This window comes from Lytechinus pictus, chromosome 7 (genome assembly GCF_037042905.1).
Source record: "Lytechinus pictus isolate F3 Inbred chromosome 7, Lp3.0, whole genome shotgun sequence".
NCBI classification, from domain to species: Eukaryota; Metazoa; Echinodermata; class Echinoidea; order Temnopleuroida; family Toxopneustidae; genus Lytechinus; species Lytechinus pictus.
Genome location: NC_087251.1, coordinates 27,102,141 through 27,371,557, shown reverse-complemented (window position 1 = coordinate 27,371,557; position 269,417 = coordinate 27,102,141). Strand labels below are relative to the sequence as shown.

General features: G+C 35.6%; 7 protein-coding genes across 12 annotated transcripts; 4 read left to right on the top strand and 3 right to left on the bottom strand.

Moving 5' to 3' along the window:
* The first annotated feature begins 72,591 nt into the window (after positions 1–72,591).
* On the top strand, positions 72,592–105,519 carry LOC129264639 (zinc finger protein 106-like). 2 transcript variants are annotated; one of them, XM_064102378.1, is made up of 21 exons: positions 72,592–72,955; positions 75,644–75,799; positions 76,229–76,378; positions 79,072–81,400; positions 81,816–81,922; positions 82,612–82,763; positions 83,493–83,944; positions 84,795–84,932; positions 85,828–85,953; positions 86,898–87,071; positions 88,878–88,929; positions 89,985–91,213; positions 91,927–92,064; positions 94,728–94,844; positions 96,461–96,652; positions 97,135–97,197; positions 98,340–98,456; positions 99,030–99,098; positions 99,926–99,997; positions 100,932–101,072; positions 101,650–105,519. In XM_064102378.1, exons 2-21 carry the CDS (start codon positions 75,663–75,665, stop codon positions 101,704–101,706), a joined length of 6,012 nt encoding a protein of 2,003 aa, XP_063958448.1. In that variant the 5' UTR covers positions 72,592–72,955; positions 75,644–75,662; the 3' UTR covers positions 101,707–105,519. The 2 variants fall into 2 exon arrangements, with proteins under 2 accessions (XP_063958448.1, XP_063958449.1); XM_064102379.1 differs by having other exon boundaries at positions 72,638–72,955; positions 83,493–83,935.
* A 2,731-nt stretch (positions 105,520–108,250) lies between these two features.
* On the top strand, positions 108,251–112,700 carry LOC129264641 (alpha-(1,3)-fucosyltransferase 7-like). Its single transcript, XM_054902550.2, has 2 exons — positions 108,251–108,484; positions 109,754–112,700. The coding sequence occupies exons 1-2, from the start codon at positions 108,422–108,424 to the stop codon at positions 111,122–111,124; spliced, it is 1,434 nt and encodes a 477-aa protein (XP_054758525.2). The 5' UTR covers positions 108,251–108,421; the 3' UTR covers positions 111,125–112,700.
* A 109-nt stretch (positions 112,701–112,809) lies between these two features.
* LOC129265870 (uncharacterized) lies at positions 112,810–126,123 on the bottom strand. The gene is made up of 6 exons (XM_064102377.1): positions 125,843–126,123; positions 117,621–117,898; positions 117,120–117,304; positions 116,600–116,908; positions 115,860–115,977; positions 112,810–114,077 (listed from the first exon to the last, which is right to left on the bottom strand). Exons 2-6 carry the CDS (start codon positions 117,858–117,860, stop codon positions 113,868–113,870), a joined length of 1,062 nt encoding a protein of 353 aa, XP_063958447.1. The 5' UTR covers positions 117,861–117,898; positions 125,843–126,123; the 3' UTR covers positions 112,810–113,867.
* Positions 126,124–127,005: 882 nt separating this feature from the next.
* On the bottom strand, positions 127,006–143,959 carry LOC129265871 (uncharacterized). 2 transcript variants are annotated; one of them, XM_054903791.2, is made up of 6 exons: positions 143,545–143,959; positions 134,496–134,684; positions 132,836–132,991; positions 131,917–132,410; positions 131,406–131,523; positions 127,006–130,765 (listed from the first exon to the last, which is right to left on the bottom strand). In XM_054903791.2, the coding sequence occupies exons 1-6, from the start codon at positions 143,560–143,562 to the stop codon at positions 130,547–130,549; spliced, it is 1,194 nt and encodes a 397-aa protein (XP_054759766.2). In that variant the 5' UTR covers positions 143,563–143,959; the 3' UTR covers positions 127,006–130,546. The 2 variants fall into 2 exon arrangements, with proteins under 2 accessions (XP_054759766.2, XP_063958446.1); XM_064102376.1 differs by having other exon boundaries at positions 143,871–143,959.
* Positions 143,960–145,398: 1,439 nt separating this feature from the next.
* LOC129265328 (regulator of G-protein signaling 22-like) lies at positions 145,399–200,887 on the top strand. Of its 4 annotated transcripts, none has more exons than XM_064102375.1 (26): positions 145,399–145,562; positions 150,690–150,778; positions 151,257–151,444; positions 152,000–152,280; positions 162,426–162,668; positions 163,082–163,205; positions 163,835–164,105; positions 164,716–164,871; positions 165,262–165,407; positions 166,007–166,192; positions 166,741–167,055; positions 167,370–167,527; positions 167,939–168,098; positions 168,852–168,956; positions 171,515–171,559; positions 172,613–172,657; positions 174,862–175,215; positions 176,084–176,260; positions 180,874–181,006; positions 181,814–181,942; positions 186,445–186,639; positions 189,452–189,553; positions 190,145–190,340; positions 190,949–191,109; positions 194,383–194,417; positions 196,807–200,887. In XM_064102375.1, exons 1-25 carry the CDS (start codon positions 145,556–145,558, stop codon positions 194,410–194,412), a joined length of 3,996 nt encoding a protein of 1,331 aa, XP_063958445.1. In that variant the 5' UTR covers positions 145,399–145,555; the 3' UTR covers positions 194,413–194,417; positions 196,807–200,887. The 4 variants fall into 4 exon arrangements, with proteins under 4 accessions (XP_063958445.1, XP_063958441.1, XP_063958443.1 ...); XM_064102371.1 differs by lacking the exon at positions 194,383–194,417 and adding an exon at positions 176,962–176,988 and having other exon boundaries at positions 145,411–145,562; XM_064102373.1 differs by lacking the exons at positions 171,515–171,559; positions 194,383–194,417 and having other exon boundaries at positions 145,411–145,562.
* A 7,291-nt stretch (positions 200,888–208,178) lies between these two features.
* On the bottom strand, positions 208,179–218,389 carry LOC129264642 (zinc transporter ZIP9-like). The gene is made up of 7 exons (XM_054902551.2): positions 218,154–218,389; positions 214,668–214,770; positions 213,956–214,192; positions 212,400–212,474; positions 211,894–211,979; positions 210,601–210,735; positions 208,179–210,194 (listed from the first exon to the last, which is right to left on the bottom strand). Exons 1-7 carry the CDS (start codon positions 218,259–218,261, stop codon positions 209,946–209,948), a joined length of 993 nt encoding a protein of 330 aa, XP_054758526.2. The 5' UTR covers positions 218,262–218,389; the 3' UTR covers positions 208,179–209,945.
* Positions 218,390–226,573: 8,184 nt separating this feature from the next.
* Positions 226,574–233,230, top strand: LOC129265329 (kelch-like protein 28). The gene is made up of 5 exons (XM_064102370.1): positions 226,574–227,656; positions 227,995–228,140; positions 229,552–229,995; positions 230,361–230,569; positions 231,929–233,230. The coding sequence occupies exons 1-5, from the start codon at positions 226,823–226,825 to the stop codon at positions 232,090–232,092; spliced, it is 1,797 nt and encodes a 598-aa protein (XP_063958440.1). The 5' UTR covers positions 226,574–226,822; the 3' UTR covers positions 232,093–233,230.
* Positions 233,231–269,417: the final 36,187 nt, after the last annotated feature.

Genomic DNA, 269,417 nt, shown 5'->3' with positions numbered 1-269,417 from the left:
CAATCAAATGTTTGTCTGGTCACTATGCACAGTAGATCTAGATTTATTTCAAATCCTCACTAGTCAGAGTGTAAGTAGGTCAAGAAAAGTCTGAATCCAATAATTATTCTAATAATTTTTTTTAAATCTATAACTGTGTTTAACATCATCTTAAATTATGTCATATCTTTAAAAATAAAACAGAATTATGAATTAATTATGACACTGTTGCCATTTTCAATTCTATTAATTAGCCCTGATAAACAATAAGGGGTGTCACTAATTAATATTCATATACAATTAAATGAATTTAGTTACTCATTAAGTTAACATTTTAAAAAAGGTTATATTCTTCACACACTTTACCTAATGGAAATTCAAACTGCTTCAACTGTATACTCACATGAAGCTTTTCAAAAGAGAATAGGTTCTAGGGCTTCAGTTATCAACAGGATGTATGATATGAGATATATGCTTTTAAGTACCATATTTTGTCATCAGTGTCTCTGCCTAATATTCTTCCAGTTAAGAAGATTTTTCTCCACCTCCCCACATCTGTCTATTTTTCTGTCTCTTCTTTCCCCTGATTTGTCTATCTTTGTTGCAATGTAACTTCTGTGCTATTTCCAACTATTTCTCTTTATTTTGGCTTAATATTTCATTATGTATCAATCTGCCTCTCTAACTTCTATATCAATATGTCCACACTATTGCACTATATCTCTCTCTTGATCTCTTTCTCTTTGTAAAATATCTCCAGTGTATCTCGTATCCCAACACCATACATTATATTCATATTTTGCGACCTTTCTTATCAGTTGAGAAACAAAACAACGAACCCCCCCCCCCCCCAAGAAAAAATTCAAGACTTTCATACAGAAATAGCAAATACTCCTCTTCTCTTTTCTTTAAAATAAATCATATTAATATCAACCAGAAACACTTTGGTAATTTTTCAAACTGCAAAGATGAAGTTTACTTTTCTAAATTATAAATGTGAAGAGTTCAACTCCATTAAAAGGGTAGAAAAAACCAACATATTATTACCAACAAATTTAGTTAAACAACGCCTGTTTTTCAGCAGATTAGAAAACAACCACTTTAAAAAGAATGATAAATATTTGCTTGGTAATTCATCTGAGTCAACTCTATGTATCATTAATCAGAAAAAAAAGTTAAAATCACATCTGTGAATCTATGACAAAACATAATCAAGTCTAGAAGAGTGTTTTGACGTAAAAGGGCCCACAACAAATAAGATTGTTAAGGTCTGTCACAGCTGACTTGAGTACTCATCCTAATCATATGGAGAGCGTTATCAAATTAAGCCAAAGGGAAGGTATTTCTCAACAGCTATAAAAGAGACACAAACACACCATTCAGCATCACAAAAGTGAGTGAACTTGCAGTATTTTTAGGTGTATATCAACAGGAGATCGACGTCATGCAAAATGCTGCAAACACTTGACACGTCAGAGATGTTAAATGCTTTATAGATACTTGAAGAAAACTCATCGCTGAGAAAAATTGATGAGTCCAAAGCTCAGGATAGCCCGGAAACAAACAACTCTGGGTCCTAGGGTAGAAAACACCTTCCATTTTTTTAATTTTTTTTTACATTTATCAAAGGCCTTATTTATTATTTTAGGAATTTTCGGTATTTAATCTTGTGTGATAGAAAACTGACATTTGGATCTCATGTCATACAGAATAAAGTCTTACTATTCTTTCTTTTTTTTCTATTTACTCTCAGAGCAGTATGATGATGACACATGTGTAATTACAATCAAACTTATTCCAACCAATGAAAATTATATATAGTAGAGGGGTATTACCAAATAAATGTGCTATTCAAACTTTTTCTACAAAATAGAATCTAAAAAAAAATGAAGAATGTACTTGAAATTCTCCAAGCAAAAACGTTGGACAGAGTTTTTTGTAAAAAAAATAAATGAATGTACAAGGTGAGAACGGATAGAGTAAACGATACATGTTGCAATCATGCTTAAAGGTTAACTTCAAGCAGCCACATGGATTAGGAGGCAACATGCTATGCTTGAAAGCTCCAAAAGGTAAAAAAAGCCTCTGTGAAAGATAAGAAATTGAGAAAAGGTTTGTGTATCATTCATGCAAGCATTGGATACATGTCGTTGAGGTGGAGAAGATTGCAAAATTAATATGAGGCACTTTGATTGGCAGGAAAGTTAAAATACCGTAAGTAACGGTGTATTAACCGCACCTTTTTCTCGGCGGGACAGAATCAAAAGTCGGGGGTGCGGTTTATACACGGTGACAGGTCTGAGCCAAGCCAATCTCAGCCCGATACCACTACCAGTTTTCAACTCGCGTCGGGTGGCCGAGCGTAGCCGCTTGGGGCAATCCCGTTTAGAGGGGTATGAGCCGCGGGTATAAAAGGGAAGCAACTATGACTACCGGTATCTGCCGTAAATGTCCCTCAAAGTTATATCACGGTAACAAACGCACCTACCTTCATGAAACTGACTTTTTTTAATGGTGTGACTCTGTCTTTGTTGTCATTTTTTAGTCATCGCGGCAAAGTTCAGACGCCAATCGATCGCACAGCGCGGTGCAGCTAGCCGAATAAGACATGCATGTGTAATGTTTATCGCAACGTCAACGTAAGCTGGCGCTTTACCTTTCCGTGGAAGTTATTTTGTTTGACAAATTATTGGTATTATATGACAATTAATTTCTTTCATTTGCCTTTCCTTCATTTCTCTCTATCATCCATCATCTCAAAATCAATCTTCAATCCCCATCTTCACTCCTTCCGACTTTTTATTTTTAATTATTATTCACTTTATTCCCGCCCAGAGCTCCCATTGAAAATACAGTATACCGGTACTAGCATTTTTTTTCCTATTTTGCTGTCTGTAAGATACCGCCACACACGTACTGAGAACTACCGGTAGTGGTTCAAAGCAGACAAGAAAAACATCTGAACAAAATCGCAAATTTCTCGTATCTTGAACCTTCCCGTATTCCCTTGTCTAAAACTCATGTCAAGACATTGAATGCTAGACAGAATTCTGAAAGCAAAAGTGGGGCTGTGATGCAGGAAATATGATATGGACGATCTTCTCGTATGGGTGAGCCCCCATGTTGATGCTGGTATCGGTACTTGCAATGAACACCGGTACCATATGTGTGTGTGTGAGGTGACTCGGAGTGTGGAAGTGGCCAATAATATCGGCAACTTGCAGATAAGTGACGAAGCGCTGATTTCCCATAATTTTTTACCAGTAATTCATCGATATTTTTTGGTTCTTGACTCTTTCTTAAATACGCTATATTAGAGATAGAAAGTAAGTTTGATTAAATTTTTTTTTAAATGATTTTTTTTTTTTTTTCCATCCGAAAATGGGGGGTGCGGTTAATACACGGGTGCGGTTAATACACTGTTACTTACGGTAGACACTGGGCTCCATTTTTCTGAGCCAACAATAGTCTTAGTTCAAGGAAAATCCCATGGAAATGCTTGTTGCAGGGTAGTTTGCTGAGCAATCCCTTCAATCGAGCAATGTGGTCTGAATATTCAGCCTAAAGTCTGTGCCAATGACTTGTGTACAGGTGGTCCCTCTTTTGAAATTGAATGAGAAAGTTTTCTTTGTGTCAGTCTTGTGTAAAGACCCACTTCTTGATAAAAGTTTCAATCTGGGTCGGTGCCTGAAACTACTTATTGTGTGCATTCAATCAATTTTCTTGAGCTATAATCACAATCACAAAAACCAAAACTCAGACACACAATAGTTACAGAATGTGAGCATTTAAGGTGGGTTTTTTTCCATCAAGGATGATTCTTAAAAGCCCACTCACACCTGACCAAATGTAGGCAGACGAAGGGTGACGAATGGGAAAATGAACGAAATACACGCGAATTCAACGAATTCAAATAAAATTTCCGTCAAATTATGCGATCAGTAACTATTTTCAAATTTTATCAACGAACGGTAAGCGAAGGATAAATATGACATGCAAAGGATATCGATTTGTCAGTTCATCTCTTTGAGAAAATTGCTGCCGAAGGCGAGCGAAGGGTTGATATAACACAATAAGACGAAGGAACAGTGAGCAATGGTTTGATATGGCGTGCGATTAGAAACGAAGACGAGGGAATAGATCAGGCAATCTTGTTCGTTGTGTCATCGTGTTGCTTCGAGATCGGTCCACTTTGGCAAAAGTGCAGAGGGACTATGCGCGACAAAAACACACGAACAATAAACGAACGATTACCGGAGACTAAATAAGAGAAGCGAATTCAAACAGATGACCAACGATTTTTAAATTCGTCGGGAAATTTTAAACATGTTCAAAATTTCCGCGCGAATTTGAATAATCGCAGCTGTTACTTCAGAAGATGAACGAACCCAAACACGAAGGGTAAATATGATTTACCATTAGTTACCATTGAAAACAATTTTTTTTTTAATGCCTTTTGCCAGCCATCGCAAGGCATATTTCAGGCAATCTGGCTAGGTGTGAGGGGGCCTTTAGTAGATAATTTTTCAAATAAATTAAAAAAGAGAATGATAATGATAATTACAATTGGGATTCCTAAAGCACCATCTATCTAGAAATGATTAATTCCAAAGCCTATATTATTATTACACCTGCCCATTAGCTCAAAATGCAATGATACAAAAATATCAAACATGAAATGCATTAACAGAAAACTAGAATAATATAATTACACCATGAGAGAGTACTGGAAACACTGAATTTTTCATCCTGATCATCACACCTCAAAAAAAAGAAGTTGGACATTTAATGCTTGAAAAAGACTTAATTGCTTATTCATTCAGAAAACAATCTAGAAGGATATAATTACACCATGAGAGAATAATGGAAACAATGAATATTTCTTCCAAATCATACCTAAAACAGAAGTAGAAATAAACATTTAGCATTACAAAACTTTAATCGCTTATTCAGTTAAGTGTTTGTGAGTGTTTTTTTTAATAAGGTCTTATAGATAATTAAAAAACTACTATAATGTAGTGGCACCTTTTTCTAAGCTATTAAAGCAAATCCACCCTCAACCTCCCCCCAAGAGATATGTTCTAGTTCTTTTTTTTTAGACCACTCATATTATGCAGGAAACGGAACTAGCTTGATTTCCATCTATGTAGCCCCTGATAGGAAGCTGAATATAAGAGGCAGCAGAACATGACAGTAAATCAAAAGGTAATGACTAGAGAGAGCTTCGTCCTCTTGAAGTAAACTACCCTTTCTTTGATCGCCACTCGAGAGGGTGTGACGCAGAGGAGCAGACATAGAAAAAACGGTTACCTTCCTACATCCAGGCTACGAAGAAACTTCAAGCCCACAAAGAGGGGGAAGAAGGAAAAAAAGTCTTGAGATTTAGGAACTGATGAGGGAAGATCTTAGCCATGCAGCCATGGCAACAGAGATTTGGAGTGCCGAGCGACTGTCGTCATTCGGTTCCTTGAGGTAACATCTTTATCCTCCTGTCTCCTCATTAAGGAGACCGTACAACAATACATCTTTGAGGGTGTACCCAACTGCCTGCTAAATGACACAAGCATCTTTAAGCCATACTTCAGGAAGACAAGCTTTAGACTTGATAGTGACTGGAGATTTACGAACCACTTGCCCTAAGAATTGGCTCATGGTTCAAGGTGTAAGAAGGAGAGATCTATGACTTGTGGGCAATTACCATATCCTCTGTGACAACTGTATTTTAAAGTTGAATGTCTTCCCTATTATTAGGAAATATAGTTTATTATTCTTTATTTTATTTAATGTCTATGCCCTTTTCACCTCAAAGGGCCCATTTAACAAAATTTGTAGATTTCCTGATTCTATTCTATCCCCGCACCTTTTATTTTCAACAGAACATATTATACAAACTTTAACAGCTCCTGAGCACACACACACAAGACATACATACTAAAGTTTCAGTTTGTAATACCTACAATTTTTAAGAATCAATTTGATTACTTATGTCCTAAATTTTCCTTTTCTCATTCAGCATCTTATCCTCCCTTGCGATACTTCTCAAAAACATTTTATATACAAAATAAGGTAATTGTTTTATAATCCCCAGATTAAAGTAGATTGGTTTGAGCTGAAGCCAAATATGATCAGTACCTTGCCTACAGAGTATTCGATTTTATTAAATTGCCATGTTTTTTCCAATTTTTCCTCACTTTTTTCTTTACTTCTTAATTTCAAAGCATGAAATTCTCAAATGAAAATGAAAAAAACTTCCACCTATTTTTTTTAGTCAGACATAACTTAAGAGGGAAATTTTACAACTTATGAATGCTTACAGGAGTAAAGTACCCATTAGTTATACATGTCAAATACCCCATCCTCTATTATAATCTTATCTTCATACTCCTACCTGTAGGATCTTGGTCTCATATAATCTCACTTTAATCGATGCAAAGGTAAAATTTGACCTCTTGCAATTATACCTAGTCTTGTACAATTAAATGTTCAAGGCACAAGTATACAACAAAATACACAACCTGGGCACCGTAACACAAAGGTTAGCGATTAATCGCTAAATAAAATGACCAATCAAGATCATTGTTGCATGCGCATTTGTTAAGTATTCTGACTATGAACCAATCAGAATTGTCCTTTGAAATTAGCGATCAATCGCTAACCTTTGTGTTATGGAACCCTGATGATTTACAGAAGCTGTATTGATCCTTATGACTGGGGTAAATTCTGGATGATCAGGTCAAGGATTTTGTTTTTTCCAATACTGTATGCAAGGTCTGAATAAATTTATGTTAAGCTATTACCTACAATAGTCTTTATATGGGAAATGAGTGTAAGTATAAAGATAAACAAAACGACAGGAGTTATGGCCGGGTGGTCTGTGAACTAATCCACATGCAAGAAAATTTGTTGCATAAAAAGTTCTTTAGATTCGTATACTTATTGATGACGTACATTTCCTGGGTGCGATTCATTCTTATTCATTTACAAGGCAATGAACTAGCTCATCATTTAGATGGTTGTCACAGAGGGAGATACAGATTTAATCTTTAAGAGTCATCTTTACTGTCACTCCAAGAAAGAGTAAAGTAAAGAATCTCACCCCAAATTCACTCCTCCAATAGTCAATGTTTTCAATCATTTCCATTTATTTAAAGAAGTAATATCAGTCACATAGCTTACATGTCACAAGTAATGTGTAGAAAAACAAGTGGAACGCCTCTGGCAGTCTCGCCTGCATTACGCAATTTAATATAGCAGCAGTGCTAACTTTGAAAACTACTATAAAATAATCATTCACAAAAACATCATTCATATAATGACATAATACCACGTTCATTGACCATAAATGACAATTGAACAGAGACTTAAGACTGTCAACTACACCCATGTCAACATTTCATTCAATCTATCCATAAACTTTCAAAGTTATGATGGCGCTTCAACAATTACCCTAACATGGCCTAAGTTTATTGACCTTAACTGACCTTTGACTTGGTTTTGTGACCTGAAACTCACAGGGGATGTTCAGTGATGCTTGATTACTCTTATATCCCAAGTTTTATGAACTAGATCCATAAACTTTCAGAGTTAGAATGGTAATTCAACAAATACCCCCAACACGGCCAAAGTTCATTGACCTTTAATGACCTTTGACCAAAGTCATGTGACCTGAAACTCATACAGGATGTTCAGTGATACTTGATTACTCTTATGTCCAAGTTTTATGAACTAGATCCATAAACTTTCAGAGTTAGGATGGTAATTTAACATATACCCCCAACATGGCCAAAGTTCATTGACCTTAAATGACCATTGACCATGGTCATGTGACCTGAAACTCGCACAGGATATTCAGTGGTACTTGATTAACCTAATGTCCAAGTTTCATGAACTAAATCCATAAATTTTCAAAGTTATGATGGTAATTCAACAAATACCCCCAACTTGGCCAAAGTTCATTGACCCTAAATGACCTTTGACCTTGGTCATGTGACCTGAAACTCAGGCAGGATGTTAACTAATACTTGATTAACCTTATGTCCAAGTTTCATGGACTAGATCCATAAATTTTCAAAGTTATGATAGTAATTCAACAAATACCCCCAACTTGACCAAAGTTCATTGACCCTAAATGACCTTTGACCTTGGTCACGTGACCTGAAACTCGAGCAGGATGTTCACTAATACTTGATTAACCTTATGCTTAAGTTTCATAAACTAGGTCCATACACTTTCTAAGTTATGATGTCATTTCAAAAACTTAACCTTCGGTTAAGATTTTGAAAATAATTTTCCCAACATGGTCTAAGTTCATTGACCCTAAATGACCTTTGACCTTGGTCATGTGACCTGAAACTCAGGCAGGATGTTCAGTAATACTTGATTAACCTTATGTCCAAGTTTCATGAACTAGGTCCATATACTTTCTACTTAACCTTAGGTTAAGATTTGATGTTGACATATAGTCTCGCTCTGCTATGCAGGCGAGACAAAAATTGTATTACATTCACAGCAAAATCACAGATGCTGTACGTGCTGTACGGAGGAGCATGCATGGCAAGCACTCACCAACAGATGGAGTACTGCTATAATCATCACATAACAAGATAGACTCAGAGAAAAAAATCTTTCTTCATCTGCAAGATGGATGGACACTCTAAGCTGCAGGGTTTTAAGATAATTCCAGATTGACTGTGATAGTGACAAGTTGAACTCTGGATTTGAATTTGAATTTCAAAGACTCAAATTCAAATCATTTTAGATTTGAAAAAGAATTTTCAGGATCTAAATCTAAATCCAGAGTATATTCATATCTAACACAGACAGTTCAAAAGGAGATCGGCCATTCATGTATTTATGGATTCATGATTTGGATTTTAAGTCTTAAATATTTTGAAAATAGATCATTTTTTATTTACAAGTAAAAATCTTTAGGATTTAAATCTAAATCCAGCGTGTATTCATATGGAATGCAGATAGCTCAAGAGTATCAAAACATTAATGCATTTATGGATTCATGAGTTAGATTTACACTTTTAAAATTGAATTCAAGTAACTTTAAATTTACAAATAAATCTTCAGGATTTAAATATAAGTCCAAAGTATATTCATATCTAACACAGATAGCTCAAAAGAGGATCCGAACATTCATGTATTAATGGATTCATGAGCTAGCCAGGCTGATGCTAATACCCTACATGCTCCACTTGATCACTAACTATGCATCAAATTATATCAGAAGACAACAATTAAATGACCAAACTTTGGAAAACCTGTCAGCAGGGGGGTGTTTCACAAAGATTTAAGCATGACTTTAGTCGCACTTAAATGCCTACGCGTACATGATATGGAACGCGCGATCTTATTGATAGACACTCAGTAGTGCGCTTCCTCATGACACGATCTGACCAATGCGGTCAAGCCTTTCATACCGTACGCAACTTGGTATTTAAGTGCGACTCTAAGTCATACTTAAATCTTTGTGAAACGCCCACCTGGAGTAGGAAGGAATTATCATGACCTGCTACATTACAATGATACATTTTTTTCTTTATTGATGTAATTTCAAAGTAACAATATCAACAGGGTGTACCATGAGAGTACTGGAAAGGAATGACTTATTATGGGTGCCGGGATTGCAACAGGGACAAAATTAAATGTCGGCCAATACTAGATCAAATCATTCTATTATAACTTACTAGTACGTGTACGCAGTTTCTCAAGTTTATTTACACTAGTACCAATCCAACATACTTCAAAATTTTGTATTTTTTTTACTAATACCACATTTCGTACTGTCGATCACATTGCGAATGTAACCAAAAGTAAAAATGCATGACACTTTAGCAGCAATTCACAACAATTTATTTACAAAAAAAAATAAAATGTTGAAAATGTTTCATGGAAGTGAAACTAGACATGTATGCTAGACCTTTGTTTTGCCATGAAACATGTTTGTGAACTCCATATGTCGCTTTACCAACCTGACTACAAGATTCTGTCATTTCCATAGGTCTCACAAGGGGATCACTCAATTCCAGGAGTCAATGGGTTAATTAGATTTCATCCCAATCCTCTGATCAAAGACGATGACACAATCATGCTCACAGGCCATGAAGATAAGCTTCACCACATGATTCAAAACACAAGGGAAATGCTTTGTACAGTAGAGTCAATCAGTTTCATCAAGACGAAAGTAAATGAAAGCCAAAGTAGTTGCAGTGAGAAAAGGTCGTTTTTTAAATATATTAAAAGACAAAACTTGAGCGGGAATCACCCTAATGTTTAAATTAAGTGTCAAAAGGTACTGTACTCAAAAACTAATTTTACTTATGATGAATAATCACAAGGGTAGATGAGACATTGAATAAAAAAGCTTGCAGAGATGATCTGGCTTGTTATATTTCAGATGTTATAAAGTTATTTGTTACTTTCGAAAACAAATTATGAAACCGTCTGTATGGGTTCTACTATCAAATATATCAGGGAAACATTCATCAACCTTACACTATTTCCTGTCAGAGAAAAGAATGGAAATTGAGGGCATACCACAAATGACCAAGTTTGTTCAAATTCTGAGAAAAGCGATCTTGAACACAAGTGGTTCTCCATCAGCCAAAAATGGCTTATCAGCCTAATCTTGAAATTTTATCCATTTCTTTTATTCTGGTCAAAGAATGTAACTAGAAATTTGACGTGTCCAAAGGACTAAGATGCCCCCGCTTAACGCGATCAGAAACTCATTCAATATCATTGAACCAACTCACATATATGAGCTGAGCTTTGACCTTTGACCTGCAGACTACGAATTTGGCCATAGCCTGTACTTTGGTGTCATCTACCTACACACCAAATTTTTTTTTTAATCCATTAAATATTTTTCGAGTTATTGCACGGAAACCAAGTGGGGGGACGAACGGACGGACGGACAGGGGCAACGCTTAATGCCCCCTCTGGACTTTGTCTACGGGGGCATAAAAACAAGTGTAAACTATCATCAGTGAATACTGACAGGATTGTAATCTGGACATGATTCTGATCAGGATAATTTGGCAAATTCGCTGGATCTGAACTATTGGAAAATTTTGGCTGTTGGCTGCTGGAGACAAGCCGACATGGATGCCATCTGCAGATGGAACCATTCATTGACCCATGAATTTCTTCTCTACGGTATTATTGACATCTTTATAACCATCTGTGTCTATCAAAACATAAAGCTTCTCAGTGTGGTCGATGTGGCTCAGAGCACAGCATCATATCAAACAGGTCAGTTCCTAAGCTCTGATCATCCCCTAGGGTATACAGGCTTTTATACCCTGCTAATTGCTATTCAAGAATTACTGCTAATTAGCTCTGTGGACAAACTACTTCTTAATAACTTGATTGCTGTTAAATCGATGCAATGTGAGGCCTGCATAGAGTAAGAGCTGAATTTTATCCCAATTAGAGTTAACTCCAACTAAGTATGCGTATGGAGGTTGCATCAATTCGTATTGTGTTTAATATTAATTATACAACATTCCTTCAATGTATATATACATGCACTCTGATTATAAATAATGTGAACATTTTGAAGAAAAAAAAATATACCCAAGGTTATGGTTGTGATGTAAGCAGATCTATCAGCAACCTCGAAGGAATCCAATAAAATTATATGTTGTGTTTCATAGAGCAGATAAAAAATATAAGATAAACAAAAACAAATAAAACTAACAAAAACAATCTTAAAGTGGTTTATGATCAAGAAAGTATGAAAAGCATATTATGGTAACAAAGTGTAAAATTCCCCAAGATAAATAAAATAGATATATCAGTGGATAAATTATCATGTATGTTTTTCATTAGCATTTATTGATACAATTGGTTTCTTCCTCTTTCTTTAATCCATAAGATTTTTAAGAAAGATGAGAAGGTCGTTGGTTTGATCCCCAGCTGATTCATATCAATGACTTACAAAAACAAGACCTTCTGCCTTCTTGCTATTAAGCATTCAGCATTAAGATTGGAGAAGGGTAATAATAACACATTACATGTATGTTATACATGTACATGTACAGGGTCTGTTGGTAAAGGAGTTTCAGTATCATTGCTGTTAAAAAAAGAGTAGACAGACTTAGATAAAACTCTAACAAACAAATACTTACAATCAGTCATATAGCAGCATCACATTAAAAAATGCAAGTTTATGTCACTATGGCGCTAAAGAATGTGTAATTAGAATCACCATTGTCTGAATTTAGAGCATGTAATTTTCCATGTACATAATATTAGTAACCTTCAGACATGAATGCCTCATATAACACACTTAAGAACTGGTAGGACAGCAGATAAAGATCAATAATGCCATTGACATCCACTCACAATATTGATGTATAATATCTCCTAGTTAAAATGAATACATTGTCATCCATAAAGGCGCTGTGAAAGCTTGCTTGAATAATTAGAAAAATATGCATGGTGTTCAGTGTGCCATCTATTACGACAGAATGCTATGCATATTTTGATCATTACTGATTACACATTGCTTACCAGAATCATAACACTTGGGCGATCATTAGCAAAAATTTAGCAAAGCATTACTTATATTCTAAAATGTCAGCCAAAATGGATGTGGTAGCAGGCTTTATTTTCAAGGACAGTATGCCTCATTTCATAAAAGGATCATTGATCAACTTCACCATACCACAATACATCGTTTCTCTTGTCAGCCATGGTAACATGTGTCATTTTGGTATTCATCACTTTTTTAAATTCTTAATCATCCTCCCAACCAAGTAGATCAAGTTTAAGTGCTCTCATTCTGGAGCAATGGCTAACATTATTCAATGTTGGTTGATTGACGGTACTCAGCTGTATTACAGTCTAGCACTTATACTGTCTCCACAATGGTGAAGACATTCTACTAGACCGCCAAGCAACCATTTCGAGAGAAATAAAATAGCAGTTATTTTTTGGTCTACTGTGGTCTACAGTGGCTGTATTAGGGCAATCTTTGTGTCGACATCAGTCATCTCTGTCTATCAGACATCATTAACCAATGAGTGTGAGAGCATTTTTTATGAAGTAGGTTTTTCAGAGAGGCCTCTCTGACGACAGACAAAGGGGGTATCGCTAGAAACATATTTGGGCGATTCCAAGCTAGAAAAATCAGCCATTTTCACAACATTTTTCAACCTGCTGTCCAAACAAAATATGTTGTCCATAGGTGAATTAGAGCTTAAAATGTTGCGTGTCGTACGGGACATTTCTGCGTCCCGTACAACACACAAAATTTTCACCTATAATAAACCCATAATCAATTTTTTGTGTTGGTTATTAGTTCTTCAGATGACTACCCACTATAGCTTTATCATTGACAAAAATAATATTTTATTGCCCAAGCATTCGGCTAGGAAACTAGAAATTGGTGTCAAAATCAGGGACTCGATTTTAAGGCGCGCGAGAGCGATCGCGCGCTACATGCGCGCCTTAATCCATTTTTGGTAGCGCGCCTCGCGATAGCTGACCTGCGCGAAAATGCCTAAAGTCACCCTCGAAATCACCCAAAATCATGCTTTTGGGGGCGACATAAAATCTGAATGTCGCCCCCGAAATTATTGCCGAGTGATAACAACTCAACGGCCCACTAGTGCCATATGCTCGAGCTCCGCTTACCATTTAAAAATCATCCAAAATCCACACTCAAAATCACGAATAAGCCTTAAAAGTAGCGAGTAGCGTAGTTTCAAATTCCGAAGTTGCGTTATTTTTTCTGTACCACGTATTTCCATACACATGGTACCAGGTATGGAAAAAAAAATCAACGCAACGGTCGGGAAAAAGTTGCATGTATAGGGGTTCATTATGACTACCCCCGTGTGTCATTTCGAATGCACATGTTTCCCCTACAGATATCACAATTCTGTGATAAAATAATTCGAATTACACAGGAAATAAATCCCAGAGTCTGGTAACCTAGCATTGGTGAGTTGTCATTCGGCTTTGCTTTTCAAAACGGCTTATTAACTTCCAAAATAAGTTATCTAATTTATCAATTATAACTAAAAAATCATTTGTTTTCTTTTTCTAGGGGATGAGGTATTATATCAGACAGTAAATCATCAAACAAAGCTCCATCTTTTTTACAAGGACGGCGGCAGGCTCACGCATTGGCGCTTTTACTAGCTAGCCAGTTGGAGCTCTGTCTCTCTGCCAGAGCTCTGGGGGACAATTCGCTCAGTAAAGGCCTCAATGATGGTGATTTTCTGTTTCAGACAGAGTTTACATTTCAGGAATATTATTCAAAACTGCCAATAAAGTTTGATGATTTCTTCATTGTCATGTATATTTAAGTTCTTAATGAATACATTCTCACCAAATTTAGACTCCCCCATAGAGAAATTAAATTTTCATGGAGATCTGCGTTTTCAAAGAACTTCAGGAAAAGTTAGGGTAAGTGGGCCTTTATTACATGTACATGGCTGACTAGGGTATTGTACTGGAATAAATGGAGTAGAAATTAGATATTGAATTCATTTATATCCAAGTCCAACTCACAGTCACACACAAACGCACACACCCACCCATCCACACACACCCACATCCAAGATTCTAAACATGATAAATAACTTTAAAAATCATACAATATTAAACAAAAAGTAATAATTCCTTAATAAGTGAACAGGTATTCCTCAAAATACAAAAAAGTAGCATTTAAAAAGAGCCCCCGAAATTTGACAAAAAAATTAAAATGGAGCCCCCGAAAAAAAAAAAAATTGTCAGTGACTTAACTTTTAGCCAAAGTCAAAACCTAACTAAAACAGGTTTTACAACACACAATCTAATTACAATACATTGTAAAACAATTATAAATACTTCCTTTGGTTGTTGATTGTAATTTTATAGTACATACATTTCCTCCATCCATTTTGTTAATTGGGCAAAAAGCTCCCCTTGTATGTTGAAGAAGAGCTTTTTGAAGTGCTCCTCTACCGCTCTCCTTAAAAGTTCTAGGAGAGCTTTTTATTGCTCCCCTTATAATTATAAAACCGAGTCCCTGCAAAATGTCCTGTACGACACTTATGGAATCACCCATTTGCAACCTACTTCAAGTTTCATCTGCAAATTGCAAATTTTTAGATCAACTTTATAAAGCAAGTCAAATTTTGTTGAGAAAAAAAACATTAACTTCTGAATGAGAGTAACTGCTACCTAATAGCACGTACACCAAAATATTTTTTCCTGAGGTGGGGGCAGTTGGGGGAACTGGAGGGTGTCGGGGGTTGGGGGTAGGAAGCAGTTTCATAAAAGAAAAGTTTCATAAAACTATGCTAACTATGCCATTATGGTGTCTACCATTGAGAGATAATAGTAAAGTACATGTAACCATAAATATCTGATCAAAATATAGTGGCATATGAAATGAGCTCAAAAAGATATGCCATTTCTTGAAAACACCTTGCACCCATTCTTATTTTTGCATTACTTTTATAAGCAAATATCTCGAGGTCTAGAAAACTGACCATAAATACACAAAAGGTATTGATCATAATACTTTTTTTTTCTTCATAATAGTTTTTTGTGTCTCTGTGAGGTACATGTATCACTACTGCAATGAGTATTACTCAAACACAAAGCACATTGTAAAGTGATCAGTACAAAACCTTGTTTTGTGCAGTACAAATTCAAAGCTGGAGAAACAGAAACATACAGTTCATAAATGATGCACATGCTTAAGAGCGTTGACGCATACAAACAAGTAGAACCTGGGAATGAAACAAAGGGATGGAGAAAGAAGGTGCAAAAATAGAAAGCCTTTCTCCATTCTAAGTAGTTCTGCTTCTGAGTGCATCAACAACATTCAGTGCCCACCATAAAGCTTCAGTATGTTTCTCCTGGCTCTTGTTCAAAGTTCCTACTGTACCACACGCATATACTGAATGTTACTGCTTCGAGGTGTGTAATCTTGCTAATGCACTGCTTCATGGTCACGTTCACGCAAACATTATGATAGTTTGAATAAATAGGTAACAACCAAACTATCAATGTAATTGCCCTTATTTTTTACAAAACATTTCTTTTGTATTAAATTTCATATCTCATATACCTTGTTATTTAATAGAAAAGAAATGGGTGAATGGATGGTTTCTTTGGTTCCTTCATTTGCATTCACCTACATGCTTGTTACGCTTTTTTTGCTTTTTAGGGAATGTATTTCAGTCGTTTGTCATATTTCCAAATTAATTGAAAAACTGTTCAAAAACAACTTCTTGTTTATTTACAAAAGTTTGATCTTATCAATATTGATCAGTTTGCTTTCATTCCTAACCACTCAACTGTCACCTCCTTACATAAAGTTATTGACGATTGGTATGGGGCATTCAATGAACGTTAAGTTGTCGGGGCATGCTTCCTTGACATTTCTAAATTCTTCGATTCAATCGATCACAAGCTATTACTATTAAAATTAGAAAAATACGGCATTACTCGTACTTCATTGAAATGGTTTGAATGTTATTTAAGTAACAGAAAGCAAATGGTCTGTTGCCATGGTGAAATGTCATCATATAAAAATGTAGATATCGGAATTCCGCAAGGGAGTGGGCTTGGCCTGGCTCTTTTTCTCTTAATAATTAATAATATTTCTACTTGTCTAAACAGTGGTGAATGTAATATTTTTGCTGATGACGTGGTAATTTATGATTATGGTTCCGATGTCAATGAAGCTACTTTAAAAATGCAAAAGAATATCGACAATGTTAAAAAATGGTATGATAAAAACCACTTAAGTATAAACGTCAGTAAGACAAAGGTAATGCTGTTGAGAAATAGGTCTTATTCATGCGATAAGATTAATATTTTTATTGATAATAATTTGGTGGAACATGTGAAATCCATTAGATACCTCGGTGTTGAAATTGATGAAAATTTAAATTGGAGTTCGCACGTTAATCAAATATCCAAAACATTAGCCTACAAGATATTTTCACTCGGTAAACTGAGACAATTTTTGAATAAATCCCTCCTTAACACTCTTTATGTGACAAATGTTTTGCCAACTTTAGATTATGCCATTTCTGTTTGGGGAAATTATATTGGTAAAAGGGAACGAGATCACTTAACACGATTACAAAAAAAGAGTACAGTATTTTTTTGATCATATTTTAGTAGCTAAGTTTAAATATTTATATGTATTTTGCATCATGATATTATTGTAACTTTAAGTTTTTTATCCCTGTTAAATCAGGACATTGATGTAAAACAGCAATTTAGCTGATCTTTTTATCCTGAATAAATATTTTCTAATAAATAAATAAATAAAATATTTAATAATTTTATGAAAAAAGCATATCTCTGAAATGTCATAAATTTCTTATTTACATCTGCTCTTAATGAACTCTTTAGTTTAAGTTTAACTCTTGTTTTATAGTTTTCTATTATTTCTTCAAATCAACCTGTTTGGGGGATGGACTCTGCCTAGCCAATAAGAAATTGAAAATTCACACCTTTCCAGTCAAAGGTAGTTCATCATTGTGAAACCTGCAGTTAAGAGAACCGATGGAAATTGGACTATCGTTCTATACTTCAAAACACATAAAAAGTCCGGCAAGACTATAGGTACCTCATAACCAACTAATATGGACCTTGTTACCAACTTATATTCTTACCAAGCTATTAATGCACAGTTTATCTGCAGGGTTTATGATGACATATTTCCTTTAAGTTGATATTTTGTAGTCATTCCATATACGTTCGATAGTCTGTACAGGTAGTGAACTATCGAAAAGCTCTCATCGATCATTATCATTCATTAGACCCACTCAGAATCCTATGATCCCACAAGGACACTGATTCCTATAGGAGGAGTGTTCAGACCCACCTGCTCAACTAAATAAGATGTTATTATCTTATCAGGTATTCCAATTCAATCAGAAAACAACAGGTACATGTTCTACTAAATACCAATGTGAAAGCAAGGAATTTATACATGTATATTCCAAAACGAAATTAATGAGTACTTTTCAAAATCACAAGAAATATTAGAAAGACTTCTCAAAGGTCATGGAAATATTTCATGTGAAAGAGAACTATGAGATTTTTAGAAGTGAGGAAAGGAGAATGCACATTTTTGCTATAGGAATATGAAAGCATTGTCGATTATGATGCAAGAACTTTATCTGGTTTTATGCAAGTTGGAATGTGTGAAACAATGGATATTTTGAGGAGTGAACAATTTCTTGAACTTAACAGGTATTTTTCCAGAGCTGGTAGGTGTGAAATGAAATAGCTACACATCCGCACATTATATTCATGACATGCTATTAGAGGAACCATGATTCAATGAGTTCGGCAACAATCAATGCAAAATGTTTTATACCATTATGCAATCATCAATGTTTTTATCACATCTGCACGCTTAATGCGAGAACAATGGCAAATAAATGTAACAAACAGAGAGGGTTTAATTTTTCAACTATAAACTCATCAAAATGCAAAACCATGGTATAGCCTGAGCAATTTTTTTTGTTGGCAAAATACTTGGGAATGCTCCTAATGGCTATAATTTTCAGAAGTACAGAAACAAATACTATGGTAACTCATATCTTTTGAGAAGTTGGATGACACAAAATACTCCTGATAAATCTTTTTGTTGGACCTCTGAAGTTGGCAAAAATATTATAATGCTGTTCCATTATTGGGTAAACGAAACTGAACACCATGAATAATAGAATACAATGCAAGATTTACCTTCAATAATAGTCAGCTGAACTAGATACAAATGGCAAGCAGCCATGCATATGCATCAAGTTTATGTCATCATAAGTCATGTATTAAAATCATCCCCTTTCCCTTTATCTCTCTTTCCATTTACTCCTCACCCTCTGCCTTATCTCTATTGGTTTTTTTAAATATAATTCTTGATTTTCATTTTCTTTTTTTCTTTCCCTTTTGTTTTGCTTTCAGCTTAAGCTTCCATCAATTCCCCTGATCCATTTTCTCATTTCGTTGACATTTGCCATGACTTCCTTGTGATAAAAAAAGACCAAAAAATGAAACACATGTTCAAGATAATTATTATTATGCCAGTAGAAAGCTGAACCTTAGAAAAGCAATATTCCACTTTGAAATCAAACAGATCAAGTCAAAGGGCAAAGTAATCCTAAATCCCTTTAGTACTAATTTCATTTGGCATCTCTTGTCCAAATTGATGTTTTGCAAAAGAGATGATGTAACACCAAATGTATTGTCAATTTTGTCTAAGTAATATGATACAAAAATCTTCCTTTTCTCCTCCTCCTTCACATCCTGTATATCCCTCGTTGTCTTCTTTTTTTATGATCTTTATTTTAAATATGATTTTAGCTTACTGACCCCCAGTACCTCCCTTTTCATTGATTTAAAGATAGAGATTATACATTTTGTTTAAAAGATCTCATCCCGATCAAGAATATATTGTATAATAAAATGAAATGGAAATAAATAAAGTAAAATGTACATAATTATATTTATGGTGTGTAATTTTGAGTAAAAAGTATTAAAAAATACTTTTGAATCCAACATTTTCATAAATATGTATATAATCATCCTGCAAAATTATAACCAAATGATTGAAATTCATTAACTAAAATTATATATAAATAAATTACGTTAATTTGTTTCATGATAATGCAATGTATTTCTGTTGGTCTGTTGATGAAAAAATGTCTTATCACTATTATGTTCAAAGAAATCATACCAAAATTTGCTGTCAACTCTATCTTTATATCAAAAGATAAACATATCAGAATTTACATGATGTTTAACGGACTACCATGTATAGAGATGGCTGGAGTATTCCCTTTAAAATACTGATTTTAAGGTTAGAACATTAATCTTGTTATCAAATGCTGCCAAATAGCTGTAAGGAAACCAAGACGTAAATATATCTAAACAAAGTCAATGTTATTTATGCACCCCCTTCAGACCTTGAAAGAAGTTGTCAAAGATTGAATTCACTGAGGAAATTTCCATTATCAAATCTTGGTATATTTCGAGAAGCAGTAAACATTACTCTATGTAAATTGAATTTTACACCTGGACAATTTAGCAAACATATGACAACCTACATAGTAAAAGCACTGTTTAAAATTTCATACAATGTTGCCTCCTATATGAAACATTACAGTACATTGTAGTTCTTTAAACGGTTTAAACAAGTGTTTAAAATCTTAAACAAGTGGAATGCCTCTGGCCGTCTCACCTGCATCACGCGATTCAATATAGCAGCAGTGCTGATTTTGAAAACTACTATAACTCGCACAAGATGTTCAGTGATACTTGGTTACTCTTATTTCCACGTTTTATGAACTAGACCAATACACTTATAGAGATATGATGGCAATTCAACAAATACCCCCAACGTGGCCAAAGTTCTTTGACCTTACATGACCTTTGACCTTGATCATGTGACCTGAAACTCGCACAGGATGTTCAGTGATACTTGATTACTATTATGTCCAAGTTTTATGAACTAGACCAACACACTTTCAAATTTATGGCTGTAATTCAACAAATACCCCAATTTGGCCAAAGTTCATTGACCCTAAATGACCTTTGACCTTGATCATGTGACCTGAAACTTGCACAGGATGTTCAGTAATACTTGATTATTATTATGTCCAAGTTTCATGAATCAGATCCATAAACTTTCAAAGTTATGATGGTAATTCAACAGATACCCCCAATTCGGCCAAAGTTCATTGACCCTAAATGACCTTTGACCTTGGTCAACTGATGTGAAACTCATGCAGGATGTTCAGTGATACTTGATTAACCTTATGTATAAGTTTCATGAACTAGGTCCATATATTTTCTAAGTTATGATGACATTTCAAAAACTTAACCTTAGGTTAAGATTTTGATGTTGATTCCCCCAACATGGTCTAAGTTCATTGACCCTAAATGACCTTTGACCTTGGTCATGTGACATGAAACTCAGGCAGGATGTTCAGTAATACTTGATTAACCTTATGGCCAAGTTTCATGAACTAGGTCCATATACTTTCTACATGTAAGTTATGCTGTCATTTCAAAAACTTAACCTCAGGTTAAGATTTGGTGTTGACGCCGCCGCCGCCGTCGCCGTCGGAAAAGCGGCGCCTATAGTCTCACTCTGCTATGCAGGTGAGACAAAAACAAAGTTAAAAATTCAATATTTAATTCTCAATAAATCATGCATAGCTGTTTAAACTGTTTTTTAAACAATCACTGTAAGGTTCATACAGTACACACTACACAGTGCTTTTTCTGTGCATGTCTTGCAAGCCAATATTATTTGATTTTATCTTTTGATATCAAGAATTCAATTCTTGATGAATTTCTATAAATTTCTTGATATATCAAGAATTTTGATTTCTTGTTATCAATAAATTAATTTCCTTATACAAAAATGATTTCTTGATATTAAGAGTAAGGATTTATGATGAAATGGTTTATCATAACAGTCACCAGAATACACTGGTTAAATTGTCAATGCATGTGTGACAGTGCCTTACTGTGCATGAATTAATATAATAATAATAATAATACATATGATTATAGCGTCTTTTCCATTTTGATTAAATGCTCAAGGCGCTTAGAAGAGAGCAAGATAGAACTAAGAAAAGTAAAAGAAAGGGTAAATTAAAAATGAGGAAAAATTACTGTCTAAAAAGTACTGTATACTACTCGTAAAAGCTTAGATGCTCATAGAGATTCTAAATGCTGTATACCACTTCAGGGTTTGCTCGTATTTCATGGCTATTTATAATTCCATGTGATTCTACCAAATCATGAGATTGCAGACATGGGGACGGGGGGGGGGGGGGGGGGGTAGTGCACCTTTCATGATTCATTACTGTAATAACATTAATTAATTAAAGGTCTCTGTGAGGCTACGTGACGTGACGTGTACAGTGAAGAGTTCACACTCCTAGGATGCTAGTTCACACTTACAGATAGCATGCGTCTTCAGAACGTCCAGATAATACCGGAGTGTCATACATGTAGCTCCATGGCACCTAGGGCCAAACGTTCAGACACCTCCATGCAAAAATAACCCTGACCCCACCAAAATGATAATCAGGAAAGGCATGGCTGGATGGTTGGCAGGCTAAGACTTGTTATTAAATACAGAATCAATGCAGTATGGAGTCGGAATATCTCTTTCTCTTTTGGGTGCAATGATAAGCAAGATCTCATCATCAATTCTTCATGCTCTGATGGGTGCTGGGGAATGATGATCACTACGACCTGTCAAGTTTATACCCCAAGGTTAGAAGCACAACTGGTAGCAACTGGGTTATCATGGTAGCCTAATAAGATTAAATAGAATTCATGTTGTGTGCAAACATGAAATGGGGTTCTCCAAACTGCACACTGCGAAGATCATGAAAAGACATTAAAATGACATTTAAATTTTTGGTTCCTTATACATTCATTCTTAAAGTTTCTATTTCATTTATTCTTTATCTATCCTCTAACTTTTTATAGGGGGAGGTAAAAAGGGTTAACTTGATGTATTGACTTGATGTTTTACTTTTGTACATAAATGTGCTCTCCAAGCTAGAAAAAACAAATGGGGGCATCAAAACAGACAATGAAAAAGAAGGAATAAAAAGTTAAGAGAAAGGGACAGCAGAATGGAAGAAAGAAGGAAAGGGGGAGCCCCATTTTGAACCCCTAACCAAATTTATTTCTCCTCATCCCTGCTGCGGTATTTGATCCAAGAGTGAATTCATGCAGAGCTTCGTACGCACCGTCAACATACGTTACACCATATGTTGCCTATTTGACTTCAATTCATGTTCTTCAATACCAACTAATCCCATTTATCAAATTGCAGACAGAGGACCACATTTGAGATGACTAATGGATGTAAAAATTGAATACATTCATATCCAGTCCTTTTACAGGCTAGAAGAATTTATCAAATGAGGAACATTTTGATTCCATTGATCTGTTCATGCATGCAGATAAGCTTGTGTGTTTCCACCCCTTAATGTAAACTACAATTTGTAAAAAAGTAGTTCACATATTTACCCACATCAAAAATAATGTTAAAAGAATAAAAACAAAATTATGGGCTCATTTGTATTCCTATAGAAGGGTTTTATGAAAAGGAAGTTACAACTCTCCTTTAAAATCTGAATTCGAGCATAAACTTGAACCAGAGTTTCGTTTCATTCAACATGCCAATAAAGCTAATTGAGCATTAAGCCATCTTAATTTAACATGATTTCACCGCTGTATTGCAGAATTACGTTGTTTAATGGGAATGCTTCAACACCCCGCATATATCGATATTCTAATGAGCTTCTCAGAAATCTACTGTATATTATTGTCTGCCTAAATTACAAATAAGTGGCTACTAGCATTTGCAATTTCATTGAGGGTCATTTCTAGCTATATTAAATAAAAAGCTCTATATGGTGTAGCAATACTGGATGAAAAAAGAGTTTCATATATTTTGACTTGATCAACATAAGGCTAGACATAATATTATAATTTCCATCAAAATTATTTCTAAATTAATTTCAAACATTAAATTTCAAATGCAATTTTAATACATAATTCTCATTGAGCTGTTTATGTTCTGCTTTGATGTATAGTTAATACCATGTTAATAAGTTTAAAAAGGCACATTTCAACTTATACAACAATGGATTTTTTTTTTACAAAAAAAAGGAACAAATATCTATCGGAAATGAATAAATTACTACTTGCGTAATATTCAATTATTGCATTAATGAACGAAATTGAATGAAAACCTATTAATGGAAACTTAAACTCTCAGTTGGATTCAAAAGAGATTAAATATATATGAATAAAAATAAATGTAAATGGAGGAGGAGGGAGAGGAGAAGCAGGAAAAGGATAAGGAGGAGGAGAAGAAGAAGAAGAAGAAAAAGGACGAAGAGACGGAGGAGAAGAAGGAGGAGAAGATGATGATGATGAAGAATTGAGATGGAAAAAAAAGAGAGATGATGAGAAAGAACAAGAAGAAGCCGAATGAAGAAAACAAATCAAGGTGATGTGTTATAAGCAAATGCAATCACATTTCGGCAAACCCATACAGATTCTACGAGGTTTAACACAAGTCTAGAGACTCAAAGGACAAGGCAAACTCCACTTTCTATTGGTGAAACAATGCGCCCCTATCCCTTTCCTCATCCATATTTGATAGACCTCATTAAACTTTAGTGTACTGGAATGCCAACCCAGGTGTCACTTGCCAATATCAAATGCAAAGCGACCATATACACCACCATTGGGACTATGGCAATATTTTTAACAATTTTCTCCATAATGAATACGTGCAGGGAATATGTTTATTTCTAATGCATCCAAGTACTAGAGGCGCAGTCCCACAGGCAATTTTCATGTCGACAACTGTAACATACCACATGACATTATCGCACAGAAAAGACATCTATATCAAGATTTTTAAGGGGCGCAAGCCAGCACTACCTCATCATTCCCCTCTTTAAATACAGGAAGAATTTCATGATAAATCAAAACAGAAATTCCTGCTTTTAATGTCAAATTTTCCATTAGAGCTCAAATAAGAAATGACTAGCTTACTGTGGTATTTATTGATAACTTTTGAAAGATCTCTTGACAATAAAATGTACTGAAAAGCACATTTGCAAAGCTGATTTACGTTTCTATGTACCCTCTCTCAACAAACAATGACGTGTAAATTCTATATAATCTGCTGAAATATGGGACCTCTTACAATATGATAGAGTATGTCTGATTTTTACCCTCATGAATGCTGCAAATGCATACCTCACATTCTTTTTTATCACTTGAAATGATTATATCTCAGATGCTTTGTTTTATTAAACAGTTGAGTTAAATGCTTTTTGTTGAAGGAATACCATAGTTTAACAGCATAAATGGGCTTGAAAGCAAGTTAGCCAAATAAATTAATGACTGCAGTAGGTAAAGGGGTAGATCCGTGCCTTCATAAATGAGGGATGCAGCAAATTATAGGTAGATTTTCTTAAGGTTTCCTGCCAATCAAAAAAAAGTATGGTTTCCAGCACAAATACATGTAAATAAGAACCATTTTCCCCTATAAATTTTCAGCATTTTGCTCTGTGAATTTTACTCGATTTTTTGAGATATAAATATCTCCAGCCCGGACCATCCCTTTAAGGCTAAAATAGATTAAAATAAAAATGAGTGAATTGTAAACATTCTAATTAGTTCAACCCAGGTCACTTGGTTAATGGGAGAGGAAGTTTTCTATACACCAATTCCCACATATTTTTTTGTTTACTCTGTATCAAACTTGTGTGTATCTGGTATTCTCTTTAGCCTCTTGCAGCACTAATTTGATCTCCAAGGACCTGAATGATAATCATTGCCTTCACACCTGTGTGCTTCAATACACATACACGCAAATACATCAGCTTCGATTCGTTGTGGTTAAGTCATAAACAAGCTCTAACAATCAATGGGAAAAGCACCTATAGGAGAGAGAGGTAATTTGACAAAACAATGGGAGAACTGGTTCAATTACAATAACTGGGACCACAAATTGGAAGTGCATGGTGTGAACTATCATCCGATATGGTCCACAGGCAATATCAAAATGGCTGGACTAAAAAATTACATTTGTTCACTTTTTGCTGGAGAAGTGTTTATGGGTCATTACTATATTCATTATTCTTGCATTGTTGGAGATGTAGTATACCCTATATATGCCTTCATAATACTTTGTCAACATTTCAAGGTCACGTATCTGATCACTTACCATTTCCTCTGACATTTCACTGTTTCCTTCCCAGTTTTTTTTCATCTCCACTTCTAGTTCTCCCCTTTCCTCCTTGCATAAAAATCCAATCATCACCAAAATGTGAATAGTGAATTACATTTCAGACATTTGGATGTATCATATCTGACTTTGTGTTTTTCACTCGAATTCCACATTTTTTTTCTCCATTCTATTTACGGCAGCAGCATAATGAACCAATATTTGAGAGGGTGAAGATAGAGTATAATGTTACATTCATGATTTCTGAAAATGTGCAAGTGAGCAAAAAGAAGATAATTTTTTTTTCAAGAGGTGTGTTCACATCTACTGTAGAAAACGTAATGAATAAAAATGCTCAGTGTTCAGCATGCTGACATTATTCAGCTTGAAATTCATCGCTGAATAACACTTTACTCACAAGGTGTGTTCACATTTGCTAGAGACCAAATGACTAAATGAAATGCCCACTGCTAGGCAAACTGCCATTGTTTCCCATTTTTCGCAAGTTCAATTTTCTCAAAGGGTGTGCTCACACCAAATGTAGATAACATAATGAATAAAAATGCTCAGTGTTCAGCATGCTGATATTATTTGCCTTATTACTCATAAACAGGATAAAGCTTTTTTTTAAAAAAAAGGTCTGTTCAAGTCTACTGAAGACAACAAAATAAAAACAAATATTGAATGTCAAACATGCCTAACATGGTCCATTTATGGAAGTAATAGGAGACTTTCTAAAAATTTGTTTTATTAAACCTTATCAGAAAACATGTAAGAGGAGATTCCCATAAGAAAGGACGAGAACATGGACAAGTAACAGTTAATAAAGGATAAAAGAGTTTGTATTAGAGCTTACTGAATTTTACAATATAAATATACCTAATATAGCACCTTAACACCTTTGCTCATCACTGATTCCTTATTATACATCTGACACATTATTAAGACTGAATGCCAAATAAGTTTTGGCATGTATGGCTGACATAAAACTTGTCACTGAAGAGCAGTCCATTTGCAAGCTGTGTTAGTGAATGCAATACTAAAGGCTTTTCTCTTCTGGTTGACTGACTGTGAGACATCAAGCTTATTAAAAAAACACTGCAAAAAGGAAACAGTAATAATACAAATTGCTATATTCAGTCATGTGGTACATTATTGGTACTAACAAGGTATAAGTGAAAAGCTGATGCTTCTCCAAATCAGGAAAATTCAAATAGAATAATTTTGATCATCAAGCCTTCAGATCTGATTTTTTTTTCTATCTTTAAAATTTGATATGCCCCCCCCCCCAGCCCCATCCCCATCCCATAGATGGATCCTAACTTTACCTCTAAAGACTGTTGTTCGATGGGGCTGAGTTGTTGCTGTTCTTGTGCTTGCTCTTCTCCTTCCCCTTCTCCTGTCTTTTCTCCGCCCTTTGGTACCCGTCCATTTTTCGTCTGATTCTCAGGCATATTTGGCTCACAAATTCCACACTCTATAATATATATATATAAATTTCTATCAAAAAATACAGAGCCACACTCTCCAGTTGTGCGGCTGTATAAGGCACTTGGAAAGATTCTAAAAAATGAATCAGTCTGCACTGTGTAACTGCTCTGTTGTTACAAATATTCTTCTTATCATATATGGGCAACATCCGACTCCATGCTTCATGGGTAAATTGTGTCAAGAATGCATAAGAGGAGCAATAATTAAAAAGTGCATGTTATCCAAGGTATATTCCATCGATTACTAAGCTCTAAGTTTCTGCTAAAGCAGCCATACAATGAAATCATATCACACAAAACAGCCATTGGCAGATTTGTCTAATCCAAGTGCTTGTGTAGTTGTACATGTCAGATCTCAAGTAAAAAGCACAATGAGTCTTAATGATTTTCAGCACGAGTATAATAATAGACTCACATTAGAATGGAAGGCATGGGGCCAGGGTTGGGACCCCCTTCAAATAGTGTTCCACTTGTAAAGGGCAGAGACTCATGCATATTCGGCGACCATCCACATATCGGAACTAAAAGACACGAGGCAACCCCTTTGAGTTGCCGTTGTTTCGAACATGTCGCCCCATCTGCCAACTAAAATTGACTCTTCAAAAACACATACCCCGAGGATCGTTCCTTCTGAACTATGCGAACTCTGTCATTCCATCTTCATTTCAGTTATTAATGTAAGACGGTCTGCCCGGAGCAAGTCATGTGCGTAACTTCTGTTGGAAAACACTAGAGACCGGCAATCATATAAACACTATTCTATTTCCACTGCCTGCATCAAAGGAGGGATAACTTTTAGATTCTCCTAATCTAATTTCAAGGCGATGATGGCATCAGAATTGTATATCCTGTTTGTGATGAAATCGTAGGTATCAATGCACTTTGCTCTCCCCTCTTAAGAGCACATTATCTCTAATAGACTTCCTGTTGGAAATTTTTTGGGGGTGTGACACTCCGAAAACGGTCAAGGAAAAAGGCTTCAAAAAGGCTTCAATCGCTCCTGATCCTAACTCGGTGATCACTCGGCACCAACTTAACAATCTCTTGACCTATGGCATTCAATCAATGTTACTTCAGGTATCACAGAGTCCTTTCCATGAAAACAAAATTCAATTGCAGACCAAGACAAGGGACAGAAAACACAAATTCACACAGTAGACAAATTAAAAACACTGTGAAAGAGCATCACTTTATCCAATCGAAGAACGCAACAAGGGAAGAGCTGGTGGATACCGGGGTGCAGGTGAAATTACAACATGTGTTAATAACGGCAAGCTATGTGCCATTCAACACCTAAAGGAAGAGAGCTCTGGCAACTCAATTCATGATGGATGATAGGTGTCATACCGCAGACCCTTGTATACTCATCAGCTATCATCACCATCTCCACGACCGCAACTTTTTTCCCCTGCTGCAACTGGCGTCTCTTTATGCTCGACGCCAGAATCATCACTCCATCATTACCTCATGTGTATTGTTTGTTATTACCGATATCCTCCGTTTCCCCACTGCTCATTTCCCTCTCGCTAAAAACAAAAAGGAAAATAGAAATAAGAGTCCTCTACACTACGAGTGGCTCAGCTAGAAATATGACTCGATATTGGAGCACAGTTGGTCCAGCCACTCATGCAGTTACAGTTGCCCAGCGATGAAAAGCATCCAATCCCTGATTCCCTACCGCACGCCAACCGTTACATCCACGCTAATAAACTGCTGCCACCATCATTGATTAATGCACCATTGACATTTCTCATCTCCTTCAAAATTTACTCCCCTCCCAATGATTGGAAATTAATTTTCCCACTCTCCCATCCTCTCTCCCCCTCTGCTTCCACCACCCCTTCCCCCCCCCCTCTCTCTCTCTCTCTCCCAATCAACACTGTCGTTTGAATGGAGATTTAGAGATTCCTGGTGAACATTGTGTCTAAAGACTTAAAACAAGGTTGCCATGTTTACTCAACCATCGATTATCATGATTAATGCTGCGTCTACCAATATCTACACACTATATTTTGCATAACCTATAATAAACTCAACAACCGTCGAACGATTAGTCACTGAACCAACGCAAGATGCGGAGTCCATTATCCTAGACGTTTGAATCAAGACAAATTTACCTAGACAATTATCTAATGGCTGTGAGAGGGAGGCCAGCCCAGCTAGCCAGCAATTACAGGACAAGATAATCTGTGTGCTTTCTTGTCATCAGGTATTTACCGTGGGATGCTCATTAGACTGCTTTCTCATTAGCGAACAAGGTGAACGTGACATTGATTAACAAACCATGAATATTCATAAGCCACATGGATGTATACCTGAACCTAAATATAGCCTCTAACATCAATCGGAGCCATTAACATATTTTGAGTTAAAGTGACAGAGACACTCTCTTTAATCTAATGAAACTGAATTGTTTACCCCAAAAATCATGTAAAACTTGAGTAATTGAAGTGGTTTGAACTTCTTTTAATGAACTGTCAGTTCAAATTAGTATTTCATTAATCAACTGTTTGCTGTTTGAATTCAAATTCAGCTATATGTACACTATTTTCTTTGTTATTACAAATTGCAAACCTTGAGAAAAGAGAAAGTTCACCTTGATTGTAAGCTTAAATCTTACCATAAATTAAAGACAGATATTGAAGTATATTCACATCTGAAGTAAAGATCTCATTATTCACTTACTGATTTCTTTTTTTTTTTATATCACACAATTTATTGTAAAATGTCAGTCTGGATTTTGTCAGGTTAACAATATAAATAATACTTTAAAAATACCTTTCTCAACCATCACTTCATCACCATAACCATTCTACTATATGAATCTTTGTTACTATCATATAGCATAGAATCTTTGTCTGGATTTTTTAACCAACATCACACAAGGGTCTGATATAATACAGCACCATGCAGACACCTGCAGTGAAGTACCATATAATTTTAATTTCTCCTCCATTTTTTTGAAAGTACATGAACAATGGCACTTTTGTGTTTGTACATGATTGCAAAATTCCAATAACGCAGGTAATCCGATCCCATGCACAACATTGGTTGACACAGAGGTGTAAAGAAATGCAAACAGCAAAAGACCACCAATCCATCTTAATCAATAATTATCCAGTGTTCATATCGGCAGGCAGCTGTATGTGGTGAAGAGAGTCAAGAGATTTCTTTGTCCAGGAAATGTGAAAGGTAAACAGAAACCTTCTGAGATTCTCACCCAATACCCCCCTGCCCCCCCTACAACAAATAAAAAGCATTTGAAACGTTAAAAAGAGTAGATTTTACTTGCTGATATTGCTCCAGCTCCCCCCCCCCCCGAAACACAAAACTGAACAAAAAATTGCTTTTGGTAAATGCATGTACATGTACCTCGGTTGAAATGTTACACGAGAAGGATAATTTTACCCTCTGAGATTTTCCCCAGTCCACCAAATAAAAAAAATTGCTTGTAGTAAATAATAAGTTGGAATGTTGCATTAGAAGGATCGTTTTTACTTTCTGAGGTTTTCCTCAGCCCCTACACTCAGAAAAAAAGTACTTATAGTAAATATCAGTTAAATGTTAGGATAGAATTTTCCTTCTCAAAATGCTTGCCCAACAGACCTGTTCCATTTTATGACGTAATGTACAGTACATTGTCCCGAATTAACTTCAGAGTTCAGAATATTCTTACTCTCTATACTTTTCTAGATTTCTTCCAAATCTCTTTGATGGAATTGAGCACCTTAACAAATCTACTTGAAACCAGGGAAGAATTAAGACATGCCTGGTAAGACACAAGTTATGAAGTCTTGCTCATTTCATAGATCTTTTTCTTAATCTCTCTTTCACCCTGGAATATATGAATAACTTTTGAGGAATATAATAATGGCAAGAGATTAAGCAAGAACCATCTGCAGGCTTCAAAACTACAATCAAGAGATATTTTTGATCTTTGTTGCCAGCCACCTACTTACGTCATTGGGAGTTTCTTATGTGGACTTTCCCCTACTTTTATGCGCATCAGAAATATTGATGAATTTCTTTGATGTTGTGTATTATGGCATCAGATGGCATGGAGTGCTCATCTCTTTGGCGAAGAGCTTGTAATGTCTCCAGGAATAGAAAAGCAAATTATGCTGTTTATTGTAGCTAAATAAATGAGGCCTGGATTTACAGCTCAAGATAGTGAATAAATACTCAAGAGCATAATCTAATTTTCCATCATCAATCTTTCATCCTGACTACAGATCAGTCTTGTCACTGATGTCCTTTAGATATCATTTCTCAGATAATCACACTTTGCACAGGCTCTCTTTTAGCAGTTTCTTTCTTCATCTCTTATATTTTCCACATATTCTCCATATATCCATCTGCACAGTATAAGATACTTTCCTGTGGTTATATTTTTTCCAATCAGGGCTTTAAAATTAATGCTTACATGTACTTTTACTTTGAATATTGATTTTAATACTGTACATGCAATGCCAATGATCTGAATTGTTCAATGACAAACAAAAGTAATCAAAGAAAGTCAAGCACACTATGCTTAAGTGAATCTATCTTGGCACATCAGTCTTGACCCTCCACGCACAAACTGGGCAACAAGGATCAATTATGACACAAGTAAATCATGATACCAACATTCTGGATAAATTGACCTAGCTCTTTTTTCCTTTTGTCACCTCACGGACACCTATCTACATGTACCTACGGATGGGACGTGCAGCTTTTCCTAGATTCCCACCAATGACTTGTGCATAAAGCTCACAAACAGATCATCAAGACCTTGTCCAGCCATACAACCATAAATGTGATGTAAAGGTCTTTTTCTTTCAAGGCTATCATCTACAAGTGCAAAAAAACTTTCAGATAGTTTGCCAGAACTTGGCACATTGCACAGCCTTCTTATTTGCAGCCATCTGGTCTTTTTTTTTTGCTCATTAAGGTTAAGGCATTGGGGGAGGTGTGACATGGCTTGAGGAATAGCATAATCACATTTCATGGAATTTTTACACAAAAATTTAGTAATATGACAAGCTTATCTTAGTGCCTTAATTCACTTTCACTGGTATACATGTAAGATTTGAATTCCAATTCCAATATTGCAACAAAGCTAAAATGAAAAGGAAGAAAAAAGTTTTACATAAGAAACAAGTAGTGTTAGTGATTGTTCTGCAGACACTTGTTTCAATAGAATACCACCATGAATAACACATTACTGAAATCTGATTCTGTGCATCTATTGCCTGTCTTGTATCTCCTACTATTCATTTTTATATATCTCTCTCCTTCCCCCTTTCTTTCATCTCCACCACCCCCATCTCCAATCCCCTCTTTCTTCCACCCTCTCTATCATTCTCCTCGTATCACCTAACTTGATAAAAACATTTCCATTTCCATCCACAAAAGGGAGAGCACATCAAAGGTTCACCAGGGTTCACTAATTTCGGATGAGAATATTTTTTAATGAATTTAGTTCAAAGTTGACTGCCCAATATATTATTCCACCAAAAGTGGAGAACAAGGGCATCGCTCAGAGCCCATGAATCTTTCCCTTTTTTTCCCTGTGTATTGTAATTAGATACCAGTATCCTCCCACTTGCCACTCCAGAGTCAAATGCTAGACAGGCAATCATTCATCTTTCCAATAATTCATGACTTGTCATTATATACCTGTGCATGCATGGACTCAATTAAAGTGAAAAGGGAGCATTGCTGATTTGCAACAAGAGAGGGCAGGCTTTGCTTTCTATCACTCTAGCTTGATTGAGTGTGGAATATTGAACAGTTGCATGAAAGGAGCTCAGTGTCATATTTATTTTGCTCTTTTTGTTCTAGCCATGAACAATACACCAAAAATGAATGAATGCAAATTTGTAACAGTTTTACATTCCTACAAGAACTGACATTATTCCAAAATTTGAAACAATATTTACATGAATACTTACACATCTAACCAAGATATAACAGATATCATCCCATTATACGGTGTCAATATCAGGTTTGGCACCAACTGACTAACCAATTTGACCCAGGCATAGTAAAAAATGCAATACATAAAAAGAAGCATGTCTATGTGAAAAGTTGTCTTGTTTTATTGCCTTGGTTGTAATTATTTGTGTTAAATTGGTCGATCATTTTATACCTTACTTCAATTCATTATCTGATTGTATCATAATTCTAATTTCATTTTGTTTTCAATTTCCTAATCTTTTATTTTATTTCTTTCTTAATTCATGAACTTACTTGAAGGATGGGAGGAGTCACTGGAGATGTTGTTCTCTTATTTAACCAAAGCTTAGAGTGAAATGGTAAAAGTGAACTAGACTCTCCCTTTCAAAGCCGCCTCACACCCGACAGAATGTAGGCGGACGAAGGGTGACGAATGGGAAAAATGCACGTGAATTTAACAAATTCAAATAAAATTTCCGTCAAATCATGCGATCAGTAACTATTGTCAAATTTTATTAACGAATGGTAAGCGAAGGATGAATATGACATGTAAGGATATCAATTTTTCGGTTCACCTCTTTGAGTAAATTGCAGCGGAAGGCGAGCGAAGGGTTGATAAAACCCCAAAAGACCAACGAACAGTGAGCAATGGTTTGATAATTTGCGATTAGAAACGAAGACAAGGGAATAGATTGTGCATTCTTATACGTTTGTGTCATCGTGTTGCTTTATTAAGGGTTCTTTCGAGATCCGTCCACTTTGGCAAAAGCGCGATGAGAGACTATGCGCGACAATAACACATGAACAATAAACGAACGATAACCACAGACTAAAAAGGAGATGCGAATTCAAACAGATGACAAAATTTTTTTTAATTCTTCTAGAAATTTCAAACATAATCAAAATTTCCGCGCGAATTTGAATAATCGCAGCTGTTAGTTCAGGTGTACGAAGCCAAACACGATGAGTAATATGATTTATTATCAGTTACCATTGAAAACGATTTTTTTTTTTAAATGCCTTTCGCCAGCCATCGCAAGGCATATTTCAGACAATTCGGCTAGGTGTGAGGGGGCCTGGGTTTAACATACAGCCAAAAGAGGGAAAACATTAATGAAGGGTTTGACATAAATCCATCAGTAATACCACAGTAATGAATTTAAACATTTTCATTTTGCAATGTCACCTGCCAAAGGCTGTTTCAAACATGTGTGTTTATGTAATATAAATTCCATAAATCCCATTTTTCTATGGTTCCTTACAACTGAAAATATCATAGAAGCATGTATGAAAATATGAATTTGCAAGTAAAATCATTTCAAATGTTATTGAGACAACATGATTTTATGGAACTTTTATTCACATGACAAGTGAGGGATCTGCTAAACATGTGACATTACAAAATTGAATCTTTAAAGGTCAAGTCCACCCCAGCAAAAATGTTGATTTTAATAAATAGAGAAAAATCAAACTAGCATAACACTGAAAATTTCATCAAAATCGGATGTAGAATAAGAAAGTTATGGCATTTTAAAGTTTCGCTTGTTTTTCACACAACAGTGATATGCACAACTCAGTGACATGCAAATGAGTCAGTCGATGATGTCCATCACTCACTATTTCTTTTGTTTTTTATTGTTTGAATTATACAATGTTTCATTTTTTACAGATTTGACAATAAGGACCAACTTGACTGAACCATATAATATTAAACAATGCTAATTCCACATGTTCAGGGAGGAATTAATCATTGTTTCACTAGACAATGAGAAAATTAGAATATTTCATATAATAAAATACAAAAGAAATAGTGAGTGGATGACGTCATCAGTCTCCTCATTTGCATACCAACCAAGATGTGCATATAACTTTTTTGTGAAATTAAGCGAAACATAAAAATGTCATAACTTTCTTATTTTACATCCGATTTTGATGAAATCTTCAGTGTTATGCTTGTTGGATTTTTCTCTTATTATTCAAATCAATTTTTTGTTGGGGTGGACTTGTCCTTTAACAACCCAAGGCTTTATTCTTCATTTTCTGCTTTCAATGAAGACAATACGGAGAGCAGAGTGAGGTTTCCCCTTAAAAGAGAGAGAGACAAAATGGATAAAAGAGTGAAAAAGAAAAATGCGAAATACAGCGTATTCCCAGTGCACATCGTCAACTATCATTCCAATGAAATTCTGAAATGCCATAGAACATACAATACCCAATGCTGTCATCAAAAAGGTCATCGCCGCCTCCAGGACTACATGATCCTAAAAATAGTCTATAGTTCAACATTTTCATAAAATATGATACATACAATGGTTGAAAGAATGCATAAAATAAAGGTCTATAAATCAATGAATCAGCAATGTCTTATGGAATCCTAAATACCTATTCTACTTTCTTTGGAAATTGATCTTATTTACATAAACAATTTCCATGGGCAGTATTGACTAAAAGCAAGTACCACAGTTATCATTTCAATATTTGTAAATATTCATGTTATGCTATTTTGTTACTATTTGAATATTTCAATATGTGTGAAAAAGACACTAAGAATATCATTTGAAATATTTTGAATATTCAGATATTATGCTATTTTGCCAATAATATCACCTTTCCTGGTGCAGTACATAAAGACGACAAAAGATTTGCTACATGTACAAAGAAGAATATAAAAAAGGGAAATCGCAATGCAGACTCTACATCTACATATGACAGTGATTAAAAGTTCATGTGTTGCCACCCCTAAAAGTGGAAGGGGAGATTCATTTGAGATCTATTCAAAGAACCCCCCCCCCCCTCTCTCTCTCTTTCCTACCCAGTAATTTCATTACTAGAATTGATTCTCATCATAACAGGGTGTATCTGACCTTGAAATTTTTTTTATCAGTCTCCTGGCTTTCAAATTAAAATGATCACATCACTGAAGAGTTTGCAAAAGGACATTATTTCCCTGAATACACATTTCAGCTGGGTCAATAATTACATGTACATGCAAATGAATTTATTTTCTTTTTTAGGCTTAACCAATGGTATTTCTTATATACTGTGTAGAAACAAACTTCAGAGAGAAATTTAAGAGAAGGAATTTATTTGTCTTCAATCATTCTCAATATCTTGCACCCTTTTAACACTGGTCAAAATAAAATACATACTAGTGCTGCCACCAAACGGATATCCGAACGGTTTCCGCCCGCGTGGACGGATAACGGTTTTCATTTTTCGGGTTCGGGTATCCGTGGACACTGATTCACCACTGTCCTGTCACAAAAACTCATTAAATTTAGTAAGACTCACCAACAAAATTTATAAGTTTTAGTCGCCAATATAATCACCAATATCAATTAATCTTCTTCGGTAACATATTCCCGCCGTAAACCATCGTTTTTATATCGGTTTTGAAACATGACCTTATATCAGTTTTGGAGCATGACCGTCCGTGAATGGAGTAAAGTTCCATTCTGACAACGATGGCGATTTTACTATGGTGTCGCTTAAGATCGTTTTTCTTTCCCGTCTTATGTTTTGATGATTTCAAATGCGTAACTCATCGTACTTTCAATGCGAGTGAAGAATGAAGATAATTTGAAACCATTTAAGCGTCAAATAAATGTTGATCGGGTTACTCAGGTGTGTCATGTTGTTTCTTGTAATTTATTCATCAAATGCAAATATCTGACAGATAAACAAATGTTACATAACTATATGTCACCTTCTAGAAATGAATGTGTCTTAAATCAACGATGAAAGTTTTGAAATGATGGATTACAGGGATCGTTTCACTTTGTGAGCAGCTGATTTAAAAAATTCTCAAACTGAGTTGAAACATGTGTATGAGTGCCTTTATTTGTCCTCAAAAACCCTGAAAAAGACCACAATATAGGATGAAAAGCTGTAATGTAGATACAAGCAGCAATTTATTAGCCTGATCTTGAGAACCCGCCTGCGAGACAGGTTAAGCTTTATGACCAGTTTTCTCCAATTCAAAAAGTCTGTTGGCTGTGATGACTGTGTGTATCTCCTATGCACACAATATTAGCTGCACTGTACATTCAGTATAATGTATGTACATGTAGGTCATGCTGTGTTCATCTAGAGTTTATGCGTTGTGGTGCACAGATTTGCTGTGTACACATAGTATTAAAAAAAAGAGAGAAAAAAAAGTGTAAACAAATTTACCAACAGCTTGAAGGGAGTCCCCTAGTCCCTCAGAGAAGACCTTACGAAGTAGGCCCTCTCCTTCAGAATAAGATGGCTTCAAACTAATATGAAATATTGTATGTACGGTATGTATTGCAACTGGACAGAATGTACATATTGTGCTAGCGAAAATCACTTTCCCTTTTTAATGTTCTACCCTGGAAATCAGGTATGTCTTGAATGCTTCCAAAGCATGTTGAAATTTATCAGTGGCAGAGCACCGGTCCTTTAAAACAAAGATTTAACTATTATTAATTACTACATCCTCCTTTCAATTACTGCAATTACTAGATGAAATGAATGAATAATTAATGACCCAAGCTGCATTCAATTTAAAGCTGGTAATGTTCAGTGCATCTGTGCAAGTCTCTGATATTGACACAAATTCAGTTTACACGCACTGAAACTTTGTGAAAGTTATTTTTCATCAACAAAACACAATAAATATAGCTTACAAAGAGCTTTCAAATATCAAGAGATTTACCAAAAGGCACATAAACATAAAGATGTATTTAATTTGAACAATATGATTACAACAGCTTGGGAAAAAAATCAAACTATCGGAATTCCTAAATTCCAAAACAAAAATAGCTCAATTGATAGAAAAAAGAAGAACGCATGTGCCCTCAAGAATTGGAGAGCCTTCAAAAATAGTGAGAATTCCTTTCTCCGATGTACATGTAATATGCATTGAGAGTCAAAATCTTGAATGGGAATACTCAATTAGAAACAGGGAAGGGGGGGTATGGAAGTCGAGAAAATGCACTTAATGGTTGGCTCTTACTCATATCATAAAGATACAAGTACAGACAATATTCTGTATTGGATGTTTATGTTAAACAAAGCAAGTGGCTTTGAAAAGTGCTTCAATATTTTCTGCTTGGCTTTCATGTAACAGTGTTCTCAGCATCTAATACGATGACATCTGTTTACAACCTTGATCGAGAGTGTCAAATTTAGCTGAATGTTTTACAGTGGGTTTGAATTAAAGGCCTTATATTAAAGTACTGTAGTTCACAGTCTGAGGACTTAGCCCCTGATCCACAGCATCTGTAGGATTATCAAAATTGCTTGGTGTTTAACAAGTATAGCCATTGACACCTGGATGGGAAGAAGCAAATGGAGATAAATGTCTTGCCAAAATACACAAGCCCTGTGGCAGAATTCGAACCCTGGACGTTCTGGTTCACAGTAGGTCCGAGTCCATCATGCCGAAAACACTGGAATCTGTCTGATTGGATTCACATGATTTTTTTCTCCCCATTCCTGTTTAAAGTGCTCATAACAATTCATGCTTTAAAAAAATCTATCAGCGAGCAAATGTTAAGTTTTCTTTAGCTTTCTCACAAAACTGAGATTCAAATTTAAACCTTACTTAATATATCAGTAAAATTAGAGGATACGCTTGTCATATTTCTTGATTTAATCCAAATTCATTGATATCTCTGATGTCTCCCATTAACAGTGGTCACCAATTAATGTATGGCATCACAACAGGAACTTCTCTTTGTTGGTACAGTGTACATGTTCGAAATATTATAACACGATCGATAAATCAAATAAATATTCAAGCACACACACAACTGGAGGTATGTAACTTCCTGCTTGAAAATTATCATGCAGATGTCATCAATCAATAGTCAATGCAGAGCAAAATGTCACAAAATGGTCATGTAGTGTTATATATAGAAAGTCATCAAACTTAACATGGCTGATATTTTGATATTTTACTTTTGTTGTATATTCAGTGCTAAATTATGTAAATAATCATATTCATTAATCCTATTTATATCTATTAATAAAATGAATAGAATTAATGAAAATTTAATAATCTCTCATAGATTCCATCAATAACAATATGGACTGCATAGTGCAGTACAATAAAAATATTTTCGCTGAAGAAGTTGGTATGAGTAAACATATCATTTACAATCAATTTTGATTAAAATTTGCATTATTGTGTAGGCTACATGTACCAATAGCTATAGAAAGTTGCAGGAAATATCTATGAAAAAATCATATAATGTGTGCAAAGAAAAACCACTTTCATTCTTACATGTACATACTTTTAATAGATAGTTAGCAAAACCCGAATAACACCCTCAGTGCAGGAGATTAAAACCAGTTACGGTATTAAAAAAGCAGACAATAACCGTTATCAAAATACCATTAGCATAGCACATGGTATGAAAATTTCAATTAGTTGACAGATGCAGGGCATTTATTTGCAAATTCACCCCTAATTGTGAACGCAGCAGCGATCATATGCTAATTTCACAAGGCCAGATAAATCAATAGAGCGTCAACCACAGCACATTTCTTGCAAAAGCTAGCTTAGATAGTGATGAGGCTAAAAGGTTGCCATGAATGTGCTTGGCAAACAAAGTCCTGCAATATCAAACTGGGTAATTTAACATTGTTTAGTGAATGGTATAATGTACATGAAGTGCATGTAACCTACAGGTATATGAATTATGCATTGTAAATTCTTCACAATATGTCTCTCATCATATTATTTCTAGATATATGAATATAGATGTTTTATATGTATTTTATCTCATTATCATTATCTTGGGATAAAGCAGGGTAAGTCATAGGCAACTAGGGATAATGTCATTCATGGATAATAATGAATAAATGTATAACTTGACAAATATTAATGCAATGGACATCTCTGTACAGGTATGTGAATGACCTTATTGTATTATATTATTGTAGTCATCAAACTCTTTGATATATCATCCCAAAGGGATTACTGTACATGTATTAAGCATAATGCCAAAACTGGTTCAAGACATGGCTAAAGATGAACTGGCCAAATACATCTACATGTAAGTCGTAAAGATTGTCTCTTTACACGGCACAAACAAATTGGTTGATGCCAAAAATGACAAATACTTTTTGTGGAGGTTTGAGTGGCCATTGGAACCATGATTAATGAAATTTGTCAACAACTTCATAAAAAATACAATGTTTTTCAATCATCAATAGGGCCTATTACTTTTCAGGTAAATAGTGCTGATTACTATATCATTTTTACTGATTAATCACTAACATTCTTAACTCCTGTTTGGTTTATCAAGTTATCAAGTGTCCCAAGTTTGGGCTTCAATGAACATTCACCTCCTTGGGAACGGACACTGCGCATACACTCGGTATGCAGACAAGCCAGCATCCAATGCAGGCAAGGCAGAATCCGATGACTGGGTAAAAGACCTTGCAGAATAGGTTTTGGCATTAACTTGAAGTTTAACTCCACCGTGTGAAGAGAACTAATGACTAGCCCAAGGTGTAAGAATCCCAATCCATCAATTCTATCCATCCAATATTTGACAATCATCAGTAGAACCTATAAAAGCATCTCAAGCATGTCACTTTCACCCATTTCCATCCTTCATTTCCCTTCCGATCAAAGAAAGTGATTCCCTCAAACGAGTCATCATCCCTCAGAAATAAGGGTACTCAAAACAGATATGTAAATGTGTGAGAGATTATATATAGGCCTACATTCATATATTTGAATAGAATCTTTAAAAGTAGGCCCTCTGAACCCTGACCAACATGTATTTAGGGTACATGCAAATGATGCAATGTCCCTATGCTGATGGCATGGTCAGTCCATTCATGAAATTTTGAATAAATATGCAATGAAATAAAATTCCCTTCATGCTAACTTGGAAAATGCAGGAACAGCAGGATGTATACCTCAGGCCCTTCTTAACAAGAGTTGTGATAGACCAAATTTGATTACAATTTCCCGTGGTGATACTGTATACGGTAAACTGGGGTTAGAATAAATCTCAAGCTAAGATTTTAATTAATCACAAGTCTCAATAAAATAGGTTAATTGATAATTTGATCAAAGATCAAAGATTTAAAAAAATTCAGATCAAGCTGCCCCCAACCTCTTTGGTATCCAAAAACATTCCTTCAGTTGGTTACAACTTATTTTGACAGCAACATTTAATCCTCTAATGACCTTTCAGACTCTACTCTGGAAACATTTTCTAAAAAGGAGCCAATGCTTTTTCTTCACATTAGGGAAGGGAATTGCCTGGAGCAAGGATAGCAGAAATTTATGCAACATTGGATGCATTCAAGCAATTTTCTCAAGCTACATGTAGGCAAAATAACAAACAAATATAGAAAACTTAAACTTTAAAAGTAAAAAAAATACAATGTAAACACACACCATTGTTATGATTGATATTGAACTAATGTCATATGAATTCAAATTAATTTTTTATTAGGTGCATTGAAATGATCATATATAATGCTTTAAACAAATGTTAACTTTAATTCAACATAAATATCATAATCATAGTTACTGTGGGAGAGTTTTCAAGCAGGTTTTCATTAAATGATGTTTTTCTTTCATTCCAAGTGTACATGTACATAGGCTTTCATATCCAGAAATGGGAAAATGGTTGAGATTTGTTGTATTACAATGTAAGTGATGTATACCAACTACCAAGTACGGTAACATTTTATGTTTGCAACCTACATTTTTTTAATTGAACACAGCCATACTCATACCCAGTCCAAGTTTAATAGCTTTTATACATAAAAAGGATGTACAAATATTTCCATAATGATAACAACTGTACTTGATTCTGGAAATAGACACGCAGATCTATCTCTCTGATGCATATTTCCTTAGGCTATAATAATACAGCTGGTATACATGCATACAAATTTATGATTCAGAAAGTGCTACATGTATATTAATTTACAGACATGCTTAAGGCAATGAGAGTAAAATGTAAATTGCCATTAAAAAACAGAGTGGATTGATATACATACGTGTACAGTGCATCCAAGAAAAAGACAAAACCAAAATTATCTTTATATTACAAGCAATGTGACTAAAAGGAAATTGTTAAAATGAGAAAGGAATATTGTAAATATTAAAAGTACATGTATGTGTATCTCTGAAAAAGGAAAATTTAGCATAATCTTGATTTTATGATCAAGGTGTGGCAATGGCTTTTTTTTCATTTTCTGCCTCTTCATGTGACATCCAAATCAGCAAAATTAAGCAGGGTACAAAAAACTACCTAATTAACTTAATGCTTGCATTTCCATAATTTCATTAAACTAATGCATAACCACTGCATGCACACCATAGTATAGAACAGTCTAATAACGATTTAGCACTATGCATGGCTTATCTTCAACAAAATGGGTGACTGAGTATAAAATTAACAGACAGCCATAGAAGATATCTTTCTTTATATTCAAGCATTGTCTTAAAATTCTAAGAAACAGAACTTTGCAACGCCTGGGACATTTTCTCAGATTAATGTACATGTATGATAATATGAAATAGCAGAGCTCTATATAATTTTGAGACAGGTGATATTCTTTTTTAAATTAAGATACTGTACCATTTGCCAAATAACATTTTGGTATTTAAGTTATTCAACTGGTTTGTACCTGAAGATGCATAAAAAGAGTATCAGATGATTTATACCAAATTAAAGAAGATACTCCAAGCTTTGCAATAATTTGTGGTAAAGTAATAAAAAACATTGAGGATTCTCAGTTTCATTTTTTCTGGGATACATTTTATATCGCAAGAAGGAAAGCAAGAATCTGTATAGAAAACATGATACTAGATTGAAATAATATCTGCCCTGGTATAGCTTTGACTCCAAGTGTACTCAATTGAGGTTTAAGTAATTGATCACTCTCATGTATCATTTTGTTTCCTTCTCATGTGATGCCTTGATCACATGTGTTCACATGGACACAACAGCTTACAAGTCACATGATGATGATGATGATCATCATCATCATCATCGCTATCATCATTTTCATCATCATGATGATTGTTGTCTACATCCCCATCATCATCACTCTAAGAACCAAAGTAAAGATCAGAACAAATTTCACAATATACTTAAAGAAGGAATGAGTTAAATACGGATCCACGCATTGCATTCCAAATCAGCCTTATACATGTACAAAGCTAACATAATTTGTCTCTTCATCTCTTTGTCCAATTAAAAAATGAACACGAGATGCAATTTTAGTGCAGCGTGAGGTGGTATTCTTGTCACGGCAGAAAAATCCAACTAATTACGCAAAGATGTAGCCGGTCTCACTCGCTACCATCCCAATACATAAAATGGATGCATTCCTCCCTCCAACACGGCCTCCTTGCATAATTTTCATCCTCATATTTAATTCAATTGGACTATAAGCCGGGCAAGCAGAGCCTAGAGCGGTTAGGACATTAGTGCTAAGTGCCAGCCACACTGTTCATTTGGATGTGCCTTCTGATGCACCATTCCCTGCTGTGTACTTAAAATTACTGCCATATGAGATTAGTCAACTGGGGTATGATTACAAGGTTGGGTTTCTGTTATTCTGAAGGAGAGTTGTTTATATACTGCAAGATGCTTTATAGCTGAATATATCACATAAAATTAGAAATATATCCATATACATGTACAAATTGTAATTGGGTAATCAAAGATACTGAACAATATCCTTTAACAGGTACCTCAAGAGAATTTTCATATCCAAATACACTGTAGTGTAATAAATTATCATTTGCCCTTTCCATGCTTTAATGGTAAATGGTAAAATAAAAATAATATTTTCGGAAGGGGGATAGGTTGGAAAGCTCATAGACTCAAATTTCATATGACACCAACAAGTCTGAATATGATTCTTGTTTGGGTTAGTTTTGCCTACTTTTGTCTAAAGAGTATACATGTACATGTAGATAGAAATTTGGTTACACAGGTATTGGCTTTCCTATTTTGTGAGTGTAAAGTTGTTTGAAGCTTATACATGTAGTCTATAGAATTCTACCAGAGTAAGTGCTGCTTCAAGACAATAAAGATAAATGCAATTGAGGAGAAATGAAAATTAATGATCACTTTTAATGAGTTCAGATCTGCAGAGTGGAATTTATCGTTAATGGGGTTGACATTTTCTGCATTTTATGAGACTCGGCTAAATGTTCACAGGAGTCAGAGTGCAGACATAATGTACATGTACAGCTAAAAGCTACTGAGATCATGCCACTTGGTTGGATGGAAGCATACATGTACTTCTCTCATATTTCCTATAATTGTTAATTCATTATTGATAACAAAGCTTGTTACAGTAACTTGTACATAATTTGCTTGATACATCCCACTGATTACAACATTTTATGAAACAGGGACCCAGGAGACTGATGGATTGGTTTGGGATGTGCAGAAGGCATTTAATCATAGATAAGAGTATGGGTCTCACAAGAGCCTCAAGGCAAGGTACTTGCCATGATAACAAACACTCCAACGCAAGAGAAGGGGTTGCAGTCTCTAAAAGGTGAAAACAATTTGCAGCTCTTTTCATTCCGATGGGAAGATACCTGAGAATTTCTGAACAAAATGTATTCTCTTTATAAACAAAAGTAAATTTTTGCGGTCGGAATGTGAAAGAAATCATGATAAAGGGTTTTCACCATTTCAACAGTAAGTTACCCTTCCATTACTGTCACATTTCTAATACATGTAAATCTTATTTTCAATATTATTTTTGTAACTTGGGGGAATCAAGTCTACATTTCAAATGAAAAAGGATCAAAGTGCAGGATCGAGTAAAGAAACCACTCTGCAGGGGGGGGGGGGGGGCAGGAGTTGAAACAGCTGGTTCTCAATATACCGGTAATGCTTAAATTTTGATGTTTTAGTACAGCATGTTATTATGCCTTTAATACAAAATCAACTCTATGATTACTTTAGCATTGTTATGTAATACATGAATCAAGCACAATGGGTACTACATGTAATTTCTTTTTCCCTGGGGAATATCAAAAACATTTGGTCATTACTAGGGCATAGGACAGTTAACCGTTTACAGTTTAAGGCTTTGACCATGTTCATTGAGTCTTGTTTGCATACTCTTCTAGGATAGAAGGAATATCTGATTTTACAACAAATGATTTCAGGAATGCATCCACAACAGGCATAGCATAAAAATTTGTGGCAAAATTTTGAGCATAACATTAGCAACCTTAATCTATTCTCCATCAACTTACTAAGCAACATCACAATGAATCAAATCCTCCAATTACTATGAAAGTGATCTAAAATGTACTCAATTGGCTTGATACCAATCTGTAGCACCATCAACGTAATGTGACTAAATGCACACCACTTAAAAGTGACCATGATAGGCTCTAACTAATGACTAAATGTTCAATGACATCTTAGCAGCATCACTCTTGTCTTGGTAGATAGTGGTAGATTGTCTAGATAGTGAGTGAGGGGAAGAGGTGTTGGATATATAGGAAAATGAGCAGAAATAATGGAGAGAGCATAAAGGGAAGACAGGAAAAGAGGGAGAGAAATGGGAGAAAAGGGAGACAGGGAGAAAAGGTCGGCAGTGGTGGTGGAATGTGAATGAGAGTGGTGCTATAGAGAATAAAGACGCCAAGATGTGTGTATACATGTACAAGAGGAATGTAGATGGAATAAGAAATGATATGAGCGATAGATAGGTTGATAACTTTATCCACATGCAAATGGAGATAAAAGGGCTAGAAAATATTTCAGAGGGAAAGAGGGGTAATACATGCGTTACAGGACAAGGAAAGGAGACAAAATGTAAAGGAATGTGACATAAGAATGAGCTACAGAGGGGAAGAGAGAGGAAGAATGAACAAGAGAGAGTTGGAAAGAGGAGTTAGAGATGGATGATGGAATTGAGTGAGAAGGGATGAGGGTGGATCGGATGGTAATCCGATCCATTATAGGTGAAGTATAATGGCATTATCAGTCTCATTAACATCACTTTACTCTGTTGGGTGGATGGCTTCTCAGAGTTCATCAACAGGGTTTCAATGTGGCCACCTGCCTATCTCATCTTTTATGTATGATCATGAATACAAACAACATGCGCATACATGCACACATATTGAATGAATCAAAGAAATTTTACTACACAATGTACGCATATATTTTATAAATATTACATTTTCATGCATAATATAATTTATAGATGTCTAAATGAGACTGTAAATGTAGATCTATACACTTCTTTTAATTCCTTTTTTGTACTAGTTTAACCTATTTTCTCTATTTTGACCAATTCACACACTTTCTGTAAAGACTTCTCATTTAGACGCAATTAGGTCAAGAACCCGTCAACACGATTCCCTCGCAAAAGTAGTGTTCCACAAAGAGCTTTGATGCATGAGAGAATGCACACCAAACCCTACCTGTGTGCCTGATGAAGCATTAAATTTTCTAGAAGGTAATTTTACCTGCATACCAGACTACAGAAGGGCCTTTGTACTGAATCTACATACATAAAGCAAGGGTAAAGTGACCCATGATTAAATGAATATACAACAGCCAATGATATCTCATTTTGCCCAAATTGAATGGTTACAGGATTTTACAATATGTTCATATCTTATGCAGATAGCTCCTTCAACCTGTGGAGCCGTTCATCCTGTAACATCATTTGTCAGTGATTTTCACTATAAATTGTGAAGAGTTACTGAAATTCCTTTCCCTGATTGGCTGAATGCTAATTTGTTTGTATAAAAAACAGAAACAAGGTGCATGATGAAAAGCTCTCCTGACCTTTATCACAAAATATCTTAATTTCAACTAAAACCGTTATTGTTACACCTTGTCAGGTTCAATCTAAAATTATGTCAAATCTCTCCTCTTCGCTTCAGCTGACTAGACATGTAAGACAGTATTACATCATACTGCATAGTCTTTGGTGGCCCATCAGGTACACAAAATTTTCAAAAATTAAGCAAAAAATAGTGTTGACCCTTTTTGAAGACCGATTTGTGATGACGGGGTGATGTATATTATGTATTGTAAAGGATTGATTGGTTGTAACTTTGATTCCATTATAAATATACATGGAGTCAGTCTTCATGTACTATTAACAGCACAATACTCTATCTGAGCTTGACAGCATTTGTAAGCAGCAATGTTAATGCATTATAAATTATTCAATGTCATTACACTACGACTAAACGAGACACCCATACTGAGTGATACTCAATTAGCAGGTTATTATAAATACACTTTTCCCTCTTTCATAGAAATCATGTACAGTGAACATAGTATTGTGCACACATGTGTGGTAAGAGATTATTTTAATGGAATATCAAATTATCCATTAAAAAAAAGGTTTTATTTTCGTTTTATATGTCCAAATGGAAAGCAGGATATGTATCCTGTTAATTGTACATTGCAAAGTGTTTTTTGCACGTTGGGTGAGCTGTCTCTGTGAGACTGTGAATGCAAAGTGATGTTTACCTTTAGTTACAGCATAAAGTATAAATAAATTGTCTTTTTTTTCCAACTCCTTATCCGAAGTGTTGTTTTCTTTTTTATCAAGCTTCCATTTTTACATCTTGTAATCAAGCGATGTGTAAAGCAATTCAACTGTCATAATGGATTTACATAACTTGCACAATGAAATGATATTATATCAATGCCAAGACAGAAGCTGCTCGTGGAGGAAATCCACACACAATAGTCAATTGAAGTGTGAGGATTCCCAATGCGATGCATAAAAACTGAAATTATAAGTACTCTGTGTATGTTACTTTACGTCACTTCACTACATCAACAATGCCGAGTCACATCAACCAAACCGCCTCCAAACTTGTTTTAGTATCAGCATACGCAAAATTGTTTTGTCTGTTTGGGAATGGTTTTGCCGGTGTGACTTAAGAATCATACATGAACATCTTTTTTTTTTGTTCTATTCACCATCCTTCTCTTACCCTCCCCCTATCTCATCATCAGCTTTCCTTACCCCCCCCCCCCCTCTGCTCTTCTCACCACCTCCCACACAAGTCTCCACACCCCTTCTTCTCTTTTCCTCCTTTACCCCTCTACTTATCTTCTTTAAATCCTCTCTGCTCGTCTGCTTCCCCACTACGATATACCAGGCTGCCCACTACTGCCTGCCCCCCCCCCCCTCACCATCAGCAATTCACCTCCACTCAAATTATCTAACCCACCCCCTCCTGCTCCCCTCCGTATCTTTACTTCCATTATATTGCTAATATTATCATTTTGATAACTATTTTAAGAATTATTCTGAATGACAAGTTTTGTCAATTTGCACTCACCTCATCGGTCATCATGTTAGACTGCATCTGGATCTCCTCCAGCTCAGAGCGCATGTTCATGTCGTTTTGATCCTCCATCTTTGCTTGCTGTTCTCGGTCTCTTTGGGAAGTGAAAACTTTCAAGTACTCAGCTACTTCAGCCCCCTTCTGGTGGTATTTACAGAGTGCTGGTGGATGATTATTGCCTCAAAGTTAAGAATTATTGCTCTTCCTTTCAGAAAGATGGTTTGACGACTAAACTCGGGGGAACACAAGTACAGTTTGATACTACCAGAATCCTTTTTTTTTCAAGTCCTCTGTAGCCCTGTAAAACAAACAAAAAAGGCATTAAAATCAAATACAACCTGTACATTCATCCAATTACATACCACTGTACATGTACATAATGTACAATTTAGACTTGCAAGTGAATTTTAGCGTTACATTTGATAGCAAATTGCAACAGGTCCCCGGGCGGTGCCCACACAGCGTTCAGTATGACTGGTGCTTTTTATAAAACTCCCACACACATGATATTCAACATGTAATCTCATTGATGAATGCGCAGCAGAACAAGTCCACTGCATATAATCTGGCCAAGACAGAGGTGGGTTATTGATACTGCATGCAACAGAAAAATTAAGTGGCCATACTTAATTTTTTGTGAAACATGTTAAATGTTGACATCTAAAGTTAATACAAATATGTCAACATGTTACATGTTGACATATTTGTATTAACTTTATAATGTTTCTACGCTCAAAATGCTTGCAGAATGTGGGACAACCTTTATTGAATAAACATGATTGAGTTTTGATTTATTAAAGAGAAATCTCAATGCATTGCTTAGAATTGATATTAATATTTGATTAGTTCCAACTTTTGTAACAGCTAATTAATATACCGGTAGTTAAGGGAGAAAAAAATAACTTCATCTCAATACTGAAGTAAACTGCATTCATGCAGATCAACAAAATGCAAAACATGTACATCCCAAACTCTGAACCATATCAGTGAGTCCCAATATAATATTCCGCAGGCGAGGAAGTGCCCAAGACAAGCAAGGTGTCATCCCCGCTATAACTTTGACAGGAGACGATGCCATAGAATATTAAACCCGGAATCCTCCAGGATGTCTCTATGCATTGTGCATGAAGATTACCAGGAATTCCCCAAGATGACCAACCTGTATTAAGGAAGTGGTGCATTTCACAGCGATGTAAAATGGAAACCCCTATCAGCAATTCGTGAAGTTCTACACTTACAATTGTACAGAGATTAAGATCATTCCCGACTTTCATGAATAAAGGAAAAGCCTGCAGTAAATGCTGATTTTGTAGTTACTGTAGTGACCCACTTCAGCAAGAGAAACCAATAAAAAATTCATGATAACTGATAAATTAGATGGAACACACGCAGTGCTTAACCTACAACTCATACAAGTTACAGGTAAATATACATGTAGCTGAGTGTGTCAATTAATGTACACGGAGCAGGGTCTAAATTATTTCAAGGCAAGAGAAGGCCATGGCTGGACGTAGATGCCCTAAAGGCCCTAATGTAGACTGGCCCCAAAACCCATCTCATTGGCCTTGGGAGACTTTTTTCAAACATGTGCTATAATATGGAAAAGTGCCATATTTTGGCTTTTGGCCTTAAAATATTTTAGGTCTGCAGATAGTAGGCCTACACTTGAATCAGTATATCATCACAGTCCCTCCACAATTCTTTTACTTTCTATTACACTATAACAAGCACAAAACAATAGATTTGGTTCACTGAACCTACATGTAAGTACTATTCTCTCATTTTAGAGTTATTGTGACTGGTTCATGTACATGTAGTATACTATCTCAAGCTCCCCCTCACTCCCCATCTCTCCCCCTATCCCTTACCCATCCCCTTTTTAATAGCTTTTTCAGTTTCCCAGTTCCCCCCTACAATTCCCTATCCATCAATCATCTACCACCCTCCCTGTCCCACTCCCCTTCCCCTTTTCACTCCTTGATCCAGAGAAAAAAACTACCCAAGGGCTGGGGGCGATCTAGTCCCCGAAATGCTAAAAAGACCCCTGAAGGTGGAAACTAAGAAAATGAGCCCTGGAAATCCCCATTTATTGTGCAAACATTACAGCTTATCCAATGTTGCAAGTTTAGGCAGTAAGTTGTGAAAAGTAGCCCCTGAAAATAAAAAGAATATTTTTTGCCTGCCTTGAACAACTCTCTATCCTTCCCCTCGGATGCCAACTACTCATGCTTCAGGAAGACAGCTCATGGATTTCAGACATTCGCACTATTTACTCAACACACCATCGACATGTAACACTGATATGCAGCACCAAAAACTCTCTACGTGTAATACAATAATGCTTCTATCCACACAAGTGGCATCTCATCCTCGCCTTTCAAATGGACATATTTACAGGTAGTCAGCTATGCTCATTTACTCATCGCATATATGACACATATGTAATACTGTCACAAATGGAGGAATTGATATCAATAAGTACCCTCAAACAGACTGACAGACAGACAGGAAAATAAATACATGTACATACTTGTAGTTGAAAATGTAAATGTAGTATATTAAAGGACTGTCGTCCTTTGCAGTGTGCATCATACTACAAAAGTCCTGAAATACTACACAGAATTGCAAACTGGAGAACTACAATGCATGTTCAAGGTCTTCAGAACAAATACTATGATTCAATTGACAATTAATCTAGTTAAACCAACAACTTTCCTCTCTCATCAACCCCCCCCCCCCCCCCCCCCCATGTGAAAAATGGAGTTAATAACACTAGCAAATGGCATGGAAGAACATACAATGAATCATAGGCAGAAGACACTTGTGTCGAGCTGACCCAAAATCTCCACTTCATGTGTAACCAGTGCGCGCATTGCTCTATAATAAGAGGAGTCCCTGCTACATGCACAACAACAAAAATACAAACGGTAATGAATGACCCTAATTTTAGATGGCCTCAACAAATTCACAATCTGAACAAGATGTGCACACATGAAAACACCCACTGAAAAACACAACTTACCAGGTCCAATACAAATCAATAACTGCTTATATACATACTCTACTACCATCTGGACTGTAATGTTTTTGTCTACAATTGATTATATACATGTAAATATTAAAACTGTATTGTTATGTAACAAAGGGCACTGATCTCTCATACACATACATGTACATACTGGACAAGGCAGAATAGTATACAAATTTCCCAAGTGCACATCAATGGGACAACATGTTATTATTTGTATTCGTTTTCATATCTCATCGGAAATTTCATTTACCGGTACATGTAGTTATAGTGCTGATTATTCTGAAGTGGTTCTTTGGAAAAAAAAATCATTAGAATGTTGAATGTGCATATAATCAGTATTCTCACTGAGTGATAATATTATAATGCTAAATTTTGCAAATCTCATCAGCCAGCAATAATAATAATAATAATATGTCCATTTATATAGCGAAGTTACTATGTCCATATACTCAACTGCGCTTTGATACTTGGTATCATATTATTACCCCGGCTGTAGCTAAGCCGCCATATTAATAGGCGCTAAAGCTTTCAAGGAAAAATCCTACCAGGTACCCATTCACCTCACCTGGGTCAAGTGCAGCACAATGTGGATAAATTTCTTGCTGAAGGAAACTACGCCATGGCTGGGATTTGAACCCACGACCCTCTGTTTCAAAGTCCGGAGACTAATCCACTGGGCCACAACGCACCAACGATAGCATATTAGTTATTTGTATATGTGCAAATATTGACCAGAAGCAGGGCTGAATGGGTCAATTTACAATATCAATACAAAGTAAACAAAAAACATAACCAGTACAACAAATATAATATACATACACATTTATCAGACATACTGTATCCAACACTTGACAATTCTTTATTATGCATTTTGGACTGATTTGAATTTATGGAATTACAGTAAAATTTGATGGAAATCGTTTGACAATGGTCTCTGAAATATTTGGAAGCTACATGTGGGTCCATGCATTCCTGATGTACAACAGTGTGCAGATCTTATTATGCACACCGATGCCCATGTCTGGGTTGATATCGGCTGCCAAATTAACCCTTGCCAAAAAGCAATATTGCAGTGCACAGTGCCACCAGATTCCGGTGTACTGTACATATGCATACACATGAACCGTACTCATCATTGGCAGCGGCGAGTATGGAGCGGGTGGAAAAGGTTGGATATATGATGTCATGCCTGACAGAGAAGTGTATACATTCAGGGTAGGATTGGATTGAATGAGCATTCCAGCTTTATCGTATCATGAAGCTGCATGTACTGACAGGCATATTACATTCAAGCTTTAATTTTAGGCTCATAACTGTTATTATATTATCTTTTTTTATGCGGGGGGTTAAATTCAGAATAAAAAATATCTATAGAATTATTCAACATTAATCCATAGGAATACACAAATTGTGTATTCCTATGGGTTAATGTTAAAGAATTCTATCAATATTTTTTATAATATGAGCTTCTTTTGCAGATTTTTTTTTTTACATAACATTTCCAATGCACTATGTTCTGCTGTCCCTGAATACATAAATGTAACTTAAGACAATCGTCACACACTCTCATTGGAAATGTAATGAAAGCCCCCCCCCCCCAAGAAAAAAAGAAATCATTAAAAAATCAAAATTAGGACTTTTTGTTAAATTCTGAATATCATAATTCATTTTTACTACCATATCTTTTTAAATATGTATATGAATGGAAAAATTATCATCATTGGTTTTTATGTAAGGAACCAAAGGAGGTTTTTCTTCATATATGTAGCCCCTCTGCCACAACTTTATATGCATAATTGGGGGCAAGTCACCCTTAGTAGCTACATGTACAGCCTGGCGTATAAACAATAAATTTTCAATTCAATTCTCTGCAATGAATGGTTTATTCAGCAATAAAATTCAATACATATACTGAAATTATTCATACTACATAGTGTAGTTGGCAAATAACAACATGAAAATGATAGGATAAATTATAAACATATGCCCATTTATAAAGTGCAGATACATCAACTCAACTGCATTTTGATCCTTTGTGTCACATCATTACCCCAGCCATTTGGCACTAAAGCGTCGAGAAATAAATCCTGCCGGGTACCCATTCACCTCACCTGGGTCAAGTGCAGCACAGTGTGGGTAAATTTCTTGTTCAAGGAAAACAAGGAAAACATGCCATGGCTGGGATTGGAACCCACTTCCCTCTGATTGAAAGACAAGAGTCGTAGTCACTACACCATGACACCCAAACGAGTATCATTTCGAAGGTGAGCTATCTCAGCAAAGCAGCTGAAAGATCACCAAAGAGCATCTTTATTCAGATTGCTGAGGAAGTGATAGTTTGGCTCATGCACTGAAACCAAAAGGTGATAATTTGCATCCTCTTCCACATTGAAAATGATTCAATTTATACAGGCACTTTAAAGATGAAGCTGGAGAAGGGAAGTGCATTTAAGTAGGAAAGGGACATTAATACACTTCCTGAAAATATGATTTTCAAAAGGAAATATACATCTGGTGCAAAGTTCACTTGAAATATAAGAAAGAGATCTCATCAGATAATACTAATAGTGAACTAGAACTGCAATCGTTTCCGAACGATGTGCATGCATTGACGCGTCTGATTGAAAGGTCAAGTCCACCTCAGAAAAATCTTGATTTGAATCAATAGGGAAAAATCAGACAAGCAGAATGCTGAAAATTTCATCAAAATCGGATGTAAAAAAAGAAAGTTATGACATTTCAAAGTTTCGCTTATTTTTAACAAAAGAGTTATATGAACGAGCCAGTTACATCCAAATGAGAGAGATGATGATGTCACTCACTCAAAATGGTGCATGAACTGTCATCCATGAATGATTTTAGAAAATGAAATAAGAGGTACACAATAATGCATCATGGACAACATGTCTACCAAATCGGAATGAATTTGGATGAGGAGCGGAGGCAGGGGAGGACTAACAAAAATTGCATGTTAATCAAAGTGGATTTTGGTACATTGTGCCCTCCATAGGAAGTTACATTCTCAAGTCAAAAGTATATCGTCCATTGGGCCATTCTTAGACCATATGGCCGCTCAAAAAAAAGAGAGAGAAGGGAGAGAAAGACACAGAGAGATTTATATGAATAAGCATACACATTTCCCTGACAGTTCATTAACGTAACTCAGTGTAAAGTACATAGCAGAACGATGTGCATGCATAATACGTTATGCCATTGACATTGTGTACAATTCTGTTGTTGATTATGTGTGCATTGTGAGCAGTATACCATGTGTTCAGATTGGCTTATCTTGAAATTTTCTGTTGTAACCTATGTCGTATTTGGTATCAGTAGAAAGAGCATTCCAATGCGGTGACATTGATACCCCTTTTATTTGTGCGCAAGCAATAAACCGGAAGTAAATGCCATATAAAGAAAGACATTAAAAATGAAAGTTTTTCACAATAATTTTAAGCTGACGTGAGCTCTATGTCAGTTTCTGTCACAAAAGGTTGACGAACGGTTAAAGTATATATCAATACTCATATCTGCCAAGTTAGAAAGGATAAACTTCAATAATAAGGAAATAAGAGCAAGTTCAAGTTGTGCTGGCATTATAGTGCATTTTTGCGTATTTTGCTGATTTTCGGGAGCATTTTTCAGATATTTGGTCAGTGGTAAGGTATATTTTTTTCTAAATGGCATGAAAGGGCATATCTTGAACACCCTAAATCTAAAAAAGGGTACGGGTTTGGCCATGCATGACGCAATGAGGAGCATTCAAAGATAAGCGTTTTTGAAACTTTAGAGGGCGCTTTTTCAGTAACGGAAATTTAGTGATGCGTGAAAACTACTTCCTATGTATGATATAGTACCAGTATCAATTCCTGAAAATATGAGCTCGAAATGAATAAAAACAAGAAAGTTATGGCCATTTTACGATTTTTTGACTTTACATTTCAATAAATATGACGTTTTTGAAGGAAGGCTATTTCGGATTTGAATTTAGGGCATGAAGATGGCATTTTAAAGGTCAGGTTATACGTCGCAAATGATGGGGCAACTCTTTGACTATCTATAGCAATTTGTTAGAAGTCTGTAGAATGCAGGATGCGGGAGTTAGGACGAGATTAGTAATGGTATGCAAATGGACTTGAAATTTACAAAATGGCACCTAGATGGTCATGCATGAGTGATTTTGAAAAAAGGAAGACGAGGGGCACAACTAGGGATGCTGGACAACATGTCTACCAAGTTTGGATGAATTTGGATGAGGGACGGAGCAAGGGCAGAGCTAACAAACACCATGTGTTAAACAAATGGGATTTTGTGGAAGAAGAAGAAGAAGAAGAAGAAGAAGACTAGAACTGCAATCGTTTCAGAACGATGTGCATGCATTGACGCGTCTGATTGAAAGGTCAACTCCACCTCAGAAAATGTTGATTTGAATCAATAGGGAAAATTCAGACAAGCACAAAGCTGAAAATTTCATCAAAATCGGATGTAAAAAAAGAAAGTTATGACATTTCAAAGTTTCGCTTATTTTTAACAAAAGAGTTATATGAACGAGCCAGTTACATCCAAATGAGAGAGATGATGATGTCACTCACTCAAAATGGTGCATGCACTGTCATGCATGAATGATTTTAGAAAATGAAATAAGAGGTACACAATAATGCATCATGGACAACATGTCTACCAAATCGGAATGAATTTGGATGAGGAGCGGAGGCAGGGGAAGACTAAAAAAAATTACATGTTAATCAAAGTGGATTTTGGTACATTTTGCCCTCCATAGGAAGTTACATTCTCAAGTCAAAAGGATTTCGTCCATTGGGCCATTTTTAGACCATATGGCCGCTCAAAAAAAAGAGAGAGAAGGGAGAGAAAGACACAGAGAGTAATATGAATACGCATACACATTTCCCTGACAGTTCATTAACGTAACTCAGTGTAAAGTACATAGCAGAACGATGTGCATGCATAATACGTTATGCCATAGACATTGTGTACAATTCTGTTGTTGATAATGTGTGCACTGTGAGTAGTAAACCATGTGTTCAGATTGGCTTATCTTGAAATTTTCTGTTGTAACCTATGTCGTATTTGGTATCACTGGATAGGGCATTCCAATGCGGTGACATTGATACCACTTTTATTTTTGCGCAAGCAATAGACCGGAAGTAAATGCCATATAAAGAAAGACATTAAAAATGACAGTTTTGCACAATAATTTTAAGCTGACGTGAGCTCTATGTCAGTTTCTGTCACAAAAGGTTGACGAACGGTTGAAGTATATATCAATACTCATATCTGCCAAGTTAGAAAGGATAAGCTTCAATAATAAGGAAATAAGAGCAAGTTGAAGTTGTGCTGGCATTATAGTGCATTTTTGCGTATTTTGCTGATTTTCGGGGGCATTTTTCAGATATTTCGTCAGCTGTAAGGTATATATTTTTCTAAATGGCATGAATGGGCATATCTTGAACACCCTAAATCTAAAAAAGGGTACGGGTTTGGCCATGCAGAACGCAATGAGGAGCATTCAAAGATAAGCGTTTTTGAAACTTTAGAGGGCGCTATTTCAATGCCGGAAGGTCGATGATGCGTGAAAACTAAGTCGTATGTATGATATGTTGCCAGTATCAATTCCTGAAAATATCAACTCGAATTGAATAAAAACAAGAAAGTTATGGCCATTTTACGATTATTTGACTTTACGTTTCAATAAATATGAAGTTTTTGAAGGAAGGCTATTTCGGATTTGAATTTAGGGCATGAAGATGGCATTTCGAAGGTCAGGTTATACGTCGCAAATGATGGAGCAACTCTTTGACTATCTATAGCAATTTGTTAGAAGTCTGTAACATGCAGGATGCGGGAGTTAGGACGATATTAGTAATGGTATGCAAATGGACTTGAAATTTACAAAATGGCGCCTGGATGGTCATGCATGAGTGATTTTGGAAAATGGAAGACGAGGTGCACAACTAGGGATGATTGACGACATGTCTACAAAGTTTGGATGAATTTGGATGAGGGACGGAGCCAGGGTAGAGCTAACAAAAACCATGTGTTAAACAAATGGGATTTGGTGGAAGAAGAAGAAGAAGAAGACGACGGAATAGGAATACGGAACAAGAACAATGCATTGTCGCCATTGGGCGTCAATGCAAAGAAGAAGAAGACGACGGAATAGGAATACGGAACAAGAACAATGCATTGTCGCCGTTGGGCGTCAATGCAATGACCACTTCCCTTATAAATTACTAGTAATACTGATTGACTATTAAAGTGACTGACTGACTGATTGATTGATTGTGAGGCAATTGTGAGGTGTTGCGTTGTAGGGGTTCTGATTCCCATCTTTCAATCAGAGAGTCATTGGTTCAAATCCCAGCCATGACACAAGGAGTGTTTCTTGATCAAAAAACATTTTAAACCTATCCCTGAACAAAACCTATATTAAAGAATACAGTGGTCAATGGATTTACAAGAATTTGACAATGACAAGTATGACTTTAATAATTCTTCTCAACAGACCCCACTCCCTTACAGTATGCTATACTTTATCACAAAGTATTGTCTTTTGTGCAATTTCCGCTGGTTTTAGGAACACACAATAAAAGATTCATAACACGGACAAGGACACCATATCTGTCACTGAATAGCAGCCAGACTTCATCTCAATTGATTCATCATATAAAATTAATAGGAAAAGAGTGGCTCTTTGCAGTTTCATGCACATACAGTCAACACACATATTGCGCTACATTTGTCAGCATGCATGATGATAAATTGGCATAGAATGTGGGGCAATCAATTGAAAGAGAAGTTCACCCTGGCATCTTGATTTGGATAAAAGCAGAAAATAAAATACATAAATGAAGGTTTGGCCAAAAAATTGTAACAAGGCATATGCAGATTTTACAGTCTTCATTTTGTGAAGTCATTTACAAAGTATAAATTCCATTAATTTCCATTTTTGATGGTCTTTATGAGGATCTTTTTTTCAATTATGTGTCTGATTAAACAATGAATGCAAAAGAAAAAAATTTAAAAGATTTTCCAAGAATTTATGGCAATTTTTTTAAATACAAAACATGTATGGAGAGATGCTGCCATATGAAATCATAAGATAAAAATGCCTAATTCTGTTTTAATATTCTTTATAGATTTTCATCATACTTTCTCTCATCCTTTTTATTTTATCAAAACCAGGCTGAATAAGGAGGAACTTAACTTTGAAAAATCATGCCTTTGATGCTACTTGGAGCCTCATTTAGGTGTGAACAAAACTAATTTTGCAAAATTCACAAGAGCCCAGGAAAAATAAGAGGAAGGAAGACAAATGAGGATTGAGCCAAGGGTTCTCATATTATGGCTGGAAAATATTGACACTGAATAATGAGTTTTGAAAGTAGGGAATATCCCTTGCAAAGGAAAAAAAACATTTTATGACACTGCAATAAGAAAAGACATTACTGTTAACACCCTATAATTCCATTCCATAATCCAATTTCATGAGTATGGAATTCACAAGGAGATGTACATTTATTCTGAGAAAATGATTTGAATATTGTTTTTTTTTAATAGCAAATAGATTTTGATAGAATCGGGGTTGATCTGCAATTCGCCTTCTGGTGACATGTGTGACTCTATTAAAAAGGGATCTACTTTTGAAAACATCACTGATGGATAAAAGCATAGAATAAACGATGGTCTTTAATAACAAACTATACCAGTTTTTAAGGCTTGAAAGTACTGTTCAAGGAGAAAAGTATAAAATATTTTCATGGGCTATTTCTTTTATCCATATTTAATTTAATTATTTACATTTGAAATTTATTTCATATTTTTAATCTTTAACATACTTAATGCATCAAGCTTCATCAATACTTAACATGAGTATACATGGTACTGTATCTTGATTTATCACAATCTAAAACAAACTTAAAATTCATAGAGGCCCGAATTCTGAAGTCGGGTTTAAAGGAGAATGAAACCCTTGAAACTAGCTGAATCCATATCAAAGAGAAAAATCAAAGAAACATATTGTTGAAAGTTTGAGGAAGATTGAATGAATAATAAGAAAGTTATGAGCATTTGAATATTGAGATCACTAGTGCCATGTAGATCCTCCCATCGGCAATGCGACCAAGATCTGTGATATCACACACGTACAACTCCCTCATTACTTTAGTACTTATTTCACTTATATTCTCACTTTTATAGAGTCTATCACAAGGTTAGGTGTTTTCTTTATGAGATGACAAGTACAGAGGTTTCACAACATTATATCATTGATGAATTGTTTGTCATATGATTAGAATGAGCAAAAAGAGATGTTTTGGGGTATATTTTCAGTGTCCGAATGGGAGAGTTGTACGTGTGTGACATCACAGATCTTGGTCGCATTGCCAATGGGAGGATCTCCATAGCATTAGTGATCTCGACATTCAAATGCTCATAACTCTTTTATTGCTAGTCCTATTTTACTCAAAGTTTTGTTGATCTTATTCTTTGATTTTTCTGCTTTCACAAAAGCTAACTTGCTCCAAGAGTTTCATTCTCCTTTAACTTAGACCATGGTCTAACTCTGTGCTAAAATTAAGGGAAGCCAAACGTTTCAAAATATTCATTACAGTGAATGCTTCTCATGTTTACTGTGCTCTTTACAGATTCTTTAATGGTGAAGACAACTGTTATACTTATCCTTCCCAGGCAGTAAATGTTTTGAGAGTCAAATGAGCTGATACATTGAACCTCTACTATTAGAGATTTATGTAACAACTGGCATTCCATAGTTAAACCACAACTTAAATTCAGAGTTTAAATTAAACCTGACTTCAGAATACTGGCCATACAAAACATAATTCATTTCACTTTTCAACATGCACAAAATTGTAAATTGCATATCTCCTTCCCTTTTTAAAAGATTTTTTTTCCTTCTTATTTATTTATTTCTCACCAAGTTTGATAGAAATTTATATCCCCCCACCACTTCATGAAAATTTTTATCCAGCCCTTGAATGTACACGTATTTACCACTTTCACAATAACCAACAATCAATCAATAAACTTTGTATTACGAAGATGAGATTAATGATGACACATGCATCTATAGTAGATGTGGACATATTGTTCTTTTTTTCCTGAATCCTTCAATATAAAGAGGTTTTTAACGTTTTTGTACCTTTGTCATTTAGCATTTGTTCACTCACTTTAACATCTAAAAACACAGCATGTTTGTAATACAGTTGTCTGAAGTTGTGGATTTTTTTTAGTCAATGAGCATAACCTGGGGGAGTGTCCAGAAAAAGCCTATAATTGCCAGGAGTGGAGATCCTTCACTTCTGCCCTACATGCCAGCAGGCTTAACTAAGTGAAGTGTAGATTTGTACACGTGTTTAGATCAAATTATCTACAACAATGTTCTAATTCAAAGTAATCACTGAATTATCAAAAAGATGAATGAAATTGGTGCATTACCAGCTGCAAATCAAAATATCTCACACTTACATGCAAGTGTGCCAACTGCCAAGTGCTACAACAATGAGCAAGGTATTTTTGGATATTGCTTTGCGAGGAGACTATTGATACTCTGTTTCCCCCATTGCATTGCACATTCTTTACAACCACTGGACTTCCAGTACCTACATGGAATGTGTTTGTATTCATCAACTATTTGAGTGAATAAAGGGCAGGCATTGCTTCATTGTTGATCAAATTAAATTTTGTATTTTATGTCTTTGTGCAAATAATGATACCAATATACAATGAGCCGACATTTAAAAGAATCATTCACATCAAAGCATAAGGTTTCTGAGAATTTTATGGGTGATCTGGGCTATCATGAGTGGAAATTGCCAATCGCCAAGATGGATTAAGTTGATGATATGGGGTTGCAATGATATCGGGATAAGACTCTAATTATCAGATTTTAACAAGTGGAACGCCTCTGGCAGTCTCGCCTGCATTACGCGATTTGATATAGCAGCAATGCTGACTTTCAAAGCAGCTATTGATTATTCACAAAAGAAAACACTAATATTATAATAAAATATTATGTCCATGGACCCAAAATGACCTTTTACCATGATCATGTGACCTAAGACGTGAGCAAAACAATCATTCATACTTGATTACTTTAAGTCTATAATTCATGACATTGGATTCTAAATCTAAATCCGAAGCGAAGGGGGTTATCCCAGCAGCGATTCTTGACCGCAATTAGGCCGTAACGGCATAAGCTCCGGATCGGAGCTAGACCAAAAGCTTTGGTCTCTGTTATATTGGTTGTTCCGCTGAACTACGTTGGCTCCACTCACCAATTACAGAGACCGAAATTCTAACTCGATCTGTACAGGGACTCAATGACCATATGTAGGGACAGTGATTTTCCGTTTCCAAAAATTGACTTTTCCGTTTCAGAAAATCTCAAATTCCGTTTCAGCATGTCAGAAAACGGAAATTCCGTTTCCCCATATACTTTTGTGCACACGGAAAAGTGACAATTCCGTTTACACATTGAATAGCAAAATCACAACACGTACACTCGCACTGGTCAAAATTTGTATCTGCTACTGTACCAACAACACAATAGAATCCGTTCTAATTGGATCTATGCGGGTGCATAAAATATTTTTACAAACCCATTTAGCATGCATACATCCTCACCTTTCACATTATTAGCATTATTTCACGGTGAAATGATATTTCATCGATAATTTTGGGTTTTTTTGGACATTGTTATCATCAGTCAACGGCTTTTGCCAATCCGCCATCTTGGATTTTAAGACCACGATATCGTGCTGTTACATCTTCAAACGTAGAGGGCAGCAACACACGACCGTGGAGTTGAACGATGTGTGCATGTGAAGCTCAACCCGGCCGGCCGGATACGGGTGCGGGGTACAATCAAGTGTGCTGATGTCGAGTGCAGTCACGATTTGTGAATTGTCATGATAGTAGCTAAGTGAGATCGTGTTTTCTGGGGTTTTGTGGCCATTTAATATTCTCATTTTGTTGTGATTTTGGAGTAATTTCTGTTGCTATTCTGTGTATTTTGAGGGAAAATACGTTTTCCGTGATTTTCCGTTTGAAATGCCACTTTCCGTTTCAAAAGGCCCTTTCCGTGAATTCCGTCCGTTTTCCGCGATCGCGGAAAATCACTGTCCCCTTTAATACATAAACATATGATATGTTTATGTATTAAAGGGGAATCCAGCCTTGGCCATAAAATGTTGTGTTGGGAAGGAAAAAGATAATTTAAACAGAATGGTGAAAGTTTGAAAGAAATCAGACAAGCAATAAGAAAGTTATAGCTGCTTTAAAATTAGATCACTAATTATATGTAGATTTCAAATTGGCAACTGGGTAAGTAAATTATGACAAGGGGCAAGGACAACTTTCCCATAGGCCATGTACTTTATTATCAGGGATTTGTGGTTTTCTCTTAAGTACCCATTCCCCATTCCTCTAAATATAACCCAGGTAGTATATTGTTTTATGTCCTCATGAAAGAAAAATATAATTTTAAATACAACTTTTTGGAAAAATGACAATTTAGCCATAATATGTATTGGAGTACATGGAAGATTAGTCCTTGCCTTACATCACTATGACATCCCATATATGGCCAATTTGAAGTCTCCATGAATATAGTGATTACCAATATTTACAACTTTTAAAAATTCATAACTTTCTTGTTGTTAGTCCAATATTGTTCAAACTTTCACCTATCAACTTGTCTGATTTTTTTTTTCTTATAAAAACAATTTTTTATTTGGGTTGGATTCCCCTTTAAGTTTGGATAAATCAGGGAGTGGGAGTTGCGCGACAGCCGAAGTAAGTCACTGTTTTTTCCCCTTTTAGATTAATTTTTTCCTGTTTTAGTGCATTTCAGGCCAAAATGGAATAATAATCTGTATTTTGGTCCAGTTTTTTAATATATTTTTATGAAATAAAGACAAAAATCGATGAGCCCTGTCGGGGTGATTTTGCAATGTTAACCCCCTAATGGCGGCTCCACGATCGCGAGCCGTCTGTGTAAAAAAATGTTTAAAAACTCCTCGAAACAGACGGCTGCCAGCTGTCTAGATCGGAGCCTACATTACAGTACAGTGGCAGATCAGGGCCCCGTCTTCTATGGAAATCCAGCATCAGTGTCAGAATTTTTTCTACAGGAAATTTGCACAATGTCCTTTGTAAACAAAGAGAAGCACAGTGAATTTTCAAGAAAACAATGAATGCGTGAATAGGTTCTATACATCATAGCTGTAAAATATTTTGGAAAGAGTTCCATATGCACCCCCCACCAAAAATAAAAGATTGTTGAGACTTCCGGTTCTTTCACCTCAGATTTTTCTATCATTGTTTAACTGTTGCTTACCTTAGTTGGGACTTGAACTCACCTCATTTTATCTGCAGTCAAGACCTCTTCCCGCTATGCTAGCGAGAAGCACTGATAACTGAAGGGGTATTTTAACGATTATCAGCCAATAGGTCGACTAGTCTAGACTCACAGACCCTTTACTGACTAAATAAACCGAAGTCTATGGATAATTACACGCACTAGATCCTGCTCGAAATTTGACGGAATAAAGCCATATTTTGGTATCAGACCTGCCAACCTCTGGGAATGAAAAATTGTATTCTGTGATAACAAAAACTGTATTTTCCCAAAAAAAACTGTATTAAAAAAAAAAAATGCGCGGAACGCGCAAGGGGGGGGAGTTGTCCTCCCCTTCTACAGTAGGGACTTTTTTTGTTTTGTCATTTCCTCCACAAATGCAAAAAAAATAATAATGATAATATCATACGATAAAAATACCAAGTTCATTTACCTCAAAATATCATTTGACCTTAATCAGATGCAGAGATGCCAACCTCCATAAAGCAAAAACAGTATTTTGAGAGGAAAAAAACAGTATTTTGATTTAAAAAAAAGTATTTTGTAAAATATGATGAAGCAAAACGACCGAACCGTGGCACAAAATAAAAAAAAGGGAATCACTGAAAATAATTATAAAAGAAGAAACAAAGAAAAAATGAATTAAAGAAAATTAAGGAAAAAAGAAAGAAAGTTAGAATAAAAGAAGGATGAAAGAAATAATAAAGGAAAGAAGAAAGGTTTCCTTCATTCTTTGAAATAAATAAAACAGAAAAAAAGAAAGAAATAGAAAGGAAGGGATGATGAATGAATGTTTGAACGAAAAAAAGGAAAAAAAAACATGGAGGATGAATGAAGGAAAGAATTTTTTTTTGTCATTCCTTGAGAAAAAGAAAGAAGAAAACAAAGGAAAAAGAATGAAATAAAGGATGAAAGAGAGGAAGGAAAGAATAAAAAAGAAAGAAAATAATAAGAGAGAAAGAAAAAGAAAAGGGAGAGGAAGGGAAAAGGATGCAAAGACAATTTTAAGAAATGAAAGAATGAAAGAAAAAATGAAAAAAAAAAGGAAAGTAAGAGAAAGAAAGAAAGAAAAACAATGAGGGACATGTAAAGAAGGAAAGAATGAAGAAAATAAATGAACACAGAAAAAAGGAAGGAAAGCTAGGAAATAATAAGAAATAAATATAGATGGAATGGAAAAGGGAATTTAGAAAAGATAGGATGGAGAAAGAAGGAATGGAAAAAGAAAAAGAAAGAGAAAAAATCAGGAAGGAAGATAAGAAAGAATAAGGGAAAGGAAAAGAAAAGGAAGGAAAGGATGAAGCGAAAGAGAGAGTGAAAGCAAGAAAAGAATGAAAGAAAAGAAGAAAGAGGGAATGACAGAAAGAATGAAAAGAGAAGAGAGGAAGGGAACAAAAAAATAAGGAAAGAAAGAAGGAAATAAAAGGAAAGTAAGAAAAGGAAGAAAGGGAAGAACAAAAAATGAACAGAGAGAGAGAAAGGATCAGGAAAGAAAGCTAGGAAAGATTTGAAATAAGATAGAACAAAAAAAGCAAGCAGGAAGGATAGAAGAAAGGATGAAGAAAAAAAGATAGAAAAGAAAGAAAATGAACGAAAGAAAGCAATAAAGAAAGAAATGAAGAAAGAATTAAAGAGGAAAAAAATTCAAGCTTCAAGCAAACAAAACAAATGTAATCAACTAACAAAAATCTTACTGATATTTGTCTTTTTTATAATATATTTAAAAATTGTTAGAAAACTAAAATGTTTTAGAAACGAATAAAATTTCAAAGTGAAACATTGTCAAACTTTAATAAAATGAACATCGCGGCATCACACCATCTCTCTTACCATTGTCTTGTCTTCTTGTTATCGGTGCGAACACGATAAGACTCAATTTCACTCAAAACAAAAGCTGAAGCAACTAGACCGATCTAGTAATGAAAACTCGATAACTTGCTCCTACGACTACATCACCAAATCATTAATCTGAGGATCCATATATATGTAATTATAAAAATGTCCTGCCGATTTTGTGATTATTTTGTTGGAAAAACTGTTAATCATGTGAGATTGTTCACTTTGATTCAGAGTTTGCAAATCTCCTCCGATCATGCAAGCATGCCACACACCACACAGGCAGGCAGGCCAAGCCACGTGCGGCAGCTGGTACATGTACACTGTATGCTAACTTTGCGTGTGTGTCTAGATCCCAGAAAATCACGGAAAATGGCTTGCAGTTTGAATTGATCTGAGTTAGTTTTTAACTTTGTTTTTTTCTCTCTCTCTTCTGTATTTTTGCTTGTGAAATATGGGAGAACTTTCAAACTTTAATCTTACACTGAGAAAGGACATGACCAGTTTTGAAAAAGGGCACGTCGGCCAGGTAGAAAAAAAGGGCACGGCCTTTTTGGCCGTGAATTGATCACTTTTTGTAAAGGCATCACGGCCAGTTATAGGAGCATCGACGGCCTGGCCGTCGATTAATTTTATGGTATACCTTAATTTATGCCCTGCACAAAGCACCACCACATTGGGGATTTTTCATGCGTAATTCATTACCGCACTACCTATCGTAATGCACACTCACCTTAAACACCCAGCTAGCTAAACACAATGCATATTGTACACGACCAAAATTTTAAGAAAACGTATTTTACAAAGAAAAAAAGGAACGCCGTATTTTGGGTGAAAAAAACGTAACAAATACGGCAAAAACGTAACGGTTGGCATCTCTGCAGATGGCCTGAAATTCATGCAAAATTATCAGTGATAATTAATTACTCTAATGTCCAAGTTTCATTTTCATGAACCAATACAGAATTCCAACTTTTTTTACTTTCAAACTTATGACATTTCAAAAACTTTTGAAGATTTGTGAAAATTGTTCAGATATTCTGAAGAGTCAATCAAGTACTGCCTTCATATAAATTGTGATCCACATCATCAGAGCACTCCATCCTTCTATCGTTTTCACACTGTTCAATCTCATTTGGGTAAAAAAAAAACCACATTGAACAAAATATCAGCGTACGCGTAGCTTACGCTAGACTCCATGCACAACACGGCCGCGGAGCCAGTGCAGTGCAGCGTGATCACCAGGGCAAGCCGCGGCCGGCCTGGCACTTGCAGCCAAAGCGCTTAATGCGCTGTGCCGGGAGTTTGCATTTTGACAAACTTACTTATCACCGCTGCTCATTCTCCATCTTTTGGATAGACCAGAGTGAGAATCGCCTCTGTTACTCTCCTGTTTCTTAGGTATGAATCCATTATCCGAGATGGAAATATCAGGAGTTCAAGGAATCAAACACCGCAGCCATTAAATGCACCGCACACATGATGAGCCGCAAACAACGAAGCCAGCACACCGCTTGCTTAGCGCTAGCGCAGCGGTAGGCCACGGCGGCCACCGACACAAGCATCCACGCGTCGCCCGTTCAAGTCTTAAAATGAATGGATATTGTGCGTGCCTCGATCACCATTATCCGCCATCTTGCTACCCCACAATGCATAGCCGTATACATAATGTTGGAACAACAATTACAGCAGCCACTTGTTTTTATATGACACAAAGGTGGCAAGCCGTTTTTTTTTGGCGTCAGGGTCTGAGTGGGAGTTCAGCGTGTTTAGCGTGCCGTGATCTATGCAAGTGCCACTGAGCTTCAAAATCGCTTTTTAGTATGGAACGCCAAAATCGCAAATATTTTTTTAAGCATAAAAAAGATACATTTTTTAAAACTTGAAAATCGTATTAAAGTAAAAAATTGTTTGCCCGTATTTTAATTTAAAAATCGTACTAAATACGGGAAAATCGTACTGGTTGGCAGGTCTGTGGTATGTATTTCCACTCCCCCATCATATATGTTCTATATTATTCTAAACCTTCTCCATCCATGTTTTTATTTTCAATTTTAGTGGGGGTTCATATGGAACTCTTGCCAATATTTTGAACAAACATGCATAACACTAATAGATGTTGACGTTGCTGGTCATCCATAGTTGCGATTGATCGGATCAATCGCAACTCTTGGTAAGACGGGCCACTGGGGCCTGTTTCATGACGAGATGAGCGATACGTAGGAACGTCCTAGGACCATTCTTCCGAGATAGGAAGATTGGCGACAAATAAGCGCTTTCCGTTTCACGAAGGCAAGTTTGCCTTCCAAGTCCGCGACATCGTTTGATATCGATAGTATCGGAAAAATATTTAGTCTTCATCATCACCTGAACCTTTTATTTTGGAATGACGACTTTTCATAAAATCATACATTTCAATAAATGGAGATCAAATAATTGTTTATGTATTACTGATTGTAGAATTGATGTATGGAGATTACTTTATGAGGTAAAAAAGGAAAAAAAGTCAAAGATTCACAAACATAACTGGATAAATTCGTAATTTTCATTATTTCCCTTATCTAGAACACGGTGCCCTTTTAGAGACACCTTTTATTGATATTTCAAGGAAAGAGACCCTTGTCCGACATAAAAATTGATGTAATTATAAGTAATTTTGACATTGTATTAGTTCAATATTCTGATTTTTTATAGAATACTTATTTATAATAAAAATTTTGCAAAAATATGCTTTAAGTTTAAATGTTATTTGTTGAGGTAAAAGTAGGGTTTGAATGGAGTAAACAAAATCAACGTGTCTGATTGTATGAGACTAAAAAGAAAAATATGAGAGGCTGCGTGTGAAAAATCGAATTTATTTTATTTGTCAGATATAACGCAAGAAAGACAAATGTGAGTGTTTAAAGTATAAACATATACCTTTGCATGAAAATTATCAGAAGACAAGCAAAATATGAAAATTGCTGCAAATCATATCAAGTGGGTAAAGAAGTGCTTTGCAATAATAAAAAAAAAAATTCTTTACACAAAGTTTCACTTCTTGTCCGTGCTTCTATTAGTCTCAAATTTGGTGATTTAAACCAACATGGAGTTCCTCACACGCATGAATAATTCGCTGCCGATTTCAAAACATCGCATGCGCATGCGCGAGGGTCCGAGCTCAGACCCATGGAAAAGCATGAAAAAGTAAAACTTTGTGTAAAGTAAAAATAGTAGTTTTAATTGTTTTTAAAGATCATGATGTTGCATGAAATTTATTATTTCCCCCCATAAAATCCCACTTTTGTCACTCGGAGTATCAGAGCGAGTTTTTGGTCTCGATGTTCGGGTAGGTGGAGCGTAGTGTAGCAGTAGTGAAGTGGAGTGGAGCCTGCACGAACATCGCTTGAGGTAAGATTACCCTGGAGAAGTGAAAATTACATCCGTTTTGCCGTGAAATTGATGACAACCCCATATAAAAATAACTTGGCGCCATCCCAGATAAAATGCATCAGAGTGCAATCGAATGACCCCCAAAAATGTTTAAAGGTGATGGCTTGCCGTAAACGCATTTTCTCTCAATGCCGACGGTGGTGGGCGGTGTACAAAAGAAGATCATATCTACGTAGGAAATGTCTGGAGATGTCTTTCCAAGGACCATTCTTCGTATCTCTCAAATCGGTTTTGTGAAACAGTTGAGCGATATCTCGTTCTTATGTAGAACGGTTCTACCAAAGACCCTTTCATGCAACAGGCCCTAGTCTTGAGGACTCCATGATGATGTTTTTTTTAATATTTTGACATATACTTCTTCATCATGGAGTCTTGACACTCTTCCCATAGACGCATAAGAGACTGACCAAAACAAAGATGGATTTCCCTAGGAAATCCATATTTTAAGATAAAAATCACGTAAATGGTGGTGATTTTTATATATTTTTACACCTTCCTACGCCTAATGCGTATGAAGGTTTCAAAAATTGGTTAATAAAAATGTTAAAAATTGAAGGTTTCTTACCAGACCGATCTCGTGTAGATCCCTCGATCCGTTTGTCAACAAAGCAAATATAGGGACAGTGATTTTCCGCGATCGCGGAAAACGGACGGAATTCACGGAAAGGGCCTTTTGAAACGGAAAGTGGCATTTCAAACGGAAAATCACGGAAAACGTATTTTCCCTCAAAATACACAGAATAGCAACAGAAATTACTCCAAAATCACAGCAAAATGAGAATATTAAATGGCCAAAAAACCCCAGAAAACACGATCTCACTTCGCTACTATCATGACAATTCACACATCGTGACTGCACTCGACATCAGCACACTCGTTTGTACCCCGCACCGTACCCGGACCCGGCCGGCCGGGTTGGGCTTCACATGCACACATATCGTTCAACTACATGTACACGGTCGTGTGTTGCTGCCCTCTACGTTTGAAGATGTAACAGCACGATATCGTGGTCTTACAATCCAAGATGGCGGATTGGGGAAAAGCCGTTGACTGATGATAACGATGTCCAAAAACCCCCAAAATTATCGATGAAATATCATTTCACCGTGAAATAATGCTAATAATATGAAAGGTGAGGATGTATGCATGCAAAATGGGTGTGTAAAAATATTTTATGCACCCGCATAGATCCGATTAGAACGGATTTTATTGTGTTGTTGGTACAGTAGCAGATACAAATTTTGACCAGTGGAGTGTGCGTGTTGTGATTTTGCTATTCAATGTGTAAACGGAATTGTCACTTTTCCGTGTGTACAAAGTCTATGGGGAAACGGAATTTCCGTTTTCTGACATGCTGAAACGGAAAAGGCAATTTTTTGAAACGGAAAATCACTGTCCCTACAAATACAATAGGTCTGACCCTTAAACCGCTTCGTTATGACGTAGCTACGATTATCGATGTTACAAAATGCCGTCTTGAAGAATTTATAAATAAAAATTATTATTTAACAAATACTAAACTTTAATACGTGATATTATTATAATAATTATTTATAATCACGTATTAATACGCGATTATGAATAATTATTATTATAATAATTATTTATAATCACATATTAAATTTTAGTATTTGTTAAATAATAATTTTTATCTATAAATTGTTCTTCAAGACGGCATTTTATTTTGTAACATCGCTAATCGTAGCTACGTCATAACGAAGCAGTTCAAGGGTCTGGTAAGAAATCGGTCTGGTAAGAAACCTTAAATTTTTAACATTTTTATTAACCAATTTTTGAAACCTTCATACGCATTAGGCGTAGGAAGGTGTAAAAATAAATAAATTCACCACCATTTATGTGATTTTTATCTTAAAAGATGGATATCCAAGGGAAATCCATCTTTGTTTTGGTCAGTCTCTTATGCATCTATGGGAAGAGTGTCAAGACTCCATGATGAAGAAGTGTATGTCAAAATATTTTTAAAAAACATCATCATGGAGTCCTCAAGACTAACCTAAACAGGCCCCTGGGCTTAAGTTAGCCCTAGCCCACTCACACGTATTGCGAGGTTAGTATGTTATACAAATACTAACCTCGCACAACCAACGTGTTAACGCGATGGATTTTAGAGTTGTCGTTAACATCGCTTCATAACGTGAATGATGTTAGCCGAAACCCATTCCGCTACTCACCAGGGCTTTTTCTGGTGAAAAGCGTTCCATTTTCAATTTTTAACATATTTTTTTATTTAAAAAGGACAAAAAAACGAGCAAAATCGCTTACCTCACTCAGTCTGGAAAGTGGCTTCGCATGTTTCTTCCACGGAAATAAAAGGAAGGTCGTTGTTGGCGCTAATACAGTTCACAACCTTAATTCAGCTTGTCGGTGTTTTTAAAACTAGATTCTTGATTCATTGTATGCGCAATTCCAATGATTGTTTGATAAAATAGTGACACCAATAAATGCAATAACTTAAAAAACATACTTTTTTATTATTTTTGCTGACGATAATACTTTTTGGAAAATATTCAAAGCGATGACAAATTAAACAAAAAATATAGAAAATTCTATGTACCTTGAACGAAGCCCCGCAAGTGCTACCGTTCGTTTGTCAATTAACGTTCCACCAAATCTTTACAGTATTCAGTAAAAAGATTGGACACTTTGCCGACTTCGCGTAACGCTTTGCATCGATTAACGTGTAAGATAGTTTTTGTGTCTAGTTTTTCCCTTGTACTTGTAGTGTCTTTGATATGAAGATAAATCGCGCGCCCTTGGCGCCCTCTTTCACTCATTAACTTAGTCATTAGACGAAAAATTTGAGAACTCGCAAGGTTGGGCCGTATTTTGTCAACGAGAAGAAAAATCAACGCTTAATTATGACGCTATTTGAGGGATATTCATCATATTAAATAGAAGGAATTGACTTCACATCGTTTGGTAAGTTTCGTAGGACTAGGAGGACTTCATTCTGTAAATCCTCTTATTAAATTTGCGGGAAATGTTTAGTATTGTAACTGAATTATTGTTGAATGCGCCGTGCCTTCAATTTTCCTGTACACGGCGGCAGAGATGCACCCAGGCCATGGCCTGGGCAGTGGGTGGCCCCAGCCCCGAGTCTTGTCCGTCCTTGCGAGTCGAGTGTTGTGATTCCACTGCACGAACCAATTCAGCTAAAAATTATGACCGTCGATAGAAAAACAGGATTTTCATTTCCAATAAACTATAAGAATAACCCTAATCATAACTCACAAACAAAACTTTGAAATGCTTACCTCCAAACATATACTGTGAGAAAGAGTAGAGGAAAGGTGTATTTACAGCGAATATCCTCGGTCTTCTTCGGTGAACGCCTATTCGGTCCGCAGGGTTAACCCGGAAGGGATTCCAATGTGTTAACCCTCATGATTGGTTCAAGACTCCCTCATGCTGTTTTCAACAACCAATCGTGTTGCTTGTAATATGTTAACCAGTCTTTGGTATTGAGTGAGGCCGATGAATCAGTGGGCTGGGCTGGGGAAAGTTCGGGCGATCGAGCATCTATGATTTAGCTCGAGCTGCGCTGGGCAGTGCATGTGCAGTGGTGGCCGATATGCAGACCTGGTGATATGCAGGTGCACATGATTTCGAGGGGCCGACCGGAGGAGCTGAGCAAGATCGACGAAAGTATACTACAAAGATACTGAACAACATGTCGCTTTCCAAAATGTTTGTGGAGAAAATGCTGAGGACGAGAATGGCTAACTTTGTTAGAAAATAGTTATCGCATACTCGTGGGCATCCTAATTGAGTGAGTGGCTGAGCTGAGCTGACTGAGAGTGAGCTGAGATGAGAAGTGAGACATGTGACTGTGAGACCGAGTGAGAGTCAAGACTAAAACATTTTAAACAAAAAAGTCATGATTTAAATTTAATTAACTTCCTCTCAGACACTTCAAGAGTCAACTCAAGATTAGTCTCAGACTTGAGTCAGAGTTGACTTAACCTCTTCATTTTATTCTTCAAAGTTCAAGTTAATGTATGGCACTGGCAGTGAGTCCAAACTTAGACCAAAAGCTTCAGTCTCTGTATTTTGGTTGTTCCGCTGAACTACGTTGGCTCCACTCACCATACATAGACTGAAGGGGATGGGGCCCCGTACCTACAGCCAACGTATAGTGAACTAGCGTTTTATAGATCGCGATTTAAAACTGTTTTTTAAGCAAAATTGAAAGTTTCATGGTTTCCATTATCAGGTAAATATAAATAAATTAAGTAATTGCATACCTTGGGCCGGAGTTATTGAAAAAAATCCTCTGGATGATTGAGAAATCTGTCATCTAAGACATTTTCACCTGACCTGACGGTTTTTCTTGCAAGTTGCCATCTTGAATGACGTCATTATCGTATTAACTTAATGTCTCGAATCGATATATCGCGATTATAACTAGTACTAGTACTAGTATAACTAGTATCGTTTATCTTCGGTTTCGTTCGCATATGGAGCAGATCGTATAATATCGAAAGCAATATCGATATCACATTCGTGATTGTTGACGTTCGTTTGTAAATATTTTATAGTTTGGCTGCCATTTTGACCATTTTTATCGTGTTCAACCCAATTAAACATCGGTAAAGTATATTTTTCATGCCTTTTTCATCTATATCGTTTAAAGTATTTAAATGTTAAAATATAAAGTTTTAAAAGTTTGTTGTTTATACATCCTTAGATTGTAAATTCGATGTGTAAAATTACATCAAACTTTGGACTGTGAATTGACAAAAGGGAGGGAATGAGAACACATGCGAGCCCACACGTACACCCTACCGTCGGTAAATGGGGATTACAGTAAAATGTCAGAAATTGTTGAATAAATCCCCAGAAACGACGGTTATTCCTGTCTAGTCCAAACTTTGCTTGCGTGCGTCCATACTTCGCAGCCGCAGACGGTCATTATCTCAAAAACTAACCAATATTCTTAAAATCTGACATCATCAACATGAAGAGCGACCTAAAATTACCCTTTTTTGGTGTAAGTTTCTTTAGGATGAGTTTAGTATTTATGAAAATATTGACAAAAAGATTGGCAAATTTGTCATCGTTAGCTTGAATTTTTGTTAAAATCTCAAAAACTTTGGTCCGCAAAGTTAGGTCACACTTTTTCAGAACGGTTTTCCAGCTTTGGTCGATCAAAATAGAATTTGAGATCGCATTACTGGCGAAACCCCTTGACCTACTTCACATTTTCGTCAATGATTTTATAGTTTAAGATCTTGCCATCAAGGTGGTAACTATTTCTTGAATTAGTTTTGTATAAATTGTGAATATTTTGTGAGCAAATTAAAGTCTGAAGAATATTTTTGAAAAGGCCGCAAAGTTTGGACACCACATCATAATGGTTAAGCAGGCCAGGCCTACCTTGACTGAGTCGGTGTGAGTGAGCATCATCAGAGTTGGAGAATAAGACAGCATGCCATGATTAGGTCAAGACTCTAACGTTGGGCCTAACGTGAGATCCTAGTCTAATTGATAATGACATCATTCTTAATCTTGATGATAGACTTCATTTCAGTCATCAATTTCAAGTGAGATGCAAGTTCTACCGCCCTGTAATCAGGGATATGCTCCGCTGAGACTTCGTCTGGCTCCGCGGCATACATGGTCAATAGACTGATGACAGCCATTATTGCCTTGGGCAATGCGTTGTAATGCGTTGGTCGAACCTCCACCATTATAAGCCCAATGGCAGACATCTGTCTGTTCAGAAGGGGGACACCAAAAAAATCAGAAAATGTTTTTATAAAACTCCAAAACAGTGGATATGTCTAGCCTTAGAGTTAGACTGATATCCGCTGTTTCAGAGGAGTTTTTAAAACATTTTATGATCTTTTTGTTCTCCTACACAGGCCTCATCTGGCGCAGTTGAGAACACCAATAGTTGATGCAATTTAATGTACACAATTCTATACTTTTTTGTTACTTAAGATTTTTATTTATATTTTACTTCTGACAATTGTAAGCGCTGTGATACTTTTTGTGTATAGCGCATACCGTTATTATTATTATTAAGGATGTGGATTGGGCTCTTAATGGCGGAGGTTCGACTGACACCTAACAACAGCATCTATGAAGAATAGGATGCACTAGCGCACCCTCCAGATCCAACTATAAAATTCTCATTAACTAGGGATAGTCCCCTCCCCTACCCCTTGTCCCTACCATAGTTATTCTTTGCGAATTGGGCCTCATGGCTTGAACCTGGGCATTTGTTACTTTTATATCAAAGTGCACTATGGGATAGAATTCTAGTCTGCAACTCAGGAGCTGCAAACATTACCATTGGAAAATCATGTAAATGGGGCTGTGCATGTTTTGATTGTCACCCTCCTCAGACACTAGAATTCTGAACTGCAAAGGTACAGTATCCCGATAATCCTGTACCAATTTTCACAATTCCAAATTGTTGTTTTACACATACATTTGGTTCTTCCCTCTCTAGAAATACATTAGGATCAAATATGGATGAGAAGACAGAAAAAGAGAAGCAGAAGTTTGTATGCAAATTATGTAGCTTGGACTACCCTTCTTCTATACAATTTGAAGAGCATCTCTGGTCTATGCTTCACCACAAGGCTATTAACAATAAATGCAATAGGTAGGATTGTTTGATCAATAATGAATTATATTTTGATCTATTCATTATAATATAAATGATGATAGCATGATATTCTTCATTATAGTGTATTGTGTAAATGCTTCATTCCACAATAGACAAAACAGTATTCATACTGTTCGTGTATGTTCATTTTATATTCATTTGGGAAGCATTCAATCGTCTTTTTTCTTCGATGTACATGTACAGTACCTGAACTTTTTTCTGGTGACAATTGAAGAGCCATTTGAGGGATTAATTTGAAGTTGTAATGTAAGAGGTCATTATTTGAACCCTTCTGAATTTTATATGTGTGTGAAATATTCTTAATCTTACAATGGCATTGTTATAATAATATTTTGTTATGTGTACAGTTTGTAATCCATCTAGTTTAAAATGCCAATCTTGTCCTTTTTTTTCTTTGTTCTATAGCACAAAACATCACTGCAACCTGTGTATGTTTGAAACGTACAAACTTAATGAATATGCAAAGCACCTTATTGGTGAAAAACATAAGAAGTCACTTGTTGAGAGGAGAAAAAGATTGGAAGATGCTCAGATGGTCAAACCTTCTACAACAAGGTCAGTAGGCTGCTTCTCAAACACTCAAGTCTCACTTTAAGGGGTACTTCAAGCTGAAAATAACAACTGAATAATAAAGAAAAATTTAAAAAGCTGAAATTTTCATCAAACTGATTTAAGAAAATATGTTGAATTGTATAGTTACAATATATATTTAGAAAACAGTTGAATGCATGCCATCATGAATATATGCAATAAGTGAGCTGGTGAGGTCTTGTCCTCTCACTTCTTCTCATGTTATTACATGAAATCTGTATTATATCGTGTTTCCACACATACGTGTATGTGTAGAACTTGTCTCCTGTGTTACAAAATAATTTTCAACACTGATGATCGTACAGTACATATTAAATCAGAAGTCAATCCTCTTTTTACATTGTTGGAGGATGAAAATAAATCAATATGGTTTCAATACCTGTGATTTAATACAACGGAATAAGTAGGGCGATAACATTAGCTCGCTCTTGTAACTCATGAAGATATGCATATAACCATTTCTCTGAAATAATGGAAAAATTACTGTAGACTTTCTCATACCTCATGATTTTGATGAAACTTTCAGTGTTTTGTTTTTCTGATTTAACTCTATCTGTTCAATTAATTTTTTCAGCCTGTTGTACTTCTTCTAACCTGTTACTGTATTCTGTTATTTCCGTAGACTTTTTACAGGGATCACTCAGTTCCAATATGCAATGGGTTTGCAGGATGACTTCCCCATGGTCAACTTGCGTTGATCATCATGCTGGATGTGATTCCATCATGAAATCTCCTGGAATATATCTCACTATTAAAGGACATCTTAACCCAACACTATTTCTTCAAAGATCAGCTGCGTTGAGAGTTGTACTTTTGGGGAGTTTTACTACCAGCGCCTTGAACTTTTAATATATACCATATTTTCCGGTATTTTAAATGGCACATTCTTCCCCACTTTATAATCTTGAAAAGTCAGCTGCATCACACAGTTCAATATTGCGAATATATTGAATATATTCAATTGAGCGAAGTTGGCTCAATCGGTTAAGTGTCTGCCCGTCAAACCAAAGATCGTGGGTTTGAGTCCACACTGGGCGGATGACTGAAGCCAGTGCCTTGTGTTTAAACGACTCTCCCCTGTTTCATAGATGCAGGCTATGTTACAGTGGAAAAAAACTCCGTCCCTCAGATAGGATGTTAAATGGAGACTCCGTGTAGAGGAGAGTCACCACCTTTGCATGTTAAGAACCCACTGCACTATTTGAATAAGAGTTGGGGGAAACCCCGGTGTGGTGGTCCACCTGCATTCCCCTAACCATTTATCATGGTTAAATCAGGAGAAGAGACCTGCGGGTCACAGTTCTGTGTGCGCGCCCTTCTTAGCCACCCAGATTGGCTGGCTCCTCCAAAAATGCGACTTTGAATGTCTTTTACAGATATATGGCGCTATACAAATGCTGTGCATCATCATCATTGCAGCAGTGTTGACTTCGTAACATATAATACAATTTTCAAATATAAACCAAGACAGCACTAGGAACACACCATAAACGGATGGGCATTTTTCAATATTTTTTTAATCTTTATAAAGCTCATTACTCTGTGATTATACATTTTCATTTTAAAAAATTGTTTGGCAGATATCATTTATGTTTCTCAAAAGTCCATGTAAGTTTTGTTCAATTTTGGGAACATTTTATTTTGTTTTTGTTACCAGTACGGGTACCAGGGTTTATCTATAACTTTGGAATTAAAACCTTTGTCAGTTGATTCCACTTTATTGGCACTCAGATGCCCTTTTAACCATGACCTACAGACCTAGTGACCAGAAATTTCATTCATCCACTTGACAAAACTCCATAATCATAGTTTCATGGAAAAGGGACTGAAACAATCAAAATTATCTTGGAAATTAAAAATCTTAAATGTTTGTTGATTAATTTTTGTGATTCTTGCTCAATAAAAATTAATCAAACAAAGCATTTATAAGCAAGGGAGGGCTAAAGAGTCAAGTCTATATATTCCTGCATTATCATATTTTGTTTTCAGGCAAAAGCATTGTTAGTCACACAAGTGACCGGAAAATGTCACACATGTGACTAGTTGGTCACATGTGTGACCATTTTCTAATCTAATTATTTATCTTTAATTAACACTTATGGATTCATATTTGGTAAGATGCAAGGCACACTAGATGTTGTTTTGGAGAAAAAATGTACAATGCAGTGCTAATACCAGAGCCTTGGTTTAGAGGGGGCATAAACTTTTTGTGTTCTGGGGGTCACATGTGTGACGTCTGAAGGTAATTAATTTCCTTTGTTAATTATCTTCATACAAAAAAATTTTCACATTTATTTTCCATTTAAATCATTGAAGAGGAATACAGTCATATCTTGACATTATAACATCAATGAAAGTTGAGAAACCAGCATTTACAATCCAGGTGGGGTCAAATTTATGTTATTTTTTGTATAATTTTCACATTTCATTATCATATATATTAATTCACGCAAATGAGCTTGAAAAATTGCAAAAATCATGAAAAAATGCATTTCATGCAACTTCAGACATTGCTGTATTTGTATGCAGCTGAAAATCAAGAAGCTTAAACTTTATATTTGGGCAAAAGGGTTCACTTTTCAAAGAATCGCTCTATATTCTTTGCCAATAGGTAGTTGACGATTACAGTTTTCATTTTTTTTTCTTTGTCTGTACAGTGTTTCTAAGAAATCAGAAAGCCAGGTGGACCAAAGGCAGACAGACCCTAACCAGACCTTTCCAATGCCAGTGTATCCACAGAGAAGGGGATCAAATACATTTCATGAAACTTCCTCAAGTAATGTTGGTTATCAAGAACCATCTACACAGCAGCAGACTCACAATTCATTCCCATGGCACCCACCTTTCAGGTTTCCACAACAAAGATTTGAACAGCCAAGGTATGAACACACCAGGTTTGGTCCGCCAAACATTGAGCGCTTTAGATGTAATCAACGGCCGAGGTACGGAAATCCAAATTTTCATCACCCGCCAAGGTTTGGTCCATACCCCAGGTTGGAACCCCCTTGGGTTGGAAACAACAGGTTCGAACCCCCCTGTGTTGAAAATGACCGGTTTGAACATGGAAACAACAGACCAACTGCACCCTCGATGGTACCCCCTTGGGTTCAGAATTCTGGATTTGAACATGGAAGTAATAGACCAAATGCACCCACATCTGCACCCCCTAGGTTTGAACATGGAAACAACAGACCGACTGCACCCACATCGACACCCCCTGGCATTGAAAATTCAAGATTTGAACGGGGAAACAAACCAACGACACCCATGTCTGCACCCCCTGAGGTTACAAATTTGAGGTTTGATCGTGGAAACAACAAACCAACGACACCCACGTCTGCACCCCCGGGGGTTACAAATTCGAGGTTTGATCGTGGAAACAACAGACCAATGACACCCACATCTGCACCTCGTGGGACCGAAAACGCCAGGTTACAAAGTGGAAATAGACCTGCATTCAATCCAAAACGGAAGATTCCCATATCAGCTCAAACTGTAAAGAAGAAAAAGAATCCAAAGTTACATGCAAATGCTGACAAACAGAAGAGGAAGGAAAATAATGCCAATTTAAAAGAAGATACTGCAAAAGTATTGGAGAATACTAAAAAGCAAATGCAGCATTCTGTTGCATCTCGAGAAGTACCTACCCATAGCAGTACCCTGAACAAGCAATCTGGCCAACATGCTCGCGGGAATCAAGTCCACTCAAACACACTTTCTGTACCTAATGTCAAGGTTGTTAAAGGTCATACAACCTCTAAATCTCCTAAGATTAAAAAGAAGAATAAGCCATCCCTCCAAAAGAAGTTTCATGATATGCAAGGAAGCACTGGGAATTCTCAGAAACGTGATGTAGGAAAGGTGGAGAAGAAAAATAAGTCAAAGATGTTGTTGCATCAGAGCTCAGTTGTTTCTCGACAGTCACCAATGAAAGATAGCGCAAAAACTTCTAAATATTCCAGTTCATGTAAAGACAATGACAATGAAAGAACACCCCAGAAAGCTGATTCTGAGACAGAAAGATTTGAAAGAAATTTAAGAGATGCTCTTAATGGAAAACGTTTTGTTTCCAGTGATGAGATGGTCACGTCATCTAAGAAAGCAGTAGCTTCTGAAAAGTATGGCAAGTCTTCAACCTCTGGAATGACTTGCCAAACACAAATGGTTTCATCATCAGTAGCAAGAGTATCACATTTCAAGAAACCTGTAAATAAGCATATTAGATTTGAAGATATGCCATGTCATTCAAACATTGCGGCATCTTCAGAAGAAAAAGGAGTTTCCTCAAAGATCCCAAATTGCAAGGAAAGTTCAACAAGTGGCAAAGTTGGCCAAGATATTAGTCCCTCACAAGGGAAAACAGATAGGAAAGCACAATTCAAGGACTCAAGAAACAAGAAAATTGGGAAAATGCTAAATGATGGCAACACTCAAAGTCACATGGAAAATTTAACCAGAAATCCAAGTATTGAAAACACGAATCTGATTTCCTCAACTGGGAAAAGTAAGGAACAGGTTTCAAGTAGGAGTGGTGTAACTGACAAGTGTAACAAAGTTGCCCCTAAGATATCAAGTTGTAGGGACAGTTCAAACAGAGGTGGAAGTGGGCAGGACAATAGACCAAGTTCCTCTACTAAGAACAAAAAATCAAAACACAAAGAATTTGTGATGAGTGACATGGACATTTCAGAATCAAACGTGCATGACCATGATACTTCCCCAAGTTCCTTAACCGTCACAACGGACAGGGACTTGGTGCTCAAGGAACAAGTTAGAGGCACTATGACTGAAACTGCCAGCATTGATGTGCCATCCATTTCCAGCTCATCCTCAGTTCCTGTCCTGAACATTGACCAGAACACAGGAAATCAGTCATTACTTTCAGCTGTTGGGCAGAAAGTGAACCCACGGCCAAATGTTGCCAAAGCCAGGAGCAGACTAAGGACGAAAGATGCTGAACAAACTAATGATGGGCAGGCATTCAAGGTATTTTCATTCTTATTCTCTTTTTTTTTAGATGATCACAAATTTATGTAAACACCCCAAACCCTCTACACAGAAAAGGAAGAAAAGAGACACTAAACAAAGATAAATTTATTCTCATGTTATACAAGTAATGAAGAACTGTTAGATATTTGTAAGCATTGTCATTATCTTTAAATATATCTGCATCCACAATGTAAAAGCTTATGAATAGATGCATTTCTATCTCTGCATTTAAAGAATCATTGAAAATTCAGTCCACAAATCTCTATCTGTTCTTAATCATGGCTTTCAGAATATAATCATAATTGATTCCCATTTTTGACTTGACATTATTTCATGTGAACAACTGAAACGTTGAACGCCAAAGCTGAAGTGAGTCTCGTTGAAATCATACATTTGCATTTAATGTTAACAGGAGAAAATACAAGGACTGCTTAGTGATGTGGCAAAGCCAGTCTGGCAACAGAAGAAAATACATATGTTACTAGCCAAAGCGAAGAAAGCTCCTGACAGATTTAAGAGGTAAATCTAAAAACATGACATTACATTCTTGGGTTGGATATTATGGTTCCAACAGGAAGAGAGGTTGCATATCAGCACTTTCATGATCATAATTTCAGGGGCACAAGATGGCAACACTCCACACACAATTTGAAATTATTCAGTTTATGATGGCCCCATTGAAATCAGTTTTAAGCCAATTCACACCAAATTCAGTGGGACTAAGTAGGTATTTATGCAGCCATATCTTGGGGCCCCAATTGCTGATTCCCATTAAATATGGCCTGTGGATATTTTGGCCTGTTGACAATGCTTTCATACTTTATTGTCAACCCACCCCATGTAATCAAAAACGTCAAACTTTGACATTTTCTGTTAGTGTTTTCTTGGTTTTTCAGGATTCCTTTTTTAAATATTAATACTAGTACTTCTTTCTTAGGATCAAGATGCTTCCCTCACATGTATTGAGACCAACAGATGTTTCAAGACATCTAATACAGACAAATTGAAATAAGGCAGTAACATTTACTAGTCTATGGTGAACTCGTCTTCATTGTCTTGCCGATATCTCTGCCCCTGAGGCACAAAACATTCCCCTTCAAAGCAGCGACTGAGTCCAAGATATTAGCATCCAAGGCACACAATCACTGTCTCAAGAAATGTCTTAAAGACATCCAGCACTGTAAATAAGTCTATGCCCATCTCTTTAGGTTCAGTCATTTGACATCATCACCAAGTCGGTCTGAAGATCCTATCGATGATCTAGACATCATGAACCTCAGTACTGAATTTCAACAGGAGCTGCTTGACCTGATCCAGAGCGAAGATGCCGATGAAGAGGATATTTTGTCTCAGCTTACAGGTAAAGAGTCAACTAGGGGTCATTGAATTTTAGTGAAGTCAAATTTATCACTAGAACGCACTAGAAAAGTAAGCTCAAAAGTTTGCTTATCCACTCCAACTTTTATCAACAACATGATCTGATCTGACCATACTGACACCGTGATGAACAGTCATGTTATAAACGTTTCAAAGCTTAAATTGGCACCTGTCCCAGTTGGGGCATTTTGATATTTTTCTTGCCACAATATAAAATAAATCAAATTGTTTAAAACAGCATAATTTGCAGAACATCCAAAAACTTCTGGTGGAAATTTTGGCACCTAAAATTTTGGTACCTCATGTTTTCCATTAATAATCAGTGCTTTACCATGTGTGAGTCGGTGGAGTAAATCATTAAGCTCTTGCAAGCTTTCAAAGATACAAGAGAAGTTTAAAAAATAAAGATCTTTCTGCACATGCCCAGTCCTAAATTTTCTCCTGACTTATCATGCACATATATTTTCGCATTTTCTTACTGTCTTTTCCTTGCACTTTCCTATTCCTACTATCTCTAGGATGTGTTGCCCTGCTTCTCAATGTTGATCCTCTTAAAGCAGCGTTTTGTCAGACACCATTTGAAATATCAGGTTAATATACTTTCAGAATATAAATAGCCATTCTCATGTACAATTCATTTTCTTAAATGATGTACAGATATACATTAATATCATTTGACATTAGCTCTTATTTATCACTTAATTTTCTTCAGGTATGGAAGCAAATGAATCAAGTTTGCAAGAAGTTGTAGGAGGGGACTCGCTTGCACTCTTTGAGCAATCTGAGCAGAATGCAGATGCACTGATTGGAGACATCCAGGAGGTACTGCCTCTGATGAATCAGCAGAGGTTGCATAAGGGGAAAGCTGTCACTTCTGATACTCCTGCAATAAAAGTAGAACCTCTCGAGACTCTAGGGTCTGAGCAGTTGCTGCATGAAAAGCAGAGTCTTCCAGGAACAAGTAGTAAGGGATCAACCGATAGACCAGAACAGTCTTCTTCAGACATGGCCAACAATTTAGTTCAGTCTCAGGAACTTTCCACTGGACAGAGTCCCCATAGTTCAGGGAGCAGAAGACCAGAGGAAGCGCAAGATGCTGAAGGATCATCAGAGAGGCATGACACCAGTGTCACGTCTACCAGTGCCATTTCATCTGTGAGTCCAGTATGTATTTTCCTCTTAGTGAACCCCGCCTCAAAAAGAACATATTAAAGTGTTCAAGTCAGATGATAAAATATTACATTCAACAAAGTTTGTTTCTCTGGGCTCGCCTAACATTGTAGTGTTGTTTTCAACACTCGGCGTGCAGGAGTGCATTTTGTGGTAGGGTTCACCAACATTTGAGGACCACTGTATGTTAATTGCAAAAAATAATACCATTAATTGCAATAAACTCAGAAAATTCATATAATCAAGTGATCATTCCTGAAATATACTCCTCTTTCATAATAATTATCGCCTTTCATGTCATGCTTGCAAATCAAAGTGAGATATGAAGCTCAACACTTGTCAATCACTTTCTGTCTGTGATGCGTATGCACACTTTACCTTTTATTTTTCTCAAATACATTAGATAGATTTTGACTGTATTTGGTCCTGAATTCTTTTGCCTTTTCAATTATGGCACTATATAAATCTGATATATTTATCGGTAATGCTTTAGAAGAGTTTTACCAACTTATTTGGTCGATGGAACATTGGAACTCTTTGTCATGTGTGCTTTTGTTTTTAGCAGAATTGATATTATTGGCAATGATATTTGAATTGACAATGAATTTATGAATAATTTTAAACTTTTATGACTCGGTTATCTCAAATTTGTGAGTAAGGAGGTTACATATGTATAAATGCTTATTGCTTTTGCCCATTTGTGTGTGATATCTGTTTTGCTTTGATTTATACTTTTTACCTTCAAAATATGATATAGATAAAAGTGACAGAAACGCAATATCACACAAAATATTTAATCCGTATTAAATAAGGTTTTTGTTTTATTGACTTTTATCATGAATAGATTGACTCAGTAGAAACATCTGGGAAGAAAGGTCACAAGAAAAAGAAGGAGAAGAAAAAGAAGTCCAAGAAATCCAAGTCAAAGAAAGTTGAGATTGAACTCACAAAGAAACAAAGACCAAAGTTAAAGACACCTAAGGTAAAACGTTAAAGACACAATCTGTAGTAATGTAAAAAAAGATGATAATAAAAAATAATCAAACTTTTTTTAAGGACAGTTACCACTGTTTATGGATATCACAGAACAATCACCAGTGGTGTTCAGTAACCTGTCATTTACTTTATCACCACTTTCAACAGCTAACACGCTTCTCATTGGCAGCATTGTGACGTATGATGTAACTCATTGTCCTTCATGATGCATGATATGTCAAAATGCACCAATAGCGCACTGTACTACGCACTTTCATGATGTGGCTTGCACACACAATTTGTTTCGCACAAAAAAATACTACTGTTTGAGGGGGGATCAGCATACTGAAAACTCAAAATACACTGTCAGACTCAAAAAATTTCAATAGCATGATTTCAGGTACAAACCCAATTCAAATTTAGTTTTAGCCAGAATTTATCACTGTAACATTATTCTTTTACTGATCAAAATCAATTGATTTCATATAAGTGATTGGAAAAGTTCTTCTGGCAATAACCATCAAGAAAAAATTGAGAGTAAAAAAAAATAGGTTATTTTATAAATTATGTTAGATTACGTTATTTCTACCTAGAAGTTGGGAGGGGACCACAATGGCCCTTTATTTGATTGGCTGCTGAGTCTTGTTACCATTATAGTTACTATAATAGCAAAGTTAATATTTATAGTAAGTCTTTTATGCTATGAGGTCCTTAAAGCTTACATTTTTGTTTACCTTGACAATGACAATTAAACATGAAGTATTTCATGGATGTTTAACATAGTGGCAAAAATTACTATAATAATCATAAGTTCTTGTTGGAACAGAACCCTGATGATAGGACCAAATTTTTGAGAATAAGATTATATAAATCTTTGAATGATCCTGTTCTATTTCATGCAGACTTCAAGCGTAAGGAGGAAGTCTGTTCAGTCCACTATCTCAGAAAAAGCCAACAGAAGAACCAACAGTCCAACCATATTGACAGCCACCAAAATCAAGAAGAAAGTCATGCAGAGGAGAAAAATGGTATGACACTTATATCATGCTAATTGGTGCAGTGCACTGTTTATTTTGAAACTATTCAATTTGATCTTATTACAAAATGTCAACAAAAAGTCTAAAAACTAACATTAGTTTACAGATTAAGAAACATTTCAATGTATAAAGGAAAAAGACACAACCCAAAATTAGGTAATACATACTTGGAGGAAAAAATCTTTATAAAAGACATAAAGCTGATTATTAATTTATATTCATTATATGGGATGGCTCCAAATGGGATACCAGAAATATTCCATTAATTGTCAATTGGTGCAATGTTTTTCCTAACAAGTGGAATATTTCTGGTATTCCATGAAAAAAAGCCATCTAATATAATTATCTATCCCCCCCAAAAAAAAAAGTGAATTGTCAAATTGTGTCACCTATCACAGTCAGTTAATATGGCCTCACTTTATGAGATTAGTTTGATCATTGAACTGCAACTAACATGTAGCTCTTTTTGACTCATGAAGTACATGTATCACTGCAATCTATGTTGCACATTATATTAAATTGATTATTATGCGTGTTGTATTTCAGCGCATGCGCACTTGACTGCAATACGGTGTTATATTGAACAGCAAGTTTTGTAAAGTAGCCAATTGGATATTCGTCAGAAGTTGGTACTTTGTTCAATATGCTGTCGTATTGCACAGGCAAATGATGCAAACCAAGGAGCACATTTTTGATGCATGGCTAAAACACTATACAGATAATAATATGCATAAAAACACTCGTACTGTCTGTGACACAGCTTACATTCCCACAACATAAGATTATTGTGTATAATCGTAAAACTTTGCCCGCGATCAGTTGCTTAGCCTTATGTTACGGGGCCCACAGATCCGCCAAGACTTGGTGGCATACCAACGCGACATGATTGATGTTGATTAGAATTCCGGTCACTTCATTTTCTGTTGTTTTTCTAGTTGGACACTGGCATGGTAGGAGATACATGCATGGACAATCTGCTTGACATCACCATTCAGGAGCAAAATCTCCAACTGAAGATGGATCAACTCAATTCAAAGATAGACAAGTTGTATACCATCATCCAGGAGAAAGAGGCTTTGCTAAAGAGTTTCAAGCAAGAAAAAGAAATGGTAAAGTAGAAACACGATGGTTGGGATGTTTGGTGTTTTTTTTTTTATAAATGCAAGCAACTGAATTATTTGGTTGGTGGGGTAGGGGGAGGGCGGTTGTTTCACTTATGGGCAATTCCATAGGTTGTTGGACATGAGCTCAATGTGTCTTTGTACATAAAGCCCATCTGAACCGTAACGTGAGTAACCACTTTATCTGCACCCCTTGTAAAAACCATGTGTTCTTTATTTTTTTAATTATATACAAATTTGTCTCCCTAATATACTTCTTTGAAATGGATATAATCAACTTTCATAAAAGCCTTGCATGAGGACACTTTTCACTTAAGTCCACTTTTCATATTATGCATGTCCAAATCATGTAACATGAGTAACCGACACATTTCAAAGATTTGTCAGGAGCATACTGTATAAGCTGTAATTTTCGCGGGGGTTTTATTTTCGCGGATTTCGCGAATTGCCGATCGGCCGCGAATTTAACAACACGCGAAAATATTGACACACTTCTTAGTCAGTGCCAATGTCCCCAACAGCAAAGCTTTGCTATTGAAAACATACTGTGTAGTGAGAAAATGGAGATATGCACCTCTATATGTACAAAAAATAAGGCTTAGAAAGTACAGTTAGTGATTCAAAAAGTTAGCTAGAATTTCACTTTTTTTAATTTCTCAAACAAAATCATAGCCTAAAGTATTTTTTAACATTATTTTATCAATATCTATACACTCACTGTAATATTAAAATGTATTTTCCATGAAATAATTTGATATTATTGTCATCTGATTGACTCTATACACACGTTATGGCAGCTATTTGCATACTCATTAATATTCATAAGTCACATGACCAGAGCTTTTACAAGTGAAGATTCTGTTCACAAAATTCCACATTTTTGCACTTTTACCAACTTTTTGAAAAATGAATAGAACAAAACACAATTCTAAAGATTGCTTAACCCTATAAATTGCAGATCAAACTGTGGCATGATGAATTTTCAGATCTAAAGGTAAAAAAATTGAAATTTAAGCCACCTTTTTCCACAGTTTGTAACTGTTTTTACAGGGACATATTTATGTACAAAACACACATCAGCATGGTTACCTTAAAGAGTAGAGATTTGCACGTGATTTGCACTAGTTTTACTTCTTTTAAATGCTGTGGAAATGTTTTCTACATCTTCCGATCGCGAATTTAACAACCCGCGAAAATGTCGGGACCCCCGCGATTCGCGAAAAATTCTGTACGCGAAAATAACAGCTTCTACAGTAATGAAATTTCCCAAGTTTTGTTTTTATACAAAGGATAGTCAGACTGCGTACTATGTTGTGATAAAAAGATGTTTAGTTCCTATCAATAATAATGGAGTTACAGCTCCAAGTATGAGTCAAGGTGTCTCCAAATGTAACGTGAGTAACCGTGGAATAGCCCTTATAGCACAATGCCCCGACATCCAGACCCCTTTTCAAGAAGATAAATGGACATAATCTTTTCAATGAGAGTTTATCATTTTCCATCCCCCAATCTGGTAAGATAATCATTGTTGTCAGGGTTTTTACTTTCTGAAATTCAATTTCTTTCAATGAATACATGAAATATCAAATTCATAAAGATCCTTCTTTCAGAAAGTGGTGGTCATTAATGGTATTGTATGTCAGAAATCTTTCATGTTTGTGGGTCATGACACTTTGCATGTTTTTTTCCCCCTACAGGTTATCAGCAGTCTTTCAGAGTTGAGAGACGTATTGTATGTCAGAAATCTTTCATGTTTGTGGGTCATGACACTTTGCATGTTTTTTCCCCCTACAGGTTATCAGCAGTCTTTCAGAGTTAAGAGACAAGAGACTCAATCTTCTATTAGGTATGTCAAGTCAGCGTAACTCTTCCCTTTGCCGGAGAAAACTGCGCTCTCTGGACTTTATCTGTAGGACCATTCTTAGGAAAATGAAATGTTGCAATTATCCCAACCATTTTGAGGGCCTGTAGCTTTATAAACTTGCACTGTTCCTTTGTCATTTTATCTGTACGTTAACATATATTGTGTGGTGGTTAGTGGCCAGTGATGATTTATCTCGAATAAAGCGAACAAGTTTTTTTAACATCCATAAAATTTATGTCTGTAACGTACTGGGTCTGGGAGTCAGTTGCAGTGGATAGCTTGATTGTTAGTTATATTTTGATACATGTTATTTCCTTGCATAGGTGTGGAGTATCAGCCAAATTGAGGCATAATTTGAATAAGACTGTAATATTTGATGCCAAATTATGACTTTTGTGTGTTCAAATGTATTTAATTTAAATCCATTTATCTCTTTAATAAAAACAAAATGCAATACATTGAGAAAATAAAAGATTTCTTAATATCATAGTAAAACAACAAAATACATACATGTTGATGTGAGTTTCAAGGGGTTTGTTAGCAGTTTGAAACGTTCTGTAATTTATTTTATGTCTAGAACAAAGCAGATAATCTGTTTTACCAGAGGGGAATCCAATCATGACCTTAAAATATTCCTATCACTGGTAGCGAGATATTCTGCTCATTTTCTTTATTACATGTCACCACCAGGTTGGCAAGGCTACTTAACTTTTTGGGGTGGGTTGAGGTAAATGAGAAGAGAGTATAATAAATTATGCCATGTCAAAAGGAAGGTGATGTAATTTCTTAATATAATGGTGGTTGTGTACGTAATGTTTCAGGCAGGTTAGATGTTTGACAATCGCGTGGATCTGATCCTTTAATGTGAAAAAAAATTCCTTGGGTTGAAAACCAAACCTGTGATTCCAGATGGAAAAGAAGGGCAAGGTCAACATTACTTTCGTGATGTCAAACTGCTGAAGTGAGTCACTGGGAAAATATGGTAATGATCAACCTCATTTTGAACCAAATTTCATCACTTATCTGTTTTTCTCCAGGACTGACCTCAAGTGAGAAGATTAGCAAATCAGTTTCAAGCATGGCTTCAAGTAGCAGTAGCCACACTGACAATGGTCCATCTTCATCAAGCCACTCAAACAGTCTTCAGACAGACATCCAGGAGACGGGAATAAGCGATGTCCTCAGTGAAGCATTGCAGTCTGGAGGGGAGGGTGATATCGTGATTTCTAATGTGATGTCGGTGGCTCAAGAAACGCCTAGTGAAGGCTTCAGGATAATGTTAAGAAGTCCCGCCAGGAATGTGTCAGATCAGAGTCAAGGGACAGTGGACACCTTTGGGGATGTGGGACACTACCAGAATGAACAGAGCATTGATATAGGAAGTTCTCAGCAGTCTCTTGCAGGCCAAAGCATCGAAGTTGTCCCACAGGTCATGAGCAGGGAGAGCCTTGCTAAGACTCTGCAGGAGCTCAATAGCTGTGGAGGTGGCATCAAGGTAAACATCGTGTCCTCAGATGAAGACACTCTCTATGGAATTGACTGCAAACAGCTGATGCATGGAGATTCCCAACTCTCAGGCAGCGATGTGATTGGAGCAGTTGCTAAGCTGATGTCCCCAGACACAGACAGGGTGACTCAGAGCATGGAGCTGTCCTCATTTTCTGATATCACCTCTGAGCAACATCACATGTTTGCAGAGTGTGGTCAGGTTAGGAACAACAAAGAAAGAATACCACTATTTCCGGCAGACAATAGAGAGAGTACATCTGAATTCAGATCACCACACAATAACGTAACATCATCAGAAAATTCAGTTAGGACAATTAAGCAAGAACCATCAGATAATGACGAAATTTGCCAAAAGCAGGACTACTTTGAACCCTACACCACGAAGCGAAAGCGATTGAACGAGATATCTGAAGATACCCAAGCAAAGAGACTCAAAAACAACCAGCAAGACACAACTCTACCTGGAAATGTACAAGAACCTGGTGAACTGCAGAGTGCAATCAGTTTGTCAGACCCTGTAGGATCAAACAACACCTTGTTATCACAAGTGCGCAATGTGACAAGTGTTTCAGATGCGTTAGGTTCAAAGGACAGTATCCCAGACACCTCGGGTACACTGCAGACAGCAGATGGAAATCCAGAGGAACAGAAGCCTTCAAGCCCTAGTTCTAAAGGCTATGTGATCAGCATGTGCATCATTGCAGATAAACTCTATGCCTGCATTTCTGACAGCAGATTTATCATATTCAACCTTGCAGTAAGTCTTTTTCAAAAAAATCTTGTATTTACCTCTTGAAATATAACATTTTTACAAAAAGTTACACTTTATTACAAAGAAGACTATATTGGAGCATATAAATTCATTTCCTCTAATGTCAGATAATTCACCTTGAATGTGTGGCATTGTATTTTATCGTTTTCATCTAGTGTGAATTTTCATGAATTTGTTGGAGAAAAAAAAATCAGCATTAAAGATTTTGGGATATACACTTCCTAGTCGACTTCATTTATTTACAAGAAATTCTCTATTATGTGGCATAAAATTGATAACTTTTGAATCAAGGTGTTTTTTTGTTTTTTTCAAAAGAGGATAATGGGGGTACTTTAATTATTTGATGTAGATATTTTTCTGAAATAATGGCTTTATGTATAAGACTCTTAATGGCACATCTTGATATTTCACGTGTATCTTACCACCTTGCTCAAGTTGCTATGTACTTACCACATACTCTGATACAAGTTTTTATTGCTCTGATGAGTTGTGAAATGATCAGTTATCTATACTGATGCTTGATTTTTTTTCTAATGAAAGTCAAGCTATCAAATATCACCCTCCCCACACTCCTAGTAGATAATTGTGAAAAAGGAAGTAAGAGGAGACTATCATTGATTTTACCAGCCATTTCTCACATTACTTTACCATCTACTATAATGATATTAAAACCATATTTTTGCATTGAATACCATCAGACCAACAAGATTGATACAGAAGAGGATCTCGCTCTGAAAAATATCAAGAACTTTGAACTGTGGAGAGACACTACTGCGAACAAGATGGTGGCTTTTGCCAGTAACGGTAGCAGAAACCTGGTTCAGTTTGATGTTCAGGTAGGCATTGAAGCGGGCCCTGTTGCATGAAACCTACAATTAATGCTAACTCTGCCATTACTTTTAGCTACCATGGCAAATTTGCCAAACAACCAATCAAATTAAGGCTTCAAAGGAAGATGGCATGGATGGCAGTCACTATGTTGGTTTTATGCAACAGGGCACTGGCATCTAATGGACGAACCACAAGACTTGCCATATTAATCTTGTAAACCCAGATTAGTTATTAGTTCAGAAGACTAGGGGTCATTAATCTTGAAACAAGAAATTTCACAATCTTGTGCAAAAGCTGATGGATGATCAGTCATGTAAAACTTGTTAATGTTTTAGCTGTTTTGTAATTGATCCAGAAAAACCTCCACAATGTTCCTCTGTATATATGTATCGCGTCTTTCATGCTTTTCTCCCTCATTCGCTCCTTCCTTCTTTCCTCCTATTCTCCGTCCCTTCCTTCTTCCTGCTTTCCCATGCCTCCCTCCTTCACTCCCTTTTCTGTCCCTTACTCCCTCCCCTTCCTTGCTCCTTCCCATACTCCTTCCTTCACTTTCCCTCCCCCAGTCCATCCATCCCTTCTTCCCTCCCTTCATTCTGTTATCCTCTCTCCCTCCTCCTTACTCTTTATTCTTTTCTCCATCTACCCATGTGCCCTCCCACTATTCATCCATCCTTCCCCTTCTCTTCTCCCACCTTCCTCGCTATTTTCCCTCCCTCCCACGTCCTCTATCACTCCTTCCTCGTTACTTCCTTCTATCCTTCATCTATCTGTCCCTTTCTTTACCACCCCCTCCCTTCCCTTCTCTTTCCCTCCCTGCCCACCCACCCCCCTCTCTCCCTCCATCTCTCTATATTTGATGAGGAACATGAAGTAGTCCACCTTGACGGGGTGTGGGGGCTTGTCATCAACCCAGTGGTCTTTGCCTGGGTCACTGTAGCAGAGACCTGTCACCCGTAGCTTGGGAGGCACCACAAGGCCCTGGGAAGGTTACTAAGAGGCTATTTCAAATGTCAAAATGAATCAAATTTTTTTCACACAGCTGTTTTTTTTTTTTTTTTTGCCTGCATAGCAGAGTTAGAATATAGGCACTGGTTTTCCTACAGCTGAGGCAACGTCAGTTTTTTAATTATCATAACTTAAAAATTATATGGATCTATTTCATCACTGACAATTTGGCACGAGTTACAGGTTTCATGATCAAGGTCAAAGGTCATTTAGGATCAATGGACTTTGACCATACTGTATCAACATTGAAATCTTAACCATGGTTAAAATTGAAATGTTATAACTTTGAAAGTAATTGATCCATTTCATGAATCTTAAGGCCACCGCACGCCTTACGACTGTTCGCGATCCGATTTTGAAACAAATCGCATTTTGCTCTTTTTCTGAAAATTTTATTTGAGGTTAAAATTAATTGAAAGAATACTAATATAACCATTTTGAAAGATTGCAAGCCTTTATTTTGGAGGAAAGGCCAAATTCGTTTCAAATCGTAGTCAATCGTACGACTGCTATGACGTCATTACGACTAGATATTAAATTTGCTTTTATTCTAAGAAGGATGGTAGCAGAGTCACAGATTTGAACAGAGGTATTCGTACAATGATTTCGAACATTACGCAGTAAGATATTCCAAGTCTCAATATTCGCATCAAATTCTACTACGTTTTATTCCAAAATTGAGTCGCAGACCAATCGTAAGGTGTGCGGTTGCCTTTAGACATATCTCTAAAAAAAAGTATCACTGATCACTTTGCATGACTTTCAGGTCACATGATCAAGTTCAGTGGTCATTTGAGGACATCGAACTTAGTATTTTTTTTATTATATGAATTGTGTTTTGTTAAAATTTATTTATCTATGTTTTTAAAGTCAATACTTCTGCTATATTAGATCATAAAGCAGGTGAGACTGCCAGGGGCGTTCATCTTGTCATATGTTTGCTTTATCACGGAAGTATGAAGGGCTAAAAGTCATGGTCAATATTTTACAAAATTTGACTTTACTACCTATAATTACAAACGGGTAATAACATAAATATACTTGACATTTAACATGTTTGTTGGTGGGAATGTCAATTTTGGAAATAACTAAAAATGATTGATAACAAAATTAGCTTATTTATGTAAATGTGTCCTTTATAGGAAGCAACCTCTTTGGGAGTGTTACCTGAAGCGATTTGGGACAATTTCAGTGATTTTCATTGCTTGAAAATTGTTATAAGTTCTTGAATAACATGATTCTAATTGGCTGAGAGCAAATATATCAGTGAAAAGTCATTGATAAGATGGTTTATGAAACGCTTCCTTGATCTTTATTCCCCAGCTGTGTTACCCATGGTTTGGAAGCACTGGTCACATGACTCTAGAAAGCTTATTCAGTGTTATGATATGCAGGGTGTCTTTAGCTGAGATGTGTTACCAGTGGTATTTGTTTGGGCTCCTGGGAACATAGAGCTGTTACGTTATTATCAAACCCGTGGATAGGATTATGTATTTACAACTTGGTGCAGACAAGTAATTTTAATGCTCTCTGGATGGCTACATGTCATCATTTGATATACCATTACCAGTGTAGTTTCTATTCATGTGAAGAAAATATCAATTTATGCCAAGAATAAAGTTGTTTGTGTTTGTGTATTTCTTTGTTCATGTTGTGTTTACAGCGTAAAGAATTTCTTCAGACCATGGTGCTTCAAAAAGAGGTATCTTGCCTTCATTTGAAGTGGAATAGCCTGTATGCAGGTCTGGTTAATGGAGAAATTGCTAACATCAATGTACAGGTATGATCCAGGAGTATTGTATTTTGCAAAGAGCCTTTGGAAGAGCATCACAAAATATTCATGTTATTTGGACCCGTCTCAGAGTTGGGGGAGAGGGATTCCTCCCCCTCGAGATTGCGGCCATCGACCGCAAAACACCTTTCAAAATTGTCAAATTACTTTAAAAAAAAAACAGGTGTGAGTGAGACGATAGTACGTTTGTTTTCTTATGTATTTTGACATTCAACACCATTTTTCTTGTCTTTTGAATCCAGGGCCCTGTCTTTTTACAAGGAGTTATGATTGATTCAATCTCAAGTATGAAATTCCATCAATATCATTTTTGTCTCACCTGCATAGCAGAGTGAGACTATAGGCGCCGCTTTTCCGACGGCGACGGCGGCGGCGGCGGCGTCAACACCAAATCTTAACCTGAGGTTAAGTTTTTGAAATGACAGCATAACTTAGAAAGTATATGGACCTAGTTCATGAAACTTGGCCATAAGGTTAATCAAGTATTACTGAATATCCTGCCTGAGTTTCATGTCACATGACCAAGGTCAAAGGTCATTTAGGGTCAATGAACTTAGACCATGTTGGGGGAATCAACATCAAAATCTTAACCTAAGGTTAAGTTTTTGAAATGTCATCATAAATTAGAAAATATATGGACCTAGTTCATGAAACTTATACATAAGGTTAATCAAGTATCACTGAACATCCTGCATGAGTTTCACGACACATGACCAAGGTCAAAGGTCATTTAGGGTCAATGAACTTTGGCCGAATTGGGGGTATCTGTTGAATTACCATCATAACTTTGAAAGTTTATGGATCTGATTCATGAAACTTGGACATAATAGTAATCAAGTATTACTGAACATCCTGTGCAAGTTTCAGGTCACATGATCAAGGTCAAAGGTCATTTAGGGTCAATGAACTTTGGCCAAATTGGGGTATTTGTTGAATTACAGCCATAAATTTGAAAGTGTGTTGGTCTAGTTCATAAAACTTGGACATAAGAGTAATCAAGTATCACTGAACATCCTGTGCGAGTTTCAGGTCACATGATCAAGGTCAAAGGTCATGTAAGGTCAAAGAACTTTGGCCACGTTGGGGGTATTTGTTGAATTGCCATCATATCTCTATAAGTGTATTGGTCTAATTCATAAAACGTGGAAATACGAGTAACCAAGTATCACTGAACATCTTGTGCGAGTTATAGTAGTTTTCAAAATCAGCACTGCTGCTATATTGAATCGCGTGATGCAGGTGAGACGGCCAGAGGCATTCCACTTGTTAATAGAAGAAATTTACACAATATCCCCCTAATGTATAGATATACATCACATTTAGAATGTAATTTGAATGGACATATGTATGCTAGATGTTAAGGTCATTGGAATCTTGTAGATCAATCAGAGAAATTGCAACTCTTTGGTAGACAGGGACTTGTTGATTTTCCATCAGGCGATGATCTAGCCTGATTAGACACAATACCATTATAGGGCCATATTCTTTTTGCACAATTTTGGCATAGCGAGACTATTGTGTCTAATCCATGTCTGCTTTTGATACAACCTTCTTTGCCAAGCTACGTAATGATCATCTCTTCGTACCTTCCCACTCTCAAACAGAAATCCAGGGTAACATGGTACTATGACTGCACGCCAACATTTGCTGTAACCGCCATTGCTTCTACACTAGAGGGCGGTATAAAACTGCTCATAACGGCTTCTGAGGATCGCACCGTGTCCATCAGACAAGCAAATGATGGTCTACTGCTCCGAAGTCTGGACGGACACATAGATGTGGTGACTGACTTTCAGGTAGTTGGCCTCTCTATAGTCAATAATCTTGAGAAATTTTTAACATCTTTTCAAGTTATAGCAAAAGCAAGACAGAGGCATTGCTTTCCTAATTGGGGCAGTTATGTAGTTTACACAAGGGATTACATACATTCGCTTCTGCTGATCAGCGTCAAATTTTCAGTTAAAATGCAGACCATAGAAATATCAGCTTTTATGTGCAGTTGATTAATTTGCTGATCATTCATTGTAATGTCAATGCACAAAGCTTAGATCATCTCAGATCAGGATTCACACCCTGACTATGAAACAAATCCAAAAAAAACAGAACACTCTAATACACACTTGAAATAGTGTATGAAATTTATAATTGCATGCCACAGAATCAATTATATTCTTGTTACAGTTGACATCTATATTGAACTTCTTGAGTGTGGTCAAATTATAGATTGGCTAAGCTCTAACAAATTTTTCTCTGACTTTGTTGTCTTTTTTTACTCCAGGTGTTGGGATCCCGTGTGTTGAGTAAGGCAAGGAACAATACCATTTTCATTCATGACCTGGATGTAAGTTTGATTACTTTTGTGATTAATCTTCTTTATCTATAAGTTTGATTATCTTATTGATTAATCTTCTTTAACTATGAGAGGGTGCTGTGTGCATTGGCAAATTGTCTCAATATAATAGATGTGATGAAGCTCAGTGCAGTTGACTGGATTATTCTGTGAGCCATAGTGCTTCAAACTCTCGCTCTTTTTTTCAGTTGAAGCTGACTCAGACAGGGTAGGTCATTAAGGGTTAATCATTTGGGAAATGAAATATTGATATTCCTTGCTGCCATCGAAGGATGGAATAAGAGATGAATAACTGAAGAGAAACAGGAAATAAGTTAGCACTATTTTCCTGTTCTCATCTGCTCTTCTTTAGGGATGTACTGTAGATTTTGTTGAATGTTGTTACATATTCATGATTAGCTTCATTATCATGAGATTTAGCTCCATCCGGTGGATTTCCTCTTTTTATTGAAAGCTTTCCAATCTCTCAGGGTTCTACCATCATATCTCAGTGATATGCTTTCCCATAATCTTGCTTAGGCCCAGTTCTACTTTAGTCCATTTTTTTCAAACCAAGTCCTGCTTTGGTCCAGTTCTGTTTTGCTCCTTTGGCCTTTCGGTCCTGCTTTAGTTCATTGAGTTGGGCCTAGTCCTGCTTTGGTCCAGTTTTGGTTTTCTTCATAGGCTTGGGTCTAGTTCTGCTTTGGTCCATTGGCTGAGGTTCAGTCCAGCTTTGGTCATTAGACATGGGCCTGGTCCTGCTTTGGTTCAGTCTTGATTTTGTTCATAGGCTTTGGTCAAGTCCAGCTTCTGTCCTAGTCTCTCTCTGCCTTTTTTCTGTTTTTTTAAGGGGATGGGGTCCTGTCCTGATTTGTCCAATGTTGCTCCAATACTTCTTGGGACAGGAGGCTTAGGTTGGTCCTGTTAGTCCCGCTCGTTTTCGAGAGCTTTTGGTAAGCTGGTACCTCATCTTACCTTCTTATGTTTTACATAGTCAAACCTATTATCATTGCAAGTCATTACAATAGGTTTAAACCGGTCCTGCTCATTGAATATCATGTATGTAGTACATTGCACCGTATTCTCTAACTTTTGAATATTTCTTTTATTTGTGTATGAAAAATTGAGTCATCTTTTCAATTATCTTTTAACAGACTGGAGATGTCATTCATCGTATCAAGCATCAAACGAAGATCGCATGTTGTGTCATGTCAGGAGACACTCTAGCAGTAGCTGGTTATACTGGCAATGTCTACTACTACAAAATAATGGTAATTTGAATTCCTTGATCCCACAAAACAGATAGACGGGGGGAGGGGGGCTATTTTCACACCTACTGCGTAAATCTGCAACATTGGATAAGTATTAACAATGAATGGGGATTTCCAATGCTCTTTTATTTTCCATGGCTATTTGAAGCATTTCGGATGTAAAAGTGTTATTTTTTCCCTGGTTCAATATCAAATTGTTGTTGGAGGGGAGGAGGCCAAAAATGTCAGAGCTACCAAAATAGCTAGATTACATTCAATGGAAACGTGGAAGCCCGATTATTGATAACCAAGGTTAATAAGCAATTTCAGCACTCAACCATTCTGACGTATGAGAAAGGAATCCACATTTTTAACATTGAGAGGTCTGGACAGTTTTTCCCAATTTATTTGATAGAATTACTGTGCACTCCTATGGGAAATGCAATTTCTTTCCTTTTTGTTGAAGCAAAATCATCCCAAGAACTTATAATCAGAAGTGTTGGGATGTCTTCAATTCCATGCTATTATTTCAAAAGCAGCATTGATGGTGACAATTTGATCTAGCATTACAGATATCATTTCTCTCCTGCACAGACTGATGAGGTAGACATCTTTGACAGTGGTTGTGGGACTATAACTTGTATGACTGCTTCTCAAGATATGGTGAGTTACACACTCAGGAGGCTGTTTCTCAATGAGTTCATTCTGACTATAAGTCATGCTTAAGCAACAATGTGCACATGACATTTAATGAGCAGTCTTATGTAATCAGACAATTAATTGCTTTTTGTTTGGGGGCCAGTTGCTGAAAGAGTTGGGATTACATATAACTCAAAAAAATTAGATTTAACAAGCCCCTGAAATCACTTTGTGTTATGCCCACTTGGTCTCATCAAACTTCATATACACTTTGTCGAACACTACAAAGCTTGCTGATTAGACATATTAGAAATGGTTCAAACAAAAATTAGACAATATATAGAGAGCAAAGTTAATATGACTATTAGACCACCTGCGGTATGATTCTCTAATTGAGAACCTTATTATTCCTAAATATTAATTCCTGGGTTTTCTTCATAAAAACTTTTAATAATTTCAAAATGGACAATTTCTATAACAAGTTTACTATCAGCCAATCAAATCGAATTATTTCAGTAGCTTACCTTTGAATTGTTATTGCAAATTTGTTGCTATAACAAGTTTTATAAAACGGCCCCATGGCTTAATATTTGTCCCAGGCTAATTACAATCCAAACTCACTTGTTCAGTTCACTGCTTTTCAGTACGGACCAATTTATCATACTGCATATGAAAATATATTGACACACTCAGTCCACCAGTCTTTAGTCTAAAAGTTTTAATTTATATTTTAAACTACGATCGTACTCTCCTTGACTTTGTCCAATATCTCCTCTAAATCAATGTTCTGTATTCCGACCAATCCATGTTTTCCATAACGATTTCGATATGATGTTGTATCTGATTGACAGGTGTTTCTTGGGATCCAAGATGGGTTCATCGATGTCATTCCTCTCTACCCTTCAACCATCTACCCCTGTGAGGTAATTAATATCTTCATTTTGTTAGATCTCTTTAATTTGCTCAAAGTCGTGACAGAGGGTCAACATTTTGGGTAATTTAATATTTCCAAGCCAGATTTTTTAATTGAGTAGAATTATGCCTAACATTATTACAAGAAACAAAATGTGTGCAATTGTCTTTGCATTGACTTTGTGCAATTGAAGTGGTGTAGAGGCCTCTTTTATGTCAAGTGCCAAGATATTCAACCCTATCCTTCTCTTGACACGCCATACTGCAGCATCTCTGACATTTGTTACAAATTCTTTTCTGCACTGAATAGAATAGCAATCGTTCCTAGAACAGGTGTCATCTTATACCTCGGTCACACTTGCTCTATGGCAATTTGAAAACAGCCGTTACAAAATTTTTAGTACCAGCTACATATAGTGGGGTTTGAATAAAAATTAATAAAACGGCTGTTTTCGGCTCGCTGTATGGTCGCCGTAGAGCAAATGTGACCGAGGTATTAATCACGAATAACCAAAGAATATAATTCAATACTTTTTCCCCAATGATATCACCACATCAATTGTTCCTGCATTTGGATGCTCTAAAGATCCTACTTTAGCTTATTTCATTTTATGATTAAAAAATACATTTATTCCCATGAGTGGGGTCACTGAATCATTTTTTTTCTCTGCATCTGTAACACAAGGCTAGCAATCATCTTAGAACATTTTTTACTATCAATTGAATGTTCAGTTAATCGTGAATATCAAGTGTACAAATAAACACTAACCTTTGTGTTATGGGACACTGGACTCCTAAACACCTACTTTAGCATATTTCATTATCATAACTAAAATGCTCTAATGTTTATTTCCATTATTGGAGCCCTCCCCCCCCCCCCACCTCTCCACATGCAATAGCAAATCATCTTAACTCCAGAAAACATTTGATATTTATTCCCATCAGTGGAGTCACTGCATAAGTCGTTTCTTGCGTCTGGACGCCCTCAAGACCCATCTTCAGTTTATCCACATACGGCGATCAGCTCGGCAATGCCTCTGGAAGTCTTGTCTCAAGAACTACCCACATAATAATACCACTGTCAAGGTAAACAATTATTTTGATTTGTCTCTTTAATTTTTTAAGTTAATAATAGATATTCCAGATAATTATGAAATTTAAAATATCAAAATGTTTGTTTCCAGTAATGTAAAAAAGGTTTGATCTTCAATGGAAATTACATTTTTTTTTAATGATGGAATCTATAAAAGTGCTTGACATAATTGACTCCTTTATTTCTTTATTGCATGTGTTATGCATTCATAATAGTTTGTGAAACTAAGTAAATATTCAAAAATTCTGTTACTGTCCTGTGCATCATTAAATTTTTGCTTTATATTCATTATTATTATTCTTTCAAAACAACATTTTCTCCAGTGAAATTGGCCTTTCAGTTAATCTGTGTTTTCTAAACAAGTATTTCTTTATGACCTAAAAAAACAATAACTGAAGACTTGTGTATTACACACTATTATGTAATACTTTATTGATTAAAACATAACAATGAAAATAATATTATGAATCCAATGTTGCTTGCTTATATCACTATTAAATTGAAAGTTTGACAGTACCATGTTTTTTCTGAAGATAAATGTACAATTTGTTTTCTTCTTTATCTTTGCAGGCCATTGAACAGCATGTGTTTTCCCACCTGAAGGACCTTAAAAAGGGTGGAATGTAGATGTATCCTAGAGGACTACCTTTGACAGTCATGAAATCATCATCGTACATCCAGGAGTAGTCATGTGATAGGCCTCGATTGCTCAGGACAGTTGTGCGACATTCATTGATTCCCGAAGACAGTCGTGTGGCATTGTTGATTCCTCAAGACAGTCCTGCGACATTGATTGATTCCCGAAGATAGGCATATGACATTTGTTGATTCCGAAAGACAGTTATTTGGCATTAGTTGATTCCAAAAGACTGTCATTTGACGTACACTGATTCAATAGTACAGTTATGTGATTGCTAAGGATAACATGTGTTGATTCCTTATTCTGATTACAGTCATGTGACATATGTTGAGTTTAGAGGAAAGTCATGTGATTGCTAGGGAAAGTCATGCGACATATGTAGATTCCTGAAGACAGTCATGTGACTGACATTAAGGAAAAAGTCAAGTGACATACTGTATGTCAATTCTAAAATACTGTCATGTGACATTGATTGATTTCTGAGAACAGTCATGTAACATACATTGATTTGTTAGGAAAGTTATGTGACATGCATTGATTGCCGAGGACAGTCTATGTGACATTCATAGATCCCTGAGGAGAGTGAGCCATGTGACAATTATTGGTTCTTCAGGAAAGATATGGGACAGTCATTTGACAATTATTTATTATGGCAAAAAGAAGCTGCTGAAAACTGCTTATCTAATAAAAGAGAGCCAATGGAGTAAATTAGAAAGTCAAAAGGGGCCTAAGCTTTCGATCCTAGCAGAATCTTCGTCAAAGTTAGTCCTCCAGGTCATTTTGCCCCCGACGAAGATTCTGCTAGGATCGAAAGCTTAGCCCCCTTTTGACTTTCTAATTATTTATTATAGAGAAAAGTCATTTGATAGACATTGATTCCTGAGGACACTAATGGGACGTCATTTAGCAATTTTAGATTCCAAGATTGGTCAAGTGAAAGTCAGGTATTACCGAGAGTTGTCATTTGAAAGTCATCGTTGCAAAATGAAGTCATAAGACAACTGAATCTTTGTTCCAACAAGTGAATTAGATCACAGTCATTCTTCAAAGGCTCTTCATTCTGATGTGTAGCATAGCAACCAATATCCGCTGGCCATTCATATTGCTTATCTGGTGTACCTTGATAGGATACCATACTTCTGGGGGGCGTTTCATGAAAGGAATCGTCGGACGTTTTATCCGACAAGTCCCATTTTATCCGACAGTTACCATAGGAACAGTGCCTCTCAGCCAATCAAAATCATGGAAAGATGTCAGATCTGACAACTTGTCGGATGAAAATATTGATGAAACGCACCCCTGGAGTCAATTGCACCAGTATCTGGCATGCTAGTATCCAAAAAAAGTGATAAAGAATATAATGTATGAGGTTCGTCTTAAAAGATTCCTCAAGCTATTGTATATACCAGCAGAAAAGCAGCATTAACTGTTGGTAATGGTCAGTGTACCATTTACAAGTATGAAGATTTGGTGTGGTTTAATGAAATGTAATCACACTTTCAGTGTACGTTAGTCGAGTTGTCTTAGAATTTCATTTTTTTAAGTAAAGTATGACAAACCGCAGTTTGATTCAAATTTGAATGAAAACGATGCTTTTTAAATTGCATTGGGAAATAGTGGGGATGGGGCTACTCAAATTTGATGAAAATCAATGTGCACTTGAACTGAGTGCGAAACACCCACTTTTTTTCTGATTATTACCATTTTTAACAGAAATAGAAGTTCAGTGACAAAAATATAGGCGGTCAAATTGCTCCTATATTATATAAGCAAAGCTACCGATTCCTTTGCTCACAGCTTTGTGATGTCAAGCTGTATGCATGCATTCACAATAAACAATTTTTTTAAGGGAGCCTCATGTGTGTATATTCCGGTAAAGTAATCTTGCACAAATGCATATTTCATGAACTTGTAAAACTTCTTTATGAAGTTATGTATTATCTGTCCTATTTATCAAATGTGATATTATGACATTGACTATTGTGGAGTACAGAAAATACAAACCTTCAGAGTTTGGGGTTGAATTTAACTACAGTGTCCAATGCGAGTGTTGATATTAGAATGAAATAAACACCTACCAAAACACTCAACTTTTTTGATTTATCTGAACCTAGTGACAATTGGGAGCACAATGCAGATCCATCCTTCCTACACTCAATTACCAATACTAACACCATACATGCATTATCACAAAGAAAAATAAATATAATATTGACAGCTTGTATGGGAAAAGGATTATTGTTTGCCGAGTCCAGAGTTTTAAAACGAACTGAAAATAACTCTAATAAATATACATCACTGGAGACAACTAACTGGTTGTGGAGTAAAGATATTTTATCTTCAGCTTTTGTGATTGTTGGATAATTTGCTGACCCAGTGATTGTGTAAGGAACAGAAAATAACTGTTGTAAAGTTACATTAGTGGATCCACATGCTTGTTTCAGATTTTTAGAGATACCCCTTTAACCTTAAAAGGACTGGGCTATTTAAGATATATTGAGGACTATGGGGGGGGGGCCCTGATGACCAATTAGAACGAAAAAATAATCGCCCTTTTATAAATTTCTTTTCCCCCAGACTTTGGACACAAGTATAAAAATGAGCCATTTTCGGCATGACATTGCCTCGTAGAAAGTCATGTGACGTCGCGATGGTATACCCGTATGTCGCTAATTTGGTCTGAAAAGTTGCGCGAGTCTTCAAAGAAAAAAGTCATAAAATTTTGCGGCGCTATCTTTTTTGTGTTTTTGAAATATCGCGCGAAGCGTCGAGGGGGGGCCATCATGCCCCCCCCCCCCCAGTCCTATTAGGGTTAAGGATGGATATAATCATTCATGTAGAATATGAGATATTTCATATATGAAATCTTGAGATCTTTATTGCTTTAAAAAAAGAAAAAGCAGAATGTGTACATTATTCATTGTGCACAAAGAGATAATCAAGCCTTTACATGATCAAGACAGTCTTCACTGTTGGATGTGTAATTGATGCAAAATTTGCAGAGATATTGACACTCTTATATTAAAAGAGAACTAATGCAGCACAATCATATATTTGATTTTGACGAGTAAGTTTTGTTTTATTATAAATTTGATTAAAAATGAGAAGACACAGCCAATTATTGGTAGTACAATATGAATCTCTGATCCCCTTCTGAGAAATTGGCGGGATAACAAAAGCACTTTTGCAGATTTGTACTATTTTAATTTGCTTTTGCCACTTAGTAAAGATGTATTCATGCTTTGTGTATAAAGGCAACTCTACTTTTATACCTATTTTCTTTTCAACATGTTTTTGTTTTTATATTTTTGTAAGATATTCTTTACTGCAGTTTCTTAGAATTGCATCTTGCAAATTAGCATGAACAGTCCAATACTCTATACCTCTGAAGTTAATTTGAAATAGGAGTAGAAAGAGAGCTAAAAATAACATTTCTGATGTAGTATCTGTGATAAGAATTGGTTGTGATGACAAGTTTCTAGTGTTAATATTTTAACATTATTTAGGAGCATTGCACCAGCGCAACATCATTTGAACTATTTTTGTGATAAGCCTGTACACATGAAAGTTATTTGGTAGAGGAAAAAGTTGTGTAAATAAGGTATATTTCCTCAGTATTAAAGTGAATATCATTGTTGTCTACTGTTCAGAAGAAAGAGAACAGTTGGAAAATTATATACCCATGTAGGAGTGTGACACAGATCAAAATCATTATTTTTATACAGTATACCTTGATTTATTTTGTTGAAGAGCATTCAGGCTAGTGCATATATTAAAGTGTAAAAAAGTGTTAAACCAAACTTGTTTGTTTTGTTTTCTTGTTTCATTGTCTACCAGCCTTTGTCCTAGTTTAAATCTTGTTTTCTGTTGCAAATTGCAAAAAGATTAATCATGATAAGGGGCAGGGGCACAAGAGAACAGGGTTGCCATACTAATTGTGTACAAATTTGGGCCAAAAGGTCATCCCCCTCCCCAACCCAATGCAAATTCCCAATGATTTGGTAAGATAATTTTTCACTACAGTAGCTGCATGGGGTGGGGGTTGTAATTCTCTTGCTTTTCTCTCCCTCTCTTCACTCTTATTCTCCCTTTTTCTTGCCCCCTCCCCTTCACTACACTTCTCTCTGGACTCTTCTATTTCTATCTCTGCTTCTTGTTACATTCCCTTCCCTCACTCCTCTCTCCCCTATCACTCCCTCTCATTGTCTCTTCCTTCCTCTCACTCTCGATCTTCTATTTCTACCCCCTCTCCTATCCTTCTCCCTCCCCCTTCCCCACTCCTCTATTTGCCCTCTCTGTTTACTTACACCTTCCATTTTCTCCCTCTCTTTCTACACGCATCTCTTCTACTTTTTTGTAATACCTTTTGGGGCTTCCCAGCTCCATCCCTTCCTTTTAGCTTTCAGCTTTTAATTGAATAAAGCAAAGTACTTTTCAAAACATGTTTGAAGATTATGTTTAGTTAGTAAACAGTTTATTTACAATCATTCAAAATTTAATTGATTAATTTAATTCCTTCAAAGCATCTCTTGCGTCTCCTCTGCCCCAAACGGTTAAGTATTTTCCACCACTTTTAAGTCATTTTCTATTCACAACTTCCTGATATATTTCATCTTCCTCCTGTGCATTCGCATTCTTCCCTTTCTGCATTCAACTTCTCTGCAAACTCCCCGCCTTCCCAAGTCCCAACCCCCTCTGCTTCCATCATCTCAACTTCTGCATCCACCTTCTCTGACCCCCTTTTGTCCCGTTTCCTCCTCTGCATCCACAATCTCCTCAGCCTCCACCCGATCATCTTCTACTTCCTCCTAAGCCTCATCCCTTCTTCATTTACCCTGTCTCCGATATCTCCATCTATTCTGCTTCCCCCATCTCTTCTGCTTCCACCTTCTCATGTGTCTTCAGCTTCTCCTCTGCCTTCCGTCCCTCCAATCCTGCCTCCATCTTATCATAAATCTGACTCCAATATCTGCTCCTCTGTTTCCAACTCATCATCTTCTGCCTCCTCTGCTTCCACCATCTGTTACTCTCCTTCCACTCCCTTCTAGCTGCTTCCACCTCGCTTCCACAATATTATCTGTTTCCACCAGCTTAACCTCTGCCTCCACTTCTTGTCTGCTGTGCCTTCTCCCTTTCTGCTTCAATCCTCTCATGTGCCTCCAACGTACCATTTTCTTTCTTCTCCCCTGCCTCCACCATCTCATCATTTTTCCTCAACGGCTCCTTAACATTAATCTCCCCTGCTTTCAACTTCTCTCTACAGCTTGATATCATATTCATCTGTTCTCACCCCCCGTCCTCAGTCGTCAGTTTTCCTCTTCTGCTTCCCCCTTCGCTTCTGCCTTCACTCTTTCATCTGCCGTCGGCTTCTTCTCATCTTCTGCCTTCATCGTAACCTCTCCCTCTACCTCCTCTCCTTTTCACCATCTCTGCGTTTACATTGTTCTTCATCGCCTCAATATATGCTCTTATTCTTCTTCCACCTCCCAGTCCTCTCTGCCTCCACCATCTATACCTTACCTCCAAGTTAAAAACTGTAAATTGTGTAGTTTATATTTATCATATTACTTAAAGTTAGAAGTAGCCTTTTCCGTTTGTCATATCTACAATGTTTCTTTTGACACCAACAATATACAATCTACTGAAAATTTCCTCCCTCGCTTCGCTCACTTGCAATTTAATAAGCATGGGTCATCAAAGCAAATTTAAAGTTTTATGAGGTAATGAATATCGCATTTCATACCAAACCAATATATCGGTCGAAAAAGACATAGGCCTAAACTGCCACAAAGGTATTAGTATAGTTTATCCGCGTTTAAAAGTTACCGAACCTTTTTGAGAAATTGCACTTAAAGTGATAGGGTACCCTGAATTTAACTCATTAAATTGCTTCATACAGCACTCATTACCCGGACCGAATTTCCACCATTCCAATCGAAACCTAATGACTCCTTATTTCTTGTGATTAAACTATGCTTTACAAGGGGCTATTGTGATAGTTCGAAGTGAAAACAGTGGTTGCGGTCTCCCATAAGGGTGAAAGATGGGAAAGTGAAGAAAGGAAAGAAAAATAATTGTTTGCAAAGACAGAACTCGAGAACTCCCTTTACTTAATTGATACAAAAGTTAACATTTTATCCTCATCCGCATACCTTTACCAAGATACACCGTCCTTGCCCTATGTTAAATATAGAGGAATGAATTACCTTACAATCGGCAATTGTCAACTCAGTCCCAAAATATCCCATGGGATCCGATCAAATGAATGACATCACAATCAATGGCCTCTCGGATTAACATAGATAACAAAGGTTGGCGATTCGACACTCAGTACACTGAAAAGTTTGATCAACTGTGCCCTGTCACTGCCAGGTTCACTGCGTTTAGGGCTTTTGACCGACATAGCAACTACAAATGAATCCAAATTCAGATGACAATAGAAAGCCCTCTTTCTGGAATGCGTAAATTGAACATTAGGTAGCTTTCCCGGATTATGCAAAGAATGGGATCGAAATGATGTCATGACCTGTTGATTGGAAACCTTGCACTCTTTGGCGCGCCGTTTCTTTCGCCGAAGCAAGCTATCCCATCTGCTATTTGTCTTCATAGCTTCTCTCGCATAAGAGTGGTGATTTCGTAGTGCCCACGTAGTGTCCACGATGAACTGTTAGATCTCTAGAATAAGATAATTCACCAGCACAGATGCACTTCTGGATTCGAAGGGTGATCAAGGCGTCTAAAATGGTCTCCAGAAAGAATTCGAAGGTAAGCCCTGATATTGATCTTTATCGACAAACAGTTGATTGGAAACTATTAAGAAATTTATGCCCTGCATAACGGAGACAAATACATGTCTTATTTCCAAGGTGGTATTTCATAAAGCTCTTCTAACATATCTTTGGGTACGAAATCTTATTCTCAATCATTTATTCAATTACCATCAGCTTAAGTTATAATCCTATCTTATGTGAGATTGTAAGACGGGTGTTAATCATATTAGTCAAGTTTCGAATCCAAATCAGTACTTACTTCATCCGGCAAGGATCACTCTCTACACAGGTTTACTTGATACTCATTAAAGAAATAAAATCCTATTTGTGGTATTCAAGAAAAAAAGTGGTGGATGTTATGTAATTTTTCTTGTAAATGTTATATTTCTTTTACATCGTTGAAACAAAGATAACTGAAGCTTCCGAATCTGTTTCTGAAAATCTATTTTCAAATTTCGATTGGTGAAAAATCAGGAGGAAAAATGGTCGACGTTCATTAGAATGTATTTAAGGGGAACGTATTTTCTGTTGATGTGTGTTGATCAGTGAAAGTTGATAAAAGGGAGTGTCTGGCAGCTTCTCCAAAAATTGTACAGTATGAAAAGTAAATAAATTTTGCACGAAATTCAGTCACAAAATGACTGGATTTTTCAATGACCTTGGTATAGTTTTTCAAAGGCAGGGTTCTTAAAACCTACCGTTCATTTTCCCCACGTCACCCGTTATCATAAAATGAAAATTATAGGACCACGTGTGATATTTCTTCTCATCCACTCCTGAAGAATATCAACAGAATATCAATGTTTGATTTATGATTATAGCTGGATCCCATATACCATTTAATCTATCTTTCACGGGTTAGATTAGTCTTGAGGACTCCATGATGATGTTTTTTTTTAATATTTTGACATATACTATATATGCATACAGTATACTGAAGAAGTATATGTCAAAATATTTTAAAAACATCATCATGGAGTCCTCAAGACTAGATATAGATTGAGAATGTCGGCGCGGTTTTAGGATTCCTGAATCTGAACCCGAAAATCGGAGGGGGAGTGGGAACCACATCGCATTGGACAACCTACCTTTTGCAGGTTGTCGTCAATAACCAGATATATTTTTGTTTCTTTGTCCTAGGTCCCGTCAAAATGGAACATTCATAGTTATGTTGGCCTATTATTAAACGTGCAAAAAAATACATTCAATTGTAAATATCAATTATGTATCTTTATAACGCTCCTATCCCATTTCCTTTGATCAGGTGATAAAAACAGTCTTCTTCTTCTTGGCTGGTTTACTGAGCGTGGGAATACTCAACGGATTAGTGGAGACGCTTCCATCCTTCGAATACTCCTCGCAAACCAGAGCCCTGCGGATTATCCAAGCCGAAGGAGGTGATCCGCACTTGGAAGAACGACATGGTCGCTCACCTCGCGATCTTTCAAGCGATGTTGTCGTTTCAGGACGTCGGACCTCGGATGGGCAGAAGGTGACAGCAGATCAAACACCGAGGTGCGTAAAGAAGGTTCTCATCTTCGGTAGTATGATACGCATGGCATGGATTCCCGAGTTGAATCATTTCAAGGCTCTTCTAGAAACCAGCAAACTAGATGGATACGAGTCGGACGTGAATTGTTCCTCCCCGGGGTATAAATGCGACATCAAGCTGTCTCTTGGAGCAGCACGCGAAGATCTGGTTGGGAAGGACGCCGTAATCTTCGGCATGGTCTCGACGATCTGGATCACCAAGAATCTTCTGCATAATGTCTTGAAGCATAAGCCAGAGCCGGGCCAGACCTGGATCTTTTACAGTACTGAAACTCCGTACAGAGTAAAGAAATGGGCGGGAAGCGATGACCTGGCTCTTTTTAAATACCATGTGCTCATGACATATAACAGGGCCTCTGACGTCTACGTCCCATTCGGCTACTATCGGCCATTTTCGAAACCAAAGGATGGCCCAACTGACACTCGGTTTTTACGTGACGACTTCTACACTAACCGGACAGGAATCCTGTCTTGGGTTGCTACCAACTGTCAAGATGTCTTCTGGCCTCGGATGCAGTTCATTGACAAGCTACGTCAAGAAATTTCCCTTGACGACTACGGAGCATGTGGGCACAAGGAGTGTCTTCCACGAAGATCGACCCACTGCAACGAACTCTTCGCGAGCTACAAATTCTACCTCTCCATTCCAAATTCAGAATGCCGAGACTACATCACCGAAAAGTTCTGGATGATATCTCTGAAATACGGCACTGTTCCACTGGTCTTAGGGACAGTCAAGGAGGACTATGAGCCGGTCGCACCCCCTAATTCTTTCGTCCATTTCGGCGACTTCAAGAGCATAAAGGCAGTGGCGGATCATCTGAAGAAGGTGGATAATAACGATACTCTGTACAGACAGTACCATGAATGGCGTCGGCATGGGGAAGTCATCACACCCTTCCCGTATCGTCCTGAATCTCTATGTAGGACGCTGCCTCATATTTACCCGAGACCAGAAAGTGAGATCAAACTCATCGGGAATTCAACCTGGTACAAGGATTGCAGGACAGCTCCTAGTGAAATGGACGTTAATCCACATTTTGAAACGATCGGCAACTGGACTCCATGGAAACTCTTCGGTTGATGGGTAACCGGTAAGATCAATCATGTCGGTTTCCTGAAATGTTAAAGTTGTCAGCAGAAGCACAAGGAATCGACACGTCCGTTCAAGAGTAACGAAAGATTACTGACTTACCACGAACTCACTGCAATTATTGTTGAACCAGTCGCATGAAGTTCGTATTTTTGCTTGCTTGATTTTATACAGAGGTGATAATGTCAAAAACTGCAAGTAGCGGGTTAACAACAATTATTGCAATATGTCAACTGGAAACAAGAATGACACCGAGTCTCTTTAACCACATGAAGTTCACCCCATCCCCATGAATGTAATCTTGACTGGAATACCCATTTACAAAATGGGAAATTTTAATCAATCTGCATATTGTATAGAAAGTTTAATACTTAAAAATAATATAAGAGAGTATGGAGATGTTTATAAAAAAAGTTATGAAATTATATTTTCAATACGAATATCTGTCATGCCTTTATTGTGTAGTATACAAACACCAAAAAGAATTTAAGTGTCGTCGTTCAACCCTGAATTATTATGCCGGGAACTGTTTCATAAAGTGTTTCATTCGCCATTTTCCTCACGTCTTTCTCTCAGCCAATCAGAATTAAACATTTCAGTGGCTTATCACATTTGATTCTCATACCTCTACCATGTCACGCATGTAATACGATTAGCATGCTTTCGCTATTTACGAGTTAATTTGTATCTCATATAAGTAATTTTCAGTCATATTTCTATTTATTTTTATTATTGGTCTTGTATAGTAAAACAGATCAAACTTGGTCCCTTTTCTTATAATTAATTTTCAATTTATTTTTAAGCTATTTTGATTTAATGAGGTCAGTCATTGTGACTATGTTTTACTTTTTTTATTCTTGCTGTAATATTGTGTTAAAAGATTCCAGGAAAAATCTTTCAAGAAATGCCCCCGAAATCCCACAAACTCTATGACATTTTGTTCATTTTCTGATAAATTTGGAAGACAATGAACATTTAAACTTTATTATGTGACTCTCAGGAGGAAAACAATAGGTTGGTTAACATGATAATACGAACCTACAAACTGCTGGTTATTAATGGGGCTTCTCTTAACCATAATTGGTAGGTTCGTATATTAATCAATTTGATAGGTTGGTCATTCTGAGAGTACAGGGGCCCGTTTCATAAAGGACTTTCAACTGTTGTAACTTTACCATTATGGCAACTACCATTGAAACCTTGATCATGATTGGCTGCTGAGCCCTGTTACCATGGTAGTTGCCATTATGGCAAAGTTACAACAGTTGTAAGTCCTTTATGAAACGGGCCCCAGGAGGATAAATTCCCCTTTACTAGTTTCGTCAAGATGCAGGTGTAGATGTACATGTGAGAGGGGACATTTTGGATGGAGTAACCGAGCTGGATCATTATTTTTCTTCCATCATTATAAATAGTTTTTGTATAATCATTTTGATTTCCTGTCTATGGAAATCCATGACAATGATCAACTATGTGTCATGTATGCTAACAACAACTTACTAATTTTATAATTTCGTATAAAATATCTTTTAAATATATTTTTCGAATTTCGTATACGGTACAGTGATCGTTTTATGGTTTATATGGTAATTTGTAATTTGAAATGATGGAATATCTTAGTTTTTTCGTAAAATACTGATACGAATGAAATATTTAGACTTCTGGCAGAGTTAGATCTGAGAGTATAATTTGAATTTAATGTTTAAATGAATCATTTCGTTTCTTATTTTTTGCATTTGATTTTTATTAATTTGTATTTATTAATAAACATAAATGACGAACAATACATGTGCAAGATCTTTCAGTGAGTTTCATTCAAAAAAGTTTTATTCTAACAACTTGTTCCCTTTTAATGAAGAGCTACATCTATGGCATTTTTTATATCATGAAAACTGCCATGGTAACAGGGCTCAGCAGCCAATCACAATCCAGACTTCCATAGTTATTACGTCAATGATAAAGTTAGCATAGTTGGATGACTTTAAGATTTGTAAAGCAGTTTGCACTGAATAGGCTATATAGATAGATAAATAAGTGATGAATAAACATACAAGTGAATGAATGAATGAATGAAACTCGGTAAAAATTGGTCGAGTCCAAGTGCAACTGCCAATGAATCTCGTTACTTACGAAATGAATACCTATTTTATGAAGGAAGAGTCGTTGACATTTAACATCTCGTACTATTTTTTGCAAGAATATTGCACTTGCAGTTTATTCAATAATACAAAATATATAAACAATATTAATGTCAACAATACTCAACGACAATAACATCTCACTTCCCTATTCTCTTACCATATTCAGTTTTAATCCCATCTATCCATCTTCTTTCCCTACCTCTGATCCCCTCCCCCATTTCCCCCTCTCTTTCTCTCTCTCTCTCTCCCCCCCCCCCCTCTCTCTCTTCCCCATGTTCTCGTCTCACTTTTTTTTCTCTCACTCTCTCACTCTGCCCCTCTTTACCTATTTCTACTTGAAAGAAAATTCCATCTACTGTTTATTCTGACTTTATTGATTGTACAAAATATGGCATTAATAATATAAACAAGCGCCATATAAATCTTCTTCCCTCTGTCTGTCTACATAGTTTTTCACCTTATCTTAAATCCTTCTTCTTATCTCTCTCACTATCTTTCACACACATACCCAAACGCCTGCCCCTCTTTGTTATATAATGTCCATTGTGACTCTTCAGTATTCTTCATGATCATGATCGAAATCGTCAATGTCTTCAATCATCACTCTCGTCCGATTCCGATGTCGACAATCCTTCTCTTTTCTCCAATTCCTGCTGAATTTCGACTTTGAGTTCATCCAGGAGATGTTTGAGGTAGTCTGTCTCCTCTGCGTCGTCTTTCTCAAGGTTCTTCACGACCAGGAGATCGGTGAACATCACTCGAGCCATCATCAGCATCGCTCGAGCACGGTCGAAGAGATTTGCCTTGTAAGAGAGGGGGAAGGGGGTAATTAAAACAAAATTAAATAAATTGGTGCTTTGAATGCAAAGCAATATCGATCCGAGGGAAGGAGGGGACTACTACTACTACTACTACTACTACTACTACTACTACTACTACTACTACTACTACTACTACTACTACTACTACTACTACTTCTTCTACTACTACTACCACTACTACTACTACTACTTCTACTACTACTACTAATGTTACTACTACTACTACTACTACTACTGTTACTACTACTACTGTTACTACTACTACTACTGTTACTACTACTACTACTACTGTTACTACTACTACTACTACTATACTACTACTACACTACTACTTGAATATGCCTACTATTACTGATAACGATGATAATGATAATAATATTAAACTACCAATAAGTATAATCATGATAATAATGATAATAACAATGATAATAATAATAATGAAAATAACAGTAACAGTCACGATATCATATTCAACATATAACCTGGCCTCTTAATGTCTAATCTATCGAAGAATAATGATTAATGAAACCATTGCAAATATCGAATGCGCCCCATTAATGTCAATAAATGTCTATGGCATCGTCTGGCTCTTTTATCATAATGCGTATTTTATTGATCAAATGCATTGACTTGCAGTAATTTGATTTTAGTAGCCAAATGAAGGCACGTACTTTCTTAATATAATTATTGAAACGCTGTGCTCGAAAACCGTTAGTTTTAAGCAACCCTAACATTAAATCACCAAAATTATTATTGAAAATATTACTACGCTTCTTATTTAGTTTAAAATTATCACTTAAACTTAAGTAGAAGAAGAAGAAGGGGTGTGAATTACTTCGCATGATACAAGATGTTTAAACAATTGGGGTTTGTTTGTTTTTCATAGAATAATGGGCATCTCCCACCTCCGTCTAAATATTCCTAACTTTTGTCTAAATAATTTCCCCACCTACTACCCCCTTTCTCCACCTTCACCCCCCGGAAATCAATTATTTCTTCGATGGGAACCGGCGCCCATTTCACCGAGACTTACAATGGTAAAGATGCCTTTAATGTAACTACCATGGAAACCTTGATTGCAATTGGCTGCTGAGCCTTGTTACCTTGCTAGTTAACATGACTGCTAAGTTACATTCGTCGCAACTCATTATAAAACGGGCCCATGTATTCTTTAAAGGGAATGCATAAAACAAGAGTAGCCCAATACCATTACGGTTCAACAGAAAATGTTTGCGTTTCGTTGCTAAGACACAATTGTGCACTTTTCGTGCGGGATTGAAATGAATCCAATGACCGTGGTAATAATATATATGCTGTAAAGCACTTTGAGCCATTCTGGGAAAGGCGCTATATGAAAATTGGCTATAATTATTATTGTTATCATTATTATTATCAAGACACCCCATAACGTAATTGTTGGTGGCAGAACATTTGCAAACATATTTGTCGATAACTCAATATTTTATGAGAGAACTCACATTAATTTGCTTCAGTCAATCATCAGTGACTACCATTTATTAGCAATGCGAAATATAAAGGGTTTTTTCTTTTTCTTTTATGAAATAGAAAGTCTTATTTAGGCTGCTCTATTTTGGTGCATACACAAGGGGGCGGCTGAAAAAACCATCTAATTATTGTTTTTACCTTAATTTCTTAAAATAAATATGTTTCCAGCAATTTTTTTCTGTCTTAATAAATATAAAATGAGGGGTACATGATGTGCCTTGATATTTATTTGTAAATTAAGTGAAGTTGCAATCTTACCTCGACATAGTCACGAACTTTCTTGACTTGGTTCCTAACGTTACTTATCTGACCACTAATACCCCACATACCATAGCCTGTATTGAGCTGAGAATTACTGCTATAAAAATCATGTAACCTGTTGAAGAAAGAATGTGGAACATAAAATAATAGAAATGTTGTGATAAACAAGATTTTACATCATACCAACGCGTAGGCTAAATCAAATCAATATCTTTTTAAAGAATAGCATCAAAATCAATTACAGTACTGTAATATATTTACAAGATCATGTACTGTAAGGGTATTGCAATATCGTGATACTCGCCATTCGATAAAATGTTTCTGTAACATTTGCAAATTAAGTAGACCGAGTAGGCATATCCAACTAAATTATACCGTATACTCTTTAGACACAGAAATATCTATTTCTGACAATACATGTAGACTTGATTTCTCCTACTAGTTTCCCTCCCGGGAACAACAAGACATTGCATAATAGTACAACTAAACAACTGGAATCGGAATGCGCTATTTTGCCGGTAAGTATACGATTAGAATATAGAATGACATTGCCTGCCATGGCAACAATTGACATGTGATCATTGAATACTATATAAGGAGGCCTATTGTTATCCATTTTATTTTCTCTGTCGGAGAATCACCTGTCTTGTTGGAACCAACACTAAGATGTATCACTTGCATAAACTTGTCTTTTATCCAAGCACCTATAACAAACAAATAAAAAACTAAAAAATCACCTTGTGACGTCATCCTCCCTATCATCCCACATGGAGGACTCCGGTTCCACCCTATAGAGCCGCACGCAGAAATCAGGAGAGATCTTATTAACCAAGAGCGTCGTCATGAACGTTGACGGGATGGGTTTACCGATCCTCGGCATGACCAGGGTGTGCTTACGGAGGACGAGATGGTTCTTGATCTCGCCCTCGGCCTCGCATAGCGTGGTCAGGCTGTGTGTCATCTCTTGGTGCCGGAGCTCTTCCAGCGTTCCGATCCAGATGTAAAAGGCGAAGCGGAAGACCTTCTCCAGGATGAGGTAGGCTAACCTGTTTCAATAATTCAATTAACCAAATTATTGAATTAAAAACTCTCATATTACAGGTTTATCACTAATGAAACAAACATAAATCAAGAAACTAAATGTATTAAAACAAAGACATATTGTGTAGCATATTGAACGAATCTGAAGGGCTCTCACGGTGCACCCCATCCATCTCCCCCTTAAACTTCGCAAAAAAAATAAAAATAAAAGAATACCTAGCCATGTCCGAGCGAACACTGCGCACATCAGGTTCGTAGCCCGCTGTTCGTTTTCTGATCATTATTGCTGTTATGAGCTGTTGCTGTGGTTCTTGTTGGGCAAGCACCATATCAATACGAGGTTGAACGATGGTACGACTTCGAAGGTACTTCATCTTCGAATGTTCGAACTCCATCATGACCTGGTCAAGAAATGTGAAGAAAGGTTATTCAGTTTCAATACTGAGTATTTGACCGAAATTATTTCAAATATCAATATAACCGAACTGGATTAGAATTGGTGATGGTTCTAATATTTTAAACCAGTTGTCATCACAAGTACCCTGATCACAGGACTAGCACTACAGGAGAAACATATGATAAAAAGAAAATGGGTATAAATAAAAATAAATTTAAAAAATCATTTGGTAAATGGGTTATTGTGTTTCTATGCAGTGCCCGCATTTCTTTATCTTTATATTAATTATACTCGCCCCAATACGGCAACCTATCCCATACCTGGTCTAGAGTCTTTCCTTGTCTCTCAAGGATGTAGGTGAGTGTCTCATACAGACGTCCCTGGATGAACTTGGCTTCCTTGAGGAGTTCAGCTTTTCCCATCCTTATATCTTGCAGGATGATGCCATACAAAGCTGCACACGTATCCTCCATCACCAATCGGTTGTATTTGTAATGGTTGTCGATGTTAGGGTACTTTTTGTTTTTCTCCCGCAGCTTGTCGTACTGTGATGCCGCCATGGCTGGAGAGTTTCTCGAGGAAAAGACTGGATGTAAGTCTGTGAAGAAATTGTTTAGATTATATATAGCATTTCGCTTTGCAAATAGTCGTTATTATAATCGAGTGTTATGCTTGCAATCTTCACATTTCAATTTCTTTCGCCACCAGGAGTCGTAATTCACATCATCATCGTCGTCGCCGCCGTCGTCACCATCATCATTGTAATCGTCTTCGCTATCACAAACATGATCCTTTTGTCTACCTTTGTCAAAAACACCGAGAAATACATAAGCACCATTATACTTATTTTTTTATATTTAGGTAGTAGAGGAGCCCCCTTTTTTCCTTATTTTTCGCACCCCTGATAGATTTCTAGACCCATTTCCCCTGATCAGTCACTGATCCATCACCGAGAACTAATACACTCATGATATTCGAGCATGATGGTCATAAAGCTTGGATTTTTGTATTGATGAAATATCCAATCAATTACTTCCAAACATGAACTTGTGGGTTTGAATAAACAGAAAAGAGTAATTTCAGCAACTAAAAAGGAAAACCGAGACACAATAATCCATGCAGATTTTGTCTGATCCCCTATCGGAAATACTTGATTAATCTTTTAATTCTGTTTATATCAACGATTGCTAATACCAGGATTCGTTTTCTGAGGAAATAAAACCAGAACAGAAAAAATATCGAGAATAATATCTTCGTGTTATTGTATATCAAACTAGACATGTTTTTCAAAATCGTTTTCGTTGCACACACTGAGGATAGGGATTCAATGATGATTATATAATTATTTGAAAACATTTTTGGAAATTGACATATTGCATACAAGCTTGGAGGGATTATGATACTTGTCATTACGCTGGTGGAGATAATGTTAATTTTATAGTAGCAGTACTTTGTAGTATCATTAAAATAAAAAGTAGTCGGTCTATAGAAGTATACTAGATTGGTATGTTAGCATGGAGGTGGGGTGTCCGGACACTTTTAATTAAACTTTCTCTCGCAGGTTTTGTTCCTAAAAATTTATGCATATGATAGCACGGAAAATTGTGATTATTCTTTTTCTCTGATGTTGTCAAACATTACTTGTAAGTAACATTAATTTGCAAAATTATTATAAATGGCTTCTTGTCCAGATCTACATTTTGTCCAGAAATAAAGTAAAAGTATAGTAGAAGTAAAGGACGAGATCTCCCACTCATTCCCATCGTCATTCCTCCTTCTCTCTCTCTCTCTCTTTCTCTTTTTTCGATCTTGTTTTTTTTTTCATGATTCATTCTTACATCCTTTTATTCACTTCTTTACTTATTGATATACCAGTCGTCTGATACAGGCGACCCTTCAAGATTAAAGTGATCATGGTGAATTTGCCATTAAAGGCCTATATATGTATATTCAACCCGTGCACCTGATTTACAGGAGGCACCCAGAAGCTGCATTTTTTAAAGGTCAAGTCCATCCCAGAAAATTTTTGATTTGAATCAATAGAGAAAAATCAAACAAGCACATTGCTGATAATTTCATCGAAATCGGATGTAAAATAATAAAGTTATGATATTTTAAAGTTTCGCTTAGTTTTCACAAAACAGTTATATGCACAACTCAGTGATATGCAAATGAGAGAGTCGATGATGTCCCTCACTCACTATTTATTTTTTTATTTTTTTATTGTTTGCATTATACAATATTTCATTTTTTTAAAGATTTGACAATAAGGACCGATTTGATTGAACCATAACATTTTAAAACAGTGGTCATTCCACATGTTCAGTGAGGAGAAAACTTTGTTTCACAGGACATTCATGAGCAAATCAGAATATTTCATATAGTAAAATACTACAGAAATAGTGAGTGGGTGACGTCATCAGTCCCCTCATTTGCATACCGACCAGAATGAGCATTTAACTGTTTTGTGAAATAAAGCGAAATTTAAAAATGTCATAACTTTCTTATTTTTCATTCGATTTTGATGAAATTTTCAGTGTTATGCTTATTGGATTTTTCACTTTTTATTCAACACAACTTTCTGTTGGGGTGGACTTGTCCTTTAAATGGTGCCAGAACATTCTTTGCCTGAGCAGACTCCACACATTAAATCATTATATGATTTCCATTACTGTGCCTATTTACGGACACCCCTGTCCATCGAGTCTTTAACGCACCATGTATGAGCAGGAAATCGCTGGCATAGTTGAAACGCGGGAGATAATTATTGGTTTCATCATAATTGTCACTACTACTATCATCGGTAGCCTGAAGAGAGCTTCATTGCCTAGCCGATATACCATGATAACGACTTCATCATGAGCATCTTCCTTCTATATAAGTCTGTTCTAGGTAGCAGTAAAATATTTATATAATGTACAGTAAGGATGACTGTAGTGACGATGGCGGGAAAGGAGGAGGAACGGATGATGATGATGATGATAATGAGGATGATGAGGATGATGATGATGATGATGAAGATGATGATGACAATGATGATGATGATGACGATGGTGAAGATGATGATGGTGACGACGACGATGATGATGAAGATGGTTGATAAAGATATTGATAATAATAATAATGATGATGATGATGAAGAAGATGACAAAGAACTTGACAATGATAATGATGAAGATGTTGATGTTAATGATGATGGTGGATAAGTTGATCGTGATGGTGATAATGGAGACGATAGTGGCATTGAACAGAAGAGGTGGAAAATGGAAAAGAAAAAAAGAAGACGAAAAAGAAGAACGGAAATAAGCTGGTGAATAAGAAGAAGAAAAAAAGGAGGAGGAGGAGAAGAAGAAGAAGAAAAAAAAAGAAGTAGGAGGAGAAGGAGCAAAAGAGAAAAAAAAAAGAAGAAGAAGATAAACGTAGGAGGAGTAGCGAGGGGAGTATGATGATGAAGATAATGATGGTGACGACAACGACGATGTTGCCGTCGCTGTTGATAATGATAATCAAATTCTGATGCATGATGACGACGACGATGGCTAATGATGAATTTAATATGGTAGTTTGGGATAGCTAAAATACAATCACATTGCGGGTTATGAAGTTGGATTTTTAGTTCTTTAGTTTCATTGTAATTATTATCAGTAAACTATCGGAACTTGCGAAAAGAAATATTATCCAGTTACAGATAGTCATACTCGTATTTTTTATATTTTTTTATATTTCCACCTCATGGGATAGGTATGACAGGGCAATAAACTAGGAACTGTGTTAATTAATTCTAGTTCTCATTACTAGAACGCATGGTAGGAATGCCTTCAACAACTTGACATCTAAAGCCGATGTGACACGCATGACATTTTTGACATACCACATCAGTTATCTGAGCAGACCCGTTCACATCATTCTATTTGCTGTTCGTGTTTTGTGGTTCGTTCATCAATCGATGTGAGAAGCTGTTGTAAGAGTGATGTGGCGCCATTTTTGGTCCCAAATTTATCGTAAGTTACACATCGTGACAATAACTATATTACAATATGCATAATGGTTTGTTTGATGAGGTCTAGTATTTCCTGAAATTCATCTCTTGAGCATGGTAAAACCATCCCATTTTTATGATGATGCTCTTTTATTACCCTCTTAATAAAAATAGGCTTATGTCAGATTTTCTTCTCAGTCTCTGACTCCCATCCCCTCCTCATGGTCTCTCCTCCTCCCCCATCCCCCTCTCTCTCCCACCCCTCTCTCCCTCCCTCTCATTTCTCTCGTTACATATATTTATATCTCTAAAAAAAAACACTCTCCCTCAATTTTTCTTTTTCTATCCTCCCCATCATCTTCCCTGTTATTTCTTTAAATTGCAACCTCTTTACATTCTCCATTATTTTCATTAATTTTGACACGACGATTCTAAAGGACTCACAATGTTTGGCATAAATGAAAATGTCATTTAATTTTCTCGTACCCATTGCGTCAACAATAGTTACCCCATGGGATCGTCCAAACATAATTGTTTGTGAATAGTGCTTATAGGTTGTTCCTTTTATTGATATAGGAAGTTAATTTGTTTTCATGGCCGTTTGCTATTTGAGTGATTCATCTGTAATAGTAGGTTAATTAGATAGTAATTTACATGGTTGCCTATCATGGCACTGACAATTGTTTATTGTACGAATGGCAAAATACCAGACAAGTCGTCAGACGGATGTGAAATTAGATTTTATACAGTGCGTCCCACAAAAAATGAAACCGAGATTTAGCGATGATTTATCATAACATAATCATAAATACAATAGACAAATGACCTATCAATGTAAAGCTTAGAATCTCCTCTTTTATCTTATATTACTTAGATTATTCCTCATTCACGCATGAGTGAGCAAAAACAATTTTTTCAATTCAATTCAATTTGCATTTATTTCATTCTCGATAAAAACAATTATAAAGCAAGGTATGAGAAACAATATATTTACAAGCAAGAGTAAAAATGAAAATGAAATGGGGAACTGCATAAATAAAGCCAAGTGGCCTTGTGTAAGCGCAGTTCCCAAAACATTAATAACATGACATGGTATAGAGAAACAATAAGATAAAGAATTAAACATGATGTATAAACAAGAAAAACAAACAATAAAAAGGTGTCAATCTACAAGACAAAAATAACTATACATATTTAAGATATAGGAACTGCTTCAATCTTTTTTTGAATGACCTATAACAGACTTGCTTTCAATTACATCTCTAGGGGTGGAGTTCCAAATTACAGGGAAATTATGTCTTACACATTTCATTACGTTATTTGTTTTAACTGGCCATAGGTGAAATGAATCTTTAAAACGAGTATTGTGATTATGTATCCGGTGATTAAGGGTAAACATTTTATGGATATTAAGAGGTAGTTTATTCTGGAAATAAAAGAAACCAATTAATGCAATAGAAAAATAATACAAATCATAAATATTAAGAGACTTTATTTTCCGAAAGAGTGGGGCAGAATGGGCTTGATAATGACATCCCATACATATACGAAGGGCTTTTTTCTGCAATTTAAATAATTTTTCTAATTTCGTGCGACTGCAATTGCCCCAAACAACAACACAATAATTAAGATATGACAACATGAAAGAATTGTATAATAGCAATAATGCAGAAGTTGGAAGGGAGTCTTTTAACCTATATAGAATACCAACACATTTAGATACTTTTTGGGTGACTTTTTGAACATGAGTGTCCCATTGCATATTATAGTCTATATAAACACCTAGAAAATTAACACTATTTACATTTTTAATTGGAACTTTGTCTATTTCAAGCAATAAATCATTAAGTAAATTAGAAATGCAAGACTGCCTATGGAAAAAAGTAATATAATTAGTTTTACTAGGATTTATTAACAACCTGTTTGATTTGAACCATTTTGTAACTTTATCTAATTCAACATTGATATCATTTTGTATATTAAGATTATCAGGTTGGTTGTATATTAAAGTAGTATCATCGGCATACATAATATATTCAAATTTATTTGAGGAATATATGAGATCGTTAATGTAAATTAAAAACAATAGCGGGCCGAGAATAGAACCTTGCGGTACACCATGGGTGATACTGGAAAAGTCTGATGAGCTATTATTAAAAACAACATATTGGGATCTATCAGAAAGATAACTTTTGAACCAAGAAAGTGGCAAGCCCCTAACCCCATAGTGTTCTAATTTAAAAAGAAGTATTTTGTGATCGACAACGTCAAAAGCTTTAGAAAGGTCCATGAAAATTCCTATGCAAAATTTATTAGTATGAATGGATGTCAAAACTTTATCTTGTAATTCTATCAAAGCGTGTGCAGTAGAGTGATTTTTTCTAAACCCGTATTGTGAATCTGTGAGAATTTTATTGTTTAAACAAAATGAATACAGTCTATTATAAATACACTTTTCAAGCAACTTAGAAATAGACGGTAGAATAGATATAGGCCTATAATTATCAAATTTATGAGGGTCTTCTTTTTTAAATACTGTAGTTATCTTAGCTATTTTCAACTTATCAGGGACCGATCCTGTAGAGAGAGAAAGATTAAATATGAATACCAATGGCTGTACAATATAGAAAATAATTTTTTTCAATAAATTAGTACTGAGATTATCAAATCCAGTGGAATTGCTACTACTTAATGAATTACATATTTGAATTACCTCATTTTCTGTTATAGGATTTAAGAAAAAGGATTTGTCAATATGATCAATGAGAAAATCTTTATAAGAAGTGTCATTATGAGAATTAATTATAGATGTGGTTATCCGTCTGGAGGAGTTTATAAAATGTTGATTAAATTCAGTCGCTATGTGTTGTGGGTCACAAACCTTTTCACTCCCACTAAAAAAGAATTCAGGTAAAGACGTTTTAGGTTTGTTTAATAGTGAGTTTATAACTGACCAGGTCTGTTTTGAATTGTCTTTGTATTGCTTTAATTTATTAGAAAAATATATCTTTTTTGCATGCTTTAACATAGTATTCAATTTATTTCTATATTTTTTGTATTTCCTTTCATTATCTAATGAATTATTTTGGAGAAATTTTTTATAGTAACGATTTTTCTTTTTAATGCATCTGAATAAATACTTTGATATCCATGGTTTATTGAACATCCTTTTGGTAGGTTTAGATTTGAGCAAAGGAAAGTTTTTATCAAACAATTGGATAAAACGAGTTATAAAAAACGAGTATGCATCATTAACATTTGTAATATTATAAAGACTATTCCATTTTTCCTGGTAAAGGTCATACTGAAAATTTCTTATATTATCATCTGAGTATTTACGAGTAAAGCGAGTTGTATTAGGTTGATGGGAATTAGCACTAGAACATTTGGAGATCAGAAAAATTGGTAAATGATCACTTATGTCTGAACATAGACTGCCAGAGTCAAAATATGAATCCAAAACATTGGTGAATATATTATCAATAAGTGTAGCTGTGTTTAGTGTAATACGAGTTGGAGTTTTTATAATTGGGAATATACCTAGTACAGAATTCAGTCGGAGGAATTCGTTAACAGTATCATCATCTTTGAATAAGTCAATATTAAAATCACCAGTTATATAAATTTTTCTATGTTCAGTGCATAATTTGTTAATAACACTATCGTAAAATTCAAAAAATAAATCATAATTTGATCCCGGTTTTCTATATATGACACCAATAGTAGACATTTTTTGTTTTTTATCTAGAAAATCAAAATCAAAATTTGAAGAAAGGATACCAAAAACTCATCTGGCGGGGATCTGAATTTCATAAAGAAAATCACATGCCTAAAAAGTTCAATATCTGCTCTTTTATTTGATACCTTAATCACAAAAACCGGTTTCCCACAGAAGCTATCGCACGGTTAACAAAAGACTTAATCATGGCTGATCGTCAACAAAACGGAGTGTCGAGTGAGTTGGAACGCTAGCTTGTAAAACCTCTTCATTTTATAAAATTATTGAAATTCAAGCCTTATTTCAAATAACCAGAACTTTGTTATTTCTTGACCATTTTCTGTAATTGAGGTATCAAATTAAAGAGCAGATATTGAACTTTTTAAAAATGTGAATTTGTTTTGAAACCCAGATACAGCCCGCCAAATGACTTTTTGGTATCCCCTCTTCAAATTGTTTTTGCTCACTCATGCGTGAATGAGAAATAATCTAAGTAATTTCAGATGAAAGAGGAGATTCTAAGCTTTACAATGGTAGGTCATTTGTCTCTTGTATTTGTGATTTAGTTATAACAAATCATCGATAAATCTCGGTTTAGTTTTTTGTGGGACGCACTGTATTACGGGGAATCCAAATGGAATATTTTGTTCATTTGGAAAATGTTGAGAAAATAATTTACTATTTCTAAATACATAGGACATGAGAGCTAGAGGGAAGACTTGAATTTGCTTGATTCGAATTATTTGACCCCCCCCCCGCCCACAAAAATAAATATTGGAAAGTCATCCATAATAATATACTTCTTTACGAACATTATCAAGGGGGTGCAAACTGAATGTACTCACGTAATATAAAATATGCCCGACGCGATCTCACTGTTCATCAAAACTGTTCAAATCATCTTGTCGTCTTCCTGTGAAATCTTCCTCAATTCCTCTAAAAATTATACAAATTGAAAGAAGGTTGAATGCGATTCATCTGATAAAAAAACAAACAAACTGCACCTTGCCAGAAGCGAATCGGGTCTACGAACTACGTGATTATATTTGAAATCACCAGAAAATATTATTGATTGTAAAAAAGATAATCTAAGAAGGGGCGGACGAACTCTAATCAATATAAGTCCATTTGTTATTTAAAGTTTTCCTTTATTCTACCTCTCTTCTTATTCATAGATCAGATTATCGATTGGGGAATTGTCGGTGTATCTCCCATTATGTTGAATGGTGTATGGAGGCCTCAGTGGTGTGCAAACGGTAAGAAATGTATGAACGTCATAACAACAGTTTAAGGAATAAGTAATAGGGAGCCCAACGAAAAGGGTTCTTTTGTTTCTTAAGAAAAAAGCCTATCCTTAAATTATTATGAGTTGCCATGATTCTTCTATATATTTTTTTGTGCTTTGTATATGATTTGTTAGGGAAAATAATTATTCTTTAAATTGTTTTTCAATTTACTTACCGTCAATTTCTATTTGCAATTTCACGAGCAAGCATAGCAAGTGAGCGAAAAAATCTACTTTAGTTACAATCATGTAAATTTTGATAAAATTTTGGTTAATTTGGACACAATTAATCCCTGAAAAGCCTAAAAAACACGAAACCCTCTTTTCCCCTCTCTCCCCTCGGCGTATCTTCCACTCATCCCCCTCTTTCCCTTTCTCTTATTGTTTCTTTCCCCCTTCCCGTCATCTTCTTCCATTCATGTTCCATTATTGTCGATTTTATTCATACACTGCAAAAACTCCGGTGTTGATTTAACACCAGCCCGGAATCTATATATGTCCACACCAGAGAAGTATTGAAACAACACCAGTTTGGAATCAATCCGATGCTGTTTTAATACTAATTGGTGTTGTATAAACACCTTTCTGGTGTTAGACCAAAACGAAACTGGTGTTGTTAAACACTGTCTGGTGTGGACATATATAGATTCCAGGCTGGTGTTAAATCAACACTGGAGTTTTTGCAGTGTATCAATAATGACAAGCACGAAATCACATCAAGAATTTTGATAAATATATTTATTCTTCATATACAAGAACATACATAATAAACATGTTCACAGTCAATTCATTCCAGAATCATGTTGCTCTGCTTAAAAAATACAAGAATATAATACATAGCGATTAAAATGTTGCATATAATGGTTTAAATTTTCCGTTCAATACCGCGTCAACAATTATTTCCACCTAAAGCGAAGAATAATAATAATTATTATTATTATTTTATTCGGCAATTAAAAATACATAAATTATAGTACAATACAAATCACACAAACAATAGGACATAGGTGACATATTACAAAGGACCTGGAATAGAGATGAAGGGGCTGCCTGGGTTTTGAAAAGGTAAACTGAATTACCATGGCCCACAGGCCTTCCTTCCCAAATAGATTAGCTGATCTTTGAAAGAAATAACCTCATGGGCCCGTATTCTGAACTCGGGTTTAAATAAAACCCTGGTTTAAAGTTGTAGTTTAACAATGGAAAGCCAATTGGGGCACAAGTCTATATTAGTAGATGTTCGATTTATTAACTCCTATGACACTCAAATCATTTATAAATGTCTCAGAATGATAACTGAAATATTTTCTTCATTATAAAAGCAAAGAGTAACAGAATAGTAAATATAAGAAATAGACAATATAAGCAGAATTTTCGATTTTTGGGCTCCCCATAATTTGAGACCAGACTTAAACCATGGTTTAAGTTAAACCCGACTTCAGAATACGAGCCAGCGTATTGAAGTCTAGCGTCATTTTTTAAGAGGGTGTGGTGGGCGAGCACTTTTTTTTTTTTTATAGAGGGGAGTTTATAACTGCAGAATCTCTTATCCAAATTTCTATCCAATCAAAATTAACCAGAAAAGGGTCTTCAATCTTTTAGGCGCAAAGGGAGGGAACTACTAGGCCTACTAAATTTGAGTAAAAGGGGCGGCACGTGCTCCGTCGTGGATCCGCTTCTCAGCGTTACAAACAGTACATGGTTTTCATTTGACCTTCAAAGTTTTTCCGATGTAAACATAATCATCTAAATGAAATATGTTGTTACTGACAATTAACCACACGTTATCGTTCTTGAATGATCCCGTTGTTTGGTCAACACCAAATTTGATTAACCTAAATCAACTAAAGTTTGCTACTAGAGTGCACCTGCATAGGCCTACGTTGGTATTCTTATAATTACGTATGCCCAGTTTGGGGAGAGAATGCAAAATGAGGCAGAAAATTAATTTTGGATCACTGTACCGTGATGTTTCTATAGCGAATGATAAACACGGAAATTATTAATCATTCATCTGGCGCTTTCACTGCGGATCGCGAACGAAATAATGATGGAATATATTGTATATATCATGTTCAAAGCACGTATGCAACTGAGCCTTGTTTGCTTTCATTTCAAGTATATAGAAAACACTTTCACCGTAATAATACATCGATGATGGACTTATAATAGATGACAACATGTTATTTTAAACTATTTCACCTTTATCAATAATAAATGCAACTACGCCACTTTTTACTTCAAAATGGAATTCTATTAATTTCTCTCACTCCGTAAACATCAGGTAATATAAAGTAAACGAAAAGATGAAAATTATAAATATTTGTTGAACATTTTAATTTCATTTTAAATGTAATGTTCTTGTCCTTTCAATGAAGAGCTTGCATGAGGATGATAAAACAAAAATAAATGTGTTTATAAAAACAAATCAAGGTACTGATACACACATCGGCAGATTTTTTTGTTGTTGCCAAAATACATTAGCAGAAAAGAGTTTCATTTTTGTTTAGGTCTCGTATGATAATTTAAAAAAATTTCTTGTAATGTTCATCTTCTCGGCATCAAAATCGAGACTATCACATTTAGGGACGGCCAAATAATCATTACTATATGTAATGATAGCTCAACCTTTTCAGACGGTCTTTCAAATCTTTAGTTAATATGCATCTTCTCATAGATTTTCAATTATTATCTTACACTGTACATTACCGCTATTACCTTGAGAATATCATAATATTTTGAATTTATATTGTAATTTCTGTAAATTTCTTGATTGTTTTGTTATATTCCTTATTTGTTAAGTTCATTGTTTTTTAAACTGTAAAACATCTGTCAATTCAGCTTTTAAGCTGCGATCACATGTTTTTAATAAATCTTGAATCTTGATCATTCAAATTAGGTGCATATTTGTGTATTTTCTACGCTTTTCTTCTTGTCAATGTGTGTACTATACTATGTATTAATCCCTATTGTAATTGACCGTATGACACTAAAATTGTTCTTGTTCTCTTTCGATTACAATCGCATACCTGTTTGTGTTATCACCCCTGCTTTCCACACATCAGTCATAAACAACGTGGTTTAGTTTCAGATTTGGCACTTTTTAATTTTCACTTTCCAACCCGAAGTATAGTTTTAAAAGAGCATTAACACTATAAAAGCGACAGTGAAACAAAAATGTATTTCCCCAAAAGTACTGCCTGTCCAACATGTCCCTCCATTGGATAGGCTTGGTCAAACTTACTATGCATATTCCATTATTGTATTCTTCTCACTTCATTGCTATTGTACCAATTTATTTTGTAAACTTCCGTTGTTTTCGATTGAAAAGGAAAGAAATATACCGTAGACAAGTTCGTAGCATTTGACATTTCACCGTCAACTAGCACTTCGGGGTTGACGAAAAGGTTGACGAAAATTTCCAACAAAATGGGATCTCAAAGACAGGCCCTTCGGGTAAACACTATTATTTATTATTTGCATATTTTATATTTTTACTCTTTCCATTATGTATTACTTCAAATTGAAACGGAGATGAATATGTCATAACATATCATTTCGCATTTGACAAAATTATGTGCAGCATATGTATCTAATTGTAATCCTTTCATTGGCACTTTAACGGTTGACGAAAAGATGTAATTTTTTATAAGACAAGCGTTACAACCATGTATCCATTATGTACACGTTGCTGTATGTGTCAATGATTCTGATATTAAACAAATAATCGACAGACAATATACTCAAACAGTTTCACTAAAGTTGAGGAGACGTTCCTTGTATACGTTTAACATGTTCCATTCAGGTTGACAAACGGTTGTTGGTGGTCTTCGAAATCATATACAATACAGAATTTTCGCGAGATCCAATGTCGTCAGAGAAAATTGAACATCGCCTACATTAATTTTCTCTGTATTAAAAGATGCATCACTTGGACCGTCCTCTTGTGATGCCCGGTTACTTGTATATATTTCACTATTCAACCATTTCAACAATCATGAGAATAGGCTTATTACTGCAACCACACTGCCGTCTTTTGAGATAATAAGATGCGTTTGAGGTGGTTCAAAACCTTTGCTCAAAACTACAAGGCCAAACAGATGCATTGGTGAGATTTGGTAATGTTTATTAATGAATTAAATGTGTATCGATGATGCCATAACTTCGTCACCCCCATAATTATAATTTGAATCAGACTATTTGATACATTATTGCGCTTAGAAAATGATCAACCAGGCACAAACGAAGAAACTGCATGGTCTCGTTATTTTCCATCATCACTGTATATATCATCATCCGTGGAGGAGTCCCAGGCGCCTTGTTTTAAACCTTCCTCTATCCTCAATTTTAACTCGTCCATGTGATGTTTAAGATAGTTCGTCTCCTCGATCTCGTCCCGTTCGAGATTCTTAACAACCACGAGATCCGTAAACATCACCCGAGCCATCATCAACATCGCACGAGCACGGTCAAATAGACTTGCCTGAAAAAAAAGAAAATATTTGTTTTCATCCTTATCATATTGAAATGCATGTGACAAAGCAATTGTCATTAAAATAAAACAGTTTATATCAGGAAAAATCAATAAACTTTTGTGATCTCTTACACAATTGTACGTTTATATGGGAGTGACTGAGAAAAATATATAGCTTTATTTCTCTTCATGTACTTTTAGACCTATTTTTTTAAGTGATAAACAACCCAAAATGCCATCCACAAATTTATATCCATATGTATTGATGATATTTTACTCTTTTTATACGAGCAAACTTAAAGTTCATCAGTACTATTGAATGTGAATCGAATATTATGATCATTGTACAATGAAATGCACTGAGAAGTGTATTTCTTATACTAAAAATTAAGTTTGATGAAATCATAGGCTGTAATTTTGTAAGATTTTTTGGTCTATCTGGGAGGATTGGGAGAACAAGACGAGCCTTACCCATGGGCTGGTGTACACAATTTAAAATTCGAGGGGACTTGTCCCCCCCCCCCCCATCGCCGGCAATGGATGTATTTATATATTCACATATAAGTTATTTAAGTAATGAATAAGTTAAACCAAATAAAACGAAATATGAAACCATGGACAAGATATCCTTGATTTTGTGTCTACTTACCTCGACATAGTCTCTGATTTTCATGAGTTGTGTTCTCACATTCTTGATTTGGTCACTGATTCCCCACATCCCAAGCCCTGTGTGAATGCTCCCACTGCCGCTGTAGAAATCGTATAACCTGATTTGGGGAAAATTCACACCAAATGGTAAATTTTTGTACTAAATGAAAGTGCCGATATTGAGATGTGATGAGGATTTCTATAAAAAGGTGAATCAATTTAATTCCAAAGATAATTGAAAAGTTCTAAATTATTCGGGCTTTCAGTATACCCAATTATATAACGAAAATAACCGAAAATCTTTACACAAACACACACACACAAAAAAATAATTGGCAAACATTTCGATAGAAATTAAATTTTGTGAGGCTAATTCTTTGCTTGACAACAGTAGTTCCCCTGTCCAAAATTGATTTATTGCATAATATGAATTGATTTGTTCAATCCACAATTTCAAGGCAAAGTCAAATACAGTCATAATGAAAGTACATGATATGAGAACATGCATTTACCTAGCAACATCGTCATCCTTGTCATCCCACATCGTCATCTCGGGTTCGACCCGGTACAACCTTAGACAAAAATCCGGTGCTATCCGGTTCAACAAGAGAGTCGTTTGGAAAGTCGATGGTATAGGTTTACCTAGTCGAGGCAAGACCAAGGTATGTTTTTGCAAGACAATGTAGTTTTTCTTTTGTCCATCGGCTTCACAAAGTGCCGAATAACTATTGATCATTTCAAAATGTCTTAATTCCTCTATCGGTCCGATCCATAGATAGAAGCCCCATAAGAAGGCTCTCTCCAAGACTAGATATGCCAGACGAGCCATGTCTGACCGGACGCTTCGCGAGTCGGGTTCGTATCCGGCTGTTCGCTTTCGGAGCATGAGCGAAGAGACGAAGATGAGTTCGGGTTTCCGACGGGCGAGGACGATGTCGATCTTGGGTTGGATGACGACTCGACCACGAAGGTATTTTAACCTCGGATGTTCGTGCTCCATCATTACCTGGGAAAGAAATACGAAATTTATAGTTTTAATGTTAGGTTAAAGACACCCCCTCCTTAATTCAAGGTAACCCCCCCCCCCCAACTCTCTTGTACCCCTTTCTCCGACTTTTCTACTTAAGCCCCCGACCGGTCTGCGACTAAGCGAGATGAAATCGTGAGATCGTTGCAGAAAGGGTTTCAATCAAACGCAACTCAAAAGATCAATCAAACTTTCAGCCAACCATCAGACAACAGTATTAATATAACGTCACTCACACACAATGTGCAGGGTCGTCTTGATGATAGGCCTTTCCTTGCTATTCATCGCATCTCACTTATATGTGTGAAAATATTCATCCGCATCAGTTTGCAGACCAGTCGAATCACATACTTATCAACAAAAACAAAACAGAAAGATGGAGAATGAGAAAGATATTACAGTACCTGGTCTAATGTTTTGTCCTGTTGTTTCATGATGTACGTAATTGTCTCATAGAATCTTCCTTGAATGAAGAAAGGATCCTTGAGGAGCTCCCGCTTACCCATGCTCAGATCCTGGAGAATAATTCCATGGAGCGCTATGCAAGTATCCACCAGGAGCTGAAGTAAACCATAGTAAAGTAAAATAGTTACAACACTTTAGTGGAAATATAGTGTCAGGGTGTTGTAACATGTGCTTATACAGCGCGTCCCAAAAAAAATGTCCCTCTGACATAGGACTGAATTAATTCTAAAATGTGGTAGTATTCTCAAATAAATGTTCATGAGTAGAAAGCTCATTTCATGATCTAACTTCTATGAAAATTTCATTGGTCTCACTTCAGCGGTTTTGAATACACACTCTGTTACGTAACAGTGGTGCATTTTAGCCCATTCCAAGTTTGCAGCATTGATGCATATCTGCATTGTCTATGGCATGTTTACCCCCATTTTTACATCCAGGATCTGAGCAGGGACATTTCCCTAATCATATCCAGGCTCATCAAATTATAAACTTGGGCATGTTCAGAAGGGCAAGAAATATAAAAAAATAAAGTTTTTTGATGATTGATAAGGGGAATCAGTGCACCAACTTGAAAGAAAATGTGAATGATGGATGAGTAAAATAAGCTAAAAAATAAAGGGGAATCCGCAAGTTAAACACCCTTTGCAAAAAAGGAACTTTACCAGAGAAAAATTTGACTTTTTTTCTTTTAAAAAGTTACATGTACATTGAATTAACTTGACCACAGTAGCTTATTAACTAAAAAAAACAATAAAAACAAAAAAATGCAGTATTAGGCATGAATTAGGCATGAAACAAACATGACCCATGTCTTAATCATTGTGCATCCCCCATTTTCAAACATGAAATGAGCTGTCAAATATTGTTTTTGCCCTTCTAAACATGGTCAAAGTTGTGATTTGATGAGCCTGGTTAGATCATGGAGATTTCCCTGGTCAGATCAGGGAATTCCTTGGTCAGAATGGTCAAAGGGGGTTGATATGCTAGAAAGTGCAGAACACATGCAGTAGTGCTGCATGCATGCAAACTTGGAATGGGCTGAATTTTTTTTATAGAAGTTAGAACATGAGATGAGCTCCCTAGTTAAATACATTTCATGGAGAATCATTTTTAATTTTTTGAAGTAATTTAGCCCCATATAAGAGGGACATTTTTTTTGGGACGCGCTGTACATGTATAGTTCAGTTTTAATTAATAGATTGTGTTAGCATGTTCGATTCTTAAGTTTCTTTTTCTATTGTTGTCAAACATAAATAAACAAACTTAAACGTCAATTTGGAGGGCGTGGCTTCTGAATCAATTTGTAACTTCCACGTGATTTAGATTTTATGTTCTATACAATTTCTGTTCACACTTTATAGCATATTTCATGAACTATTGACGATGTCAATGAAAACGTGTAAAGAATACGAGTTCTTTTTTTTTCAGCATTGTCTGTCAGGAAAAAAATTCTAAGACCAAGAGTATACGTGCCTACGATAATACAAAAAATACTCTTGCGTTTTTTTAAATAAAGATTTTAGACAGTTAAATTATTTATGCTTAGTTGTTTACAAACTTTTATTTAAACAAAACCCCCCGGTCAGTCCGTGAGCTTACCTGTTGACTATATTGATAAGTATCACTGATGTTAGGAAATTTCATCTTGCTCATATGTCCCCGCCGGGGATCCGACGGATCAATCAGTTTATTATTGCCCTGCTTCGTTGGCGCTCCCGTACCCGTGGTCGATGACTTCCCATCGCGTTTGCTGCCGTCCAGAGCAGGCAATCTGGTTTTCTTCGACATCTGTTACAGAGAAGATACAGACAAAAACCAGAACTGAGATAAAAGTAAGATTAACAGCAACGAGGACAACTCAGAAAAAACTGTATTATCAAATTCTTATTTCGACGTATCTAAAGAGGGAATAAAATTTCCACTCCAAATACTCTCTGCCTTTCTCTCTGTCCTCAATCGCTCAAGCTCGCCCGTTAGTTATATTATGTCAATCTGAAATAATTAGACATGAAAGACTGATTACACGATGATGCGACGCAAGCTCAATATTGTGTGCTCAGCTGCCATGAGAACATGCTTGCCAATCATGTAAAAATTTAATAACTGGAATGAGCCAGTGCAAGACTTGGGGATTTCAAACTGAATCATTAATGTCACGTGATTGTTTATATATGAGGCGGTTTCATTTCCAAAAAGTTAATCAGACTGTGAATGACGAGGGGGGGGGGGTCGAATAATAACATTTCTTTCATTCAAACTATTATTTTTTTTCATCTAATTACTGCAACTCCCTACCCCATCTCTTTTTCCTTTTCTCACTCCCTCTCTCTGTCTCTCTCTTTTCCCTGTCACTCCACCCTCTTCTCTCTTGTATCCTTCCGCCATCAAATTCGGAGATTGTCGGCATCTGCCGAATTCCAGTAGTCACTTTCATAATATGCAATTAGCGGACGGAAAATCGAATTAGAAACGTTTAAAAAAAATGTCTCTCCCATCTTACTAATCAAGCTTTTTAACAAACGATGAAGACTAATTATAATGACTTTCAGATTGTAAAATGTACATTATTATAAACAGAATCGAATCAGAATTCACGTGAATCAAATCATAATAAAATATGGATTTTCAGCAGAAGATTAAGAATTGATTTGTACTTGACTATAAAGCCTACCACAATAATCGAGCAAAAATACATAGGAAAACTTAAAGGATAGATAAAATATCAAAAATTAATTTTACAAGGTTAACTTATTGTTTGGTCCAAAGAAACTTCCTAACTGTATGACTTAATTTGACGCATGTTGTTTCTAAACGTAACATAAAAACTTAACATCAACAACTTTCGGTTCATCAATATTTCCAATCCCAATCCCCTCTTTTGACTCCATAACATTTACAACTCGAATTACATCCATTCCTATGCATCAAAACACCATATCATAATGCTGCATAATAGTAATCATAACGGGCAAATTAAATGAAAAATCTTGAAATATCATGGGATATCAACTCCTAAGATTCACCTGAAAATTTCTGCATGCTAATGACTTTTTTGTATATCTGTTTTGAGTATTTTTCATATTCTAAGATTAACCCTGTAGAAATAAAAGTCGACGTACATTTTCTTATCATCCAACAAAGAGTGTTATCAATTAATCAATAACAATAACCTTGGAACATAATATATTCAAAGTCACTGCTTAATGCGGTACATCTTGCTGCATCGTAACAGTAATGAGCGAATGCAGAAACTATTATACCATTATACTGATTTTAGACCTTGAAAATGCAACATTGATAGGGTTGTCGAGTGTTAAATGCAGTTAATATTACAGTATTATAAGCACGGTATGACCTGTCTCTCGCGTTCATGACAACATATCACATTCACGCAGCTGTATATCACATGGATTAAATCCAAATCAAATAGCGAAGCATATAATCAATCAAAATTAATCCCTTTATAATCCCACCTATATCATCCAATTAAACGGCTCTTCATTTTGCTACCAGCCTCGCGGTGATTGATTACGAATTGCAATACAATACCAAAAAGGGTGGGATGGGGTTGGGGGCGTTTGCTAGCTCGTAAAGAAAGATCCAGTGGCGGACCGTGACCCGGGGGAGACAAAGCATTGGGGGGGGGGGCACAGCATTGTTGACAAACAATACAGTGCCCCTCCAATGCTTTGTCTCCTCCGGGTCACGGTCCGCTACTGGAAAGATCTGACATTTTTAAATTAGCGATCCTCTAAATGAGTTAGTTTTATTTCTTCGAATAAAGTTGGGTACGTGAAAATGATAAATTGTCAGATGTTGAAATTAATGATTGGGGGAAAATCGTATTTTTGTTGGGGGTACGGAGGTTGGGTTCTTCCTGCCCGCTCCCCTATTTGGCAAGTGCAATTGTTTTGAGTGCACAGGTTATGAACCCATCGCTATTATAATAATGATTAATCGTTTTTTTGTGTGCATAGGTCTATATAATAACATGATCTTGCTCTCGCTCTCACCGCCAAATTTCAGAGGCAGATAAAAGCAAATAATTCACGAGCAAGTAAAATTTATATATTGGGTATTGTTCACTTCACAATGCGATGCAATATACGGACAAGTAAATAGGAAATTGGAATTATGAAAAAGGGTTTTATTGTCCGCAGATAGTAAGGCTGGTAATGAGGAAAGAACCAAAATGTTTGAAGTGGATTTTATGATGTACGGTATATTTCCATGGCAGATGGGCACCTAGAATATGGGAGATTACACAAATATTTTTAATGAAATTATATCACTTGAATGCGATTATTTTTGAAACTCGGTGTTGTGTGTATATATGAGTGGAATAAATTGTAATTATGAATGTTCAGTTCGGGTTCAGCCCAACCCCTCCCACTTTCAAAATCGTCCCATGGTCCTGTAAAAGGCGACATCTTCTCTCAGGTCTAGAGTTCTAAAATTGAGGTTCGGGTCATGTAAATTCTCAAAGGTCGTCTATCTCCGCTATTTGAAATATCCTCAGTGGCACCGCCCACGAGAGCAGCCATTACCCCTATCCCCGACTCTTAAATGTCCTATGGATTAATGCATGCCCAAACCACTATACATGGCTACCGGCCGCCAGCATCACAATATGCTGCAGACACTCTAACGAAACCGACCCGAGACCGACCAAAGACGATTACACTGTAAAAACTGTGGTGCTAAAACTGACAGTACCAGTTGGTGTTAATAGAGGACCACCCCCTGAGGTGTTAAAATTACACCCTAGATATTGAACATAACACCAAAGAGTGTTAATGTAACAACCAAAGGTGTTGTAATAAAACCTATAGGTGTTAAACTAACACTAGCGCGTTTTCGCCCAGCGTCGTACGACGCTATCTACGACGTAGAACGATCTCTTGGTTCGTGCGTCCGTCGCGCTCAACTCTCGCTTGTAAGCAGTTTCGCAAATCGCTGAACGCGGCCGGATCGACCGGAAGTACGTAGACTGCATGACGTCACCACTACTAGGGAAAATCCCGCGCCCGCGCTCTATGAACTGGCTGTCGGCGCGCGCTCGATTTGATTCGACTTCTGCAGCACATCAAATGCACACTCTACAAGCGATCTGATTGGCTGTTGACGGCTGTTGACAAATCCTACGTTCTAATGCAGACGCCCGCTAATTTGCGGAAGAACCGTCCGTGATTTGAGCTCAAGAACGCTCGGGCCTCTGTTTCCATGGAAGTTGGCGATTTTTGCACACGACCCTTACGTTCTACGTCGTACGACGCTGGGCGAAAACGCGCTATTGTCAATTTAACACCGGTGTAAAATAACTGGTGTGGTCCTCTATGTACACCGATTAACACCACAGTTTTTGCTGTGTACATTATTACCATTGACATACCATCGGTCAGTCTGGAGACGGTTTCCCTGATGTGACCGTAGCATTTATCCCCCCCCCCCCCTCTTCTGCATCCAGCATCCCCTAGCAACCGTGTTTCAAGGATGTGCGAACGGAAGGCATCCAAAGAATCCCACTGTTGAATCTGGTTCCAGTTTGCATGGACTGCAATTGATCCCGCAAATGGCGATCTTGGTTTAAAGCAAGAGCGGATGGGAGGGGGTTCAGTCGAGTGAGGAAGGGGGAGATATAGGGAAATAAAGGGAGTGAAAGAGCCGGAGAGAAAAAAGAAAGAGCGAGAGATTTGCGATTAAGAGAAAGAGATGGGATACGAAAATTAGACAATAGAACATTAAGAAAGAATCAAAAGAGGTGGTAAAGAAGATGTGAGACTCTGATTTATTTAATCACGTGATCAAAAATGAATACTGACAAAATATTCAACATAGAGCGCTATTAATGAATATTAGCAAGTGAGTGAAACAAGGGAGCAAACATTTTTCCAATATCCTGTGATATCGAATATGTAATGTAATGTAAAATAAGAAAGTTATGACATTTTAAAGTTTCGCTTACTTTTCTCAAAACAGTTATATGCACAACTCAGTGATATGCAAGTGAGAGAGTCGATGATGTCCATCACTCACTATTTCTTATGTTTTTTGTTGTTTGAATTATACAATATTTCAATTTTTACAGAATTGACAATAATCTAAAACTTGACTGAACCACATAATGTTAAACAATACCAATTCCACATGTTCAGGAAGGAATTAAACTCGATTTCTCATGACAAGGGGGAGAAAATGATAATATTTCATATTTCACATGATAAAATACAAAAGAAATAGTGAGTGAGTGACGCCATCAGTTTCCTCATTTGCATATTACTGAGTTGTGCATATAACTGTTTTGTGAAAAATAAACGAAACTTTAAATTTTCGTAACTTTCTTATTTTACATCCGAATTTTCAGTGTTATGCTTGTTGGATTTCTCTTTTTATTCAAATCAACATTTTGTTGGGGTCTATATAAATAAAAAATACATTTCCAAACGGTATGCCAATATGCCATTTCTTTTGAAGGGGACAGTCTATTAATTATGAGGGAGAGAAAGAGAGAGAAAGGGATGTGTTGTTGGTGGAGACGGTAACCAAAATACTATTTTTTGTGTTCTTTTTTGTTGATAGCTAAATGAAGTACGATGAAACGACAATTCCATGCGTAGCCAATATGAATGAAATATTTACAAAGCAAAGGTTTCACCCCCACACATTATTATTTTTCAAATTAGGACATGGAATATTACACTTTCAATAATAAATGCAAGCTATTTCCATGGTAATAAACCCCGGCTGAAATATTTACAAGGCCAGCTGATGGTTTCACACATTAATTTGTCAAATTAGCCTATCCCTATATGTTTGACATGCAATATCACACTTTCAATAATAAACGGAAGATATATCCAAGGTAATAGTAATATTCTCATGGTAATGACCATAAAATTAACTGCATGTACGCCACAAGACAATGAATACCGATAATTACTTGTACATTGTTGTATGTCCACGATTTGAAAGTGATATTCAATCTTGCTTACTTGTCTGTTCCGGACAATGCAATCAAGGTTGTCCATCCAAGGCCTCGTTACACTGAATATGATTGCCAGCATTCGGCCGTTTAATTATCATAATCATAGAGACCCAGAGTAAAAGTTTGAATAATTTGAATGATTCATTCTTATTTTCCACCCTGCTATCTCCTCTTCCCAGAATGATAACGATCTGTTGCAAACTTTGTTTATTTTCGGCAACCAATTTGACATTTTTTTTTTATTTACCTCATATAATATTTTTGACAAAATATTTTTCTATCCTGTATATTAAAAATAAGCTGACATTAGAATACTTTATTTTGTTAATTTGATGACAGAAAGGCAAGACTAAATGTGTCATTTCTACTATATGATAAATAAGAAACATTGCATTTATATGTTATATTCTGTAATCTATGTAATAAATTTTGTTCTTTTAATGATATGTATTATTCTTTTGGGGTGCCATTTATTGACAATACCGTTACCATTTTTGGTTATAAGATTATTATTATTTTTATTAAATTTCATTATTACTAATGATGCTTTTAATCATTATGAAACACAACAATTATTGCATTATACATAATCTAAGTATTTTAAGTGTATGTGTGTTATCTCTATTGCTGTTCTTGTATGATAATGGTATATATCGAAATATTCATGTTTTTGTTTTGTTTTAATTTTATTGAAAGTTTTCGACTAGGTCACTTTGTGGAATAGGTTAATAGTTTGTTTGTTGTCAAATCAAGAATTTTCCAGTTTATAATGTGGAATGTGGATCTTAATCAATGAACTTTGATTCTGAATGTTTTTGGTCGCATCCCAGGGGCGGTAGTGTGCAGGGGTGACTAGCCCGTATATGATATTTCTATATAGTAGTGAAAAAAAAGAGAGAGTGGTGAGGAAAGAAAAGGGGAAAGAAAAGAGCATAAAAAGAGAGCTTAGTGAAAATCAAGTCTGTAATACACAATTATTCGATTTAAAAAAAATGACGTCAACATTACAGGTCATCTTTTCCGGGGGCCGTTTCATAAAGCTGTTCGTAAGTTAAGAGCGACTTTAAGAACGACTGGTGATCCTTTATTGTGGTAAATGGTATATATTCATTGGCGATGGTTACGCGCGTATAAGGTTCACCAGTCTTTCTTAAAGTCGGTCTTAACTTACGAACAGCTTTATGAAACACCCACCCGGTTCCCCCTCCTATTGAAATTCCCTGTTGCAACCCGTGCCCCTCCTAAAAACGGGATCGATGATAGTCCTGCTATCCCTGTATTAAACCTGTCATCGTGCATGCATCTCATCACTGGTATAAGGGGTAATGGAAATGTCACAAGCTATGGGCCTGTCATCGTTGGTCAGGGTTGCTAAAACCAATCGGGATACTCTTGATTTCATCGTGTATAGGCTATCCGTTACAGTGGCATTTTTAGAATGCTATATGGAAACACGTCATTCATGAAAAGGGTTAGTCTAGATCTGGACGTCAGAGGTTATTTGTTTGGAAACCCCCTACATCAGTCCTCTCTCTTTTCACCAGAGAGGACTGATGTAGGGGTTTCCAAGCAAATAACTGCTAACGTTTAGATCTAGACTAGGAAAGGGTCCGCGGTTGTCTAACTTACTTGGGTTCTATCTAGGATGAAATTAAGGGCCGTTCAGCGACAATTACAAATATGAAGATACCCCGTTTGAATAGCAAACTTTTTTTCTAAATAATGTGAGAAAGTTATACACGAGTAAAGCATATGATTGTGTTTCAGATGTATGAGCCATTTTGTTAATTTTGTTAATTTAATATCTAATAAGAATAATTAATTGAATTTGAAATTACACTTCACCAGAATAAAGGGAGATGGGGAAGACATGTATACGCAAAGTGAAAAAGGAAGTCCATCTTTTCAGGTGAACATTCATGATCTATGCCTATTATACATATATCAGTGGTTTAAAGAGCCGAAAAAGTTTGAGGGGTAAATGATATTGACCTTATTTGATGAAAGAAAAGGCTAATTTGGGGAAAGATTCCGACAATAGATTTGGTATGTAAAATCATATTCTAACCTTTCTACGCTCATTTCCTTTAATTTTCTTCTTTTTTTAACCTGGTAGTGGAACTTTTAGGGAGGCATGACACCCAAGCCCCCCATTTAGACGCCAGTGTATTATCAGAGAATGAATGTACCCCATTATGTCAGTGCCCCATCCTCAGATTCCACAATCCCGAATGCAGTATAATGCCCGATGTGTTTGATGTGTTTGTAATTGATCGGGTGCATATTACATTGTGGTGATAGTAGTGATGTATAATTAGTATCACAGTCGTCATAGATATCTTATTTATGACTTTTGGAATCTATTAGATGTACCGAAAGTAATATGACTTAATAGACGGGGTCGATCTTATGATTACATCAAATTAAACTCCCTTTTTATACCATGTGTTGATAAATCCGTGCTTGTATACTAAAAAGGACAAGTCCACCCCAAGTAGAGACAAGATTTCTTATTAAGGTCTAGCAAAATCAGGTTTGAAATAACAATGGTGGCATTTTAAAGTTCTGCAGTGTTCAACTTCAACCAAACATCGTATGCACACCAGCATGGATAATGTGATAACGCTGTACACCATGTAAACGATTTCTATATAATAATAATATAATGATAATACAATTAAATAATTATAATGAATTTATTTTATTTTGTTAACCTTTATCTATTTTATTCATTGGACCAATGGTCTTCATAATACAAAACAGAAATTCCCCTTGCTGTATATAAACATGCGAAAACAATATAGCAGTGTTACATGCTTGTCAGGAACATGCAATTAAATCATAATAGATATTACTCGAGGCATGTCAGTATAGCCTACATCAATTCAAGGTTTTTGCATATTCACGTGTTCTGTTATCTATTTATAGGCCTAATAGTAAAAAAAAACATAAGTTACATGTTATCTGTGATACATAGTTCAGCATGAACTAATCTAAGAGCAGTGAATAAGTACTCCAGGGACCCGTAAAGCTTATAGCAATCATCGTAGAACATTTTTTAATGATTGATTGCATTGACTACAATGTACAATAATAATTGTGAAAATCAAGCGTACGATTGATCGCTAACCTCTGTGTTACGGGACCCTGATGTCTTTTCGTTTGCTAAAAAAAATTGGAAATTGTTGACTCTGTTTCTGATTTGATTTGGTTTTATTATTTTCTTATGCTACAAAACAAAAATATGGAAATAACTATGACAGCGAGTCATAAACCCACACTAACAATTATTATTCCCCCCCCCCCCCCGGTTATTCCCCGCAATTTCTTGAAATACCTAATTATAACAACATTCATATTATGAAATTACATACTGAAAAAAGACTATCGTTCTGACAAGATTACTTGACAACATAACAGCCACAATAACTTTTTTATTAACATAACTTCGATGATGAAGACGAAGAGTATGGTAAGAATGATAATGATGACGAATAAGGTGACAACTTTTCTTTTCATTAAAACAGTTTATTGTTATATAGCTTTCACGTTTTTTTTTCTTCATTTGATTATCTTACGCATTGTATAACAATAATGTTGATCAATTCATTACTTTAATAAACTCAGAAACCCCTGGGGGAAATACCTATATGTATAACATACCATAAATTTTCCATTCATCCGTGAAGAGAGTCCGTTCGAACGGCAAATGCAAAGAAAATATTCCAGTGAATATCCTAAAATAGATTAATAATAGTTATCCTTCGGAGTCATCCATGGTGATCATAATCACATGAGTTGAGTAATTATTCTGCTGGCATAGAACATACAGAAAGAAGAGAACATTCCTCTGAATTACCACTGGTGTGAGAAATTATACAGGCCTTAAAGCATTGGAATGACCGATGAGTTATTATTTTTGTAGCTGTCGAGCGATAAATTCCGATAGAGACTGCGATCGATTAATCGTGTGCACAATTTATGCTTACCTCTATCCCTCCTTGCATTGTCTCTTACGCCAGCATTGACTGTTATTGATTAGGTAAGTCCGCCTCCCTCTCAGCACAGCGACTGAAGTGTTGGTGTGGTCTTGTGGGATAGAGGATGCATATACATCCTCTAACCCACAAATTTGGTGGCGCCATTTATTGCTAAGTGCAACGACAAGTTGAATCGCCAATGCAGCACTTGGATTGTAAAATGCGTCTCCGATTGAATTTAATTTCACATCTCATTCATCCGTCTATACATTTCTATATCTGTCTTTCTGTCTTACCTTTTCTTTTTTTTTCATTTATTATTTTTTCCTCCCTCCCTCTCTTCTTTCTTTTGTTTTCTTTCTTTCTTTCTATCTATATATCTATCCATCCATCCTTCCTTCCTTCCTTCCTTCCTTCCTTCTTTCTTTTTTTTTTTTTTTTTTTTTCTTTCTTTCTTTCTTTAATCTTTCTCCCACAGAAGCAAACATTTCTTTTTTCTGTAATCCCCATCCCTCTGCGCCTCGGAATAGTTTACTAGATATATGGCTCATAATAAATGCTGTGTTGTTTATTATTATTTGTCTTCTTCTTCCTTTCTACCTTTCTTTCTTTCTTCTAATTTAGTCTACGTTGGAGAATGTATGCCGTATCATTGTGAATAACTGATCATATAGACATAGTTTATTACCGACTCATCATGAATAGGCCTATAATACGAACTATCATATTTATAAGAATGACCCTTTCATTGAGTTTACATTCATATACCGATATAGACAATATAGTCTTTCGACTAGCTTAATTGAAAGCTATATTTGAAAGACTGAATGTTTATCTGAAAATGTATTTGTATTTATTGCAGTGCATGTGTTTGTTTAATATATTTGCTCGAAACAACTATTGCACAAACACATATTTCATGTACCCTTTTTAAATCAATGATGAATGGGATAATTTTTTAAATATATATTTAAGTCTTTATTGATTTTCAAGATTCATAGAAATAACAATCAAAGCAATCAATAACAAATTACAAGAATTACAAACAAGCGAAAAGAAAAAAAAAAGATGGCAAATTTATCACAACAGCTAAACAACAATCTGATAATTGAAAGTGATTACAAGATCAATTACTGTTCACTAAATGGCGCAGAAGTAATAGAGGTGAAATACATATTTCTCCATATTGTAATAATGCTTGAGGGCCAAATCCGATTAATATAAAAACAAATTCTTAATTGAAGCAACTAACATGTTGATACTGATTCTCTTGTCCAACTGTTATAGTCCGCCTAATTAGATTTTAGAGGTTTAAATCATGTTTAATTACTGTAAGTAGAAGGTTGATCATTTTTTTTGAAAATATTTCGAACATTAACTTCATGGGGGCATGTTTTGACATTGAGTGGCTTGCATCCATGGATACAGTATACTTTGGTCTATAAATTAATTGATACCAGCCGTTAGTTTATTGATTTTTATCGATGCTCCTTTCTGTATTGCGGTCTTGTATGTGGTATTGTTGATAAATGTAAAAACTCTACGCAACGAGTCTAACTTGCGTTGCGACTTGAAATCTCAAAGCTGTCGAAATGGGACGAAACGTCAGTATTAATTTATGATTTCGTTGTCTTCCAAACACTGAATACAACTTGGGTGATATGAATGAATATGGAAATGATTCGTAATCTACAATGAAGCGTAAGTACTATCATTATGATGCATTCAACGTGAAGTTTGAGCGTGTGTTTGTAGTCAAACTCGAAAATCAAGTGTATTACTATGTAGTCCCACCTGTTGAATTTTTTGTTGCAGTTGGCCTGACCGACCGGGACACGTCGACACGGCCTTGTTCACCCATGCCATGGGTTCATTTCATCTCGCGTGCGAAGGAATATCATATGCACGCGACACACATGACACATGCAAATATATATCATGGGCTTTTGCCCAAATAAAATATGATAACGTCACAAGTTTGGATTTCACATTCTGCTATGACACTGACCGAACCGGCTTTGCTTTGGTGACTTCTCTTTGAACTTAGTTTCCTTAAAAAAAATGTATTTTTTCTTGATCTTCAGTGAAGATTTCACGGAGATGCCCTTCGCTCAGCGACGAAATCAATTTTTGGCCTAAAGAGAGCGCGCGATTTATATTCATATCAAAGACACGACAAGGGAAAGACTAGGCACCTAAACTATTGTACACGCAAATCGACAAGGCATTACGCGAAGTCTGTGAAGTGTCCAATCTTTTCATTGTATACTGTAGACTTTGGTAGACTGTATGACTTAGGCTTCATCATTGAAATTTTCAAATTAGAACTTGTAATAAATTATCATTCAGAATATGTTCAAACACACCTAATTTACATAAAAACAACATTTTTATAACCACAGAATGCTAGTTATGGATAAAAATAAATTGTAAACCTGCCTACCTTGACTGGAGTTTTTCAATTCTCGGAGTGGCAGAAATTTATGAACCTACGCGACTCAATAACATTACGTCATCTCGTGTGCGGGCGCACCAGAGTGGCTATGACTCGCACCTCCTTAGCCTCAAATAAGACGTCGCTGCAGACTTTTGGCAGCGCGCAGTGCTTCTCCTGCGGGGTGCTTCTCTGTTTGGTATTGGCCAAAGGAGCAAATTTGTAAGGTATCAGTCCGATCTTCTTCTTCAGGTTAAATCTGCCTCCTTCAGGATTGAAGATTCTTGCAGATGGTTTATTTGGCATGTGTGTATGGCCAGGTTTAGGTGTGCAGTGCAAAATATATACAGGTGCAAGTAAAAAGTCCCATCTGATTTAGCTCTGGCCTTCCGCCAGTCTCAGGTGGAAGGCTTTTGGAGAAGAGGCATTGATTTTCGGGAGCTTCCATTCGAAATGGAGATCGGGAGCTTTCGTTCGAAATGGAGATTATCTCCATATCTCCATTTCGAACGGAAGCTCCCGATCGGACTGATATCTTACACCAGCGTGTTACTAGCGAGCTTAGTAGACGGCTGCTTTGCTCGACGAGTCGCATGATGTAATCTGCACGGTACCGGGTACGGGCAGTGCATACGCTACCCAACGGCGATTTGGATGCGGTGGATGTGACATCACAAAACAAAAAAATATTGAAAACTTCAGATATTATTTTTGGATTGATTTTTGTCAAAATTTTACTAATATGTTTCATTCACGTGATTCTTCTTTATTTCATGCAAATTTAGCTCCATGCCAACTTCAATAAAAATGTCATTAAAAATATAACAAGAGTAAAGCCTGTGGGGTACAATTATTCAAGTCAGCAAACAAGCAAGCAAAAAAATATATAATAATAATAATTATAATAATAATAATAATAAGATAGAATAAATAGAAGAAAAAAAATAAAAAAATATTCCCAAGTCTTTTCATCTTGAAATTTTCTGTAAAAAATAAATTATAACTGTTTGCTTCCAATTTTGGAACTTTGTCTTTTCTAAGAGGAATTTTGAATAGCTTCATATCACATGCTTCACTATTAAGCAGGGGCGTAAATAATTGGGGGGGGGGTGTGGGGCTTGGAGGATTAATCCCAGAATTTCAGTTGGAAAGGTTTGTATTTTTTTTTTAATAATTCATTTTTATACCATAAATTCAGTAGTATTTTTTTTTTGAGGGAGGGGGAGGGTTGCAAACTTGGACAAAGTTTACCCTTTTCAGGGATCAATGATTTTCAGGGGGGGGGGTGCTGTTTGAAACGACAATGAAGCCCCTTTTCTGACAAGCCCCCTCCAAAAAAAAATGGCATACATGTATCTGAATTTAAATAGAAGGAAAAAATCATGTGTTGGCAAAATCAGATATAGACAGGATTTTTTTTTTTTAATTTCCCAAAAGCTCTATACCTCTTTGGGTTCACTTCTCATATATCAATGAATCAATGACCAAAAAGAACACTAACCTGTAGATAAAATGATGCTTCGCGTACGCTAGTGTTGAATTGTTTTCCTTCTTTCTTGGGAATCGGAACAGTAAGCCTTTTAATTTCATCTTGAAGTGTTTCAATTTTTTCAAGAAGATGTACCACATCGGAATCCTGTTGCGGAGGCAAAGCGGAGTTATGTGTACCTGTATGAATCGTAGAGAACAATTTCCTCTGTAGGCAATGTTCTTTTGTCTGTACTTCTCTGCTTTCCTCTCAGCATTTTTTCCCCCTGCTTCTAGCTTTTTGGCTTTCGATGACAATAATTTGAACTGCTCTCTATAATGCTGCAGACTCTTCTTAGCTCTTTGAAATTTCCTTTGCAAGTCTTTTCTCCCTCCCTTTCTAAGCTCGGCCTCTTGCTTTTGCTAGTTTTTTCCGAAGCTCTTTGGTTGTTATATCATGGTTCTTTGTGATCTGCTCAAGCTTGTCTTGATAGTCCAACTTATTTGAGTCAGAAATCTTCAATAGTTGCTGACAATTCGAACATGAATCTGTCAAGGGCTTTAGAGCTGGATGGGTGGATGAAGGAGTAGGAATGGGATATGGTTCTTCCATGAAGGCAGCAATTTTTTCCTTGGTACCTGGCCTGTTGAATTTTTTTTTCACTGAAGCTAGCTTGTCCCTGAGTCGCTCTATTTGTCGAACAACAGTGCGCTCATTCACATCCCAGATTTTGGCAACTTCTGGCAGAATTTCTTTCTCTGTATGATATGCGTTCAACATTTCTCCTTTGGTAACACTTTTTCCTTCTTTGATAGTGGCCAGTAATTTCCCTGGGTCTGGTGCGATTCCTTCCATTGCCATTTTCCTGTTAAATAAAATTTATTCTACTTTCTCACAAACTTGTGTAAATTAAACACTTGTTAATGAAAAATTCTATTGAAAATAATGAACGATAAACTTCAGCAAGAAAAAAATATATATATGAATATAAAAAATAAAAATAGAAGAGAAGGAAAAAAAATCCACATAGAGTATTGAACACATAAACAAAACAAATCAAAATACACACAAAGACAAGAACAGAAGTCACAAACATGAAACAGTCAAACCATGAGCATAAATCTTTTCGTTTCTTTCTTGGTATTTTATTTTTACTGCTGGATAATGGGCCTGGTCAAGATCAGGAGCACAGACAACCAGGACACAACCACAAAGGCAGCTGAGGTGTTTGACAGCTACGACAGCCAGTGTCTGATGTGAAATTTGCTCTGGTGATCTCTGTGGACTACAGAGTAATGGTCACCTAAGCATTTTTGGCTGACATGTCAGCTGGTAGTTCAGATCTTAGTTGTGCATCCATTATTTATTCGAGTAGTCTTGGCATGAAAACACCTTTGAAATTCCTGGCAAAAAAATGAAACAAAGAAAAATTGTGAAATTTTGTTGTTCAAAACTTTTGACTGTAAATTCATTAGAGAAAAAAATAACTTCAAAGAGCTTTTAATGGTTAAAAAAATGTGCTCAAATTGGAGATAAATTATTTTTAGCATACAGTAATTTTCAGACAAAGAATGGACCATAATAGATTGCAGTTGTAACTCTTCTGAAAGCAGTGAGAATGGAATTGTAATTTGACTTTGTAGACTACAGTGCAGCCGTACGCCTTGGTATCAAGATAACCTACAATTACATTTGTAAGGATTTATATTCATCTCTCAATCTCATGTATTTGAAAATTAAACTAAAACAAAGTCATAGTATAAATCATATACAAAGAAAATTATATAATTAAAACTGGACACAACAGAATGGTAAAATAGATACAAGACATTCAATAAATGAAAATGCTAAGTGCATAATGCAGAAAATATCACATGTTTGAAAAAAAAAACAATAAACACTAGATTCTGTCTTCATTACAAATTAATAGATTATTGATTGATAAACATACATGTAACCTTGACTATGCAAATTACAATTGCCAAAGGGATTGATTTAGGATAGACCTCTATTTTTATTCCAAGAGAATTTAAAAAAGCAAAGAACAAGAAAAAAAAATCTTTCCAACACTCAAAAAAATTTTGATGGGCACACCGCCATCTTGACATTTGGTTTTGTCATGGAAAGTAGTTGCCCAATGTTAATGGGCTAATCACTTGGGCAGCAGGCAGGGGATCAAACACTGCATGGTTTTTATTTGCTGGCTATTAACCCATGTTTTTTTTTTTTTTTTTGGTGGGTGTAGATCTAATGGCGACCGCCAACTCATAACCTTTTCCTTCCTCCTTTCTTTCCTTTTCTTTTCCTCAATCTTTACTCTCCCATTTTTGAAGTATATTTTACGGAGATTTCTTCTACGTATTAAATTACTGTTATTATTCTAAGAAAGATTATTGTATCTTACAGGTTACCCAGATCCTGTTCCTTCTTCGACACAGTCCCAACAATTGCTCGTCTGTTTTCTTTGATATAGGCCAAGATGGTGGTGGAATCATCTGGAATAGTTTTTGCGGTTTTTAATATAATTGCTTTAAGTTAGGCTAGCGTTTCCCAAAAGTCTGATTTTCGACGATTATTTTGTTGCATTGCATATCGCGTGTGGCACAGCATGATTCAGAAGCTCACTCATGCACTGACTTTTGAATGTGCTTTGTTAAACAGAGGGCAAGAATGTTGAATCACGGCTGCAAAACATAGCGATACATTTCAAGATTTTATGAAATATTGAGATGGAAGTTGAATATGCATATACATGAACATTGCAATTAATAATATACAGATATATTTTACAAACATTGATGCAAATTTCTTTTTGTGGCAAAACATTTAGAACAAAATATATTACAGAAAAGCTTAACATTTCAAATTTCAGGCAATTCATGACTGAATGAACATTATGTTTGTGTTTTTTTTTATCCATTAACAGCCATTGAAGTTAATGAAGACAACTTTGATTCCCTTCTTGCCTATGATGATCTCTTCTTAGATTACTTCAATGCATTTCTTCAATATCCAGTGAGTATTCCTGTCTTTTTAAGTTTATATTTTATTTACAAACTAATATCATTTTCATTAAAACTTTTTCTTTATCTTCTGAAAGAGTTAGATTTAATTGTTTTCTCTAGATATTTTCTTTTTCTTCCTCTCTCTCTGTTATTTTGTAACCTTTTTCTTGATATTATATTCATAAGTATATCATTTTCATGTTTGTTAATGTTTACCATTACCTCAAAAAAATGTTGATGTTTTTATCCTTTTGTTTTCTCTGTCTTTCCATTTTCATTTGTAATATCAAAATATATTTGTATAATGACACACTTGGATTATATGATTTGAACGTAATCAGCACATCATAGTTAAAACACACTCAAATAAGACCTAAAATCCAACTGATTTATTCATTGTTACATTGTAGCAATCAAGCGTATGATTCTAAGTAGTAAGTCTAGAGTGAGGTGTCTCATTTTCATCATATTCTAATCTGTCATATCAGGCCTTCCCCCAGCCACTCTACTACAATCGCCTGACTGGCTCCTTCCAGGAGGTAGAGGATGATTCTCCATATGGAGCAGTGCATTCTTCTGGTGGAGACCCCAGGAGGAGGTACTATGGACCAGGGGATGCGGAGAGGGAGAGGATCATGGATTGGGCCAGGAGGGAAAGATTACCGCTATTTCTCAGGTGAATCGGAAACGGATTTCAATATTCCTTTTTTGGGATGTTGTAAGAAAATTATTTTGCAATTGATTGCAATTGTGAATTGTAAATGAGCAATTGTAGATCAGTTTTAACTTTGATAGAATCTGGATGGGTTGACCTTCCATAATAATCGCTTAATTCAAAGTATTATTTCAGAACAGAATATCATATGCAAAATGTATGTTAGCATCTTGAAAGTCAAATTTTGCGAACGTGAGTTCAATAAAATAAAATTAAGTCGAACATGAGCTCAATGAGATGTGACTTAAACAGAGTCACCTTATATTAATTTATTGTCGCAAGAAGCAAGCCTAAATCTGTCTCAAAACATGTTTGCATTTTTGTTTTAAAAGTGGAGTATGTATTTTAATTTAAATATTTGATTAGTTTATCAAACTGATGAATATAATTCTTTAGGATAGTTATTATGATGCCTTAACATTTGAAAATTTGTGATGATAAAGGCCTTTTTATCATTCCTGTACAATTTCTAATTCAGATGATATATTCTTCTTTTTCTTTGCCAATCTAACACAGAACAAAGCTCTTCCTAGAATACAAACTATGCAAGCTTCTTATCCGTCCTCTCGAAGAGCGTCGATCAACCAGCCGTCCAAGTAGCCGAGGCCTTAGAGGGTACAGCCGAGAGACGGCTAGCTACTCTAGCACTTCCATGAGCCTAGCCCAAAGCCATGAAGCATCTGCCTATGAGAACGACAGTGATTTCAGCTGGCCTGGTGATGCTGACAGACTCTTCTTGTTCAAACACTTGCGGCCAGGATCAAGATGTATTAGTATGCCACCCATGCTTGGGCTAAGTAAGTATAAGATGTTTGAAGTCACATCATCTAAGCCCCAACATGTTCTTTACAATATATATTCAGTGGTTTCTGAGATGCAAAGGTTCGAATGAAGGCAGCCACGCCTATTATTGCCAAAAAAAATCAGAAAATTTGAGGGAGCCCCTGACCCTATTATATTGAACTAAAATTTAGAATTCGGAACTGTGGGATCACACTAATGAAGAATACCAATTTTTTTTTTTTTTTTTTTTTTTTTTTAAACCCTTCCACAGGGGTCTTTTATTGAAATCACTATAATACATATTTTTTGACAATACATGATTAAATAATTAACACAGTATATGACACACAAGTTGAATATGTACAATACAATATTCCATGAAATTGTCGTAACATTTGTATACAAAAAGCAAAATCAAAGTGCAAAGGAAAGAAAAAATCCATACAAAATATATATATATATATATATATATATATATATGTGTGTATTTTAGAATGATATCTGATATACTTAATGTAATAAAGTAAAAGATGACCACCTTTTTATGAATTTCTTCTCTTTCAGATTTGTTTTATATATATACTTTTCCATACCATAATAAGATTTTATTTCAGACAAAATATGGTCGAAAACTGGAAGACAGTGTTTGCATTTTGCTGCAAAAATTTCTTTTCTAACGATTATAAAAATATAATTAAGAGCACCATTGTTGTTTCCGTAAAAACCGAATAGTTTATTCTGGTTTGAAATTTTGATATTCAAATTGTTACGAGAAAACCAAATTTCGAGTTGAGACCATATTTCGTTTGTGTGGGCACAAGAACAAAAAATATGCATAATAGTTTCTTCATAATTATAACAAAAGGTACATAAGTTATCTGTAACAAATTTAAATCGTAACAAAGCATCTTTCATATAAATAATTCTATTCACTATTTTGAACTGAAACCATCTCATGTTGACATCTGCAGTTGAATAAAAAGGTATTTGATAGTAGAACCTCCATATCGTGTTGTCAAAGTCAAACGTCTGTTTCCATTTGATGAGACTTTTACAATCTTTCAACTTATACTTCAAAAAAATATTGTAAATGTGAGCACAACCTTTTTTTACTTTAATTATCAAAAATAATGCTTCTGGAATAATAGGTTCCATAGCTTTTGGTATTACATGTTTATTGAAACCATATCGAATGGCGCTGCACAGGCCATGATATTGAAGAAAATTGACGTGTACATTGTATTTGCGTTGAAAATCAAAATATGAGAGAAATTTTCCATCTGTTCCCAAAATATCATTAACAAAACGCACCCCATTAGCACACCAAGACCTGAAAAATATTACATTATTATTCATTTTAATTTTTGGATTATTCCAAAGGGCTTGACATGCAACGTCATCAACAATAAGGCGGGAAAGATCTGAAAAGGCCAACAATACCTGTGCCCAAAATGGGTTATTCATTGATATAGCAAGTGATTTATAATGCTCAGCCCCCATGAATAATTGAAAAGATGTATATGCTGCAGGCAAAAATGATTGAAACATGTGAAAAGTAAAATTTTCAGAACAAGAAAGGAACCTTCTTATCCATGAAATTTTTAATGATTTGGAATGGATAAAAATATCAGTCATCCTAACACCACCCTCACTATACGGTTGACACATTTGTTTCCTACTTATTTTATCAGGTTTGCCTTCCCATATAAAGTCGTAAAAACATCGGTGAATATCATTCATAATTTCTAATTTTGGTTCTGGAAAAGATAAAAACAAGTAATTCAATTTCGGTATAAATATAGATTTAACGATGGTTACCCTCCCTAAGGGAGTCAAAGATCTTTTTCGCCATACCGCCATCTGACGTTTTATTTCTTTAAACTTTTCTTGATAATTGTAATCGACCATTTTTGATAGTTCAACTGAAAAGTCTATACCTAGGTACCTAAAATATCCTTCCGAAATCCAGTTCAGTTTGTACTCGTGTAAAATCTCTTTTTTGAAAGTTCTATTCTTCCCAATCCATATCACCTGGGTTTTAGTTATGTTAATTTTGAGGTTGGATATTTTTTCAAATTCATCAAGTGTATCAAGAGCACATTTTAAATCTTGTTCTGAACCATTGAGTGTCAAAAGGGTATCATCTGCATATTGTAACACTTTAAGTGTTTTCCCATTAATATGCATTCCCTCTAGTTTGTCTGAGTGTCGAATTAAAATACCAAGAATCTCACTGACTAACAAAAAAAGATAGGGAGATAAAGGATCTCCTTGACGACACCCTCTTCCTATATTAAACCTATTTGTACAATGTCCGTTAACTAACACACAAGAGGTTGCGTCTGCATATAACAATTTTATCCAGCTTTTAATGGATGGACCGAAGCGAAAAAATTCCAGGACATTGAAAAGAAAATTATGTGATACAGAATCAAAAGCTTTTTCAAAATCAACAACCAAAAGCATGCCAGCTATATCATGTAATTCACTGTAAAGTAATGTGTCATACAATAAACGAATGTTTTCACCTATGAAGCGACCATTCAAAAAACCAGTTTGGTTTTGATGAATTAAAAAAGACAGAACACCTTTGAGTCTGTTTGCTATACAACTGGACGCTATTTTATAGACAACATTTAATAGGGAGATAGGTCGCCAATTTCTTAACAAGTGTCTGGGTTTGTTTCCTTTCGGAATTAAAGTAATTATTCCCATTTTTTGTGAATTAGACATATGTCCTGAAAAATACGCATAATTTAATGATCTAACCAAAAAATGTTTAATATCTTCCCAAAAATAACGATAAAATTCTACGGTAAAACCATCCTGTCCGGGCGATTTACTATTTTTCATGAGCTTTAAAACGGAAAGGACCTCATCAACATTTAAAGGACCCTCTAATAAGGAAGACATTTTAGGGGACAACTTAGGAATACCAGGAAAATTTAATAATAATTCCAAGTTGCTTACGTTGGTTTCTTTTTCCGCATAAAGATTAGAGTAAAAATTAAATATTTCATTGATTATGTCACTTTGCATTTCTAAATTATCACCATTTTCAGTGGATAACTGACGTATTTCTTTATTAATGCAATTTTGTTTTTCTAAATTTAAAAAGAATTTAGAAGGCTTTTCACCAAACTCCATCCACTTAATCCGAGATCGAATCGCAATTCCTTCATTTGTTTTTAAACGGAATGTTTCCAGTTCTGATTTTGCTTTATCAATTTGATCCAAAATAGATATTTTATCGTCGGTGATCACCAGTTTTCTTCCCAGCTCTTCAATTTTCTTTTCTAAGTCTTTTTCTCTGTTTATATTTTGTTTTTTTACAAAGGAGGCATGTGATATTGCTTCTCCTCGTATTATCATCATTAAAGTTTCGAAAAATAACTGATCGTTTATAGTGAATTCACAATCACCTACTATTCGATCATTTTCATCAAATTTTACTTCGTCTCTCGCATAAAATATAGTCGTATCTTTTATTACTTTTTTAATATTAGAAACAAATTCATCACTTTTCAATAGAGAATTGTTGAATTTCCAAAAACCAGGACCTCTTTTTATCTTATTCAAGTTGAGACTTAGACAAACTAAAGAATGATCTGTGCGATAACCTGAAAAAATGCGAACTTTCTGAACAAGTGAAAGGAGTTCCGAAGAAATTAAAAAGAAGTCTAATCTACTCTGTTTAAAGGGGGTGGATTGTCGCCATGTATAATATCTTTTGTCTGGGAAACAAACTCTCCAAGGGTCGCATAAATCCAAATCGGTTTTCATATTGTCCACTTGCTGTTTTGCTCGTGGGTTATTTACATGCAAGTAGTTATAGGTATCAAAGGTAAAATCTTGAACTAAATTCCAGTCTCCACAAATTACCGTATGTGGATTATCAAAGTCTATTATGGTTTGTTGGATCTCTGAAAAAAATATTGGATTATCTAAATTCGGGCCATACAACGATACGAGAGTAATATTATGTTCATACAGTAACATATCTAAAACGACAAAATTACCGATGTTATCTACTTTAAATCTATTTATATCAACAGGGAGGGTTTTCTTAAAAAGAATCGCTACCCCTCTGGAGTTGGATGTGTTAAAAGAAAAGAAACATTTACCTTCCCATTCCCTGCGGATTTCATTCTCTATTTCAGGAACAAAATGTGTATCTTGAATACAACAAATATCATATTTCTTTGATTTCAAGTAAAATAAAACATCTTGCCTTTTGCGGTTATCTCTTAGACCGCGACAGTTCATGGAAATAAAAGTGACATTACCCTGCGTCATACGCATAGTAAGAGAATAATACTAAATAAACACCTGCGGAAGATTTCTTTTTTTGTACACAAACAATAACGACACAAACACAATACGACAAAAACATGACAAACTCACTTACACACAAAAAAACACACAGACAGGTGGACGCCCTACAACGCATGGAGCCGAGTGACGAGCAGCGAGCAGCCAATCCACCTCCCTATTTCCGGATCAGTTTATGGAATGAATCCGAAAAAAAAAGAAAAGCCCCAAATATAAGATCACTACTACCTATAGACTCAATCCTTTAAGAGGGCCTAAGATTGGAAAGAATATAAAGGCCTATATTTCTTCTTTATTCTCGAAGGTTGCAAAAAGGAATATAATCTATTTCCATCTCGGACTATATAAAAAAAAAAAAAAAGGTTATTCATGAAGTTTATAGATAAAGAGGGGAATCCCTTTTAAATGCAAATTCTCCAGTGATTCATTTCATTAAGTAAACCTACGGCCAGTTTTTCAAAGACCTGACACAATAACAAATACAAGATTTCTGTAACAAATTATTATAAGCCAATCCGACTGAAGGACTTTAGAAGTTTATGACTGTTATTTTAAATTTGCCATTGTAACAAGTCTCATGAAACGGACCCCTAATTTTATAGCCGTAGTTCGAAAATTGTGCGAATGTATATGTATTTGTATCATACATGTTTTAGTCAGACTCATCATTAAACTAAATTTTACATGGTTTTTGTTGTTTGAAATGAGTGGTAAGATAATGGATACAGTAACATTGTATCGTACGAAAGTTAAATTCAGTGTTTACCCCTCTTTCTCTGATGTAGGGTCATATTCTCTCATATTTTGTAAATTTATGTGATTGATATCAGTTTAAAAAAACAGACATAAAAATTATGACTTTCGGCCTTTTTGGTGTTTTCTGCACACCACCTCCTTTTAGGAATAATATTGATTCGAATACAACAAGAGTATGGAGGCTACAAGTATTTATAAAATAACTCAAGTATTCTTAAGACTATTTTGCCTACAGTACAGATGAGCTTTTAAGAAAAAAAAATGTTTCTATACACTTTATTTATTATCCAATTAATATCGTTTTCAACTCTAAAACAAAACATTTTGACACATTAGGCATGCTTCCATAGATTCTTATCAGCAATGTGGTTCCTCCAAAAGGATAAATACCCTTCCTCCTCTACACATTCATTCATGAAATCATGTCACACAAAGGTAATGGGTCCATGATTATATTTCCAACTTTCAGTCAATATAAACTGAATATTCCATTGCCTTAAAGGAAATACCACAGTCCTAGTACTCTATCTGGTTACATAATCCAAACTAACCTGGAGATTAATATGTTACAAAACCAGCAAAACCATGAGGGTTTCATACAACGATAAAATTCATAAAACAGTTATCATATAGTATCAATTATCATTATCAGGTTGACAGCAAGGGTATTTATTTCCTCTTTTCATGTTTTTAATCTGTTGTAAAGACAGTGATGTGTAAAACATCTTGGGTGAATTTGTATTATTTTGATTATTTCATTTGTGATACAAGAGGTTTTGTCATCAACTAAGATTTATTGAGGGATTGATAATATCCTTTTCAATTCTGAAAAATAACTTGTTGGTTCATAAAGCATGATTCCTTAGATTTTTATCAGCAATGTGGTTCCCCAAAAGGATATAAAGACCCTCCTCTACACATTTATTTAATCATGGGCCCATCACAATATGTAACAGGTCCATGGTTATATTTAAAACTTTCAGTCAATATAAAGTGATTATTAGAAACAGCCTAAAAGTAAATACTCATTATAATCACAATGAGTTTTATAGACCATCACATGCATACAGGTCAATTTCGTATCATTACCGTTTAACGTGTATGTAAAAAAAAGCCGAGGGATAGACTTTTCATTGGTCATTTATTCCTGTCGTGTTATGATACTTGCTATAATCACATTCATTATAGTCTATCTTGTTACATTACCTCACTGACATGAATGATATTATGTTTCAAAACAAACAAAACCATGAAATTTCATACATAAAGATTCATACAATAATCCTCATGTAAAAATCAATTATGATAATCTGGCTGACAGCAAGGGTATCTATTTCCTTTTTCATCGTTATGATCTATTGTAAAGAGTGATATATAAAATATCTTGTGTGTATTTGTATAATTTTGGTTATTTCATTTGTGACACAAGAGGCTTTGTCATAAACTCAGTTTTAATGAAGGATTGATAATATCGTTTTTTAATTCTAAAACAAAACATTTTGACTCATAAGGCACGATTCCATAGATTCTTATCAGCAATTTGGTTCTCCAAAAGGATATAAAGACCTTTCCTTTTCTACACATTCATTCATGAAATCATGGACCCATCACATAAAGGTAATGGGTCCATGATTATATTTACAACTTTCAGTCAATATAAACTGAATATTCCATTGCCTTAAACGGAAATACTTGTTTTATCACAATTCACATATAGACGAGTTTTGTAGACCATCACATAAGGTCAATTTTATATCACTACTATTTACGTGTTTATGAAAAAAGTGGAATGGATAGACCTTTCATTGGTTATTTTTCCTCTGTCTGAGGCATGACAATCTCAGTGACTGTAACTAATAATACACATACATATACCCAACTCCATGGAGTTATTTCTCTGTGTTAGCTCCATGCTCACTCTTTACAAAATCCCTTTTCATTGAGAGGATAGTGGAGTATAGTGTATAATTGTCTTTTCAACGAAGCAAAAAAAGCAAAAAAAAAAAAAAAAAAAGAATAGCACACACATGAGTAAAACGAGACCATGACTTCCAACTCAGGTATCTTGAAAGACCTGATAAACACTTCGTGGACATATCGGCAGTGATGAAAAGTCACTCCAACGTTCTTATTATATTCATAATGTTTGCAATAATCGAAATAATTTGGCCTACTATGACATTGCATAGTCTTCCATACTGATGGGTTATCCTGACGATTTCATATGGAACGTTTATACATATATAGCCATGATTTTCCAAACATCGGGAAAATTAATTAGATAATTCTCGATATCATAATGATCAGTGTGAAAACTAAGATCTTTACTGTCTTCTGTTTATATTTTTTTGTCTAATGTTGTTAAAAGAAAAGTGTTGAAAATATCTTGAATGATTTGCGTCGCTTAGTTGTTGCACTTTGCGATAAGGAGGCTAGATGCCTTCTATATAGTCAGCTTTGATGATTTTCTTTAAACAACTGTTTGCAATTATTTTAGAAAACAAGTTTTCTTTTAATGATAACAATATGATTTAGTGATACATCATGCTCTACAATGCATCTTAACAGTATTATCTGGATATTACCTCCCTTTGTCTCAGAATGAGAAGATCATTTCATCACAAAATGATGATCGAGGTCTCGATATGCATGCAACTAAGAAGGCAAACTTCATCATCGACGAAAAATTTGATGTACAGAAGACAATCATTGGAGTCACTCATGATTATTAGGGTAGCAAATATGCTTTATACTTATGTTGTTGGTACGAAATCTGTAACATCATTATACTGTTATAAAGTAAATGACTAAGAATAAAAAATAATCATCTAAGTTCTTGGTTCAATTGCTTTCCTTGCGTTGAAAGGAACTGTGTCCTCATCTCACGTAAATGCTGATTTAATCAGTTCTTCTAAAAGATTTTTTTTCCGGAATGATGAATAAACACATTTTTTTTAATCCTTCTTTTTAAAATAAATCTTTTATCACATTCTCTTTAAAAGGCTGTCTGGTCAGTTGTAGATATCTGATTATAAGAGGTACAGTTATTATTATATCCATTCCGTTTAATTGCTATTCACTGCATTAAAAAACCTGAGTACAAACAAGATCAAGCGAAAGACGCGATTATCATGTTGATCGCAAGTATGAAGGTTTTTTAAACATAAGTTCGTTGATGGTAACATAATTATTCGAGATCTGAAGGCATGCCGTCATCCATTCGAGAGGTTAATTTAAACATTAGAAGCATTCCTGATGATATCTAAGGTAAGCTATTTTGCCGCTTATTTTCACCATCTTTTCTGTCTTCATTTTCTTACATTTTTATTGCTATGTTTTCGATCTGCAAGCCATATAGGCCTACGGTGTGTCAGCCAAGAACAATACGCCAAGCTGATGAAGATCCTCTCTCCCTACACTCTAGATGCAGATTTACACCATTTAATCTGATTCTTGTAGATTTATTCTCATTCTTTCTCAGCTGATATGCTTTTTGCTCAAGCAAGAATCGCCTTCTCTTCATCGGTGCAGGCAGGTCGGTTACGACGCGGAATGCGTGGCGGATAGCACGTTGACCTTGTGATGAGGTTACCGGACGTTGGGCTCGTTGATACGCACCTAGAACGGCATCTCTATCCAACATGGTAGTAAAGCGTACAATGATCGGATCATGACCACGCCTACTTTCATCACTTCCGGGTGTGATGCGTCTTGGCAATCGATGTGCATTTGAAATGACCATACTCAGCGCTTCTTCCTTCGAAAACCCAAGCTCATGAATGATCTTTCTCACAACCTCAACAACTTGTTCATCTTTCTTTTTCTCTACTCCGTATATTAGTAGATTCATTTTCCGATCATGAAGCTCTAAAGCCATTATCATTTGTTTTAATTCATTCTCAACGCTTTCGTTCTTCTTTTGCATCTTGGGCAAAATATCATTTTCGATAACTGTCAATCTTTCCCTTGTTTCTTTGACTGCGGCTTGCAAATCAGCCATATCTGCCCGAATTTCTGAAACTTCCCTTCGTATGGCTGATACATTCGAGTTTAAAGTATCTAACTTCTCAATTATCCTTTCAGTTGTTTTTGTAAAGTCTGAGTGACTTACCGGAGTGGAATCCAATGTGGGGGGTGCCATCTTGGTTTTCTCAGAGGTAAACTGGTAGAGCGTATCTTCTGTGCAGACAGGTGTAGTAACCGTATGCGAAGAAACAGTCGGGTTTGTTGAAAAGGCTTCAGCCGTCTGGTTGCCCGATGTGTCACCTTCAGAGATCCGTATATCGGGATGTGTATTACTTTGTTGAGCGACACAAGAACTTTGTCTGTTATTTTTCCTCTTTCTTAAAAGATATGGTTCTCTTTTAGATCTGTTGGAATTCTCCTTGCTCATAATAACACCGATGGTAATGGAGCATTCTCAAAAAAGTACATAGATCCGGAAAAAAAAGGAAAATTTAATCTGCCATTACAGACCACGTCTCACGTCTCCGCGCGTCACGTCCACACCCTCCTCACGTCCACACCCTCCTATACCAATTTTGATCAAAATAAAAATAGTTGGGTTTAACCCATTGTGTGATTTGACATGGAATGATCCAAATTTCATATTCATTTTGTAAGACAATGCCAAAGAGTTTTATGGAACCATCAAAGTACACCTTCACAGGTTACACTATGCACAAACTTCAATATGACTTTATTGTCATGCTCAAGTCAGAGGGGAACTCATCCTTGTAGCTGAAATTGGCTACAAAAACTCATCTTGTCCAAATGATAGTTGACTACATCATGTTAGAATATTGGCATAAGAGGTAATACACAACATGGTTGAGCTTCTAAATTCAATATTCAATGTTTATGACAGGTGCTAATGCTTTTAAAATGTGTTTTCAGACATTGTTAATCTGTTTATTCATTCACTGTACAAGTATGTCTTAAGAACAATGGATGAGAAATTTAGATTATAATCAAAGAGGTCATCTTCTTTATCTGACAGGCTGTCTCCAAACATTGTTCTTTATCCCTGTCATTAAGTTGTCAATTGATTCTTTGAAAAACAATTTTGCAGCTGTCAATGGTGCCTTATGGAGTCCTATAGATGCGTATCACTCTCGCAAGCTGTCCCCTCCCAAAAACTCTTCACGCGGAAGCCGTAAAGTGACCGGGAAGTCCAAATCATCAAGAGAGAACTCCAGGCCGGGTCAGAAGACAGAAATAGGACCAGGTGGAGATGCCGGGTCAAAGGTCACCTTGCCTGATGTCGGCAGGGAAGAAACACAATTGACCATCAAGAGCAGAGATACACAAAAATGTACGTATGAATAAGATTGTAATAATGATAACGATGATAATAATAATAGGCATATATCTTATTACTTGCATATATGCTAGCACCATCTATCTATAAATAATGTTCTGAGGAGAGCTATTATTATTGCGGTTTTTTATCGTTTTTTGCAGTAAAATGGGGGGGGGGGGGAGTTGAAGGGAAACATGAAATCAATCTTCTTAGGAAGAGCTGAAGGTTCTTTTGTGAGGATGTTATAGGAGAGACACCATAGAAAGTTGAACAGCCTCGCATCCCCTCCCCTGTCCTTGCTCCTCCCGTACTTCTGATCCCACCTTCCACTCGCTGTAGATTACTTTTTTTGTGGTAGCATATGTCTTCATGTGTACACCGCCATCTTTAAATTATTTCTCAACTCTTTGTTTTTTATTTCACAGCAAGAAAAAGTGCCTTGAAAACTGAAAGCAGCAAAGAAAACACCCCCAAGAAGAGGGCTACTATCCAAAGTCCTAGTAGAGACAATTCAGGGAGAAAATCACTCACAGAACTTACAAACCAAAGGTAAGATCAAACTAAAATCAGACTGTTTATATGAAGGTACCATCCATAGTATATGCCTTAGTTTTGATCAAGGGTACCCAGAGTCCATTTGAGTTTGAGAGCCAGTCGTAAACCAGAGAAGATTAGTCTATCTCACATCTTCAAGTAAAATTCAGATATTATCAATGTAGTTGAAGGAAAGGGTTAGAAAGACAGTTTTTTAATCCACATGTTAGCATATTATTTTTGTTAGTGAAAATGATGGGATGAATATGAAGTATTCTTTTTTACTTGTAAACTATAATGGAGAAAATTGTTTTGCCTCATCATCTGAAATGAAAAGGTATTAAAGGCCACATATAAAACTGTTCAACTGAATAAACAAATATTTATTTCGCTATGAAAATTATAATCCCAAATTATAAACGAAATGTGCGGTTTCAGATTTTACACCTTCTGAACCTAGGCAATGTATGCATGTCAATTTGTTCTACTCTTATGGATATTAGTAAAGAATATACAAAGAGAACATTTAGACTAATCTTGCAGAGAGATTCTTGGCATGTAGAATATAATGCCGTCCATCAATATTTCTGTGGAATGTTAGCTTCAATGGAATACAAATTTAACTTTCTACATTCTCACCATAGACCTGAACCAGATGGAGCAGAGCAACAAAAGACACCTTCCAAAGAAAACGAGGATGATGGCAGTGATGATGAGGAGGATGAAGAAGGAATCGAGAGCGAAGATGAGAGCTTGAACAATGATAGGGACAAACTAGAGGAAGAAGAAGAGGTGGAGGAGGAGGAGCAGGATGAAGATGGAGCCAGCATTGCTTTACCCCAAGCTGTCGTCGATGAGGAGCAAGCCTTGGAGAGTGGTCTGAAGGAGGATACACTAATTGATCAGGATTTAAGAGTAGGTTTATTTAGTCTATTAAAGAAACTTCCAGTCTGGGTTCTGTTTCATGAAGATTTGTCACAATATCAAATACACAATTTCTATAGTGAGTTTACTATGATGAAATCAATGAAATCAAATGATTTCAGTAGCTTTAGAGTGTTATTGCAAGTATGTCGTTATTATAACAAGTTTTATGACACAGGCCCCAGGTTTGGTTTCGTTTAATCCATTGAGCCCTATGCCTGAGACAGCGTAGTCTGGGATCTATGGCAAATAAATGTTATTCTGAAACGGAATCATTGATTGGGTTAATGAATCCAAACAATCATTCTTGATGGATAATCCTACCCTTTGGGATCTTATTTAGTGTCTTTTTGATATGGGGCCCATTTTGTAAAGACTTATTATTATGGTTACTTTGTTATTATTGTAACTATCAAAGAAACCTTGATTTTGATTTGCTACGAATGAATTCAATTATTTGAATGTATTCAATGAATATATTCAATTATTTGAATGTATTCAATGAATATATTCAATTATTTGAATGTATTCAATGAATATATTCAATTATTTGAATATATTCAATGAATATATTCAATTATCTGAATTTATTTAATAACAGGTTGAGGGAGATGGTGAAGCAGAACCAGAGCATAGCATGATTGACTATAATGAGGATCTCACTGCTGTAGATGAAAGAACAGAGTCTGAAATGAGACAAGTAGAGGTCAAGCATCGGGTCACTTTTCATCAACTGAAGGAGGAAATCCTTGGCAGTGTAAGTTGCTCTCCCCATTTTAGTTGTTTCCACCACTTAGCAATTCATCTCTCGGAATTAATTTACCAGTATATCTAGTCATACATTATATTGCTGTTGCATTTTCTTTGTGGTACACACACCATACAGCAGCCTACACCCCCTGAATAAGCTACTTGGCTATGCCTCTGAGTCGATAATGTTATAATAATCTGACATATTTTCAAAAATCTGAATTTTGACCATTACAAACCCTTGGTTTCATATTTTTCATGGTGAATTTACTACACACTCTTCTGGCAACTGCTATTTCTTCCCCCCTTTATTGAGCAAAATTATCCTTCTTATTCAGCTAAAAGGGGTCTGTAATCTTAACTAAAATATCTGTACTTTCTCTTTGCTGTGGTACAGTTGGTAGGTATGGAGCTGTTCAAAGCTTTTTTGGCTGGGACTCTGGGAGAGGACATGATTAATTTCTGGTTGGATTGTGAGATGTACCGTGATAATGTACAGAGCATGGAGGGAGGTGCTGATATCAAAAGGACAAGGCTTTTCAGGTAAGAAGTCAAACACTTTTGTCATTCTATGGGATATCTACTTCCAATGAGATCCTGTAATTTGAAAATGTTATTTATTTTTTAAAAAGAGCACAACATAAATAAAAGTTTACCAGCAATATTGATTATCAGACATGTCAAGTGAAAGATATGGTCATCCAATATTATTATCTAGAAAATACACAAGATGTTTTTTACTGGCGATCAACTGATTAAATTGTATGAATCTCCTGTATCATATTCAGATTAGCAATTATACCTTGTTAGCCTAGTATGTGCTAGAATAAATTATGATGCTACACATAGTATTTCTTTTGGTGACATCACAATGACAGGACACACATAATGTGCAATTATTAAGAGTAACCTTGGAAAATGCACATTATGCACTTGCTCTTGCAGGCAGAGCAAAATACTATATTCATATACATTTTTTGCAAAAGCATCTGCTGTTTATTCGATGATGGTATTTCGATAAGTAGCCTACACAATCGGAATCCAATGTTTTTGGATTTTATGAAGACCGTTGCAACAGAAATTTTGCCTCAAAAACGCTACTTCGATGATGTGATAAGTAATTTTTTTCTTGTCGTTTACAGAGACATCCAAGACAAGTACCGATTCAAGCTGACTCCAGATGCCCAGAAACAAATCAAGCAAGCCCAGGGGAACATTGGTCTGAGTGAATCAGTCTTTACAAGGACGCAGTATGATGTACTCAGAAGGCTAAGGTCTTATTGGGTAGCCAGGTTTCTCATACACCAGGAAAGGACAGGAGAATATAGGTATGGGACTGAAGAATTTTTGAGCATGTAATAGACTTTAAAAGGAAGAGAGTAGTCAAAATCAGATTTAGCAAGCACAAGGGAACATTGGTCTGAGTGAATCTGTCTTTACCAGGACAGAGTATGATGTACTCAGAAGGCTGAGGTCCCATTAGGTAGCTAGGTTTCTCATACATCAGGAAAGGACAGGAGAATGTAGGTATGGGACTCAAGAAGGTTTTTAGTCTTACCGTGAGCTTCAAACAATAATACAAACATGACAGATGAAGATCTAAGTTTATATAAGATAATATCGTCAATGAATGATGTTACTTAGTAAAAATATTTGATTTGATTTGATTAAAAAGAACCCAAATTCCTTTTTAGTATCTTTTTTTCAGCTATAAAAAGTGTTTTTAAAGTAACTAACCATTCAGAGTCATCTGAAATTGAGATAGGAGAAATAGAATTAGCGAAATGAGAGATAGAGAGAGAGAGAGAGGGTATTTCATGAGATAGAGTATCTTGATGCATCAAATAATCCATGTTTCTTTCATGATTGCTTTTAGCTATGACCGACTGAGAGAGCGCCACCAACGGATGATGGAAGATGCTAAGAAACCCATGGATACCTTCCTCCCGTCAATATCCCTGGTCAACTCCTTACCCGTCAGGCCTTCATCCTGCTTCCGATTGGCTACCACCCAGAAGGACTGGTCAATCGTTGCCCATGGAGGGCGCCGTATGGAGGAGTACATCCGGCCGGGACATCTCATGACGTTGGACGACACCAATTATATCCCAAGACCAATGTCGGCAAGGTTTCACGTGGGGCTGGCCTGTGATAGAGATGCAGGAAGACCATTCCAGAGATATCTTGAAAAGTGAGTATTATATTCAGGAGTACAGTGATGGTAATGATAATAATGATTTAAAAAAATGATAATGATAATGATGAATGCAATAATGGCCATGATGATGATAATAATAATGGTGGAAATGATAATTATAATGATTAAATGACAATCGTGATAATGGTATTAGTTTCAGTTAATCAGAAGAAAATTAGAACTCTGTGACATAAAACAAGAAAAAATAGTTGATTTATGTGCTTAGTTGAAAAGTGAATAAATGCATTTTGTTTGGAAGAAAAATGTATTTTTTGCTAACTATGGTATGTTCTGTTTTTCTCCTCCAGTCATTCTGACCGGCTTCTTCTAGCAAATCTTCTCTTCTGGCAAGATGTATCTGACTACGTCGTAGCTGAGGACAGATCAGCTGACCGCTTGCTTCTCATGGGTCAAGCATGGTCAATCTTCAATAAATACATCATGGATGATGGAATATGGAACATCGGTAAGACTTGATTGTCCATTTCTACTAAGATCTGATATGTGATCTCTCCTTACCAACATCAATTGTGAGAATTCTATTACAAATTTTAGTCTTCATTCTGACTGCATATTTTCAGTAACTTGTAACATCACCTTGTTTTTTATTACAAGTTTAATAAAACATAATTCAAAGCTTCACTGATTTATTTACCCATATGAAACTGAATTGTTTAAAATTCAGGATGAAATACTGTATCATTATTGATATTTCTTTATCTAAACACGTAGAGATTTTAAAGTTGAAATGTTTAGAGCTTATTTCAAGTTTAGTGCCATTTTTCCCCATTGATCAAGTTAGAACTGCGTAGTGGTCTTTTTTTCTTAACCAAATTGTTTCAACTTCTCTCATCGTTTCGTCTTGTATCAAATAAAGATCTGCCTCCAGGAGAAAGGGACTTTATCCATAGCACTCTCCTCTTGACCAGTGACTTTGTCGAAGCTGCGACCTTTGACCGGGCCAAAGAACACGCAGTCCACATGCTTCAGAGAGAATGGCTTCACTTCTTGAAGGAAGACCTCAAAGTGTTTCTAGAGTAAGTACAGCTCAAGCCAATCTAATAAAACTAGTCAGAATATCACAATTGTGATGGCTGTTAAAAGCATCTGAAATTGTTACAGGGTTGCAAGATATTTTGATACTATACATTTGAAACAAACACTTAAACACGCTTTTTGAGCAAAAACACTTTTTGTACATGTGCTGACATTATTTTTGCCTTCAAACCAACTCACATAAGTTGTGTTTCAAATTGTAGGCTATCTAATATCAATGATATCAAAATATCTTCAATGTAAAAAATAGTGGTTTTGATATGTTTAAAGCAAGAAACCTGACTTTGAAGGCTCTTTCATTGAGGTAATGTCATAAAACCAAGACATTATACCAATTACCCTTATCTAACTCACTAGGGTCACCACAGGAAAAGTTTTATGATAATGCAACCTCGATTCCCCCCTTTCAACTGTGGCACCTGTTCTAGATGTTAACTTGAGTTGATAGGAAAGACATATTTTCAATAATCCATGGCGGTATTGAAAAATTAAAAATTATCTTTCTTGTTTATCTAGGAACCTATCCAGAAAGTTCACCTGCTTATAACAATCACTTTTCATCTCCCTTGGGTAGTCTTCACATACAGGTTTCACAGTATTGCTGCTGGTGATAGTCAACTACTCAAACAGAATCATGCAGCCCAAATATGCATATAATGATGAATAGTCAGTGGGAATCCTTTTGAAGATGCAGGACCAGATATGACTATTGGTATTTTGTTTTTTTCTTACAGCTGCAGAGCCAGACCCGAGGATCGTATCCTGTCAGCGAGCTCTCATCGATCATCCTACTCGGAGAGGTCTGCTGTAGCAAGACAGGAATCGCTCCTGGGAAAACTGTAAGTAGGAACAGGCATCAAACTTGTGTAGTCTAGCAAAAAAAAAGTATCAGGGGGGGTTTTCACAACAGTGAACAATGTTTCACAAGAATGACTGAAATCATGCTCAGGCGACTAACATGCACTTGTTATTTACTGCATGATTTCATTTGGTGAATATGCAGTAGCGCATGTCGCTTCAGCATGATGTGACCAATATGATGGTGTCTCAGCACGTTGCCTCACATAACTGGGAATCTAATGCCATATTTTGTCAGATTAAAATCTTTGTGAAACACTTACTTGCTCTCATATGTTGTTTCTTACAAAGCATCACAGGCATGTATTCACAATAAAAAAGAAAGCAAAGAAAAAAATTGCTTGATTATTCTACTTTAGTCTCTTTTGTTGTATGACCTTGTATGACTAAATACCTGTTCTCACTCAGTCGTATAATCATCCAGTATGTAATGTTGCCTACTAATGGGCATGAATATCAGGTTTTTGTCTCGCCTGCATAGCAGAGCGAGACTATAGGCGCCGCTTTTCCGACGGCGGCGGCGTCAACATCAAATCTTAACCTAAGGTTAAGTTTTTGATATGACATCATAACTTAGAAAGTATATGGACCTAGATCATGAAACTTGGACATAAGGTTAATCAAGTATTACTGAACATCCTGCCTGAGTTTCAGGTCACATGACCAAGGTCAAAGGTCATTTAGGGTCAATGAACTTAGACCATGTTGGGAAAATTATTTTCAAAATCTTAACCGAAGGTTAAGTTTTTGAAATGACATCATAACTTAGAAAGTATATGGACCTAGTTCATGAAACTTGGGCATAAGGTTAATCAAGTATTAGTGGACATCCTGCTCGAGTTTCAGGTCACGTGACCAAGGTCAAAGGTCATTTAGGGTCAATGAACTTTGGTCAAGTTGGGGGTATTTGTTGAATTACTATCATAACTTTGAAAATATATGGATCTAGTCCATGAAACTTGGACATAAGGTTAATCAAGTATTAGTGAACATCCTGCTTGAGTTCGAGGTCTCATGACTAAGGTCAAAGGTCATTTAGGGTCAATGAACTTTGGCCAAGTTGGGGGTATTTGTTGAATTACTATCATAACTTTGAAAGTATATGGACCTAGTTCATGAAACTTAGACATTAGGTTAATCAAGTACCACTGAATATCCTGTGCGAGTTTCAGGTCACGTGACCAAGGTCAAAGGTCATTTAGGGTCAATGAACTTTGGTCAAGTTGGGGGTATTTGTTGAATTACTATCATAACTTTGAAAATATATGGATCTAGTCCATGAAACTTGGACATAAGGTTAATCAAGTATTAGTGAACATCCTGCTTGAGTTTCAGGTCACATGTCCAAGGTCAAAGGTCATTTAGGGTCAATGAACTTTGGCCAAGTTGGGGGTATTTGTTGAATTACCATCATAACTTTGAAAATTTATGGATCTAGTTTATGAAACTTGGACATTAGGTTAATCAAGTACCACTGAATATCCTGTGCGAGTTTCAGGTCACATGACAATGGTCAATGGTCATTTAAGGTCAATGAACTTTGGCCGTGTTGGGGGTATTTGTTAAATTACCATCCTAACTCTGAAAGTTTATGGATCTAGTTCATAAAACTTGGACATAAGAGTAATCAAGTATCACTGAACATCCTGTACGAGTTTCAGGTCACATGACTATGGTAAAAGGTCATTAAAGGTCAATGAACTTTGGCCGTGTTGGGGGTATTTGTTGAATTACCATCCTAACTCTGAAAGTTTATGGATCTAGTTCATAAAACTTGGGATATAAGAGTAATCAAGCATCACTGAACATCCCCTGTGAGTTTCAGGTCACAAAACCAAGTCAAAGGTCAGTTAAGGTCAATAAACTTAGGCCATGTTGGGGTAATTGTTGAAGTGCCATCATAACTTTGAAAGTTTATGGATAGAGTGAATGAAATGTGGACATGGGTGTAGTTGACAGTCTTAAGTCTCTGTTCAAATGTCATTTATGGTCAATGAACGTGGTAATATGTCATTATATGAATGATGTTTTTGTGAATGATTATTTTATAGTAGTTTTCAAAGTTAGCACTGCTGCTATATTAAATTGCGTAATGCAGGCGAGACTGCCAGAGGCGTTCCACTTGTTATCAAATGGTATTCCATATATGGTGCTCTAATCTCTTTATATGTTACTTTCTCCCTTATCTGAATTGTATTAATTCTATTTCTTACCTGTCATTCACCAAAACTAAATATTACAATATTCCTTCCCTTCACTATATAAACAAGTTCTTGCTCATCTCTTTCTTATGTTTTCCCAGTCAACAAATAAAATCATATATTATTTTCACCAGCTGATGTGCTATGACTATCTCTTGATAAGTTATATATTACTATCATACAGTAGGAATATTCCTTGTTGTGTATGAATATCACATATATTCATGATAGACATCTTTTAATAATACATATTAAATAGTAATAATATCATTTGATGTAATTTTGTAGATAGGAAAGTTACATTTTGACCATTTCATATTTAATGCATGCTTCCAAAGGCCTTCTGTACATGTAGCCCCAGCTACTCGTCGATATAAGCCCAGGTAAAACGTTTGCTGTGGTTAATTGTGATTATGGCAGAATTAAGCAAGAAGCATGTCACTTGTTTGTGATTTATGTGTACAATGAAAACACCCAATGGAGACTTTTTTGGATAAAGTTTTTTTTGATGGCTCAATATCAATACTTTTTATCTGCATTTTTACCTGAAGTTGTATTTTTACCTGAAGTTCTTAAAAATTGATGTTTTTATTGAATTGTGCAAACAAAAAACATGTGATTTTTTTTCTTTTATTGGCTAGTAGAGGCATAATTTCTTTTGAAGTAATTTTTTTTCCTTTCCCAGTATGTGTTCTTTCATATTTATTTTTTTTAATAGGAAATGCGATGTGTGTGAAAGAAATATATATTCATGATGAAAACTTAGAAGAAAAAAGAAAAAATGAACTTAATATATTGATAAACATGTATTGTTTTGTAATTGTATTTGTGACATATTTGTTGTTTGGTTAAATTTTCCTTATGCTTTTCCCAAGTGAGTTAGTTTGCTTCTATTGAAATTTGCTTCTTTCTTATTCAGTGATTGATTTTTTTTTTCATGTAGCAAAAGGGACATTTTCATTGAGTTTTCATTGATTTTATATTGAGTCTGAACTTAATCGATATGTCGGGATGTTTTATGGGGTCATTTATATGGTGGCACTGGTTTTGTCTATTTCACAGTGATTGGAAATTATCTCTTTCTGTTTATATTTTTGGCATATCTGAAAACACTTTTTCAATCCCATTAAAAATTGTTTATCAAATTGCATATTTTTGTCATACGCTTACTGTATATGGGTCATTAATCCACTTTTATGTTTCATGACAAGTGCAGGGTGACTCTTCTTTCAGCATATAAATCTGTCCATTCCACTCCAATGGATAGTGTTGTTTTATACTTCAGTGTTTAATTGTTCTGTATTGTTAAGCTCGAGTTTGATTCATCATTACTAATGGACTTTGGTTTGAGAGCTGGTGTACCTTTGCCATATCACTTTTTTCCTTTATGGTATCCCTTTGCAATATCACTTTGTTTTCCTTCATGGTTTTCCTAGCGATGAGAGTAGTGAGACAAGCATTGAATCCAGCGATAATGACAGGTGATAAAACAGTGTACTGAGGAACACTGTTATCTAACAGATTTGACTGACAAGCTGTGATTAATTACAACATTTCCAATATTAAGCAATTAAGACAAAACTTTGCTTTCTATCCACCTTATTTTAACTGAAGTAAAGCTGTACCGTCTCCAAAATTGATTCAAGAGATTTATGTCTTGTTGAGTTAATACACACAAAAATATATTCCCTTGATTATAATTTGGGCAGAGATAGGAATATGTCTTCAGTAACTGAGAAGGACATTTTCCTACTCCAGTTAATCTAACTATGATATCAAATATTATGCAAACATCACTTAATGATATTATACAAAAAAAAATATTCAAAACTGTGAAGACAAGCTTTGCTTTTAGAAAGAAATCCAAAAGTTGTAGAGATGAAAATTATTAACAAAAGTTAATTTAGCTGATTTGGTTCTTTAAAAGAAAGAAAAATAAAAGCTATGGCATTGTCTTTTATTGAAAAGTTGTAATTGATCATAGCATGAGCTAAGTTTCAGGTTGCCAGAGCAGATCCTGTTGGAGTGAATCACATTTTGCACTAGTACATCAGATGATGATCCACACATTGTTGTTCACAGTGCATTTGTTATTCCAACTTCACTCTAATTAATGCAACATTTTTTCCTTGTTAACAATCTATATTTTAACATGAATTCATTTAATTTGTATATTTTCTTCCCCTATAATTTTGTTTTATCATAACCTTTATTTGCTATTGTAGTTTTTAACAATCACATAGCTATACATACAGGTATGACTTTTTTCACCTGAATGATATATTTCTGTTTTTCTTGTTCATATTAGCAATTTAGATAGTCTTTAATTTGCACTTTAGTATTAATTATTGTTGCAAAGAAATATGAAATGCTTAATTTTGTACAATGTCCACATGCAAGTGAAATGTACATATTCCTGACAATATGTTTTACATTAGCATTTCATTTCATTTATTGCTCCAACATGTAGAGTAATAGAGTAATGATAATATGAGCATTAAATACGGTGATTTGATTATTTTGCCTTATCTTTATTTATGGCTGGTGATTTGCATCTATGACCATTCCTGGTTTTGAGATCTTATAAAACAAATATATATTGCTTAATTCAGGCATTAGTATAATTCTCAACTTTTGGTAGAGGTAATCTAGCCACACATCTCAGTTTGTAATACCCTTGACTATCACATTTGATGTTAGAACTATTCAAAAGATAACGTGTGTTGATGATTATTACCATTGCCCTCATTGATGTGTATCAATTGTATAGAATATTATATAACTTTCCTATTTTATCTATTAATGTCACCTTTATATGATTTAAAAAGCAGATTCAGCTTCTTCAATTTTCACTGGATTTTGTTATGTTCTTGAAATACAAAACAAATATTATTTATTTTGTTTTATCTTTGACATTGATCACAATTTATATTAATGCAACTTTAGTTTACTTATTAATCATCCCATTAATATTTTTCACTTTTTCACATGACCTTATTAACATGATCACTTTTAATAATAAAGAGCACTAGAATAGCATTATTTTTAAAAGCACCACTAGTTAAAAATCTCATTTAGATTATCTCTATCAAATTTATAATTATTCGCATAAAATAAGTCTGACTGTGAAATTTTTCTAAACATGTTACACATATGCCTCACATATTTTGATGGCTTCTTTCAGACTTAGATTACCAAAGCACCCATAAATTTATGAAAACCTCTTTGTGAATCAAAGTTTACATTCATATCCATGTACATGTAGATACCCATCTGTATCAGACCTTTTTTTGGTTAAGTTCTTGAAGTTATCAGCATGCGCATTATGATGTGAACAGTAGATGAGGCATGTGATTCAAAATCGCTAGCTCAGCAAGTTAGCAACCCATGCGCCCAGTTTACTTGAGTTGGTCTGAAAAAACCTCTGGAGAGCAAACCATAGAGCAAAAAGGTGTCACATCTCTAAATATTTGACCCAGGTTTCATGTAACATTCTTTCACACTGCGAGAAACCCTGTGATCTTACAAAAAAATCTCTGTGAAAGTTGTACTAATTTTTTTTTCACACTGGAAAAAAGTGGTATTTTTTTATTCAGTAGGATAATTATAGTTTCCCAATTAAAAAAAAACCCTGTTATTTTCGGTTTTTAAGTCGGTCTGTAAACAACAAATGATCTTCTTGCAGTGACCCTGAGGAAGCTGCAGCTGCTGCTGCCTTGAAGAAGAAGAACAACAAGAAAGGCGGTAAGGCCAGCAAAGAGGATGGAACCAGTCAGGCCGACAAAGAAGCCCTACGGAAACAACGGGAGGCCAAGAAGAAGAAGCAAATTGCCATGCAGCGAAAGCTGGTTCGACAGGCCAGGGCCAGGCAGCAGGCAGCCCAGAAGGGCGCCAAGGCCAACAAACAGGGGGTGAAGTTTGAAGGAAAGGATGGGAAGGATCAAGGGAAAGCAGGAGCAGCTGGAGGAGATGGCAAAGGAGACAAGAAGCCTGAGGATGAGAAGGAGGCCACTTTCAAGAAGATGTTCAAGAACAAGAGGTGATTTGAGAAGAAATCGTGGGGGGAAAAATCTCTTGAGAAGGGGTTATGTTTGCAACTTCTGTTCCTACTAAAAAAAGACTCTTTATATTGAATCCAATACCAATTTATTGGTTTTATTGGGCTCTCTTGCAATGGCTATTTTGGACATGGCAGGGGGCAAATTATTTTTTGCCCCCACGCTTTTTCTGTCTGCTTGAAATTTCAAAATTGTAATTATGAATACAGAATGCCATTCATTTTAGTTATAAGTTTTTCAACATTGTTTCTGTTTCTGTTTATGGTAACTCCTGTAGAAACTCGGCAGGACAGCTTTAATTGCTGGTAAAGGCCAAGCTGGTATATAACCAATTACCTAGGAAACATGTTGCGTCTAGGTTAATCAGTCATAGTGACTGACGTTATAGACGACAGATATTACTCTCTGGTATTTTTGTCAAAGTGGAGACAATGGTAGAGTTGGGATTCGAACTCACAACCTTGCGATTATGAGTCCAATGCTCTAACCACTGGTCTACATGACCCGTACAATTCTGATTATCTAATTCAAGTTGTAAAATAGCCCCTGAAATGAAAGGAGAAAAATTTAATACAGGTATTGTATATAAATTCTCAGAAGTAAAGAGGAAATGAAACAACTTAAAAAAGCAAAGTAAAAATATTGAATTAAATGGTGACAATTGACATCCTTATTCTCATATTTTTCATCAATATTATAAAATGTCCAAAGTGATGCTTAGGTTTCAAGCAGAATATCTCCTCTGACATTTTGCTAAGACAGAATGAAGAAGGAGGTTTAAAGTGGCTTTCAATACATATTATTTCACTTCCTTGCAATGACTTCCATATCACTTTATTTACTTTTTAGTGTCATGAACCTGTTCAGAACCTACGTACAAGATTTTGAGAGTAAGGACGTGAACAACATGATTCAGATGTACTTTGATGTTGATGTATGCTATCGTATCCCTGAAACCCATGCTGACAAACGAACATCCATTTCCAAACAGATTTACAACAATTTCTTTGATCCAAACTCCAAAAGGTAAGACCATCATCATCACTTTTTTAAATGATTTGATGTGTTATTTCCTTTCACACATAATATTACTTGCATGTAAATACTGCATTTAAAAAAAAATAATGATATGTTTCTTTGTGATCAGATTTCAAGGAAAGAAATTAATTAAGAAAAAATAAACTTATTGTCCACTTGCTATCCTAATCATTTGTTGTATTCAAATAAATTAGACATTAATGAAAAAAGAAAATAATCATAAAAGCTATAATTTTACAAGTTTAAACACAAATTATCTTCAATATAAGAAGTGCAGACCATTCTAGATTCAGGGAATTATAGATTTGTCTATAGATTCATTTAATATAAATCTATAGAAGCATATTGACATTTGGGAAGTTATACAAATTGCTTGTTAACAATTAGATACAGTCAAACCTCCCTATACAGACCACACAAGGGAGAAAAGAAGGGGGTCTTTATGACTAGGTGATCTTTATGGACAGGTTTCTGTAATACACGCTGCAATGAATAGAATCACCAAGGGAAACAAAAATTCTGGTCTTTATAAATGGGCAGTCCTTCAAGCAGATTTTATTGTACTATGTGATGATGCGATTGATTTTCCAGTTGAAAATTGAAGTTGAAGTTATTTTGAAGTTGTATTGAATAATTTGTATCAAAATCATTTCATCATTATTACTATTGTTACTGTGATTCATTAATAGCAGTCACCATACAAGGGCAAAAGGAAGGTAAAGTGTTATGTGGTGCAAGATAAACTCACTTTTCATGAAGTTTTGGTTGCACATTGGTGGAAGTTTCATGGAGATATTGTATTAAATGTAAAGTGGTATTCCTATGTATATTTAGGAGGAGTACTGTTGTTCATTGGTGTGTACAGAGGATTATCAAACATACAGGAATATTGTGAGCTTATAATAAATTAGATTATAAATCCATGATGAGAAATACGTATACCTTCCTTTAAATCAAAACCCCTGAACCTCAAAGGCAATGAATGAAACATGAGAGATAGAATAGACACAAATTTGGGAATGTTTATAGTGACGAGGTGAGAAGATTTGAATCAACTGTTAGAAATAATTGATTGTAAGATACTGTTTTTTAATATGGGCTCAGATAATCTCTAAGTACAAGTACATCTAATCTAATATGTTTTTAGACATTTAGATTGGCCTAACTCATATTTTTTACATTATTTTTAAGTTAAAAACATAATTCTGTTTTAAACATAACATGGAAAGCAATATGGCCATTAGGAGAAACAGAAGATAAAACAGAATGATTCCATTTCAAATATTTGGTCAGATTTTTCTCTATTCTAAAAATAAACTGTGTTAATGTTACAGATTGGTATTTTCAACTTATAACTTTGTACTGTTTACAGGTAACTAATGAGATTGTTCATTCTAAAAACATCCAATTATAACTATAAGGAAGGGGAGCTGGTACATCACCTGTTAATGCTGTACATTATAAAATGGATCTGCTAAATAAAACCCCAGAAAGTGTCAGATCATATCAGTGAAATCTCACTAACCCTAGAAACCATGCTATTTGTAAAGTGGAAATTCAACAATCGTTATAAATGTAGTTCCATTGTATCTTGTCACCTGTATGAAATATATACTTTTTCTTTACTTTTTTTGTATCATATTTGTTTATATGTTACCAACATAACACTAACTGATTCTAAGTCATCTTGAAATAATACCATCAAAGGTAGAACTGTTTCTCATTAAAGCTCAAATGCCCAATTAGGTCCTGTGTCGTGAAACTTGTTTTCAATGAAAAGTCATTTGATTCTTTCAAAAGATTTACTGTAGCCAATCAAATGGCTCAAATTAAGTAGCTTGTAACAGCACCATGTTGCAAGCTGGGGTACCTTGAAATAGATTCCACAATTAATGTCTTGGGTTTTGTAGATACGATGTTGCAGATCACTAGAGGCCATTAAGAAGTGATCGTATTCATGGGGAAGGGTTACCAGATCCTGAGTGAACTCTAGAACTTTCACTATAAGAATCCAATAAGATAACAATAAATTAATAAAACACAAATACAGCCAATACAGTATGCCTAGCATTTGAGTTGTGAGGTTAAATTGTAAACTGAATTAATTCTTATTTATATCCGTCATATGTTTTTTTTTTCATGAGTCCCATGATAATAAAGAAAAAATAAAAACGATCTCACAATAATCAGCGATAATCAGTATATCAAGCTCATTAATCTTTATGAAGTTACATGATTACAGAAATGTTTCATTGCTTTTCAATTCTAAAATTTACTCTTAGATTCAGCTCTCCTGAGCCAGTGCATTGCCATAAATAACATCTCACATTGAAGTTGGGCTAGTCAAAGATAGCATGGGGGATTTCCCACTTTGAAATCAAATTTGAAATTTAACTCATTTAGAAAAAATGCAGAAATTATGGTTATGTTGATAAGCCTTATTTTCTTTAAATAAATTATTAACATAATCATGCAGATGATTGTATATTTAAGACCCTTTTTAAACCATGCTTCCCTTTGTCCCCTATTCAAAGAATAGAGCAGTCCAGTTGACATCAATGAGAATGCATGTATATAAATTTGTCAGATCATCGAACCTTTTTGGGAAAAGATAAATATTATTTCAAGATAGTTTGTTGACCCATTGATTTGACAGTTCAATTACTGTCAACAAAGGCTAGACGATATGTTTATATTGGAATGACATATGCTTTCATAAGCCCTGTTCACATCCATTATTTATTCTGCATACTTTATTACCTAATTCCCATGGCCCAACTCCCATGACCTAAATATAGACTAACAAATCTTCCACTTTTTACCAGAGGAGATATATGAATGAATGTTTCTTCTCATTTACTATGCTTATTGTGTTGTCCCTATTATAAAATTGAACTATTCACTGCTGATTTTGTAAAATAGTGTATTGATTTTGGTCAATGTCATTGATGGTCCTTTTATGTGGTAAATGTATCTGATATAATCATGGATTGACAAGTTTTATTACAAATCCCTGCACAATAAATGTTGAGTGAATGAGAGCCTGAAGAGATGGTGTCATGGTGAAGAATGAACAAAAACAAGAATGAAGAAGACTGACGACCCCCATGAACAACCCATGAACTTTGCTCCAAAGTTATTTTTGCAATGGTGAACAAATTTAGGTGATGGGTAGTTTTGATTCCATGAAATGTCTTTACAAAGTTCAGTGATGATTGCTACGCAACCTTTAGTCACACTTCTGGTTGATTAGTGCAACGAGATGTAGGTCGGGGGTCGTGGAGGTGGATGAATGTGGGTGAAAGGGAATAAATTGAGATAATATTTAGGTGAGATGTTGAGCAGTTGTCAAACAATGAGGACATGTCGTATTAAAAACAACCTAACATGTATAGGTCAAAAGGGAAATCGGTCTATTTTTCACCTTTTACCACCATTTAAATGTTTTGGGTACATAAAGGAGAGGTGGAGGTTTCCTGGTTGATGGGATTTAGTTTTATTCAGTGTTTGTTTGAGTTGAATTGAACTGGTGAATAGAACTTCTCTGAAATGATGACAAGTCTTAACAATCGTTTCCCATGATTTCTATTGTTCTGGGGTGGTCTCTCTCTCTCTCTCATTGCCTTTCATGTTATTGTTATTCCTTATATTTACAATATTTATGTATGTATTGAGAGGGGTAATGTACATGTACATTGTCCATTCGTGACTCTGAATGGTAGGGTAGGGGGTACAGTAATTTTAGTTGCTTTTATATCATTTTGACCGTGTGTTGATATTGTCATCTGATGTTATATTGTATTAGATAGGTACAGAATATTTTTGGTGTTTATATGTGCAGTATTTATGATAAATGTTTTTGTCAATGTCTGAAATTTTATGAGTATCATTTACACTGTATTTGATCGGGACTCTTACTTTAGATATTGTACACAGCCAAATTATAAGCTCAGTTAGATATATAGAGAAAAGTTAATTGTATCAAATTCCTTTTTAAAAACCATTTCCCTTTTTTTTTGGGGGGGGGGGAGAAGAAGAGAAAAAAAGTTTTCCTTTCATTCCTGGATCAATAAAACATGATTTAAATCATTTTAGATCCCTTTTAATTTATTCATATCTTTAAAAAAATGTTTTTATACCTTTTACATCTCCATTTTTATTGCATATTCTATATCCTTTACTTGTCATTTTTCTTGTGATCAACTGTTTAATCTTGTATACAGTCATGAATCAGTCTGTTATTTGAATACTTTTCCTTTTGTAATTTTCTTCTCTTCCCTCTCCTCTCTCTTTCTCAATCTCTTCCTTCATCTTCTCTTTCTTTCCCTCTGTGCTGGTATCTGTTCTTTACTCCATCCATCTCTACCTTCTTCTCTTTCTTCATCCTTTCTATCAATCCTTCCTTTCATCCATTTCCTTCCATTCTCTACCTTTTCTATTATGCTGGTGTGAACCATTTCACCCTTCCTACTTCCCCTACCTCTTTTCCACTTATCTTCCTCAAAGTAAGTCTCCAAAATAATTTTGAGTATTTATTGTATTCTCCTCATTCTCTACACTCCCCTCCTTTTCATTTAAATTCTCTCCTCCTGCACATCTAGGGCAATCCCATTGAGTCGAGATGTATTAGCCAGGCAGAACAATGAAGGGGATCGTCTCTCTACCAAGACCATGGATATGGCTTCCAAGTCTGTTCTGCCACAGATCGAAGAGGCTTTCCAGAATTTCTGGGCAGTAAGCAACACTTTATCTGTTAATATTTCTTGTTGTTATCGATATATTACCCTTTATTCACATTGTTATTTCAACTTTCATCAGAACTTGGTATATGGGAATCATCATTGGAGACATATTCATTAGTTCTGCAGCTTTTTTGTTTCCATGCTCAATGAATGACAGATTTATATTGTCACAGTATCCCACTATCAACTCGTCAGTTACTAGTATATCCTTCATATGCATTAATGATTTACATGTATATGAATCAATTATTATCAATCACATTGTCATGTTTTACCGAGATACTCACAGTTTTCCTAGTATAACATTCGATTGTTTTCATCATCTTCACATTTTAGTGTATATTTTGTTTTTGATTAAAATTAAATTGATAACAATTGAAACTAATGAATGAAATTGTCGAGTTACCTGGACTCAGGAGAGGACCCAGGACTAATCCGTGAAAGATTTGTTACTGCTTCAAGCTGAATATCAATTTTGAAATTTGTATTGAATTAATTTGAAATCAAATCAATTAAAAAACAAAATACTAGAGTTACCTGGAATCAGGAGAGGACCCAGGATTAATCTGTGAAAGATTTGAAGTTACTGCTACAAGCTGAGTATCAAATTTGAAATTTGTATTGAATTAATTTGAAATCGAATCAATTAAAAAACAAAATTCAAGAGTTACATGGAATCGGGAGAGGACCCAGGATTAATCTGTAAAAGATTTGAAGTTACTGCTACACGCTGAATATCAATTCTGAAATTTGTATTGAATTAAACTGAAATCGAATCAATTAAAAAACAAAATTCTAGAGTTACATGGAATCGGGAGAGGACCCTGGATTGATGGGTGAAAGAGTTGAAGGTACGGCTACTAGCAGGACTGAGAGCACACAGAGTATGGTTCTAGCATACAAGAGAAGGCGAAGAGGAAAGGGACCGGTAAGAAAGACTTTTCTCCCATGACTTCCGCTGGCTTTCTGGCAATGTTATCTACTATTTGCACAAGCTAACACAATAAGAAAGATTAAAATGAATGCACAAATGCAAATATGCATGTGAAAAAGCATTTTATTTCTGTTTATGTTTTTAACCATTTGAAAAGTTACACTGAGGGGATGTTGCAAAAAAAATATGCATGCAGTCAGTTTTGCAAATATCAATTTCAAATTGGGAATTGATTGATTAGTTTTGAACTTTAGTATATCAATTTCTACTTTATGTTTCATGAAGCAGACTAGTGACCGGTGCACATTTATTGGAAGACTTCTAATTAATTTTGAGACCTTAAATTTCCCAGGTGGGGGGAGGTGCAGTTAAATATAATGCTGTACACATGCGTGACAAAAAACGTGTTTAAAGGGGTATTTTTTTAGTTTTGGATGCGGGCTGCACGTGCACTGATTAAGGGTATCAAAAACACAGATTTTCAAAAAAAAGGTGGTTTTGAAAGACTGGTCATTGGTCAACCACGGGGCCAAACGTATTTAGGGTATTTTTTTTTTCCAAAGCTTTTTTTTAAAGACTAGCCAAACGTGAAAAGTGTTCGGGTTCTTCACAATTGTGGTATTTTAACCGTAACTGCACTGGGGGGCATTCATTACCCATGAATATAGTTTTGTTTATTTTAGCTTATTATTAGCAAGTAGACAAAACTTGTTTAGGGGTCATATTCTGGCGACAACTTGTTTAGGGGCCAAAATGTGTGAATGAAGCCCACAAAAAACTTGTTTAGGGGGTTATTTTGCACAAAGAGAAAAACTTGTTTAGGGGATGTTTGGAAATAATTTGGTCATGCATGTATACAGCAATACATTGGACTCCCCCCCCCTTGGGTTAAATTTAATTGTGATTGATTGTAAATATCTAGCAATGCCCCTTTAGTGTGCTGTGCATGTGGAAAAATAGTAACCATTAAACATGAAAAAATCATAATTTAATAAAAAAATTAAAAGCTTGCTCTTCTGTTAAATATTTAATGTATTTTTTTTTACATTTAACATGCTTTGGAAACACTTAAGTACTAACAATTAACCGTTAAATGATGTTATGCAAATATATGTTTTTTCTGTGTTTATTTTCCTTTGAATGAAGTTGTCATAACAAAATTCGTAGATCACTGAATGAATGAAAACTAAACATGCTTTTTCCAACCCACGTAATTTTATTTGTTTCTGATTATTTATATTCTGTCTTTATCATTAATTTAAATCAATAATCATTAAAAGAAATGTCTGTTTTTGTCTTTTAACATTCTCTTCAATCTGTATCTAGAGTAGCTAATGAATATATAAACAATTTGAATAGATTATTATCAAATACAAATACACATTTACCTTTTCTTTTCTAACAATATGGTTTTATTGAATCATATTTTAATAATTAATTATCAATATCATATACTTAATCATAACTTCCTTCATATTGATATGTTTATAAACTGATTATTATGTCTTAAATTAGTTAGTTTCAAATAAAATTTTATAAAGTTTTTGTAAATTGTAGAGTGAAGAAGGAATACAATGCTGTCTGTTTGCCATACACAGCTTACATATAGTATCAGCATTTAAAGTATATGAGCATGATTCAATATCTTTTTGAGTTTGCATGGAGAGGACCATGTAACACAAAGAAATACAATCAATCTTACAATCAAGTAGAACTCTTTAGTATATATGGTTTTTCATAGACTTATGATTGATATGATTCTTAAGATTGTTGATATATTCATGTTTCAATGCACAGATGTTTACATTTTCACTGCTGCTTCATTATCTTGATTCATAACTTATTACATTTTCTTCGACCTTATTTTGAGATCTTTACCACAAGTGTATTTACATTTAAACCAGGGGCCTGTTTCATAAAACCTGTTATAGAAATTTTGCATTTGTTATTATAACAAGTCTTTGTGAAACAGTACCCTGTTTTATTTCTGTGTTTTCATTTTCATCAGCTTCTAACCCATCACACTTATGCTCTTAACCCTTTTCTTTGAGAAAAATTAGTATGTTTTCACTTTCTTATCATTCCATTATAATCTTATCATTTTCATTCCATTTCATCAAACTAACTCATCATTGCTTCTAATTAACTCAACCTTCAATGTATCTCAATGTGATAACAGCATAAAGTAAGTAAATATTAACTGTATTTATCGATTTGTTTAACTTTCAGGTACTAATTGCCATGATGATAATTTCATTAATTTGTGTTCAATTTTTGTGGATAAAGTGTAATGTTTATTTGATGTACAAGTTTGTGACATATTTTTTTGTTTACTAAATTAATGTGTTTGAATGTGTTTGCTTGCCTTCAATAACAGCATGTAGTTTTATCGATGTATTACTTGTACATTAAATCCCCAACTTGAAAACTGTTTTATTTTATTGAATTACTCTTAATACAGCACTGCTATGATAAACATTTTATTGAATTGAACTGTATTCCCTAGTCTGAAATACACTAACCTTTTAATAAATATTTGTGTTTGTTTTTTGTTTATGATATGTTTTGCTTTACTACACGTTGGATGATCATTCTGCTGGACTGCAAATAACACCTGTATACATGTAAATGATGTCATGTGATTAATGTTTGGTGTTTGAATTCCTGTCTTTGTTTTCTTGTGTTTTTTGGTCCTGTCTCCTCTTTTTGTGAAGCAATGGTGCTTAGTCATTGTGACGTGTGTGCTGTATTCCATTCTCTGTCTTTCTTGCTTACTCTGATACTAAATGTGTTCTCTTTGCAAGGGTGTTGTGTAACATCCTAATATGGAACACAAATTTGTGAATTGTATCTTGAAGTGGCGCTATTATACTATTATTGACAAGTTTGTAATCTGCACTTGGCGTATCCACCCAAGTGTCATAAATGGGCCCTTTCTTAATGCAGAGTTGCAATTTATCCGATCAGTCATAATTATGGGAAGCCAGCAATCCCAACATCTACAATGCATATATATGTTCGAAATATTTTCTAAATATTATGAATATTCATATGCCTCATTGTCTTGACAAGTCATTGTTGTTTTCAAAGAGGCGTAGTGCAAATTACCTGTATGAACAATCATGACATATATGGATTTCCATAGTTGAGGCTGACTGGGTCAATCATAACTCATTGTAAGACAGGGCCCTAAAATGCTTGTTCACCGGGATGGCAGCCTTGATAAAGCAAGCCACCATAAAAAGTACCAATAGATACCTGAAGCACTTTGTAGACTGGATACATGCACTGTACAAGATTCAGCGTTGATTTTTTTGTTATGATACATGACCACCTAAAGTGGTAATGAATCAAAAGTTTTCAGAGTATTTCTGGAGGGAGATGTTGGCTTTTATAAATTTTCACCATGATAAATTTTACTGTTCTTTCTCTCTTTCTCATTCTCTTTTTTGGATTTAGTTTTTCTCTCCTGCTCGCTTTTTCTGTCTGTCTCTCTCACTCTCTTCTTCCCCCCAAAAAAAAAATGAAAGGGAGTTTGTTCATAAATGTAAATGTCTACCCTATTAATTACTATTCTTTTGCTCTCCTTTCTCTTTCCCTCTGTATTTATTTTTCTATCACTGTTTTCTAGTACCCTCTCACTTTCTCCCTCCTTAAATTTGAGGCATAACAATGAATTTTATGAATGAGTCGGTTTGATCTGATGATTTCTTTCGTTTCTTACCCAGCCCTTTCAATATATACAGTATATAGTTGTAGTAAAACATATAGATTGCAGTGAGGTGTGCCATGTAATTTAGAATTTTTCCCTCTATTTTCCATAGCAAACTCTTCAAAACATATATACCGGTAGATTAAAATGCTGCAGAGCAAAGGACCAGTCTGGCTTTTGTTCGCTTTCCATTTTCCTCTAAAGATAGTAAATGCCCATTGTCAATGGCAGACCTGAAATCCTTGTGTGTTACAAGAGCTTTTGCATATTGTTTCAATAAAATTTATGTTTTTAAAAAACTTTAATAATATTGTGAGGACCAAAATTAAACCTTTATCGATTTATTCCACCTTGAACGCTACAGGAGCCAGAAGCACATTGTGCTTAAACTTTCTTTTGATAATACTCCCATCATATAATGATAATAACCTAATCTTTAATCCCTAACCCCAACCCTACCACTTAGGGTGAATCTCATTTTAATACTTGTACACATAAGCACTAACACATTTCGGGGAGGGGGGGGGGTAATCCTTAGTCTTCCTTTACTGTTATTGATTATTAGTAATCATTAATGAACATTGTAATTATAACAAATATTTGCAATTCTATTTTACCATTCTCAAAATTCACTTGTCACTGCTTTAATTCTTGAATATGTCAAGTAAAATAGTCAAATACTATCCAAAAATGAGATCTTATCATGTGACGTTACAATTGAAGCAGAGAACGCTCCTCCTATGAAATGAATATCATGTATTATTTTGACCTTTGACCCATGCAGCAATCTGGTCAACAGATGCCCACTGCCCAGGACAAGAATGAGTTCCAAACCCTCTTGATCAAGTCAGCCAGAGGGATCCCATCCCATAAACTCATGTACTTCCATCGCTACCTGATGGATTATAATGGCAAGGATGGCGGGGCAGATTATCTGGACAAGGATCTCGTCTTTTATCTAGAGGCACAGAGATTTAAGGTAAAGGAGTTTAGAGATATACTTGGAAGGGTACTTATACTCTGAGCATTCCCTTTATTCTGGTCTTTGCAAAATTTGGTTAGACTCACCATACTAGATGGCCCTGTAAAAACACTTTTGTTTGCATTATGTAAGGCAATCTTGGCCATCCATTCTTGACACCATTCCTCAGGATCTTGGAATATTTTAGAGCTGAGGAAATTATAGTGCTAAATGCAATGGTATCCTACATTAACCCTTATTAAACTGGGGGGGGGGTCAATTTGACCCCCCTCTACAAATTTTGTCACTACGCCATCGCACAAATTTTTTTTGACTGCGCCGCTCTCTGACTTTTTACTTTCAAGTCTTGCGCATCTTTTGAGACCAAATTTGCGACGCCCTGGTACGCGGTTCCAAAATTACGCAACGTTTTGTAAGTGCATGTCAGACCAGAAATTGCTCTAAAACGTGATTCCGTGTAAAAAGTCAATGCAAATTGTGTTTTTCGACCAAAAATCATAAATGTATAATTATTTTTAGTTTTGTTGGTTTAAATGGATTTATTTTATGCTATTTATGATCGCAAAAGATTCCTCGACAAAGTTCATCGGGAAAAACAATAAAAAACAAAGGTTTGAAAAAACAAAGAAATACTTAAGAATTTAAAAAACAATAAAATACATAAGAAATTAATTATATTTTTGCTATTTTTTAAAAGATATTTGTTAGAAATGTAATAATTGATACTCCCACCAAAAATTAGCATTCTACTAGCTATATAAATTGAGTTAAATGCAAATACACAAAAAAACAAATTTATGGCAAATTTCATATGCTTATTTGCATAATTAATTAATAAAAAATATATATTTTTTTTAATTTAGAAAATTTTACTATACCCTCTTGTAGTTTAAATCCGGCTCTAAGCGCTTGCAAATTTTCGCGGCGATTGCGCAATCAGCGGCCGAGATCTGAGGAGGGGTTAGATTGACCCCCCCCCCAGTATATACTGGTCCGAAATAGCCCAGTTAAGATAGGGTTAAGGGTAACTGATTTGTATAGTATCCCAAAAGAAAGAACGAAAGGGAAGAACAAAGGCCTTAGCGCGATAGCTCAGTCGGTAGATCTGGGGTTATGGATTCCGGTGACCCAGGTTCAATTCCCACTTGGTGCGCCAGCGCCGTTTGGTATGAAGGCATTTATCCTCATTACCAGGGTCCCATAACACAGAGGTTAGCGATTTACGTGAGATTTTCATGATTGATTGTACATTGCAGTCAATGCAATCAATCATAGAAAAAATGTTCTACGATCATTGCTAAGCTTTATGTTACGGGCCCCAGGTCCCTGGGAGAGGACCTTAAGCCATTGGTCCTCTGGTTGCTTGCTTACATGCGTTTATGCTTTCTTAGCAATCAGGTAAAAAATCAACCCCAACACCAACCAACTTAGAGAATACAGGGTTAAGATATTCCAGTGTCAGCAGTCATTTAGATGATATAAACCATGTGTCCCATTTGCCTTTGTTAAAATGGAGCATTTATGCAGGAGCAACAACACAGGGTGTGGTCACTGTGGTGTGGGGGAAGGGGGGGGGGGCAGGGGGCAACCACCCCACTATAATGTTTATAGTAGCAAGGGAGGCAGTATGGGACCAAAGAGAGCTTGCAGTGGACCGACCATTATCTTAGCATCTACATAATTAGGGATAGTACTACACTGTTGGTCATAATGGTGGAATAATTATTTTTACCCCAGTTTAGGGAAGGATTAAAAAAAATTATTTATTTCTAATAGATCTAGATAATGGCATACATTCTCAGATTTTATTGAATATTGATTTGCGAGTGTTTCTTTTGCGTGACTGCTAAATCATATGTGTGCTACTATGCTAATCAGCTAGGGAACCTACGTCCTTAAATCATAATTGACAGTAATGAGGATTAATGCCTCACAAAAGGGCACTTATATAGCTAATCGACACGATTTTTATCCTGGGGCCTCACAGTAACGAGGCCATTACTTAGCCCCTGAATCATGACTGTACGCAGTGTTTGCTAGGGTACGCGGCCGCCCCCACAAATCCCCCAAAACGAAGAAAATGCAATAAATTGTCAAAAATTCATTGCAATTTCCCCCCGCCCCCAACAGGAAAAATTTCTCTGTGTGGCCATGCCTTGAACCATAATGCATGGCCCTACAGAGGAATTTTTCCTGTTGGGGGCCGGGGGAAAATGCAATAAATTTTTGACAATTTATTGCATTTTCTTCGTTTTGGGGGATTTGTGGAAGGGGCCGCGTACCCTAGCAAACACTGCGTACAGTCATGATTCAGGGGCTAAGCAATGGCCTCGTTACTGTGAGGCCCCAGGATAAAAATCGTGTCGATCAGCTATATATCAGTGCCCTTTTGTGAGGCATTAATCCTCATTACTGTCAATCATGACTTAAGGACGTAGGTCCCTTAGCTGATTAGCATAGTAACACACATATGATGAAGCAGTCACGCAAAACAAATACTCGCAAATTAGTATTCAATAAAATCTGAGAATGTATGCCATTATCTAGATCTATTAGAAATAAATAATTTTTAAAAATCCTTCCCTAAACTGGGGTAAAAATAAATATTCCACCTTTATGACCAACAGTGTATAATGACACATTTCCCGTGAATTAAAGTGGTTTTCTTTCTCCAGGTCCCACTTTGTAACACTGTCAACCATTAATGAAGATATTATTGATGATATCAATCTATTTCATGTATTTTGGTTATCATCCTTTCCGTTTCACTGCTTATTTAGACCTATCTTTTCATTTTCTCTTTGTACAGGAAGCATGCCACTCCAACATGGACATCTCTTTGTTAAAGAGAAAGGTAGAGGTTATTTTGGACTGCTTCATTGATTCTCCTCTTTCCAACTCTGGAGTTCTTGTAAGTTTCCCCTTAGCACTTTAAATTTCCTTTGATAAGTTGTGATGCTTTAGTGTGCAATAGTCATTATTAAAAACAGTTTAGAAAGTAGAAACCCTTGAAAACAAAGAAAAGAAAAAAACGTTTATTGTGGGTACTGTGTTCTTTGTTGTAGCAAAACATTGTTTCAATCAAGCATTGTTCTTTGGTTGAATGCTTCTACTGCATATTGAGAATTGTTGGCACAGTAATGAAGTGGTTTACCTCATGTCTTGGACAGAAAGAACATTGAATAGTTATTAATGATAGTGAAGCTGACCCTTTCCGACATATTGATGGCATGCCACAGGGTTCAGTCCTTGGGCCACTTTAGTTTATTTCATATGCATGTCTATTCATTGTTGTACACTATACAGATATTATACACTGTTCTTTTAATGAGCTGTGTCAGTTGTCAGGTAATTCAAATAATCTAGAACAGCAGGTTAATGGGCTTTGATTACAAATGTTTTACACCCGTCTGCAGTGGTCACAAATCATTTCATTAGGAATTCATATCGTTGGGCACATTTTACATTTATATAAATTTTATCCTTGACTCTTCAAATCCAGGTTGACATATCCACTGAGATGGCAAGCAAAGTGATGAAGAAAGCCGACATTTTCTTGAAGGATACGGGCAAAGATCCTCACAACCCAAACTTCTTTGACGATGCCCAGTATGCCTTGTTCAAGGAGATGCTGCCTTACTTTGCAGCGTTCAGTAAACGCTACCAACAGCCTTCCTATCAGCAGGATAGACTGCCATGTAAGTAAAAATGGTATTTCACATATAAAATATGAAAGTTTTTACAGTAAAAGTGTATGCCTGAAGCCATCAGTAAAATTGAAATTTGATATGAATTTCAAATGGCGTTTAATGTAATTTGGAAAAACACAATTATTTGGAGTAGACTTTGCCTTTATTCTTAAAAAAAAGGCTGTTAATAGTCAACCCACTGTAACAGCAACAGACTTGGGGATAGGTTTCCAGATATAATCAGAGAAATGTGTTCCCTTGCATTTGAGATGAAATACTAGATCCATCCTTGCGGATTGCCTCCCAGCCTCTCGTGAGTTTCATCATATCCATTTGTTGTAGACAAAATAAACAACTTTCTAATGGCATTGAAAGATTTTTAAAGTGATTACATAGTGCAAGATTTAAAAAAAAAGATTGATTCTAGTGATGTGGGATTAAATTATAAAATGCAGAGGTTTAACTTTATGATCACACCCCAAAGTACATTGTTTAATATTATTTGTCTTTATTTTATATTCCTTTAAAACGATGCCTACTGAAATTGTGTGATTTGAGAATTGCAAATTTCGGCAGTCAACAGGCTACTTTGATTTTCACCATAATAATGATTGCAGATTCAAAGTATGAGAAACTTGCCCGAGATCGACTGAGAAAATTTATGGAAATGAAAGAACCAAGCACGGAATTCAAGTTACCGCTGGTCAATAACCCACCACAGAATCGCACTGGTGGGACTGGGATAACATTCTCTATCGGCGATGGCTTGCAATGGAAGGTAAGTTGTGCTAACATTGAATCAATTGATCTATAAATTTCTTATCTTTATTTCTCTTTTCATAAAAATTTCAAAATCATGCATGTTTGCAATCCCATGTTTTTGTGGTTTTTTAGCAATATTGTGGAACATTCATAAGACTTTCTTTTCGTGGACATTATAAACATCTTTAGCCCTCTCAGATGCATGCATTCATCAGAATCTTTAAATTTACTTTGCATGTGCATGCTTTTTATCTATAACTTTTTGCTCATTTACAATATTTAATCTTCATCATTTGCATGTACAAGTTATTGTAAATGTCTATGCCAACAAAATGAGGTGAACCAAACTAGCTGCTAGTTATTTCATCCTTTAAAAGGATTTGAATATAAAGAATTTATATTTGTTAATTAATGCTCTTTAATTGATGTTCATAATTTTGTAATGAGCATCTAATATATCATATTTTTTAGGGGTATTGTATTCATATTTTGTTGAAGTAAGCAACAAATTTATAGTTAAATGAATGGATTCATTGATTTCAAATAAGATAAGATTAGAATCAATAAATATGAAAAAGCTGTTTTCTGAAATTTGTATCAAAAGAAACTTACCATTTTCTTTGTTTTCTTTGTTTTATACTTCAATTTTACAAACACACATAGAAAAAAGTGGCTGTAATTATCTTAAAATTTATATTTTTATGTGTTTTGGGTTTTTCTTTGATTCTGGTTTACCTGTTTTCATACCTTATGGTAATAATTTCCGGTTATTCTTTTTTGTTCTCTATACTTTGGGGAGATAATTTCAGGAGTTGGGGATGGATTTCGTGAGAGTTATATATGTGACTTTGGATTTCGTGAGAGTTATATATGTGACTTTTTTTGTACAAGTTGTAAAAGTTATCTATCCTTCATGAGTGTAATGTGTAAATCTGTCAAATATTTCCTTTCTTGTGGCTCATAGAAGCAGGTAAGATACACCTCTCTCTTTTACACCCTTGGTGCTTTCTGGGTCATGCTTGGTTGCACAACTGTCATCCTTTGATCATATCAAATTCATTTAATTCATTTCATCAATGCTAGCATTTCATTTCAATAGAATCATGTTTTGATTTAATCATTTGTTATGATCAACTGTACAAGACATCTGAGGTCAATTCGGAGATCACATCGACTCAATTTAGAATTAATTTTCATTTCAATCAGAAAATGGGCCCTCCATATCCATACCACAAGTTGTGTTCATTGCATACAAGAAATTTTAAAAGCATGTCATGAAACTTAGGATTGGTTTAACATTAAAATGCTGCACAAGGTGATATAAAACTAGTGCTGATGACTGATTTATGAAAATTGTTGGTACTGACTAAATTGTTAGTTCTAGCATGTTCAGTAAATCCTGTGGTTTTGATTGGCTGAGTCGCTCAGGGTCTTGTTTCCTAAAACTTGTTACAGAAACAAATTTGCAGTAACAGTTAAAAGCTACTGAAATCTCTCGATTTGATTGGCTGACAACAAAATTGTCATAGAAATTGTGCATTTGTTATTATAACAAGTCTTCATGAAAGAGGACCCTCATGTCTGTTACTGTGTTGACTGTCAGAGAATGACCTGTTAGTTAGTGCAGACAACTTTCATGAAATTTTACTTTGGCTGAAAAGTGATGGATTAAGGAAAGAGAATTCAAAAGACAAAGCTTCCGTGAACTTCAAGAATTTTCTCAGGATGTCTTGCAGTTGATAAATGCAGAAAGTGAAGAATATCTTTTGTGTTGCATATGGTAATTAAAAGCTAAGTTAAATATTATCCTCCACACACCCATGAATACATATCATTTTGTATCTCTTGAAGCCCCCAGTTTAGATATGACCATTAAAACGCAGCACCCAAACCACACTTTTCTATGGTGTATCCCCTGGTGCAATTGACAGGGATATTAAAATAAATTTGAAGTTTTTTATGAAAGTATTATAGGGGTAGGGGGCAGGGTTGGGGCATCCCATCCTCTCCTTGTCATTTCAAGTGAAGACAAAACAGAGAAGAGGGGGAAAATTGGGAAGATGAAAGCAGAAATAGAGGGTTGTGTCTTCCATCTACATGTATGTAATACACATTTTTAGTTAGAGTGGCAAGAGAATCAACTCATCTATCAATATACCCTTGCACTAACTCGTGATGGTTTCTCTTGAGGATGAATGTAAATATGATTTTAAAATAATGAATATAGGTGTTATGGTAATTAATCTTCTGACATGTGTGAATGCTGATTTCTGAAGTGATTATGACTGTGATTGAACAAATTGGTAAAAAGTGAAATATTGATAATATTTGGAAATTTGTTGTTACAGTGTGGATTGATATGGCTTTTGTAATTAGTGCTTATTGAGAATGCAGTTATTTTATTTTGGCCAGAATGGTTTGTATTGTATGTGTGTTTGATTGCCTTAGTATGAATAATTTGTGTTTTTTTTTTGTGTAACTGTCATAATTCTTATGTTTTCAAGAGGTTATTTCTTTTTTGGGGGAAATTATCAATTAAGGAGGATGTACAAGAAAAATTCATAGTAATTGATCAGTAGGTATAAAAATATTCTTGATTGTTAAATTTTTTACCCTTTTGACAACAATACTTACAAGAGAAAAATTTAATGTGTTTTGTTGTATCAAATAGAATAGAAAGAGCTGAAATGGGTGATTTTTTATATTTCCCACCCACAATACCAAAGGGATGAGTATAGTAAGATATTGTCCACTTTTAAGTTACAGTATTGGAATGCAGGGAGATTATATGAGATTGTCTCCACTTCCCATTCTTTATCAAAGTATCACCAAACTGAACACAAGGTTGAATTATATTTTGATTTTCTTCTGTGTCTTTCTCTTCCTTTGTTTTCATTCTTTCTTTCATATTTTAGAACTAAATTTTTAAAGTTCAGTCACCAATGCTTTTAATACATCACCTAAAGAGTTTAATGTCAATAGCCCTGTACATCATCCTTTAAATTCAGTTCACGATATTTCTTCACATGAGATAAGATTACACATATGATTTTGAAAGGAGAATCCATCGTTGTAAACTTGATATTACCTGTGCATTGGGGTTCTGGAATGTCTGCCATCATGGACATTGTGTTAATTGTATCATGAGGAGGCTTTCTAATATTTTTCTTGTTCAGTTATATTGGATGGGTTCTGGTACCGGTATGATTATTGATGATTTTTTTATTATTATTGTTATTAATTGATATTTGTTATTTATCCCTGGGTTCTCTCTTATTGCTTAACAAAGGAATGGGCTCAAGTTGAAGTCATACCGTAGTAGAGGTCAGCTAACAGGAGTGTTAATGTTTGCTATTAAACCACACTAATGTTTTATATTGTACCACTATAAAATGCTGTGGATCACAGTGGTATGTAATGGCATATAATTGTATGATATTTTGTGATGTCATATGCTTCACACATATTTATTACACTAACATTTGAAATTACATAAAATATTGTGCACATTGTATTTACATTTTGCAGTTGTTTTTATTGTGATGTTATTCAGCTAATATGAGTATTAATCAAATAATAAAATCAATATGCCTATTTCAGAGATGCCAACTATTCCCTTTTTGTCTCGCCTGCATAGCAGAGCGAGACTATAGGCGCCGCTTTTCCGACGGCGGCGTCCTCAACATTGAAATCTTAACCAAGGTTTTTGAAATGTCATCATAACTTAGAAAGTGTATGAACCTAGTTCATGAAACTTGGACATAAGGGTAAGCAAGTATTACTGAACATCCTGCTTGAGTTTCAGGTCACATGATCAAGGTCAAAGGTCATTTAGGGTCAAATGGTCAATGAACTTGGACCATGTTGGGGGAATCAATATCAAAATCTTAACCAAGGTTAAGTTTTTGAAATATTGTCATAACTTCGAAAATATTTAGATTTAGCTCATGAAACATCGACATAAGGGTAATCAAGTATAATTGTTTTGCGCATGTCTTAGGCCACATGGTCAAAGGTCATTTTAGGTCAATGGACATAATATTTTATTATCATATTAGTGTTTTCTTCTGTGAATAATTATTCATTAGCTGTTTTCAAAGGCAGCACTGCTGCTATATCGAATTGCGTAATGCAGGCGAGACTGCCAGAGGCGTTCCACTCGTTTTTTTGGCAGTTTTGGTTTCTTTTTCTGACATAAAAATACTGCAAGTTTTAGGAAAAAAAACCTTTTCCCTCAATCTGTATTATACACATACTTGGTTAAAGTTGGAAATACCCTCTTTTTTACACCCAAAAGCATTTTTTGCATCCCTCAAAATACTGCAATTCTTTTTACCGAAATGGCATCCTTGCTACTTGTTAACACCAATCATTCATTAGGTAGGTAGACCAAATGACTCAAATTAACAAGATGGTTTTGAATCTGTAGTCTCAAGCCATGGGTTACAATTTATGTACACTTCATGTAATACGTTGAATTACTTGCGTACATATTGAGAGAATCTAGAATTAAAACTGAATATTTTAGCCATTGCAGTATATACGCTAATTGCACTACAGCATTGTGTTATATGTTATGAAATACGACGTAACTTTAATAGCTACTCATCCTTTTCCCTCCGTCAAAAGAAATAGAAAATAAGAATAGAAGAAAAAAAATGAAAGAGAGGGGGGTGTGATTGTCAATTTAACCTATTTCAGCACATAATAAGAGTCATACACATACAAAATTATGGCACTCTTTTTCTGTCGTTGTTAAATAGAGTATTTTTATTTTCATTTTGTAGTTTCATTCTTGCACAAAATTTTGATTTTTTGTTGTTGTTGAAAAGTAAGAATTATAGGTTTTTCCAGCACTGAATTGAACTGAAGTGATAGAAGTAGAGATGTGTTTATATTGAAATTTTGAATTTATTTATCATAGACATCATTCATTCAAGTTGAATGTGACAATGAGTGAAAAAATGTTAAAAGTTTCTTAGCAAAAATACAGTCTCCCTCACCACAAAGAAAGGGGAGTTCATATCATACGGTCAAAGAGATCTCTATTTATTCTTTGTATTTTATTCCTTTTGTGAATTTCACATCAATGTCAGATAAGACAGATAGAGAATGCTCAAAATAATTAAATTAAGAAGTCCAATGGCTGATAATATGATTTAAAAAAATTTAAAGGTCTCATGGTTTGAAATCTCTTCAACATACATGGTTAGGACATTTTACAATATTTTTTTCTCTTAATGAATGTAATTAGGATAGAAAAATGTAAAATAATTGTTAGGAAGCCTATCTTAAATGATAGATTGTACATATTACATTATTGAATGTTAGAATAAATTAACATATAGATTCCAAGCACACCAAACATTGGCAAGGCATATATCTTCTCTTCTGCAGGATTATATTGACAAACACTATACTAAAAATGTAAAAATGTTCCAATATATTCATCATCACACAGAATTACAGAGGTGGGACTATATTAATACAGTCCCCCATGCATTAGTCATAAAGCCTATATGTACATCAAATATATTCATAAACCAATTCACTTTGAATATTTTGATTTTTTGGGGGGAGGGGGTCATGAAGTCCACTTTGCAGTGAAATATTAATTATGCATAATATTTTACAAATTAACAGTTTAAAATGTTCAGCTGGGATTTTTTTTCTACAATCCTTTAACACCCTCCCATCTGCTCTTCATTCACAGGTGTTTGATGGCAACGAGGGGAACGACGCAGCCAGTGAAGTGGGATCCATCCAGGTCCCTCGTAGTGCCAGGGCTAGCACCGGAGATTCTAGCTCTACTCCCGGTTCCACACATCAGAAGCAATATCGCAGCAATCTAACCAGATCCCTGGACTCAATAGATACACCACCTAGACCCAACAGGGTCAGTGTAGTTCCAAGACTATCAGTAGTAGTCCAGGACCTGTAACTTAGGGACTTCCATTTTGACCCACCGATGTCAGTGTAGATTGCAGAAGTAGTACAGGGCTCTATTACATGATATTTACTCTTATGGTAACTTTGCCATCCAATATGGTACATTGCATGGAATCCTTGATTTTGATTGGCTGTTAGGCATCATTACAATGGTATTTTTCATTTGAAGGTAAAGTTACCATGAATGGTATTTTTTATGCAATGGGTCACAGAAATTAAATGCCATTCACTGACAAAAAGAATGTCACTCTGGTAGATGAGTTTCTTAGTAAATGAGGAAAATGTGTCATTGTATTGTTTTATGTGTGTACATATAGTTACTTGCTTTTGAAATGTCTATATTTCATAAATTGGGGGCTATGTGACTTCAATTGCTTTAGCATCATGTAGAGCATACAGAAAATATCCCAAATCAAGGACAAATTTTGAAAAAAAAATCAGAGCTTCTTCCTTTAAGTTAAGGCACCTGAACAAAATTCTGATCGGCCTCTTTTAGTAGGTACCCTGCTCAGTGTTGTTTCCACACTAATCCTCCAATATTAGCATCTAGAAAAAACAATATGGAAACATGAGATTTTAATAAAAGATGCAGCATTGACTTATCATCAGATTTGTATTTTGTAAATCATGTTGTTTTATACATTTTTGTAGAATTTTTGAAACTCTTTCTAGATCCGCATCACAAAAAAAAAATCAAACCCTTTATTTTCAGCAAAATTGTATAATTTGGAAAAGAGAATTTCTATAAAGTCATAAGAAATCTTTTATCGCCCGATCATGCTTGTCAAAAATTTCAGTATTTATATCCTCAGTGCTATAAATGCTTAATATAGAACAAGAAGTTATTATATAGTTTCTGTATAATAACAATATATTTTAAAACTTGAACACTACAAATAGTGATAATATTTATCTTTATGTCAGTGTGTGTGTGTATGTTTAGGATTATCTTGCATGTATAGGTTTTGAATTTATACTCAGTTTCAATTTAGAGATACATAACAAGATTTTAGTGGATTCCGTTTTAAAACTTCGCTGAATTATTTTCACAGGGAAAAATGGTAATTGTTCTTTGGCTATTTTCTTTCACCTCGGCTCCACTTTTCTTAAAGCAGTATTGACATTTTATTGATGCTGTTTATTATTTCATAACTGTCAGTAAAGCGCACTTGCTTTTTCTTAGTTTCTCTGATAGAGACTTTTTATTGTATTACTGAGCAGCGTTGTATTATCTGATATGCACATTTAAACTAAATTAAGTGATAAAACTTTAGAACCATACAACATATGGGATCAGATTCACTCTGTTTGTGCATCTATATTTTCTATAGGTATTTTAGCATTTATAATGAAAGTTCACAAGTCAGCATAGCTTTATCCGATATGCAAATATATTTATTGAAGATTAACTAAATTAATAGATAAAACTTTAGAACCATACAACATATGGCATCAGATTGTTTGTACATCTATGTTTTCTATAGGTATTTTAGCATTTATGATGGAGGCTCGTAATTGTCATGAGAATATAATATTTCGTTTGACAATTGTACAATGATAGGATGCATCTTGTGAAAAAGCATTGTGATAGTTGAATAAAGAAATTGTAACAAAAAATTGGAACATTTGCACAATAGATATTTTCATGCACTTTGCCTAATATGACAATTGTGCGATGAATGCAGTCATCCTTAGTACTGTCTGTGGAAAGTGAAATTGCACATGTAGTTTTATCTGGCTGAGTGTGACAAATAAGTTGCATGAAAATATGAATTTTTACAATAGGTGAAACCTATGCATCAAAGAACCATACATTCCATTATATATTTACCAAAACTGTTTTATGTATTCAAGTATGTGATGATTGGAGTCCTTAAAGTAATGTAATCAATTATGAATATTTATGATGTATTCAAAATATTATATCATTCTACAACACTTTAATTGTAATTCATCAGTAGTATTTCCACTATCCTCTTGATGCAAAATGTGCCTTCTAATCATGAATTCAAAATCATTCCATCCATATTTGATGCCTTGACTGATTATTGTCCAAAGAAATTATTCATATTTATTGACATGTCGTATGATGTTATTTTCACCAGCTCCAGAGAAATTATATTTTTTGTTAGGTATGATTTGAAGACCGTTTCAGACCCAGCTACATTGCAAGCCAGCTTTTACACAAGATTGATGTTATACCATGAAATGTGATTTGTTTCTTGACTTTAAACATGTTACTTGGTTAAAATTACTTAAAAGTTACTTAGTTCTGTAAGTTGGACAGTGGAGATCTGTTTGATATCTATCTTTAAAAATATGTGCACTCGTGGAATTTCCATTGTGATTTAATCTATTCTCATTTGGTTGTTATATTTATTGTGGTTGAAAGGTAGTTTTACTTCTCATAAAAGGTCGATTTTTTTAATAAAGAAGCAACTTGGAGTCTTACATCATGCTGCCATGACTACTGTTTTTCACTGAGGTACATTGATTAGTACGAATTATATTTTTTAGTATTCACAATGATAGCCTAGCATTATGCAGGCATTGTTGTTGTGTGAGATTTATGTTTGCTGTCAAGATGAATAGTCGAAGAAACAAAATACTTGTGGTTTGCCATTGTTGACTGCTCAAAAATTATGTTTAACGTATAATAATAAAATTGTATCATTAATGAATTGTTGCATGCTGAGAAAATATATATCTTATTCCATGACAGCTGATTTTAAAATATTCAAGTCAATTCTAAAATCATTTGCAGCCATTGTGTCATAGGAAAAAAAAATATGAGCAGATGTTTGGCAGAAACAAAATTTTAATCTACATGTATTTTTGTATAATATAGGAAGCATTTGAAAAAAATATTTTGTGAAATAATGCTTAGTTATAATTTTAGTGTCTCTCCTACTGATTTCTGTCTAGTGATTCCTTATGAGTAAAAAAATATCTCAAGTTGGTGTTTGGATTTTAGCCTATGTAAGATGTGGTGTTTGAAAGTAGTTTCTTTGTTGTTGTTGATATTTTCCCCGGGGGGGGGGGGGGGGGGGGGCATATTGCTGTACACACGCATGAAAAAAAAAAGTGTTTTTAAAGGGGTGTTTTTTCAGTTTTGGACGCGGTCCGCGCGTGGACTCGTTAAGGGTATCAAAAAACAGATTTTCACGAAAAAGGGTGGTTTTGAAAGACTGGTCAATGGTCAATCGCAGGGTCAAACGTATTTAGGGTATGTTTTTCCCCAAATCTTTTTTTTTTTTAAAGACTAGCCAAATGTGTTTTATTTTGGCGACAACTTGTTTAGGGGCCAAAATGTGTAAATAAAGCCCGCAAAAAAACTTGTTTAGGGGGTTATTTTGCTCACAGAGAAAAACTTGTTTAGGGGGTGTTTGGAAATTCCTTGGTCATGCGTGTGTACAGCAATATATTTGACTGCCCCCCCCCCCCCGGGTATTTTCATGTATATTTATTTTTAACCATTGAAGAAAAATCTTATAAAGGATCTTTTACGGTAATTGAAATTGATCAGTAGGCCTATATGTATTCATGTATATAAGTGCAATCCGTCCTTGAAATGTGTTTCCTCGAGTCTATTGCATCCCAATGAAGATTCCATTAAAAAATACTACTAATGCCTTAATATATGCTACTTTTATAAATATATCTGTATATTTCCATATTTTATTCAAAGTGATGTGTTTTTCTTGTGAAAGATATGAAAATTTTGTTTTTTCATATCTCTGAGATCATTACAGTCAATATCTATATTTTGCACATGAACAAAGATCACCTTGTATATATTTGTATGATACTGATATGTATTAAAAACTGTACATCTTACAAATAAATTTCCTTGTGGTCTTATTGCTTTTGGTATCTTTCTTGTACAAAATATCGCAAGTGGTTTAACTTTGTGAATCTAACTTACATGTTCACACATCAGATGTATTATTTGTCTATGCAATAAAAGAGCAGATATCTTTTTAGGTACAATTGATTCTGTCATTCCTATTCTCAAGGATATGTATGGCCATAAAAAGCACTGGGATCTTCTAAGCCAATCGGATTTCAACCATTTTAATTGAAATATGCTGATGTTTGTTGAGATTTATTTTATTAACATGCACAGGAAAAGGGTTTTGTTGCCACAATGTATTTTAGAATTATTAAATCTGATCATAAAAAGGTATGTCATAATTCTGTATATTGTCCGAGAAAAGTTTTTGGCCATTCAATGGTATGTAACTCTACAAATAGCTTGTTTAAACTGCCTCCCCCCCCCCCCAGGTGATCATATAAATAAACTTCCTGTGCAAATATGATCATCTTCTCAGTGATCTATATGTTAATTTTTTCTTCCCACTGCCCACCCCCCCCCCCCTCCATGGAAAATGCAGTGACATTTTCATTTTTTTTTCATATATAAATATCTTAATATTGGCAATCCTTATCATATTACTAACAAAACAAAACAAAAAATGGTTAGGGGCTAAAAATGCAAGTGATTTTCCATATATACATCACAATTGTCATGTTGAAAATGCTTTCTCTCTGGTGTGAATGTTTAAGTTTGATGTACCATTGATGGTAGGGAGTTATTCAGCTGTGCTGGAAACAACTGTCTTGGCCCAGCATTGTATTTTTGAATAGGAATGCATAGCAATGCACCTAATTTGGGTTCAGTACATCGAGTCGATTGATAGTGTAGGAAGATTTGTCACACTTCAACTTGAACACCATGAGGAGAGGACAGTTGGCTCTGCTCTGAGTTTAGAAGATAATTTGTCTTATTCTAATAAGCAATTATTCCTTATTTAGTTTCTGATCCAAGGGCTGAAGACTAGTATAAACATGGCATGTTTGTCAAACTCCAACCATTGGTAAGTGAATGAAACTTTTGTAACCGTGTTCTGTAAAGTATTCTGAAGCGATTCAAGAAATTTTGATGATTTAGTTGAAATGTATTCAAACTTACGATACAGACATTGAATTTGTAACATTCAAGTAAATTTTAGTTGTCTTTCAGGAAATATTGTACATTTTCTTTCCCCATATCATGCGCACTAAAAGGTAAGAATTATGTATGGCTCCATATATTCCAGACCCTGATGAACCATAACAAAGGCATATACCCCTTATGATATGTATGTGTCAAGTCCTCGGAGATGTAGTCAAGGCCACATTTCGCCGGCCTTGGCCTCGGCCCCAGTTCAATTGTCTACCCATCTTAATGACTGACATAGTGTCTACGGGTGCATTCAGACATGACTCAAAGCTAATAAGGCTTCAATTACTCCCAGTGGCGTAATGAGCCAAAAATATTGAGGGGGCTAGATTTGGTGTATGATCTTGAAAAAGTTGCGAGCAAGCTACAAAAAATTTCAACATTTTTCTTACTGAATACTAATTTTGTTATAGATTTTGACATAATCAGAAAATAATATATTTAATCTCATATTTCTTTCCTTTTCTCTTTTTTATAAAACCTCAGTCATGAAAAGTATGTTAGAGGGACAAGAGCCCCCCCCCCCCCCCATCTGTACAACACTTATTGCTCCTCTCCATCCATTTACAACTCCTTGATTAGGACAGGGGACTTAGTAATAATTGCAATTAGTGACAATTATTTGAAACTGATTAGTGTGATGTCACACACCTGTATTCTATACCCATAAACAATTCAAAACTGAATGGGGCCTACAATCCTTTCAATGTTAATCACATGGGTATTTTACTCAAAAATGTAGCAACAAATTTACTTTGCTAATCACCCTCCCCCCATCCCCTCTCTCTCCTCCATATTTCTTTCTTCTCATCTTGATTATGATGAAAATGAACGCAATTTTCTGTGTAATTTATATTATAAACAAGGTGTATTTCAATAAAATAGATGTCCAATCACTGAAGGATGTATTTAATTTTTTGTATAAAAAGAAGGTAAGCTTCGACCATCTGACCCAGAACAATGCACACCCTTGAAAAATTAATTAAATTTGAGTTTTGTTCAGCGCAAAATATGATTCAAATACACATAGGAAGCAAAGAATCTACATTTTAAGAAATAAGATTTTTTTTTTAACTGTAAACAGATTTATTACAATTACTTATTCACTTTGTTACATAATAGTGAATAATTTACATTTTCTAGATATACAGCTCATATGTACATTTGATATAGTAATTACAAGTACAGATGTAGTAAATATGTGAATGGTTATACTCCTTATGACCTGAATTCGCAAATTGCCTTTGTGAATCCTTTGTCAGAAACCATGGTTTGTGCAGATGCCATACATTAATTACACGTACGTCTGTCACTGGGTGCCAAAAGGGGAATCCAGCCTTGGTCATAAAATGTTGTGTTGAAAAATAGAAAAATAAATAAAACGGAATGGTGAAAGTTTGAAATAAATCGGACAAGCAATTAGAAAATTATGGCTGCTTTAAAATTGAGACCCCGAAAACTATGTAGATTTCAAATTGGCAACTGGGTAAGTAAATTATGACAAGGGGCAAGGATAACATTCCCATAGGCCATGTACTTAATTATCAGAGATATAATTTGAAGTGAAACCTTTGAAAAAATGACATTTTAGCCATTTTATGTATTGGAGTACATGGAAGAGTAGTCCTTGCCCATAGAGATGTATACTAATTACGCTAGAGTGCGGAGTTGCCCTAGGCGCGCGTACTTAACGTCTGTGATTGCGCGGAGCGTGGTCGGCCATTGCTCGATAGGTCTAGATTTGCAAAAGTACCCGGATCTACACATAGCTCGTACGTGTAACGCTGTGAAAAAGGGTGCTGTCTCTGGCTTTTATCTTGAAGAAAAGAATCCAACCTCATAGGCCTATACGATTGAAAATATGAATGACAAATTGCATCTCAATAAACTATTAGTGTGATTACATCTCAATAAACTATTAGTGTGATTACATGGGGATCAGCTATTGATTTGTCTTTTTACCTGAATTCTCGGGATGAAATTCTCAAATAATTTGCATCTACGATTACCTGTCCGTTTATAGGCCTATTATAACATATTGATAACACATGAATAAATAAATAAATAAAATAAAACATTAATAGTAAATTTTGACATTTAATTAAAAAAACAGTTAATCAGCCCATCTTCTATGGATTTCCCTATACCTTTGGCTTTAACGGGCATCGTCCTTTGGCATTCCTTCATCTACATGATTCCATGTTCTCATTATGATCGACCAATTTATGTCGGATATAATTTTGTAATTTCAATTCATTTCACTTCACCTCACTTCAATTCATTTTTTAAAATTTCATTTCCATTCAAACATAATACAAAGTAATATAAATCGGATAGGCCCTATTACAATTTTACAGATCATACATTCCTATCTCGTAAAAGAAAGAAAACAGTAGGCCTACAAAATTGAGCATGATGGCCTACTATTATGTAAATTGCCTTAATTTGTATGAAATATATACTAGTAATAGTTTTTTTAATGTACAATAATTTGTATAAGTTAGTGTTTTTATCTTATACTAACTATATGCCCTATTTTAGTTTTATTAGCAAGTAGTATTTCAGGGCATCTCATTAATTTTTCTTGGTGAGCCTCCCGTTACACCATCAATGGTAAAACTATATTGGGTCTTCAGTTGTTTTGTTAATTTTTTCTCATAGGAATATTATAAAAATCTGCAGGCCTATACGGCACCGAAAATGAGATATTGATTTAAAAAATATCTAGAGTGACTTTTCATTGTTCCAAAATGTTTGCTTTTAATACCCTTCTCTGTGAGTTAGAATCGGTTTATTTTCTTCGCTTTTTAAGGGTTGGGGTGTTAATGTGACATATTTTTACGCATCCAAGCAAATTCACAATCAAAATAAAAGTATTCAAGTACAGGGGGCGCGACCGGACCCCTCCCTGAAGTGAAAATGAACAGTACATGATAAATTTGATTGTGATTTTATGCATCCCCCCGACCACCACTTTAAAAATCATTCCGCAGCCCCGTAATAAACTGACATTTGTTCATCCATGGAAATCGTATCATTAAAAAAATGAGAAAATCAAATTCAGTATATACTTTTAAAATGACAAAAAAGAAAAAAAGAATCTGCTAAACGCGTGTTTATATCTGTTTATACACAGAGCCGAGAGGCCGGTGCCAGTGTTAGGAAATCTTTGTCAATGACATGATTAAGTTAGTATTCAGCAAGGAAAAGACAGTCACATTTGATTAACACAATTTCAAGACAGGTATTATATTTGAGGTTAAATTAGGATGATCACTCATCAGCCGACAATTTGTTATATCTTATTCCAAGGATTTGTTAGTTTTACAATAGGCCTATAATTATTGTTTAATATGTTTGGTTTTCGTACTCACAATTTTACAAAAGTTTTTATGATAAGTTTATTAAGTGTGCATGTATCTCTTTCAGGATATTGTTATCAATTGGTCTTATACACTCAGTTGTAGTAATAATGTACTTCGTATAGTATAATTAAAAAAAAATTATATCCCCCTCCCACTCTGTTTATTCTCCTCCTCCTTCTTCCTCTTATTATTATTCGATCCTTGATTGTTCACATAATATTGGTTCAATCATTGGAACACAAACACAATATCTCAGCCGGTTTGCCGATCAGCATGGTATTTCAGCCGGGGTGAATCAAGTCTAGATTTTCCAGAAAATCAGATCAAAGTGAAAATGTTGCGTTAAACACGCATCGTAATTTGTTTATCATGTTTACAAGGCAATACTGTAAACATAATTTCCCTCAGTATTAGGCCTCCTGTACATTGCAAAATTGTACGACTGCATGCGCGCATTCGATATGCAAATTTTGTTGTCAACAAACTTTTCTACATTGATTTGCAAGTAAGAAAATATATGATCGGATGGTTGCCAACATTGGAAATATAAATCATAAACTTATAGATTCATCAATTAACTGGACCAATGCGTAAATCATTTTAAAATCTCAATAATAATTCATTTTATGACTCACGAGTTATTGTGATGACGGTTATATACATTTAAATCCATTGGGAAAAGGAATTATGCCCATATGATTTCTATGTGTAGATCTATACGGAAAATAAATTATAACAATTATTCTAAAAAATGAAGAAATAAATTATCAGCATCGTGGTTATTATGAAACTACTTGAAAAAATGCAATTGTTTTTTCTATCAATACATTGTGTCTCAGATCAGCGCGGATCCAGGATTTTCCAAAAGGGGGATCGAGCCGGGGGTGGATAATTCAAAGGGGTACACTTGTGTTTTAACGGCATTTAACATTACAAATTTTAACTGTGCCTCTCAAAATTGGGGGGGGGGGTCACGAGCCGGCTCTGCCCCCTCCCCCTTAGATCCGCCAGTGTCTCATATGCATTAGACACTGTGATATGGCCTGTAGGCCAAGTTATCTTTCTTGACTAAATTTCTGAGGTCAACTTGAACACCATGTTAAATTTGTTAATCAGGACTCCCTATAACAATATGCCCATGCAGGCCTACATGTTATTTTTTAATATTCATCCCTTCCAAATTAGAAAATAACAGTCATAATGTGTATCGAAATGTTATGACCGAAGCAAAAACAATTGGGGATGTATCATTGGCCTGTGTATTATGCGCTATATTGATATTCCTATATAGGCATTTTTGTTCTCAGTTTCGTTAGATTTTTTGTTAATTTAAACTGTAATTCTGTACATTCAATACTATTTAACTTTTCCATTTGCTTTCGCGCTCATATGTCATCATTGTGTTCCGTTTCTGTGCTATCACAGTACATGACCCATAGGTACTGTACGCGCATGGCAGGCTGCGAACACGTATCGAGTAATGGCGGCCGGTCTCCGCGTAATCACAGCGATTTGACAAAGTACGCCCTCTAGCGTTATTAGTATATATCTCTATGTCCTTGCCTTACATCCCTATGACATCAGGTATGCGGCCAATTTGAAGTCTCCATGGGTATAGTGATTACCAATATTTACAACTTTAAAAATTCATAACTTTCTTAATGTTTGTCTGCTATTGTTCAAACTTTCACTTTTCAACTTGTCTGATTTTTCTTTTTTCCTCTTAATACAAGTTTTTATTTGGGTTGGATTCTCCTTCAATAATTGGTAATGGCAAGCCCATAGTTTATGCCAATTAATTTACATAAAGAGTGGGCTCAGTAATGTCGTAACATATTAATGACTAATGGACGCGTATTTAGTGCCTTGTGTCAAAAGCATGCACTCCTCATTGCAGGGGCGGTTCCAGGATTTTCCAAAGGGGGGGGGGCACATTTTCTGAAGAAAAATAAAGGTTTTCACCCTCCCCCCCAAAAAGGCAAGGGAGGGACATGAGAAATGTGCCCCCCCCTCCCCCGCTGGATCCACCAGTGCCTCATTAGAATCTTCCTCAATGTTTGAGCTAATGATGTGTGAAATGTTTGTGATTCGTATGTAAACTATGGTATCCATCCAGATTCGAATCCACCTTTATTAATTCTAGCCATCATGTTTCCAATGCTGATTACTCAACAGGAAAACAATTACACACAAGGTTCCACAATGCCCCAAAGAGCCCTGGGAAAAAAAAGCCTCTGAAATTCACATAGGGTCCAATGCAAACTGTAATACAGTGTAGCAAAATTGGGCTATTGAGCTCAAAAAGTAACCCCAGAAAAAATATTCATTTTCTCCCTGATACAGAGACTAAGCAAATCCCCATTTGGTCTAATACCTGATAGATCTCACAGAAAAGTAATATATTCGCTTTGGTATAGATCTGTGGATGATTCCAATCAGGATTTAATACCTTTTTCCATAATTAATTCTGGTACAGTAAGTTGAAAAAAAGCATTTTTCAACCAAAAAAAGAGCCAACTATTCAGGGATGTGAGTAGCCATAAATAAAAAAATAGCTGAAATTGTGAAGCCTACGCTTTGTGTACAAAGTACATAAAAAGCTGAAAACAAAAATGCTGGACTCACTCCCCTGACTATATGAAGAAGGTAAATAAAAAGGAAGAAAATGTACAATCATAGCATTTATCACCAAAGAATCAAAGGTTAATACTGCTGATACATGTCCTATTTCAAGGGTTTGAGTCATACAATTGATTAAAAAATACTATGTTATATTTCAAGTAATTATATTTCAAATAAATTATACATCATAATTCGCCAATAACAAAAACCAAAGTTTGAATGTGACTGATACAATGAAAGCTGAGCTGAAATATGATTTCAAATCAAGAGCTAACAAAATACTGTAGTCAAAATTATATAAATTTCATCATGATTACATGAAATAAGCAATACCCCCCACCATGACAATTTGCCCAAGGTATTCAAGGAAATAAATTGTTATTTTTCAAAGCTAAATAAAAGTAAAGTACATGTATATTGCACATTACTATCGGTTATACAGGTTTTAAAACTGGCGTAATCCTTTGCAGAGGTGACCGGATTCACCTCGCACTCACAGAGATCACCCTCCCTCCACTTTACTCTATTCTGTGCTCCATCCTCCCTCAGCCGGAAACTCCCAGTGTCACTGACCTACAGAATGCTTATTTTGATACTATTCTCATTTGAAATATCAACCTCCAAATTTTCTGACCAGACAAAGGTTTGGAGGAGTGAAACAAACATTTCTATTACACATGAACAGATCAGAACGTCTTGGAGTCACTGACCTACAGAATGCTGAATTCATGACCAGGCATGGCAAAACCCACAAAATGTTGCCAGAAATATCCCTACTGAAAGAGGATATTCTCAGCTTTAACCCTTAGTTTACGAGTGGGGTGGGTCAACTGACCCCTCTTAACAAATTCGCAAATATGCTACTCCCCAAAAATTTCTGACTTTTTATTATCAAGCCTTGTGCCTTTTTAAAGGCCATTTTTGCAAATTCGGACCGACCATTACGACACTGCCTGGTTATATACATGCATGTCAACCCCTATATTGCTCTAACACATGATTTTTGTCCATTTTCAATGCAAATTGTGTTTTAAACCATTGTGGCTTGTGTTGACAATCTGCATGTAATTTCCTCAAGGGATTGGGGATATAGTGATTTCAAGTTTGATGTTGGTGATCTCAAGCCCAAGAACAGCATAAAAATTATAGTAAAACTAACTTGTACTGTTCAAAATCATTAAAATATAGAGTCACTGACATGCTCATGATATGCCTGGTATTGGGAATAATCCTATTCTGTCTTGTCTTTCCGTTAATGCCCACAATCATAATATTGATTATGGCATATGAATGTCAAGATTGACTTGACCTGAATTTTGCTGGGACCAGCAGGTGCAATGCACCAGGTGAACACCCTACTCTTTGAAGAATAGTGTATTGGTTTTTACTTGCATAGGTTGTAACCCTCCTATACACGGGACCAACATTTGCGTCCTTTCCGATGGACGGGGTGTTTTTCCAACTGCATTCACACCTGCACTGAATACAGTGGTGAGGCACGCTTACACACAACACTATAGCATCGGATTTTTTGTTAAATGCGTTTTGGAATGAGCGGGACTCAAACCCCTCACGTTGAGATCTACGATCTTATCCAAAACATGCGCTCTAACCGACTGAGCTATACTGCCTCCCTTCGGACAGGATGTCAACATAGTGTACTTATGACACTTGTAAAACAGAGCTATGTCCCCTAACAACCAGCATTTGAAACAATTTGGTCTGGGGAAAAAACCTGTATGAAAAGGATGTAAGCAAAAGCAATCTTATAAAAAGCTAGCTTACATCCTTTTTATTAGATTGTACATACGATTATTGTGAATCACTCCTCTCCCCCCTCTCAACTTGAAAAAAGCTATTTAAAAATAATATTAAAGAATAATATAAAAATAATAATAATCCCAGTTGAATTAGCTAGTGATGATGTCCCATGGCTAAAACAAGGGGTGCTAGGCATCCGAGTACAAGTGCTGTTAATTCCCCACAAGTGAAGCCTTGCCTGACGTCTACCGCCCCCTCTGGGTCCGTGGCAGGGGTGGTGGATGGTCGAGGTGCTGCTATCTCGGGTAATACATGTACTGTTGCTACGTAGAGGAAAGTTCCTGCTGAGAACAGCATGGATAGGCCTGTTGCATTGACGGATAATAACGCCTCTTTACTGGCCTGTCGGTCATAGAAGATGAGAAGATAATAACAGAAAACTATGATCTTACAACTGAATGAATGGAAGCGAGACATATCAATGGGGAAGTACATGTATATCACAATAATTATTATAACTGATTGACTAACAAAACTTAACAGTAATCAGATTTCAGTATCACCCTGATTGTGCAAAATCATAAAATAGCACAAGCAAATAGCAACGATGGCAATAGTATTTATCAACACTCCCTGTGTAGAAAGTATAATTGCATATCATTTTGAATCGACAATAACTGGTAATAATATGATAATAATAAAAACACTCAGTAAGAAGTTTGGATTAAAGTTTGATGATTTTGAATACAACAATTTTATTGTCAATCCTGTTATTGACACTTTTATGTGTAAAGGTGTATATACTCACATGGCTGAGGCTAAAATATGTGAATATAGCCATAACTGGAGCGGCTAATGAGAAGATAAGAAGATGTTTTCGTATCCTATTCCTCTCATAGTTTTCATGTAAAAGGAATGTGACAAGTCCAAAAGCAGCAGGTGCCTGTAAAAAAAAAGCAATCATATATGTTTATTTGACATTTACAACAGATATCAATTTTGAAATACCATTCAAACACTGTAGACTTTAATATGTTGTCCAATCCCTACAAGCATTCAAGCCTTTTGCTTTTAAAATGAAGCAAGTACAAATTCCTTTAAACAACATCTTTCCATTCTAAATACAGGAGAAAAGATATCTGTAATGGATATTGTTAGCCACTTTCAATGAAATAAGGTAACAAAAGTGAAATAGATAAAGCCTGGTCAAATCTCATTGACAATTACAAGACATGTAGAGAAATCAGATTTTTAAAGTGTCAAAATCCACATAACTACATATATTTGTATTATTGCTTTTGTTAAGGATTCAACTTTTCCACTTCATGCCATACCCATATTGTCATGTAAACACAGATATGGGATTGAATGGACTATAGTCAGGCTCCACCGCACTCTGCAAAGCTTAACAGGTGGAGCATTTTTTAATTGAGTTGGTTGCCTTACCTAGCAGTAAAATGTAACTATCTGCACAAAAAGTCATACAAGCAGTACTTATAGGTCAATTGATTTAGAGTGATGATTGATAGTTTTAAGCACAAATTGTAGGAATATTTTGCTGCAACTCCATGTCAAAGCATCAAGATCACCAGAACCGACTCAACGACTTGCTGATAATTCCCTGTGTGTATGCATTCGGAATTCAAACTGTAAGTTGATATATTTTTCCTCTGTTCATTTTGTATGAAAATTTGCATATGTAATTGAGAGGGTCAAGGTCACAAGAAATATCTACATTTGAGAAAAGAATGAAGATTGTCAAACAATTTATCTCAAATTTAATCTATGTCATATGTCCAAGACTATGAATCGGTTCAGGGTAATTCAAATATTTCCTGTAATTATCCTTGTTTTGACAAACAAGAAATTGATTTTATTTTGATTCAATGAAACAAGGAATAAACATAAACATATTTTTATTTGATTGAGGAAACTAGGATTGTTTTTCATAATCATTTATATGGTTCTCCAGAAATTCATAAGATGGTCTTTTCTAGACCCAAGTTAATGTTCTGAGTTTACTCAGATGTGACAGCTTTAAAGTATTAATATCCAAGTACTGTACTCAAATAAGGGCCTTTGATTAAAATGATTAATTTACCTTATGTAACATAATAGCAATAAATACAATCATTTGAACATCGGCCCTTGATGCACTAGCAGCTGCCCCCATGGCAATGCCGTCAGCTGAAAATAAAACATAAAATAAAATGAGTTTCTATATGTAAATATCTTTTCTCAAGCAGATTTTAATAATTATTGTACTATGAAGTGCCAATTTACAATAAAAAAAAAAACACCTTGTTCTTGCATGGTTGAATTGTGACCTATTTATCTGAGGTGCACGTAGATAATATCAATAAGTGTATGAATAATAAAGCTGATTCTTATATACACCTTTCAGATTTATTTTGGTAGAGGTATTTTATTCATGAAGATCATATTATGTTGGCAACACTTCTAAGATGTTGCACTGGTCATGAGATTATATCCTGTTTTTCACACAATTCATTTTTATGGAGCCTAGACTACATTCCCTTGAGAAAATTCCAGCCAAGCACTGTGACGCCCACATTGCTAAAGGAAACAGTAATGACGTAGCCTTACCTGCGGCATGTACCACCAGACCTAGTGTAGCGGTTATGCTCTTCCTTCCTGTTCTACTTGTTGCTTCCAGTTCACCTGTAAAAATAGAATAATTTTAAAGAATCATATTTACTGGCATTCTATATGTCAACATCTAGCTCAATTTCTACAAGCCGATGGAGAGCATTTCATCAACACTTTTGTCCGACAAGTTGTCCGATCTGAAAACTTTCCTTGATATTGATTGGCTGAGAAGCACTGTTCCTATGGTAACTGTTGGATAAAACAGGTCTTGTCAGATAAACCATCTGACAAGTTCTTTCATAAAACGCTCCCCAGAATCAATTTCAAGGGGTTTTTTCTCAATAAGGTTTGAACAAGCTATCCTTTTCAGGGTATCAGCTAATAACATGTGACAATACTGAAATTTAGGAGAGGCATAACCTTTGAAAATTGATCCTTTGCATAACCTTTGTAAATTGATCCTTTATAACTATTTGATTCATTGTAGAATATGAATTTTGAGTTTAAGATTCATTAAAGCATGATACATGTATTATATGGAAAAATGAACAAATACTTTCAAGTACTTCTGAAAACTCTCAGAAATTAAAAAAAATATCTTAGCACTTGCATCTTTTATTCAACTTAAATTAACCTCACCTCTATAATTAATGTCCTCTTGAAGAAAACATAGAAATATTTAAAGAAGGATTACAAGTCACCACTGTAATGCCGAGTATATCAATCAGCATTAATGATTGATTATTGATTAGGGGAATCATCCTATCATTCAAAATAAATGCCATAAAATTCGTAATCACCCCTGTTCTGGTATTTAATAAGATTTCTAAGAGGAATTTAATACAAAGACATTAACATAAATGATAATACCCAATGATAAACCTTGAACAAATACTATTACATGTACATGAAATTATCCTACAACCAGGGTCGATCACCATTAATCTTCTTATCAGATTTACAACAAATTTTGGGGATTTGCTGCAGGTCATACATCAGGGAATAATTTGACTTCTCAAAGTAGATGAGTATTTCTGGTTGTTATATGAGAGCAGCCTTCAAATATGTTCTGTACAGTCCTATTTAAGAAAAAAAAAATGCTACAAAAAAAAATTTGAGTAGCAGTCTTAAAAAATGTGGAGCAAATTGCGATGAAATTCCAGGGAAAATATCCCCTGTACATGAATATTTAACTCAAATATTTCAATAGATGCCTTTTCTACCACTTTTTATCCTAGCCCAAGAATCAGTCATTAACACCATTTCAATGTTTTAAGAGCTAGATATGTCCACCAAAACTATGCCTGAGCAGGTATAGGGTAGTGAGTTAGTGACAAAGTTTTCAAGTTACGTCTGTGCTGAAAGTAGTATCTCTGTGGCGACTCTTACACACTAAACACACTTTAACAATAGATTTTCGTCATTGCAGCTACTGTTTATTATTTCTAAACATACATCAGAACTCAGAAGTTCATCAAAATTCAGGAAACGTTCTTAAAAAAAACACACACTTCTCCTGGGTAAAAGGAGGCAATTTCAAATAATAGACTCACCCGGTAACTGTGAATGTGAATGCCCATGGCCACCGCCTATTTGATCCACCAACAGCATAAAAACAAAACCGAATACCAATGCTATACCAATCAATGAGTGGAGGTCTTCGACAGAGGAGTGGGCGTGGGTATGGGCGTTGTCAACAGCTGCCTCGTGATTGACTTCTTGAGCTCCGTCTGCTTTGTTTTCTGGGCCGACTAGTACTGCTCTTGCTTCGTCATGGTGACTATGAGGAGCTGTAAGAGGATACGGAGAAACGTTCATGTTTCACAAAAAAATACTTGAAATGGTATAAATATGATTCAGAGTATAAACCAATTCTTAACATCATTTGTAGTACAGGAATTTTCTCTAAATGCAATATTTTAAAGCACTATCAATCTTTTTTTTCCAATGGTTAGATCTTGCAATGATTGGTATTATGTTTTTCAAAAGCAATCTAGTTACTGTAATTGAAGTTCATGTACTTCAAATAGATGTATTGCACATATACATGTACATGTATTATGTAACATAGGCCGACATGCTTGTATAGCAGGACGCCTGAATGTACTCTAAAAATGTAAAAGGTCACCATGAACGATACACTAGAACTAACTTGCTCTTTTGCCAACCAAATCATATTTCAATAGCATGAAATAGCAGTTTGTAACTTGTCATTTATTGCATATTTTATGACACATGGCCAATGTTTTGTTTTGTTTTTATTACCTGCATCTGCAAAGAGTGAATGTATTCCTTCTGGGATGATAACAGCCAATGATGTGCCGACAAGAAGCCCTGCCCCAATTACAGTGGTCAGTCTTGTTTTAGTCTGAAAGCACAAGGATTAAAGACAATCATTACAAGTCATCAAGCATGAGACAAATAACTAAAATTTAGTTATACTTTTTTTGCCATTGTGACAACAATAATAAGTTTTATTTATCAATAATATCAGGTACATGTAGTTGAGCCGTGAATTTACGATCCCCGTCCCAGGGGCCGATTGCACGAAAGGGTATTTCCATCTATTCTAAGGACCGTCTATTGCGTTGCCTATCTTTTATGATTTGCTGTATGTGCAGGATATTTCTGAAATTTATGATAAACAAATAAAATTCCTAGGCTAGCTTTAAATTTGTTAAACGCAACAATCAATTTTCATACAATGAGATATCACGTCTTTGTTTAAGACAAAGTTACACTTAGATCCAGGGGGGGGGGGGTACTCGACCAAAAATGTGGTACATGTACATGTAGGTATGTGTCGCGGGCGAGACAAAAAACGGGGGCTCTGGATCGTGCTTACTGTAAAAAGGAGGGTCCTCGGAACGGGCTTCAGAACTACAAATGTTTGTGAAAACGGGGGTCCTTGGAACGGGTCTCCTGCTGTGAGTATGCATCCCTATGGAACGGGCATGCGTGCATGTAGACCAAAAGCTTCGGTCTCTGTTATGTTGGTTGTTCCGCTGAACTCCATTGGCTCCACTCACCAATTACAGAGACCGAAGATCTAACTCGATCTGTACAGGGACTCTATGGCCATATGTTTACGTGTTAAGTTCGGATAAACCAGGGAAGTGGGAGTTGCGCGACAGCTGAAGTAACTCACTGTTTTTTCCCCTTTAAAGTTTATTTTTCCCGTTTTGATGCATTTCAGGCCAAAACAAAATAATCTGTTTTGGTCCAGTTCTTGTTATATACTTTTAAGAAATAAAGACAAAAATCGATGAGCCCCGTCGGGGGATTTTGCATTATCAACCCCCTAATGGTGGCTGCACGATCGCGAGCCATCTGTGTACGAGAAATTTAAAAAAAAAAAAAATGTTTTCAAAAAACTCCTCGAAACAGACGGCTGCCAGCTGTCCAACGTGCATGTAGCGTAGCTAGCCTGGCGGCACCGGCGCTGGGTGCGCTCGCGCAGAGGCGATGGTAGCGGACCAAAGCGGCCGAAATGGCGTGACAAAAAATTGCAGAGCTTTGAAGCGGATTTCTTTCTTCTTTTTTCTCGATAAGGAAAAAATGCTATATATGCTTTGGAGCGCGCGGCTTTCTTTATTCTTTTTCTCAACAAGATAAAATGGTATGCCTTGGAACAAAAATTTGAGTGTAAAAATGGGGGGTCCTCTCCACGGCACATACCCACCACGGTCCACGCATATATATTGAGTGCCCCCCCCCCCCCCGGGACTTAGATCTAGTAGATCTAGGCTACAGACAAAATGTTTGCTCTTTTGCAGGTAATTTATTGAAAATGCGTTTCACATAGCGCAATAAATTAAATAAATGGGCTACATGCATGAAAGACGGTTCTTGCAAAGAGCAATCATTCAATGAACAAGGTTATGATATAACCTTGTTCTCAGTTATATCTCCATGTGTGGCAAAATAAGGATGGCAATGTTTGGCTTATTTTCTCTTTTTCTTTGGGACAAATGCTTGATTTTTTTACACTGACAGTTTCCATTACACCTATTCGTCATACAACTTGGCCCCTAAGTAAATTTGATTCTTTAAATTATTTTTTTCTTAATTAAAAATAGAGATTAAAAAATGAAAATTTTCTTGCCATATTATTTTTCACCAATAGAGGGCGTACACAAAAATATGCCCAAAATTCAAGTTTTTGAGCGCTCTCGTGAATACAAAAATTATTCCCAAGTTACTAATGAAAAATAAATTGCAACTGTACGGAAATTAGTAATTTTGGTCACAAAAGTGATATCTTAATCATTTTTTAAAGTGTGTGCTCTGTACAGCATTGGCATGCCATAGTCCAACCTGTAGATTCCCAACAGGCAGGGTGGTTGCAGTGAACAAGTGGCAAAGAGTAGATCCTGGCGCTAGTGTAGTTTCGCACCTCCCCGTTTAATGGTTTTCAAACATGTACAATCTCACCCTAAATAATTCACAACCTAAAATACTTGCATCTGAGCCTCCAAAGTCCAGTAGAAGTTGAATATTTGCAGTTTTGACACTTTTTTTTACAAAGTTTTACATTTACACCTATTTCGGAATCACTCGGTCGCTTGAAGCTCAGCGCTGAAGAAGAGCGAGTTTTTCTATGGTATCTTCAAAAAGATTTTTTTTCCCCTCTTTCAGCTTGCACCAAGTATTACGGTAGTGGTTGTGCAGAGTGGTTGATGTTTGTTGTGTGAAGGTGTGTGTGGGGTGTTTTCACATTTCTTATTTCATTCAAAAAATCACACACACCCCACACACATACCTTCACACAACAAACATCAACCACTCTGCACAACCACTACCGTAATACTTGGTGCAAGCTGAAAGAGGGGAAAAAATCTTTTTGAAGATACCATAGAAAAACTCGCTCTTCTTGCACTTCACTAGGTGGTACGTACTGTATTTGCAGTTTTGACACTTTTTTTTACAAAGTTTTACATTTACACCTATTTCGGAATCACTCGGTCGCTTGAAGCTCAGCGCTGAAGAAGAGCGAGTTTTTCTATGGTATCTTCAAAAAGATTTTTTTTCCCCTCTTTCAGCTTGCACCAAGTATTACGGTAGTGGTTGTGCAGAGTGGTTGATGTTTGTTGTGTGAAGGTGTGTGTGGGGTGTTTTCACATTTCTTATTTCATTCAAAAAATCACACACACCCCACACACATACCTTCACACAACAAACATCAACCACTCTGCACAACCACTACCGTAATACTTGGTGCAAGCTGAAAGAGGGGAAAAAATCTTTTTGAAGATACCATAGAAAAACTCGCTCTTCTTGCACTTCACTAGGTGGTACGTACTGTACGCGTACCGACTGCTTATGTGCAGCGCTGAGCTTGATCAAGCGACCAAGTGATTCCGAAATAGGTGTAAAACTTTGTAAAAAAGTGTCAAAACGGCAAATATTCAACTTCTACTGGACTTTGGAGGCTCAGATGCAACTTTTGCAAGTATTTTAGGTTGTGAATTATTTAGGATGAGATTGTACATGTTTGAAAACCATTAAACGGGGAGGTGCGAAACTACACTAGCGCCTTGATCCTTTCCTGCAATCGGCCTTGGGCTATTCTCCTTGGCACATAGATCTACCACATAAATGTCTCTGCCCTCTGCTCTGGCCCGTGCCCCATCCCCACCATCACCATGCCTGTCCCCGAGCCAGACCCCGACCCGGCGTCGTTTCCTGAAGCAGATGAGGGGAACCGCAGATAGATGATCATGAAGTTTGGCACTTTCTGTTGTTACTCACCTCCGACATCGTAATGGATAGAGGGACTGATCCAGCAATGTAACAACCGATCAACATCGCAAGCGAAAGTAGTATAATACCCCATGTTTCTCCTTTATCTTCGTCCATGTTGAGTACCGTAGAATGTTGTGATCTTGCTTTAATTGTTCCAGCGCAGCTTTTCACATAAAAATGTATGCAATATTGCTTGTGTGTTATTTGCGTGCGTGGCTAGCTAGCTCGCTGCCCAAAACTGTCACTCCAAACTAGTCTAAAAAGTAGACCATGTATTTACCCCCTTGGTGAATCGCATCATTCTTAGTTTAAAAAAATACAGCTTTCATGTATTAAAATTTAGAATAAAAATATGAAAAATTGTTAATTTGATCAAAAATCACTATGAAAGTTTTCAGATGTTTTAAAACATTACTTTAGTGAACCAAAAGATTAAAGTGATAAGTTATTAAGACTAAACCAATGCAAACTATGTAACGCGAAATAATAATAATAATAATAATAAACAGTTCTTGTATAGCGCATATCACAATTATGAATAATGTCTCTATGCGCTTCCAAAGGACTTGGATATTATTACCCCAGCTGTAGCTTGGCTGCCGTAATAAATAGGGGAAAAGGAAATATCATGATAACAATTTATGTTAAAAATGTTAGACCTGTTTTTTTTCCATAGTCCAGGTCAGGAGCTTCAGCTCCTGTCTAAATTATACGAAGAATGACATAAACTGTCATTAATATTTTACTTTAATTTATATTTCTAGTAAACATTTATAATAGTCCAGGTCAGGAGCTCCAGCTCCTGTCTAAATTATACGAAGAATGACATAAACTGTCATTAATATTTTACTTTAATTTATATTTCTAGTAAAAATTTATAATAAAAAGTTTATTTTTTCAACGTTAGCAGGGCCGTAGCCAGAAGCATTTTGTTGGGGGGGGGGGGGGGTGTACCAGCTAAATTTGCCAACTAAATTTGGCGTGACAGCGCCAACGTGAGCACATGGGGAGTCTGATGGGGGATGTGCCCCCCCCCCTACAATAATCACATGCCAAAAGATTTTGAATTCTTAGAATTAAATTAGTGGCATTTGGTGAATACTTTAAAGTAAATTATACAAAGATATTTGCACTGTAAAAATAAAACATTTTGGATCAAAATAGAAAGGCTAGTGTGCCGTAGTTGCTAACTTGCAGTATAATGATATACCCTATGCATTAATAATATCAAAATCAAAGATTTGTTAATTTTTAATTGACCTTCTGTGCAAGATGTCTCAACTAAAATTTCAAGAGTGCTACTGCTAACAGTGGCGTGCCGTGGGTCGCGGCATTTGGGGGGACCAGCAAAAATTTTGAGTCATTAAGTGGGCGCGCGAAGCGCGCTCAATTGCCAGGTATACTGACCTAATAGAGACATTTTAAGGACTGTGCAATTAAACGGATATGTATCTTAGTGATCAAATAATGCGAGCGCGAAGCGCGAGCTGAAAATGTTTGATATTCAGTCCTAAAAAGGGACATTATAAGCAAAGTTTTGTAATCATGATATGTACCTGTCTCACAAAACAAACAATGCGAGCGCGAAGCGCGAGCGGAAATTTTTTGTATAACTTGACCCTAAAAATTGACATTTTAAGGACTATATTTTGGAATTCATGAAGTGCGTACGTATCTCATCATAGTCATCTAATGCAAGCGCCAAGCGCTTGCTGATTTTGTTATAATTACACCTGAGCACATGAAGCACTTTTTGTGGTCATTGTAATCATGAACATGATACGTATTTTAATAATGAAATATTGCGGGCGAGAAGCGCAAGCTGACAATTTTTGAAATTCAGACCTGAAGAGGGGCATTCTATGGCTTGTTTGTAGGAATTTACTATTTCACTAATCAAATGATGCGAGCGCGAAGCGCGAGCTGAAAATTTGTTATAATTAGATCAGAAAAAGGGACATTTTAAGGACTGTCTAGGAATTCATGCACTGCAAAAAAAACGCCGGTGTTGATTTAACACCAGCCCGGTACCTATATCGGTCCACACCAGTGCGAACGTAAACACAGACTGGAAATGTTTTATATAAATAGGCCTTAAAAGGGGGCAATCACTTTAAGTATATAGTCATGAAAAAGGCATATATCACGACATAAAACAATAATAACTTGTGTTTTTTGCCAACTGCAAACTTGTAGACAAGTCTTTAAGTTGTACACTTGTCTTCATGAATTTGCCAACTGCAGAGTTACCAGTTTTTTAAGTCTTGTGTTCTGTTCTTTTCAGTTCTGAAACGGGGCAGTACTTTACATCACTTTGTCTTGCCTCTAATTTTACAAACTAATGTATTTGTTAAATCGTCAATAATTGTGGTATAATTTGCAAACTCACAAGCTTGTTTATATTGGGGGAGGACCGGGAGCATACTTCGTGCGTTATTATAGCTCCATCTGTTTTGTCCTTTGTATTTTGCTGACTAGTAGGGCTCTAAGCCTGGCTACATGGACTTGGATTTGCCAACTGGTTGTCTTTACTCCATAAGTCGTAACCTTCTTCGAAGTTGATACCTCTATTTTTCTTTCATTTTTTTTTTCTTTCATTTTTTTTTTCTTTCTTTCTTTCTTTCTTTCTTTCTTTCTTTCTTTCTTTCTTTCTTTCTTTCTTTCTTTCTTTCTTTCTTTCTTTCTTTCTTTCTTTCTTTCTTTTTCTTTCTTTCTTTCTTTCTTTCTTTCTTTCTTTCTTTCTTTCTTTCTTTCTTTCTTTCTTTCTTTCTTTCTTTCTTTCTCTCCCCCTCTCTCCTTTCTTTTTTTCTCTTCCTTTCTTTCCCTCTTTCTTTTTCTCCCCTATCCTCCATTTTGCCAACTGGTACATGATTTTGCCGACTGCCATGAATGTTGGGGGGGGGGTGTCACACCCCCCCATACCCCCCTCTAGCTACGGCCCTGAGCGTTAGGCCTGTATATGTAAATCAATTTCCATCCTAATTCATCTTTAAATTTCTATCCTAATCATTTTACAAAATGGGCCCTATATTAAAAATATAACAATAAGTTTCACATTGAAATTTCAAACTTTTCTTGCTCATTGATGCGTGAATATTTGAAAATATATCGGATATAAACATACGAAAGAAATTTTACCCTTTTTATGATGAACAGTTTTTTTTCCTGGGGCGATCGTGTCCCCATTTATTTTACCATGTATCAAATTGCTAATCCTTTTTTAATGATTTTATATGACCTGTCAGTGGCGTAACTACGGGGGCATGGGGACACGTGTCCCCCCCCCCCCCCGCCCAATCGGCTGGCCGAAAAAAAAAAAAAAAGGAGAAAAAGGAGAACGAGAAACGTAGTAGGGAAGAAGAAATTATATTGTATTATGTTTTTTTTTGTAGCTTTATGAAACAAATTTGCTAAGGCCTATGCGTTCATCATTCCTGGTTCTCGCATTTTCTGTTTAATGAGATATTATAATCCTGTTGTACTAAAAAAATCATGTTTTCAAGTCAATATACACCATATATGATTATTTCCTCGCACTTCGAGTTAGCGTTATTTTTGGTAGTGACATATGCTTCTTTTTCATAAATTATTTAAAGTGATTGCCCCCTTTTAAGGTCGGAATATAAAACTTGTCCAGTCTGGGCTTGTTCGCATTAGTGAATTGGTGAGATATGTCCGCTCTTCTTGAATTTCTAAAAATGATGCTCTTGATATCTGGTTGAATTACGATCCTAACAGACGACAGTGCTATCTTGGAAGAGCTCTTCAGTGTATACGGCTGCCTCAGCTCACACAAAAGACTTTAACAAAGTTATACAGCACCCATCCCTTTCAAGGAGAATGCTCTCTGCCAAGAACAGGTGAGTTAATTTACCTCCTGATATTTTCTTGTTTTGTGTCCTTTCTTTCAATAATTTAATGAATCACTATTTCATCACTTTGTTTACAAACATTTTATTGAATATTGTTTGATTTATTTGTGTCTGTGTCCACTGAAAGACATTAAAGATGAGAGCAGCAGGGTTCCCTCGTTATGTGTCCTGATTTCAAAAGAAAATGTTAATGATATAGTAAATCTCAAGTAGTTCAGCGTTAGGCCTGTATATGTAAATCAATTTCCACCCTAATCATCTTTAAATTTCTATCCTAATCATTTTACAAATTGGGCCCTATATTAAAAATATAACAATAAGTTTAACATTGAAATTTCAAACTTTTCTTGCTCATTGATGCGTGAATATTTGAAAATATATCGGATATAAACATACGAAAGAAATTTTACCCTTTTTATGATGAACAGTTTTTTTTTCCTGGGGCGATCGTGTCCCCATTTATTTTACCATGTATCAAATTGCTAATCCTTTTTAATGACTTTATATGACCTGTCAGTGGCGTAACTACGGGGGCATGGGGGCACGTGCCCCCTCCCCCCCTAATCGGCTGGCCGAAAAAAAAGGAAGAAAAGGAGAAAAAAGGAGAACGAGAAACGTAGTAGGGAAGAAGAAATTGTATTGTATTATGTTTTTTTTGTAGCTTTATGAAACAAATTTGCTAAGGCCTATGCGTTCATTATTCCTGGTTCTCGCATTTTCTGTTTAATGAGATAATATAATCCTGTTGTACTAAAAAAATCCTGTTTTCAAGTTAATATACACCATATATGATTATTTCCTCGCACTTCGAGTTAGCGTTATATTTGGTAGTGACATATGCTTCTTTTTCATAAATTATTTAAAGTGATTGCCCCCTTTTAAGGTCTGAATATAAAACTTGTCCAGTCTGGGCTTGTTCGCATTAGTGAATTGGTGAGATATGTCTGCTCTTCTTGAATTTCTAAAAACAACCGCTAAAATGTCCACTTTTGTGGTCTGAATATCCAAAATTTTCAGCTTGCGCTAGTATACAAAAATTTCAGCTCGCGCTTCGCGCTCGCATGTATCATGAATCCAAAAATTTGCTTATATGGTCCCTTTAATAACGTCTGAATATAAAAAAAATTGAGCTCGCGCTTCGCGCTCGCAATATTTGATCAGTGAGATACATGGCACAGTCCTTAAAAGTCTCCATAAGGTAGTATACCTGGCAATTTCGCCGCGCGCCCACTAAGTGACTCAAAATTTTTGCTGGTGCCCCCCCCCCACCAATGCCTTGACCCACGGTACGCCACTGTGACCTGTTATGATAGAAATAATATATGCAACGAGTTTATACCAAGATACTCCAGGATGAAGATATTTATATCTAAATAATTAGAGAAAAATTCACATAGCAAAATACTGAAAATTTCATGAAAATCGGATAACAAATAACGAAGTTATAATTGAATTTTAAAGATTTGCATTATTCTGGTGAAACAGTTCTAGGCATGGGCCGCGGAACGGTTTTCAAAGTGGGGGGGGGGGGGCTGAGCCACAAGTGGGGTGGGGCTGACCATGCAAAAAACCACAATCCTGTGGTAATTTTTACGTTTTTGTACACGGTTTTGGAAAAAAGTGGGGGGCTGAAGCCCCCCCAGCCCCCCCCCCCCGCTTCCGCGGCCCCTGCTAGGCATGTCTTCATAAATATTCATTAGGTGGCTGATGATGTAACATCACCACTTTCCTTTTTTCTTTAACATAAATATGTTATTACATGAAATCATAGTTTCATTTTTTCATTAATGTGTAAATGATGTGTCTCCATCATATGATGAAATAAGTTGCAGCAAGAAATAACTAATGCACTTAATCAGATGTCATTCCAATTTTTTTAGTTCTTGCAGAAAATTGTGAATAAACCTAATTTCATATAATGAAATACAAAAGAACAAGTGGGAATATGACATCATCAGCCCACTTAATGAATATTCACGAAGACATGACTAAAACTGTTTCACCGCAAATCTTTAAAATTCAATAACTTCATTATTTGTTATCCGATTTTGATCAAATTGTCATAGCATTTTGTTTGTGAATTTTACTCTATTTCTTCAGCAAGGAGCATCCCTTTAATACAATATTTATTTATGTTGCATATTACACATACTCGGCCTATTACCCCGGCTGCCCCGTTATGGCATAACTGTCTTTTCAGTATAGTTCGAGGAAAATCCGGGCATCCATCTATAACCAAAGATACTACAAGGGTCTTAATTTGCTATAACATATTCGATCACTGGCCTGGGTCGAGTGTGGCAAAATGTAGATCAACGCTTTGCCAAACGGCTGAACAGTTTCCTAATAATCCCGAAGAGTTTCAGACTCCTGACTAGATTTTCCAGATAATTATGATACTGAAGTAGTACATGCAAATAAGAATGCAATATAGGCCTAAATAAAATGTGAATTTAAAATTTAACAGTCTCTTAATAGCTCCATGGTTTTACCACTCACTGGCGGATCCAGGGGGGACACAGCCGGCCCGTGCCCCCGCCCCCAATCTCACTCCTCTTTCCCTCTTTCACGACTCTCTGTAATATACCCCCCTCGGATCCCACTCGCTTTCATTCTAATGGTGATCATGTATTTTGTCTTTTCTATTTTTATCAACTGCTGTGCATAAACTATATATCCGTGAAGCATCATATTCATTATTTGCTCTCTCTGAATACCCAATCTTAAAGTTAAACTATGCAGTATATCAGTTTCGGGAAATTAAATTTGTGAAATGTACCCTCAAAGCTTTCACTGGAAACTATTCAAATTAATTTTTATACATTATACTGGGGGAAGGAATGTTAAGGGCATTAAATCGACATTTTAAAATAAAGACTTATTTTTTTAGCAATGAATTGACCCATCCCATGACGCCGATGTGGCTGAAACCCATTATTACATGACAAAATATCTCAGTCTCGAGTATAGCCTGGTTGAGGATACCTTGAGGATACCCAAATCCAGGGGCGGATCCAGGATTTTTTAGGGTTTTTAACCAAAAATTTATGATATTTCGTCCCCGAAAAAAAAATTGACAGCAAAAAAGAAAAGAAAAAGGTCTTTACTTTCAAGGGGGGGGGGGGTCACACTTCTGTTGTAATGGTATTTTTACATTGCAAATTTTAATTTTGCTTCTCAAAAAGGGGGGCACGAGCCGGCTGTGGCCCCCCCCCCCCCGATCCGCCATCAGTGCCTGCATCAACCTGATGCACTTTAAGGTGCAGTTACGGTAAAATTCTTTTGAATTATTTCTTTTAAAAAGTAATTCTTATGATACTATGTCAAATATCATCCAAATTTTTCTTTCAAAACCATTTTGAACATACTCCTGTTTTTTTTTTCAAGTTCTTTCGTCATGTTCCACCTCTTTGATTGGTAGTCGAACATAAAACGTTCTCAAAGTAGTTATACAGCTGTATAGTTTATATAACTAACTCGATGTTGTATAATCTTACATAAATTTGTTTTGCTATTGTACCAATCCGTATACTCATTCACTTGCATATGAGCCAAAAATGAGGTCCACAACATGGGGTGTATGACAACGATTTTTTTAAAGACGGCCGAGCGAGCGAAGCGAGCGAAACTTTTAAGGTCACTTTAAACTTGCATGAAAATCTAATTTTGTGATCGATTTTTTTTGAAAACATAATATTCAGATTATAAAATCATACCTTACCCTTCTCCTTTCCTGTCCTCTTTTTTTTTCTTAGTCGTGGAACCTTTTTTTTGGGGGGGGAGGCATGCCCCCATATGCAAGCCCCCATCGGTACGCCACGTAGTGTATAGATCTCAGTCAAGTGGTATACAATTGAGAGATAACTTTTTAGAAAATCCAGAGAGTTATTTCATTAAATCTGATACCCTTTTCGGGGATCGGGTCCGTGAACGCGAGACCGAGTGTTACATACTCTTTGCCCTGATCTTCACTGTAAATTGAAATAATATAGTCGTTTCAAACAGGGGCGGATCCCGGATTTTCTAAAGGGGGGGGGGGCACATTTTCGGATGAAAATTTGACCAAAAAAGAGAAGGTTTCACCTATAAACTTGAAGGACATGTCGTCCGTGGAAAATTTACAAGCAAAAAAAAAAGGTCCTCACTTTCAAAAGAGGGGCAAACTTGGATAAAAATTGATATATACATTATGTCTCTCAAAGGGTGGGGAGAGGCACGGACCGGATTACGGTTTACTTTTCTATTTTTTTTCATTGATTTACTTAAAAATTCATTCAATTTCTATTCACTTTTTAGCAACGAATTGATTATTATTATTTTTTCATTCATTCATTGTTTTATCCACTACACTCATTTTCTAATTCATAGTTATTAATCTAGTTTATCAATTCATTGTTTAACAATGAATTGGGGCGGACATGGCCTATGGTGCTCCCACCCTTAAAATTCCTTTTTTTTTGGGGGGGGGCGTGGCATACACTGATGTGGCGCCCATGCGTGTCACTGCATTGGTGATGCGGAACCCCGGGATGCGGAGCTGAGAAGGGTTAGTTTGTTTGTCTTGGGGACACATTTTGCACTTCATAGTTAATTAAATATCAACAGATCCTAAGATGGAGGTCACCGAGGAGTGGATTTTGTGAGAAGCTGTTTAACCCATGTAATGTGCCGTAATGGTTGATACAGCCAGGCGAGATAAGTGTGCTAGTGTTGCAGGATTTTGTACTTACTACTTGATATGAATACGTGATATCTGGGATATTTTGTGTGTTATTTCAGGGAGATATCTTGGTCGAAATCGGAATGAGTCGCGAACAAGATTGTGTTGACCGTCGCGATGGTCGCAATCACAATAATGGATCTCAGGCCAGCTGCCCAGTGGCAATACCCGGGAGCTCGGGCGGGGTAAGCAGTGAGGTGTCCGGTCATGCAAGAATGGTGCTGCGAGAAATGCACAGCCTACAGCAACAGGGAGATTTATGTGATGTTGTTCTTAGAGTAGATGGCCATAAAGTAAAAGCCCACAGAGCAGTGCTCTCTGGGTGTAGCCCCTATTTTAAGGCCATGTTCACTGGAAATTTGTGTGAAAGTGAGAAAGAAGAAATTGATCTGAAATCAGTCGATAAGACAGCAATCAACACTCTTGTAGACTTTGCCTACACAGGAAAAATAGCAGTTACCCATGTCAATGTCCAATCTCTCTTGCCAGCAGCTAATCTTTTTCAAATGCATTCTGTAAAAAAGCTATGCTGCGAGTTCTTACAATCTCAACTCCATGCCACAAATTGCCTTGGGATCACTCATTTTGCCGAAGTCCATGCTTGTAAGGAACTTCAGGCATATGGTGATAAATTCATTGCTGCTCATTTTCAAGAACTCAGCCAGAGCGAAGAATTTTGCCATCTTGTCTTTGAAGAGTTGACTAGAATCCTGTCAAGAGATGACCTCAATATTTCGTCTGAAGAAGTGGTCTTTGATGCTCTTGATATCTGGTTGAATTACGATCCTAACAGACGACAGTGCTATCTTGGAAGAGCTCTTCAGTGTATACGGCTGCCTCAGCTCACACATAAGACTTTAACAAAGTTATACAGCACCCACCCCTTTATCAAGGAGAATGCTCTCTGCCAAGAACAGGTAAGATAATTTACCTCCTGATATTTTCTTGTTATGTGTCCTTTCTTTCAATAATTTAATGAATCCATATTTCATCACTTTGTTTACAAACATTTTATTGAATATTGTTTAATCACTTCAGTGATTCATTTGTGTCTGTGTCCACTGAAAGACATTTTAAAGATGATAGTAGCAGGGTTCCCTCGTTATGTGTCCTGATTTCAAAAGAAAATGTGAATGATATAGTACATCTCAAGTAGTTGTAACGGATTTGATGGGTATTCAATGAATTACATATCATCAAAATCAGTACATGGTCCGAGTATATTTTTTAATCTGGATCCATTTCTATTCTGTAGGTGAACAAAGCACTGCAATACCATCTCAACACAGAGGATCGGCTTACACTGGCCAAAAACATGAAAGACAAATTAAAGAAGAGAGGAGAGTTAGAGATGTTTTGTGCTGTTGGAGGAAAGAATGGCTTGTTTGCAACTCTTGACAGGTAAACGAAAATGAGAATGATGAAAATGTTTATCATCAATATTGCATGCCCATTCATAGAAAAATAAAACCTTGTTGAATGTTCTTTAACTATTGCTCCAAAGTCCTTATGATAAAAAATGTTCTGCCTGACAGTTTGCTTCTGCTTAAAGGAGAATGAAACTCTTGGAGCAAGTTAGCTTTTGTGAAAGCAGAAAAATCAAACAATAAGATCAACAAAACTTTGAGTAAAATAGGACTAGCAATAAAAGAGTTATGAGCATTTGAATGTCGAGATCACTAATGCTATGGAGATCCTCCCATTGGCAATGCGACCAAGATCTGTGATGTCACACACGTACAACTCTCCCATTTGGACACTGAAAATATACCCCAAAACATCTCTTTTTGCTCATTCTAATCATATGACAAACGATTCATCAATGATATAATGTTGTGAAACCTCTGTACTTGTCATCTCATAAAGAGAACACCTCACCTTGTGATAGACTCTATAAAAGTGAGAATATAAGTGAAATAAGTACTAAAGTAATGAGGGAGTTGTACGTGTGTGATATCACAGATCTTGGTCGCATTGCCGTTGGGAGAATCTACATGGCACTAGTGATCTCAATATTCGAATGCTCATAACTTTCTTATTATTCATTCAATCTTCCTCAAACTTTCAACAATATGTTTCTTTGATTTTTCTCTTTGATATGGATTCAGCTGGTTTCAAGGGTTTCATTCTCCTTTAAAGACAATTTTAATTTAGTATCAAGTTAATCTTAAAAAAAGTAGACAATAATAAATCCCCAAACACAGCAACACCACCAAAATTCAATCAAATAAGAGTTATGACACTTTCGATTTTTGCATTTCCCCAGTAAATCTTCCTTTATGATCTTAAGAATCCTGGTGTGTCACACATCCACTATTTATTATGTTTATATTTGATATATTAAATAAATCAATTTTGTACATTTGATCCTTGATCACAAAGAGCCTGTAAAATAAAGCCATGATAAGTCTACAAGAGCAGCATTAAAATCCACTTCAAAACACTTTTTCAGTAGTTTACATTATAATTGTTCAATAAACACTTTTTACTATCAATTCTCAAGTTAATTTAATTAAAAATGGATTTGCAAATATGTTTACTAACTCATGTAGGATTATAACATAATTGGCATCTAGAGTTCATTCATTGCATTCATGCCTTACTTTGGTGCAAATCAAAATATGGTATCATATTATTTGGGAGAAGATACTCTTTCCAGTCATATATAGTGATTATGCGTTCGTGAGATATTTTTTTCTTGAATTGGTGATTTGTCAGGTATCAAGTTCTTTTTGACTCTCACGGTATATATACATATATGTGATATATTTTTTTCCAACTTAAAATTTTTACTTTATCTTTTTTTTTCCAGTGTTGAAGTCTACCGAGCAGAGACAGATAGCTGGAGTGAAGTAGCCTCCTTGAACTGCAGGCTTCAGGAATGCGCTGCCGCAGTTGTTGACCAGAACCTGTACGTCATCGGAGGAGTGCGATGCCAACTCAGAAACGGCACCTCCTATCGTTGCTATGACAATGGTGTTGAAAGATGGCATCCAGACACTAACACTTGGAGTACAGCGGCCAGCATGCACATGTGTCGGAGCAATCATGGTGTTGCAGTGCTTAATGGGAAAATCTACGCTCTCGGAGGATATAATGGAGAGTCTTACATGAAGAATGTAGAAGTGTACTGTCCAAAGAACAACCAGTGGAAAATGGCCACACCAATGCTTGAACGCAGGAGTATCTTCACCACAGCTGTAGTTGATGGAAAGATCTATGCCATTGGTGGCTATGGACCTAACTATCTTAACAGGTAGGATGTTGTACCTGACTACCTGGTGATTTATCTGACGCATTTTACTCTGCAAAGTATTGCTCTTTAGATTCCTTCATGTTCAATACAAGATGACTGAATAAGGTTGAGTGTCACTTGCTATGGAGGAAAGGCAGAATTAAGTTGATTATAAATACTATTTCTTAGGCTGATTATAAATTGACCTTTTTGTACATCCAACCCACATTTTTTTAGTTTCTTCTCACAATGAACATGAATAGGGCTATGTGATACTTGGTACAGTGTATTTTTTATTTCATTATGAAGACCAATTTTTACCTAATTGTAATCCATAAAATGCATGTAAATTGATGTATGGTTGTTATCCTTTGATTTTCACGTAGTATGGAAAGATATGATCCAGACAAGGACTTCTGGGAAAAGGTAGCACCACTCACCGATCGAAGGATTAACTTTGGGGTAGCTGTACTTCATGGGTTCATCTATGTTGTTGGAGGACACAATGGGGAGCAGTATCTAGACAGCGTAGAACGTTATGACCCGCATCAGGATAATTGGAAAACAGTGGCTTCAATGGGCATGCCAAGAACAGGTTTGTATAAATAGTATTTCTTAAATTTTGATGTATTTTTTTTAATACTTTTTTTTTCTGAAGCTAATGCAGTGTTTTATCTCTAAGCTTCCAGTGCCTGATTTCCTCTCAATTAAAGGACAAGTCCACCCCAACAAAAGTTGATTTGAATAAAAAGAGAAAAATCCAACAAGAATATACACTGAAAATGTCATCAAAAATCGGATGTAAAATAAGAAAGTTATGACATTTTAAAGTTTTGCTTAATTTCACAAAACACTTTATATTCACATCCTGGGCAGTATGCAAATGAGGGGACTGATGACATCACTTACTATTTCTTTTGTATTTTATTATGAAATATTCAAATGTTTTCCCTGTTGTACTGTGAAAAAAGTCTTATTCCTCCCTGAACATGTTGAATTACCATTGTTTTAACATTTTACAGTTCAGTCAAGTTGGTCCTTTTTGTCAAATCTGTAAAAATTGAAATATTGTATAATTCAAACAATAAAAAAAAGAAAGAAATAGTGAGTGAGGGACATCATCGACTCTCTCATTTGCATGTCACTGAGTTGTGCATATAACTGTTTTGTGAAAAATAAGCAAAACTTTCAATTATCGTAACTTTCTTATTTTACGTCCGATTTTGATCCAAAAAAACCAAAAGAAATAGTGAGTGAGGGACATCATCGACTCTCTCATTTGCATGTCACTGAGTTGTGCATAAAACTGTTTTGTGAAAAATAAGCAAAACTTTCAATTATATATCGTAACTTTCTTATTTTACGTCCGATTTTTATCAAATTTTCAGCGTTATGCTTGTTTGATTTTTCTCTTTTAATTAAAATAAAAAAATTTCTGGGGTGGACTTGACCTTTAAGTTTTTCCATTAACTGAGAGTTTTGTGGTAACAATAAGTTGCTATGGCTTCGTAGTCAATAAAAACCAAAGATTTTGAATCAAATTATCAATAACAACCTTCTTAGATGGTGCCCTGATTTGGTCTTCACTTGTGGCTTATGCTGAAGAGTGTAAGATGATAGTTTGGTATTTTTTTTATCTGATGTCATTAACAAAAAATTGTACCATACATATGCCAAAAAGCCCTTAACTAATTTTTTGCATATTAAGCTAAATATTTTGATCTTTCATCCAATTATTTGATATTGTATTGTGTAAAACATGGTCATTAAACTTATGTGTCAAGATTGAATTCAGAAACTAAGAAATGGACACAAAGTTTACGATATCAGAAATGGAAAAACTTTAAAGGCTTTTATCTCGGAATGCCCAAAAATGGCTAAGGCCCTTCTGGCATAAGGCCGACGATTTTTAATTTTATTCAGATCTCTATTTCAACTGAATCGTATTTCACAGGTCTTGGAGTGACTGTTATGGGTGGACATATCTATGCAGCTGGTGGTCATTCTGGGGCAGCCTATCTTGACCGGGTGGAGAAGTATGACCCATTCACAGACACCTGGACATTGGCCAAGACCATGCTGAATTGCAGGTGTAATTTTGCCTTTGCTGCCTTGTAAGCCAAGTATCATATAAACCCATATCCTGTGCTCTCTCTGGGTACCAATTCAAGAAATTTGTCGGCAATGGCAAGTTGAAGTTGTCATTATCGGACGTGGGAACACAGACTTTTTTTCCCAATCAATCCAAACCATGGATTTCAGGACTGAAAATTTAGTCAATAATGACATTTTCATGAATGATTCCTCAATCTGCCAACTATTTCAAAATATGATAAATTGATAAACCTTTTTCTTCAGTATGATATTAAAAGGGGAAAATGGCCATTGAATTTTTTCAGTCTGATTGCAGATTTATAGGAAGAAGTTTCATTCTCAAATGATACAATTAATCGGTCACTGGAGAAATGGTAATTGAAGAAGCCCCCCCCCCCCCTTTTTTTAGAACATGTCATAAAGAGTCCTAAGGGTGCAAGAATTAATTGTCAAAAGCTCATTTTGGGTACAGAAATATTATGACAAGGATGTCGAGTTTGTAAAATAATGGAATTAAGGTTTCATACTGATAAAAGTAAGTTGGTAAAAGAAATCAGTATTACTGCAGATAAATATTTGTGTTCACATTATACATTGTTTTTTGTACTCATTAAATGTGACATTAGTCATGTACATGTAATTGGGCATTAAACCTATTCCTTCACTAGGATATTAGACCTGCAATCAGACCATTTGTCATAACACTAATGCGGTAATGGGCATTAGACTAGTCCTCGAACAGGATGTTGTTTGTATCATGGGGCCTTTGATCTGAAATTGGGCACTTTTCATACATAAAGTAAATGAAGAATTAATTTTAATCACTTAATCAAATAATCAAAACAATAATCATGGATAGACAGCCCCTATATTAAACTTATTAATATTATTATTTATCTGGATTTTATTAACGTCGTGTAATTTGTCTAGATCTGTTTTAGATGAGGATTATGAACAGGATGTGGGTTTGCTTACATGTGTGTAATTTTGATTACCTCGACAGCAATATCAATCATATGACTGTGCATATATACATTTATTATCTCACATATTTAACTGTTTATTATCCATATAAAGTTGACTGTATGAATCAATGAAAATGATGCAATAGTTATTAACAGGTGATAAAGGGACCAGAGGTGATATTGTTACCAAGTGTTATAAAGAATAAGAAAGAGTATATGTATAAATATATATATATATATATATATATATATATACCCTTCTTCTTTTCTGAAAAAATATGTGTATGTAGAGAGTATTGTTTGAAATATTTGATGAAAACTGAAAATAAAAAAAGGGTTACTCTCATTAATCTTTTTGCCAATAGTACTTGTTATCGATGACAAATACATATTTTCATTCAGCACAAATCACATAGCGTTGGATGTATTAATAAAAATTCATTAAAGGAAAATGAAACACTTGAATCAAGATAGCTTGTGCAAAAACAGAAAAATCAAAGAAACAGATCAATGATAGTTTTAGAAAAATTGAATGAATAATAAAAAAGTTATGAGCATTTGAAGTTTAGATCATTATTGTAATGTAGATCCTCCTATTAGCAATGCGACAAAGATGTGTGATGTCACATGTGAACACCTTTCCCATTACTTTTCTATATATTTCACTTAAACTGCTTCTTTTATCACATCTATCAGTAGATCATGTATGCTTTCTATAGGAGGGCATATAATACAGATTTTCAAAGAATACATTATGGATAAAGAGTTTGTATCGCCCTAAGAAAGAGCAAAAATATACATTTTCGGGATATAGTCCATCAATGGGAAAGTTGTTCACATGTGACATCACAAATATTTGTTGCATTGCTAATGGAAGGATCTCCATAGCATTAGTGATCGCATTATTCAAATGCTCATAACTTTCTCATTATTTGTCAGATTTTCCTCAAACTTGCTTTGATCTTATTTTATTTTATTTTTTTTTTCTCACTAAAGCGAACTTGTTCCAAAGGTTTCATTCCCCTTTAAATGCTTGAATAAAGTATCATGTAAATATATGTCTGAAGTACACTTCAACTTGGAGATTTGAATTATACATGTATACACAATTTCCATTGACCCCTTCAAAGGTAATATTTTAATATAAATCAAAATTATTATTTCATTTTATTAGAATTCTCATTTATTAAAATATTTTCGTAGTAGGAAAATAGGACCCCTGTCTCATATGGGTTAATGTTTTACATCTTGATTTTTACATACTTATTTGGAAATTATATATTTTTGGTGATTACATGTGCCAGTTTTGTAGTAGGAAAATCATACAACTTGGTTTTTACCTGTTTGCAGTACAGTATACACAATATATGGTTATCATTATTTAGCTTTATTTTTTACTTTATTTTTTATTTTTTTGGATAAAATAAATAGAAATCAAAATGATAATTTCTGATTAAACTTGTCACTAATACCTTGGTCACACTTGATCTACGGCGGCGGTACGGCAAGTCGAAAACGGCCGTTTTTACATTTTTTGTAATAGCTGCATATAGGCGGTTGGAATACAAAAAATTAATAAAACGGCTGTTTTCGACTGGCCGTACGGCCGCCGTAGAGCGAATGTGACTGAGGTATAAGAATATTTTTTTAAAGAAATGAAATGACAAATAGCTTTGCTGTTGCCTATAGTACAGTTGGCACTGTGATCTTTATAAATAATTTTTTAATTTATCAATCTATGTATTAACATCTACAGATTAAATGGAAGTCATTGAGTATTGCACTGTCATCTTTTTTTGTTGATTTCAATAATCATTTTGATAATTTGTAATTTGAAATATGCATGCATCATTACTGGGATATCATATTAAATCAAGAGAACGGCATTGTACGATGGACAGAATTTCAAGAAGAAGCATTGCATCTATGTATTCTGTAATCAGTGTATACTTGTCTCATAAATTTTTCAGTTAACATGTATGGGCATTGAAATAATTTCTTTACACTAAAAATGTTTAAAATTTCTTGTTTGCCATCAGTATTGCTGTTCTTGTGCTTTTTACTTAATTTGATATTTGTTGGACCAAAAATGGGTTACACTATATCATTAGTATGTATTTCATATGCAGTATTAGTTTGCATGAATCTTGGATCTCAGTTGAATCATTTCCTGATGTAGTGTTGGTGACATCCCCTAGACTTCGCTTATTATTTCTACGCAATATTATTACTTGTGTGAAAACTTGAGCTATTTATTCTCTCAAATTTTATTCAGTTGTGTCTGATCTTCCATTTTATTATTTTACTCCACCGTTTCTTCAAATTTGAAATAATTACATATCAATGATAGTGTATTAAATAGCTGAATTGTTAATCATATATTTTTGCAATATATCCCATGTTTTTGTTTATATTGTTCATACATAAACGGTGTATTTAAATATAATTTTGGGAATGAGTACCTGTGTAATTTCTTGTTTAATTCTATTATTTTGCTCAGTAACAATGTTATGCAAATGTATATGTTGCATTGAAAGAAGGATGCATACATTTTCCCTTCCACGCAATTGAGTGCAAATTTGCACATTCACAGGCCGACTGCTTAAAGTATGTCATAATAGTCTGTACATGTGGTATAAACTTGGTGGAGCAAAGCAGCACGAGATACTAAGCAGCTTAATTTGGCTTACTTTGCCTGACATGTCAACGGTGACCATGACTTGGATTTCCCCCTAAATAATGTCTTCATCAGGAAATTGACCAGTTTCATAGACCCATATGATATTATGAACTTGAGTTTAATTTAGGCCCTGTGGTGGAAAGTTTGATAGCAAAGTCTGACACATACACATATTTCTAACAGCAGGGATTCAATTTGTCAGCAACTTTGGTGCTAAATTCTTTCTCAAATGTATTGGAATAATCTAAAATAGTTTACTTCATCGTTAAGACATGGGGAAAGAACAAGGTAAATATTAAAAAAAAGTAGCTCTATGAAAAAAAATATGCAATTTGAATAAAAATGTGAAATTTTTTCAGCTTCCCATAACTTAGCCCAAGTTAAATTTGACTTCGGAATATGGGCCATAGTGGACAGGCAGTGGTATATGTATGCTTGCACATAATGTGTATCACAGTGCTCCACTCAGCTATCATTGTATTAAATTAAAAAAAAAGTTTCTAAATTGATTAAATAAGCTGTCATATTTTAATTATTTAGTTCAGCAAACTTCTGCCGCATGATGTTCATCCCATAATTATGAATTATTTTGTATTCTTATGATATTTTCATTGTGAGTATCAATTAAATCAATTTTCCTTTGAACCTTTTGTTTAACGTATGCCCAAAAGTTATGATTCAATCAATGATGCAAATGTTGCGCAATGCACTTGGTTGTCTATGCTAGCTTTATGTAGTTGGAGAAAATTCCAATTGATTAAATCTAAGGACAGTTAGCAAATCATTAGACATTGGTTATTCTACTGAATTTCAAATGTGTTTTTTGTTTACTTTTGTGTATGGGGAAAACTGTTACGTGCCTTCAGACGTTATCCTTGTATTTTTTTATATAAACTTGTGTGTAGATGTACATGTATAGGAACATAGGAAAGAACAAGAAGTTTTACAGGCAGATATGAATGGATAAATAATGAAAAAAAAATGAATGGATAGTTTGTGTATTTTTGTATTGATGGATACTAAATACATGTATATTGTATGATTCCTCTATTACATTACACTCTTTGCATGTTGCCTCTATGGAAAGCTGTTACAAAACCTTTTAATTTTAGATTTTAGATGAGAAAGGTAACTTGTTTGAAATTCAACCTTGCAATATGGATAGATGAATATGTTGGATATTTTGTATTATATTGAACCTGTGGTAATAAATTGCTATAATCTTCTCTTCAATGAATATGAAACATTACAACTACATACATATATCTGTTATTGAAAATATTTATTTACCACACTTTACCCCTATCCTTGTATATCTGTGCACAACACCCCCGGCCCCAACTCTGGTGGTCATCTTTACCATGTACGTGTTGCTGATATTTTTGGGAGAGGGGTAAGTTTCAGGGGCTGTGAAATACCTTACAGCTTTTCATATTTCTGCTCCATTTTAAAATCAATACTTTTGATTATTTTACTTTATACATGATTTGATTTTCCTCAAATCTACTTACTGGCATTTTTTTTACTTGGCTTAGATCAAAACTTTGATCATGTGGTATTTCCCTTTAAATACTCACATGGCTACTGATGAGATTACATGTACAATTTTACTTATGTACATTAAGGTGGAAGCCCTTTTCTGTTTTTCACCTGTTGAACACAGACTACTTTTAGCAATATTGGGCACTGTTTCATAAACTGGTGTCAGTAACAAGTGGTTGAAAGACATATAGATATATGTAATCAAATTGGAATTGAACAGGTGCATTATTAACAAGTTTTGTGAAACATGATCATGCATCATGTCTGAACTATTTTTCCAACATACTCCGATGTTCGGATGGCAAGCCTTGTCATTTATTCACATTTCTTGGTAGCACAAATTCATCTCTAGACAAGAAACATATTTTTGCGTTGCCAATTCTTGATATATGATGCTGGCGTTGCTGGCTGATTCGTCCTTGGGCCCATTCCTGAAAGAGTTCTGTTTAAAAGTACGTCAAAATACCAAGCGCAAGTCTCAAAATGTGCACTTGAAAATCAAGTTGTGTTTGATTACAACTCATTCTGCAACGTGCTCCTGGTGTTGATGAAAGCCTGTGAAACACTGTCTAGAGGAAGAAAATTGTAGTTTGATAACTTTATTCTGACCATAAAATTTTTCTTGATTTGGAGTACATTCATTATGCACTCTTACATTAAATTAGTAGGTGCTTTTGTCTATATTGTTTGTTTGTTACCCCTCGTACAAAGTAGTGTTTATATATAACCATGATATATTTTAGACTATGATTATAATCATATTGATTATAATTCATAAAAAACATGTTTTTATAGGTATAAATTATATCTGTTTCATTTAGAATCAATATATTCTCATGTTCCTGGCATAAAATGTTCAATAAAGATATCCATGGTATTACCCACTTTCACCTCTAATTCAAGGATTCTCTGACTGGTTTATTTATTTGTGATTAGTTTGATTTAAAAGTGGATGGATAATGTTCGTTAGAGGCTCATGGATGATTATCAAATAGTATATAGTGCGGAACATTTTTCTTTTACCTATTTGATTTGTGTGTTGTGGATCACAGATCAATGAAACACAAGACGCCTCCATTTAAGTAATGAGATTTGGTTTTTTTCAATGACTGTTTTTAACCCATTTCTTATCACTTTCTGTTGCATGGTTTCAGATTTTAATGGGTATAAAGTTGATAGAAGCTATCCACACGAATATCTCATCCAAAGCGAGAGATATATATATATATAGGCATTGCTTTTTCCTAAGGCGACATTGGAGTCGTCAACGTCTAATCTTAACCAAGGTTAAAAAATGTAAATGTCATCATCGGCAGTGGGTAACTTGATAATTACGATTTTTAATAGCAATAAAACGCAGACGTCAAAGACTGCGCTAACAGCAAATACTTGTAGCATGCACACGATGGTCGAACAAGAATTTTTGTACATTAATCCAATATTCTCGAGGAAGTATAGATTGTAGCGCAGTCTGCTGGAGAAAGATATGACGATTCTCACCAACGAAGTACTATATATCATTTTTGGAAACTTTCTGCGCCGACAATTTGTTATCAGAATCGTTACTAACTACATTTTTAATTAAAGTCCCCCTCTCTCCCTTTATTTTTTTTAATTATTTTACAGTGTTATTAGTCCCTAAAGCCTTACAACTGTAATAAACAGATGGAGATATATACAAACTACTTTAGCGCCCCCATGAGAATAATGTGAGAAAGTTCCAATGTTTTCATATCTACCTTAGACGGCAAGTTCTGATAGTTTCTGCAGTTCCTGCTGAAATGATTGGGTTTTTTGTTTTTATTTCGCCTGCACCAGAGCGAGACTATAGGCGCTGTTTTTCCGACGATGGCGTCGATGGCATCAACATTTAGATATTAACAAAGGTAAACAAATTTTTAATGTCATCATAACTTTAAAAAAGTATATATGGACCTATATAAAAATTGGCAGTAACGGTAATCAAGTCACGAGTTTCAGGTCACATGACCATGTTCAAAGGTCATTTAGGGTCAATGAACTTTGACCATGTTTTGGGCATCATTATTGAAATCTAAACCAAATTTACGTTTTCGAAATGTCATGACACTTTGAAAGTATATGGATTCAGTTCATAAAGCTTGGAAATAAGAGTAAATTATCACCGATCGTCTTGCGTGAGTTTTAGGTCACATGATTGAGGTCAAAGGTTATTTAGGGTCAATGAAATTTAACCATATTTTGAGTATCTTTTCAAATGTCATCTTAACTTTGAAAGTTAATGCAGTTTATTGTAATTCATGCACTTTGGACATAGGTTAATCAAGTATCACTTATCATTTTGCGCGAATTTCAGGTCGCTTGATTAATGTAAGAGGTCATTTAGGGTCAATGAACTTTGAACATGTTTCAACATCGAAATCTTAACAAAAGTTAAGTTTTTGAAATTTTAATATAACTTTGCTAGTGATGGGTCCATTTCATGAAACTTGGACATGAGCATAATCAACTATAACTGATCATTTTGCACGAGTTTTAAGTCATCACCAGGGTCTTGTCATCACAGAAGCAGTTGCCTTATGCACTTTCCATGATAAAACTGGTGTTTATTATTTGGATATGTAGACATGTAAATCGGGATGACAACAAAAACAGACCACACTGCCACACAATCATAAGTTCTCAAATGTCAGAATTGCATTCAAACTCTTTGATTTGTAACGATTCCATTCATAATTAAGTTCTCAAATAAGGTATTCATAATTCTATTTTCTTTATAAATATTCATTTTACCGAACGGAAACAGCATGCGTTGGATCGAAGGTCCACTCGTGAAATCTTGAAATTAATTTTCCCCTTGACAATTTCATGTAAAATACAATCAAGGAATATGATGCCTCTGAAATAAAGTCATTTTAATAAATTTAAAGTATTGGCTTCCTAATTTCATCTAGCGTGACGGTTTATTCGACCTTTCTTTTGTAAAGAAATACACCAATCTTTTTTTCCATCTCATAATAAGGATCGCGAAAGAGTTATTGTTTTCGCTTTTGCTCTTTATATTTATTGAGATATGCTTTTGACATGGCGAGACATCAATTCATGACCTTTTAACATAATTTTACATTTACTTATAAATTCAGTTTTCATACATCAACCAACAATGGTCGAAACATATGAAATTATCTTAGTGGCAAATATTGTCTTCCTTTTATTTCTATATGTTACGATCCTATGTTGTGATCCTCCTCTTTTAGGGAATTTCTATGCAATATCGTACAAATATTAAATTCTGTTCAACAAGGACAAATAATAAATGCGAGATTATATACTTGCATCGACGAGAGGGGTCGATATTTATTACAGTTGTGTGCGTCCCCAATATGCTATTTGTGACTCTTCCTGTATATAACTTGTTGATTTTACTTGAAATTGTATAATAGAATAACTGCATTTCGAGAATAATAACAATAATAGTAAGAGTAATAATAACAAAATAACATCATGATCAAAATGATAATTATAATAACAATAATATTAATAATAATGGTAGTAATATTAACAATGTTCCTAATAAGTCATACTCATAAACATGCCAAAATTAGGACTTTTTATCACACCTATACGATGGATCTACAATTAGTAAGTAGGCCTATTGATGCCTATCAAGCATTAAAAATATACCTTTCAAGAATATAGTGTAAAACTGTAAGAATAAACTGCTACATGTGGATCTCTATAAACTAGTAGGTCTGTATGATCAAATTCATTACATTATCAGTAGGATAGAATGTTACCAGCATTGCAGTTTGTCACTGAATATCAATAAAGATCTCCCCTTGAGTGCCTCTCCCTGAGAGCATTTCGAGGCAGGGCTCCCAAAATTCTAACTTTGCCATGGTAGTTGCCATTATAGCAGAGTTACCGTCATCATATATGCTTTATTAAACGAACCGTTTTATTGCAATAAGACAATATATCTTCATCGCATAACACAAAATATATAATGCATTAAAATTACCAGGTGGAACTAACTGGTATATTGAACGTTAAAAATATAAGCAGAAAAAGATTTAATCAGGCAATGTTACTAACCATTGATAACAATTGGTTGTGCCACGAAAGCATATGTGGATAGGCAAAGATACTGCTAGTTTTTAGTGGTAAATTGCCAATTCATGAACTGCCAACTCGTCCACTCACCACATGGTCTACTTTCATTTAGTCTAATGCCATTCCGTCCATCAATATTTCGTCTAACAACCATTTGGTCCAATCATCACTTCGTCTAATCACCATTTCATCTATGACCATTTCGTCTCATAACCAGTTGGTCTAGTATCCATTTCATTTTCATTCATTTTGCACAATTTAACACTTAGTCCAATTAGACCAAATTGTATATGGACTAAATGGCTATTGGAACAACTGGCTAGTAGACGGATTACATTAGACCAAATGAAAGTAGAGCATCTGGTGATAGGACGTACTGATGGTAGACCAAATGATAGTAGACGAGTTGGCAATTGGATGAATTGGCATTAGACGAATTGGAAATGAAAATTTTTAGTAAAGTATAAGGCCTATATTTTGGTGAACGTCCCATAGTTTTCAGTTAATCAATAACGTATTGCTCAATCAAATACCAGTTAATCATTTTGAATAAATAGTCTGTAGAATTGTTTCATTAGATTTGCAGACTTGTGTCTCTGGTTTTACATAACGTTAGACCTACTGATAAGCATCTTTTGGCTGCTGTGCGCATTTTCATATCACTTACAATCAAAACACCAACTTTACATATCCACAACAGCATTGGAATATCATAGATAAACATGGCGGTCTTAACATTCACATTATCTGGTTGAAGTAGGTAATACAAATTAATATGGTCGACGAAAAAAGTATAATTAAAGCTAAGTTCAGGAGGTTTAACACATTCAGGAGTCCTCTTAACTTCACGCGGTTGCGATCATGTTCATCTCGAGTTTCGGCTTCGTTTTGGTCAATTTGATTCGGAGCCATTGCCGTCAATCGGCGATTTGCCCGAGCATGTGTAACGGCAACGTACATAAGTGCAAAGTTTAAACTCATGGTAAAAACAATAGGCGTAGATACACCAAGTATGACGATGACAACGAATATAAATTGAGCTGATAAAACGATTTGGTTATAATGTCGCAAGTATTCATCCAGAGAACAGTGATCTACATCTGCGAATGGAAAACCTTTCGAAGGAGTAATACCAATTACCCCTGCTAGGGAGAGAATCCCTCCCGCTGCAACGATCCCCATCATTCGCTGCTTGGTCACTATGCTGTAGTACTTCAGAGGATACTTGATGAAAATGAATTTGTTTAAGGCGACAGAACAGAGTATCCAAGCAGACAGTTGAAAAGCGAACAGAAATATGGCCAAACTACTCCCACAAGCATCTGCATTAATATGAAAATACCCACCCAAAATTATTGCAGAAAAAGTTGCGTTGTACAGGAATGAAGAAAGAATATCTGCATAAGCTAGAAGTTTGTAGAGATATGCATCGATCTGGATAAAGTCAATGTCGCGGTCATTTGTGAGGACGACCAGGATAAAAACGTTGAGAGCTACTTCGGTGCAAAAATAGACCTGCAAGATAACAAGCCGAGCAACATCGACAACCGACATTCCATCCTGTCCAAAAGAATAATTTGCGGTGGTCATCATGTCAGCCATATCCACCTTACTTTCTGTGATTTACTGGGGCCTATGGATAAACAGTCCGAATGAAATTAGCTGATGAGTTCTATAAATAATGATGACGAAAGTTTTTTTTCCTAAATTTTGGTACATTCTTATTTCAAATACGTTGCATTCGTAACAGTAATCATTGGGAGAGAAAACTGTGACTTCGCTAATACAATATGCTTACTTAAATGCTTGACGCCAAAACATGATGTTTCACCGCACAACCTATGTTGAAGTTACCATTCTATATCAAACGATGATAACGAACGAAAATGCTAAAATTGCCAGGTTTTGATGATGTCGCTAAGTTTCACTGAATATTTATGAACCTGGTGATATTCTTTTGACCTACAGGCAGGCGGGAGTGGACAGCTGAATAACCTACTGGCTACTGTCTGTTAAGCTAAAGAAGGTTTAAGACATTATTCGAAAGCTGATTGAAGGATCCTGCTACCATAGGTTCTGCTACTAAACACCACTTTCTTGTACTCCGAAGATGCGTATACGCTGTGCCGGTGTATGCTTCGAACAAGTGAGCGGAGTCTGGCGTTATACATATCTTTTCCCCCTCCATGAAACATACAGTTTTACTTTACAATCATTGCCAGTAAAGTTTGATTCAAAAGAGGATCATTTATATTGTTTAGTATAGAATTTTTAAAATTAAAGTTTGCAACAGTTTCCAGGACAACAGCCAACATAACTTCGAAGAAAAAAGGCGATGTCATAAAATCTCCCGCTTTTTCACGTGACAGATCATTGCGAAAGAAGAGATAAAAGACCACTGAAATGTTTAAAACATCAACTGTCCTTGTCATCTCGATCACATTAATGACAGTGATGTGATGTTCATGGGTTTTTGTTTGTCTTATACTTAATATTTACTGCAATATCCTGTTCAAACTAATTATTCTGTCAAAACCGTATTAAGGCTCATCACAGGGTAAGAAAAGCAATGGGCATTATTGATATTCAATATCAAGGTATACGGGTTAATTTCCTGTCAGAAAATGACTGAAACGACATCCCTAAGGATTTCTATTATAGCGAGTGATATCTCACCCTACCAACAAATACTGCTTTAATTTGTGTGGAAAGAGAATGAAAGTCAACAATATCGATCGAGGCTTCCATGTGGCATGAGGGAGTGGGTGTAAATGCTAAATATTATTTGCATTTCAAATTCATTCTTCTCTCTAGTTATTACACTCATAAAATGTCGCTCTCTGATTCGTTCAAAGTAAATCGCGTTAATCGTGGGAGCGTCGTGGTGTAGCGGTTCTGGTTCTCGACTCGTAAACAGAGGGTCGTGTTTTCGATCCCACCGCAGCCGAGCGTCCTTGCAACTCTCCATTCAGGTGTCAAATGGATGTTACATTGTGTACTATCTCAAATAGACGTTCGTTTCACTATGTATGATAACTTAGATCCTGTTCTCGTCTACGTCCTCAAACTAGTTAATTGGAAACTAGTTTAGTGGAAACCAGTTTAACGTGTAATGGGGACGCTCGAATCGAAGCGGTCTTGGAAGTTGTGTTCCAAATCACTTTGGAAAACCAACTCGCGATGTGGTTTTCCAAGATTGTTTTGCCTCGTTACAATTGGTTAGGCGTAGGTGATAAGGACACAGTTCTTTTTCGGGAAGCGATCTTCACATGAAAGTACGAGATTGCGAACATGTTGGTCGTGCTCCACTCAGAGCGTTCCCACAGCAACAAGACCACTTTACGTGAAGTGGTTCTGGAAACCAGTTCAGAAGATCTGAGAACGGGGTCCCTGTCTTTAGATATGAATATGTTATCCATGCGCGCAATTACAATACATCCGTTCCTTTTAACATACACCCAGGTGTCAGATTCAGTATATAAGCTTTGCGTTAATCATGGTATTTCATTTCGATTCCAATTCATTTTTTGAGAGAAATATGGTTTGTTTTCTTTCTTGAATTTAGTCATTTCCGTTGTTGGTTTTTCCTATCACCTTCATGAACTCATGCTTACCATCAGTTTTTTTTCAACTGATTTCAATATTCAATAATTTTTTTTACTGGGGGTGCCGTGATGTCAATTTGGGAAGCGCCCCCCCCCCCCATAAAAAAGGTTTTTCACTACTAAATGGAGGTCAAATTGGTCCCGAGAATTTTGAATAGCAAAAAAAAAAAAAAAAGGATTTCACTACAAAATGAAAGTCATTTTGGTTACCACAATACCTGGGGGTGCTGCACCCTCAAGGATTGTTTTTTGGTGTGCACCCCCAGCACCCCCGTACCGCTTCCCAGTGCCCCATGTCCTGCTTTCTTCCTAAACCTGTCACCAGTCCCCGTGTTATCATTCAAATATTACGTTAAAAGTCCCTCCCAATTACCTAAGAACATAATTCATAAAACGTGCTAAACGAGTTGAACAGAATCTTTATGATTCTTGAGAGTACTGTTATCCTCGTATTCTCTTTCTTCAACTCTTCCATTCTGTTTGAAAGGTGTACATGTTATATTCACAATGATTTCCGCATTTTGTTAGTATGGACTTTGCGATTAAGGATTAAGGACTGTAACTGCATGACCTTACTTTGGACCGGAGAATTAAACCTATCGAATGCGCATGCGTGAATGCTGATGCACGTTGTGTTTTTTTTCATGCCATTAAGATAATACTACTATATAGGTTGTATAAATTGGTAATGGCCTACTTTGAGGATTCAATCACATATTCTAAAGATTTTTAGACCAAACACTAAATATCTTTTAGCTGCTTTTCTTATCTTCACATCGCTTAGGATCAGAACACCAATTTTACATGTCCACAACATCATGAAGAAATCATAAGTAAGCAGAAGTGCGTTATAGCTTACATTTCCTGGATGAAAAATAACACACGTAGCTATACTTGTCGAGAGGAGCAGAATTAGAGCTAAGTTAAGAATGTAATTAACGGATAGGAGACCTCTTATCTTTACACGATTCCTATTATGTTCAGCTGGAGTTTGCTCCAAGTCTTGGTTAAGTTGATTGTTGCCCATCATTGCTACTCGACGATTTGACCGAGCCAGTTTCACGGCTGTGGATATCAGTGCAAAGTTCAGGTGTACTGTGGGGATAAATGGTATAGAGAGAACGATCACAACGACAAAGATGAATGCAAATTTCGACGGCGAAGCGGTTTCATGAAAAGATTCTACGATACCAAGGACAGAACAGTATTCTAAGCCTGCAAATGGAAACCCCTTAAATGGCAAAACACAGATTTCTCCAAGAAGCGAAACAATCCCACCAACTGCCAGAAAGCCTATCACTTGACGGCGTTTAACCATACTGGGGTACCGTAATGGATACTTCACGAATATAAATTTGTTCAACGCGACAGAACATAACATCCAGGCAGAGAGTTGAAAAATGAAGAAACATATAGTCGATATTGTCAGACAAGCAACTACAGGGATATATAGATATTTACCCAAGAAAATTGCAGATAATGTGGCGTCATAAATTATTGACAAGATGATGTCAATTTTTGCGAGAAGTTTGTAAAGATACACGTCGATCTGGATAAAGTCGATGTCGTGGTCATTCGCAAGGACTATGAGGATGAAAACGTTGAGAGCAACTTCGATGCAACAGTAAACCTGCATGCAAACTAGTCGAGCAACATCAACGATATCCATGGTCAAACTCACGCTCTGTCCACCAGAATGATTGTAGCTTTCCATTATATTTTACTATAATGTTTTAAAAAAATATTGTGTTTGACAATGGTAAAAAAAATGAGAAAGAGCTCAAAATTAAAAAATAAGTAAATTAATGAATAAAAAGAGATTGTTGAAACGACACTGGTAGGCCCTACAATGAATGAATACGTTAATTGAGCCTTTGAGTTTTTGTTTTCAGATACCATAGACTCCTACCGCTTTTTGAGCAGCGTTTGAGCATCTGTTCGTTGCTGAGCCATCAAACCTGCTAAATGACAGAACTAGCACATGTAACAAGATATAATGCGTGTGATGCAACGTTCGAAGTTTTTGTGAAGGTTTTGGTCAATTTTACAGAGTAACATGCAGTTGAACGAAAGAGACGAACTTGTCAGTTTCAGATGATATCGGTAATCAGGTGACGAAAATGTTTCACAGAATTAGCGTTCTTTTGATTTTTAGATGAAATTCCTAAAAACGGATAGTGTAAGCTGAGCAAAACACGTCAATAACTAAACGAGAAGAAGCGGCTTCCCAATCTTGCATGAATTTTCGTCACCTCAACCAACCAACCAGCGGCCTTAGATGTTTCGACTTTGCTCGTTTATGACTCAAGTACGTGACTAATATATGTTTGAATCCGCTACCAATGACTTTGAAGAAACTGAATGGCGTTCCAAGTCTATACTTTAATACTATAAGACAAGCCAATAAACATCTTTGACAGGTGATATAAAAGTACTGTCAGAAGATATTTGAAAAGTTTGCCATGAAGAATGGGATATCACATTTGATCTAAATCAAGAATCGACAATCATCGTTTCATGTTCAAGGAGAACGGAAGCCAACAAGATCTCGGGGCTACGAGGACACTTGGTGAATTTCGCTTTTTAATTTAAAGGTCAAGTCCACCCCAGATAAATGTTGATTAGAGAAAAATCAAACTGTCAAAATCGGATGTAAAATAAGAAAGCATGGTATTTTAAAGTTTCGCATATTTTTCATAAATGACATGTAAATGAGTCAGTCGAAGGTGTCCATCACACACTGTTTCTTTTGTTTTTTGTTTGAAATATACATTATTTTATTGTTTACAGATTTATTTACTTCTTCACAGTACCAATATTGAAGCACTTTATACGTCAGTCAACGTGTTTAAAACTGTAAAAAACTTGTTTGAGTGACAAGCTTAACAACGTGTTTAAACTTTTAAACAGCGTTTTAAAGTGCATTAAATTAGAAGATATTTCGTTACTCGTCCACCCATCTCTCTCGATCTCCCATTTTTAACTAACCACATTTCTTGTGCGTTCCTTTCCTTTCCATTTTATTTTATTTTATTATGACTACCCATTTTTCTTCAAGTTCTTTTCATATTTTTTCACTTTTTAATCCCACACGTTATAGTGGTTTGTAACGGTGTGTGTGTGTGTTTGAGGGGTGTATGTGTGCGAGGGTGTGAGGGTGTGTGTTCAATACCAAAATAGGAAGGGGTTCTGTAAGGGATTCTAACAAACACACAGTTACACTGTGTTTCACAGTGTGTGGATTATTCGACATGCTCCATATCACATATACTTACCATGTGAAATGAGGACATTTCCCGCAGTGTGATACACATTGTGAATGTGCGTTTGTTCAAATTGGTTGTTTCACTGAAGCAATTGACTTGTTCGCCATCCCTCTTTCCAATTCTGTGAAGCTCTCACCCCACCCCCCTCATTTGCACATCGATGATTATCACACAAAATTTGTTCCTCTTTATTTTAAATTAAAAATGTCTTATAATGTCCTGGAAATGGTACAGTTGGTGACAAGTTAAGCGAAAACTTGTATTATTTTGGACTCAATTTGAACCCCTGTTTATAAAAAATAGTACATGCTCGTCTCTTGCGAATTCTGACACACACACACACACACAGTTCATATCTACCGTAGATTGAAATGCATAAATTTGCGAGTCCCAGCTGTTTCAGTTCATGTATACGTCCATAACTAGTTCTCCGTGTTGTCATGCCGTCATTTATTCGTGCAGTCCTGAATAAAGGAAAACAGTTTAACGCGACCATTGTTCTTCGGTACCATTCCGAGCCCGATCAAGGCAGTTGGTTCCACCACAGATGACAATAGTGAGTTTTCGCACTGCAACGCAGAATCAACCCTATCGCAATGAAAACCCGGGAGGTCTTTGTCATTTCACCGACACTCGACAAAGACTTCGTTTTCATAAAGGTCATTTGCCAATAGATATTTTAGTTTCCAAAAAGCGTCTGTATATCTGTTGCGAATATCTCTCAACAATACTTACATTCACATAAATTTTGAGACCGTTTTGCATACGTTTTAGTACAAAGGGTCACTTTTCATGCATACAAGCAGCCACGCACTTACGCATGAAAAGCGTCATACATACATCATGTACTTGTAGTTGATTGATTGAATTTATTTTTTTCTTCATTTCAAACAAATTGACAAAGTAAGTAGGAACAAAACACAATATGAATAACAGAAATGAAAAAAAAGGGAACTCACTGGAAAGCTTCGCTTGTTTATGTGAGTCCCCTGAAATAAATAACTGATTAAAATTTATCAAATACAAATATAAATTAACAATGTTCAATAAAATATTTGAAGACTACTAATGGGGTCAAGCTTCGTATGTTTATGCAATATACAAAAATTTATACAATCAAGACAATATATTCATACCCATGGTATACAAATATATATATATATACAAGATAACGATTCAAATATTGTATGTAAGATAAATTTAACAAAAATATTTTATTTTATTATTCATTCATTTCTAGTCTACACAATGTAGTATTTACAGTTACATAATTACAACGACTCTGTCTGCACTATTATTAATAGCATACATACAGCGGTTTGTATATATACATAGGGAATAATCAAATGCATATTTAAAAACAACAATTACAAAAATAATAAATTTCATATGAAATTTGAAAGTATATCCTGTAAAACCCTTTTGTTTTAAATTTCAAATTCTCCACATCATAACTTTTTGAAACATTCAAATTATCTAGAAATGAATGTGACATGCGTATTTGGGGGATTTACAAAACAGTAAGATAGGCTGCGTTTAATCTGTTATAGAGGATTTGTCAAAGAGGAGTGATGTAAAAGTACATTAAAAATGTTGGGTAAAAGTGCTTCAAGATGTTGGGCATTTCTTCTGGGTCTTTTTTATTTATCCAGTGTGATGAAAATTTTGCCCATTCTAAAGTAATGGCTGCTTAATTTTTAACCTTACTGGGCAATAATTATGCTTGCCGCATTGGGAAAAATACTGCCCCAAATTAGTTGGACACATAATTTCCCTCATGGTGATAAAAATTTTACCCAATATTTTTACAGTGTGTAATATAGATATAATTTCAATTCGATATTTGTTTGTAGAATTATACAGTATACTATGATTCAACGTAACACAATTTTTTTTTCTTTTCTTACTTCAGCATCCCTTATCCGTATATGTAAATACTATTTGACAATACAAATACATTTAAAAGAAAAAAATAACATAAAAACACGCATAGGTTGTTTTTTTATGCACTCTAAAAAGGGTTGGGCAAATAAGGCCCCAATTTTTAACCACCATTGGGTAACACACTGTCCACACAACTATTGGTTAAAGTCTGTCCAATTGGGTAATAAAAGCTAATAATTGGGTGATAAGTTTGCTGGTAATAATTTCCTAGAATATATATATATATATATATATATATATTAACCAATATACATTACCCAACACAGTGGACAGTTTGTTGCCCAACATTTTAAGTGTGGGGGTTTTAACCACCTCCGATATTAAGAAAAGTAAAAAATAAAGATTGTTTAGAAAATAAACAGTGGGTCTTGATAAGGGATACTATTCACTTTGATCCTATTAATACAATGTTCATGAAAAATAGGTGGACGAAAATGGAAATAATATATTCCAGAGGATAAGATTTTAAGCTCATCGTATCTTGTTAAAGCTCAAGTTTGTTCTCGATGTATGACTTTTTTATTTGATAAATAATGATTCCCACACTGCCCAAGCTTTTAACTGAAGACCGATCTATCAATATAGATAAATGGGGGCAATTTATTCAGAGATATGTTACAATACATCTTTTTTGTATACCGTCACCCAGTATCACCCCGGCATGCATCAGTATGGCCTCTCGGTGTTGTTTATAAGTTGCGCACGACCGAATCATATTTCTGGGTCTAAATTATTAGTTTTATTCTTATTAGCCAAAGCAGATGTCAGATCTTTGAAGATTGAATTCTTGTTGTTGACAAGCATCTGAATGCAAAATATATTATTATATATATATTATTTGCCAAAACTTGATTTGAGCCATATAAAATCCAGTGCAACGCTGTTGAAGCAATAGGGAAAAGGCGTAACTACGCGGGGTGGGGGCATGGGGGGCACGTGCCCCCCCCCCCAATCGGCTGACCAAAAAAAACGGGAAAAGGAGAAAAAGATGGAGAAAGGAAGAGAAACGAAGTGGAAAAGAAAAACTTATTATTCATTATAATGTTATATTATAATTTTGTTATGTTATATTATACATAGAAACATTTTTATCGAAAATTTATTTCACATAATTTTATCAGGGCATATGTCTTCACTGTTCCTGGTGCTTGCATTGTCTGTTTAATGAGATATATGATCCTGTTGTACTGAAACCTCCCGTTTTCAAGTCAATATACACCAAATATATTTCCTCGAACTTCGAGTTATTATTTTATGTAGTAATATATGCTTCTATTTCATGACTACTTAGAATTGATTGCCCCATGTTAAGGTCTTAATATAAGACATTTCCTGTCCGTGATTACGTCCTTATTAGTTGATTGGTGAGATATGCATGCTCTCCATGAATACGGATCAGTCCTTAAAATGTCCCTTTTTCTGATCAGAATATCAAAAATTTTCAGCTCGGGCTTCGCGCTCGCATTACTTGGTTAAGGAAATACGTATGGTCTTCGTGAATTCCTACAAACAAGCCTTAAAATGACTATCTTCAGGTCTGAATAACTAAATTTTCAGCTTCGCGCTCGCAATATTCGATTAGTGAGATGCGTATGAGATTCATGATTACAATGACTACAAGTACTTCATGTATTTAGATGTAATTCTAACAAAATCAGCAAGCGCTTGGTACTCGCTAAGATGACTATGGTGAGATATGTATAATCTTAATGGATTACTAAAATATAGTCCTTAAAATCTCCATGTTTGGGGTCAATATATACACAAATTTCAGCTCGCGCTTCGCGGTCGCATTGTTTAGCGAGACAGGTACGTATCATGATTACAAAAATCTGATTATAATGTCCCTTTTTGGGTCTGAATATCAAAAATTTTCAGCTCGCGCTTCGCGCTCGCATTATTTGATCAGTGAGATACATATCCGTTTAAAAGCATTGTCCTTAAAATGCCTCTATTAGGTCAGTAGACCTGGCAGCTCGCTCAAAAGTGACTCAAAATTTTTGCTGGTGCCCCCCCCCCCCCCCCAATACCGTGACCCACGGTACGCCACTGAGCACATGAACCCCCCCCCCCCCACGGTATGGGGATTTTAGTCTTTAGAGCGTTTAAATTTAGAGCACATCAATATCAAACGCTTTATAACGACTCTTCGTAATTTAGCATCGTTAAAGACGAAAACTCCCAGTTTAGCCAACCAGAGGAAATTTATGACATCATTACAAATCAATAATACATCAAAATTGACAGTTTCGGGTTTAACAAATAGTAATATGGGATGTATAATTCCTACCAGCATAACGAGTAAAGATAGATTTATGAGATACATGATGCTTAGATATCCTCTCAGTTTTGTGCGATGTTGGTCTCGTTGAGCTCGAAATTCGTCCGCATTACTCTCTGGGTTATTCTTGACCACGATATGTATGCGACGATTATACCTGACTTGCTTGGTGGCCAATGTTACGACTGCAAAGTTCATAAACACTATTCCAATGGCTGGTACGCAGAATCCCAATAATAGTATTGTGAATCCAAGATATAATAAGTCTTTTGGTACACCGATCGGATGTAAAACATCAAAAATGGTGCATCTGATAATACTTGTCGAAGGGAATCCTTCGAAAGGTAAAAGCATGACGACGTTTAGAGACAGCACAAAGCCAATCATCAAAAAGCCAACAACTCGACGCTTAGATACGATGCTGTAGTACCTCAAAGGACATTTGATAAACAAAAGTTTGTTTAAGATAATAGTACATACTTGCCACGCAGAAAGTTCATAACATAGAATGAACAAAGTACCCAGTATGGAACAGGCAAATATGCTGATTTGAAAGTACTCGCCGAAAATGAAAGTGCTGAAAAGAGCTGTGTGGACAGCAGACGATATGATGTCGTGAAAGGCCATGATTTTGTAGAGAAAATTATCAATCTGGTTTATTTCAACTTTGCGATCACTTACGATGACAAAGAAGAAGAAAATGTTTGAAACCAAAACTATCATAAAGAAAAGCTGCAAAGCGATAAGCCGAACGATGTCAACAGGCGTGAAATTGTCCACTTGGTATTGGGTAGAATTTGCATGATATTCAACAGAGTCGTATATATGAAGACATGATTTGAAACATGTCTGTTATAACATTTGAATTTAAATCCATATTTACTGTTTTAGAAAGTATTTGTGGTGTTGTAGTTGAGAACGTGGCGCAAAAGTGAAAAATCGCTACGTACTCTCTCCAAACTGTTGTGAGATCGCGATGCACTTTATCTTTGAATACATATAATTTGGACGTTAACTATATGCTCCTCTGCTTTCTTTTTAAAGAATTTCTTATCTCGTTGTATGGTTTGCGTTGACTGATTTAATAATGAACATTTTGTGCATTGTCCGTAAATTCTGTCAGTCCGTGGAGTTACGGTACATTACCGAAATTAAATAGCATATTATGATCATATTTTAGAGTAGTAAACCGTGACGTGAGTACAGTTTTCTCAACCCCCCCCCCCCCCCTTCCCCCAAAACAGACTGAAAAACAAACAAAAACTATTACTTAATTTTCAAAGAAATACCTTCCGTTGGTCGGTGTCGTTCTTTATTAGCATTTTTGGGTGTTTTTTTTTGTGCCACTGGGTAGCATTATTTGGCAGCTTTCAATCGTCAGACTGAATGTCAAGCTATTGCGAGTGACGTGATATATTTGCCACTGCGCATGCCCGAAATACTCACGTTGCCTTCCAAATCGGGTAACTGGAGCTGGGGAAATTATCCCGATCCCACTTGGTTGCGAAAACGGCAACACATATACACCCACACGCAAGCACCCCCACTCTTCCACACTCTCATAAAACACACACGAAGTGAAACAACTGAAAATATATATTTTTTTAACATGTGGGTAACTAGCACTGCAGATAGGTAACGTTCCCTAATAATTTCCGTAAAGTAACGCACATTTATTTATTCATCAGAATATATTTATTCAGGTACAAAAGATCAGCAAAAAGCTGATTTTCATCAATGACCTAATTAAAAGAGAATCAAGATTACAACAAATAACATCAATACCATACATGTAAATAAAATCAAACATTGATGTACACATAAATAAATAGGAATATAAATAAAGTGCCCAAAATGTAACTCCAAAGTATCAAAGAAGATCGAATGTGTTTAATTTATAAACCAAATTTATGTTAAAGGGAGACTGTCCTCCGTTAATAGGGGATCCTTTATTAGAATCATGTGGTATAAACTAGTTTTATATATATAACATACAAAGGACGGTATAAGATCGGTACTTATACAGTGTGTGCTATTTGATTTTCACTTGAAACTGTGTTATTAGGGAGTAATCTCTCCTCCCGTTTGATATACGTCATATGATGACGTGATGAAAATTATGCATTCTGGGTAAGGCACCAGAAACTAATTTAGCATTCAATATGACTGCAGCCTATTGGCTCCCGAGACTAAAAAAACAAACAAAAAAACTTTGCCCTGAAATGTGATTTGACAGTTATAACTAGCGATGAACATTTGCATATTTCAACTTCAGCTATGCGGTTGAGACACATTTGGCTTTCTCCTGTGGTTAACAAAAACACATGAAAACGTCACTCATTCAAATAATCAATAATTATCAAATGTTAATTGTTTTTATATCGCACAACATTAATAGAATTAGATAAAGTAAAAGAGGGAGACAGGAGAAATTAAAGACGAGAAGTTTAATTTAAATCTGCAGTAAACATTTTAACGAAATATTTTAACGGACGTTTTTAACCCCAAAGTTAAATCATATTAAAATACCTAGAATTAAGGAGATAATTTAGTACCATTTTTTTTTATATTAAGCAACGAATAAACCCAGTCATTGTATTAGTAAAGCAGTAAACACATTGAAATGAAAATGAAAAGTGAATTGAATGTTATACTTTTATTCACCCTAATTTAGCTTTACAAATATCCGACATCATGACTATGATGGATAAGAACTAACAATTCATGTCGCGAGTCATTCTTTATCACTTGAAAGAACAAAATGAAAACAGGTTTTACATTAATGTATTGTAAAGCTGCAACCGTTCTATAATAGGTTAAAACAAATAAGTATGTAGTTGGTATTTACCTAGTAGAAATATTGTTCTTTTCGAATTTTTGATTTTTTTAAAGAATACAATTTCGACTCAAATTATTTGGAATTACCGTGTTGAAGTTAGAGGAGTTAATTGGAATACATATGTTCACCTTAAATGTCCATCGAAAGATAAATAATTCTGACAGCAGTTAAGAACTTAAGGCTTGGTCCCACTGCACTTACGGATGCAGAGAGGATGTAAAGCGGAAAAGAATCTTGCCATCCGTTGGAAAACGTTATGTATCCGTTGTGTACTATTTGCATACGTGTTTCGCTCTATACCCATCGAGCATCCGTCCACTGTACTGATTTCATTGTTTTGTCTAATGTCTGGAGCGGATGAAAACGGATGGAGCCACCCCGAAATTTTGCTTGTCTACTATATCCGTTATGAATACGTTTCGTGTCCGTCGGCCAGTGGGACCAGGGCCTTTAATCAGAACGAAGTGGATTTAAATTGTGTGTCATAGAATCCGCAGCAATAGGGAGTTCTCGCATTTTACGGAGACAATCTCTACAACGCATCGATTCCTTTGAAAATGCAATTTAAATCACAATGGAGAGCCCAAGGCTTTTGTCGAAAGTTGGTGTGGACTGGGAAAGCAGATCGTCTGAAGATTTGCACCGGACGAACAATTGCAAATATGTCGTTGTCCAGCGTCAAGCGATTCCGATGCTGCCCCGGTCCACCAACCTTCGACAAAAGCCTCTCCATTGTGATTTGACTTGCCTTTTTAAAAGAATTGGTACGTTGTAGAGAGTGACTCCGTAGTAAATGCGAAAAGTCAGGATAGCAAGGGGTAGGAGCTCTGCAGCCGGACTTTAATCATGTGACCTTCCATAATTCTGAATATTATTCGTGACGAATTGAATATGAGTGTAAGCAGGTACTGAAATTCAGGTATTTTAAATAGGCCTATAGAGATTCATCGAACCATTACCGAAATACGCTTAGCTGCTCTTCGTAAATTGACATCATTGAATACGAGAACACTCAATTTATTCCACCAGATAAAACTTGCAAAATCACTGAAAACCAACACTGCATCAAAATTTTTACTTTCTTGAAATTAAACCAATGTTTAGTCAGTTAACTTGAAGTCGCGTAAAGATAACTTAATACAATACGGTACTTAGTAACTAAATCAGATTGCCAATCTTTTTTATCAGGTAAATATGAAATCCAATCATTATAGAGATTAACATTCTTTTCGCTGAATGTAAATTTAACATTTGGTCATTACTTGGTTAGGGTCATTAAGTCCAACGTCGAAACACCATTGAAAATGTGGATTATTTCATAGGCACGAAAACATATCTGCAGTATAGTTCGTACATCTGTGGAAACGTCAATCCCTGTTCCAGGGAACAGATGCAGGCTATACAGTTTAATACACTCCGTCCCTTGGATAGGACGTTAAATGGAGGCCCCGTGTAGAGGAGAGTCACCATCTTTGCACGTTAAGAACCCACTGCACTATTCGTATAAGCGTAGGGGGGGGGGGCGGTGTAGTGGTCCACCTGTAATCCCCCTATCAGTTATAGCGGGAGGAGAGACCTTTGGGGAAACACCCCCGTGAGGGAATTTAGTCTATTCGAAATTTACATTTACAGCACATTAATACCAAACGCTTTTTGACAACTCTTCGCAATTTAACATGGTTAAAGACGAATACTCCCAGTTTATTCCACCAGAGGAAATTCACAACATCATTGAAAACCAGCATTACATCAAAATTGACATATTCTGGCTCAAAATATAGCAAAATAGAATGGATATTTCCTACCAGCATAACGAGTAAAGATAGATTTATGAGATACATGATGCTTAGATATCCTCTGAGTTTTGTGCGATGTTGGTCTCGTTGAGCTCGATATTCGTCCGCATTATTCTCTGGGTTATTCTTGACCACGATATGTGTGCGACGATTATACCTGACTTGTTTGATGGCCAATGTTACCACTGCAAAGTTCATAAACACTATTCCAATGGCTGGTACGCAGAATCCCAATGATAGTATTGTGAAGCCAAGATATAGCAGGTCTTTTGGTACACTGATCGGATGTAGAATATCAAAAACGGTGCATCTGATGATACTTGTCAAAGGGAATCCTTCGAAAGGTAAAAGCATGACGACGTTTAGAGACAGCACAAAGCCAATCAACAAAAAACCAACAACTCGGCGCTTAGATACGATGCTGTAGTACCTCAAAGGACATTTGATAAACAAAAGTTTGTTTAAGATAATAGCACATACTTGCCACGCAGAAAGTTCATAACATAGAACGAACAAAGTACCCAGTATGGAACAGGCAAATATGCTGATTTGAAAGTACTCGCCGAAAATGAAAGTGCTGAAAAGAGCTGTGTGGACAGCAGACGATATGATGTCGTGAAAGGCCATGATTTTGTAGAGAAAATTATCAATCTGGTTTATTTCAACTTCGCGATCACTTACGATGACAAAGAAGAAGAAAATGTTTGAAACCAAAACTATCATAAAGAAAAGCTGCAAAGCGATAAGCCGAACGATGTCAACAGGCGTGAAATTGTCCACTAGGTATTGGGTAGAATTCGCATGATATTCAACAGAGTCGTATGGCGCCATGGTTTGAAACCTTCCTGAATTAAACTTGAAGTTCACTATTGATGAAATTGTGTGGTTTTTTTTTATGATGGTTTTGCAGGCTGTAGCAAAAAAATGCATGAGGCCTATTTGCCGCCTTTTTTAAACTGTCGCGATACCACTTATCAATTGATTTTTTGATATTTTTTCTTATGATTCTGGCTTATTTCATAATGAGCATAATGCGCTTTGTCGGTTAACCGTGACTCCACTGTACATTACGGAAATTGAATAGCGTCGTTAAATGCCCTTCTAATCATCAGTCTCTCTTGATGGTTTTATTCAATATAACCCCCCCCCTCCTTCCCGTGATACGTACAATCTCCCGATTTTTTTGGTTTAATTTTTCACCACGCATAACAAGAAATAAATTGACAGAATATAATGCAACATTAATAATAATAACACACAAAAGAAACTACGCAAAAAAAAAAACGTTTGAAGTGCAGTAAATAACATCGTATGTAAGTAACTCGTTTAAATATACATGGCTCGAAATAAGCATTCACAAAAACCGGGGGGGGGGGGGAATCAATACAATAACTGAAATAATGCCTCTATAGCATATTTAGATATGGACATCATTCGCATCTTGAATAAAATGAAATGAAATATAATTTTAATTTAGAGAAATATAATTTATAATATTTGGGGAGATATAAGTCCTTCCTATTCTTCTTGAATGGTACAATATTGTTACAAATTCTTATATTTAAAGGTCGTGAATTTCAAATGTTAGGTCCCACATATGTTATTGATTTATGGGCTAAGGCACTCCTGGGAGTAAATAAATGAAAACCAAATGAATGTCTAGTAGGATGGCTATGAATGTCTCTATTCAAAGTAAAATCATCATGAAATGATAACGGTAACTCACTTTTATTCAAGTGATTCATAAAAATTGCAATTCGCATTTTATGAATATCAGTAACTTTTAATGTTTTTAGTCTACAAAATAAAGGATCAGGATATGACACTCTGAGAAGATGCCTGTATGGATACTACTTTTTTTTATTTGCGTATTTTTCTTTATGTTTTGTCAGTGCCGTAACATATAAAAAACATACTCTGTTAGACGCACACGCACACCCTCAAACGGCCATCCACACACACACACACACACACCCTCACCCTAACACACACCGTCACACACGGCCACCCACACACACACACCCACACAATCAGCCACACTATATCATGTTTCTTTTCAACCCTATGTGATCTCATTACTCGTATCAGAAAAACGATTACAAATCAAATATGAACAGACCGCAATCCATATCCTACATTAAAAGTAATTTTTTTTCGACATCAAGCCGCAAAGTACACATTTTGACCTGCGTCTGAAATCCTCGCAGATGACACATTCCTGATATCAAACACTTTATTAACTGGCATTTTGCAATTATAAAAAATGACGTCGTTTGTGATGTCACATATCTGTCTTGAAGTCGCCATGAACTGACACTTTCCTAATTAGAAAGCGGTTTATTACTCTCGTCCTTATTGCGCTGACTGTGTAATATAAATGCCTGTCAAATTTCTGTCTCCTCCGTCTGCGGACACCATTGGCAATGAATGTCGACGAAGATTTTATTTCAAAAACCCCGGACTTAATAGGATATTCAAACAGATACAAACATGATAACCGCGATAGTTCTTAAGCGATCATGGCTTCGCGATTAGTGAATCTGAAATAAAGTATTCGAAATTCAACCAAGGAAAGGGTCACTGTGTGCATTGTGCCAGCAGTACGTGTGTAAAACCTACAGTGACGATGGCTAATATTAGTTTCAAGAACTCCACACTTGAAGATTTATCAGAAGGGAAAATGTTTGATATGGTCATTATCGTACGTTTTGTGCTTTCGACCTTTTATTTTGTGATAACAGCTGCTCTTAATACTTTTATAATCCACGTTCTTTTACGGATATATGACGCAGAATCAACCCATGTTGGGAAAGTTCTCTACAAGGGCCTCGCATTTGTCGACATATTAGCAGCCACTGTCTTCTACATTTTAGGAATCATCTATGCGTTTCAACCCATCTTTCATCTTAACTCCAATTTGTGCCACGTCATTCACTTCTTCTATGTGTTGGGATTTAATATCTCTGCATGGCTGCTTTTCTCCATAGCTTTAAACAAGCTAATTTTCATCAAGTTTCCTCTGAGGTACTTTAACCTGGTAACAACAAGGCGAGCGATTAGTCTCATGGTGATATGCGGGATACTGTCTTTGAATACACTTTGTGATCTTCCTTTCAAGAACTTTCCCTTAACCGGTCTCATCGTGTGTTCTATAAGAGAGACTGTAAAAGCGAGGCAAAACGCATCAGTCACTGCAAAATACTCAATTTTTATGCTATGCTTCATTGTATTTCCCATTGCCTTGACGGTCGCCCTAAATGTCGCGCTTATCTCAATTGCAGTAAAGCAATCACGGAATAATCGTCCGGTGAATGGTTTGGTCCTCCCACATCATAACCAAATCGAGGCCTCCCAGAGAGAACAGGGCGACGACCAAAGTAGCAAAAGACGTAGAGGTCTTCTCAACGTCGTTTACCTCGTAAAAACGGCCCTTGTTTCATTAATTGTTTCGATAATAATGGCAGTAATGACGCAAACCGTTCAGGAGAAACGTTACTATACCCTGGCTTGTCTTAATGACATTTCTTACTGTTCATGGTGCTGCAAAATGGGTATACTCATCATTAGCGATGTGAAACTGAGGAAGGCTGCCAAGAATTTCCTACGAATAAGATTCTAAACCAAAATATCATCACAATGTCAAAGATATATGATTTTGGTAGGCCCCAATGTTCACAATTTAAATCACCCCCCCCCCCCCCCCCCCCGCCGATCCGGCTGTGGACTTGAAATGTGAAAACCTGAAAGCCCCGTGTAATCAAGATATGTATCACATAACAGCTGATCGTAAGCTTGGAAGCGCCGGCCCGGGATACAGAGAAGCCATGACTATTTGCCGCCGACTGGTCGGGTGCAGTCGTGACTACTTATTCAAATGCGATAGCCAGCAACTATTGGTGGATGAGTTGAGACTATCTTATCTACATTACGATCATCATCGTACCTGTGGTACTCATATTTCAATTTAGGGACAATCATTAATACGTGAGGTCTGCCATTCGATCAACCATAAGGTTTGATGGTTTAAACCTTTAGCTATAGATAAATATTGTATACAATATTAAACTCAGAGTATACCCCCTGGCCCTGAACAATGAATGAGTTGATTAATTTTCTTCTTCGATTTTATATTGGTTATGTCCGATTGCAAATCCGATAAAAACATCCACGCATCTTTATTATTGCCAACCTTCCACAAGTGAATAACTTTCCATATACATTGCAAAGAAGTATAGTACTGAAACGTGAGGATGAATTCATGAAGAGCATACAATTAGTCATTCCAAATATGACATTTACTGCATATCATTGAAAAACTCTTCATGACTGCTCTTCGACATCACTGATAACTAAAACACCCACTTTACTCCACCAGATAACATTGATGATATCACAAAAAAGAAGCCATGCGTCGAAATTTATAGATTGAGGTTGTAAGTACGCCAACATAGCCCATAAACATGCTCCACCGAGAGCACATAGAACTAGATTTACGACAAACATAAGTTTCAAATATCCTTTCAGTTTGGCACGGTCTCTCTCAGCTTGAGCCTCCTCTTCGCTTTGTCCTGGATAATTGTCGGCCATCACTGATTGATTGATTGATTGATTGATTGATTGATTGATTGATTGATTGATTGATTGATTGATTGATTGATTGATTGATTTTATTCGTCAAGAATATCACAGGAGATTACAATGAAATTGAGGAAATACCTTGACAGGATAGCCCATGAAAGCCGAAAGGCTTATTTCCAATGGGGTCCTATAGTTAGTATAAAACATTAACATATTGTAACAAAAAAATATAAACTACGACAAGTACTGGAATATTGGGGGAAAAATACATACAAACATATCCATCAGTCATATAATTTGCAAACATCTGAAGCAAACAATAATCTTCCTAATATGTGAAACAAGATTATATTTTAACATACCCTAATGTATACATTATCTACAATACTAGAAACCAACTGTACAAAATGTGTTATTTTACTGGTAATGCTGTTCTCGGGCAGCTTCCAGTTTTAGGTGATTTTTTAATGCACTCTTAAATTGACAAAAAAAATTAACGGCTTTTATTTTATCAGGAAGAGCATTCCAAGATTGGATGCCATTAAAATAAAAAGTGTTTCCAATATGTCCTTCACGTTTTGGTAATACGAAATTAAAATTACTATTTCGAGTATCGTACCTATGGATATTTGATACCCGGGTGAAATTATTTGCTATATAATGATCTAATTTATCCGAATAGAATATTTTATGCACGTGGTGTAATACTAATTGTTGTGACCTGTGATCTACATGAAGCAATCCTGCCTTTTCAAGTTCATTATATCCGACATGTGCTCTTGGTCCTAAAACATTTATATATCTCACAATTTTATTTTGAATTATTCTTAGCTTTTTCTTATCCGTAACACCCAGACTACCGTACCAAGCCGCATTAGCATAGTCGAATAAACATTGTATTAAAGCAAAGCATAAAATACGTCTAGACTTCATATTCAAACAGGTTTGATATCTATACAAAAATTTCAAGCGTGAATTTGCCTTTTTGGCGATTGAGTCTACCAAACCCGTCCATGATAGGTTACTTGTTAAATTAATTCCCAAATATCTTACTGAATCTTTTCTTTCAATTACCTGATTATTATATGAAACCTTGAAATCGTGTGTATATCATAACTTTCGTTTCGAACAAAATAAAATGCTTTCCGTTTTCCCAACGTGTAAACTAAGCTTGTTGTCAGACATCCATTCGATGCAATTAGCCAAATCTGCACTAAGTTTTTTATCAATTATCTTGGGATTTGTATCTGAATATAGCAAGACACTATCATCAGCATATAAAATTAATTTAGATTCGTTAATACAAGTACACATATCATTGATGTAAGACATAAAAAGAATGGGGCCTAAAATGCTTCCTTGAGGGACTCCGCATTTAATAGGCAGTGAATCAGAAAGAACCGTCTGCATGGTAACTACCTGATGACGGTTAGATAAATATGATCTAAACCATGTCACACATGCAGAGTCTAAACCCATCACTTCTAATTTCTTTAAAAGTATGCTATGATTTACAGTATCAAAGGCTTTTTGTAAGTCTAGGAGAACCATTCCAACCATGCGCCCATGTGAAATTTCATTCCTGATAAAATCTGTTAAATGTATTAAACAAGTTTCAGTGGAATATCCGTTACGAAAGCCGGACTGAAATTTATATATAAGCTTGGTTTCTTGGAAGTATTTCTCCACTTGAGCATGAACAGATTTTTCCAAAATCTTCGACACTACACTTAATACACTTATTGGCCTATAATTACTAACGTCAGTTTTATCTCTCTTTTTATGTAGCGGGGTAACTTTTGCGAATTTCATATCATTAGGAAAGGTAGAAGACATAAGAGATAAATTAATAACATAATTCAAAGGTTTGTACAAATTTCTTGCCCCATCTTTTAAAAATCTTGCAGGTATCATATCTAAACCAGTACTTTTTGATATTTTCAACCTATTTAGTTCATCTAAAACAAATTTTTTCTGTAACGGGGGAAAAATGAAAACTACCTTTTGAAATACTTTTTTCTTCATAAAACTTTTGAAATTGGTCACTTTCTGCATGAAATTTTGTTGTATTTACTGGTAATTTACAAACTAACTTGTCGGCCACAGTTGTAAAATAACGATTAAACTCATTTGCAATTTTAGCCTTATCGTGACTTAATTCACCTTGCACATTAATAACCGTTTTTTTTATCAGATTTCCCTTTACTTTTTAGACCTAAACCTTTCAAATTCTTCCACAATTTTCTAGAGTCATTTTTGTTTTCTTCGATTTTTTCTTGAAAATATTCGGTTTTGGCACTTCTTACCTTCCTTTGAACTAAATTCCTTAAAACTTTATATTTCCTTTCAAGGTCTAAATTGCCAATATTCCTTTTCATATTTTTGTAAGCTACATTTCTCTCTTTAATTAAAACAATAATTTCATGGTTCATCCATTTTTCAGTTGATTGCTTAATTCTTACCTCTTTCAGAGGTGCGCTCATATCTATAATTGACAAGAATATAGATTTAAAATTTGCCCAAGCCATATTTACATCTTTACATTCAGTTACCTTGGACCAGTCTGATCGGGATAAATTTAAGTTGAAATTATCTACATTATAACCTTTTAAGCTCCTGATGGACACAGTTCTGTGGTGCCCAAATACGGGCCTGACAATCTTTCTTGAACAATAAATCAATAAATGATCACTTATACCTAGGTCAATAACACCACTTTGACTAATATGCTCTTCTTTACTACATAATATGTGATCTATCAGGGAGGAAGATGTCTGAGTTGTACGTGTGGGTAGCTTTACAAGTTGGCTTAAACCACTTAGATTAAGTAAATTCTCATATTTCTTGGATAAAGGAGACTTTTTCGAAAGGCAAATATTCATGTCCCCCAACACTATAATCTCATCATCTTTTTTAAAATTTTCTAAAGTGTCAGAGAGTGATTCACAGCTACACGACGGTTAATCCTGGCTTGCTTATGGAGATACTAAACAGTTGAATATTGAGAAAAACAATCGTGATAATTGGTATCGACATACTGGGTAACATACCAAAAAAGTAGTAGAGGAAATCTGATTTTCTTATTTTTGCTGATCGAACCACCCCAGTGATTGTACACTCTGTGATACTTGCTAGTGAGAAATCCGTAATAGGTAACAGCATAATAACGTTCAGAGACAGTACCCCACCACTCAACAGAAAACGTATGATCCGACGTTTCGTAACGATGTTGTATCTCAAAGGATACTTGATGAACAAGCAAACAAAAGCGCATAACTGCTACGAAGAAAGCTCAGAACAAAGAACATACATGGTCGCCAATATCAAACAGCCAGATAAATTAATGTGAAAGTACTTCCCAAACATGAATGTGCTGAACGCAGCTTCATGGATAACAAATGATATAACATCGTGAATGGCAATGAGTTTGTAAAGAATTTTATCAATCTGTTTGATACCAACGTTGGGATCACTTGCGGCAAGCATGATGAAGATGTTTACAGTCACCTCAATCAGAAAAGCAATGAGCAGCCCGACCAATCGAACGATGTCGATTGTGTTCAAATGCTCTCCTCTTCCGAATGAAGCATCTCCATCATAATCCACGCTATTTGAGCTGAAATTCAAACTTGATGTCATTTTTGAAAATAAATCTTTCTTATCTCTGGAAAGTTTGGTAACAAATTGTCTTAAAATTCTGTTAGCAAGTGTAGAAATTGAAAAATTTATTTCGAAGTTGTCAACCGTATACAACTGTCTGTGTGTCAGGGAAGAAATTTATTTAATTTAATTCCTTTGATTAGACTCATGTTCTGAGTTTATAAAGATAGTTCGTGTGTTGTGAATATTTAAACCTGGGTAAAAATGATTATGTTTTGAATATTTCAAAAGCAAGCGTTGGCGACGTTTGATACCCCCCCCCCCCTTAGAGTACAAGATTAGGTGGATGCCATATTTTGTTCTAGTGTTAAAAATATTTTGTATTATGTAAGCATTTTCATACAGGTGTCATAAATAGCTAATACTGTGCTTTAGCATTGATGAATATAGGTGTACAGATGCACAGGAAGTCTTTTGTTATAAAGAATGTATTGCTTTATGCACTCAAATTCTTTGAATTACTTTATAGAAATTTTACAGTTAGTCCTAGTAACGGTAGGGTATATTAGGAGGTTAATTTCAGTGATTCAGAGAGAGCCACCTAAGCTAGAATAGACTACGGATGTTACTATAGGCAGTCGAAGTTAGAACTGAGGGACTACGTCGGTGACGAGATAACGACCCCAGCTGCCGCCGGTTCTCCACCGACATGATTCGTCAAAATTCATGTCATTATTGGGGGCTCGATCTCGTCCACTAATTCGTTGAAGCCACATCTCTGATATGGGGGCTACTCATCGAGGGGCAACAGTCTGCGAAGGCCGAGTGGAAGAGACATCGCAAGCTGCGGAGGCCAGGAACTGGACCGACCACCAGGGCCAAGTGGGGCATGTCAGGCCAGATGAGATGATGGGGGCTCACATTAACTATTATCATTAAGTTAAGTTATGTTTTGTTATCCATATCCATGTATATTTTCATGTGAATCATTGTAAAAGAAATCAAAGGAGACCACAGAATGATTTAAGAGTTTTGATTAAATCTTTTACTAACTGTAATCCTCAGTTTTACGTATTCCTTATTTGGCGTCAAGCAGCAGTAGACAAATAATTTTAAAAAGTCATTTCTCACGTGACACTGTGGTGTTGTTCAATTTTTCAGTGGCTTTGAATCGCCATTTGTCCTCATACTTCCTAAAATGCTCTTCTGGTTTGTTTTATTGATTATTTTATTACAGGGACCGTTCTGATCGAATCAGTGAAAATCAAAAGGTAGTACATTACCGCATGCGTGGTGACGGTTATATAGAATTAAAGAAATATTCAGAATTTGGACTCCCTCAGGGGTCAATAGTCGATCCATATATACTCAATACTCTTCATGTTGGCGACGTCATCCGATATTCCTGTGTCAATGATCATTTTTATGCTGATGACACACAATTATATTTTTCTTTTGATCCTAAGATTCCTGGAGCTCTCGATAATGCACTTGTTAAACTCCAGAATTGTATATCAGATAGAAAACAGTGGATGATATTCAATTCAATTCAATTCATTTTATTTCCACAATTCAATAAAAATTACATCAAAATTGCACAAAGTGATTCAAAGAACAATGAATAATACAATACATAGACTTACTTGGTACAAAAACAAAAGGATAAACAAAGTACGGAACATTAACAGAATATTAAAAAGTGGAGGGACAAACAAAGGCCCGGGGCCTATCAAGGGCTTGTCCCCAACATATAAAGATAACATATGACTGATCATAAACAATCAAGCAAATACAAAAAAAAAAAAACATAAAGCAATAAAGTTATTCAAAAATTAAAAATAGAAGTAAAATCAGGGAGTATAAGAATTAATTAGATTATTTATATACATCTTCTTAAACCTAGACAATGTAGGGCAACTCTTCATATCAGGATCTAAACAGTTCCATAGCTTTAGACCAATGAAAATGATTGTGGACCGAGAAAACTCATATTTTAATTTAGGGACACGGATATGATTTGACTGCCTGGTTGTGTAAGGAACAGTTAAATTATTCTCATGAAAACAGTCATTTAAAAATTTAGGTAGTATATTGTGTAAGTAAGAAAACATAAAGATTGCAACTTGTAATTTATGAATATCCTGAATTTTCAGTTGTCTGAATTTGAAAAAATAAAGGACTGGTATGTGAAAAGGGAGCTGAGTCTGTGATGACGCATATTACCCGTTTCTGCAACAAAAAGAGTCTATTGAGATGTGCTGAGGAACATCCTCCCCACACAATATTACAATATATCAAATGAGATCCTATTAAAGATTGATAAATGGACAATAGTATGTTATGAGGTAAGACCTTCTTCAATCTACTTATTGCACCAATAACCTTTGATATTTTGTTAGAAATGTAACTAATATGATTTTTCCAAGTTAATTTATCATTTATATTGAATAAACTAAATCAAAATTATTAGAAACAAACTGGGGGGGGGGGGGGGTTGCCGCTGCTGTCTCTACCATCTGCGCATGCAGTCTTCCAAATGTTCAGCTAGATGTTGGTTGCTCACTGTTTAGACTGTCAGGAAATGTTATATATATTTGATTCCCGCGTGTCAATGCCTCGTATATCTGTAGCACAGTTATAGAATCATGAGGTTCATTGATCAGTCTGCCTATCACACTGTTCGTTCATGATTTAAATTTCGTATTGATTGTTCAATTGGGACTCTTTCTATGATTAATAACAAGACACGTGTCTTGTAAAGCGCCACTCTGTAGAATGCTCAAGGCGCATAAAGAAATTAAGAAGTAAAAAGAAAGGTTTTAAGAACATTTTTAAGGACTCAACAGAGATAATTTTTTGATGTATTCAGGGAGTCTGTTCCATAGTATGGGATACGTATGAGGAAAGGTTGCTTCCCCTAGTTTTTGAAACTTTGGGAACCACAAGCAGACGAGATGTTGAAGAGCATAGAGACCTGGTAGGTACTATTCCCTCTAATCAATTAATTTTCATTCAAAGACTAAGAAATTGGGCAGCACGATTAATTTTACAGGTTTCTCGAGATCATCCTTCCAAACTACTCTTAAATTCACTACACTGGCTTTCTTTGAAACAGAGAATAATATTCAAATTACTTTTTTCTTGTACAAAACACTGAATAAACAGGCTCCAGCGAATTGAAGGAATTATTTGGCTCTGTATATACGCCAACCAGAGCACTAATAGGTCGGCTTTTGATCCTCTTACTGTGTCAACTTCAAAATGATTTGCAACTTGCAATTATTTAGTCTCCATCACTAGCAATTATCAGAAAATCATTAAAACCCCATCTTTTTCGTAGCTCGTAGTTTTGAGATGACATAATTCAATAATTCATTGTAAGCGCTTTAGGCATAGTGGCAAAAGTATAAGTGATAAGTAATGATAATAATGATAATTGTATTCATTGAGAAAAAGCAATATGGAACGATCTCATAAAATCTTACAGCATGAGTAGTCACGGCAATATAGAATTAAAGCGATATTGTATTAATTGAGAAAAAGTAATGTGAAACGATCTCGTAATAAATTACCTGCGTGCTGCGCTGGGCCACGCCTCGTGGTTTAGTGGAGCTTGAACGTATCTATATTGGAAAACACCAGGGAAGTGTCGAAACAACACCAGTTAAAAAAACCTGATATTGGTTTAACACTAATTAGTGTTGTTTAAATGAATATCTCGCGTTAGCCTAAAGCCGAAGTGTTATTTTTTCAACACCTTTCTGGTATTTTCTTATATAAATACCCAGCTGGTGTTAAATTAACTCCCGTATTTTGTAGTGTTTCTTGTTGCTGCAGTTTGTTCTGAATCATTCATGTGACATGTTGAGAAAATGTACCTGATAAAAACAAATCTCAGATCATGTATCATTAAGTCAATTAAACTCGCTTCTTTACATGACTTGTGTAATGAGAATAATTCTTCGTTTAAATAAGACATTTAACACATATAAGGCAAATTATGTATTTTTACCTGACAGCAGCTTGGAGTGAATTTGATGTTCAATATAAATAATTATGTAGGGTGCCACATTAATCTAAAAAATAATAGGGATGCCACATATAGAGAGCTTAAACTTGAGGAGCGCCAAATTGGCCCGAAAGGAAGTGGGCTCCGAAATT

Excerpts from the sequence above, each read along its gene's own strand:
- LOC129265328 (XM_064102371.1), top strand. Across the intron at positions 164,106-164,715 it reads TAATTGATCAGGATTTAAGA|GTTGAGGGAGATGGTGAAGC; the intron begins GTAGGTTTATTT and ends ATTTAATAACAG. Across the intron at positions 189,554-190,144 it reads TTTCCAACTCTGGAGTTCTT|GTTGACATATCCACTGAGAT; the intron begins GTAAGTTTCCCC and ends CTTCAAATCCAG.
- LOC129265329 (XM_064102370.1), top strand. The coding sequence starts at position 226,823 with ATGAGTCGCGAACAAGATTGTGTTGACCGTCGCGATGGTCGCAATCAC. Across the intron at positions 228,141-229,551 it reads TTGTTTGCAACTCTTGACAG|TGTTGAAGTCTACCGAGCAG; the intron begins GTAAACGAAAAT and ends TTTTTTTTCCAG. Across the intron at positions 230,570-231,928 it reads AATGGGCATGCCAAGAACAG|GTCTTGGAGTGACTGTTATG; the intron begins GTTTGTATAAAT and ends CGTATTTCACAG.
- LOC129264642 (XM_054902551.2), bottom strand. The coding sequence starts at position 218,261 with ATGGACGAAGATAAAGGAGAAACATGGGGTATTATACTACTTTCGCTT. Across the intron at positions 214,193-214,667 it reads TTCACTCTTTGCAGATGCAG|CTCCTCATAGTCACCATGAC; the intron begins GTAATAAAAACA and ends ATCCTCTTACAG. Across the intron at positions 211,980-212,399 it reads TCTGGTGGTACATGCCGCAG|CTGACGGCATTGCCATGGGG; the intron begins GTAAGGCTACGT and ends TTTTATTTTCAG.
- LOC129264639 (XM_064102378.1), top strand. The coding sequence starts at position 75,663 with ATGGATGAGAAGACAGAAAAAGAGAAGCAGAAGTTTGTATGCAAATTA. Across the intron at positions 82,764-83,492 it reads TATTTTGTCTCAGCTTACAG|GTATGGAAGCAAATGAATCA; the intron begins GTAAAGAGTCAA and ends AATTTTCTTCAG. Across the intron at positions 92,065-94,727 it reads TGGTTCAGTTTGATGTTCAG|CGTAAAGAATTTCTTCAGAC; the intron begins GTAGGCATTGAA and ends TTGTGTTTACAG.
- LOC129265870 (XM_064102377.1), bottom strand. The coding sequence starts at position 117,860 with ATGGCGGCATCACAGTACGACAAGCTGCGGGAGAAAAACAAAAAGTAC. Across the intron at positions 117,305-117,620 it reads AAGGAAAGACTCTAGACCAG|GTCATGATGGAGTTCGAACA; the intron begins GTATGGGATAGG and ends TTTCTTGACCAG. Across the intron at positions 115,978-116,599 it reads AGGGAGGATGACGTCACAAG|GTTACATGATTTTTATAGCA; the intron begins GTGATTTTTTAG and ends TTTCTTCAACAG.
- LOC129264641 (XM_054902550.2), top strand. The coding sequence starts at position 108,422 with ATGCACTTCTGGATTCGAAGGGTGATCAAGGCGTCTAAAATGGTCTCC. Across the intron at positions 108,485-109,753 it reads TCTCCAGAAAGAATTCGAAG|GTGATAAAAACAGTCTTCTT; the intron begins GTAAGCCCTGAT and ends TCCTTTGATCAG.
- LOC129265871 (XM_054903791.2), bottom strand. Across the intron at positions 132,992-134,495 it reads CTTATCAATATAGTCAACAG|CTCCTGGTGGATACTTGCAT; the intron begins GTAAGCTCACGG and ends GGTTTACTTCAG. Across the intron at positions 132,411-132,835 it reads AGGACAAAACATTAGACCAG|GTAATGATGGAGCACGAACA; the intron begins GTACTGTAATAT and ends TTTCTTTCCCAG.